We start from the raw sequence: 288358 nt of genomic DNA on the forward strand, positions 1-288358 counted from the left end.
GTATGGAAGAGATGAAGCTGTAACCTAAATCTCCTTTCTCTTACCTTAATAGTCACTCTATAAAATATTTTGTCCCTGTACATAGATGTTACCTCTGGATTAGCTACAGGAAATTAGCACAGTTACAACTGCAATGATAGTCAGTCTTCTTGCATTTGTGGAAAATATTCAACTCAACGTTGTGTAGAACTTTTATTTTAGAGAAAACATTTATTTGATATATACATTCATTTATCTCTCCTGAGTCATAAAAAAATCCTCTCTAGTTACTGTGTGTATTTCAGGTGAGAACCGCTCCGTAGTGAAAACTTTAAACCATCTACTTTGAGTAAGATGCCAGATTTGCTTTTTAAATGCCTACTTTCATACATTAGTAGGAATTGTACGGCAGAAACCACACAGTCTGAGATGGCATATGCCTCATTTAGGGACATACTTCAGTAATAACAGTAAAAAAGAAATCATGATGTCTTTTGAGCTGTAAGCTACATATCTCAGTAGATCTGACTGTGATAAGAGACACATTCATGTGTATTAACGTGCTGTTTTTATCAAAGGCTTTTTCTATTTCAGAAAATTATTTTTGAAATTATTCAGGAGCACTCAGCAGTTCAGGATTAGACTTCAGATGGTGCCCTGGGTCACTTGCTGTCAGAGTAGTCAATCCTCCAGAAATGCACTGTAGCAATTCCTACTATCACTAATTTCAGAGTTTTATCAAAAGATGATGACTTCCTAGTGGTTCCAGAGGAACATGTTGGGCCATGGGAGAATGATGGATTTATTGTAGTGGGTTTTCATGTTTTAAATTGAAACCTGTTGCAAGGCTGAAGAAATAAATAATCATCAGGACAATTAAGACCTCAAGAAAGCAGCTGGTCCTCTGATTACTGAGTCAGCTGACTGTAACTGAGTGCAGTGGGATATGTGTCCCCAAGTAAACTATTGTGGAATATGTATGTAACCTCTTCTTGTACTTGTTGCTTTTAGGTTCTGTGCTGTCAGTTTACGGCTTCTGGTTTAGGAAGCAAAACAAAAGCTTTATTAAGGTAGATGGACCTGTGTTGATTTTAGCAGGGTTTGTGAAAAACAAATAACCAATTAAAATTGTCAGAGATAATGTGGTATTCTCAGAGTGTTTCATGCAGAACTTTTAAGCAACTGGAAAACCTGAAGCTCAGATGATGGAGAAGCTTGACTGGGCATCACCTGGAAACTCATTCTCCTTCAGACAGATCCTGTTTTGTCATTTCTCCTGGATCATCATTTCAATGCCACCTTTCTTCTTGTATGAGGAGGAGAAGTTTCTAAGTACCAGGAAACCAAACAGCTTATAAAAGAAAGCATGTGACTGGACTAAGCTAGAGGAGGAATTTTGATGCATTCTGCCACATGTCTGACTTGTAGGGCACTGTGGTAGAGGGCAGCAGGGCTACCAGTGTGAAGCCAGGCTGAAGCCCCACTGAACCCCTCAGGTGTATATGACTCATTTGCCTACTCACTGCTCGCTCTTAGTGGTACCTCTGAAGCATATGGACCATCTATACAAGTAATAGTATTAATATACTAAGGGACTGCATTCTGTCTGGTGTTTGACACTTACAAGACACCCATGTCTGTATAAGCTCTGAGTTCTTGTCATTCAATGCCTATAACAGAAATAGTGGGTGTCTGCTGCAGCTGACTGCTGGAGACACGTGTCTCTGTAGGAACATAAGAAGACGCAATATTAGCTGTTTATCTGTTTTAGTAAAGTTGTATCCAGAAAGCAATGATGGGTCACGCAGTCCCCATTTGACTTTAAAAGGATTAATAACTTCAGCGAGAACTCATTTATACTGCAGGCAAGTGAGCTCATCAAAGATATGTACATTGAAGGCTTGTTCCTGCCAGAACATGAGGCTTAAACATCCACATCATTTGTTATCTGGAAATGCTCTCTGCCTGCTCTGTGTGTGGCTAACTCCAGTGATCTAATTCACCATATCTAACCACCACATGAGGGAGTCTTTAAACTGTTGCAAATCAGTGGGTGTGTGTGCACAGAGGGGTGAGAGCAGGATAACATACAAAGAGTCAACAGTTGGTACCGGATGTGATTTTTCAGCATTTAAGGTAGTAATTATATTTTTGCTTTTTTTCAATCATCTCTTCTGTTTTGGGAAGTTAGGTCCTAAGGATGTGAAGTTCTGTTGACACATGGATTTCATTTGTTAGCTTGCAACTGAATTAGAAATGAATTTTAAGTAAATCTGTTGCTCTCAACAAAGCATTTTCCATTGCATCTGATCATTATGCTTCTGCCTGAGCCAGAAATTCCTGCCTGTGTCCTCAGCTGTTAACTCCATTGCAAAGCTTCTGTTGGGTGAATTAGTTCAGCAGAAATATGCTGAACTACTCTGGTCAAAACACACTGCCAAGTTTACATGTGTCTCCAGGGCAAACTACTTTGTGCCTTCTTAATGCTGATAGATGGTCTAGAGAAAGTTTAAAATGCAGACTTCTTCAATAAATTTATCTCTTGTTCCTACATGTTTTCCCAATGATATTACCTGCTTTAACTATTTTGATTTCAAGTATCTAGTAGGATAAAGTGACATCTGATGAGTTCTTATATCCTGAATTTGGAGTGCTCCAAGTACTTATTGCTGTTAAGCTTTCTACTAGATAGTTCAAAAATCATGAAGCCTTTGTCAGTTCAGCTAGAACTTAATTTCAAACACTTCTGTGTGCTGTTGGTCATTGCCTGCTTGCCACCCCTGAATTTCATACAGAGAGTAGATACAATTAAAAAGATACATATTTTAGATACACCCATTTGTAGTAAGTGGCATATGCCTGACCTGTTAACTGTTAAGGTCACTAATTGAAACGTGACTTCAGTGAAAATCATGCCAGTAAAATGGAAAGTATAGTGCTTTCACTAAAAATGACATAGTTTAATAATGTGAGGGATGCGAATGGGGAAATATTCCTAAATTGCCATAAATGGAGCACACTGTAAGGCAATTCCTTATGATGAAACTATGAAAAGACTCAGAGAAATAGTTTCTCTACAAGAACAATTAATAATAGAGATCACAAATTGGACTAATGTGGAATATAGTGAAAGTGGGTATTGATAATGTTATTTAGAATGAGTCCAAGAAACTCCTTTCTGGCTTATAGGACTGAATGTAAAGAAAATCAGGTTTGTCTATGGTGAAGATAAGATGCTGAGGAAAGAAAAGCTTGAGCGAGGAGATGGTTCTGACTTCTCATGGGCCTTGTGCCAGCAGAGCTGGCTGCCCAGACCGCCTGTGGGTTAGAGAGAAAAAGCAAAGTTCAAGCTGCTCCTCAGCAGTGAGGTGACAAAAAGGTGTTAGGGTCAAGCTTTCGACTGCAAAAGTAAGAAGAAGCCTTTATTTTGGAGGAGTCAAGCTGATTTTGAGTAAGGGTATTTTAGTTTTGTGATACCAGCATTCTCTGATGCCAGCGCATCTGTGAAGGGCACAGGAAAACTGAGTTGTGTCCAAAGTAACCCTAAGCACTCTGCTTAAAACATAAATTGCATCAGTTTGTATTAATTCAAATAAAAACATCATGACTATTAGTATCTGATTGTATATTTCTCCTTTTTCTCACTTTTCTGTTGTTGATTCTGTCCCTTATTCTCCAGCATCCAGTTCCACAGTGATTTATTTACAAATGAGGTTGTCACCATTAGAATTTGCTCAGTTGGTTGCGGTGTCTGAAAACCACCTAGCTATTTTGTGTTTCTTTGCATTTCTCTTTGTGAAGTGCCTAAAGAAAAAAAAAAGAAAAAGAAAGAAAAAAAACGTGGGGCTACTTGTAGGGAAAGGGAGGGACATCGGGGCAATGGCTTCTCTATTTAGAAAGGAATGGGATCTTGTGGATATAATGTGCAGAACTAATTTGCCTTTAAAAGAAACTCCGCGGCACTGGTGGCTCGGCAGAAGAATGACGTGTGGATGCTGCTGTATTTGCTTGGTAAGCTCAGCATGATCATTAGCACCGGCGACAGGTCCTGCCATCCGTGGTGGTGTTGGCTTGTGTTATATTTTGTCGGTGAGCATTCTGGTCTTAAGGAGGCACCTTGCAGTGAAAGATATAAGGATAATGGGATCTAGCTCTTAGCTAGTAGAGTAACCACTACTACACAGTAAGAGCAAGAGCGAAGTTGATATGATTGCATGGTCAGCACCTAAGCCCCACAGTACAGAGCTATGGAGTTTCTGCTTTCAAATTTCAGAGGCAGACCTTAAGGAGTGCCTCACCAAGTGACCCATTTCTCAGGTTCTGGGAAGAGGTTAGTTACCAAGGCACCACACCAAAGCTGACTACTCCCTACCATTGTCCTGCTTGCATTCATGGAAGATCTCTGCTGCAATAATAGGTAAAGTGCAATCCTGAACTTGTCAGAATAATAGTTCTGCTTGCTTTGCTGCTGCTTCTGTGCAGCTGCCGGTTGATAGGCGCTGTACACCTCACTTGTCATTGCAGTCTTAGTATTCAGACACTGAGGGGCCTTAATTAATGACTTTGAAGATCTGGTCTTTTATAATTCATGACAGAACTTTAATTAAAATTAAATATATGGCAGTTGAACTAGCAAAGGATTTAAAATGCACAATCTTTGAGGGAGACAGTGATTCCCTCTGACCACTGGTACCATGCGCTGAATGCAAATTTTGCTTCAGCACAGCAGATTCAGAGAACAGAATGGGCGTTTCTTGAAACAGAGGTCCCTGTTGTTACAGACTCTGGCAAAAGGTAAGGGCAAGGGGCCTGCAGTCATTTGATTCCCCTTCCTACCCTCTTTTTCTTTCTAACATCCTTATGTATTTTAAATGTCGTTATTGGGAGGAAAAAAAGGACACACATTTGTATATGATGCTTATATACTCATTTATTCTTTGTAGACAAGGTGTATTAAAATGTTGTGTATGGATCAGGTACTGACTCTAGGACTCTTTGCAAGGCAGTAGGAGGATTCTTACCTTGTGTAAGGGGAAACTGAGCCAGTGCTTTCAGTCAGACAACACAGAGGAATTTCATGTACTTTTTAAGATTTCAGCCTGGTGCACTCATCAATTACATCGGTTTCTGGCCTACATAATGGTAACTGGACTGTAGATTAAATGTGTTGTGCCAGGGACCACGGTTTGCTTATGAGAGTTGAATTTGTTTCAGTTTATTTGGTCTTGATTCACCTGAATTTCTCATCACATGTTTTTTATCTAGGGGACTTACACGGCTATCCTGTTACTGCAGTGACTTCCATGAAGTTCTTTGAATGGTTCTTCTTCATAGTCTTGCTGTTTACATTGCCTTCTCAGGTAAAGATTCAGAGGATGTTTGTGGCTCTGATTTTACAGCTGTGGGTTGTATCTTAAGTTTTATTATCTGTTCTGGTCTCCTGAGGGATAGATTTTCCTTTCTGTGGGATTAGTTGATTGTCTGGGGTTGCTAAGTTTCCCTATCCTATGTATGGAGGCCAATCTGTGATCTTTCCATCAGAAACAAACCCAGCCAACAAGAATAAGTACCTGCTAGGTATACAAAGCTAATAAATTAAACAAAATTTGCAATTTAATAGAGCTAAGTGAAATTGGTCAATAAGTCACATCAAGATCTTTCAAAAAAAAATTCCTTGAGAGGGAGGTGAATAATGGAAAAAAAATGCGTTTGAGTGAATTAGTTACAGCAAGCTGGCAAAAATTCAGAAATGTCTTATTTAGTAGCTACAGGTATGGTGTAACTGTAGGAAAGTACGATTTGCTGAAAAATGTGTTTGATAAATCTTGAACATCATTCAACCATCTTTAGTTACCGTCTTTACTTTTACAGGTGCAATAATTTCTTTGTTTTTTTTCTCTGGAAAATAACTTCTCTGGAAAGGAGGCATTACTTTATTTCTTGAGTTGTTGCTCTTTGTAATGTTGCAAAAAAATTTCTTGGGTTTATGTAACTAACTTTTTACATAGTACTTTAAACAACTGCTAAAACTACAATTTGTGAAGTGTTAACATTGAATTTCTGGGCACGGTCATGGGTGAGTTTTATCTGGAGTTTTTTTTTAATCAGCAGTTTGCTACAGTAACCTGTTACTGATATTTGGTTATTTAAAGCTGTTTGGGTGGCAGGTATATTTGTATATGAGTTTTAACAGTTACTGTACACCCAGCTGGTGTCAGGGCAGCTGTGGCTGGGCTTGGGTCATTTTCAGAGCATTCAAACAAAGTGAATGTCATCTAATGGCAGAGTCTCCTCTGGTTGAGCAGTATTTTGTGGCATCGTACTATAAAAGCTTTTGATTATTTTCAAGCTCAGATGTGCAGAAGTGTATTCAGTGCCTACACCAGGAATGTTCAGACGTGTGGCAGGAGCTGTTTGAGCACGCTGATAAGGAAATCTGGCTCACGGCTTTTATTTAGTGACTGCATCTCTTGTGTAATTAGGTGTCAAGGTCAGCTGCTTTTCCTCTAGTAAGACCTACTAGGTAACTGGTCCATCAAGATAATCTCAAGAACAGAAATACAACCTCAAAGATGCCAAAAAGGAGAAAAATCTAAGGGCACCTTGGGAATTCCAAAAGGGAGAAGTGAGGGAAGTCCACTTGCCCTCAGTGGTTAGGAGGGAGGTATTGAGTTCAAAGGGAGACCTCCATCCAAGTGAAAACCTGAACCAGAGGTACCACCTGCCTGTCCTTCAGCATCTGCTTAGTGCATAATGTGAATGACTGAATAAAGGCAGCATTTTAATGTTTCTAGAAAGGGATTAAATTCCAACTTTTGTCTTTCAGCATTTTTATTACTCTTTCTATGCCTTTTATGAGCCATTAATTTCTTCCATACTTGACCATTATTGATACAAGGCAAATAAATGGCTAAACTACTTCCAGAGGCAACTTGGTGGGCCATAGAGCTTGTCTACATTTTCCTTCATTAAATAGAATACAGGAAAATACTGTATTTTCTAAGGCCATTTGCAGAAGTTTTACACTGTTTTTTATTACTGATTTTAAGATTGTATGAAATAATATTACTACTGCTGTGCACAAAATCCAGATCACATATATTTTTCTCTATCAAAGAATAAAGTACTTAAGGTTTTGCTCTGAAATGTAAATGGAGATTTACTTTGGATTTATTTCTGGATTTCCTTCCCCCGAATGCCCCCCCCCCCCCCCCCCCAAATGACAAAGATCTGAATCAGGAATTATGATCATAAGCAAATCAATACATATTTTCTGATGACAGTAAAATAAGCAGTGGGAAATTTTCTGTACAGTGATGGATTAAAAAGCATTACTGAAAACTTGCCATCTTCCATGGTGCAGCAGTGCCTGCATACAGTATTACTAACTTTCCCTTATTTCATTTTTTTTGGGGGGGCATTACCATCTGTGATGGAGTCATCTTCCTATTCCAGGAGGGGATATACTATAAAATGCAGCAAGTCTTCTTGCATCCAACTCTTCATATTGAAAGCCTCTGCAACCCAATAGTCATAGTTGATGATAATTTTCTGTTTGATCCCCTGAGCAGCTTTGGGAATGGCAGTCCACATCTCACCTGAGGTGAGACATGATTTTTACACTGGTTGAATTTTGTATGCTGCTTTCCTGAGCTTTTGTCCACTCCTGTGGTACTCATACCTGCAGACTACAAATCTCTCTCAGGTAATTTGCAGATCAGAAATCTGTAACCTTAAAAAACCCATATTTCTCTATTCCCAAGGGAGAGTAGGACATTAGGTTTCTTTAGAGAAGGAAATAAGGATTTACTGGTCTACAGAGATCTCATAAATTAAGACAAGAAGCTTCTTCACACTCCTGGTCCAAGACTCAGTCGGCCCTTTCCACCAGCCCTTTCTTAGCATACTGACACTCATCATTTGCTGTTGCCAATTGTATTTAAGTTAATATTAACCATATTTTACAAAACCTGATCCAGTACCTTTCCTGATGACAGAATTTACATTTTGTTTAGAGGGAACTAGGGCTCTTCAGGTGTCCCAGCTACTCAAATACTTTATTAGGTTTTGCATTGCATGCCCACTGAAGGCTTTTACACATTACCTTTTCCAGTTTTCTGCTCCAGACAGAAAAGCCCTGGATTTTCCTCCCAGAATTCACCATTTCAAGAAATATTTGCATGCATGTTGCTCATTAATTCAGATTTACTATATGCTGGGCTTTTTCTCAGGCACATTATCTCATATGCACAGAAACTTCCATTTTCATATGGCTCATCAGGTCTGGCTTTTCAATAAAGCTGATGAGACCAATCCAAGAAGCTCTTTAGGACTCCCCAGTATCAGGTACAGAGCTGGGGCTATGATTGTTTGGCTCATCATATCTCAAGATTTCAAAGTTTTGATGCCAAAAGGGGGAAAAAGGGAAAGGAGAAAGATCATCATCTGCCTTCTGGATTTCATTTCGATTAAGGAAACCTGTTTATATTGAAGTCAGATGAAATCCTGATAATCCATAATGCTGCAGATCACAAACTGCAGCCCTTGTCACAGTGAGTCTCTGACCTAAACAACATCTTAGGAAAACCAGCCTAAGTGAGCACTGTTTGTACTACTTTGTGGCTATTGCAGATAGCATGAGCATTGATTCATAGCAGTCATTCGTTATTATGTGAATATACAGATCTGAAATATGAAATGAAATATCCATGGATATAGCTCATTTCATGGCACGAAGGGGGGCTATATGGATGCTGGGGAGGGACTCTTCATTAGGGACTGTAGTGACAGAACAAGGGGTAACGGGTTAAAACTTAAACAGGGGAAGTCTAGGTTAGATATAAGGCAGAAGTTCTGTACTGTAAGGGTGGTCAGGCACTGGAATGGGTTGCCTGGGGAAGTTGTGAATGCTCCATCCCTGGCGGTGTTCAGGGCCAGGTTGGACAGAGCCTTGGGTGAGATGGTTTAGTGTGAGGTGTCCCTGCCCATGGCAGGGGGGGTGGAACTAGGTGATCTTAAGGTCCTTTCCAACCCTAACTATTCTATGATTCTCTAAAGGGATTCAAGAATTTATACCTTATAGGTTGCACAAACCTCCTTATATCCTGGATCAATTTTTGGATTGTGTAAGAAATATAACTCACTGATATGTGTCAAACAGGAAGAGAGCAGAAACAGTCACAGCCATTGTTGGTGTATCAGAGCTTTAGGAAATGCACCACACTTGATAAAATTGTAAAATAAAGCTCTCATAAGACTGCTGAAGGGGAGAATCTGCCTCTTCTCTTAAACTTCCTAGACTTCCCAATAATCCTCCAAAGCTGGAACAAGATGTTACAGGGGATTTTGCAGTTCCAGAGGAAGAGTTATGACTGTGTTGGGAAATTTGTATATTTTTTGTTTGCTTGTTTGTTTTTAGCCTGTGTGTACAGATACTACATCACCTCCACTTTGATGGGATGGCAGGCAAATTATTGCTAGCTTCCTCAAGATCTGGAAGAGAACTTTTTTTAAATCACAGGGCTCAACTGCTGATTGCTGCTAATTCTTGCAAAAGCTCTTGTGGCCTCAATTTGACAAAGCACTTGAGCACTTGGTTTTACTCAATAGTCATGTGAAACAAAAGAGATTAGTCTTAAATGCTGGATTGGAATGTATTTGCTTGAGGAAAATTAAATGCATTTATCATTGCAAAGACTGTAAATTTTATACTGTCAAGTCCAATGGGATAAAATTCAGTCAAAAGAATAGCACTACTCATGAACAGTCTGAAGAGGAAAGCAAGCAAAATAGCAAGAAGAATATTTAATACTTTCAAGGTACCATTCACCCAATGAGTTCGCACTGCTGTGTGCATAAAAATGATCAACACTTCAACACCTGTGTGAACTAAGCTGAATATCTCCTTTCTCAGATGGGAAAGTCAAAGCACAAAGACTTTGAATGATTTATCTGCATGAATTGGTAGCAGAGCTAAGAATCAAATCTTGGCTTGACTCAATCTGCCATGGTATTATTGCTCATCCCAACTAGTCAGTCATTTATACTGCATAGAAGTGACAAGCTCTGTCATTCAGCTGGATAAAAATAATTTAAAAATATGATTTCAGTACAGCTCTTGCTGTATAAGTTCCTTTTGTAAGAAGTTAGCCTTTTTCTCTCCCATGACACCAAGTGTTGGATTTAAATTTTATTGCATTCGTTCTGCTTTTCATTTCCACCAAACAGTAAGTTTGGGCTGGCCAAGTCAATTCCTCCAGTGTCAGTACACTGCTATAATAAAAGTGGGAAGAGAGAAGGCCATGTGGAAAAATCATTCTCCCCTTACTGACATACGATACTAGTTGTGAAGTCTTGTTACTTGCTTCTCATTCTGAGAGCTATGCAGCAACGTAGTCGTGTAACGTACTGCACTGAAGCACGGGCAGAACCTTTTCTTGTACAATTCAGCGATACTTCTCTCTCTCACATTCCCTGTGGGCTAAAGGTGCTACCCCTACTCTCTCCCCATGTAAGTCATGGGAATGGATTTTTTTACAGTCCTTGTTGCATAGAATCTACTGCAGAAAATGATTTTGTTCTCATTATGTAGCAAACTGGAATTTCTAGATCCTAAGGAAATTTGCATAAGGAAGAACCGTAACATTATGAGGTTTTTACAACAAAAAAAAACTTTGTGTTTTGACAAAGAGTGTTTTAAGTGTAGTAAAACAAATAGCTGGTGTTTTACTCCTGAAAGATTTGATGGTGGACAACTCCTCTTGCAGACCTTGGCAGATTGGCCATTCACTTTACTGGGGAATAGGAGATGGTCCCTTACTTTAAAGACCTTTAACTGCTTTAAGGTTTAAGATTACTATTGTAGAGAAGCCAGATGCTTTTCTTAGTCCAGCTGTCTCTTGCACAATGCCCACATGCATGTCCTACTTCTAGTTTACATGCTGCAAGTAACTTTTTAAATGCCATCACAGTGAGTGAAATGACTACAAAGCAATGGCACTTGCCCCTGGGCCTGCTCCCCACATGTCTGATGTATCTGCTTACTTAACAGAAATGAAGTTTCATTATTGCTTACAATTAAGAGACAGTATCGTTGTGGGAAAGAGAGCTGGTTTCTGCTCTCTCTGGTGCATTAACAGCATCACTCTTTGGTAAATTTTGGGTACCTTATTTTTATTATTGGTGATGATAATTGAGCCCTTAGGATCAGACTGCTGCTTCCAGGTTGCATTTGCAGAACTGGCAGCATGGGAAAAAGTTTAAAAGGAAAAGAGAAAATAACTTGGTTTGTAAATTGAGTAGGCTTAGCCTGGAAGACATTGAGAGGTGCTAATGGTTCATTACAGCACATTTTCATAATTCTTAAATTCAGACAAAGTTGGAGGATCCCAAGGAGGGAGTTGTTAATGGATTTGTAGAAAAAATATGTCAAGGTATGAGAGAGAAATCATGATGGATTATGGGTCTGTCTTTTTAAAAAGGAGCTCTTTTTAAAAATGGAGCTCTTGCTCCATTACCTGTTTTATGATGTGTTTCTCCTCCAGGACTTCAGCCTCACCCCATCATCTGGTTACACACACCTGCTTGTCCTCCTGCCCTCCATCACATTCCCCACAGGCACAGCTTGCACATGCTATTCTATATAAAACTCACTGCTGTGACATTTCTGAGTACCATTGTGGCCATTCTGTTTCTACTTCTGGATACTTTACTACAGGAGTCTTATCTGACTAGTACTGTTAAAAAATCAGGGTTTTTTTGTGTGTTTTTTTTTTTGTTGTTGAAGTCATAGTATTAAATAATTCAGAGAGTAATTAGTTTTTCTGTGTAATTAGTTTCTGCAAATGCAGTCAGAATGTTTAGCACCAGCTGTAATAATGATATCCAAGCTGTTGTGGTTTAACCACTGGGTTGCTGGTGATTTAAGATAAAGCCACTTGCTAAATGGTTGTTCAAGTAAGGCAAGGGGCTCCCACCCCGTGATTTAGCCACATTAGATGTCTAAGCAACATGCACCCCCCTGTTTCATTCAGATGTGACATTTCTAAAACTACCTTTTTTCTACTACCTTTTTACTTCAATCGTACATGTTCCTTGGAGGCTCCAGCCCATGGGAAGCAGACACTGCTCCGTGCTTTGCAAAATATCCTAAGCCTGAAAGCGAGGAATCAAATTAACTTGGAGGGGAGCTGAACCATTCCCAGATTCTGAACATGCCAGGAAATATCTGCTGTGTTTCTGCTCTTCAGCACAACTTGAGTATACACAGCCAGAGCTGGAAGTTTAGGGCTTTGGTTTTTTTTCTGCCTGGTAATGCAAAACAATTGTTAGGGCTATTTAGCCAGCAAGTTCAGCTGAGGTGATGGTGGCAGAGAAGCCAAACCTGGTGAAATCTGTCCCGTAATGTAACGCTGGCACCCTAATTCATGCCTATAATCTCTGGAGTGCAGGAACTGTTGCATATATTGCTGGAGATCTCTGCCTGCTCTTTCCTGCACTTCCAGTAGTTGAATGAGACATGAGGATGACAGGAATGTCAACAAAGGGAGGTTGGGAAGTGGGCCCAGCTATGTATGTGTAGATATGAACAAGAGAGAGTAGAATGTGAAACCCCACATTTTTTGACTTACCCATAACAATAACAAAGGAAGAACCCCCCCCCCCCCCAAACTATGGTGCTGGATTTTTCAAAACCAACCCAGTATGGCTGAAGTGGGTTTACACCAAGTGCCTTTTGTTTGGTTTTACTTAATATTTGGGAAAGAACTAAATAGTCAACAGGATGATAAAATACCTGTTGTACGCATGTTGATGGTTGACTTGTAAGAGGAAATTTCTTTTCCCTTCATAAACTGGGGATCTACCAGCTCCAGTATTGCTTTGTGAAGTGGGGAGTGTTGGTAATCCCTTAGGAGGTTGGTAGTGCCTCTCAAACTGGAAGGTGCAGAGGTGCTGGGCTCCCTCTAAGATCACAATTTTATGCATTCTATGGCTTGATTATGTTCTTATATCCTCACTGGGGTGGACAAAAAGCAGGTAAATAGGCAGGTCTGTATCGCTTTCATGAAGCTGTGACTTGCAGTTTCAGACCTATCTGACTCCTGGATCACTTGTGTTCAACAGCACAAGGCTGCATGTCCTGACCCTCACTGGGAGCCCCAGCACATCTCATGTGGCTGATGTCTCTGTGCCTTTGGACCATGGCTGAGGGGTCCCACTGCCACCCCTCCAGTTCTTTGACATCACCTTTATAAGGCCTGCTTATCAGAAGTCCCAAAAATATTTGTAACTGGAAAGATGTTTTGTGTCTGTTTGTCTGAGGATGCCTGTGGGAATGTAATGGATCATTTAGGTTAGAAAAGGCCTTTAAGATCATCAAATCCAACAGTTATTAATCCTGTTACATCATTAATCCTGGGAAAGGTCTGAAATACAGCTTTGACTCCCAGTAAAGGCATGTTGGAATGAGTAGATTTAGGCTATAAGTGGAATAGAGAGCACAGCATAAAATCACTGATATGCAAAAAGAAAGTGGTCACTCTTAGTGCTTTCATTTCTGCACTAGGAAGTAGCTGTAGTACAGAAAGGGCTGTCCCATGCAGATTTGTCCATTGAACAGTGTGTTTGGTTCCCTTTCAATGAACAGTGTTACAAGCAGAATGTGAACTCTTAGTGTCTTCTCTCTAATGTATGACATTCAGGAAAAAGTTGAGTAACCTACTAGTTAGCCTTGTGTCTGTAGCAGCTTCAGGGTAAAGCAGCTGACAAAATGTCAGTTCGTACAATAACAGGTAGTTTCCTGTGGACTACCAACTCTTTGCTAAGTATCAAAATTCCTCCTTTGATGAGACTTGATATTCCTGACTGTATGCCTTGTTTTGTTCTCAGTATTAGAATACTGCCATGCTTCATTTATGAGTATTTGCATAAATCAACACATCCTCTTTAATGGGATGTACAGTACTAAGATCTTAACTTAGGCTAGAGTTGTTTCTTCCCTCATATTTTATGGAGCACATGGACTTGATTTTTAAATTTTTAATTCAAACACATCTTATTAAACGTGCAGGCATAGAGAAGCACCATCAGTGAAAGACATCATTATTATATGCATGGAGGGTTATCTTCTGCCTTTCTACCCTCATCATTCATTAATGATGCACAGAGACTTGTCATTTGTCTTTTCAATTCTTTGACTTTATTTTATTGCTCATATTTTATGACACATGGAGAGCTCTGTAGCAAGCATTCATCATCAGCCTTACATATCTATGGAAATATCACCTCTGCTAGGCCAGAAAAAGTACCTTTTGTTCTCTTTGTATTTTGCTTATGAACTTGGTCTAACATCACTTTCTTTCAGTCTTCAATTTTCTAAGAAAACTACTGACACAGCTGTGCTGTATGTTGAAAAAGCAGCTAATCCATTCAGCCTCACCTTTGTCTCATTTCATAGCTGCTCATATACCCCTTTACACACCAGGTATCTTCATTTGAACCTCAGCTGTTAACTCCAGTTTACCATTCAGATAGTGACCTTAGGTGTGATTAAGATGCTGCTTAGTCTTTGTAAAACTGCCAGATAGAAATCTCTTCTGCCAACTCTGTTCGGTGAGTGTCTTTGCAAGGCATGTTGTGGTCCTCTGGGAACAGTGAGAAGACTATTAAAGCAGTCCTGACTTCTACATGTTACTTTGGAACCCCCCCCCAAGATACTCTAATCAGAGTGTTTGGAGTGTTTTGAGTTTTTCAAGTTCAGTTTAAAGAGCTTAATCAAACTTTCTGACACAACTGGCACACATTAACATTTTTCAGCTATAAACACACAAACTCAGGAATTTCTAATTGCCTGTAATTAAAGTGTGTAGTTGGTTTTGAAATGCTTTCCTATTTTGAAGAAGTCTGAAGTGGTACAGCTCCCCAGTGACATTCCCAAGGAGAAGAGGCCTGCCTGAGGCTGCCTCTCAGAAGGTAACAGGCAAGAAACTGGGTTGTGTACTCATCTTGCATAAACATTTGAGCTGAGGCTACTGTTGTGCATGTTCACAGCAAAAATTTGGTTGGATGACTCCTTTTAAAAAAATTAATTAGTTCACTGTGCAAAATATCACTTACTGCCTGATATGACGTTTAAAAGGATCCTGGTGTGCATCATTTTTTTTCTGGAATGGTTCAAGAGCTCAGAAACACAAACCCACGCTGTCCCAGCAGAATGTGGGTGGCTTCCATTGCTTTATTAAAAACATTTACCCATGAAATGTTCTTTGGACTAGAGCTAACCCTGAATTACTCTGAGAGGATCCAGAGACCTACCGGTTAGGAGCATTTTGTCTGAGCTCTGTCAAGTGCAGAGGGAGACAGTCCTCTATTGGTGCTTCAGTGCTCTATCCAGATGCTGGCTCTGGGAGACAGAGGGATGGTCTCCTGGGGAATATGATAGACTAGAACTGTCTCACCTCCCCTGGAGCATCTGGTGCTGATGACTGCTAAGAGGAGCTTGATAGGGGGCATAGCCTAATCTAATATGGTAATTTCCAGATTATCCTGATAGTTTGATGCTTGACAAAAGCCGCTGCAGCTTCTCCCTTCCTTTCTCCACTCAGAGAAGATTCTTGCATAACCTAGTTCAAGAAAAAGAGGAGAGCTGCTGAGCCAGGGCTTGGCAGTCCATTCTCTGGGGATGCACTTGCAAGTTATTTTTGCTTCTGAGAGTGGTATTTCTGGTGGCCACGTCACAATTCAGTTTTCAAGTGCTTGTCTTATTATCTCTCACAGGGTTTCTTGATCTTCCTGTCTCTTCTAGTCAGTTCAAAAATACGGTAAGAGTAGCCTTTACTGTGGTATTCTGGCACTTCTGTTTTCAGTTTCAGCTGTAGTGAGGAAGCCCAGAAGGAAAAATGCCCCTTTTTTATTTTCCTTCTTTCTTGTAAGAGGTTAACCATTTGGAACCTGAATTGGTTCAGCAAGTGCAGGGTGGGGTGATTGTTACATTGAAGGTTCTAATTTAAAGAATTAAACATAATCTAATGTTCCTGCACTTACACTGACATGAAATTAATTAAAAAGATTTAATATTTAGGTCATTAAAATGTGTTTCATTGCAGTGCTAGCAATCCACAAGGACCTTCTTTTACAGCTTGACCAGTCAGTAACTGCACATGCCATTGAAATACTGTCATGCATGTGCAGGGAATCAGTGAGACCATGAGGAAATGTTAGGCAAGGGGCCATCTGAATTTGATTCCTATCTGCCATCTTTTATTGCTGCTTCTGCTTCAGGCCAAAGAATTATGATACAGCGGAAGGGCTATAGTTAACGTGTACTAAGCCTATGATTGCTTTTGCTGTAAATGTCATGTTTCTTGTGGATACATATGTGTGCCAATGAAATGAGTAAATATATTAAAAATGTTGTCTGACATTCTGACAAACGGAAGAGAGAGTAGTTTACTGACAATGTTAGGTTTATAACTAAATACTTAAAGGGAAAGTGTGTTGGAAGATTAAATGAAAAATCCTAAATTCTAGTCACTTCATTATTCTAAGGTGTTCAGTAAGTCTGTGTTCTCCAGAGTGTCCGTTTCCTGCTGGCTGTGCACAAAGTCACCTATCAAGGGGAAAGATATTTCCATGTCACACAGACTGGGAAAGAATGAGAATCAGCTGCTTAACAATGCATTTATTGCCTAGTAAGAAGAACTGATGCCTGACTTCTATTTTGTTGATTTGTATTTTATTTTGCATTCTTCAAAATGGAGCATGGGGTTGGGGGTTTTGCCAGACTCAGCTCTGCTCTGCTAATGGAGGACATACATTCGGCAGTACTTTGGGTCACTGTGGTAAAAGGACTCAGGTGTTAGCAATTCTGCTACTTCCTTTGAAGACTGTTTCACAGCTGAATAAACAGTACTACAGGAGTTCTTCCCGCTGTGCTTTCATTCAGAGGAAAAGTAAAAAGAATTATGGCCCCCTCATGCTGTAGGGCAGAACCATACTGGGATCTTTGGGAGACAACAGACAACATGAAGGTGTTTGGAGCAGAAAAGAAGAAAGTATAAATGTGTGGGAGAGAAAATGTGTACTGAGGATTTATGCTTTTAAAACTAAACCAGACAATGAATAAAAGTAAACCAGTAATAGAATGAAAGTAAAATATCCATTCTAATGAAGGCAACTGCAGAATATCAGACAGATGGCAATTATGGGATAGTGGTGTTTTCATTTATACTTCTGCTTCCAGGAGATCCCACTTGTAGGCAGAATCCATTGAGTAGCAACACTAACTACTCAGCTTGCTGTCAAGCAAATTGTTTATTAAATATCAAAATCTTGGAACACCAGGATTCTAAATGTCCTGCTTATTGCTTTTCCATGTCATTTTTCAAGTTCCAGCTCTGACTCTTGGAAGTCCAGACCAGGGCTCTGCCATTAGCCTTCCAGAAACTCACCGGGTAATTTTAAAGGGATTTACTTAGGAAGTGGTCGTGTTATCTGTCCCAGCTCTGCACAGGCAGGTTCTAGCTTCAGGGCTAGAAGCAAGTCCCTGAGAGCCTGAGGAAATTGCTAGGAATACAGGATTATGTGCTCTTGGTAAAAGTTGCTTGCAACCAGGATCCAAGGGGTGTCTGTATGCTTCTTTTGTATCCAAGGTAATGAAAATTTTTCCACTTAGTTTATTTTAATGAGCATAATTACACACACTTGCTGTATGTAGTTTGTAATGCTCTGACTTCTCATCTCATGTTTGCAAACCACAAATCAGAATGCTATTTTTAGAGGAGACAGTGTCTTGGATGCATACTGCATATAAATATTTATGAGAATATGGAGCCCAAATAATTCAAGAATGTTAAATTCATCTAAATACTTCCAACAAATGGGTGAAGTTAGTTGGCAAGTAAAAAAGGTAAAAGTTAATTTCTCTGTGCTTTTACAGAATTTGCTGGAGTTACAGTTAATACATATTTTCCAGACTTGTATTTACTCAAAGATTATCTAGACTAATGGCAGAAAAAGAGACATTAGAAAGATTTGGCATTAAAATCTGTTTTATGTCCTCTGTGTCAACAAATGCAAGACTGTGTTCCTCTGCAGGCAGCAAGTGCTAATGGAGGGATCACAAGTGATAGTAAGATTTATCAAAGTTTGCTACAGCCATTTGTGGGTAACTTTCAGGCACTTGTGCAGTACACATCACCTAGGATCATGTGTAACTGAAAAACATTGCTGCTTCTACTCTGGAGGTATTCAACTTTTCTTCTGAAAAGATTCCCTGCTGAAATGTCAGGAGAATGGAGCCATGTAAAGTGTTATCGGACTTGGTAAGTGTGTATAGGGTTGTGAGGCAATGAAATAGGGTGAAAGAAGGAAACTGCAATTTATTCTCCTTGTTCTAAAAATTAGTCCAAGACAAACAAGACCTTTACTCCACTTACACTGACAGCAGGAGTACTTATGGGAGTCCCATACATATGCTGTACTTAATGAAGGGAACACATTTGGGGTGCAGCTAGTGCTACCCCTCAGTTTGAAAGCTCTCTTGTGACACAGATGTTTCATTGGTAACTGTGCATCCTTTGACTGTGTATGGTGAGTGTCCCAAATACCACATGAATGAACCAACAGAAGAAGATATGAGAGTGGTAGCTGTTTATAGCTGCCAAGTAGACTGTTTTCTCAGGTGCTTCAGTTGCTCATTAAGAGCACATGTGGTGATGAAAACTCTTCTGCTACAGGTCTGTGAGCTCTTACGAGCAAGAAAGTTTATGAGCTACCTCAAAATGAGGGTGTCCAGGTGAGCTGGCTAACTCTATTTCATTCACTTTCATTAAGCAGTGAAATACAGCCTCTGCAGTTGGTGTTCACAGCCCACAGATGAGGTAGAAAGTGTTAATGTCAATTAATACAGTCATGGTGAGTATTACCATGTGTGATCCTCAGTCTAGTGCTAAACTTACAAAGTTCATATTAAGCTCCATGAGTTTACAGATAAATAAGCTGCTGTCGAAGTGGTCTAAAGGCATCCTCCAGTTCTGGCAGCCCTGAACCACTGATCCGTAGAAGCCTGTTAAGTTTATCCAAGGAAAAATCATGCTATGTGCTTATTATCTCTTGTGGTCTTCTCTAGACATGAACTCCTGATCAGCAGGGATAGCCACAGCAGAGCTAGATGGGACTTTTTTTGTTTGAATTACAGCCTTTCTTAAAGTCTTAAAGGCATCTACTAAACTTAACTTTAGGTCTAAGAAGGGTTGTAAATACAAGGGTTGAGAAATATGAAATGCCTCTTGGCATGAACTTGGGAACATTTTTGTGTGTGTCCCAGAGAATTTAATTAGGAGTGACACTATTCTGGGGAGAGATTTAGTTTCTCAGACATAGCAGAAACCCACAATATTAGTCATTTTAGATCAAGATCATTTTCTGTTGTACCAATCAGTAAATTGAAAGCAGGCTGAAAGGAAAGGTATTCTATACTGTACTGGTTCAAGAGGAGCATTCAGCACTAACTATGGCCCCTTCAGGCTGGCCAACAGGGTCAGTCTTATAGAGGGCACTGTGGGATTTCCAGACTGTAGAGCTTCCTCAGTCACACTGTGGTAGGTCATTGTACAGCATTTGTATCCAGCCTTGCTGCATTCACTAGTGCAGGTCAGAGGGGCAATAGTAGATATCAACTCTTAGTTTTTGGACATACAGACAGTTGTTAAGAAGAATCTTTTTGTTGAAATGTGAAGGACAGTCCAACATCTTTGTGAGCAGTTGGCCAGAATCTAATGTTTGGATTTCAAGCTCCTCAAAGCACGTGCTTTATGTCTGCATTTATCTGCAAAATGCCTTTCAGCACCCTATTAAAAAATGCAAACAGTTATAATCTCTAGCCATTCCATTTGTGCTTGTCTAACCATGAACAAAACATTCCTCTCATCCCTCATTCTAATCCTGGTATTTATCCTTTCTCAGCTTCTCACTCAGACATGCAGGAGTGAAGGTATTTTCAGGTTCTTTCTGACTCTTGTATTCTGCTGTATTTCCCAGTGGAATTAACGGAAAGGGTTATGTATCATGGTAAGAAGTGAATGAAACAAAGGCCTGCCTTGTGGCTTGTATATGGCTAAGAGAGAAAGGCAAGGATGAACTCTACGTATACAGGAGAATGATGATCCCACTTGGTATTCTGCTGTCAGCTACTATATGGGATGCAACATCAAAAAGGAAAAGGAGCAGTCACTACAAACATGATTATAAAGTTTTTTTTTATAACTGCTTTGCATAGCTTTTAGTAAATTAGTGAGAGATGCTTTTCTTTAATGCTTGCTGACACATGCACAAAATCCCCAGCACATCTGATTTCTAAGGCTTCAGATGATGGCATGTATTTCTCTGCCATCCAAAATATAAATAAATATGAAAATGCCTCTTTATCTAATACTGATTATGGTCTCAGTTCTGAGCAATATGGAGGAGATTAAAGCCTGATGCTTCTGTGTACAGCCTAAGGCACTCTCGCAGTGGGAGGATGGTGGTCCCCTTGTTCCATGTAATGTTCCGGATTCCATGAATGTCTCTGTCACTGCTGTCACCTGCTGCCATGTAATAGATCAGTCTGGTTCTCTGCATCCAACTTAGCTAAGTGCTTGTTCTTCTTAGTTTGAACAGTGCCCATTTGTTATTTCGGGCTGCTCTGGGATATTTCCCTCTCCAGTAGTACATTGTTTGCCAACTCTACATGTTACTGCATTTGTCTGTGCAGTGCAGACTGCTTGATAATGCTAGGTTTTAAAGCTTGAACATTTTGTAGCCGTAGGCCAAATTCTGTTCTCCGTTACATCTGATCATATCAAGGCTGGCTTTTAGTCATGTCATGCAAATACCTCCACTCTTTCATTTACATCAGGATAATTGTCGGCAGGATTGATCCCTCAGCTTTGAATGCCTTTGGTTTAGTAAAATGTAACAAAACATCTATTCTGTTAGTTTTATTTGTAGAGTTTCATATAAATATTAGAACCATCTAGGTGTTTTGAGGATCATTAAAGATGCGTAAGAAAACAGTAAAGTTATTTTTTGGGTAAAGTATAGCGAGGCCATTTGATGGAGCAAACCAAACACTTTTGAAATCACTTCTATGATGGGAAGCTTAGGGTAGCTACATTCCTAGCAAGGAGTTAGATGCATGAAACTGGATCAGCAAACCTCACAGAGGCATACGAAGACTTTATGTCCCCAGGAGACCTGTGGTGGTGGTGTCTGCTGCACATCCTTAGCAATCAGTGTGGATGAGGACGTACTTAAAATTTCTGTGCCTTCTTTTGCAACCTAGGTCTCTGGAGAAATAAAACAGTTCTCTTACAAGGCAACAAAACACTGATTTTTAGGCAAGCAAGATGTTTGTAAACCAAACACGACCAAAACCTGAACTGCTCAAATTACTTTAGTTCCTGGCCATCCCTATGGTTACTGATAGACTTCTGACTTCGAGCTATGCTGTCCTTAGACAGGCACATCTTTACCTAAGAGATTTGCTGCATTAGGTCTCCATAAATACATCTACATGAATACATCTACAGGGATGTCTCAGCTGATGTAACTCAGAATGAGTTCCATTAAAGTCAAAGGGAATTGAAATCACTTGAACTACCCAGATTTGCAGCAGCTGAAAATCTCATTGATAATCTGCATTGCAAGTGGACCCAGTGTTTCTTTTCCTTCACTCCCCAAAGGTTGCTTTCACTTAGGAGGAGTTAGTCTATACGAATGCCGGGGTGCATCTGAGCCCTTTTGAAGGCACTATCTGCCACAAAGTAAGTTTTACTCAATAATGGATACTTTTTAGTAGTAGTTTTTCTGTGTGTTTCAAAGATAGCATGGGTAATGTAGAATTTTTTTAGAGTGGTTTTACTTTCCTTGTTATTTTCTCCCATTAGAGGAAAAGACTTTTAACAGAAATACTGTCTATTTTCTGCTTTAAGTATGTAGCTGATTCTGTTCAGTAGCTAGTTGAAGAAAGGCTTGTTTATATTTGGGAATAATTAGTGTCAATATCATGTAGTGAAAAATATTATGAAAACATTTCAATATGTGAAACTGTCTCACATACCTTCACTGAAGACAGCAGCCCTGGACTAGTTAAAATTTCAGACTTGTGTAGCAAGCACAGAAATTAAGTGCTAGAAATCTTTCTTTAAATGGCATATAATAAGCTTCATATTCAACATTATAAAAATAATTAACAGTTGATTATCAATTTCAGGCTACTGAATAATAAACCATGTTGGGCTGTAAAGGAACTTGACAGCAATTTTCTCTCTCAAAACGAGGTGGGCTTTTTGTGGGTGAGGTTTATAGGTATCTTGTTTTACTTAGCAGCCGCATGTGGACAAAGCTGAAATACAAGAGAAGAGGCGAGTAACTGTATTTCCGGGCCTATCTGTGCGACTACAAGTGTGCTTGGGACAGCAAAAGACTGTGGAGCCAGAAGGAAATGTATTATTAGAACTTGTCTGTGGGTTGTGACTGTGCCACCAGCTGAAAGGGAGTTTGAGACATGCAACAAAAAGAATGGCTTATGCTGAAACTAGACAGGCAAAGTAGAATCAATTGGTTACATGTGATGCCTTCATCAAAGGTATTCTCATGTTGTTGTCTCCCGGTTACCTTAATATATTTTTTATTTCAGAAGACATATGCCAGCTATTTGTAATTTTGAATGTATTAGGAAGCAGTCAAAACGGCAACAGCTAGGTCAGAAAAATGGAGGTGTTCCTCCATTGTAATTGCATATGAAAATCCTCTCCACTGTTATTGTTTTAAAGGAAATTATACTGATCTTAATGTGGTCTTTGATTTGTCTTCTGTGTGAGAATCACAGGTGAGTTATCTTTGCCTTAGAATTGACAAAACTGCACTGTTTGTCATTTAGTCAATTAAAAGTGTGTAAGGCTATGTCATGAATATGGACATACTCTGCTCTTGTGAGACCTCATTTGGAGTACTATATGCAGTTCTGGTGTCCTAAAAATAAGAAGGATATGGAGCTGTGGGAGCAAATCCAGAGGAGGGCCACGAGGATGATCAGGTGATTGGAGCACCTCCAGTATGAAGATAGGCTGAGAAAGTTGGGGCTGTTCAGCCTGGAGAAGAGAAGGCTGCGTGGAGACCTCATAGCAGCCTTCCGGTATCTGAAGGGGGTCTATAGGGATGCTGGGGAGGGACTCTTCATTAGGGACTGTAGTGATAGCACAAGGGGCAATAGCTTCAAACTTAAACAGGGGAAGCTTATGTTAGATATAAGGAGGAAGTTCTTTACTGTGAGGGCGGTGAGGCACTGGAATGGGTTGCCCAGGGAAGTTGTGAATGCTCCGTCCCCAGTGGTATTCAAGGCCAGGTTGGACAGAGCCTTGAGTGAGATGGTTTAGTGTGAGGTGTCCCTGCCCATGGCAGGGGGGCTGGAACTAGATGATCTTAAGGTCCTTTCCAACCCTAACTATTGTATGAGTCTATGTCTGGGTGATAAATAGACCATTTGCAAGTTTAAACAAACCTCAGAAAGTAACGCAAAGCTTCTGATGTGGCAACTTGAAAATGTGCAGGGTTTTTTTCATTAGATTAATTGAATCTTTTAAGGTGTGTGAGTCTGCTTAAGGATAAAGCATGGTTGTGTCATTTCTTTAATGCACTTATGATTGAGACTGGTCTGATTATTGTTATATATTGTAGCTCTGAAAGGAGACCATAGAGGTACTGCAGACTTAATGTTTGAGAAGAAAAGAAAACAAATATGTGGGATGGAATGTTTCCTAATGAAACACAATGTCTCAAATATTTTATTCCTGTTAGAAAATTGTATCGTGTAGTAGGGATTGATGTAATCTCAGCAGGGAGAAGTTCAGACTTCAGTCAAAGCAGCTGATTCTGAGCCAGTGTGTTTTTATTAGCAACTATTCCTCATTTTCTCTAAGAGGTTTATTTGGGTTACTTCTAATTACAGAGAGTATCAGCACTAGGCTGCTTATGTGGGCAGCTTAAAAGATATGATGAGGGGCCTTTTTAATTTGCTTTTTTCATTTCTTCAAGGCTTAATGTAGACTCCTCTGCCTTCAGTCTGTTGGGCCTATAGGAGCCAGTTTGGCTTTCTAAGCCCAGGGCTCTGTTGAGACAACATTGTCATAAATTAGTATTTTGGGAAGCATAAATTTAATATGTATTAATGACTGTAAGGGGCTAAATTCTCAGAAGGAAATGGGCATTGCTAGGTGGACAAAACAGAGAATTCCTGAGTGTATTTTCAGTTTTACTGCATGTACATAAGGGAAGTCATGCTCATTTGTGAAGCCAGCTATACATGAATCAGCCACAGTTTACAGCTTACAGTCAGTAACTACAGTGTATCTGTAGCTGTGGAGCTGAAATGGGTATTTTATGTCAGCTTAGTTTGAAAACCAGAAAGTCTTGAAAGTGCTTCCTGTATTGTCTTGGAAATAGTTGTGAATGTCATTGTTACTATTACCTTTGCAATTCACACTGTTGTAAGTATTAATGTCTGCTAAACTTGGGGCATGGATTTCTGTGCTGGTGTAGAGCATTGCTTAGTTTAGCTGTGAATAAATTCAGGAATATTTTCTGTGAGGTTTGACAGTGTATGTGGTGTGCATAAGAGAGCTAAAATGTGATGCACTGCACATTCATTTACACTGCCGTGTAAAATGGCTTCACCTGAATTCAGAAGTTGTGAAACTTATTAGACGGAGGGGGAGAGAATGTGGGAATTGGAGTTTTCCAAGTTCTGAAAGTTGACAGCTGCAGAGAGTGTTCTGAGTCTGAAGAAAATTCTTTTATTTGGGTCTTTCAAGGAAATAAATATCTAATATTGTAGCTGTGATTTGGGGTGTTTGGTGGTGTTTTTGTTGTGTTAGATTTTTTGCATGTGTGTCCCCCTCTCCTCCCTACCCTGCAAGATTATTCAGGACCGAAGTGGAACTATGGAGAGCTTATGTGGGTCACCTATATCTTACACCTGAACTAATGTGCTATGTTGCAGCACAGAGGGATTGCAGATATCATAATATGAAACTCACTGACCACTAGCGATTATTCTTCTTGCTGTTCAGTTTCATTGTGTGGACATTTGATTCCAGTTATCAAATTACATAGGTTCTCTAGCATATATTGGTACTTCTGCCTACCAGAAATAAATTGTTGTGCAATTCCTCAAGCACAGTAGTCAAGCTCAGAAACATAAATGTACTGTAGACCCTACAGTAGTTTTCTGAAGGTTTTTATCAAAAGTCCCCTGAAATCACATGAGAAATAATGCTGCAACTCATTTGACAAAAAGCAAGAAAAAAAAAATCCCAACTCTTCTTTTCTATGTTTAGATTTATTTTAGAAAGCTAATTCTGGCCTTTTGGAGATATAGATGAGTGCCATTCAGTTTGGGAAAGTTAACTCACGCCATCAAAGCACTCGACATGACCTTTGGTATTTTTTGCATCTTCTTTTATTGCTGTTGCTAGGCCAGTAATTGTTGTTTTTTCAGAATTTACATACTAGCCGGTGCAATTTTGATTTTCTGCATGGTAGCTTAACTATTTTTTGCCTTTTCCATGTGAATCCATTTAGATCTGCACATAAATTGCTGTGCTGTTCTGTATTATAGTGCAGTTTTATTACTGATCTGCATGTTAGGGGGGTTTAAGTGCCTATAATGTGCTGTGAGAGGTCTTGTAGATTACTAATTAAAGGAAAAAAAAAAAAAAGGGTTGTACATTCAAAAAGGAAAAAGGGGGGTGGGTGGGGAAAGAAAGGTTAATTTGTCAAATAGCCATATCCATTAAGGAAGTCTGGGTATTTGCGAGTGAAACTAAACTCCAGGTTATAGCTGCCCACACATATAATCAGAGGAAGGGAAGCTAATAAATTAATTTGACCCTAACAGTTCACCAGAAGTTTAAGCTTTTTCAAATTCAGAACATGAAGATGTTACTAGGCCCTAGGTAATGCAGTTGATTGCACAGCCTGCAAGGTGGTTTCTGGCCCTACACCAGCTGCAGTGATGAGGTGACAGCATTTCTCCTCTGCTTTTTGGGGTGGGAGGCATAAGACAGCATTTCATTCAGAAGGAATGTCCCAGTGGGAAGCAGCTTTCAGGCAACGTGGGACAAATATCTAGCTCAATAAATTGCTGTATGCTTGCCAAAATTGCAAAGCCATTTAATGTACCTCTGCAAAGCTGGGAAAGTGTTAGAAGTCTGTATTATCAACAGCAGCAAAAAAGAAGTGTGAAAGAAATTAAATGGCACTTTTCTATGGCTGTTTACATGTGGAGGGGATAGAGGAATTGAGATGTCTTATAATACCTGCGTGTTTTCAGGAACTGGCCATCACAACTACAGCTCTCTCTGAAATTTAGATCAGTGCCTGACAGTTCAGGACCCTAAACCTTAGCTCTGTTTAATGTCAAATCGAAACTCTTGTGATTTAGACCTCTCCTTGGGCTTCTGGAGTTTGTTATTTCAGCCCATCAGACAATTCAAGTCAGATGGGACTTTTTCTGATGTAAAATTAGCATGGGATAGATGGATTTAGTTTATCTAAGGATTATTTCATAGGCATCCTTGACTTTAAAGGCAGACCAGCTTAAATATCTTACTACAACACAGGAAAATGTTTGGTATAGGGATTGTAATAGAAGTCAAAACTTAAAGGGCTCTATACCTGCGTATAACCTTACTACTTACAGCAGTTGGTAGGACTTCTGTGCCTCTGTTTCAAAAAAAAAAAATAATAAAATTAATTGGAGCAGATATGAGGGCATTTTGACCTTATATACTTTATGATATAAACTAGGCAGCTCAAAAAGGGGTGCTGTTGAGCATGATGAAGCACTGCAGAATATGGTGCTCACCACGGGAGCTAGTACTTTAAAATCCTGGGCAGAGCAACATTATATAGCCACAGAGATGTTTTAGTAAATATTTATGATCCAAAGTTGTTTTCTGTTTGGGTATTTTCCTGAGAACTTCAAAGTGCCTTTCTGTGTACATGTTTTCTTTAAAAACAAAAAGCCTTTGTGGGTGTTTTTTGGTTTTGGTTTTTGTTTTTTTTTTCTTAAAAGGGGAAAATAAAAGCAATATAAACGTGTTTGATATGCTGTAATGCAGCAGTTTCTCCTGGGCAGCTGCTGAATGAGAGGACGAAATAGTGCTGGGGGTTCGCCATTTGATTTGGAATTCCCCACTAGCATGGCACAGAAAATGTATGGCTTGGCATATCTGTACAGTGTCATTTAACACATCGTAAATGCTCTAAAGTGCCCTTCTTAAGGTCAGATATCTGCAGTCAACTCAAAGGAGGTATTTCACAAACATTCTGAAAGAATGAGCCTGAAAACAAAGGCTGGTTTTAAAAGTGCTTTAGTAGCCCCAATTAGCTGCAACTCTCACTGACTGTGATGCAGGATTGCTTTCAGAGCTGGATTAACGCTGTGCAAGAGTAGCAATCCTAGTTCTCAGATGGCCAGCTGGCTACAGCTGATAGAAGTGTTCATGGATCTTGAACTAAATCCTGGTTTGGCTGTTGATTCTAAGTGGTGTTTGATCATTTCTGTACTTAGCACATGGCTGTAAGATTTGGACTCCCTGAGACAGTGACAGCGCTGGTGTGTATGGCTGGGAGCCTGGTGGGATGGGCACAGTCCCAGCCCCAAAGGGGACAGGAAACCCTTTCGTGAGGAACCCGCTCTCACCCTCCCACTGTTATCTTCAGTCTTTACCAATACCTGTAAACAGCTTGATTAGAAGAGTTTTAGGAAGACTTTGATCTCAAGTATGAAGGTTGTCAGACATCATGGCGTGGTGTAAGAGAGTGCTTGAATTTTTGCTTGTCTCAAAGGTGTCAGTGGAATCATAGAATCAACTAGGTTGAAAAAGACTTTTAAGATCATCAAGTCCAACCATTACCACCACTGAACCATGTCAGTAAGAGACTCCTCTACCCGGTTTTTGAACACTTCCAGGGGTGGTAATTCCACCACTTCCCTGGGCAGCCTGTTCCAAGACTGCCCTTCATACCTAAATCGGGATTTGTAGTGTGAATGTCTAATTTTTCAAATTTCTCCATGTGTGATAGCTGACTCCCCAGCAAAAAAAAAACAAAAACAAAAAAAAACCCCAAACAAACTGAAAACAAAACACCACCAGTGTCAATGGCACTGTGAGTTTGCCATGAGGGTCTGGACTGACATGTGGCTCTGGAGCACCCATATGTGAGCTGGGGACAGAAAGAGTGACATTTAAAGCCCTGTGACACACAGTCAAGAAGCATAACAATGCACATGCATTTTGGGCACAGATTTCATGAGATGCTGCTTTGAGTTGAGTTGGTTTCATATGGCCAGGACTCGTAACCCTTAACAGATCTGGTGGAGCTCTTGTTATGTTCCTCTTACCGTGGCAAACATCTCTGTTCATTGGTCCCAAATGTGGGGAGAGTGTGAATATTGAGCTTTCCTTCCCTTTTATCAAACTCATGCTTTATCCTTAATTACCTGAACCATGCTGAAGGCTTCATTACAGTTTGACAAGTCTGCTTTATCCTGAATGGAAATAAAGGGAAAAAGCGGTGTCTTCCCACCAGTTCTCAAAATGTGCATCCATATGGGAAACACATATGAAGAAAAGGGGAGACAACTCTGCTTTAAAACGTTTCTTAAGTTTGTCTTCCCATGGAATAATTGAATCCTAATATAAAGAAGTGATATAATCCCATTGCCTAATTGAATCCTAATATAAAGAAGTGATTGGACAGGACATCCTTGAATTAGTAAATGAGTCTTTTTGCATTCTGAGTACTTTCACCTGAAATGACATCATGTAGAATTGTGGTATGCCTGAGCTAAAAGAAAAGGGTGGGGTGGAACTTTGCCCTTTTTTTAGATTAAAGAAATCAAGGTCATCTAAATGAATTCAAAGAATTTATTATAACAAAGAGAAACATCAAAGCATGGCATTACTTTGTCTTCACAACATTTGTAAAACTCAATATTAAAGTCATTCAACTTAGGGAATAAAATTTGATGTGTGCACATGTCAACTGCTGTAATTCTTCAGTCAACAAAGACACTGAGCTTTTTCAGCATTTGATCAAAGGTTAACTGCACAGGTTTCACTTTTATCTGTCTTAACCCATTTTCTTTTCACATCCTTTCACTAACAACATGTTTCAGAGTATTTAACAGACCTTCAAATAAATAGTCTCAAACTGACAAACCTGATTTTAAGAGGGTGAAGATTCTACTGCCCCTACTTTTATTTTATAACCTTCAGAAAAGAAGAAAATATTCAGGAATCTTTAAGGGATGTTTTTAGGATTGCTTCTGCTGTTTCTGTTGGGGGGTACACAGCATTACGTTTTGAGAGTGCCTCTTGAAATCCACTGCAACTTGACTCTTAAATGCAGACAAAGAAAGAAGAGGCCTAGGGTCTATGTGCAGAAAATGCTGAAATAGATAGAATTCAAAATAATATGGGAACAAAGAGGAAATTTGGCCTCAGTGATGCTTATTCTGGCTTGTGGGGTATTTTCTGTCCTCACTGGAGGTTACCATATATAGGTGTGTAGTAGTTTGTTCTACAGCAAGATTATAAAAGGATTTGTGGGCATGGGAGAACTAGTTCGGGGTCCAACTTGCTTGAGAGAACATGCCCTGCTCAACTGAATTGTAGGACTGAAGCTTGTTCCTGTACTATTCATTTTTGAAAGTACTATTTTTACACCTGAAAGGAGTACTTCAGGCTTCCTGGGGAATACAAACTACTGATCCCATGGTCTGAATGAGAAAAGCCAACCTAGACTATTCTCCTATACCTGTTTCTTTTGCCCTCCCAGTTCCTCCTGTCCCATGGCTTCTTGACTGGGGTTTGATAGTGCTTTTTTTTTTCCTTTTTTTTTCTTTCTTACTATTTTGATCCCTCCCTTGATGTTGTTGAGAAGCATGATGCAGAGCCTGTAGTAGAAGATGGAGCCAGTCTTGAAAGAGACTATAAAGCATTTTTCTGTATTCCACCACTAAGTTTAAGATAGGAGTGTTGTAAAAAAGCTAGTAATTGTAGGGATTTTATTAAGTTACATTTTCAAGGAATAGAATGAACTGAATTTATCAGTTTGCATAGTTGGGTCACACCAAAGGAATTACTGAATCCTTTGGATGGATGCAGACTCAGAAGAACATGTATGGGATGGATCCATTTTGGTCTACCAGCTCCCCTTCCAAATGTCTAATTGGTCTACAGTGAATGCAATATTTCGCCTATGGGTACGGTACAGCGGCAGTCTCTTACTTACCAGGGGAACCACGCTCTGAATCTGAAACTAGGAATCATTTAGAAGCACAGTTTATCAGGAGGTCAAATGTCACATGAAGCCTTTATTACTTCCAGTAGTTATATCACAAAATCAATTTTTATTCTTTCTTGATTTCCTTCCGAAAGTTAGAGATTTAGTAATTTACATGTTCAGCTTAAATAACCATAATGAGATCACAAATGTATCTCTTTAAAGGATTCATCTTTCACCAAGTGTTCATCTATTGGGATATATTTTCTGTAATGACAGGTGAATATCAGATTTAGAGGTATCATAAGGTGTGTTTGGGGTTCTTCTTTGAAATGCAACAATGTCTTTGGTATTTCAGAGTAATCTGGTGATTTTTCTGAAGACAGTCTGATATTTTTCTTACAAAATTACCCACAAGCAGGAAGAGAAATTGGACTTTAACAGTTGAAAGAGTAAGGTATTATACTTACAGGTGAATTGCAGGAATGCTTGTTAACACTGCTGGGTAGCTCAGTGAGCGGCAGGTTAGTGACAGCTGCATGTCTCTGATGAGCATCTAGCCAAGTCTGCCTGATTACTTGTTTATGTGGTATCTGATGTGATATTCTCCTGAATTTAGGAAAACCAGGGAGAAACTTGGATATGGCAGAACCAGATCTTGGCAGGAAGAGAATATTTGTGAAGTGGGAATTATCTTAGTGGTTTATTTAGGTTGATTTTCAGAATTTATAAGGCTTCATCAAAATTATGTGCTGTTACATGGAAACATATATCCAGTGCTGCAGATCTCCTGGGAATGAGACTCACCCAAGTGTTTATCTGGGCAAGCCTGTGCGTCTAGGTACAGCCCAAAGCAAAAAACCGTTAAAGTGAGTTGCATTGGACTGCCCAAATGTATTGCTTTCCTCTCACTCTCGGGAGCAAAGTTACAGCTTGGATAGTGGATAACACATGTGTTAATAAGTGTCTACATGCAGTTTCTTCGCTCTTGAGAAATACATATAACTTCTGTATTGTAGAAAAAAAAAAAATCCACTATAATTTTGCAATCACCCAGCCTTGGTTTGAAAACATGCTGTGGTTAACTATCATCACACTGGTTTGGGTTGTAGAAGTGGGAATACCATGGGTATGTCAGTGCAGAAATTTAAAGGATAAGATGGGGAACTGGCACTCCCCAGAAACCTCCTTAAATGCTGTGTTCATAAAGACAATGAAAATGTTTAGGCCCAAATCTTGTTATTTACTTACTCTGATTTCACAGAGTTGGACAGACCTGAGCACAACTTGGCTTGGGTCTTTCCTTGAACTCCAATTTCTTCCATGCTTAAGAATTGGCTTGTGGCCTGTGGCCAAGAAACCAATATGTTCTGAAGTTTTAAATGCGTGCAGTGATATTTATGTTGGCCCTCAGCACCTTTTACTGTTGTAAAGATTTCTGCAAGGCTAGCCCAACCTCTGAACAACTGCACAATGCTGTTGTTTTAGTATTTTTGGTGAAAGTTGCATGTGATGAAGCTGAAGCAACACCCTTTGTGCACATATTAGTACTGGCAGGCAGCCACTCCAGCCACTCTTAGCTCACTTCCAGTCCTCAAGTTCGTCAATGATGTGAGAGTGCTTGCCTCCACTCACAGCCCTAGCACCTGTAGTAGGAATATAAAACCTGGGTTATGTTATACTGACCTTTTCAATGGATAACACTCAGTCTCTGACTGCTATCTGCATGGAGGAGAAATGTGAATTCCCTGGCTGTCAATGCAAAACACTTCTTTAACCAGCAGTAGTGGACCAGGCTGCCATCAGGCATCACAGGATCTCGCTCTCGTGACGGGATGTGCAAAAAATGCAAGGAAACAACAATTTATGCGTGATTCTATGTAGAAGGCTTTTTAAAATACTTTTTCCAGAATTATGTGGAGGGAGAAGGGGGAAGAGGAAACAATATGAAACTTCATTTCTGGCTGTTTTCTCAGTTGAAGAGAAAACCTTCCATGGGCAGAGGTTGCAGTGCAGTGGGACCTGGCAGACAGGTCCCTGGATCCCCGGTGCTCTTCTCAGCTCTCTGCTCTGGACAAGTGGGAAACAAAAAGAAAAGCTGATAGCAAGTTTATTTAGGTTCTGAAGCCAAGTTGTGGTTGAAATTTTAGTTTAGGGAAGGTGGTTAATATATTTTCCATGAGGACCTTTTCAAAAAAGTTGAAATTTAAACTGAGCGTTTTATTTTGTTGTTGTTGTCACTTTCCAACATTCTTCAAGTTGCAAATTGTCAAACTTTCACACAAAATGACATTTTATTCATTTGGTATTATGCTGGAAATATTTCATATCTTCCCATGAGCCCTCTGTTTTGAGTTTTTTGCTCTTGGTTCAAATTATTTCATTTGGAACTGGAATTAGATTTTCTGCTGCAAAATGCAGCTACCTATTTTAATGGCGTCTTACCAGACAAGCAGATTGCTGTCTCCCTGCCTGGGATTGCTCGCCACTTCTGACTTTTGATCAGGCAGCACTTAAAGGGCCACTGTCAGAAAGTGTAGAATCAAACTAATTTTGAGTTTAGTGACATGTATGTAAGTGGCAGCAGGTTTTGTAGAAACTAATCTGAACATAAATGTACTCCTGAATGTATCCAAGTAGTATTAGGAATTATAGATCTTCTAAATCTGACATGGAACAGTCATTTAGACATCCTTTAGGAACTCACTCTTTTGCTGAGTGCGAGTATAACCCATATATTCACAGTGGGTGGATCTGGAACTAATTGCTCAGTAGCTGAAAACATCATGGTGGAATCAGTATTGCCAACCAAGACCATTCTCAGATTGAGCCTTGGCCCTTGGAAGTCGTGGGATTTTGAAAGCAGTAGGGAATTTTATCTCGTCGCTTGCTTCCAGGTTTTAATCATTCACAATGTTCTCAAGTTTTTACAGATACTGACATCTTAATGACCTTGAAACCAAATACACCTGAGCCTCATGTAATCACATTGCTGTAGAAGCTGGATCATCTTAGAAAACAAATATCGCTTATATGTTATGTGTTGGCAACTGAATGAGCAGATTTCCTTCAGATGACAAGCCAAATAAACTAAGCCATGAAAAGTTTGCATGGAGTTTAGTTTTTAATTAATCATTTTTCTGCAGGGTTGAGTGTTCATTTTCTTAGTCCAGTTCTACTGGTGTTGGGGGCCAGTGAGTAAAAATGACCAGTCTAATTTTGGATTTCACTGAAGCTGAACAGTACATTTACAAAGCATAATATGGCAAAACACAAATGGGATTTTAAGAAGTTATTTACATTTTTGTAATCTGGAATGGTAGGAATTTTAAGTGTTTTATGTTGATTAAGCCTTTAAAATGAAATCAGTTTAATAAACATGAATGCGTATTTACGGCAGATATACAGAACGTATAAAATATTTCTACAGATAAAACTATCATATGTGTTTTGCATATTTTTAAAATATAACAGCTTGTTGTTTTCCCTTCTAGGGGACAGGACTCTGGATTAAGCACGCAAACACAGAACATACTCCCAAATCTCATACAAGCTTTGTCATGTACTGATATTTTGATCAGCACTGGCACTTCATTGCTGTTGAGAAACATGTTCTACCCCATGAAAATAACTCACTTTAGATGTGTCGAAGGGCTTCATAATTCACTGCAGAAAAGTTATCACTGCAATTTCAGTGGTTTCCTTTTCTACTCTCCTTCCCCTTTCTTTCTTTTTTCATAAAGGTGTCATGCCAAAACTTGCAATATTGAAAAGCAGCAATGACTGAACATTTCCTAGTTCTATGTATAGAGCAATGTATTCAACAATGTGGTGGGTCCCCTACAAAATAAACAGAGAGGAAGCCTGTCAGATAACAGGGGTGCCAGCTGCAAGTTTACAACTGTGCTCAGACTAGCATTTCACTTCAGTGTATTTTAAAGGTCTCCTTTCTGCTAAAGTGTGTGTCTGAGCTTCTAAAGGGACTTTCTGCTGCTTAGAAACAGGAGAAATAAGGTATTTTTCTGTGGTAGTTTTTGGGATTTTTTTTTTTTTCTGCTTCCTCTCAGGAAGTCAGAGCCAGCCTACTTAACTCTCCAAGTCTACTAGGTAACTACTGTTCATGTTGCTAAACCATGGAGAGCTGGTCACCCCCACTTCTGTAGGGCTAGCAGGTAATCTATCTACCCTGCTGTCTTATTAATAAACTGCTTGTTTATGTAGCAGTGAGAAGTCGGATGTCATCCAGACTTTGAAAGTAATCTTTGCTTTCCTCAAGTCTTAACTTTAGACCGTGACACACCTTGGGCAGGACTTTTCATGTGCTTGTCCGTTGTCATATTTGCCAAGTTTTTTAAAAGCTTGAGTACAAAACTGGTTCACCCAGAGATGTTAAGAGGTAAGGCAGCTCTTAGTGAGTTGTCTGTGATGAATTAGGGCATCAGTTATCTAAACACGAATAGACTAGTCTTACTCCATGTAGTATCTGATGGGTTCTAGGCTTTCCTTTCAGTAAGATTTATTTCCAAGCTGGTTTGATTCCTGATTCATGCTTTTTTATCTCTCTGATGCAGCAGTTAAATGCAAACAAAGCACTGCTTATTGTAGTAGGATTGAATCTGTTACACAATAGTGAGTAAAAAGGTTTGGTTCTTAGTTCTATGCAAATTATGTTAAACCAAGATACTTTATACTTCCTACAGCCTCAGTTTAGGCTTGCAAGACATGGTCTGGAGTCTGGACCCAGCCTGGCTCTCCAAATGTAGGAAAATTTTCCTTTAAGATTCATGTTTGTCTAAAATTAGAAAAGTTAGGTATGCTTAGCACGTTTGCTGGGAGCCAGAGAAACTTTCTGTAAGCCGCATATAACCCTCCACATTTATGACTGGTGCTGATGTGAAACGACAGCTTGGTTTGAAGTGCCCTCTAGTGGCAAATGGGATTGCGGGTGAGGAATCTGAAAGAAAACCAGCTAGAAGGAAAGCAAGCTACAAAGATAGGTCACCTTTTGAGAATGACTAAGGTCATTATTGCCCTCGTATCTTAATTACTGCTCTGGCAGCACAGAGAACAGGAGTGAGGTTTGCATATAAAGATGGGCTAATACTTGCTAGGTATTCTTCTGGTGAAGTTTGTGGTTATAAGGAAATAACCTGAAAAGAAACCCCTAAAGAAAGGGGTAGATCCAGTCAGAAGGGAAGCTCTAAGAAGCTAGAGGTGTGAAAGTTTACCATGGACATGTTCAAACTGTTATTGAGGAAGGTGTTTGCAAGTAAAAACTGCGGCCCTCAACTTCCTCATCTGCGACAGTTCTGAAAGATGCTACTTTGATTTGCATGTGAGATTTGACATCAGACTGGGGAAGGTCAAGTGGTGTGGCACTATACTTTGCATGGAGTGGCTCCCAAGTGCCTGCAAAGCCATGTGGGGCTGCTGGGAATTGTGCTAAAGCCAGAGCGTGTTTTCCCCTAGTGCCACTGCTGGAAGCCAGCACTGAGGTGTCACAGAGAAGACTTCACTACTAGTGTAGATTTAAGAGAAGTATGGTTTCAGAACTGTTAGTGAGTGTACTTTGCCTGAGGAGTGACACCAAGGAATTGAATGGACTGGAGTGGGGGGAGAGATGTGTTGTTCGCTGTGAATGATGGTGCCAGAACTGAGCTCCAGGTTTATCCCCTTCTGACTTACACTGCCTTTGAGCTGCACTCAGAGGTGCAGCTTTAAGGTGGTTACTCATGTGAGTATTGTGCTTCCAGCCAATGCACACATACATGGGGAAAGCATGTAGCAGCATCAGAGAGCACTAAATAAAATGCATTCTCACTTTTCATTAAAGGGAAGCCAAAGGGCTTATTTTCTTCTTGTAATAGCTGTTGGTAAAATAAAATGCTTACTGAAATACTTCACAAAGCAAATACACATTCACATTTATTATTTGAAAGGTGGATGCTTCCCAGCTTGCTTATGCCAAAGGGGGCAGATGCAGAAGCTCTGAGTGAGCCATGTGAATGACATGCCATTAATGGTTACAGAGATGTCCTACACCTCCATCACATGCAGCCAGCAGCACACTACCAGGCTTTGCGGGGGAAGTCCTTCCTGAATGTAATGCAGGTGGTGAAAATGAAGTGCTTACCTTAAAAACTACTCGTATGTTTTCTATTTAGACATATGCCTTTGAAGCTTAGGCCTAAAGTATTTACTATGTGGGATCCTCAAGCAAAAGATGCCTTTGTAATGCTTACAGTAATGGAATATTAGAATTTAATATTCTTTAACTATGAAATTTTTAAAATATCTTAGTGTTAAGACTAAGAAAACATATGGTTATACAGCGTTTATGGTGTTTAGCTAAAATGAGAGCCAAGAATACTTAGGACACGTTTTTCCAGGATACTGTTATTCCAAGTCCTTATTTTTGTTTCATTGCACCATCTAGTGGCCAAGAGCACCCAAATGCTCGAGCTGGGTAGCAGAATTCTTATCAAACCGAGCCGTCTCCTTACCCCAGTGTACACATCCCGTATGCTGCCTTTTGTTTACCAGGTACCTGGAGAAATTAAGGTAGACAAGTAGAAATTCAAATGCTGTGTTTTCCACAAAATACTGGATGTAGGAAGGATGCATGCTGAGGCACTGTCATCACTGAGCTGCAGAGAGCTCAATGGTTTCCCTTTGAGTGGGATTCTACATGAGCTATAGCAGCAGAAAACTATTTTAATTGTACCTGCTTGTCTGTTTTGATAGCTGGGCTTCCTCTTGCAATATGATAAATAATGGACATAACAAGGAGGACTGTTGTTGAAGTGTAGCCAGGTAAAAATGAAGTTAATGTAATCACCTATGGTTTTTGTAAGAAAAAGGTATTAGCTGTGAAAACAGAGATTGTGGAGGAACAACAGGCTAGCAAAACTTTTCTCTTTATTTAAAAAGCTTAGGCTTTGGGTACATTAATGGGGGTCGGTGACCACTGTTTCTTGCTATGACTTGTTATAAAATAGTATGTTGTTTTCATCTAGGGATCTTCAAAAGCTTTACAAATGAAGCAGTTACTGTACTGTCTGTAATTGTGCTGCATTCTCTTATCTGTAATTTCTGTATCTTTTTTCCATTTTCTGAAAATGGAAGTATTAAAAATTCAGTTTATCTTTTAGTTAAAAAAATAAACGAGAGGTCATTGGTTTGGGACTTGCTGAGTAAGTTACTATCTCAAATTTAGTTTCCAAGAAGCCTGAGCACTCTGCATGTTACTCTGATAGCAAAGTATTTCTGTCACCACAGCGCAGAGTATCTTAGAGCCAGCTTGGGTAACAATTCTGTGGTTACAGTGGAAACTGGATCATATAAAGGGATTTATTCCTCTTTGAGAAAACCAGAGGCCAAATTTAACTCAGTGTGCTAATTCTTCTGTCCTTTCTTCCTGCATGCTCCACTATCCTTTTCAGCGCTTCCCTTTGAAGGATGTTTTTTAATGAAATATATATTGTATTCAAAGGTTTCTTCAGACAAAATGGACTATTTCCTCAAATTAGCATTAAATTAATCTGTGTCAAGTTGTACAGTCACAAACTGGTGGTGTTAACATGGAGAAAATCAGTCTGGATTGTTTCATGTTCCTACCTCAGCTAAAAAGCTCTGTTAATCAGAAATAGGTACACCTAGCATACCTGGCCTCTTGCAGAAAGAGGAAGAAGTAGAATCTAAGATAGTTTTTGCTTTGAGAAAAGGTATCAGTTATGGTGCAGGGAAGCCTGGCTTAGCAATCTTTTTTTGTTAGTAAAGCATCCTGGAATGCGAGGAGTCATGGGCCTTACCAGTTTCTTGGTGGGGGAGAAGAAAAATTATTCATGGCTTGGAATTTGCTTTTGTTGCATTTGCAAAGCACAGTGAGGTGTGTGTTGAAGCATTACAGTAGGGAGGAGTACTTTTCTCTTTTGAATTTCTTTTGAATTAATCCATTTAATTTTCTGGTCAGCTAAGTAGGGGATGCTTGCTAGTAAAACCGATGAAAATTCTCTTTATTAGCCATTCTTTCCCATGTAACAGCAGGTTTTTAGAATTCATAAGTAAGTAGTTGTGTTACTGTGCAGAAAAGTACAAATCGGCATTGGCTTGAAATAATTTCATGGAATGTTTTCCCCAAAAAGAGAATGTGACCAAAAATAAGTCTTTAGGGTGTTGCTTAATTAATTTCCTGCTTCTAAAGGTGGGAGAATAAAGCTTTTCATGAGTTTAACTTTGCTTCAGAACAGCTGATGTCAGAAGACTCTCCTCTGGGTCTGTAAGAACTTTTGGGTCAGAAATCCAAATTAATAATAAAATACTGAAACATATAAAGAAATAACTTTCAGTTCATCTGAACCCTAAATTTTGTTTTATTGTTCACATTGTATTTTACGAAGACATTCACCTTTTCATTTTTCTATCATCAGTAAGGATGTGGAAGGATGTTTGTCTTTTTGTTTTATTTTTATATGGGCTTGTGGGAAAGAGAAAAGGAGTGAGGTAGCTGTGGCCAAAACTCAGTAGCTGTTGCTGCTGCCCAAGGAGTGGGCTTCCCAGGCTGTGGAGGTACTGTGATGAGGAGCTGAAGGTGCCCAGAAGCAGCTGTAAGAGGTGTCAGGTAGGAACCAGGTTGGCCTGGTTGTGTTCTGTTCAGGAAACTTGGCTTTGCTTGATAGCAGTGATTTTTGTTTCAAATTCATAAGGTGCAGGCAACCTTTTGTCATGTTACTGAAGGGCCACATCTTTTTTTTTTTAGCAGTTCGCTGGTAGTATTGATGAGGGTGTTTGAGAAAAAAGGTGGGTATTTGGCTCTTTCTTTTTCTTGTGGCTACAAGTCTTCTGAAGTTTGTCAAGTTGTTTTCAGATTTGCCTGAGCACCATGTACAGAGTGCTCTCTGGTGAGCAATAAAATAGCAATACCTGTTTTGCATACTTTGCTGTATAAGAGAAAACATTTTACATTTTACATCTGTTTGTTACATGACTGTCCTACCTTTGCATGACTCTGGGCTGAGCTCTCCTATCAAAGGCTGCACTCTGGATGTCTAGGTTCGTTTTAGCATGAAATGTCAGGATGTCAAGCACATATTGAATGCATTGGAACCAAAGGAAAACCTTTCTGTGAACTCCTGTGATGCACCAGCAGATTTCACACACAGTTCTGCTCCAGAGTTTAACAGCTTCACATATGGTGCCCCACAGGCAGATCCCGGAGTGTGGGTGGATACAGCTCTGCTGGAGATGGGCCAGGAGCCACAGGGCTCATGGCTCTGCGCCCTGAGGTGAGGGGCTCATAGTGCTGTACCCCAGGTTGTGCTGGTGGGAGACAAGACTTCTTTTATCTTCTGCCTTGTGGAAACAATGTCTCTACATAAAATGCTCTCCCTGCTTCTCACTGTGTCTGAAATCAGTTAAAGGAATTAATTGAATTATCCATCCTGGAGAGCAGACCATAGGGATTTCTGATTAGGGATTTTTTTAGTCTACCCTTGAGCAGCAGTGCTGGAGAAACAATCTGAACAGCTTGTAACTGCGCTGTCCCTGCTGAGTAACCTCTTGTGTGGGGACTCCTCAATCCCAATAAGGTGCTGGTGCTGTGCTATGACTTGTGCTGGCTGGGGTGTTTGCCGCTGGGTTTCTGTGTAGTCTCCTGTCCCGTTGTGCCAGGGACCTTCATGATACGTTTAAAGCCTCTCTTGCTCAGAAAATATTCATAGCTACAAAAGCTGCAAGCACACAGCTGAGATTAGAGCGATACTAAAATGCAACAGGAGTAAGATTTGCCAGAGCTGTTTGATACCACTTTGGTCAAGTCAAGCTTTAAAAAAAATGTAGATCTTCTGGTTTAAGAGGGGACTCTTACTTTTGTTTGTGCTCAATTTCACCCCGTCCTTTTCTATATGCTTTTTTCTGTTCTAATTTTTGGATGAATTGCACCACTGCATTAATCATGCTTCTGCCTAATACTGCCCTGTGGGGCTCTGGCTTGGGTTTTGCCTACACCCCTGAGAGGAACAAGAAGCTATAAGTTTTGCCTTTGCACAGGCATGTGCACGGCAAGCAGCCTATCTGGAAGTCATGAAATGAGATTAGCTCTGGCAACTGTGTGTTGCTTGGAAGAAAGCATTGCAAGGTAGGCTGAAAATTTGGAACCAGATGTGCATCTGCACCTTGAGAAGTTACTGGCTGTTGTTTCAGCATTAGTCCCTACGTACATACAGAGAGAAATAAATAAATATTCAGGCATTTTTTGGCATTGCAAAAACCATGACAGTCAGTCTGCTGAAAGTAAATACACAAGAGAAGGTAGCTGTGAGGATGGAAAATGTCTGTCTCTAGCAGATAAGTAGTAGCTGGAGAAGTCTTATCAGAAATCCTCTAGGAGAAGCAGCCAAACACCCATAGGGCCAGGAGAAGTCTGCTCTATCAATCAAACTAACACAAGCAAATTGTGCAGTGAAGCCAATGTTCAGTTTTGCCAGATCTCAGCTTCCTCCCTAGCTGTGTATTGTATAGCAATGCATATACATACAACAGGCTGATCAAAGCAGTCTGTGTGGGGAAGGGAAGGAGAGATGCTGGGTTATGCACAGCCACAAAAGCCCCCAGGCCTTTACAAATCTGCCTGGCTCCAGATGCAGACTTATGCCTAGCTGACATTTGTCTCCATGGCACCTAGAAGCCAGTGCTACTGTAAAGTTAGTTCTGGAAATAGTAAAGTTAACTAACGTGAAGAGGAAAGACCTGGCTGGCCTGTGAGTTGTGCTCCAGCAGAAGCTGTCAGCATAGCTGCAGCAGTCTCCAAATTAGAGTAGCTTTGAGTCCATCCTCAGCTGGGAAGGTCGGTCTGGTTTGCTGAGGTATGGACAGTTTAGGTTGAACTCTGGGTTTCAAATACTGTGAAAACACCTTGGGTGTGAAATAGGGAAATACTTAGTAACATATTGTAGTTATATGAGGTTTTCTGCTTTGTCTATCCAGTTTGTCTGGCAAAGGTTCTTTGCTGCAAACCAGAGTCAGTAGTCTAGTAGTTACCATCATTACTGTGTTTTGGTTGGTTTGGCTTTTCAGCGATGTTAGGAAGAAGAGCTCTGCAGAATGCTCATTTGGTCTGATCTTACAGACTTTTTGTCAGTGCTAGATGAAACTGAACTAACAGCTGGTGAGCAACTTTTACTGATCTCTTCATTTAAAGCTTGGCCTGAATGCTTTGGGAAGGTTACATGTGAAAGTGCTTGTTCAAACAATGCCAGGCTAAGAGCTGGGAGCTAGATTTAGGCAAGAAAACAGGCAAGCTCTGATGGGATCCATCAAATGTGAAATGCTCTGATCAGCTGACCTCATACTGGACCTGGACCCAACATTTTCAGGAGGAACTTGACAATTTATCTCTTTTCCAAAGGACAGGATTGACAGATTGACATCATTTATGTGTGACTGTTCCTTGGTACATAGCTTTATTAAGGGTTGATATAATGTTAACATCTGAAGACTTAATATCAGAAATAAACATTTTCACAGTGAGGTAATTTGGTTCCAAATAGATGAATTTGGAACCCAGAAACAGTGTTTGTGAGACTTTCTGAGCCAGGTTTCAATTTAGCAGAGCCTACTTGGCACTGCTCAGTCCAGAACTGGCTGTTAGGAAAAGAAATGCCCAGAAAACCAGGAGGCATAGAATCATAGAATAGTTAGGGTTGGAAAGGACCTTAAGATCATCTAGTTCCAACCCCCCTGCCGTGGGCAGGGACACCTTACACTAAATCATATCACCCAAGGCCTCGTCCGATCTGGTCTTGAACACTGCCAGGGATGGAGCATTCACAACCTCCCTAGGCAACCTATTCCAGTGCCTCACCACCCTACCAAAAGTTTTTATTTTGCTTTCTATATGTGATCAAATCTAAGAATGAACATGCCTTTTAAACTTTTAAAGTCTTTCAGCATGTGGGATACTCTCAGCGGAAGCAGCACGGCCTTTCTCACTGTTTCTGTGGTTTACAGTTGCACAGGAGTGTTGAGGGCTCACGGTACCCACCAGTGATCTTCTTGAACTAACTCATCTGGAAAAACATTCAGACAATTGTAAAATGGAGCTAAAGTGACCTCTGTCCAGTGTCTTCTGCACCCTTAGACTTTAAGGCTACGCTGGGAATTTCGGAAAATTAGCTTAGAGTGGTTGAGCTTTTTCCTGCCCCTTGTTATACTGCTTACATGCTTCCTCCCACATCACCACTAGACCATTTTAGATGAGCATCTGGACCCTCAGATGGACTCCCTTTTAAATTAAGGGACACAGAAAGAGTGTGGATTGACTAATGGAAAGACTGGTGAGTTGCTGTCTGTATTTTAACTTGCACTTGAATAATCTTATAACTTTTTGACATCTACGAACACTGTATCTACTGAGAAATAGATCCAAAAGGCAAAGGAGACTGACAGAATGTAAGGGGGCTTAATATATAACATATTGCACCTCTTTGTTGACTGCTCCATCATTCCTCACTCATTTGTTTTCTTGATAAGAGACGCTGTGTTATCACTCCAGACAGACATTTCCAGATGTTACTGAGTCAAAATCAGAAGCTAAATATTTATGGTTTGTATATAGTGAGATTTTTTTTTCTTGCTATCAAAAGCACTGAATGTTTCAAGCCCTCAAAACAAGCCTAAAAAACTATGTAACATGTATTAATCTGTCCATTTGCTTTGCCTCAGTATTCTTATCCATTATCTATTACCCTTATTTTTAAGGTGCCATTACATCACTCTACATTTCCACTCAGACGAACACTCTTAAAATCACCAGTGGTATGAACTAGGGGGTATTGGCCAAATGACAGTATTGCTTTTAGGACACCAGGTATATCCTAGGTGTAACAAACCCCAGCTGACTTCATGAAAGCCGTTTTTGAGAAAATAAACTAGTTTAATAGGCAGCAAGTTTCTCTCTTCGTTCCTTACTGTCACTGCACCTTTTTAAACGCAAAATATGGCTTCACTGTAGAAACCCATTAAAGAGAGATAATATTTCATTCAGGTAAGTATTGCCTTTCTGCTTAAAGGGAAAACACCATTGTGAGCTTAGTAAAGAATTTAATTTGATGTATATCTGCAGGAAGTAAGCCTTACATCAAAAAGTAAGTACCAGCAGCTGGGTTCAATATGGGATTTGACACTGTTTTCTATAAGCTCTTTACCAAATGTGTGCAGTTTCTGAAATAGCCACATGCCCACCTTATTATGATCCTTTCCTGGAAAGAGAAATACCTTTAATCTTAAATATGACATTCACATGCTTATTTTTTAAAGAATTGATTTAATATGAAGGATTTTATTTCCTGTTTTTTATTAAGATTCAGGTTCCTTGTCAAAGTACTGCCGTAAGTAACAAGCTATTGCACATCCTGTTCTTCATTAAAACAGGCAGGATATCAAAGTAAAAAACATAAGAAACATAAATGTAGAGGAATTTTAGGATTGAACTGTAATCTATACCATGCAAGTGACTTAATAAGGATCTCAAATGATAAAGGAATTCAAGTCTGGGCAACATAACCACAGCAACTTTTTTTTCCCTAACGTATTATCTAAACTCGTATTTTTTTCCTGTACTGTTAAAAACATCATGTTCGTGAATTAATATTTATGTTAACTTACGAAGAAGCTTGGAAGAGATACACAATTGTTAATTCCTGCTGGTGCTGTTACTCTCCTTAAGTTTCTATTTTGCAACATGTCTTTTCCAGTCACTGTAGATGAATGCAGATTTTTTATGAATACCTGGTTGCTTTAAGGAATAAATGTTGGCCATTTGAATATTATTTATGGTCATTTTCAGCCAGTGCATTGTTCAGTTTGCGTTGTGAGTTTCTATGTGAAACAAACTTGAGCTGTCTAGGAACTGATAGACACTTATCTAGTCAGGACAGGCAATAGTACACAAATGTGATTTGATTTGACCAATTGCATTTAAGTAACAACTCCTGCTGAGTATAATTACTGTGAATGTGGAATATGAAATATCCTCAGGGAAGCAGAGTATGTCTGCAGATAAGGATACATTAGGTTTAATCTAGACATCATGGCTAACCAGAGTAATGTAGGAATAGCAGGACATTTTTTAAAGGCTTCCATGTAAACTAGTGACTAAGGGGTATCTCCAGCAACTCTGGTGGGCTTGAATTAGGCATTTTGGCTGCCTTGTCATTAATAGTGTTAGTTATTTTGACTGAATGAAGCTGGCATGAATGTATTGTGCGGAATTGCATGCTTATCTGCAAGTGTGGCTCAGAGTACAAGTGAAACTGAGTTTGTCCAGGCAAATAATTCTTCCCTCTTTATTTCTGTATGGCTTACCAACAGAATCAAGTTAAATTTCCCCAGATTTAATGGAAGAAATACACAGTGGTGCTGGATTGGCATTATTCTTTAAAAATGTACTTGTGAGGGGGCAATGGCCTGAATCAAATAGGAGTAAGTAGACATTTTAGATCCACAAACCTGAAAAAAATAAGGAATTTCCTCCTCACATAGCTGTGTGATGGACCTGGGACACCTCACTGTATCATGCCACTAGAGCTTAGTCTTGCTTATAAATCACCCTTGCATTTAAGGTGGCTGGCACAGTATGAAGGCAATTGCTTAATGAAGGGGGTTTTATGTAAAAAACACACAGAAGGTAAAGGACATGAAGAACAAACCAGAGAGGAGCTACATATATGATTGGGCAGGTCCTGACTTTATTCTGTAGTGTATAAAATGAGCCACTGTTCATCTTTATTGAGATGAGTGTGAGCACTTGCACTGGAAATGTGCGTAAAGCATGCACGTAAAGCCAACACTGCCTGGGAGACACTGGCTAGAAAGGACTTAATCCTCTCTAATCCCTGATAGAAAAATTACACAGATACCACAAACTTTGCAGAAAGAATATATTAAAAGATGCCTTGGAGAAAAAAAAAAAAAATATTCCAAGCTTGAAAATCTGCAGGGGCAATGGGATGTCTTTAGCAAATGTTTCCAGCAGCAACCAAGCCTGTTTTGCTCCATTTGCCCTTCTTTCCAAGAGCTGCTCCCCTCAAAATGCAGTGAAATGACCCTGAAGTGTGGAGTAATGCAACCTTGTGAGAAAGAACATTGTTTCTGTGTTTTCTGCCTGTTTGGGAGGGGGTGACTTTACAACGTGCAAGCTTAGGGGAAGCTGCAATTAAATTGATGGGGGATTTGACAGTGAGGAGGACTGGAAATCAGAACAGTGGCGAACAGGAGCCCCCTCCATCTTGAGAGCAGAAGGGCTGGGTGCCAGGCCTGGCTTGGTTGAGGGGATGGGATCTAGGAAAGATGAGGTGTGCCATTCAGGTACTGGCGAGACTGCAGCAAATCAATGCCAAGTAACTCGCCCTGTCTCACCAGAGACTAATTGTTGCAAATGCAGTTCACTGCTTTGTTCTGTATTGGCAACAGGAGATTCCAAGTGGGAATGCTGACATACTGCTGCTTCTTGAGGTATTGACTGCCTTGTCTTCATCATCTCTCTATGTATAGATTGAATTTAAGTGAAGGGAAGGAGACCATAGCTCAGCTGTTCGAGGTAATGTGGGCAGAGAAGCAAGGTGTGACATGCTTGATATTCCTCCATTTCATGGGTCCAGTGCTGTCGAGGCTTGGCCAAAGCCTTGGCTCTGCAGCCCGTAATGTCATGAGCTGCCTCCAGCCTGTGGCTTCATTTTCTACTGTACAGTGGAAATTCACCAAATAGGAGACGTATGAAAGGAGAAGTTGTCTTTGTTCACTGTCCTAGTCATCTGATACAGATCAAAAAGTTACATTACCATCTCTAGGAAGGGCCTCTTATCTGCAGGTGCAATTGGCTTTTGAGGAGAGGTGGTTGGCATATGAACTAAGCTGAAAAATGCAGCAGAGCTCTGCTTTACAGGTCAAACAGAAATGCTCCCCTTGGATATATGCATGCTGCTCCTGTCACAAGGACTAGGGAATTTGTGTATTAAAGTAGAACGAGCAGATGCCATCAACTGTTTGGGCTTCAGTTTTTATGGATATTACACTGTTTCTTCAAAAAAGTGCAAAATGCAGCCCTGAGAATACAGAGTTCTGATCTATTTCTACTATCCACGTGGGAAAATAAACAAAACACCTTTGAATTGTTTTTCTTCGATCATTTTGCCCATCTGTGTGTTTTTTATATAGACTAGTATCATTGTACAGCTTTCATAAAGCCATAAAATAGGTCAGCTTTTGCAACCAGAAGATGCTCACCGATGTTCTACTTACAGTCCTGTAGCAGCAAATGTAGACAACTTATAAAAACATGGCACATGTGTAAATTTGCCATCTCGTTGCTTTTGCTACTCTGGCTCTATTGTCAGTAATAATACCACAGCAAGGATGGTTGGAGGGAAGCCAAACTTTTATTTGGTCTTTAGGCTTTGATAGTATGTTGGCAGCTGTGTGATCTTTGTTAAATTCAAAAATGCTAAGTGTAGCTTATTTGTAAGAATCAGATGAGACTGTTGAGACAGATGCTTTTTGGAGTGATACCCGGCAAGCTGTGACACACATGTAAATGGGGCTGTCCGACCGCTTGCCCATGTATATTGAAATGTGCCTAGTCTCTGGAGCTAGTTAATTAAGTTGGGATTCAGCGGTACACAAATGAAACACTGTGAGCTTGGACAATGGATGTCTGCCTTTCCGCATGCCTGCTGGGTGGGAAGCCCCTCATCCGGAGGCAGAGAGCATACTAGATAAACATCTCTCCTAACTGGGGCTCTCATAATGGTAATCTGCTACGAGAACATGGGGATATGTTTTCCAACTAAGCTAGCTGTCTGTGTGGTTTATGTGGTTATGTCCATAATTAATCTCCTGCCAGCAAGCCTGAGGTTGGTGTTGGCAATGGTTCGTGATAACTCTGTAAACAGCAAAGATGCTGCTCTTTTCCTATTTCAGTTTCTGGGGTGGCCAGACTAAGCAAGAATTTCTGTAAACATGAGCATACTGTAACATGAGAGGGACTCTTCACTAGAGACTGTAGTGATAGGACAAGGGGTAAGGGGTTAAAACTTAAACAGGGGAAGTTTAGATTGGATATAAGAAGGAAATTCTTTCCTGTTAGGGTGGTGAGGCACTAGAATAGGTTGCCCAGGGAGGTTGTGGATGCTCCATCCCTGGCAGTGTTCAAGGCCACGTTGCACGAGGCCTTGGGTGATATGATTTAGCATAAGGTGTCCCTGCCCATGGCAGGGGGGTTGGAACTAGATGATCTTAAGGTCCTTTCCAACCCTAACTCTTCTATGATTCTGTGATTCTGTGAATGTTATATGAGTGACTAATACCTCTCTTTATGTGTCTGAGGATGTGGGTTGTTTTGCCATCAGCAGGACTAGAAAACATTTTTTAATCTTGTCTTCAAGGTTTTTTTAAAGATGCAGAAAAAATGGGTGGGAATGAGTATATTACTGAGTATAGGAGTGTGGGTACCCCAGGTCCTGTTCCTGTTTGAAATCTATTATTTTCCAGAGCTTCTGCTGATGGTGGGAAGGTAGAGGAGCACAGCAGGTTTTCAGTCACATCTGCAATAGACCAGGCAACAACAAATAGCCCCAGCTCCTGCCACAGTCAGACTTTTAGTAGAAAGTTAGACGTTCAATTTCCTTGCTACTTGAGTGCAAATGAGAAGGAACTGTACCAAAGTATTACGTGTTCCTTTTCCATGACACATTTTCAGCCAGCTGGGTATGCAGATAGCCAGAATCACACAATAAGTAAGTAGACTGACAGAATCAGGCTGTCATACAACTGCTAAACATTAATTCATTGTTCTTAGTCTGTGCATGTAATTTTGTTACTGTGGCCATTTTGGGGCTTGCAGTCAAACTGAAGTATGATTAATTGCACTGACAGTTACTTGCTGTGGCCAGAGTGCAACATGGAAGAGAGTTCAAATGCAACCAGCTGCATAATAAAGTGAATAAACTAAGAAAAAGTCCATGGAGTAGATGAAACTGTGCAAGCAAGATTAGGTCTGCCAATCACAGCCAGAATGCTGAATATTAAGAAGACCAGAATACTTCTAAAATGAGAACAACCAGTATAAAACAAACAAAAAGAACTTAGCCAGGAAACCACTTATCTTTTGGGCCTTGTTAGTCCCCAGGAGACTTCCAGAGCCACATTGTCTTCTTTGAAATAATGAAGTGGCCCAGAGCCACTATCTTGCAGAGCTGTGAGGTCAACTATAAAAAGCTGCAGGTTGCTGAACTCAGCAGCTATTTTTGCTATTGAGGTTGGTCTCTACATGCCAACATGTTCAAGCTGAAATGTAACTTCCCCGGGAAATTAGTTAGTGTGCACACAAGTACAAGATTATAATTACAGCTACAGAATGCTGCTCACTGGAGAGTTGAGCTTGGATGGGAAAACCAGTCCTTTTCTTTGCCCATTTGGAAAGAAAAGCAGCAATGAAAGCTGCCAATATTTTGATGTCAGCATCCTTTGTTTTTTCTAGCTATCTGAGACCTCTTTGATCCTCATACTGCCAGGAATGTTTGCTCTGGCTGTGCTCCTTCTTTTTAGCAGATCAACTATTTTGCCACAGGTTGTGAGAATCGGGGTCTTTAATTTGGTGAAGTTTAGAGTGTGTGTCTCGGGCACCTGTTTCTGCCCAGACCTTTTTGTGGTTTTTAAACACATGAATTAGTTTGTAAATGGTGACAATAGGTGACACATGTAGAACCTGAACTCAGGCCCTGTGTCTTTGCTCAGTAATGAGACTCTGTTTGGCACTGCACATATTATTGCATTTATAATGTTAATTAAATTCAGTGATCAGGGCACCTTTGACACAGATTATCTTTTCAGATAGGTTACAGTGCTGAAATTTGTAGTTCATGGAGCTGTCCTCCCATTGTCTTTGGAATTTCTTGGATGAATGAGAATAAGACTCAGCTATAAATAACTCTGATGAGTTCCCAGTAGTTACTAAGCTATATCTATGCACAAGAAAACTTATGTGTTGTATTTGTGTCTGACAATACCTTTCTGAGTGGGACAGAATGAAAAAAACACAAAGCAGAGGGTCCATATTGGTTAGTCTAGTTATTCTTGGTACTAGAAACTCCAGCTATAATCTTCTAGGAGACAAATCATATTTTATATTATGCAAGAATAATATATTAATTTTTCATATTTGTCTAATTTTTCTTGTCTGACCATCTGTATATATAAAGTATTAGTGAGATTAATCTTGTGATAGTTGGAATCCAGTTGGGTGTTTTTTAGTTGAAACACATATAAATATCTGAACTAGTATCACACCATAATCCAAAGCACTGATTTACATTATAGTCATATATCAGAATCTTTTTTTTTTTATCAGAGATGTTCTATAACATTTAATGATTACAACAATGTAGGTGGTAGGATGAAATTGCACGTTGTTCTAAGGGTACTGCTGATGTAGGAAATTGCTTTTTGTATCCACAGATCAGAATACTAAATCATTTAAGAATTGGTGCATATCCAAAACGCATCTGTTGACCCAGATTCTGTCCTCTGATAACAAGACTGAAGTGATTGTTTTTCCGAGAACCCAATAGATTTTATTTACATTAGTGGAAGTGCCAACAAGTGCTTGTTGTGGGTTTGTAGGGTGCTGCTTTTCTTAAAGAATGTGTTTGTGGAACTTGCCTTTGTCTTATCTCCACTTAGCATTCTGTTTTGGGGACATATTAGACCACAAATTTAATAACAATATGAACATTTTACAAAGGGGAAAAACATGTTCCAGACAACCACCTACAATAATGTACTGTTTCCTGGGCAGCAAAAGTGATGTAAATCCCACGAACCGGATGCTTATAATAACAACTTTGTCAGAAATACAAGGTAATTTATACTTGCACAGAAGACAAAATGGGGGGAAACCTTGAGCCTGCACATAAACCCGCTTGATGTGTGTTTTATTCTGTGTAATTGTAAGGGCTTCCAAGGATGAGGTTCCACCCACATTCTTTAATTCCCCCTAAATCAAGAGCCTCTTCTGTTAATTCCTCTGCTCTCTCCTTTACTGAGTGAACACATGTTTTGGTAGAATCAGTCCTGGCATGGAGTATACTGTGACCTCTGAAGAGTGAGCTGGCACTCAGTTCCTTTCCCATGTGGAGACATATTTCTGCCTCCCTGCTCTTTGTAGAAAAGAGTAAGCTCTGTATAATGAGGATACCAGATGTTTGCCTTTAGACAGAACTTGCATTATCATGGCTTCCAAGCTGCCAGGAAGGTCTGGACTCCAGCAGTGGGTTATTTCCTTACTGAAAGAGAACAGAGTAGACACATGCATGGGATAGTTTATCCTGATCTATATGTATTCATAATAATCTGCACTTCTGTAGATATAAAATACTCCAGAGCAAAACAAGTAGAGGTTACAACTCTCAGATCTGAAAAAAACACATATGCGTCAGTCTCCAGTCACTTAGTTTCTCACTATAAACTACACCAGGCGCTGAGACTCAGACTGACTGCTCCAAGAACTTGGTCAAAGCAGTAGCTACAGGCAAACCTGCAACATGGACCTGAAAGGAAGGAAACTTTAATTGCCTCATGTTTTCTTGAATGGGGCTGATCTGGTTCTGTCAGATGTCCTGAGCAGGTAGCGTTGCTCTTGGGATGGGCTGATGCTCCCCTGTCAGTTCCGTCTTACCCCTCTGACTTGCTGGGGACCATCAAGGGCTCTCCTGCTCAGTGACAACCTCTGGAAGCTCTCTCTCCCCTCTGCTGACACACACAGAGCTCAGCTGTACCCTTCTTCTTGTCCCTCCAACGCCTTTCCACAGGGAGGTGTAAAAAAGAGCTGCTGGAGAAATCGGGGTTCAGATGAAACATGTATGTGCTTATACCTAATCTGTATATATGCTAACATATAGCATTCTTTTGTATGTGTGAGCACCCTTCCTGTCTCCAGTTCATCTGTAGATAGCATTGAGTTAATTTTGTTGGTAACTTACTTGGTTCTTTATTTATTTCATGGTCATTTTCTGTGTGCTGTCTTTCTGTACAGAGGAAACAATGACAATTTATGGCACATTTGCTGAATACCTTACAACAAATGGGACTTCTTTGAAGAACTGAAACACTCCCACTTTTCACACTAGATTTTTCCAAGAGGGTTTAGGGCCCAGTGTTGTGCTAATGCAACTAATATGGCTTCTGAACTGGCACTGGCTTGGGTCCAGCCTCACTCTGAGCATGGGCAGAGCTGGCTGGCAGCTGTCAGTACCCATCTGTGGAGGCATAACCAGTAATATTAATTGTATATATAAAGACCCCTTGCTAGCAAATGCATGCAGCCTTCTGAAACAATAGTTCTTCCAACTAATTAAAACCAACATTACCCCAACAATATTACATACTCAAGAAGTAAACAAACCATAAAACAATCAGCAAACACAGCAGTATTCATTTAGAAGTGTATCTGCTGGAGCACAAGGTAGAAAATGAGCTTGATTCAGGACTGCAGAATATTCTGTCCTCCTGGGATTACCACCCAAAAGCTTAGACCACTTGCTGGTCCTGGCAGGGTGGTGGAGCTGCAAAGCAGCAGGTGGCTGAAGAGTGAAAGATCCATCTGGAAGGAACTGAGGAGGAGGTACTGGGGGATTCAGACTCCAGCAGGTTCGTCAGAGTTTCTGTTTAATAAGCAGCTGTTACAAGAACATAAATCCTGGTGGATATGATCACTGTTACTCAGAGCTCTGATCTAGCTTGTCTCAGAGTCCTTTGTAACTTACAAGTGACAAGGGGCTGAGCATTAACAGCACAATATGGAACCTGCTGAGAGCTGATCAGAAGTCCATAATGCCAGGGGTCAGTGCTAGCAATTCCACAGGCCAGTGTGAGAGAGTAAATGTTTTTCACTAACTTTTTAATACACATGAAGTGTGTTTTCCTTATTCTTTTGTCATAAAATGACCTGTGAAAAAATGCAAAGTTGAAAAATATTTTTTTACGTTGCTTGGCATGGGACCTTTTTTGGGAAGGCATGGTCTATACCAAGGGCTAAAAATTTATCCTCTCTGTCTAAAGGAGTCCACTTGGACTGGTATGATCTGAAGGAGGAGTGAGTCACCTTGTCAGGATGATCTCACTCAAGTAACATTCCTGTCTCCTCTGGGACAAGGACAAGGCAGTGCCAATCTACCCAGCAAGCAATTGCATGACAATAATTGAGTAAATAGAGAATGCAGAGCTCATTCCCTCATGTAAACTTGTTTTGCAGATTTGGACATATCACTTCTCCTTTTCCTTTTTACTATCATCAAGTATTATTTTGAGTTGTATGGTTATTAGGATCCTGGTTTTCTAAAAGGAACCAAAGAAGTCAAATTTTAATCTGTTATGTGCATGTTTTTTGTTTGTTTTCAAGAAACACCTATGGTTATGTTGTTGAATAAAATGTTTTGCTCAAATCTTAACTTAATTGCTGCAAACATTTCTGTAGTATGAAAATGTGATTCAGATATAGCATTTCAGCAGAAAAAACCACCATGCTTTGTTAGTTTTGCGCTGCTATGTGTCTGCCGCATGCCTCTGCTGTGCTTGTCTGTAAGCAGCTGTATATATGCCGTGTTGCAGAGTCAACTACCACTGCGTTCACTTGGATACCAATAGGTCAGTTCTTATCAGTCTGGGTTTCTCTATGTTGTCTATCAGTGTACCTGAGTACCAGTCAATAGCAGAAAAAGAAATGAAGTCTTTAATCTTGCTCTTCTCTCAACAGCTATTCTTTTTCTAATGTCAGGTGTTGCTGGAGTTATTCTTGCCATTTCTAATGGATTTTCACCTTAAGACTAATTTGGATGCTGACTTAAACAGTATCTCCAAAAGGAAAATACTTTTTCTTGTACTGATAGGCCATTGATGCCCAGTTAGTATTAAATGATTGGCTCAAGTGACACAGCAAGGTAAGTGATGAGAACTGAGTCCTTATTATTCCCTGAGCACTTGCATGATAACATCCTAAATAAGGAAATGCTTATAAGAAAGGATGATGTCTTTAGTTAAATCAACCGATGTAGTTGCAGGGTACAGACAAGTTTCTGGACATATAAAAACTTCTGAAGTCTTGACCCTGAGAAAACCTTGTGTTCACAAAAACTGTTACTACTACTAATAAAACAAGTTACTGCTCTTGATCAGCCTTGCCTTAGGTGGTTCCTTCACCATCAGGGTTACAGCAGTCTGCAACAGGCAGCATTTAGGAGTAGTTGGTGTTCCACTCTTAAATTCTAAGACTGCGGCTTATATTACTGTTGAATTAATTCAGGCAATTACCAACAGGGGGTGTTAAATGTATACCTTTTTTTTAATAACAAGTGTGTGTACTATTTATTTTGTTCATCTGAGAATTCTCTTCCCAAGTTGAGCTCACCCTGAATTTGCTGTAGCAGCATCTGGTTCTTAATAGCAGTGCTTTAGTGGTAGCTGCAATTTGCACAGGAACAATGAACTCTTTGTCAGAATGAAGCATTTTGATTAGATGAGCTCAGTTGAAAATGAAAATAAATTCTTCTAACTTAGGAAAGGCATCATCTGAGTTATAGCGGGGTCAGGTCACAGATGAGTGCGTATTCTAAGTAATTCCTCTGTGGAATTATTGCCATCACTATAATAATATCTCAATGGAATAAAAATGGAGATATTTGTCCTGATAGCCTTTCTTTTTTTTTATTTGGAAAATCATTATAGTTACTTTATCTCAGGGTTTATGGAGGAAAGGTTACACAAGCTCCAGAAACATACTGAAAAGTTATTTCAAGGGGAAACCTATTACACTAGAAATTCAGTAAATACTAAAGCCAGAACATTGTTTCTTTTGTGACAAAACTCAGCCTTGAGTTGCATAAAGTTCCAAGTTAATCACATGTCCATGCTGTCTATGGCAAGAACCGTCATTTCAAGCACAGTCTGCCTTGCACCACTCTGTCTACCCACAGGAAAAGTACCTGTTGGGTGAAGCAGGCTTTTAATGGGTTGAGATATTAGTTCTAAGTAGTCATTCAGTCTAGCGTCATTCCTTCTTGAATAGTTTGGATTCCCCAGCTGCAAAATCCATTATCTGTTGCTTTTCCAGCTGCTGTCTAGAGTGGTATGTCTTTGAATGTCAAGAACTTTGTCTTTGCATCTCCCCTTAAAATTCTATTTTAAGAAAGTCTGTCATTTTATATTCCCTTTTGTTTTTGTTTTTTTTTTTTTTTTCAATATCTGTAGAAATGTGTTCACCAGCCCTCCCCTACTGGGGTTTAAAATGTCTGCAAGGATTCAGCTCCATGTTGGATGTGTTCCTTGGCTGACAGTATTGAGTGTAGGGTGTAGAAAGCTATCTAAGGTCCTTCAAAGGTCCTTACTCAGTCATAACTGTTTTTATTTTTTAATGTAATGTAGTTATGGGTTTCAGACCACACTTACACTTTAAAGAAATACTCCTTCCCATGTCTCCAATGTGTGCAAGTTTCTTTTGGAGATGTTCTACTTCTCATCCCACGCATTTCATATAGAGTTACTTTTCTGTGGACTAAGAGTATATTTTTAGATTTCCGTGCTTGCATTTCTGCTTGCCCTAGTTTTCTTTGAACATGAAGAAGTTAATCTTCCCCTGAAAAAAGTCATATGCATTACCTTGTGGAGAGAAAGCTGGTTTTAATATTACTTTACTTCCCTGCACTCCAGGATGATAGTTTCAGTGTTGTTAGTACTACTATTTTAGGAGGCAGAGAAAGGCAAATCTGGAGAGTTAATGCTTTCTTTTAATTGAAAGCCAGAGGAAATAAGAATCTTTGATGCCTGGTGATTTGATGTTGAATGACCTATGTTAAGAGTATTCTCTTCTGTAATTCCTGCATCTCTCCCTGTAAACAAAGAAAGAAAGAGAAGTTGTCCCAGACAAGTTCTTAGATACCTGCAACACCTTAGTACCGTGGTGAATCTCCCACCACAGACTTAAGCAGCGCTGATGGCACAGTTTTCTCTACCAAAGATTTATATGTAGGAAGTGGGAGAAGTGAATTTTCTTGCAGGGAGAGAAGATCTCTATTGGCTGTGCTGACAAACTGTGAGAAGGCAAATCAGCCGTAAGACTCCATTAATTTGATTTTAATCTTTACTTTATAAACCTGAGATTCTGGATGATAGGACACAACCATTTTAATTAAATGACTTGTGCTACTTTTATTTTTTTGGCAAGAGCTTTGTGTAGCTAATAAGGATAGGATTACCCCACCTGTACAAAACTGATCTGTGTAACTTCCCTTTTATCGTACCAGATGCCATTGTTCACCATGAATCCCCTACAAATGTACAGGTTTTAAGCAACACTGAAGCCAATTGGGCACTTGTGCTGATTGGCAGACTGATTAAAAGCTAACTATAACATTATCTGTATATATTTTAAACCTAAGTAATCCTTTGGATTAACATTTTTTATTTCTTTGCGTTTCATGCCAGCCAACATTAGGAAGAAAACCCATTTCAGAGAACTGGGGCTGTCACACATTTCAGAGAACTGCTGCTTTCACACAAATGTTTGTACCTTATAATGGCTCCTGCCATAACTTGAACTAAAACTAGTGTTACCTTCTTCCTCCTGCCGCACCACCTCCTCTTTCTGAAAGACAAGCAGGTTTGCAGCTCTGTCTGGCTAGGTAGTTTCTTGTGAGCAATTTTAAAACTGAAGCCAACTTGGGCTTCTTTCCTGTGCTGATGAGAAATACTTCTTGGCTCCTCAGCAGTCTGCCATTAATTATCCCAACTTATTGGTAGCACATGTTGATTGAGTAGATGGTTTATTTTCTTTAACACAAGAGGTGACAAAGAAATCAGCAAGTCTTACATTGTATGATAACTTTTCTGGTTTGTTTTCTTTAATTCTTTTATTTTCGGTAGAAGTCCTCACATAAGCCTGCATGTGTGTGTTGGCGTCAGCCTTCTGCAAACAGAAATAATATACATGAAATTGTAATCATTGCCAGTATCCAATAACGTGGCTCCTCTCCAGGGCAGTGGGATCAATTATTTCTCTAGGAGGTTATGTATGTGGTGGTGTTAATTTTACAAATGAATTTTACAGGAAGAAAGAAAGAAGGAAGCATATTTGATGGATCCTTATTGACGGAAGAATTTATTTTGCACAGTAACAGCTCATGGTTTGTTTGTGAGGAGGAGAGGATGCTTGTTTATTGTTGCTGGCGCTTACCCTAGAGGCAGAGACAGAGAGGTTTATATTGTTCTCCCGTATGAAATTGCTTTTGCGTCGTCTCCTACAGAAATTCCTGTTTTTTTTTTTTTATTTTAGTGCTTGCAGATACTTAGTGGTCATGCTGCTGTCTCACTGCATCTGGTGTGTAGCTGGCTGGACAGAAACCCAGAGGTTTTATGCAGATGAATTAAAAAAGAAGTATGCATTGGTTAATTTCTAAAATGAAGAGCTACAGTATTCTGCTGGGGCTTGGTTATTTATTATAAATCTGAATCATAAAATGTAGACCAGCAGTGTTTTTCTTTTCCTGGCAGGTAAACGTTGCAACAGTTTTAAAACATTGTTCTTATATGATGAAATACAAGTTCCTCTGAACACTCAGTCCCTGTCCCACATTGCTGCTGGATTTTTTTCCTTCTCTGTCCCATCTGAGCACAGCAGTAGCACAGCTGGAGTGACATTTCCAGATGACTGTGAGAAAACCTGCCATAGAATAGCCCAGGTGAGCCTCTCCACCCGGCTCCTGTCCCTTGCAGACTGCTCTGAGGCTATAGGAAAAGCACAGTGCCTCTGGAAAGCCCCACATCCATTTGGGGAAGGTCCTCTGGCTGCTGTGCGTAGAAACAACCTGGGGAAACCAGGCAGGCAGTCTACATCCTTGCAGTGCAGAGCAGCGGAGGATCACAGAAATAAAGTCATCAAGGCGTAGTACCACCCTTAGGAGAGCTTAAGCTTTTCTTCAGATTGATTCAAATTGACTGCCAGCACTAAACAGCTTCAAGAGGCTCCTAGCTACCTTTGCACTTCATTTACTCTGGCACAACTAAACAGAGCCTTTCTTCTCCTCTGTTAAGACATGAGAGCTTGTGAGCTTTGCACTCATCCATGATATCACATACTGGGTCTCAGTTTCAGACCTCAGTAGTAGCAGCTGGTGGAATAAAAGGATTTCTTGAAATAGCACCAGGTCCATGTGGTTGTGCCTGTGTGGAGTGAAGTGCAGGCTTTTGGTTAAGCCCTGTGATCTTGGGCTTCTGCCCAACCAGTCTAAAGCACCTCTGGGAGCGTATTGTGATTTCCTACCTTTCTGTGCCTTGGTTTCTTTTCAAGAGAAATCAAGGGACACAAGGAGATGGTGTGCTCTTGTTGTGTCCTGAGATGGGGCTCATACCAAGCAGGTCTGCTCTGCTCTGTAACTAGATGCTGTTGGATTACATTGTCACTATGCTGTCCTGCTGCTGACTTCTGAGGTCTTTGGCTGCAACACCTAATGCTGGGTGTCTTTATTTAGAGATAGTATAATACGCTTGAGTGATAAAGCCTGTCATCTAGGTTTTATTGCTTAACACACTCACTATGCTGGTCAAATTCTACTGCCAAGCCCAAAACTTTCTCAGCAGGGCAAGAGTCGTGCTCCAGGCAGGGTGTCCATCTCTGATGGCTGCTTTTCCTGGAAAGTGTGGTGCCTTCACTGTGCATGACATCATTACATACTAGTTCCAGGCATCTTAGCATTAGCCTAATTGCATTCCATAACCACTATGATGTAATTGTTAGAATGACACTTTGCTGAGTTCATGGGCTTGGCTGCATGTGTAGCTGGACTCAAATGGTATTAAAGCTAGCTAGTGTGTGTCATGGCAACTGTGAACTTGCTTGTTCTTATCCACCCTGTACTTATTTTGTTCTTGATGCAGATGGTCTTGGCGTGATTTGGTGCTAAGTATGCACTGAAGGCGTACTTGTTTGGAGCAGTGAAAGGCTGTGCACAAGGTGCTGAGCTGTTTCCTCACGTTCAATCACATGTGGTCTGTACTGGCAGTTCTGTGTGGTGCACTTTACCCAGGCAGTGAAAGCCTGTATGAGAACATGTTGTCTGTTTACATTCCTAGTTGGGGTTGGGGTCTTGTGTGTTCTATGTGACACTGGGCATTCATGGGAGGACAGAATGAAGCTGTAGAAGCAGAACAGCTGCCTGAGCTTGTTTTTCAGTTCAGACTTTAAAACAGGAGATTGATGTTTCAGTAGTAGAGAGCAGTGGTTTCCTTGTTTGGGTTTTTAGTTAAAACAAAAATAAATTATGTATCTATTTTAAAGTGAGAGGAGTGGCAGAGAAATCCTTTTAATAAGTGAAACACATCACTTAGATTGCACATTCCCATCAACAGAGGTTGCAGGTGTATAAAAGTGAGAGATGGGTGTTCATTCAGCTTGTGGGTTGAGGTGGATTTGTGCTGTACTTCTCTTCCAAGTTCCAGTTGCCTGAACAAATGAAGGAATTTTGTAATAGGTCAGTCAAATTGACATGTAACAGTTGATAGTTTCATAATTCATTCAATTTTTTTCATGATCCTTCTGTTGAAATAAGGGAAATTTCAGAGATGCATTTTCACAGGAGGTGCTTTGAGTGTGGAAAAAAGACTCCCCAACTGTTACATGAGGTTTTTTCCTATAAAACTAGTTTCCTAGAATGCACATTTAAGCATGTTGCCAAAGTTACATATAAACCAGCCGTTAGGGGAAAGCCTTGATGGAAAGCTCCTGGCATTTCCAAGCGCAGGGCCTGTAACAGTACAGATGCTGAGAAATCATGCTTCCTTCACAATATTTGTTACAAATTGAAGGCACACTTCAGTTATGCTGATGCCATGATGTTTGGAATCTTCACTTTAGATAGAACCTCACAGCCCTGACTTTTGATCAAAACAGTCCAGCTGCCAAGGGTGAGGCCACAATCTTACTAAGTGAGTGTTTCTGCAGTAGCTGCCGCAGCCTGAAGTGCTCAGCTCTTTGAGGATTGTAGGATCATGGAATAATTCAGGTTAAAAGGGGCCTCAGAAGTCATCTAGACCCATGTCCTGCTCCATGCAGGGTCAGGTATGAATTTTGGTCAGTTGAGTCAGGACTGACACATTTTAGTGGAGGTTTAAAGCATGCATGTCATCCGCCACAGCCCTTCAAAATCCATAGAGACCCTTTACTGGGGGTGCTCTTGGGAAGAAAGATGGGCTCATGGCCTGAGAGCAAAGAAAAAGTCAATCATCTAACAGGGCATTTACTGCATTACTGAAAATGGAGTTTTAAGAACCACTAATTTGGACCATGATGAAACCTTTAAAGGAGAATTGCTTTCAGCTGGGGAATCCTCTGGGACTTGTTTCTCAGCACGGGGACATTTACATAATCATTGTTGTCATGCAAATTCCTTATTTTTGAAGCATAAAGGGCACATAAATGTTTAGTAAAGAGGGCCTGATGTGGATTTTTTTTTTGAGTCTTCCTCAGTTGCAAGAGAAACATTATAATACTGTTGGTATGCTGCCTACATTTAAAGACATTTGTAATAGGAAGAAATCTATTTTTTGCATATATGTATTTTTATGCATGTGTAGCTTTGTATACGTAGGTACAATATGTATACGCGGTTGAGCCGTACCTTATAAGCTTGCTCAGCTGCTAAGTTATATGCATTGAGAAATATGTTGTCAACCTATACCTTGTACATTTTATGCCTTCTAGAGACAGTTTAATAAAAACTGGTGCTTTTCCATAAGAAAAGTTCAGCAGCCATAAAGAAATACGCACAGTGTGTTTCCAATTCGTCTTTACATATTTTGTAATTAAAGATGTGCCAAGCTCCTTGAAAATAATTCACTTGGTCAGTGAACCACATTATTCAGTGATTTGCAGATATCACAAAAGAGAAAGCAGAGCCATTTCAATTCACTTTGCAAATCAACACAGTATTCCTCCACGTTCTGTTTCAGCAATGCCCAGCAAGTAGGCTCGTATTGCTTCACACCACGTTACTATGTATCATCTCAAAGTAGCACGTTATTTGTTTGGATCAGATGTGGAATGTTAGGTGGCACATATTCAAGTCACAAGAAATGCAGCCAAAGAGACATTTGCAAGGTAAATCTTGAGGAATTTGTTCTCAGTAGATTTATACTTTATTAATACGCTTTAAGAATACAGTCAGTGGATTCTGAGGCAAGTAGTAAAATCATCCATGTCTCTTCAAGGCATGCCTGGTGTGCTCTTTAAGAGGCTCAGGGCTTTGTTTACGTTACAGAAGTGGGATCACTACACTGATGTGCAGGGCCTGATCTACTGCAGTGATACGTAAACAGAGGTTCATCCCTCTGCAGCCAAATCCACTGAGACTTCTGCAAAAAGTGGTCATCCCTGTGGCTAGGATCATCCCTGCTTAGACTGTGAAGGAGGGAGAATGACCCCCCCAAGGGCTAGGGCAGGCTTACCACATTGCCTGTGTTCCAGAGATAGGGCAGATCATCCCTGAAAACTCCATTTGTCCCTAAAAGAAAATCCCATTTTCTTCACAGAGATCCTCATGACCTCAGCATCCAGGTGAGCGCTGTGTAAGCTTGTGTCCCACTTTACCACAGGTAGTTTTGTCAGGGTGTCTCAAAACCTGGGAAAGGAAGAGGAAGATTTTCCCTGATCATACAATGATTTTTCATCATCTTGGCTTTGTTTGAACATTTGGAAATGTAATTTTTATGTCTCCACCTTACTGAAGAGCTGAAGTTCAGTGGATGATCTTTCACTTGCCAGCAGCATTGCGTCCTTGTGCAACCATGTAGTCAGCGACAAATCTTGTGCTGTATTTCTGTATCTCACCAGTTGCCTGGTATTTGAAAAATATATGCTGTGTTTAAGGAGTATACATAGAAATATCTTTCTGCAGTAAAGCCTGGGTGTTTCACTGGGGTTGGTTGATCTCAGTAGGGGTGGACTGTTGCAGAGTGCAGCCAGCAATGCAGTCTGGCAGGAGTTTGTAGGAGCCTCAAGGGTGGCAAGCGAACTGCACTGGGGTGTCTTTGGCCCAAGCCCAGCCACCTTTGATGTTTTCGTGCTGGATTTATAGTCATTAGAGGACTATCAGTTGTGAGCTGCATGTGCTGTTGTATGCTGTTCAGTCCACTTATGTTGCTGTAAACACAGACTAGGAAACCAACAAGCAAGTTAATATTTGATGTGATGGAGATATGTCCAATGTTAATTCTTGGTGCATGAGCTAAGGCCTCCTGCCTCAGGTGTCGAGTGTTGGGCAGATAGGAGCTGTGTTGGTGTTTCAGCAGCTGGGCGGTCTGATTCATCATGAATATGATGGAAAACTGGTTTTGCCATGATAAATGTCTATTGGTCAGTGTTATCTCATGCTTGTGCAATGTCCTCTGGACCTCTCCTATTTTAGTGCTATAAAGCATTTGTTGTCTCCATGTTCTCTACATAGTGAGAGAAACAAAAGACCTGGGGCTCCTGCATTGCTTTCATGAGCTCAGCTATTTTTCATTTTCTGGGTGGATTGTGCTGATGATTAGAGTTGTGGAAACTTGTGTTTCTGTGTTAAACAGCCTGGTTTTATGATGCAAAAAGGGGTGCTAGCTGTGCTTTGTGGATTTTTAAGATTCTTCCTAGAATTTTACTCAGTCTTTTCAGGGAGAGAAAAGGGGCCCTTTTCTTCTCCCGTCAGATGCTGGATCTTTTTGAGAGTCTGTGTTGCTAGTGCTACATTTACTCCAAGGTTCTCAGTGTATGGCATTCAGTGGTTTTTAAAAGTTCAAAAGAATATGCTAACAATTTGGTGAGATTTGGAATATTTCTTATCTGTGGACCTTGAAAAGTTGGGGGGGGCACTAAGGAAGAAGGCAGAGTGTTTCAGTTGCTCAGAAGGTTTAACACTAGTCTCTTCAAATCTTCTTTTGCTGATCTTCTGAAGATTGTGTAATCTCTCTAGCATGCAGATGTTGAACAAAAGAATATTACTGTAACATCCTTAATCTGTCTTTCCCTCTTCCTTTCCTTTTTTATGATCCACTCCATGTTGTCCTGGGAACTGAAAGTATAAAATGGAATTTGAGGAAAGGTGTATTTCTACTTTCCAAGAACTAATTCTCTGCAAAGAGATTATCTGCATTACTGGAAAAAGCTGCTCATTAGATGTCTAGCAGTAGATGCAGTTTAAGGCGATAAATAAAGTATTCTGGATCACAACACACAAGAATATAATTAATTGGGTATTTGTTCTAATATGACTGCATAGGGATTTAACAGGAGATCAGCTATGTTTAGTAATTTCACTGATAGCTTTTTTCCTTCCCAGCTAAAGGATTTTACCTTTTCCTGGAATGTCAAACTCTGCCCTAATTTAGATGGAGTCTTTCTTTTGTATACCACAGAAGAGAGGAAACAAACACAATGTAAAGAATTTAATAATTTTTTTGAATTATGAAGATATTTGGATAGCTTGTCTTTCTACTTTAACTAAGTTAGAGCTGTAGTATATTTGAAGAGAAGTACCTGCACTCTTGAAGGAGTCATAGGATAACACTATGCGTTTACTCAAACAAAATTCCTAGTGAAGTCCAGAAGCAAGATGTTCATGTACTAGAAATATGGAGAAGTGCTTCAGTAAACTAGTGAAAAATAATCTGTGTATAAAGGTGTTACAAGTGCAGTTGCTGAGGTGTGAAGGTCACAGAGATGCAATGGATGTGAAGGTCATAGAGATGCAATGACTTGCAAAGATGGTCCTTCAGAGCAGCAATTTTCTGTTCCAGAGTAGTCCAGTGTGTCCTGAGTTCTCCCAGGAGCAATGCCTGTGAGATGGTGAGTGTCTCCTAAGCCCCAGCCAAACTGAGGCTCCCAGCCCTGTGATTGATCCAGGAAAATAGTGTTTCCTCAAGACTCATATGTGAACACTTAGGTCCATCAAGCTCTCACCCATGTGAGAGCACACATGGCAGTAGTGTGTGGAGGGGAGAATAATCTCTTTTAATGAGTGGCAAACTGTCTATCTGGACAGTTTGCATGGGTAAGTGCAATCCATCATAACACATCACTAGAGATTAGCCTGCTTGTGAGAATGACGTGTTTTGAAAGGAAAACACCAAAGTGAAATTTATTTTCAAACTCCTAAGTTTGTGGCTTTGATCAAGAAAACAAAGCACAGTGTTGTTTTAAGAAGACACTAATGACTGAAAAAGAAGTGATGTATTTAAAAGTGTTGATCTGTTGCAGGTAACGGTTGCAGGCCTTGCAGCCAGCTTCCCATCAATGTCTGAAAAACTCCCATGCTGTGCCCTGCTGCACAAAGCTAGCAGAAATTTAAATGCTTGTCTCTCTGATTTAACTAGAGCACATTCCTATGAAAGACTTATTTTTTAAGATCAACAAATACATTTCATTTTGCTTGCTGCAGAATACAAAACCTTGAGATCTGCAAGCATCAATGAACAGTAAAATATATGGCCGAATGATTGACAGGGAAAGAAACAGACAGGTATTGTGTGTAATAGGCTAAAACCAGCCTCTGGAAAACAACATGAAAAATGGAAATTAAAACAGAAAAACAAAGAGCATTTCAAATTTGTCTTAATTCAATTTTTGTAGCTTTGCACATGTTACCCAGCCAAAAATGAACATAGGATTTTATAACTTTAATAGTGTACTTCTGCATTTATATGCTCATGTCTTCTATTCTATATCAAAGCTAAATGAAAATCAAAACATAAAAGAGTTGACTGTGATAACATTCAGGTCATGTCTCAAACATGTATTTGAAATGTTAACTGCACCAGTTTACTTACAGCTGATAGTTATATGAAGCCTTTAGTATTTTAATTAACAAGTAAAACATAAGGATGCTTCTCAAAGGAGTAAACTTTTGGGGTTTTATAGGATCATCAGAAAAAGAAATCTCATTTCCCCCTTGAAGCTTTAGACTGAATATTTGCATGTAGCTTTCCTTTGTATCTGAACTACCAATAAACCCTGACTGCTTGGGTCTGTATCTTGTCTGAAATGTGGTTTCCCTACAGGCAGTATGGTTGAAGGGGACCAGTAAAGTGAAACTGTGTTTTCCACAATTGCTACAAATCTGAATCTTTTCTTCGGTCTAATTGTACCTGTTGCATTTCCACACATGATCCTGGCTTTTTATTTCCCTGCCTTACTGCCTTATCTCTGTTTCACATGTTAAGACAGTCAAGTAGAAAAAGTAAAGTTGAATGGTGAGTTGCAAATCTTAACTTCAGCAATAAGTTGTTTTTGCTTTTTTGTTGGGAGGATTTTCACTGATTTCATGAAAGTACCAGTTGATGTGACCTTTTTGAGCAATGCAAACACTATATTGTATGATCTGCATCAAGTAAACCAAAACCCTTTCTAGCTAGTAGCAAAGTGGACATAAATAAGTTCTATAAGGTCCACTTAAATGATTACATCTTTCATAATTAACATTGCCAGGAAGCTGTAAGCTCTAAAAGCTGCTCAGATGCTGCTTTATTATTAGTAAAACTGCAACAAGTGAGATGTAGTTTGAACAAGTATCCAAAAAAAAAACTGTGCAGCCTTTCAGCCTATTTGGAGCAGGAAGGTAATCTTGGGATAAGTGATCATTCTCCTTTCAGCTTCCACTCCTCTTACTCATGTGATGCTGAAAAATTGCTCAGCTATCAAATATTTGGTTGGAATGCAGTTGTAATGTAAGTACAATCATTCCTGTTGGATGGCCCTGATACCATTTTTTGTTAGAGAAATTAGTATACAGATAATGTCATTGATCTGTCCACAAAACACATTTATATTTATTTCAGTGGTGAGTAAAACCTTTTCATGCTTTGTATCTGAACACTGCTCTGGGTCTAAATATTGAAGACAACCGGGAAGGGCAGTTACAGGTCATCACTGCTGTGATCAGCACTGAGTTCACCCTGAGTTCAGCATGCTCTTTAGCTGCCTATCAGTACTCTTGTAAGTCAGCACAATGATAGGAAACATGTGGAGATAAACGGGCATTAAAAAGACTGTCCACTTTCTCCATGTCTAATAGCCAACCCAGTCTTGTCTTTCTCCAGCAATTACTTCTCTTATGGATGTATGGCTTCCCATTGTGTCTATAATCGCATCTATTATAACACAAAGATTCGAGGACAGGGAAATTGCTATGAAAGTGGTGAAAAGAAACATTCCTCTCTGGGGATTTGTTTGCTTTCTGGTTTATTGACCTGGGTGTCTCATTTGTCGGGTTCCTCTAACCATCTGTATGTAACTTGTACGTTCTGGTGGGATTGAAAATGTGAAGTATGAGAATTTTTATGACTCGGATGGATGGTTGCCGAGGTGCTGACTGTTCTGGATGGCAGATGTAGTGGTAGGCTGCAGAGGGGCTTTGAGCAATATTCAGTAAGGCTGGTTTGCCTGGCACTTGGTATAAAAGCAAACATGATCGTAGGAGAAAAGACTGCCAGAAAACCAACATCTTAACATACGTCCCATATAAAATACCTTACTTTTCCTTCCATCATGCAATGTTCACTTTCTGGTTTCAGGCTGTACAACTGCAAAGCTGGTAGAGCATTTGGAGTTTCATGAATATCTGTGTTGAAAAGTTTAAATCTGTTTTAAGAGTTCTGTGTTCCCACCGAACTGGTATTTTAACTTTTGAATAAGTCTTTTTTTACTGAAAACTGTAGGAGATGGTAAAAAATTTTTTTTTTTTTTTTTTTTGAAAAATGGGGATGTTTTCCTCTTCAGGATTAAAATCTGAAGTGCTGATGTTTAGGTCACATTAATTACCCTTGTTTCTGATTTTGAGACAGGATTGATGGTTTGTTTGCATTTGAAGTTTCTAGTCTCTGAAAATATTTGCTCATGAGATTATATACACACACACATATATATGTATATATTTCTATTACATATATAAAACACCTAATTGGCAGTTTTCAGTCTGGGTCACCATGAGGGTGCTCACAAAAAATAACTAAAATAACAAATTCAGAGCATAGTTTTTCTGGGATCTGGATCTCCATTGAAAAACATATTGATGTCCATAAATCAGAGGGTTGGAGACCATTAAACTAATCTGTTTGCATTTGCCTAGAAAAATCCTATTTTTGTGACTACTACCTGAATACTCAGCTCTTCTCTGGTGACGTACTTAATTGCAAGTGGCAACCAACCTTCTGGAGACTGCCTCCAACTTGGGGAATGTGTCCTTAAAATGAATAGGTGTCTTGGGCCAGGCATCAAAACAACCCAGACCTGAGCTGTCCAAGCCCCAGATGCAGAGCTCATCTCTTTAGGAAGATGTTAACCTCAAAACCTGACACAAAGGCCATGCAACTCCTGTGAGAGTGACTATACAGCACGTTTACAGCTGGCTGCATTTTACACACTAAGCAGCCAGGATGCCTGGTTAAACCATAGCTTTATGTGTGATGCTTACTTGGAAGAAACGGAGTTTTTAAATCATAATTAAACAAAGAAAGTAGAAAAAACACAATATTTTGACAAAAAAAAAAAGAATGTGGCATGCATGACTGTGAAAAGATGTAGTTTGGAAGTTACCAAAGCTAACAGCAGAGAGCTATTTGATACAGCAAGGATACCAGACTTGATTTTTCTAATAATGGGGTTGGGGGAGAGGTAATATATTTGGAAATAAGAAAGGACAATGTTTTTTCTTTCTACCTGTACCTTTGTTAAGCTGAGGTCAGTGGGAATTCTGTTCAACCATATCCAGTGTGCCTGGAACATTAGAAGTATTGTCGGTGGTAGAGGGGAATAGCAGTCTGCTAATGACAATAAGATTATGCTGCTTAGATCAGAAGCTATCCACGTTTGCAGTGTTTGTAACACTGAAAAAGCAATCCTTATGAAAGGCTGAAAATAAAACAAAAAAAAATTCTTTATAGACTTCTCATTTTTTGGTTTGTGTGGACTTTCTCAATGTTCTGCAGAAGGTATCTCTGAAATATACAGTACTATTGTGTTACTTTCTTGCCAATTATTTGCATCATTAGTTCAACATGGCACAAGACCTCTAAGTGACTTTTGGTGCTGTGTCACAGCTTGCACTTTGTATGTTTATACGAAATACCAGGTTAAGAGTCAGCCTGGGAGCACTCTGGTGGCTTTGAAAGAGGAAAAGTCTCAGTGGGGCAAATGTTTGTGAAAACTACAAGTTTATTAAAACTTTTGAAGGGAGTGAGTAAAATGAGACTTCAGAACTTCATCAGTGACTGGATTTTTCCCAGTGCCTATCTTACAGGCTGACATAGAATTTACAAAAAGAGCCAGACCCTGGATTTTTACAGCATTAAACCTCATTTTGTAGGTTACAGTAAGGTAAAGTGAGTGTAAATCATTACCATTTTGGTTTACTGCTCTGCACTATTGTAAGGAACTGACTATGATATAAAGCCAAGGTAGGCGCAGCCCATAGTTATCTGAACCAGTTGTATGACTTAAGTAGTTACATGTCCAGGTACAGTTGCCAAAGACGCTTAGATCTGGAGATGGCCACAGGAAGCATTTGCGTGCCAGACCTAAGCTCCAAATACAGTGACAGATACAGTGTAGGAACCTTCTGAAAGTTAAAAGAACTGCATTAGCCCCATACAAGGAGTTTGCCAAGTTGAAGAAGCAAGACCCTTGCTTATTGTATTTTGGATGACGTGGTTATTCTGTGTTTGACTAGCGCTTGTAAGGTCCCTCAAAATAGTCTGTAAATGTACAGAGACTGCTGTGCCCTTGAAGCATGAAAGCAGAAGTAAGGGTCTTGCCTTCTTCAGTGTCAAGTGCGCCCCTGCCCCATGCGGGGCTTCATAACGCAGAAGAGAGTAAATACTCTCATCTTAATCTTAGTCTTTATATGTATTTCAGTACTATTTTTCTGTTTACACTGGAAAAAAAGCTAAGAATAAAATTCAGTAAAAAAGATAAGCTAGAGATCAGTCTTTTCTGATGGATTTAGCTTGCAAATAAACCAGTGCTGGTTTAGACTGTACACAAAAGAAAGGTCCCTAGGCACTTCACATCCTACCAGCTGTACCAGAACATCTGCAGGAACATGACATTTACACAAGTCCTGTAAATAAGCAGACTAATTAATTAAAATCCAGAGAATTACATTTAAATAATAATAAAAATTAATCGGTTTTCTTCTAGATATTTTCATATTTTTTGGTAGGTGACTGTAAGAGAGAAGAAGAAGCTAACAATTCCAGTAAACATGAAGTCATGGTTAGAGATTGCAGAGTCAAGTCATTGGATAAACATGTGGTGAAAAAGTAAGGAATATCTGAAAAACTAATACTGAAATGGTGCCTTGTAGTCAGTGTGCTTATAGGGGACAAAACAGGCTTCAAATAAAAATCTCAAAAGAATGGATGTTTTGAGGGGGATTCCTTTTAGTATTATCATGAAATAAAAATAAATAGAATTAATTTGGTTCAATAGATCTTCAAAGCCTAAGTACCTTAGGTCTCAAAATCCCAGCCTTAACCCTGGTTCCACTTTCTAAATGTGAAAATCTCGCCTTTGACACTGGGCTTATAAAACTTCGTATATCAGAAACAGTTGTGTGGAGTTGCTAGTACTTCTCCAGGTCCTGTGATCCCTTTGAGAAGGAAGCTACTTCTGAAAATACATATGATCATGGTTTGGGAGCAGAATTCTCCTGTTTCTGGAGTAGGAGAGACCTGGGGACTAGGAAAGAAAGATACAGTCCTGGATTTCATATCTCTGTTTTCCTACAATTGTACTAGTTCAACCTTGGCTGATCTTTCAGATAAGTTGATTTCTGCTTACTGCAAAGCTTTGTTCCTTCCTTCTCGCTTAATGGCACAGTTTTCCCTGCATCATTAGGCCATGGTGCACCACTTCCGTAATAGCACCATAATTTTAACCAGAATGTATAAGCTGTTCATATATTCTTTCAATGCCTCTTGTATACCTTTGGTATGTCTTTTTAGATATTGCTTACAGCTGTACAAACCATTTTATTGGATGTACTTTGTAGTTTGGAATGTTAATAATCTTAACAGAATTGTCTTTGCAGATTGATTCCTAGTTACTATCATTGAGTGTCTCCTTTAAAGACCTGAACCACGTCTCAGCATTTAAATGACTGACATGAATAGGGTAATTAATGAATTGAAAGTAGGAGAGATGACTCTAGATAATATCTCAAAGTTTACTTAAATTTGTTAACACGAAGAAAGTGAAAATTTGTTTGGAGAAACATCAAATCACTCCTTTTGGTCTTGTTACATGTTTTATTTCCTGAACTGTATTTCAGGAAAAACCTGCAAGAAAATCCCTTAGCCTACTAAGTCAGAAAGCTCAAGTAAGCTAATGGGTTTACTTATTAGCTTCCAGCCTGACAACCTGGGAAGAGGTGGCTGAATGTCTAACTGGTTCTGGAAACATTTACTCTTTGAGCAGTTGAAGATGTGTCCTTTTCTAAATTAACAGTCAGCCTTGAAAGGAAAGTATATGAAGCATGGATCAGCAAATTAATTCAAATTAAAAAGAGAAATGGTATTGAATTTTTACTTTAAACTCAAAGCCAGTATTTATTCTTTTCTGAAATTTAAACTTCATGTGCCTTTGACCTGTGGACTACATCGTAATGTAGTTTTTCATGGTCCACACCTATCTTACTGCATAACTCATAAAATTCCTATGGTGGCTCTAGCTGTGGGTTAATAGAAATGTAGACGTTGGAAAGCATTTAATGCTTTTAGCTTCCTTTTTAATAGAATTTAGGAGCTGGGAATGGGAGCTCTCCAGAGAAAAGAGTTTCAGAAGTTTGTTGTAAAGACTTGACTGCGTAGGTGAACTTGAACAGTGATTTATTAAGGAGCATCAATCAGTTTGACTGGCATGCACAAAATGCAGGGCTTTCATGAGATGAGAGACATGGTATTTTCTTTCTGTTGTACCTTACAATGAAGACTTAGATTAATTTTTTTTGTGCACTACTATCTATTCTTGAACTCTCATAATTCAGTGTATAAATGAGAACTAACCCAACTCTGACATATTATTAAAAAGAAACCTTATTTTGTTCCTTATCTGTCAGAATTGCATGCTTTTGGCATCTAAAGTTTACTGTTCTCACAGTAAAAAAAAAAACTTGCAAAGTTACAGAGCATCATTTGGGTTCTTGCCTAATATATTGTGAACATTTATTAGTTTATTAATTAACATTAAATTTGAACAAAATTATAATCAGTCCTAACAGGAGTACTCATTTTTGTTTTCTTTTGTTTACTTAAGGTTTTAAAATACTAAAACTGAGAATGTTTTTATATAAAAAGTATGTAAAATAAAACTTCCTTGTCAAACCCCAAATCTAAGGGATTCCAGTGGTAAGAAAGTCTGTCAAAGATTGCATTTTAAACTTCTTGAAGTCTCAGAGATTACTGAGGACTGTACAAAAAATTAGGGGGTTAGTTTCAGTTTCCTCGTTATTCTTGAGGATAAAGTTGGAGAAATTAGCAACTCTTGTTTAGCTCAAATCATACAATTTATGGGACCAACATAAAGAAATACTGGTTTTAGTTCCAGATTTAGCTTACTGTGTCAATGCTTTAAAACAAGGTAATTTCAGATTTTCTGTATGAGATACTGTATTTTGAATTCTGTTCTGAATATTCAGAAAACAGCTATGTCAGATACATCTGATAAGCTATCAGATACAATTTCACCCATTACTAAAGCGTATTATGTCCTGTATTTTTTGATGAGAGGGGGAAAAATCAAATCACAAACCACACCTCACTGAAAGGGTGTAATTCTTCTAAGCATTAGCACAATATAGTAATGAATAATGCTATGAAGAGATGCTGATTACTACTGGTGGGACATTGAACTGGGAACCTGGGGGGCTTTTTGTGTAGAATATATGTTCCAAATCAGCTTCCTCATCATTCCTGCACGGACCAGTTTGCAAATGCTTCTCTGAGGTGGGGCTGGATTGCAGAAAACAGCAGAGAGAGCACCCAGAATTTCACTTGCTGAACAGGGAAAATAGTGGCCCTGAAATGGGGCAGTGGTACAGCTGGATGTATTCCTGCCCTTCAATCCTGTCTACTTTACCTCTTATTTCTGTAACTTGGGCCCATCTATTTTAAAGACCTCTGTATAAATGTGGAAGATTGAGGAGTCCATGAGTACCTTTAATTTTGTAAACCGGGGTTTGTCATGTGAACACTAAGCCTGAATTACTTAAACTGTGTAGGACTCTAATTTATAACTGAACAATTCAAAAGTACTTATTGCAGCTACAAAGTAGCTGCCAAAAAATCTCATAAATGATCGTGTTAGTCATATTTTTTCCTTCTTCAGAGGAATATTTCTTTCTTTTATTAATATAAAACCACAATGTCATTATGTCACCCATGCATCCACTGTGTAATTACTCCATTTTAAAGATAAATCCATTGTCTTGGGATGCATCCATCATGGATGTCACTTTAAGCACAGAAGGTGAGACACTAAATGGACACCTTTTACTAATATTAATTTCTATATAGTCATCAATTGGAAATAAGACTATCCATTGTTCTCTTTGACAGAGACAGGCCAATGACAGAGATTAAGTTATGCGTCTTTGTGAAAGCGAGGGATCTGCTTCAAAGAGTGCTCTGCGAGATCTTGCTTTTCTGGCCTGAGTATATTATATTAATCTGTGATTTGTTAATTTTAAACTGATCAGTTATAGCAGAAGATTTCAGATTGCTCGTTCTTTATTGAAACAAAAGGTCAGGACATTGAGAAGCTTTGAGTTTCTCTTTGAGAGATTTTTAGTCAAAAAGAAAAGAAAGGGCCTTGTTTTGTCTCTTGCCTGCTGTGTTAATCTGACACTCAAGGCCTCTTTCTGGATCTTCTGCCAATCTTATCTCAGATTCTCATGCAATTTAAATGACAATTTATAGTGCTCATTTAAATTATGCAGGAGTGTAATTCTCGGAGTATACTGAAGGGTACATCTTTGGAAACTTGCAAAAGCCAGTGCAGGAGCCATCAAGGCCCCAGTGCCTTTAGCAACTGAGAGACATGTTTCTGTTATCTCCAGAACCACCTAAACCTGGGGCAGGGGGCAGGCATGCTGCACACGAGCTTACTTACCTTGGTGAGATGCGTATATGACATGTCTCTCTGGATACACTGAGAAACTGACAATGGGACGAATCAGATCAATGGCCTTTGAAGATATTTTCTCAATTCATCTGGATAAAATTCTTCAATGTGGCGTTTCGGGATGTGGTCTAGTGGTGGACTTGGCAGTGCTGGGTTAATGGTTGGACTTGATGATCTTAAGGATCTTTTCCAACCTAAACAATTCTATGGCTCTCTGTTTTGCATCTGAAAAGTGTTTAAGGTTATACTTCTTTGTTGTCTCTGGGGATGTTTCAGTGTCATATAGAATGATACAGCAGCCAGCTGTATACTGGATTATTGTTGTAAATCCATCACAAGTTCATGAAGTTGCATAGAATAATTCATAAGAAATAAAAAGGATAAAATCCTGTTTAGGAGAGATGCTTCAGTGGGATACAGTTCAGTACCAGCATAGGCTGGTACTGAAAAATGATCCAAATCCCATTGAAAGCATCACGTGAATTAGTGGGCTTTTAGCAAAGCCTAACAACCTGTTTTCTATTAGCCTGTACACTTAGAATAGACATTCTGTTTTTACAAATGCCTAATCGAGTTCATAGATTTGCTATAAAATAAGAATAAGCAATAGTGTAATCACCTGTTTTCTTTCCCACCAGATGAATGTTTTCAATAGCAAACTCTGCAGCTGTTGTTGCTTGTACGCATACCTGGCATGTGTGTGTATCTTCTAGCACTAGGAAAGGGAAATATCTCTGTATTCCTACTTATAGGGGTTTTATGTTTAAAAAAAAAATTACAGTATGCCCAACACATCAAGTTAGTCTTACTTGCTTATAAAAGTTAATATTCAAGAGAAAAACTGGAAATCTGTATTTTATTTGCAATAAATGCAGGGGACAAGAGCTTTGATCTCCAAAATCAAATGAAGACCACTTTTACGAATAGCAGTTGCATAGGTCTTCCTGCAGTGATGGTGCAGCAGTTGTGCTCTATGCTTTGTAATTTGGCTAGGTATGTTTGCACAGGCACAGCAGTTCTGGACAGGACCATGAGAAATTGGACTTATTACAGCTCATAATACTTCCATGATGAGTTCTGCCAAAAGAAATTTGGTCTCTACTTTCTTCAAATTAAGATACTTTTCTGCATTGACATTTCTTTCAACATCTAGTTTATTTAAACTTCACGGAGAATTCCAAATTAAATTTCAGTATAATCCAAGATGTTTTACTTTGGGAGTTAGGAAATTGATATCCCCATCCAAAAATAGTTGTCCTTTAAATAGTACTTGTTAAAACAGACTCTGTGAAATGTTTGCATTGTTTTTGATGGAAGTGTTATGTTCTGCTATGTAGAGGTAGTGCAGATACAAAACTGGACAGAATGCTAATCTTCCAAAATACAAGAAATTTTGTAGCAGATTGTTGGTACTTAATACTTACAGTCTGTCTTGTAGGAAGTGAACCTACACCCTTCTTGGTGTTTTTCAATAGTCATCAGGCTATTTTAATGATTTGGATTATTATTCATGTGTCTGAAAATTGCTAAATGGTTTTGTAACTGTAGTTTACTTTCTTCTGACTTTAAAATGTAAATTAAAATAGGTAATTTTTCAGTGCATGCAAGTCTCTTTATTGGTTAAGGTCCTTTGCTTGTGGCATTACCATTTTTTATTTACTTACCACTAGCTATGGTGATAACCTGATTCCTTTGTATTGTTGTGGTCTGGTGTTCTTCTGCAGCAGAGACACACAAATGAGCAGAAAATATGTTAAGGCTGCTATGAAAACGAATTGCACTTTTATCATATTAAAGACACAATTATTGAAAGTACTAATACATGGTAAATACAAGAAAGACTTTAGAGGGCATGTATGAAAAGTTTGTGTTATATCAAGGCATATGTGTATTTCTGACATGCTGATAATGAGAGGCAACACGAAATACGTGTTAAGCTTAGTTTAGAGTCTGACATAACAACACTTTGTTTAGTGCCATTATTTTAAAATGCTGAAGTCAAATTTAACTCAATTAACAAAAATAATACTTCTTTATCAGCAGTTTCAGTAGTTGCCAGGCAAATCGTAGCTTTAAACCTCATTCTGGGTATTCATCTGCATTTTGTTATAGGAAATTCTGGGACAAACAAGGGACAAATACTGTCCGAATTTTGGTATTCTAGACATCTGCTGCATGTGTGTGCATTGTGTTCAGTGTCTGGACTTCCTTCTGTAACAATTTGTGTTGTTGTTAGGGGAGGAAAAATTCATTCTGGAAGGACTACTGTTTCTTTTTAACTGAGTGACCTACAGTGGACAACCACCATGAAAGGACATTAGTCACAAAGTTGGCTAGGAATACTATTTTATTAGGACAAGAAGAAAAAGAAAAAGGACTCTACTTGAGTGTGGATCTTTTCTTTAGTCTTAATTAGAACCACAATCCATCATGCTGGAAAGTTTCTATTCATTTTGGTGATTGGGGACATGACAAATGAATCTTGGAATAAATGGGATGTCAAGGCAGAGCAGGAGATGGATGTGTTCTGCATGGGATGAATGTAATAAGTACAGTTAATGTTGGCAACCAGCCAGTCACATTGCCTCACACTGGGTGAGTTGTCCCAAGCCTCTGACCAGGGGTAAAACACCAATAAACGATTCCCCTCATCTCCCATTTATTAGAAAATGAAGACCTTGTCAAGATTTGTTTTGTTTTCCTAACTGTCACTTTGCTTCAGGGATGGCAACAAACGGAACATTAGTTAGTTGTTTCTAATAAAATGCTGATAATTAGACAGCTTTTTTCATGGTGCTGGCCCAGATCTTCTCTTTAATTTCACTTCCCTTTCAGTAGCGCCTGTTTCTCACACAGCCACGTCGAGATTGATTATCTGCAGCGAGCAAGAGGCCAAGCAAGAAACTTCATTTAAGATTAATTTCAGGGAAACTATATTACAATTTTTCTAAATTGAATTTAGTCTTAATTTTAAAGTGTTAGGTGTTGTATGTCTTCAAAGGTTGCTTTTGGATAATTTATTATGTATCAAGTAATCAAACCCACTCTTGAACTAGGATGCTCAATGGGTACAAAGGCATTCCTTGGATTCAGTCATACTGACTAGCCTAGTTTTTCTCAAAAGTGCTGGGGTGGGAACGGAGGCATTCCCTGGCATGTATGCTAGCTTGCCAGTAATGTAGCATCTTTATTTATTATTAAGTAATTCCTAGAAAAGACTGTTTTTTCCTCTTGATATCAGTTCCTCCAGTCTTTGCTGATCCCCAGATACTTCCTGTAGTTGCAATAAGCATAGGGGACATGGACCTTTTCCCCTAAATGCTTGAAAACCAAGTCTATAATAACTATGTAACTTCATGTTAGATCACAGATCAAGATGTGTTTTCCTCACACCAGCTAGGGTAAGACTGAAATGTATCTTCAAGTGTATTTGAAGTGTAGTCTTTTTTTCAGATCCATTAAAAAAACTCTCAGAAATCTAAGCGCCACTAATTTAGTTGAACTGTGATTTCTTGCACAGGGTGCAAAGCTGTGCCACATTAACATTCTCTGTCTTACCTGGAGTAAACCATGCTACAGCAAATACATTCCAACCTAGTTTGCTCACAAGCTGAAGGCAGTATAGTTTTAATGGTGCTGCTATCAAATACTTCCGCAGCTTGGTGATGGGGGGATGCATATGTCTGGTAAGGGTAGAATAAGAAAAGCAACAAAGCAATCTAGAATTCATTCCAGGTTGGTGCTTGTTTGGCACAAAAATGCACCCCTAAGATCCTTTCCCCCTTAGCCTCTATCTCTTCCCACACAAGACAAGCTTTATTTGTTTGACTTACCCTGGCGAAGGGATGAAGCTGTAGCACCATAGCTTCTTTCAGTGTCCGATTTGTGTAAAGATATTGGGAGTTGGATATTTGTACCACAGCAAAATGCTGGGCAGCTCAGTGTAAGAACTGCTGAGTTGGAAAAAGAAGCTGGAGAAGGATGAAATGAATACTGAAAACACAGAAATAAGCAAATGGAGCATAATGCAAGCAGAATTAGAGTACTTGGAGTCTGTCCTAAGATATTCCTGGCCAAGTTTGTCCCTTCAAGCAAATAAAACAACCCCAGGGCGCAATTTGTTCTACCATGTATACATTTGGACTCTCTGAAGAGCCTAGTAACCCAATTGCATGGACTGAGAAAAGCTGTTACAGCTTTTCTATCCTATTTTTTGCTCTAAGAGATGCTGAATATAATACATAGTTCATAGACAGTCCTTGTTAAAATAAATGTAATACATTTTTACTAACTTCACAATGTACCATTTATTTAAAAACTCAGCATGAGGAAAGATCAGATTCTGAATAAAGGCAGGTGAACACTGGCCTTAAACGTGCCAGCAAGCAGGTCTATAAGACTTCCTAAACTCCCTTTTTTTTGCTAGCAGACCTCTTATCTTAGCAGGAATTGGACTGGCAGCTCCCAAAGAAAATATTCAGTGTGATTTTCTTGGGTATGGCTGTGGAGTCATACAGGATTGTAGTTCATGTAGATACATCTGAGCCAGCTTTAAATTAGGAATGTAATCGCAACCTCACAGACCTAAGTATGGGACAGCATACTTACCCTGTTTCTCAGGTAGGCTTTGTTGTGTTATGCTGGCTGAGATGTGTGTGTATATCCTTTCTCTTTGCTCAAGGATGTCATAAGACCTTTATCATAAGGGAAGGGGGAAAAAAAATAAGTCTTCACATGCAGTCATTATGGGTGACAAATAGGTCTGTTGAAAAAAACATTTATTGACCCTCTCAGGGACAGACCAGGCCTGATTACAACAAAAATTACATACCCTGTATGCATGATGAGTGTAGGTGTTGGAGAATTCAAGTTGCCAAGCCTTATTCTTTGTAGAGATAGATCACAGAATCACAGAATCCTAAGGGTTGGAAGGGACCTCAAAAGATCATCTAGTCCAACCCTCCTGCAAGAGCAGGGTAACCTAGAGTACATCACACAGGAACTTGTCCAGGCAGGCCTTGAATATCTCCAATGTAGGAGACTCCACAGCCCCTCTGGGCAACCTGTTCCAGTGCTCTGTCACTCTCACAGTAAAGAAATTTTTCCTGATGTTCACATGGAACCTCCTATGCTCTAGTTTACAGCCACTGCCCCTTGTCCTATCACTGGACATCACTGGAAAAAACCTAGCTGCATCATCCTGACACTCACCCTTTACATATTTGTAAACATTGATGAGGTCACCCCTCAGTCTCCTCTTCTCCAAGCTAGAGTCCCAGCTCTCTCAGCCTCTCCTCATAAGAGAGACGTTCCATTCCCTTAATCATCTTTGTGGCTCTGTGCTGGACTCTTTCAAGCAATTAGATTGGATTAGATGGATAGATTTTTTTTTTTTTTTTAAGGGGGATTTTCTTCATTTCCATTAGCTACAATGATCTATAAAGAATTACTGATTGTCAAGAAGGCTTGTACTTCATGGAAAAGTCCATTGCAACCTACCTGAAGTAACTCTGTAGTACTGTAACAAATGGGCCCTGCACTGGAGAGAAGTAATGCAAGCTGGGAAAGACACTGTAGAAATGACTTCTAGGAATATTCACATGCTTTGGTCTTGAACAAGTGGTCTGTTGCTTCTGATTTTTCACTGGAAACAGGTGACTGATGAAATATTGTAATATTGTTTTGAAAAAACATGTGGAATTGCTTGTAGCCTGCTATCAGTTTACTCCACTGGCAGTTCAGTTTGCAGCACCTGTGAGAAATTAACAGAATTAATAATCCCAAATGCTACCAGATTATACTTGCCATAAAGTGGGTTGGGTTTTGTTTGGGTTTTTGTTTTTGTTTTTTTTTTGTTTGTTTGTTGTTGTTGTTTTTTCTTTTTTTCTGAAGTTCAGGCTGTCATCAGATTATTTTATTTATTCACCTATTTTTAGAAACTGTGTAACAGCAAATGAATGTGTACCATGTACTTGAGGTTGATAGACAACTGAATGGCAAGGCTATAATGGGATCTTTCAGCTCTTACTGAGTAAAATCTGTTTCTTTTTTACTACTCTGGTTAGATTTATATACCAGCAAGTCATATTTAAAGCTTCTAGGAGTCTGGTTATCATCAAAGCAGAAGTGTGGTTTTTTTCCAGAAAGGAGCAGAATTTTGAATATTTGTAGGCTCATGCAGCACTTACATTGCCTTTGGGTTTGAATGGGGTTTTGGAAGTGCCTAAGAAGGGAAAAAAGATGTATATTCATGTCTGTGGGGCCCTTCCTCCTACTTTGCCCCTCCCAAGGCCACAGGGATGTGTGTGTGGGTGATGTGAGTCTCTGAGACCCTTGCAGGGAGACTTGTGCCATTCAGTTACCAGTTTCTACTCTGGAGGACATGAACCCTTGCCCAGCGCAGCCACCTAAGGAACTTCTACTGGATCATCTGAGGGGCAGAGCTACCTGCAAACAAGTGAGGTCATACCTGAACTGACATAGCCTTACCGGGCAGGAAATAACCACCAGAGGGGTTCTTTCTTTGTTCAAAGAAATCAAAATAGATTTCTCTTGAGAGGAATTCTAATTCCTAATAAAAATCCAGATAATGGGCATTTGGAGAATGCCTGATTCTCCCTGCTCAGCTGTATGATGAAAAGAAATAGCATTTTACAACAGTGCATATAAAAATTCAGTAGGAAGACTTTTTTAAGAATATATATAAAATTGTTTAGTAGCGAATCATTCTAGATCAGTAAATATCCTCATTTAAAGCATTAACTACTTGACAGATGCAGAAATGTCAATTTTCAGTATAAAATGTAGCACATCTTTTCCTTGAGGGAACCTCCTTGGAAACTGTGGATTTGAGGAAAACCCATCCTATGCCATACCCAATCCTGTCTGGTTAGTTTAACACGGGGCTTTATTTTCAGACAATGACAGCACATTAAGTTTGCTTGTCCCTTTTGGATTTGCTGGGAAGTTGCAATGCCTGTATGTGGGGTAGAAGAGGGATGCCCAACATTCCTGATTGCTTTTCCCTTGTGGCCAGGTAAATCTTTAGCAGAGGTGATTCAGGCTTTGTGTCCCTCAGGACAGGGTGTTGCTCAGTAGCAGAGAAACTGCAAATAATGTGAAATACCATTCCTAATGCGAAGCCGTAATTGTGGCCCTTATACACAAATGTAGATTTTGTAATCAGCTGTAATCTGTAGCTGAAAAAACACAAGTTTGGAAAGTGTTGTTAAATTATTACTGTTCAGGGATCATAAGGCAAAGTTTGCTTGTCTAAATCTCTATCATAAACAACACAGTGCTGCTTTATGTTCAAAATATGATTCTTGTTGGAAGGATTAAACATGTTAAATCCAGCTAGAATGTGCTGTGATCATGTTTTTAGCAAAGCTGCAATAATCAGACATTTACAACTAATAAATCGGTACTCTAATACCTCTGCAATAAGGCTTTGAAATATAATCTGTCATTTTAGATTTATAGAACATGACTTTTCATAATTATAATTCTCAAATGCACATTACTAGTTATAATTAAATTCACTTTCAAAAAATCTGAAGCATTTTTGTGGATTATCTGCTCATATTATGTTCTAATGGTAAAATTAATGTATAATTTGTTGAATAAATTTGGTACTTCTTAGATAGAAAAATATGCTCTACTATTGATCAAGTCCTGGGAACTTAGATAAGAAGAACAAAAATGTGTACTGTATATCTTAAGAGGGCTCTAACAAAGCCACTTCAAACTCAATCACAGGCAAAAAGGAGAACTTTCCTTCATAAAATAAAAAAATGAAAGGATTTCAACTAATTTAAAAGAAATTAAAAAATATTAAATTATAGCTCGATTAGAAAAGATGTTAAATATTGGCTCTGGTTAGAATGTAACAATGGATTGAATTATAGACTCATTCAACTGAAGAATGAATTCTTGGGAACAAGTATATTTATTTGTGGGTGTTGGTTCAATAAAAGCTCAAGTGTATCACTTAGCTTAATGCTTCTTATTAATAAGATACCCAAGAACCTGATGTATTTCGTGCCATTATTATCACACTGCTTATTTCACTAAAGCAGAAGCTCAGACTTTAACATTTCAGTTTTAAAGTCAGTGGGTCAGATCCCTGCTACTGTGCTGTGGGGAATGCAAGGATGCTCCTTGAATGGCTGTTCCTCACAGTGTGTCCTCCTCCTTCTGCCTCTGTTCCACCGGCGCAACTGGAGGTGACCAGTACATATAACCCTTTAGATTTGTGGGCGCTGTATAATGAAAATAACTTCTTCTGCCAAGCTCTTATGTGAGAAATGCAGAGAAGATAACAATCTCTTTTGTCTAGTTGGGGCGATTCAGCCCATCAGATGGGCTTGGAATCACAGATGGGTTTGGAAATAATCTCTTGGAGCCTAACCTCTTATTCCTGTTTTGTTTGTTGTTGCTGCAGGGACCTCTGAATTCCTTTTGCTGAGGGCTTACAGTAGTGATGTCTGCTTTTTTGGCCTCAGCAGGCTGCATTACTGCCCATGGGGCACAGTACAGGTGATAGTGCATGTGCAGGTGGTATGTGTTTGCTTATGAGCAAGAGGAGCCCATATCCTCATGAAGAGCACAGGAACTGAGCATTGCTACTGTTTCCTGAGACCTGCAAGTCCTTCCATTCTCACTTGTTTCAGAATGCCACCATTGTGAGTCTTCAAATGGCTATCATATGCTAACCTCTTCCCTGAGGATGACAAGGTGGGATAAGCTCCCAGGATGCATCCAGGGCCTGTACTGCACTTCTGTGCTTGGGGACAGAAGCAAACTGTAAGTTATACAACTAATTTTAATGAGAATGATCTGGCCAACGTTTTTTTTCAGCATATACAGATATGAAATTACATCAGAACATATGAAGCTGTGCAGCTAAACTTCAATGTACAGATTATCTTACCCTTGGGAAAGCTTATGGGATGGTCCAAAGTCAATAGGAAACTGAAGACCTAGAGATGAAATGTGCACTGAAAAACAGGTCATTCACATGAGAAAAAACACTGCTGGGCTGGAGGAAGGCAGCATTTGTATTTAACTACCCTCCTTTTTGAAGGACTTTAAGCCATTTAGCAGCCCCACTCCTGTTTTACTTTCTATTTCCCCAAATAGTAACATTTCACTTCCATGTAAAATCACATCCTGATTCAGTCTCCCTAACTAAAGGTAGTGAAGGAAGGAGTAACAGGGCAAGAGAGGGTTGAGTAGTGCCAAATCAACCTGGAAACTGGAAATCTAAGAGAAACAATAATTAAAAAAAATATGTCTGTAACTAGTCCAAGAGCCTTTTTCTTGCAAAGAAATGGGAAAGTGTAGGTATGCTTTGGTACAAAGGTAGCTGTATTTGAAAAGAGGCAGGAGCTGGCTACCTTCTTAGGGCTGTATGCTTTATGGGGTTGTTGTACTTAAAAGCCTGAGAAGGCTGAAACAGGATTGACAGTGGTGTGTGTCAGGAGAGTTAGAATCCGGTGCTCATGTGACCCATTATATGACAGCATTCTTAAATATGGCCTATAATGCTGAATAATTTCCTTACCTACAGCAAATATCAGCAGGTTTTGATACAGGAGTAGAAATATGCAGCTGTTGAAGGACAGTCCTTACCTTAAAAAGTTTATAATCTCCACAGCTAAATGAGGCAAAAGTGGAGAGACCAAGGCCCAGGGAAGTGAAGTGACATGGCAAATTAGCCATTACACTGAATTCATAACCATGGTCTCCTATCATCCAGCCTGGTGTACTGAACCATCCAGCCCTTCTCACATGCTACTTTTTCCTCAGAGGCTGAGAGAGAGTAGACAGTAGTGAAGTACAGTAAATAAATAATTCAGAGCAATATGTAATGATCAATGGAGCATCCCAAATGAATGGATGCTGGCCAGCAAGCAAAACTATGTGGCTGAAAGTCAAGGTCATTTAGGGACAGCTTGCTGGTGTGTTCACTCTACAGTCTTTATATTCTAATGACACGCATTAATAAACCTTCACTGTGAGTGGAGAGGGCTGCCATTCCTGCTGGATATGACAGCAAACATATCAGGGGTGGGTCTGGGTGCTCCCTGCAGGAGCTGGCCCAGCTGCAGCTGCACTGCTTGGGAGAACTTCTAGCTGGAGCCATATCCATATTCATATCCAAGCTGATGAAAATTCTTAATTAACTTCCTAGAAGAATGGATATTTATCTGTCACTAATCTGTCCCCTTAATTAGGAGGCTGCAATAATACCATTAAAAGATACTGTTGCCATTACTAAAATAGTTGTTAAAATGCCATTTTTAGAATTAGCTGAAAAACAGTTACTAAGATGTACTAAGATGCTGCTGTTTGGACCATTCACATCATCCCACCCAGTCTTCAGGTGTGGGGGGAGCAAGCAGAAACTGGTTCCTTTCCACCTTGCACATGGCGCAGGTGGAGCAAGTGCGTGTCTGGCAGATTGGTGTTCAGTGAGTACTGGGATTTCTTGTATTTTGTTGACTCTGTTTCTAAGATTCAGGAAAATGCAGGGTGATGAATAAGTAATGATCGTGTCCTCTGTTTCATATTTGAACATGAAATACTATGTATGCGATCAGATTGTCCTAAATTTTCATAGCTAAAGATATATGGCAAAGAAATATGGTCCTTGGACGAGAGCTTTAAATAAGATGAGACTTTATTCCTATACTGTGTCAGGTATATTTGACAATCATATCACAAAGATCCCAGTGTGTGTTCATCACTAAATGTCCCATGTGCAGTCAGGGCCTGTGACTTGCAGTCTTCTGAGTAGGGTCATAAACTCCCTGAGTAATTATTCTTAGGATGACATTGAGAAATAACAAATATGCAAGCGATGACTGCAGACTAAGGTGTTTAGAAAATTACAAAAAAATAATGCATGAAGGTGTGAAGGATACAACTATATATTTTACCTGTGTATTGTGCTTGCTTACTTCAGTCTCTGCGAAAAGGGAGGGTTGATAGGTGAACCAGCACTTGGTTCTTGCTTTACAAATATACAGTGAGCTTTGAATTGTTAAGTACTGTATGAAAACTATAAAGATGGCATCAAACCTGCATTTCTGTCTTGTCTGTGATAGTGCCGTATACTTTAGAATGTGATCCAAAGAGGAGTAATTTCTTCTCAAAAAATATATCACAGAATAGTGCTACATTTGTTCTATGACCTGTGTGTTGGGTTTCTGGAGATTTTTTCCCATTCCAAATTCTGAAAGCCTACTTTGCTTCTTGAAAAGATCTTTTTCTTACATAAGAGATATGTTAGAAATATTACCTTGGTAACTTTTATGCTGTTTAATCTGTGTTGAAAAAAAAGAAATCGGTGAAGAACTGCATTTTTCCGAAAGTACAGAAGAATAACTCATGCTCATTCCACATGCCACAGCAGGCAGTTGAAGTTCATTAGCAATGCCTGAGGATGGAGGAGATGTCTGTATCTCTTGAAGCTCAACAACACCAAAGATGTAAACATTCATACTTCAGAAAATGGACTGCAGATGTGCCTTCCCCACCCACCACACCAAATATATTTTGTGATGTCTCAAACACATGTAAATATTTTCAAGTTTGCCAATCTGCTTAAAGATGTATGGTAACACAATAAAATTTAAATCCAAAAACTTATTTCAAATTACACTTACAGAACTGGACAGCTTCCCTGCTAATGTGTACAGCATACTAAGACAAAAATTATTTAACAGCATTGTCAGCAGTTTTGCATATATACTGGAAAATGTTCCATGTGCATGTTCACACGGCTGGAAAACTTGCTGGAGTAAAGGAAAGACTTTGGATCTTTGGGAGTGAACATATATGACTGGCCCTGCTGGCCACAGGCTGCGGCTGTTCTGTGTGAAGCAGAAGCTCATGCAGGCTGGGGAGAACCAAAGACTTCTACAGTATATCGTTTGCATTAACAGTATAAACACCACTAAGAGGGACTTGCTTCTGTTGTTCAGGGATTTTCTTAGCTTTGGTTTGCTTGTTCTCTTTTCTGTTAAAAGAAACCTTAAAACCCCAGAAGATCATCTTTTTTAATGCCAAAGGGCTGCAGGTAAAGCATATGAAAAGAAATACAATTCTCATCTTCACCACTCTGAACATTTGCCAGCCATTTGATTCCATTCTGAAAGCAGACGAGCACTCTATAGTTTCTCAGGCTGGCTACCAACCTCGGTAACATTCCCAGTGTCTTCAGCACCTTGCAAGATTCTGTTCCTGAGATCGGGTATTTGTCTGTGTTTCTACTACTGGTACACTGCTTCCTATTTCCTCTCTGTCCACTTCATCTTTTATTACTGGTTTGGATTTATTAAGATACTTTGCCATTCAGTTATGCAGCAACTCTTGTCTTTGAAAGCCTGAGGCTGAGATTGTCAAAACAATCAAAAACCCCCTTGAAAACTCTTTTGCTAAGTGTTCTGATGGAAACCAACACTTTCACAGCTCTACAATAGATCACAGCACATAACACATGAATTATTTTCAGTCACAAAAATGTGTCACAGTTTCTCTCATGACTACTTAACGTTGATACAGTTCATGCCACAGTTGAGTCCACTGACTTCAGTAGGACTTTGAGGCTCCAACCTTCATGCATCACAAACCACGATATGAATCATCCTTGGGGCATCATGAAGATTCTGAAAGAGAGAATGTACTTATCTTCCTGAAACAGGTCTGACAGATAAAGAAATATTTGTGTTTTTAATCTGGAATTCACATATATTTTTCCTGAGCATCACATACTCTGTTGGGGAAACTGTCGATTATTTATTTGAGTACTGGAGAAAAATCAAGGGCACATCAAGGCAATTCATACCTTTTGATGCAGTCTAAAATGTTAAAATTCCACTTTAGCAAAATGCTCTGAATTTTCTTCTGCCTCTGAACTTGACAATGTTTTCCTTATTTTTGCTGGGAAACAAACATATCTGTTTTCTTAACAAATGGAAGTGTTTGACTTGCAGATGTTGCATTTCAAATCAAAGCCTGCTGAAAGTCTGATATGGCCAGAAAACATGTCACATACTTTCCAGTTAGTGGATGAGACTTTTCCACAGCTGTACTGTGTGTCTTGGCAAGTGTATGTATGTGCAGATATCCCTTCCCCACATTTATCAGTACAGCATCTCTAAACTGCTGTTGTGGTACAATGACAGAAGTTGTTGCTGCACTTGAGCAGGAACACTGTAAGAGAAGAAAATAGTTTTCTAGTGTCCTAGATGTTGTTTCGATTTTCCACAGCTCAGGCATGACTCCAATGTAAGAAATGTAGGCCAGGGAGCACCTCTTACTGCAGCAATGGTGTTAGGTGTGGGAGGTCTCTCCTGGAGAGTAGGAAATGGAAGTGTGCTCTGAAATATATGTGGCCTGCTGGAAAGAAACACTGGCTGCGCTGTGTAGAAGGATGGACCATTATTGATGGGTGAAGAAAATACACCTGTGCCTCTCCTTTATTAAAGGGCACAAGAAGGGGGAGGAGTTGATGACCTTAAAATTTCAGACTTTGCACTTCAAGTCAGTGTGGGAGGACAGGGAAAATGGAGGCTAATTGATATCATTTGCCTACAGTCTTCTCAGCAGTATGGTAACTTTGGGAAGATCTGAATATTGGCACTGTTTCATACAGCAAAGAAATACTGTAGGGTATTTGTTATGAAGCTCTTTCAAGACAGGATTAGCATCAAATAGTGGCAGGTTCTTCTATGTCTGGACCATCCCCATTTATTTTGTGATTTGATGAGAAAATATTTGTGATTAAGACACTTCAGCACAGATCTGTAACTCACTTGTCTACAGGTGAATATTAATTTGGATGTGAATAGGGTGCACATGAGCCATTCCTGAATAATGTTTTGTACATACCAGCTGCAGTGTTTTTTACTGCATTGTGTTTAGCGTAAAGATGCAAGAACAGATTTGCACACAGTTTTTAGTTTAATGGTTTATTAATAAGCATTAAGTAACAGCAATTTTTTTTGCTAACCGACTTCTTAATAAGCAAAAAAAGACTTATTTAAATATAGATGTGTATGTGTTAGCTGCAGGCAGGTTATTTTTATAATTAACTACAACATTAGAAACCAGTCATATAAATATGTTATTGTAGACCAGCCTCCTTAAGTCTAATTCAATTGAAAATTTGTAATTGTTGTGGTATGTCCTCTAGTAATAATAAAATTCTTGGCATTAACAAGGATCAAGGAGCTGGCTGGTTTACAGTAAAACATCGCTATTTCTCCTTTTCACATTTGTCAAGTTTTAATTCTCCCCTTGTCTTCTAAAAACCAGAGAGGTCCCAGGGCCATTCTTCCTGTTGACTCAGTGGGGTGGTGTTATTTGAGACGCGCCATATGTTGGCCAACTCTACAAGCTGCCAACACCCTCTTCCAAAGCAGCCACCAATAAGGATTTCAAAATTCCCATCTCCAGAAGCTGGTACCCAAGAGTGATTTCCCAACATCGGGCACTTAATTCAGATATTTAGACTCTTCCCCCATTTCCTCATGCCCAAACCAAATACACCTCCCAGCACTCAGGGCTTCATTGCTGAGGTAGCAACAGTAGCTCCCATGCTATGAAGCAGTGCCTCCAATCCACTTGGTGCCTACAGGTGAGATGTGTTTCCTTTGCCTTCCTGCCAAATTATCACCTCTGCTCAGCTGGACAATGTGTGGGTGTTGCTGCATGGGAACAGATCACAGAAAATAACTAAAACCCATCATACAACAGTGACATAATAAGATACACTTTCCATTTACCTGAGCCTAATTCATCAGTGAACAGACCTAAGGCTGTTAGAAGTATTTCTTCTGTCCTTATATTCAGAGTAGCCAGTGGAGTGGCTTTTCTGGTAGTCTGCCCATTTCACTAGAAGAGCCAAGTGGGTTAGTGAGCTCTGTTGAGCCTAATCTAGTGTTTTAATTAAGTGTTTTAAGGTTAAATTATTTGTTGGGCACTTAATGGATTTTTCATGTTTTCCATCACTTTTATAATTGACAGAAGTAACTTAGTCAAGTCATGATGTAGTACCCATGTGTAGTATCCACAAATGTGGGAGTTTGTAAGTCTGTTTAACAATCACAATTTGATATCATTCATTTAAGCTCAAACTGGGTCAGAGTTTGACTGATGCCACTGGTCTATCCTAGAAGTGCACTTCTTCCTTCCCCTCCCAAACTGTTGCAGTGACATCACGTAGAGGTGATGCAAACAGTAACGCTAAATAAGATCTTTAGGATTACAGAAAATAGTATGTCTGTAAGAAATCCCTGTAGTGCGTATGAGGTTGACAGGAGGGTTGAGCATCTCTGCTGTTAGCTGTCCAAATCCCTAATTATTTCAGCTTAAAAAAAAAAAAATAATAAAAGGAAAAATCAAAGAGTTGGAGGAACTGAGAAACATAATGTGGACTATCTCCACCAAAGGGAATTCAATATACTGACCTAAATACCTTCACCTTCCATAAACCCAGTAGGAGGTAAGAACATTTGGCACCCTGCAGGAAGCGCTTGCTCAGCACTGTACAAGATAGGGCTCCATAACTGTTTGAGTTCCCCAGTTCCATTCACAAGATATGTCCTTTTGTCCTCTCCAATCACTTTCTTTTTCTTTTTCTTTAGTTGTAAGAATCATTAAACAGAATCTGTTTTATGTGAGCAAGTCCTAAAAATATTCTAGGAAGAGCAGACTTGTGCGCAGAATGTGTTGCCTGCCTCTTCCCTCTAGCTTCTTTCAAACAACTAGAGGTCATAACCTCCAAAATCTGGCTGTTGGCTGTTAGCTAGTAGAAACCAGCTGAAACCCTAGTAAGACAAATCTTCACAGCTGTATCATATGTCAGCTATTGTCAATATATTTGCAAAACCTGCCAACTGCTTGTCACTTAATGTAAAGTGGATGTAGAGAGGGATGAAGTAGAAGGAGAAACAGATCTGAAGGCATGTTGATCTGGTAAATTTCTCTTCTTTACTTCTGGTTTTTTCCTTTCTCTGCTTCTCCAGCCTACTAAAAAGATAGGCATGTTAAGTACCTAGCCACTAAGCACAGATCTGAAAAGTAGCCCTATGGTTTGTTTTTTATATAATCCTGGTACATGGAAGGTAATTGCCAGTCCAGACATGTCAATATACTGCCTGGAAGTACCACGATATGGGAGAAGAGTTTATTTTTTCAGGCTGGATTATACATTGCCACTGACTTCAGAGTGCTTCTGATGCGATCCCAAACCAGAACCGGCCTTGGCCCAGCCTCACTCTTCTTAGGAAAGCCCTCCTGCACCCAAGCAGCACCCCAGGACACCCAGAAGTGCCTTGGGCAGTGCTGCGGACATTCTGGCCTGTTCCCAGTGTCATGGTTTTTGGCAAGATTTTGATCTTGCTAGCAATAGGCAAATTTCATTCCAAAAGTATACTTTAATTCTTCAAGGAAATGCAGATTTTGGATAAATACTGTAGTGTTTTAGGGAAGTGGAGAAAAAGAATTTATCTTTGAAAATATTTCTTGTGGTACAAGAGGTTGGGAGAATGGAAGAGGAGGAAAGAGAAAAGCTTATTTACTTAGTCTGTTGTCGTCCTTCCAGTATTACAAAAAAGGAAGGACAGGATCTTCTGTTCTCCTCATAACTGAATTCTGTTTCATTTTGGAAGAACATCATAGACTCATAGAATAGCTAGGGTTGGAAAGGACGTTAAGATCATCTAGTTCCAACCACCCCTGCCATCATGCTGTATCTTGTTTTGTTTCTTAAAAAGGAATTTTTCAAAGGCGATTTTAAAAATTCATTGAAAGAAAAGAAAATACAAATAGAGAATAATCTCCTGGCCATCTACAGATGTTGTTTCCATTTATGGTGGGTTTGATGTCACATGGAAAGGCAGAGCAAGAACTTCAGAGAGACAACCTGCCTCCCAGGTCAGTGCCTCCCCTGTCCAGTAAAAGCTGCCCACTTTACTGAAAACCAGACTGCTGCTTACCTGGCTAAGGTCTCTGGTCACAGAAGGAGTCAGAAAAGATCTTGCTCCCTTTTTGTTTTTTTTCAAAATTTACTGAAAGAAAATAAAATACTGAAATGAGATACCCAAAGCATTGTTTCCTGGCCTCAAATAAGGACCTACTTTTCCAGTCTTGACTTACCCTGCCAGTGACTTCTGCAGGGAATTGTGCTAGAGAGACAGGATACAGATCATGCTCAGATTGCAGCTAATTATTTAAAGTGGCTTACTTCTGCTTATTTTTAATTGTTCCAAACCTCAGTAGTGTAATGAAACTATTAAGAAATAACTCTCTGAAAGAGTTAACCAAAAAGGAAAAAAAAAAAAATCAGATAAGGTCCCCAATGCACTTTTGCATTTTATTGATATTTTAATTAAAGACTGTAGTATACTTCAGGGATCTCTGCACTTAAATAGGAACCATTTTAATATGCTACACTGGCAAAGAGTAATGGATGAATACAGACCCATATTCCCATATGTTTTATGGTACTTAGTGATTCTTTTGTACAATGTATTATGATGTTAAGACATTTTATGAATTTCTATTGGCTAAGCTGAGCCATATCAAATTATAATTTTGCTCAGTGGATCTTACTGTAAGCAGATTAAATAGGACACGTTCTGTATTTATTGTACAGTTAGATCTGCCTGGTTTTGTTTTTCCTATTACAGTCTTCATTTACTTCTCCCCTTAAACTGAATATAACAGGCATTATATGAAGAAATCACTTGGCTGGGGTGCTTGTTTGCTGGATTTTCTTTTATTTAATAAAAGTTGTTGGAGCAGAAAGCATGTTGTTCCCCTGATAATACTGAGTGAGTTCTTATCCATTTAACTGCACCACTGATGGAGCTGTGAATATTCTTCTTTTTAAATAGACAGGTTGGCATCTAGTATTAATATCTGGGGACTCCAGCAAACCAAGAGAGAGGAGATTATTTATCCCATTTTGGACCCAGGAACAAGACCATGTGTCAGAGAGCTGACCCATGTTGTTTAATGATGCTTGCTGACTCTGAGTTTTGAAGACTTTGAGTAACATCAAGTTGTAAACCAGCTCATGAGCAACATGAGAAAGTGTGAATACCACTCCAGGACTAAAGTAAGGCAGCTCAAATGTGTAACTCTGGTGGATGCGCAGCCTCCAATGGAGTCTCTGTGCTTGGAAGGGGGAAAGTACTAGGGCAAGATGCACTGGTGTCACGGCAGTTGCCTTGGCCACTGCTGCCATGTGAAGCAGCTTGGGTGAGAACCACAGGCATGGTACAAAGTCAGGCAAAATGTTGATACCCACTTTTATTAGTACTGGTTTTGGATTTTTCTCTCATGGGAGTTTGTATATAGTAGGCCAAGTCAAAACCAGAGAGTTCCAAACTTGGCTTGTTCTTGTGAGAATGTCAGTACAAGCAGTTGTACCCCATATCTCAGTGGCCATTTCCAACCAGGTGAGAGCAGATGAGTGCAACATAAAAGTAATGTTCCAGGTGGTCGAAAATGCTGATTAAGCAATGCAGAAAGTTTGTGCGGAAGGTGTTAATGATGATGAGCATTTTGGAGACAAAAAGGCCTTCAGTATTCCATTTCTTTTGTACTAACAAGATTTTAATGCTTAAATTTTCATTTAGGCAAAAAAGGTGAAGTAAATATGTCAACAATTAAACAGAATTCCAGCAAAAATGAACTGTTGCAATTGCACATGAAGTCTGAGATTATCTGTCCATTCAGTTATTCGAAATTTCAAGTTTTGCTGGCCTAGCATCACATGGAGCAGAACTATTGGTGACCTATGAACTTTCCTGGTGTGAGAACAACAGGTCATGGGTCACGCTCACAGTAGCATGGAGATTGTATTGCAGGAAATGGGCAGCCAAGGGATTTACAGGTTGTTTTCACAGTCCCCATGTTAAATGCTTTTGCCACTTCCAGAAAACTTTGACTTGCTCCTGAATTACTCTTAATTCCCGGGTATTCTATTGCTCTACTTTTCCTTGACAGCCAGCTTCACTAAAATGCTGGTTTTATTATTCTATAGTGATAAATGATGTTTCAGTTTAGAGAAGATTGGTATAAGATGTGAAACTGTTCAGAGAAATTATGAGGAATCTGTATGTTTGGTACCAGTGCCCCCAGACAAAGCTGTAGATGAAGAAAAGGAGAATGGAGTAGACAGTCTCACTCACTGGGGCTATCGATAGATGTGCTCAGAGATGGGAAACTGTCTAAAAAGTATCTCCAAATTAGGCCACTTTAGTGTGAAGTGCATGGATTTTTTTCATACTTTCTATTAACGCACTAGAGTGGGATAAAAATAGGAAAGTGCTGCATTCAGGGTTTCTCATAGCTTTTCAGGTTTCCAATCCTTTTTCAGGATTGTGTGCAAAATGTTCTGTACTTTTGCCTTCTACAGCCACAGTGTAAGGGAAAGACTTCCAAGTAAAGATCATCCAAATCTCTTTGAGGCCAGACTCATCCCAGCAACAGCTTCAAGTCCTTCAATCCTTCCTTGTCACTGATAAAGGAGCTGGTAGCTGGTATCTGAGGTCGTATCACTCCTATGTTAAACATAATACATGATAGGTTTCATGTTTCTTTGCTTTTTCAACCTGATGAGGTAAAATGAGAACTCAACCCTCAGGTCCGTTTGTCTACAGCTCAGTGGTGGGTAATTCCTCTCTGGATGAGATTTTTGGTGTGCTTTCTAAGTCTGCCAGAAAAGGACCCATACCTCATGGGTGAAAATATTTCACTGGCATGGGGATAAAGACAGCCTTTGCCATCTCAGCTATCTGTGATTCATGAATTGATGCAATTCATATTGCTCATTTCCTTTAAATCTATCTTCCCTGAGCAAAAATATTTCTGCCATGGTGCATGACAACATCTGTCAGTACCTGTCCTTGTTAACCAGTGTCCGTAGAGACCTCATGCAGGAGACCAAAGAGAAGTAAAAGCCTTACATTAAATCCAAGCCTTTCCGATCCAGTCATGCTGATATCATTCCCTGTTGCCCGATTAGGGGGATCCCAGTGCCTTTGAAGGTGGCTTTGCATAGCTGTGACACACAGGCACTGGGGACAATGCCAGCTGGGGAATTCAGTGGAAAAACTTAGTATGTAACTGCAGCATTTGTTGTGTTTCATCAGAGAGGAGATTTTAGACGTTTAGTGCAAAATGCTGATTTCCCTCCCTTAAAAAGAGGCAAGACACCATAAGACGTCTCTCAGGAGTCTTGATTTCCTCTCTCTCTGGTGCACTGATGTGTACATTTAGGCATTATCTTGCATGTTTGTGTATATGGAGAAATCAGCAGCACATGAATAAGTGTGTTGCTTGAGTGGGCCTTTGTCTGAGTGCATGTGTGGGTAGAGCGCAGTTCCCCCCCTTTTCCTTCAACCCCATTAATGTCTCCTTTTTCTTGGTCCTCTTCCTTTTTCATTTTCCACCCTCTCCCTTCCTGCATCCCACCCTCCTTGCAACCCCCTGCCACCCACTGCTTCTCCCTCCCTCCAGAGGAGCTGATAAGCAGCTGTTTTTGGAGGCACAGCTAATGCCATCCCTCCGGGGGTGTAGGCGAGGAGGGGGGCTCTTGTGCATGGAAACCGGGTGTCCCTCATGGAGAGCAGAACAAGTCTCCTCCGCAGTCAGCACAACACCACCCGCCTTAGGCCTAGTATGCTGACTTTATCTGCAAATTCAGATCTCCTGGTTCATAGCCCCATGCCAGACGTGCTTTTCTTTTGGATGCCTAAGGAATTCCTTGGTATTAAACTTAGAGTCAGGGAGAGAATGTGGTGAGAATACATTGCTTTGTCTGTTTTAGCATGTGCTAACAATAATTCCTGATGCCGTCTCACAGGGGAGGAATACTGCCATGGTAACTTTTAACATAAGCATGAAATCAGCAAGCTCCACTCTGATATCTCATGTAATTAAATAACTAATAATGTACAAATGTAATTTATACTAATGCTTTTGATATTTTGCCTTTATCTCAGAGCCCTTACCTCTTGGCAAAGCATGGTATCAATGTGGACATGGTGCTGAGGGTGGGGTGAGGCAAAAAAGGGATCGGGGGATACCTCATTATAAATGTGAAGCTGGTGCATGAACCGTGTCTATGGCAATCAAACAGCTAATTGTTACGATTTTGCTGATAGTGTCTTAGCTGTAATATCCTGCATTGGGTCAATTTTTCAACCCTTAATGGAACACATTTGCATATCGAACCATCTCAGTGACTATCCTATCAGCTGTACTTGAGTGTGTGAATCAAAAATGTATTGTTCCCCGTGCCCTTCAGCATATCGGATCAAAAAGCAAAGCTAAGAGATAATTTTTATTTCAATTATTTTTTTGGGAGGGAGACTTGGAGAAGTAATTGTATAGACAGTTTCCTAAAAGATAAACCCCTTGCTCATGCATGCGTTAAAATTCAGCTTGCAAGGCACCTCGTGTGACTGCAGCCTAGATAAAAGAATTGAATTGTTAAAAAAAAAAAAAAAAGGAAAAGAAGCCAGCGTTTAAAGTGTCCTGTGAAAGAAAGAGGTGTTTGGCCTTAGGCATGTGCATCCACAAGAGACAGCTTCAGCTCTTATAAAGTGGGGAGTTTTGTGTGAGCACAGATGCATTTTGTTTTCCTATGAGGAAAAGATGATTAAATTATCAGAAACAAAGATAGAAAAAACAGGACTTCCTGGATATTTTTCTTTTACCTCCCTTGTGTCTCACTTATGCCTACTTCTTAGCAAAGGTGCTGACTCTATCTCTCTAAGCTTTAGTTTAAATGTCCAACACTGCTTATTAATGAAAGTAATAGGCTTTTGTTTATTACATGTAATAATGGGGAATATGACTGTTTAATATAAATCTGACATTTAAATTCCACTTAGTTCTGAGATTCAGTTGATATAAACGAATAACTCTTTACCCTAGAGTAAAAACTCCCTCAGTCTGCATTTTAAAGCATTGAAGTTTTCAAAGTAATCAGGTTTTTTTCAGAGGAACCAAATTGTGAAGACATCTGTTATGTTATTAATTTCACATAAATCTTAAGCTCCTCAAGGCCTGAAATGAGGCTTCATTCAAGCCGAATTAATGAAACATGATTGTAAGTCCCTTGCATGGAAATGCTGTCATACAGTATTGAGTTGCTTATAATCACTGAGTAATCTTGCAGGCTGCCAAGGGAGAGCTACTTTAAATCCCTCCATAAAACAATATCTGAAAATATCAGAACACTAACTATATCCTGCAAGATTAATAGCAGATGAAAATTTCTATGAAATGAATCATTCTTTCTCAGTAAAGGATACAAACATTTCCAGCGACTGCAGATTGTATAATACAAAGCACAATTTACAATCCAGATGCGACTTGCATTTAAGCTCTGAGATTCGTTCTAAATACAGAGTTGTTTAAATGTGCAAGTATTCTGTATAATGGAGAAAATGTTTGGAATTATATAGGTTTCTAAATCAGTATGGCCCAAATCCTGAAGGATGTAGTGAAAACTCCCTCTTGACATTTTTCACCCAAGAAAATATTGGGGGATTTGCAATATGTGTAAATATTGCACTGAGCAAATGATAACTAATCATAATGAGTAAGAAGCAGCATACTGGTTTTGAACTCTGTCTTTGAACAGTATTTAACTTTTGCTCTTTTAATTGAGCAAATGAAACTTACTATTCCTTTATAAAAAAATAATTAATAGAAAAACACCACACAACTTATTTTTAACGTTGAAACAGAAACTTTTGAGAGGCTGAACTGCCTTAATCAAACTTCAAAAAACTACACTGGTCTCCAGCAGAATTAGGAAATAAAAATCTGCATATGATATTTATTACACAAATCTTCTGAGTCCTGTTAGCTTTGATAGTTTTTTTTCCCCTCTTTTCTCCGTAAAAGAAATAAAAATAAATAAATAAAAGATTATTAAATACAAAGGCAATCCTTTTAATGTAGTGGCATATTATGCAAACTTAATTATAGGGATGGTATGCATAGAGTATGGGACACTTGGTAATTACTCCTCAATTAGAAACCTCCGTGACCATGGGATCTTACATAACATACGTTTAGGTGCAGCTATTTGAACCAACATTCAAAATGCCACTAACTTCCTCCTGGGCTTTCATCTTGAAAATTTTTACACTTTTGCCCCTTCAACACCTCTATTCTGTCAGGTTTTTAAGATACATTTTTTTTTCTTCTCCCAAATGTTTTTGCTGAATATGATCAGTGCTTAATTAATTGTAAATAAATAATTATAACAGTTGTATATATGCTTCTGATCAGCAGATGTTGGTATTGAGAAATACTTTGGTGTTCTATACAAGGGAAGCGAGAATAGTTCTAGGAGTTTTTTAATGTATGTTGATGGAATGAATAAAATTCGTATTGCAGTTGTAATCATATCCCAACATTCAGAGTTTTCTATAGGTCTATAACCTGATAGAAATTGCGCACATATATAATACGAATTTTTAAGTGTTGTCATAAAGTCATGAGGGCAAAAGCCTTTACATTATCATATTGTATGATCCTGGCATTGCTAGGGTGGCAAAAAGTAGAGGACCATCAGAATTCATCCTGGTAGTGATTTTAGATAAAATTCTGTGTAATTCACAGAATAAAGATGTACTAACATATAGCTGCCCTACTTGTAATTTTGACAGCCTCAGTATGAAATTAAACAAAAAGAAAAAAAAAGGAGCTGGGTCTACATTTTACCCATTAGTCAGATTCAATATTACTTCAAAGATGTTCTAAATCTGCATTTGAGTACCATATGTTGACACTGCATTTTGGACACTGGAGATTACTTGCAGTACTGCAACCATGACTTGTACTCTTCTTCTGTAATCCCTGTTCTCCAGGGCATTAATGAATTCAGAGGGAAGCAAACAGAGCAGGGCTTTTGGTATTTTTTGGTTTCTGGTTTAGGGGGGAATTACAGTCTGGTTTGGGTGCTGCTTTCTTGTTCACCTCTGCAAATCCATGTCAAAATAAATGGAGACCTTATCTAGAGAGTGCCACACTTTGAAGTGCAGAGATGCAAATCCAAACATTGCATCACACTGTCAGATATAGAAATTAGTAGCATCCTGCACGTACTTTGAAGTTCAAGGCTGTGCTTCCATGGAGCGTATTTTCATACAGAAATCAGATGGAAGCTATTCAGACTTAGATAACAATAATGATTTGCTTGCAGCAAATCTTACAGTTTTTTGGCCACACTTAGGGTATGATTTACTAAATTTTTTTTGGTCAGATGTTACTTATTAAGATATTACTCCCTCCTCCCAACAATTTTTTAATTAAAGGCTAGAGATCTAATGTTCTCATTTTCTCTACACGTGTAAAAAATCAAATAGTTATTATATACCAGATTATTTGCTTCTTGCATCTTTTTAAAATACTATGATTTACAAACTTTGATAGGAGATAGAACTACTTGACTGCAGCCGCTGTTCAATCACAGTGGAAAATATTTTAGAATGACAACTTCAGTGGTGGTCTGTTCTGAACAATGAGCAGAGTAAGTAGGCTGGTGTTAGAAGCAGCACATTGGTAACAGTAAAATGATCAGAGGCAGTAAATTATTGTGTGTAACTGCTTTTTAAATAAATATTGCCATGGCCCTGCAACCAATATGCTGTGACCATAACTTGCTCTCCATCCTTCCCCAGCCTGCTGGCTCTTTGCAGGGCTGGCTGTCTCTCAGAGTGCATTTGTACAGTGGATAGCATGAGGGGAAGGTCCAGTTTCTTATGTCTTACAATAAAAATTCTTAAAGCTCGGTCCAAAATTTGATTCAATTGGCTTTGGGTCTAATCCAACAGACCAGATTTTATTTGGCTGCATTTGTAGGTCCTCAACACCCACAGCTGAGACCAGGTTTTTATAGATGCTCAGGGCTTAACAGTCCACAGTGGTGGTTTGAAAGTACTTGCAAAGTCCAGTCTCCACACCTGGCAAAGAGACAATGTCTTCCAGAGACCACTCAGAGCACCTGCACTTCTTAAAACTTTTTGTTCTGCTTCTTGAGCCACTTTCTTCACCGTCAATGCAGCTTCAAAGATAACATCCTTTGGGCAAAACTTTTCTGTGGAGATTTCCTTTGTTCGCAGTTCTGTGTCTTTGAGTGTAGGAAGCTGGTGAACCAAGTTAATAATAAAAGGGATGAAAATACCAGTTCTTAAGAGGAATGTGAGGTCTAGGTTAAGATGTCATTCATATTTGTGTATCCAAATATCCTAAACCAAGAGTCTTTTATCTCTGTATTCAGGATCTCCTATGGGTTTGTACTGCCACAGATCAAAAGAGAATAATAATTTATTTTATTTTTTTTTTTTACAGTTAACAGACCCATAATTTTCTTTTTCATCCTTCCACAATTCTCTCTCCTAAAAATTCCTAAAAGTGAATTGCTGCTGCTATTGAGTTCTTTAGGCTTACACTGGGCCCATAGAGGGACTAATGGGACCCTATTTGTGTAGTATAATTACAATATGAACATTAGGTTATTTGCTTGACCATGATGGGAACTTGTCTTTCACTTCTAATGATATCAGTTGTAGAGAAAGGACCTTTGCCATATAGCTGCAAAGCAGTAATGCATGCATATATGTGAATGGGAAGTATTTATGTAGTCATACATTATATCCAAAACCTGAAAGGTGAAGGAAGGAATTAAAGAAAATGAAACTGCTTTGAAAAGAAAAAAACATGAACTAGATCTATTTTTCTATTTTTTTTCCACTACAAAAAAAAAAAAAAAAAATAGAAGCAAGATGGTAAAAATGAGATTATTTCACGTGGTTCTGGTTGTTATGCAGATTGCCTCTTTATATCCATACGTTGAGCACATCTGGCTCCCTTGTGGCTTTGCTCTTTGAGCTGGGAGGAAGAATGCACAGTGAGATTAAGGGCAAAATAATGTGGAAGAACAGGAACGGAAAAACAGTTGTGGATGAGGACTAGCTGGACTAAGGAGGATTTTCCTCAAAAGCCTACAAATATGTCTTCTCTTCCCTTAAACCTTCCCATGTTTCTACATTGAAAATTACTCTCTTTTTCTCTTGAGTAACTTTGTTCTTGCCCTGGTTACCCCAGGCCACACCCCTGTCCCTTGGTTTTCTTGTTGGATTATAAACTCCTAAGGGCAAGGGCTCTGCTCTACCAGTTTGTGCTGCTCCTTGCACTGCGCAGCACTTAGCTACTGTGATAAAGCAAAGAATAGCACTACCCTAATTTTTCTGTTAAAGTAAGGACCCAAGACCTTCCCTCACTGTTTCCCAAGTGACAACTCGTTTGTGATTCACATTGTGTAGAGGCTTTGGTGTGATGTGAGCAGAGGGCTCTGGAAAAGCTCACTGGGGAGAACAGGGCTATAGCTGCAGGGAGCCTGATGCATCCTGCAGGGAAGTGCTGCAGTAGTACCTCTCTTGGTCCAAGCAGAGCACAGGATGTGCAGCACTAAAGCACGTGGCAAGGTGACATTAGAAGCAGACTCTGTTGATGAAAGTCTTACTGCACCATTCATTCTCTTAAACATGGACCATGATGAGACTTTCATAGTCTCCATGCCTTTATCATTGATATGATGAACCTTGGGAGCGGAAGATGCACATAGACGCACCTACACTTTCTATGCAAGCACACATACACAGGGGAAGCCCAGAAAGACTCATCCTGTGTCTCCATTTCCATCACAGAATAGATAGATGGACAGGCCCCTTTGAGTCAAGCTGCTTCCGTATTGAGTCAGGCTGCCTCTGTGCTGGGATGCTGCAGAGCACCTGCCTGTCTTCAGTCTAGGAAATCAGTGTTGAGGCTCACCAGAGTAATCTCGATCCAAGTGTTTTGGTCTGCAAAGCATTTATTGAGGGACTCTTCATAAGCGATGCTCTGCATTATAGTTTGGAAAAAATTCCTCTTCAGAAGAACTTTCTGGATCAGGTTCCTTTTGCTGGAAAAAGCTTCCCTCTGCAGTTGAAATGAGTTATTCATGGCTGTACAAGAGAGGCTGAAATGGCTGACATCTTTTAGCAGTGTAAGCCGTATCTTTTATTTGTTGTTACGCTTCCAGCTCCCCATGCACTACATGACTGAGACAATGAACCAAATAGGTCACATGTGTAAAGTAAATCCTTCTAAGATGTTAGCAGCGCTGTCACTCTCTCCACAACCTGTTCTCAGCTCCTTTCAAGAAAAGTACTGTTAAGGCTATTTTAAGTCAGGTTTTTGAGGGTTTTTTTTTGGGCTCCATCCACCTTAGAAGCCAAATATATGAGCTTTACTGAATGCTTTTTAGACACAGGAACACAGGGCTGTCTTTTAAATGCTTTCAGTTGTTAAAGACAAAGAAACCCAATGAGCTGTGACAGCCATATAACCAAGTCTCTGATAGCTGATCCTTGCAGTCTGTCTGTGGTTAGATATACAGCTCCCCCAGCACTCCCCTGTGGGCTGTCCTGCCTAGTGCTCAGAATGCAGGCTGCATGTTTTGGATGCTCTGCTGCAGGCTGAAAGGGACCTGGAAGGAGATGGTTTTGGACCTGAGCATTTAAAGGTTGTCATGACACTTGTTCTACTTACTGAGCACGGGAGAACTGCATTCTTGGATTCTGGCCTTCTCTGGAGTGCTGTTTGGCACACAGCTTTTTGTTCCACTGTGTGGTTTCAAGGTGAACACGTTAATTCAATGTGACCCTTTTAAGAAGACCAAACATCACATGCTACAAGAGGGAAACAAAGCCACTTAGTGGTATGAATCATGTTTTTAAGATGGAGCAGAGGTGGTGTTTGTGTTGCCATAAACAGTTCCATTTTCAGTGGAATGAGTCTGTCATAGGGAAGGTTTTGGACTCATTATGACTAATTGCTTTTTAAATTTCAGTGATTTTCTTTTTTCTTTTTCTTCTGGTTTGTTTGTTTCTTGAATTTTTTTTTTTTTTTTTTTTTACCCTGGCTTACGAGCCTTGTGACTTGGTTTCCATGGCCAGATTTTTTTAATTATCTTGTCAGTTTAGAGTAATCTTAAAACAGTGCTGTTGAACAGTTTCCCTTTCTGTAAGGTTAAGCCTCTGCTCCTGAAGATTTGCCATCAGAGCTCCTGCTCCTCTGCTGCCTTCATCTAATTCATCTGCTGACAGAGTCATGGAAGAGGATGTAAGAACATGCTGTCCTGCGCTGTACTCTTGGTCTTCTAAGGATCTGTTTTATTTAATCTTCACAGGCTGAAATTGTACTCTCATCCCTCTTACAGCAGGAGATTGGATTGGCAGGTAGCTTGAATCTGGGTTCTGATTTCAGCCTGGGATTATAGAGGTTGCACAGAGAGGTGTTTTATTTCCCCAAGCTGATGATGGAAAACTCCCACCATTTTCTTTTTCATTAGCCTAGCACCCAATGGACAGTCTTGCCTTCCTAATGGCTTTGTTTATATGGGCTAGGTATAACCAGTGTTGAGTCAAAACTCATCATCATGTTGTGACGAGTTTTCTGCTGGGTAAATAATTGCTCCTGAATCCAGTCCAAAGCAGCCAAAGTTGTGATAAGAGGGGCAGTGACCATGGAGATGCGTTCATATGCTCTGCTCATGAATTTCAGCTGAGTCCTACAGATCACTGTTGTTACTCAAGAATATATTTCATTGATGTCTGTATTAGACAAGGAGCTCGACAGGTGGTTAAAAATCTTGGAGGATGGAAATATGGCATGTCTCTAAATAGTCAGGAAAGTGTTAGCTTTTCAGTGTGCAGTGTTAAGCACTGCATATTTCAAAGCCTTTTCTGCAGTTGTTATCCTACCTGCAGTTCTTGCTAGGGAAAGTTACTAGGAAACTTCTGAAATGTTATTACCAGGAAACTATTGAAATCTTATTTCAGTAACATTTGGCACCCTGAACTTTTTAGTATAGTTTATGCTTGCGAATATTTTGGAGGCTCTGGTTGTCTGGTTGGTACCATGACGGTTGTCTTCTGTTTAGTGGTGGCTCCTGCCCATGAGGAATCATTTAACAGTGGTGCTGCTGGCAGTGGGGAAACCATAGGATTGGGAAACCACAGGATATGGAAAGGGGAAGTAATAGCTAGGGATGACAAAAAGGACAAAACATGTCTGAATTGATTTGTGGAAGAGTGGAGCACTCCACTCTCCTGGAAAGAAGAAATAATTTCAGAAAAGCAAAGGTAGATGTGGGAATGTACCTAGGTAGATCTGGGAATCAAACAGCAGAGCTGTTTGATTTGTGTATGTTAGTAGCACATTTTGAAGGGGTATTTAAGGACTGTTCAGGTTAAGCTGATGTTAGTATTAGTTTTGGGTTTTTTTTTCTTCATTTTCTGCAACCCTCAAATACATACAATAACTGATTGTCTTTGTGCTGTTCGTAAAACCATTTGGTATTATGTTTTCTGCTCACACTTTCCTTCGCTCCTCACAACTTTGGCTTCTACAAAAACATTTTAATACTTACAAATAAGGGAAATTGCAAACAATCTATGTTTGCATGCATACTAAGTCTTACATACTTGCAAAGTCTCCATGTATTGTTGCAGGGAGGCAGGAAAAGAAGCTTTTATAATTCATGAGTAGTGAAAGCTTTCTTTACTTCTGGGATAAATATTCCAACCCGTTAGGTATACTTTATATATAACATTTACATCTTGCTGAGTGATTAAACAGCTATTTTTATCCTGCATTTCAGCCCACAACTCTCAAATGTTAATTAGTATTAGGAAGGAAGTATGTTTTCTTCACATGCCATAGCAAATGTGCTTTATATAATGATTACAGAACTTGTTTGATCTTTTGTTTTTACTGAACACAGTCTACAGCACTGACGGCAAACTGTTTGGTTTTAGTTTTCTTATGCCCTGGGCTGTTTTCCACTGTGTGAAATTGCTGAACTTTTTTTTTTAGGTGTTTTTTCACAATCACTGAAATTGTTGGGGTAAGATAGGATTTCACTGTAAATTTTCTTTAAATTGTTGTCTTTCATTGAACAGTTCAAATAACCCATGCCTCTCCCCATTTTATACAAGTTTGCGGGCATGGTTAATACTGGTAATGTAAGAGGTTTGGACAGATGGGTTCAAAGGTTAAAAGCAAAAATATCTAAGGCTTTAGTAAATAGTCATTGCCAAATATTTAGAAATCAGTTCTATAAAACTTCCACAAATTGGGCAACTAGGAGAGCTTCTACTGCTGTTCCCACTCTACATTCATGATTAGAAATAATACAGAAAGAGTTTTAGCTAATAGAAATATACTCACAGAAATAAAGATTTAATTATAGAGTTCTTAAAATTTGCACTATTACAAGCAGAGGAGAGCCACTGATTCAAACCCTCTAGATGTAGGAAGGAGAAAAGTATGGACCTGAATACAAATTCGTGACTTCCTTTTGTATTTGGAAACGTAAGGTCTGACACTTTGCCTGAATATGCATCTATGGTTTCTTGAAAGGTTTTCCTCCCAAAATATTCTAGGACTACATAAAAACACGTAGAAGAAACTACTCCTCATGATAAACCTGTATCGTAAAAATGAACTTGAGGTTTCTCTCATTTAATTTAGAATAGACCAACTGTATTATTACAGTTGCTTTCTAGTTGTGAACCTGTTCATCAAGATTGCTAACTGTTAGTTTTGGTTTTCTTAGAACCAAGCAAATTGTCATCCTTCTTTGGAAACAGTTATATCCCTGGATTGAAGAACTGGTAGGGCAAGTAGGCATATGCTAGTCAGTGTGGAGAAATTTGTGGGTTAAGGGCCATCTGTGAAATATTAGGATTTGGACTTGAACTATCTTGCACCTCAACTATATTTTGATGGACAGAACTGATTTCTGCAAAAATTGTGCATGTATTTTGCATCCTCAGAGGCTACAGATGCACATTCTAGTTGGTAATTACCAGGTCTGTGGTGCTTGTTCATTAACTAAGAGTATCTCTGGCATCTGGTGTTCCTACTTGAAACACACTGAGGCTTAATTACTACTGTGCAGCCTCTATATCTGTAGTTGCATGTGGATCTATACTTGTTTAGTGCAGAGATTTCCAAAAGAAAATGAATTAATAGTTTAGGTTGGAGAAGGAAGAAAAAAAACAAACAAAAACCCACAAAGAAATAAAAAAGAAAAAACCCAAACACCACAAAAACAAGAAAAAGGAAAGGCAAGAGGCAAAGAACAGAAAGAGGAAGAGATGGATCCTGCCCTGTGAGGAGTGTGCGTCTTCCAACTCCTACTCTGACTGGTGCTCAGTCAAGGTATGCTGTTTCTGGCACCAGGCATGTTCTTTTGGAAGAATTCAGAAAACTCAGTCTGTCTCAAACTGTTTGTGTCATGATCTGAGGCTTACAAGCAAGAGAGGGATCAATCAAAATACAGACCAGCTGCCCTGTGGTAGCCAAACTGAGCCCTTCCGAGGCTCCCTCCCTCCCTCCCTCCCAGCGATTCATGTCCCTCTGCCGCCTTTAACGCACAAGTTCACACGGCTGGTGCCTCAGTGTGGGTAAGGCTTGTCACTGCACCATGTCCCCCAGTTTTTGTTTCGGTTCCTTTCTTCTGATTGTTTATGAAAGGAAGATATTTGGGAAGGAGGTGGGGAAGCAAGCCGCCTGCCCTGGCATAATGGGAGCTCTTGGAGCAGATGAGTGACAGCCTGCGGAAAGCACTGAACCAAAGGCCCTCGCAGCGGCTGAGCACTGAGTCATCAATAATGTAGAATGAATTCTTGCTTCCCTGGGAGCTGAGAAAATAATACCTATCCGGAATTGAGCAAGCGGTAGGGGACACAGCACCGTTGAGACTGTAGGTCTGGCAATCCTGAAGGGGAGAGCTCTGGAGAATTGAGTTTGTCCCTGTGCTGTGCCTGACTTCTTCCCCTGCCCACTCGAAAATTGAGAAGTCAATTGGTCTTTTATTGTTACGGTTGAAATGACTTCCCCCCTCCCCCCAATTAATTTTTTTATTGAATTTTCAGAAAGGTAGATTTACAACTGCCAGCTTGGAGGAGGAGAGAGGGAAATAACTATAAAACACCCAGGCAGGGTGGCTGGGTGCAGGGGAAGCTGGGGTGCAGCCTGCACTGCCTCAGGCCCAACTGCAGCTCCATGCCTAAGGTAGAGGGAGGGCCTGGGCAAAGCCAGTGCCTTTGAGATGTGTTTCCTCCTCAGTAGTGACCTGGGCTGTGTGAGCATTCCTGTCAGTATCTGAGGAGGAAAACACAGGTGCTGTGTGGGCTTCGTGTAGCTGTGGCCTTGGTCCTGCTGGCGGCTTCCACAGCTATGTATATCTGCACTGCCGCTGTGCCCTCAGCTGTACCAGTGTATGCTCAAAACCACTGCTCAACTGTGGTTAATCCATTGCTCTGAAGAATTAGGCATTATCCATGTGAGAGATTTTATATGTAGTGTGGGTAGCTAGAGGAAGATAGACCTGTACGTGTACATGTATATACACTGGTACGGTGATAACCCCTGTGTTCAGGCTGGCTACCACATGCAGTCCTTTTCACCAAGTAGGAAGCTGAGATGATTGTTTTCATAAAATGACTTTATTTTGTGTATAACAATTCAGTTATTGCATAAACACATTTTGGGTTATGGTTTACTCCTGAAAAATTTAGTTTGCTTTTTCTTTCTGAGGGTGAAGGTCCAGGCTAATGGAAGAAGATGTTGTTGCTAGGGGCCTTTTTTTGTTTCTCCTTGTTGTCCACAACCATTTTAACTGGAGATAATATAAAAGCAGAAGGCACCCCTGATACTCACATACAGTGGTTCCCAAGTGAATAATGATTTGTGAAGTTAGCAGCCATGGCCCCAGCCCTCACATAAACACATATGCAGCTGCATGAATAATTACGGTGAAAGTGAGTAAAATAATGATGCTGAGGATCCAGTTATTTGTAAACTCCAATTTTTATGAATGTAGTTTTAGAGTAGGTGTCTGTTGTAATTGGTACTGATGAACAGTAATTGTTATGCTCTACCCGTAGCTATTTTCTACAGCAGGAAAATCTTACTGTGGTACTGCACAGAAGCAGCTCAGGTCACCTTGCCTGGAAAATCATTGAATCTAGTAATAAGTATTTCATCTGATTTTAATAAATGTAATCCTGACTGTTATGAGCTGTGCCATCTGTAACATTATGCAATGTATCTCTTACCTACAGGGTACGTGACATTCTAAGTGGAAGTTGCAGTGACGTGACAGTGTCTGATAGCTCTGCAGCGTGGAGGCAACATTCTTCTGCAATAGTAAGGCCTTTATTTGTTTTTAAGATATAAATTAATTTGCTTTGGCCTAAACCCCCTTATGTCATAGTTCTGATACCATTATTTAATTTTCATTTTATTTTGTTTTTGAAATGGCCACAAGTGAGATGATAACGTGGTCTAGCTAAAGCTTTTAGATTATAAGAAGTTCCAGATATTTCTGACATGATCTTCTGATGCAACAATTTGGCATGGATGAAAGTCTGACTTCCACTTTAACAAACTGGAATTGGGAAATAATTCTTACTTATCACATATTTTATATCAAAGCAAAGATGACTGTGATTATTTACCAGAAATTGAAGGCATATGTCAGGGCAGGTTGCAGTCCCCTAAAAGTCTCTAATATTCTATAAGAAAAGAAATTGGGTTCATCTTAGATTAGATGGTAGATTCTCTTTGTTTGAGCTGTGATTCTGCCCTGTTTTGGCAGGCTGTGATTAGAAAGTTATTATTTCATGCTTAATGTTTAAGTGCATCCCTGAAACAATGTGGGCAGATTAGCAAGAGTTGCTGGTTCATGTTGGTGTAGATGGTATGTTTTCACACATCTCCTTTGCACTCAAGGACATTTTGCCAGTTACATCCCTGCTGTTTCATACATTACATTTGGCTTGCTGGGAGCTGGGGGGAAAGGGAAGGCTGAAGATTACATGGCCTCCAGCATTTTGTTTATGAGAGCTTCCTTCTAGTGATCAATGTCCACACGGGGTGGAAACAAATTTTCCCCTTGAGATGAGAATCAAGCAAAGTTGCCAAATGCACAGTCTTCCCTTTCAAACAGTCTGCTGCTTCTGAAGCTGGGAGACAAGCAGGCTTTGCTTATCCAGGGATGGAGGAGGCAATGGCAATGAACCTCAGCCCTCCTTACATTTGGGGATTTTCTGATGATGGTTGCTGTTGATCTTTATTTTAGACACAACCACAGATCTTTTACACGTTGAATTAACTAATGACTTGCCAAACTTTAGGTGATTTCACCTGAAGGCAGGTTTTTCTTGCTGTAATGAACCTAAAGTGCTTTAAATATTACGTGACGCCCTCCACATGGAATGAGTGCTATATCAGAGTAGTTGTGCATGTTTGCTGAAGTGTGGTTTAAGGGTAAGGTTTGAGACATGGAGTCACCCACTGAGTAAGGAACCAGGGTGACTGTCAGAATTTCTTAGGGTATGGTGGTCTTGGCTAGCCCCAGATGGCTGTCTTACTGTGTGTTTGGCAGGCAGATAGTCTCATGTTTTCTGGACAACAGCCTTGTAAGGTATTCAGATATTTTTGAAATGTGTTAATTAAGACAGTCAGAAAATTAAGTGAAGATGATGTGTCTGCTCAAGAAGTATTAAGACTACTGTGGGGTGTTTTATGAAGCTCCAGTCTTGCTGCTTTTGTTGTTGCTTTGGTCAGAATTGTTCAGAAGGCAAATGGCAAGAGCTGTAAATGATCTGACAGTGGGTGTGATGCAAAGGATTTCAAATGTGCTTGTGTAGTAAGGACAATATCAGGGTTTAGCCAGGCACCATTGACATCAATGGGCTACACTGTCTTCCCAAAGGCAAGGCAGGACCTGGCTACCATCTTGTGTTTCAGTTCAGACACAACAGAACTCAAGTCTATTGCTGCACCCTTGTGCACTCCCTGTTCTCCTGCTGGAGAATTTGTACGTTCTTCCATGGCTGCCTTCCCTAACCTCAAATAATCAGTTCTTCAGAGGGAGAATGCACGTTTTGCTACTTTTTACATTGAAAAAAAGACATGTCAAGTAAACCACTAAATGTCCATGCACTGAAAGAGATTTTACTATAAATAGAATGAAGGAATTCATTTCACAGTATTGGGTCCTTTTGTTCACTTTGTTAAAAAGGGAGCCTTGTGTTATAGCTCCTTTCCTTCTGAGCAGATTTCAACTGTACATGAAATACCATCTCTGAGATGCAGATTTTATCTTAGTCTATCAGCTGTACTGCTATGTACGGGGTGCTGCTTTGTAATCCACTTGTGAAAATTGTATGATGTGTTATCGTATGTAAGGAGGATACAAATTCTTGCACAGATTTCCCCATTCGGCCATGGAAGTTGTGCTGTTACAGGCCCTCAGTTTAATCCAGAAAAAGATAGCTGTAATAAAAGGAAAATAAGCTGTATTCAAGTACTCTATTTTTGCCTGTTCACCCTTTGACCAGCTCAAAACCAGACTACATATCTCTGATATGCTGCATTATTTAAACGTTATTGGGGGGATACTTCTTTTTTCCAAAAGAAAATATTAAAAATAAGGAAATAAAAGAAAAATAACACATCTTCTGGATTGATGGAGAATTTACGGGTATATAAATGAAAAGATCAGCTAAACTTTACAAGGCAGATATTTTATTTTACGAGCAGAATGGCTTTAAAATTTTCATACCACTATGCAGTATTTGCAGAATGCATATGTGAAAGCAGAGATCAGAGTTATAGTGGCTTGTTTAGAAATGCACTTAGATATCAGGAGCTAATATTTAAAATTATGGCCTGAGTTAAGACTATATTTTTGGTATTTTACTTTCTGGAATGCAATAATTGTATATTGGGGTAAGCCTGAGAAACAGCATGCAGAAGTTGTCTTCCCAGTGAAATAGCTTCTCTAAAACTTACATGTTTAACTTGCTTGTGTAGTGTGTATCTTTTGCCAGAGGACCTACTTCAGGCATCTGTGGGATTAATCTCATTATTAAATTACTGAGATGTTTTGTATAATGCAGAAAGAACTTGTCTTTCAGTTGAGATGACCAGTACTTGAGTCTGAAGCTTATGTGCAAATTCACTCTAGCAGTAACTCCTGGTTGTTAGTGTGCTGGCATGCAGGGTCTGTGTGACCTCATGGCAGGCTCAGGGACAGTTTTTCCAGTGTATGGGGTCATTGTACATCCCTTAGACTGGGGCAAAGTGAAAGAGAGAAGATGCTGCGCTGACAGAAGAAGCAGGATTGCAGTGACAAGCATTATTGGCACTGCTAGGGGGGATCCAGGCTCAAATCCTTGCTCTGCGTAAGTCAGAGCAAGGACTGGACTTGGGTTTCCCAAGTCAAGATCAGGGATGTAACCACCAATAACAGAGCCTCTGTTTCTACAGAAAATTTGCTGTGAATGTAACTCTCAGCAGAATCCATTAATAAGACAAAATGTTTTGGAATAATGTTGGTCCAGTAATTTACAAGCAATGGTAATCAGTTAATAAAGCACTTCAGGAGCCTCCTCCAGGCAACGTAACCAAAACTGTCACCCTAGGACTGCAGATGTAGAAGACCTGACCTCTGCCATCAAGCTTGGTGCTCTTCTCTGTGTAGGGTTCAAGGGCTCACAGTGGGTTCAAGGAGTTTTTGTGAGGAACAGATGGTGTGAAAAATGAGGCATGAGGTCAGCACTTGACTTGTTACCACCTGCACAACTTGTAATGAGAAGTCAGACTGAACACAGTGGGAACCAGGGCAGGGGCTCTTGCTATAGTGCTTCTTTTCTCACCTGTGTAGGAGGGCTCACAGCCCTATTACAATAAAAATTGCACATTTGCCACTATGGCAAAGAGGAATTTTACCTTTGGAAACACCATGCTTTTAGTGACCAATGGAGCTGCAGCCTCTCTGCTGGCAGCCTCCCGACTGCTGCTCATGTCACATCCCTGACATTGTTTCAGCATCCCTTGCTATGGGTGACTGTGGTGCACACTAAGTTCATGTCTCCTTGTAGTGTATGCTTCAAATATATCATTAATATCCAGCAGATACGTGGGAAGGCAAGCAAGCTACCTTTCACCTAATGTTTGTAACACAGAAAACCTTCAATATTGAGAACAGATAGACTGGAAGGTGGGTTCACATCTCTCAGCAAGAGAGCTGTAACTTAAATCTAATACACCTGATCAAGGCTTTCTCTCTGCCTTGTAGGTATTTTAATACAAATGTGTCTTTCATTTGACTGATTGAAGGTCTCCAACCTGCAATAAATGAAACATCTGATCCCCTTGAATCCAAATCACTTTTTCTTTGATTTTCTTTTACTTCTATTTCTTCTTTCTTTGTTCTATGGCTAGAGTCGAATTTCCCTTTAGAAATTGAAAGAATGTGTGTGGGTTTTTCTGCTCCTCTTACAGTGAGCCTGTGTAAAGGTCGAGTGGCTAGTTGACTAGCATATTAAGACAGAATTCATTTCACAGACAGTCTGTAGTGATGTGCTTTACATATCATTATCACACTGAATTGAGGGAAACTGATTATACAAATTAGTTACTGTACATTATTCTACAAAGCCTTTTATTTGCATAACCAATAGATTTTATGCAAAGAATATCCTGAAAAATGACACATGATCATGTAGAGTTGAAAGAAAGTAGGAAAATAAGTAGGCATTATTCACAATTTAACTTTAAATTATTGTGTAGCATAGTATCGAGTGTATCAATTAGCTTATGCCAGGCATAGCCTTTAAAATATATTTCCTGTAAACATGATTGTGCCTGCAATCCTGAGAGCTGGGAGCTGCTGATTCCAATGTTCTTTATAATTATGTCTTTGTATGAATCAATCAGTTTAAATATAGAGCGACAGTCTGTTAAAGCCATGACCTCCGTTGGGTTTATTTTTTACTTGGGTAGTCATGTCTCTTTCCAGATGTCAGTGACATAATTTGTATGCTCAGCATTTCTTGCGTCGAGATTTTTGTAGCGGGGGCAAAGGAGGGGAGGAGGACCTTCAGAAGGAGATGGGAGTTGGAAATATTAAGCTGTAGAATCATTGAAAGTGTTGCTTTTAATCTGTAACTATAACCATGTTTGTAGTGAAGTGTTAACTCTCCTACACATGAACACACTTAGTCTTTGCGTAGATATTGCGCTGGGTATTAAAATGTATGTCAGCCTGGAGAACAAAGAGCACGTGACATTATGGACTGAATTCATGGCTACAATAAAAGAAGCAATGAAAATTCAATAAGGGGACTGGAACCAACAGTGTCTTTGTACTTTTTATCTCTGGTAGAGTTTCCAGAGGAACTGTTAGTGATTAAGGGCCTCATCCTGTGCATGTTAGCAGGCTGTGCTGACTGCTCTGCGAGTGGCACCAGGCGCTGAGAGCTCCTGCAGGCAGGACGCTGGGGCAGGAGCACGCAGTGCCGTGCTCCCCACGGTGGGTAGCTGTTGGTGGGCTCAGGGGATTTGGCAGGATGTGACCCAACAGGGGAAGGAAAGCAGAGGAGAGGAGTCATGTGAAGTTCGTTTTGCCTTTATAAAACTTACTAGGGATTGGAAACATGCAGCAACATCCAGTTGGCAGAGGAGATGAAACACTGGTGTGTGCTGTGTATGAAAACTACACTTTATGGTTCATAGGTCTCCAGTGTAAAAGTTCTAAAAATATATCCTTGAAACTGTGGCAACCTTTTTCACCATTTCATTTCCCTTACATTTCTGTGTTTGCAGTAAACACATCTTTGATGCTAAAACCAAAAGTGTTTTATGTGCTCTGATTTTTTTAAGGGAGACGCTCACCTTACTTTAACTTCAGTGGAATGGGATTGTGTTAAAAACACTGATCCTTTGCTCCGACAAGATATTTGGATGAAGTCTGATGCATTTCAGAAATGTTTCTTTTTCAGTCAAGGTCTAGGTTTATTTTATTAATCACAAAATTCTAGTTTTGAAGAATAATTATATGGAACATTCCATGTTGTATAAAGTATCTCTCTACATTTTAATTGGAAGGAATTATTTGATTTCAATATAACATGTTTTAATTGCATTCTTTGTGCACCTATAAACTTTAACAGCTGTAGACACTGATATTATTTGGGGAGTTTGTGAGATTACTCATCTAACATTGTTTCAAGGGAGCTACATTTTTTATTTCTTTTAAACTTTCTAAATAACGATCGAACTTTCAGCCTTTCCTTTGTGTTTTTTTTTTCCTTGGATTAGTTTCAACTTGGAGTGAAAGCCAGCAATTGTGAGGTAGCATGGATCTGACATTTTCTCATGTACCCCACATATTATTTGCAGTAAGATTAGCATCAGGAGTGACTTAGATCAGTTGTCTTTGGTTATGCATGCCCTATGTTTCTCAGATTTTTTTTCTTTTTTTGGGTGGGGGGTGGTGGTGTATTATTTACTTTCTTCATCCAAGCACATGAAATCAGCTTTAGCTGGCTGTTTGTATTGCAGAACTTGCCAGATAGAGTGTAGGTGGAGGATAAAATGAAAGCAAAGAAGGTAATGTAAAAAATGAGAGACATTGGAATGGGTACAAAGGAGAACTCATGTTCTTTGAAATTACAGTCCCGAAATGAGCAGCAATAAGCTGATAAAGCAGCATGGGTCTGTGTGGATAGAAGAGTCTGCTTAAACTCAAGATCTAAATGATTTAACCATCTTAGTGTATGGATTATAGTTGTCCTCAGCTAGGGGCAAATCCTGTCTCCAGTGACATGTGCACCCATTTAAAATCAATGGAAGCTGGAGATGTGAGAGAGCAGGGTCTGTGCTTTAGCTTTTGTCTGGTGTGACTGTTAGCGGAGAGTTCCCCTGAAATGCATCTGGATAAGTTAAACTTGTTACCCTTGTGACAAGAATATTCACATAAGTAACCATAATAGTATTAGCTCTCACAAAATATTTAAAGAATCTGACCTTTGGCTAGTAATATTTTTCAGATGTCACTCTGCTTTTGGCAGTATAAGAAAAATTACAGTTTTGCCCTGGATAGTGGATATATTTTGAAATGAAGTAAATGGCAGAACTGCAGCTCTCTTCTTCACCTGAATAAAACCTCTTTCAAGTTCAAAGTGTTCAGGTACATAACTCTAAGCTCTCTCTTCCTGGTGCACAGTGGGCTACCTAGCTTTTTTTAAAATTCATGGCAGGGTCTCAGAGCAGGGCTGGTAACCTCAGCTACAGTAACTGCTGCTTTTATTTCCCCATGACTTTGGTTCTCTTTTGAGGTCTCAGAAGACCACAGAAACTAGCTGAGCAGAGCAGGAAGACAGATGAAAGATGGAGATGGTAATTTTCAAAAAGAAATTGTGTTGGAACCAATGAGTTCTTTATGACTTCTACTTGAAAGCATGAATCAGACCAGGATCAATTAAAATTGCATCTAAATTGAACTAAATGAGCTTTTCCTGGTTTAGAGTTTCCATATGAAAGTTTTGCACATCTCTGAATAGCAATGACAAGCTCTCAGGAAGCTGAGAACATGAAAGCTTTGAAGAGGACAGTGATTTTTAAAGCCCACTCCTGGCTCTCACCTTGCAACTTTGTAATGTTGAAGGCTATATTCTCTATGAAATATAAATACAAACAATATTTAAATAATGACTAGGTGCTCTTCAAAAGTTGTCTTAGTTATTAATGTCATCTTAGTACTTTAAAATTCATGCTGGATTAGGTCGGCTTTCCAAAAACCTACTAAGTTTTTAGGATTTTCCCTAGGACTTAAGCAGGATTGCAGGTAGATTCAAAAGGTTAATTCAAAAAGAATTAGTGAACTCCTGTCTCTGGAAGTGAAGTAGCAGAGGCTGGACAGGACCAGACTTTGCATTCAGTAAGCTGTCAGGTTGTATGACAGGTTTCCATTAGCTTGACTTTGCTGAGGTTTACCTGAGTTAGAAGATGGTGAATTGGCAACATTCTGTGGTGGAGGTGTCATACTCAACCAAGACAGACATTTTATAGACGGGTAAGCAAAAAATGGCTTGAAAAATCATCACTAAAATTACAGTTTGAAATGTTTAGGGAGTCTGGGAAAGTCCTTGCAGTTTCTACTGAAATGTGTAATTTCCGACAAAGGACTGTTATCACTTAGCTCCTTTAAATCAATCAATAAATTCTTGCTTTATAGAGGAATAATCACCTGTAAACACAAACACTCCCTTGCAAGGCTTCTGAAGCCTTTGCCCACCAATGGGAGCACTTTTGTAGTCCTTGCAGTTCCCGTTTACATCCAAACCCAGCCACCAAGCACTCGGCTAAAAACTGCTAGTGTAATGTGAGGGCATGTTTTGAGCTGGAGCTACTTTATAAAGAAAAAATGCTTGCTTGACATAGACCAAAAATGACAGTGTAAGTAGATCATCTGCCTGAAAGGCTCTCAGGCAGTATGGATGTCTGACCCTCATGTCATCCTCTCATGACCTCTCACGAATTCCTTTGATCTCCCATAAAGCCATCAGCCTCCAGTACTGTCATCACCCTGCAGATGTCCACTCCACAGGAGGTGGTGACCTGCCCAGGTACTGGGGCTGTGGCCACGGCCATCACCAGTGTGCTCCAGAAGCTGTGGCTCTGTACAGCCAAAACATTTGGTGGAGCAGTGGCATGTGCATGAATGATGGGTTTAATATATAAAAGCTTAAAAAAGAAGGAGAAGCTGCAGCATTTTCATATGCAGTCGCTTTCCTCTTGTAATGCTCCCATCAAATTAACAAATTTGGCATTGCTTTTGCTTATTTCTGAACATCACAATTTCACCAGGCAATGGATGGCTTCTTTACCTTGCCACAAAGACTTCCCATCTGGAGAGCAAGGCTCTGGCTGTGGTCTTCAACCTTTATGTAAGTGAGCATGCTGACTCACAAAGCAAAAGCTGAAATGCAAAGGTTTCTTATAAAATCCTTGGCTATGAGAGTTATTCACCCTCTCATTCACCAGGCTGGCTGGCCTTATAACACTTAATACTGCTAGGTTATTACAACTCAGAGGAGTTTCACTGATTTCGCAGGGACTGTAGTAGTTTGTTCTGTGGATGAGATTTCAAAGCACAAAGAAAGCAGTTGTGAATCTGTTTTACTTCATGTAGCAATGGACTAGGAGAACCTGAAAAGCAGTCCCCTGGCTGAGCAGGTGGTAGCTCCTAAAGGAAGGGTAAAAAAATTCCTAGGACACCCTAATTGGATCATTTGTCATGACCTGGCACACAGACGCTACTGTATTTGGGTGCCTGCATCCTTTAGGACACTTCAGAAATCTCACCTCATACAGGAGGGTTGAGATCCATATGGTAAAATCAAAGTCTATCCAGATGCAGCAGAAATTCGTATGCTACTACCCAACTCCTTGTATCAATAATGAGATGTTTTTGTAAAATACGAACAAACTACAATCAGGGAATGTAATCATTTTAAGCCCAACTGTGCTGATAGCACACAGCCCAGAGCCTCATAGCACCCCTAACCTAAATGCTCTGGCAGCACAGCCTGCAGCTGGGCTGGGAGGGACAGAACCAAACCTTGGGATGTCCTCCCCCAGCTTCGGGCTGAATTGTGTCTTTTCATAAGCAAGAAAGGGTGTGCACCTCTGCCCAGTCGAGTTAAGTTGCGTAAGATTCACTTCGTGAATTCACACACTCCCACAGCCTGAAGTTTTTTATTTGTTTGTAAAATAAAAACCAAACAATACTGCTGTAAAGTCACATTTAAAAAGCTTTGGAATTTTGCTTTTGACCTTTTTCCATTTTGTATTTGTTTTCTCCACTGCGAATATGTAATTTATTGTGGGCAGTTACAAAAGGAAGCAAGTGCATATCTCTTCATTCTGTGAGTATATTAAAATGTGAGATCTCAACATGCCGATTCACTAAAGGAAATTTAATTCATGTTTTTCAAAAGTGCCATTTGTGTGAAAATAACACTTTCCATCGGACCAAGCACCCCCCAATATTTTAACATTTTTTCAAATGGCTCTTCTGACCAGTTCTGTCACAAGCAAAATTAAAGATACTTGAGAATTGCCCCAGTCTGGCCTTTTCTTAAAGTTCTCTTTACAACTCAGCACAGCATAGAAATGAGCCAATGACATGAAATGTATCACCCTAGAGCAATGCATTTCTTTTATAAATGGACTGAAAATAAAGAAGGAGTGCAGTATTCCTCTCAGCTGTAATATGTTCATGAACCTGTCAGAGCAAAGACAAACCGCTCTGACTTCTCAGCCTGTTGGAGCACAGCAGCCAGGATTGTAACTGAGACATCACAGGACAGGTGCTTTGAAAATTACTGAATTTAAGTAAATGATCATGTGGCTTTCCTCTATGATCAAGAGGCTGATCCTTGCACATTTCAACACCCTACATCCCCATTTGCTCCTTGATTGTATGTCTTTTATGTTAATAAATAATCCTGTAGATCTGAGATAGCTTTTCACATAATTCATGTCTGGGCAGTCTCAGCCTGTGACCCCCCAGACTGAATCTTTTAAAGGTGATTTTATTCAAAAGTGAATTTCACCCTATTACACATAATCACTGCTTATCACTGAGGTGATTAGCAGGTATGAGAGGTGCAGAATCAGCTCCCAGGTATGCTCTCAAAAGCCTGTAATTTTTTTTTAATAGAAAGCACCCCAGCTATGAGCAAGAATGGTGGCTCTGCAGAATCCAGGAGCTGCACTGCTTCTGCCTTCGTTCTTTGATTTATTTTTTTTTTCCATGTGTTATAGATTCTAAATAAATCAAGGAAAATATATAAATTCCACACTACACAAAATATTTGAAATAGTGTTAGAATTGTGCCTTAACTGTTACCTGGAGGTCTGTAAATACCTGCAGCAGTTTACTGCTGCTAATGCTGTAATTACATTTCAGCATTGACTCACACTTAGGCTTTTTTGTGTTTGTGTTCAGCAGTACAGTTTATTTGAAAAGCACATAAAATATAAACATCCAAACTTCAAAGATGCTATGGTAGAGGTAAATTTCCAAATGTTCTGTGATTTTCTCAATAGTTTTATAATAACGTAAAGCCAGTGTTTCATCAAAGAACTTTTTTTTTCTTCAAGAAGGATTGCACCAACTAAGTATAAATTATAAATCATACTCTGTTTTACATGTGAAATGGGAGCTTGGAAGTGTATCACACTTGAGCACATGAAGGCGAGGTGTTTTTGTGTTTTTTTGTGAACCTATGGCTTTGTGATGTCATTTTCTGTATTCTATATTTAATATATTCTATACTTAAATTCCTTTGCACAGGGGCAAGAAACTATCGCCAAGGAAATACAATTATTGACAAGTGTTCCTAGCAGCAGGGGGCAATGACAAAATCATCAGTAGCACACACACATAAAAGCCAGAGTGACATTTGTAAAGCACAGAGTAATGAGCTAATTGAGCAGCTGTTCAGGTTTCATGGCATTAGAGATTTTATTTAACAAAATGAGTGATCAAACCCAGTGACTTACAAAGTGCTAAATATATATTTGCTCACATAGCTAAAGCTGATTTCTGGCTTTATTCATTCTGGAAGTGTGGCTGAGTTTTGGTACAATTTAGAGAACTGGAAGGATGTTATCTAAATTCCAGCCTATTCGTTGATTATTCTTAATAAGCACTATTTGACTGTGTTTACAAATTGCAAATTGAGCTGCGATTTCTTGTTCCTTTGTTAGCACCTTTGCTACAATATAATGACATATTAAAATCATATGGCATTTGAATGAAATCGTTTCCTGGCTCTTGAAAGCTGCTTTTAAGAATGACGGTGAAGGCAGCAGAGGGAAATGGCTAGTTTTGCAGGGCAGAGATGAGGAAATTCAGCCTCTGAGCGTGTTACACAGGCTGAGAGAAAAGCAAAAGAACCGAGAAGCACTTTTTAGCCAAGAAAATAGCTGGCGTGGGCTCCATAGGCTTAGATTAAACCAGCTGTAAAACAGGAATTTCCATTATTGTTATTGACCAGAGTTTGAACACTTTTATCAGCTGCATGCGTTAATAGCTTGTTAATGATTGATGTGGAGCTCTTTTATGACATCAAATGAAAGTGAGAAATAAGTGCAGAATTTCGAGGTGGCTATTGCAGTCACACTCTGAGCAGCACTCTTTGCAGAATTTCAGCCATGTTTTAAAACATTTATGCTTGCCAAGATTAGATGGGTTACACTGCAGCTCCAGATAACACAGAACTACCCTGACAGTACTGCTCTTTCAGCCGTTATGTTGAGCAGTGAAAATATAGCAACCCTCAAAATGAAAAACTGAATTGTACAAGGTGATGCAGTTCTGCCAGAGTGTATAAAGGAGGGTAAAATGCACAGATGACTTGGTATGCAAGTCAAATAAATACCAGATTTACAGAATACTGTCTAAAGAGAGCCTTGTTAAAATGATGCAAGTATTTCAATTAGGGTTTTGTTACATCCTTCATTTCACCTGGTTCAGCAAAGCAGTTCAGCATATGCTTAAACTCCAGAAAAGTCAGTATTACACGTTAGCACAGCGCATTTCTTGTCTCCATCAGCTACGTATTCTAGAGCTTAATATGGTGATCTCCATATTAATTTAGCTAAGCCTTTCTGCTGATTGTAGGCGATTCTTATTTACTTCACATGTAACCACATTACTGCTCTTTTTTTTTGCAGAGTAAACCAAGAAGCCACAGAAATCTGAAAACACTGGGTACCTGGTATCTCTTCAGGAAAACACTGGAAATATGTCTGTAAGATTTCATATGCATTTATTTTTCTCTGTTCACATCATTCCTTTTTACCATCACTGCTTGCCCGTCATAAATCCAGTTAGTGAGCTTACTATATTGCAGTAAACTGCTCTTCAGGAAGAAAATTTGCTTTGTGAGCAAAGCCTTTTTCCTACAATACTATTTTAATTTTCTGTTTTTTTCACTGCCTCACAAAGCATTTAAATAAAAGCAAAATAAGCTATATCACCGCATTTACTGTGCTGCTCCTTCTTCCTGCAAAATGCTTTTTCCATCTTCAAAAAATTTTGCACTAGCAAAAATTTCTATTAAAGATGAAACAAAGTTATATAATAAAAATATAATAAAACCAAAAGATGTGTAGATCCAGCCCAGAATAAGCAAAAACCTAATTGCTGGTGCAGTTGTGCAAGATGGCAAAAATCCAGGTTGAAGTCCCTGATCTGAATCAAGGACTTAAATGCAGATTTATCATGCTTTGACCAATTGTTCTAACTGCTATGACAGCCCTGTGCTTTCTAGGTTTGAAAAAAGAAATTCAGTAGGTATTCACTAACAAAACTCCTGCAGAAAGGATGGTCAGAACTGGTATGTTCTTGTAAAACTTTTATTTCCTGCAAATATATATTTGCAGAAAAAAATGTAACAGGTTACTTTGTTCAGCTGGTTTTTTTTCCTTCCCTTTAACCAAGTGAATATTGACTCAACACACTACAGGCTTAAGTACTTGCGTTGGTTTCTTCAGTTTGTGTTAACTCTCCATGTTACAAATGTTGCAGAGTTTAAACAGCATCAGAGAATATTGTGAGCCTTTAAAGATAACTTTGGAATAGAGTAGCCCTTGATTTTAGCTGTCGTCTAGAGTTGGGTTAATTTTTTCTGTAGTACTGTGGTAATGAGTAATTCTAGGCATTGGAAAACCTGCCGTATATGTAAATGACAGTAGTGAATTGTCTCTGGTCGCTGTGTCCCTTTTTCTCATTATTTATTCATGCTTTTTTTTCTTCTCAGAAATAACAAATTAAACCTTAGGAGACTTGGAGGTTCAAAGGGTTGGTCATTAGTCTTTGCTGAGTCCGGTTCTGTAGAGATTAGAACAGGAAACACCATTAAATTTAACCGTTTCAGCATTTCACTGATCCTAAATTCAGACAGCACTATCACTTTCTTCAAAGGATATACAAAGCCTATTGTATTATAAAGAAACTGAATTTTTTTTTCATATCTATTCATTGTAAGCAGTTCATTCTGTTTTCAGAGACATTAGTGGATTTAGATATTCTTTTATGTAGAATAAAACCCGGCAGAAAACCTTGATGAGTTTTCTGACTGCATCCACAGCCCATATGTGCTTTTTTTCCTGGTTCATTGCAGACTGGAGTTCTTATAAATGAAGCCAAGCCTGCAGGAGAGCAGTATCTATTAGCAAATTAAGAAATGGTGGCTTTGAATATGTACTAGTCATCATGAAAATGCCAGCTCTTGCTATAATGTAGCATCAGAGAATGATGGCTCCTTTTTTTTAAAGACTTCTGTAAGTAGCTGTTAATAAATGCTGACTCTATAGTAGGAACCACTGTAGAACATGTACAAATACAACAGAGGGAGAAGTGGCCCAGAGCTTGCTGTTTGTTTTCAAAACTGTATCCTTTTTGCATAGTCTTTAAAAAAACTATTAGCAACAGGGATGCCTCTGAGATGCTCATAGAGGGCAGCCTGGTGAGGCATATGTGCCAGTGTGTGCCTGGGCAGATGTCTGAAAAGGCTATGTGCTGCAGGGCACCTGCTCTGCTGTCACCCCGCAACATCCCAAAGCATAAAGCAGCATGGGCAGGTCAATGTCCGCAGGTATTAATAAATTACTGCAGAAATTACGGCATCACCTCCCACCTGTCATTTGTTCTGCAGTTAAAGCCCCAGGAAATGAAAAACGTGGGTCACCATTTGAGGTGAGAGCAGACACATAAGCAGTCACTATGGGTGATACTGTGTAAGTCTTGTTGAAAAACAGAGGCTTTCTGAACATCTTTGATGAACTTCTTTGACATCTTTGTGCCTCATTATAATTTACCAAAATTTAAAAAAATTCAGGTTTCACGTGGTAATTTTAGGGTGCATACAAATTCTCTTTGCTTCCCATAAAAAATACTTGAAGGCGATTGTTATCCTTATTTGACAGAAGAACAATAAAATCCTTCCCGAACTTGGGTGTTGAGAAGAGGTGTGTCAGCTGCATTCAAGGGAATAGGATATTTGTCTAAAGTTGCGGGAACTGAAAGCACACTGAGGTCTGTGCCATGTGGTGGTGAGGCCACATGGAGAAAGCCTGTCACCAGCCAAGGGCAGAGTATTGCTACTCTTTCTGGTTTAGCATTAGTTAGAAAATTAAGCTACAGACAAGTGTGTGTCTGCACTGGTAAATGTATAGCAATGGTCCACCTACCTGGCCAAAAAGCAGAACTTGACAGCGCACTGGGAATACCCGGAGGATGGAGAAAGAGTGCCTTCACCTTTGCTGATGCTGAGAAGCTAGGTGTGGTCCTGCCTGGTGAGCAGGGTCTGCACTGGCCCCAGGGTAGTGCAGAGAATATTTGCCTGTCACCAGCACAGTTTGTCAAGAAGATGCACACTGGGAGTGACAAGCACTCTGGAGGAGTATTTGCAGTGAGTCAGCAGGTGCTGGTATGATACAACAGTCCAGAACAGCTGTTAGACAATGCTGTAGTGAAGGTGGGTTAATTTTTCTTAGACATTTAGGCTGAGTAGAAAAAAAGTCCACTGCCATTAGAGAAACAAATTGTTAGAAATTATTTTTAACTACTCCTAAAAAGTTGTGGGTAAATTAAGCCACTAAAGTGGTTTCATTTTAAGAACGTGTATTTACTGTGCTTGTCTCTGTTTTTGCTGGGTTTAATGAGAGGAAATTGATAGGAGCTCTGAAGCAGAGAGAGAAGGTGTTGCTGATGAGACAACCAAATCTTCTTAAAAGTGGAAACAGGTTTTTTCCAGTACTCCATCTTAACCCTTCAAAAAAAGTTAATTTAACCTTTTTCTTTTTTTTTAATTCCAGTTATTTTATTTACTTTGAGTGAGAAATTCTCAGAATGCAGAAAACTTTAAAATGAGTTTAAATTATAACAGTGAAAGACTTTTCTGACCAACAAAAGAGCTTGTTAAAAAATAAACTTTACAAATAGTGCTGTGTCTAAAGCACAAAAATCTCCTTTTCATTGTTGCAGAGCAGCACCATTTTGAAGTGTCTTACATTTTACTCATATGCAAAAGAGTAAACTGAGAAAAAACGTATTTGTGTTCTGAAAAAAAGACAAAGTAAAAGGAAGAGGACATGGCCGCATACTCAGCGGTAAAAAAAATATTCCCTCACTGATAGGGTTGCTTGTGAGGAAGGTCCCTGATTGTTTTTCATGGTTGTGAGACTTCTTTTTTATTTTTACCCATGGTCAAGCAAGCTGTGCTCCTGCTGAGCAACAGTGAGGAATTACTGGAGCTCCATTCGCAGTTTTGAAACTGTTTTGCATTAATGGACAGCCTGAACTGGATTTGGGTTAGGTTTCATTCTGAGCTGTAGCTCTTTCTCTCCACCCCCTGAAATAATAATAATAATTACAAAAGTCTGAGATAGGACTAGCGTCTCCACCTCCTGTTTCATAACTGAGCAAACCAAATATTATTACATACATTATTGAAGGGGTGAGGAAAGTTAGAGGTCATGAACTGAGCTGTATGAATAGCTGGAGGTCAGATCAATCACAGACATGTATTTCATAGCTGAGGTTTTAGCCTGTGGAGACTGGTTTAGTTATACTGCCTTCTACCAGCTGATCACATATTCTAATTTAAAACAAAAATTAAATTAAATATATGAGAAATACATAGAGACTTATTCAGTGTTTAGTAGACAAGTAACTAAACCAGTATTTTTTTCCTTTTATTAATATATGGGGAGGAGCAGGGAGAAGCTACAGACATGACGGTAGGTGTAGTACCTTCAAAATGAGGTAGTATTCATGGGAAAATGATACCTGTTCTTAGTAGTAACTGTATGTCTTAGTAGTAACTGTATGAAGATAAGCTAGTAGGGAAAGAGGGGAATTGTCTGACATGAGAAATAAGACCTTTTTTGGAACATTTTGTGAATCTCAATGGGTAGCAAAGGATCTCAGATTAGACGCCCCAAAATTAATGCACATGATACCACTGTGTTCTCTGAATCTATCTCTAGGATCAGATAGACACTTTCAGTTAGTTTTGGAGTTAGATCAAAATACTGGTGAACCATGAATGCAGAATTTTGCTAATGGACTGGGACGGGGCAGGGGGAAAGGTGGGGTTTAGGGCACACTTAGCTGGTTGTGTTTTCATCAGACTCCTCTGAAGTGGCAGCAGTTTGTAGTTGCTTTGTGTTTTGCATTGCTATCTTTTCATATCTGAAGATTCAAACAATAGCTCCTGGTTATTATCCCACATATTATTGATTAAAAGCTTTGCCCGAAGACCTTCCATCTCACTTTCCAGCTTAGTGTGATTTACTTTTCTTTTTACTCCCTGTAACATATGATTAATGCTGAGCTAGAGAGTCCCACTGAGATGAAGCAGAGTGTCAGGTAAGATTTGTCAGCTCGGAAGTATAGATTATTTTATGTTTCTCGAACTTTGTGGGCCCAGGGAACACAGGTCTTGATTGTTAAATCCATTCACACTTTCCCTAGGGCTATAATATGCCAAAAACATTAAATAGCCCACTTAATACATAACCTCATTCTGTATGCTTGACTATTTTGTTTTTAATTTTTCTTCCCTTTCCAGGCTGCTCAGATGAAATGGGATCAAAGAAAAAAAATTATCCTCACTGGATTTTGTTAAAATATTAATAGGTTAGGGTTGACTGGCTAAATTGAATATCTATGCTGATCTTGCTTGCATGTTTAACTTGTGCTTAGGAAAATATGTTTCCTAGGTGATAACCTTTTATGTACCAGCCTGACTTCATTGAAATGCATAGAGATAAAAATATGTCACACTCCATGGCCATGCTATTCTTGTGTGACAGTGTGATTATTCAGATGATAATTGACCCCCACCTGTAGACAGCTCAAATTCTGTAGTCAATCATTCCATTTGATGTTAAAATATGTGAAAGTACAATTATATAATTTACATTACAAATCATCCTGAATGCCAGGCATCTCAGAACCACTGACAAACGAAAGGGAAAAAAGTCAATAAATGAAGTGAATTACACTAGGCAAAGAATTCAACTTTTCTTATTTGCTTCTGCACAGCAGCCTTTATGTGGGTGTTGTTGACGGAGCTCAGAAAGATATTGCTTAGTACTGGATCTGACTGCCTTTCAGCCTCTTCCTAACTTTGATGATACTTTTCAGATAAGGATACCTTCTTTCACTGTGGAGATGAAAGTCCTCACTGACAGATAAAGGTAGAAACACGTCCATGTCAACAGATTTAGGCAACAAAGACTGGTGGCTAGTGAGTTGTGCTCCAGATACTCCCAACTTTGAAGCTCCTGTTTGTCTAGACTTTGCTGTGTATTTTAAAGCCCTACAGAGCAGTTAAAGAGCATATTTGTAGAGTGGCAGATTGCTATTTGTTGCACGCCTGATTAATGCCTGTTGCAAACTGTCATCAGTGCTCAAATAATGTGGGCAAAAAAACCCAAATTAGCTCATACCATTCCCGAGTAGTAAATGTTAAGAAGTGGTGGGCTTAAAATGTATTTCTGGGTGATCCCAGTATATCTGAATGTTGGACACCAAGAATCTAAACTTCACATGGCTTTTATGGTAGATAAAGATTCTTTCTATTATGTTTTTCTCTCATTGCTTTGTACCCTTCAACCTCTTCACAGCAATCTCTGTGACATGGCTGCAGATAATATCTCAAACATGGACTATTCCTGAAATTTCAAGGCTAAGTAGTGTAGTCTTCTGTTTATGATTATTCAAAAAAAAAAAGAACCTTCTTCTTGAGTGAATTATACCACAGATGTGTACTACAGCATTCCAGTCTACTGAGCAAGACAGACCCAGATCAATGTAATCAACCTTATAGCAAGAGAAAGCTCAGTGTTAAATCAATTGAAGTACCAAAAAGTGAGCCAAATAACCCCTAGCTTCATATTGAAGAGCCACAAGAAATAGCAAGTGTTAAATTTTTCTTTTAGGTTTAAACAGAATTATTTTGCCCTACTATACTAAAGACTTTGTCATCCATAGATTCTCATTTTTGATGCTGCCAGTAATCATCTGGTCAAAACTTATTCACTGAGGATATTTAGGTTCATATTACTTTGGGGAACAGCAATGTCTATGCAGAGAATTCATAAGCCAACCAACCACTGATTAATAATTAGTGATTCCTGCTGGTATGTGATTTCAATAATTATAAATCATAAACAAGTTAAGAGATAATTTTGGCTTATTTACAGTCTATCTGTAGATAACAAAAATATTCAGACTTCATCATCTATATCTACAATGACTAGTTTAAGCAGTTACTCGTTGAAATTAGTGCATGTGGCTTAAGCCTTTATTTCTTAGCAAGGAAACAACAAATAAAATTTTTAATCATGGTCTTCTTATTCTAAAATTGCTAATTAGAATGTTGTCCATGATCCTGAGATTCCTTGGAAAATACTGTAAAATGCCTTCATGTCCTAATGCATACTCTTCTACAAAAAAGTGAAGAACATCATGCTTTCTTCAGCTGTTTTCACTCACAAAAGTGAAGCCTTTCATGGAACAAAATCCAAATGATGTAAAATTGAGAAACCTATCAGATTTCCAAGTGTGAATATTGTAAGAAATATTAATCACAAAGTAATTGTGAAACTTTATGTGTTCAAATGCTTCATTTCACAAGAAAAAAACAGATGTTAACAGTTGTTTCAAACAGCCTGAACATCCTTGTTAAGTGAATGGAAAGGCCTCATTCAGAAGGCTTTGGTTTACCTTGCGGTCTTATTTCTCTGCTCCCAAGGCAAAAGACAGAGACCTTTCCTGGCAGTTCTCCCATGAATCTTCAGCTCTTCTCATCACTCCTCATTTGGGAGTCCAAGCAGGGGTGTCCTCAGATGATATTTTGTCCCCCTCAGCTGCTGTGAGCAGGAAGAAATTGTTCCTTGCTCAATGCAGGGCAAGGTCGAACCTAGTAAGGGTAACTTCCAGACTGGAAAATACATACTTCTCTCCTTTTACTCCCTCTCCTCCCCCTGCCCTCCCTTTCTCTTTAAAGGCTGTTTTCCCTAGCCCCTTTTAAAAACTGGCTACTATCAGGAGCTGCGTTCAGGCCTGCCGCAAGTGGCAGCAGTTCTTCTGACCTCAGCAAAATCCCTCAATCGTTATCCCAGGTGTGAATTTGGCTGTTGTCTTTAATTAAAGCTCCAGTCTGCTCTCAGTAAATTTCACACCCTGTACAAGCATCAAATTATGTTCTTCAATGACTTGTATCTTTTCTTCTACCCTTTTAATTTCAGGCCCATCAAAGAGCTGGTTTACTAAATCAATTTCAATGGGAATTTACACATTGTAAATCATAATGGGACACAAAATTGACTTGGCTAATGAATAGTTAGTAGCTTTGAGATTAATAGTTTTGGGGTTTTGTCTCAGGTACTTTGTATTAAATTTAATTTTGATATCACTTTGATGAACACAGTGTATTACTTCTTTTTTCACCTGGACCCATCTAAGGTGTATTCTCTTTGCCTGCCTCAATTGGTTTGCTTTATGAATAACTGTATGAGGTTTCTGTTTAAGAAAAGCACTTCTGCATGTCCCATTTCTGTGCACTACATATTTTGTATGATGTAGAAAGTTTAAATAGGAAAGAGTTTGAATGTTGCGGATGAAGAAGGAGGTACTTCTCTTGCTCTGCCTCTTGCTGCTTTACAGGATGTCACAGAACTGATTGCAGGAGTCCTTTTTAGGCATTCATGGGGCTTCTCTACAAATGAATATAAGTAGAACAGCTATCCTGGTACCAAGGTGCAACCTTGGTATAAATAAAACGTGAACACTTCACTCATTTTGGAGTTCCAGTTTAGGCATATCTGATTTACCCAGGCAACACTTCTGAGTTCACACCAGTACAGCCTCAGCAGGCAGTCCCATGCAGGCTGTACAAGTCACCATCTGGCTATAGGGGCTGGATTTGGGCAAGTCTGGAAGAGGTGTGTGTAAAAGTTTCTGTCTATGCTGTAGTAGTTTTGTAGTGGGAATGTTACTTACCAAGTTTTCATTGCCTCCCAAAATCTATTCCTTTCTTACAAAAAGTTTTAAAAAGACAGCACGTGGAGGCGTAATGACTGAATCAATTTTCTGGTAATAGTCTTGGAAATAGCTGCATTGTGGTTAAAAGCACCATTCCCAAGACAGTCCGTCCCAGACCTAGTGACACCCAAAATCTGTTGAATCAGCAAGATGGTAGGATTAAGATGACCATGAAAGAGCTCTTCTGATCCATCTGCTGCCTGGCCTTTTTAGAGAAGGCTGCTCACAAGGGACTTCTGGTGTCATTTTGACAACATGCTTCTTACCTAGTATGATATCATGTGTCATCACAGCCATGCACCAACTCCTCATGCTTCAAAAAGATGTTTAGAGAGCCAGGACACTGCCCCTGTCACCACTGGGTAGGACACACCTTGGCATGAAGTGAGTTTATCCATTGCAAAGTTGTCAGCTTTTCAAAACTGACCCATTGGTTGGTTTGTGGCCTGTAGCATGTCACTTCTATGTGTTTCAAGGTAAGAATCTAACACTGAGTACTTTTAAGCTGAGAGTTTTCATACCTTCCCAAAAGAAGCCTGGAGAGCTTGTTGCCCCAACATTGGGAGTGAGACACCATTTTTAGTAATAACAATAGACAGGCTTTTAATAGGAAAGACTGTTATTTTTTAATGCAGTGGATAACATGAATGTGTTCTTCAGAGCATGAGTCTGTATTTAACAAATGTGGTTTCATTTTTCTGTATTCAAACATATTGGCAACATAAACACCAGAGAAAAGGTAGAAGACTATTTATGGGGCAATTCCAGCAGGATAATAAATGGATATAAAATGGCCAGGTGTAGTTTTAAGCTTAAAGTAGACAATTTCTGCCTATCTGAAGAATGAAGTTCAGCAACTGTAAGAGGAAATGTTGAATCAAAAAGTCCAAGTACAGCTCTAATTTAGTAATCCCTGAGTTAACTGTCTGAGTTTCAGATTAACAGCACTACAGACACAGAGGTATTTGAGCTGGCTTTCTGAAGAGCCAGATTGTGTCCAACTGAGCTGGACACTGATGATGTGACCATTTCTGTCCTGCAGCTGGTGGTGAGTTGGAGCTAATTAAGCCCTGCTGGACCTAAGCTCATTTATACTTAGGTGTCTCTGCACCATGAGTTGCACTGTGTCCCTTAGTACCATTTTTTCCCCAGTTTTTCCCATTGTGTATGTATCCTAGCATCCTTTGCTTGCATGGATAATAAAGCCTGATCAGATTTTGAAAGCAGGTCCTTAAGGCATTTTGTAAAAGCTACAGTGAATCTAGAGATCTTGTAGTGTCACATTCTTCAAGTAGAAAGTATATGGACAGGTAATTCCCTACCTGTATTTGTCAGTATAAGCTGTAGCTACCTGTGCAGGCTGACCAGCTTGGGCTGACCACTGCTATGGGGAAGACTTGGGCTGTGGTAGCCCTCTGTGCTGGTGCAGTTAGCATTTGCAGTGTTTCTGTACAAAGCATTGCCACAAGAATTACTGTGAACTGCATAAAACTGTTGCCTGTTATTTGTGGTTCTGGAGATTGCATGTCAAAATCTTTTCCATATTTTGTATTCCCCCATGCCTTTATCTTGTATTTCTTTTTGGAAAAGATTTGTGTCAGATTGTTATGGGAGGGAGCCTAAAACATATCACAAGCTCTAATATTTTTATGTACACCAACTTTTTTGTTTTCTGCTACTCTTGTCTTTTGACAAAAGAAAAGAAAGATAACTGTTTCAAATGAGGAAAAAACAGTTCTCAAGTAGAATTGAAATGTGATAGTATAAAGTTGCCTACCCAAGTATTTTGAGAGACAGGAAACACACTTAGATGATCAGTAGTGGCTGTGATCCTGTCAGAAAAATGCAACTTAGAAAAATTTAGGTTTGATAACCTGGGCTGAATCACAGTTACTTCGGGAGATAGTGCATTATCTTCCTACTGCCTTCTGGTAACTCTGAGAGAACAGTCTGCTGACAGTCGGTCAGGTTGTCTGTCTGTTCTTCTCAAAACTCCCTTTTATCAGCAGTCACCATGTTTCTCTTTCTAAGGCCGGATGCAATACCCGCTGAAGTCCATGGAAAAAAATCCCAGGGTCCTGTACCCTGCTGTGCTCTATGAGCCAAAGCATGGGGTTTGGAGTCCACTACGCCTGGTTCATTAAATTCTGAAATGAGTTTTGCCAGAAAATAAATTATTTGCCAGAAAATTATTCCCTTCCTATAGGCAGGATGTTACATCTGTAAGAAACAGTTATGAACTAACCCAGATCTCCTAATTGTGTGTATTCAGTCACAAAAGGCTTATTCCTCACTGATGTACATCAGCATTGTCCCCAGCTTTACAGGGCTATAAAATGTTGTGAGCTGTGTACAGCTTGGCTTGTTTTAAAAAAGGAGATTTTATTAATGAACAAACATAAGAAAAAAGTCTGTTAATGTGAGCCTTAGTTTAAGTAAGCATATGGGGGGGGGGGGGGGGGGGGGAGTATAACCTACAGCTATGTTTCTGCAATGAAAGTGATTCTGGTATTTTAAAGTTCCGTGTAGCTTACCAGCACCAGATACACACTAGCAGCAATGTATGCAGCTCCTATTCAGCTACATGTGTCTTACTGACTCAGCTGTTTGTTTTTGAGCAGTTGTACTTAGGATAAACAATGGAGAGACTGCTGCAGTATTGCTGGCATTAGGCATCAGGCATTAAAGACAATTAATGGGCTTTAACTTCCCAAATTACTCAAGAGCCTTCAGAAGAAATCTGGAGAATAATTTTCAGTCATTGAATGAAAGTGCTACGGTTTTGTGCTTTGGTAAATAACCGGTTCACAGAGATGTCTTACTTATCACTGTGGTATGCTTATTCATTAAGGGCTAATTGCAGAGGTCTCTAAATGAAACGCTACAAACCACATTCCACTCCAGTGCCAGTTTGTTTAAAGTCTGCAAAGCTTTATTATTAGCACGATTTAATTATGAAAATGGCAACCATGGAGAATTCTGAACACATTCTTTCCCTTGATCATTAGTTACAGGGCAAAAATGAAACACTTTCAACAATGAAGGGTTCATATTTCAAGCTTATACAGTAGCTGCTAAAAGGCTATACTCAGAAAATCAATTTTATTAAAGTCCTTCAAGCACTAAAGGACTTCCATGCAACTAAGCAATTTTAAAAACATGTCCACAAGCAGTGACTTTTTGATTCATGTTTTTAGCAGGGTTATATTTTCACTGTTTTCAATATTGTCCCCCAAAGCGGGGTCAGAAATGGTTTGAGGGGGGGAGAAGAGGTGAGCAAAGCATGTTCTCACTTAGCTGTGACTTGCATCCTTTACCTTTAAGGTACTTTAAAAAGGACTATGGACTGGATCCAGGAAGTCTGGCATGCTCTTAACTAAACCAGATCAAAAGTCAGTAGTGTTTTCACCTTTTTCAGCTTGCTTTTGCAGCCCAGGAAATTAAGTTTGGGGACTGCTAAGAAACAGTGTAGACTCTGGGCTTTTTAAAAAAACTGAAGCTGTGATTTGAGCTAAAAATAACAGGAAACTCTTTTTCCTAGACAGAAAAGGAAAAGGCATCTATGGTAAAAGGATGAAAAGAGTTACACATCACTCTGTTCCTGAAGAGATGTCAGGGAGTTGAGAGCCGTGTCTGTATTTCTGGGCCTGACATCCCTGGACTGATGGAAAACTGAGAGCAAGTCCCCCAAAGTCACTGTGTTGTCAAGTAAATGATTGCTCTGATCCAAAGCACTTTGACTTCCATGAATCAAAATCCTCCAAATTAGTGGATAACCCTAGCCAAGGGAAAGAGTATAGAAAGTCTTTTAGTGCATCCTGAAATTCAAAGGATAAAAAACCTTAGTCTTTAGGTGCATGTCTATATGTATAATGGAGTTAAAGCTTTTAAAATGGATATAGGCTTCCCATTGGCTGTCCACTGGGCAAATAAAGTATCAATAAAATATTGCTAATGAAGTAAAAGAAAACAGAGACAAAAGCAAATGAAATAAGAGTCTCAGGAGAGTTGTCACTACTATTAAGAAGAAATAATGTGCAGCAGAACTGTCTCTTATCTGTAATCTAGTTTTATTTTGTTCCTTGTTGTTTATATACCTGCTTTCCACTTCTTTTCCTGTTATTTCATTTTTTAGATGTGTATTTCTAGATGCACTTTTTGTTACTCACTAGCCCAAACTGTTCTGAATGCTCAAGATAAATACTTGAGTATTCATCTTTAGAGAGACGAATAATGAGTATAAAATTTTCACACGATATCTAAAATGTGAGAACAAGAGCTGAAAGGTGCTGTCAGCTAAGAGAGTTGTATCTGCCACTTAGAAAAGAACATCTTCATAAAGTTACTATCACTGCTATGAATATTTTTAATGCACTTTGATGGGATGAATCCAGTGTCTGCAGTTCAAGTGGGGATAATGCCACAGCTGATGGGCCTGGGAAGGGCTTCCTTTGCTCAGAGGTGGGCTACTGCTTGTGCCCTCCTAAAGCAGGTAGGGCCCAGGTAACTTCTAGTAAAAAGTTTCCATTGTGTATGTTCAAAAAAAATCCCACAAGTTCCCAGCCCAGAATAACTCAGGCCCCCAAAACTCTGGCTGTATTTGTGGTACATGGGCAGGATTTTCAAATACATGATGTTTGGCCTAATGATCTTCCCATTTAACCCAGTTATGAACCATCAGTTTTGCAGAAACAAGCTGAAGCAAACTGACAGTGAGTTAGAAAAGTTACGATTAAGTGCATGCTTGTATATACAACCAGTATGCCAAATATTCCTGCAGCCACTGAGGTCAGTCCAACATATTTTATCAATTTCAATGTGTGAATTAATCCAAATTCTCCAAGTACTTCAGATTTAGCAGCAACAGATCAGTGAAGTCATTACATACTTTTTTTTTATTTTTATATGATTGGATTTTTAGACCTTAAGTCTCTGGTGACAGCAATAAATATCCATCATTAGGTATGAGTGATCATGACTGGCTGTTCTAGTTCTGCCTATGAAAGATTGTTTCCTTTGGGAAGCTGTAAGAAATGCAACTGATGGGGAAAAAAAACTCTTCTTGGTAAACTTAAAAGGCGCTTTTTTTTTTTTTTCATCCTGGTATTGATTGTGGTCATTTTAAATCACATAAATAAGGGACTGATATTGTCTGTTTCTACAAAATTTGAAAATCCCCCAGAAGCAGTCCCACACCGGGCCCGGCTTTCCCTGCAGCTCAGCCACCCTTGCTCCCTGCAGTGATTCCGCTCCCTGCTTCTCACTCATTTTAACTGGGCTAGTGAAGTCACTCAAATACTGCAGCGAGGAACAAACCTTAAAGGGCTCAGCCTAAATCAGGCTGGGTCTCTGGACCTGCATTTCAGGCCATGCTAGTGGGAGCAGGGTGAGGACAAAGGCATTGTTCAGTAGACAGGTTTTCCCTTGCAACACGAGTTCCTTACGCAACCACAATAAGAGAACCACCTCAAGTGGATATGGAGATGGCACAAATACTAAATAAAAGCAGACACAGGTGTCACACTCCATGTTGAAAAAGGGCAACACAGGTTGAATTGCAACTCATTGCTGCTGCCAGCTGCAAACTGGGTTTTGCACTGCTCAGCAGCAGGGTAAAGAATTCTGTGAACTTCTGGTTCACAGTGAAAATCCCTTGGGTTTAAAAAAAGTGTAGTGAATTATGGGGGGAAATTATTTTTGACCTATGAATACATATCATTAAAACTTATGTTTTATTTCCATGTCAAGATTTGGATTCTTATTTTATAGAAAACACTTGTGAAGAAAAGTAAATATAAAATGAAGCATCCCCAAAATTGACTTAAACTTTTTAGACTACAGAAGGATCTTTACCAAAATAACATATATTCATGAAAGGCTTTGATGTTCCAAAGGAGCATTCCCCCCCCCCCCCCCCCCCCCATCTGCAAAATCAAATGGAAAAATGTTTTCCAGCTACACTGGGTCTTCATTTTACTCATGCCAAGATGAGCCTAGCCTACCCAGGAAACACCCAGTTCTCCTTCAGCTCGCAATTAAGTGCTGGCTTCTTAAGAGGTGGCTAAGGAGAAAAGCCAATGCCTGTTACTTCCTGCTACCGCTGAGTGGCACCCTGTGAAGTGCAGTTCAAGACAGCAGCTGAATTTGGGGTTTCAGGACTCCAAAATCCACTGACTGCAATGAAAACCCAAGTGTAGGGCAGAGCAGCTCTGTCCTTCGCTACTGAATTGCTCCTTTTCTGAAAAGGCTGCACTAACAGCAGGAGAAGAAGAATTATTGGTATGATGGCAGAAAAGGAGCCTACTGGCAGTTAGTTCCTGCGTAGGTCAGTGGTATTTCACATTTGTGTGTGTGACTGGACATGGATACATATGTTCTGTTCAACAGGAAAATGTGTAACAGAGTCAATTTGTATTTGCTTTACTCTCAAAAGCAGTACACCCATTTCTGGGTCCTGGTATATCATTCATCTCATTGTCATTGAACGTGTTTTTCATCTCGTCCATTGCTATTTCATTGCCTAAATGGAAGGGAAATTCAGTGAAGTTATTGTTGTTGTTATTATCATCTCATTTTTATCTGAATTTAAACCAACTAATACTCAAGCAGATTGGAAATTCAGAAAATGAGCTCACCTGGTGTCTGGCTGCATGCATTCTACACAGATGAAAGCCCTGACCCTGCAAACACACTCCTGTCAGAAGTCCTTGATCTCATGGTAGTCCTTAGGGCTGCTCGGATTAGAAAAAAATTGCAGGATTAAGTCTTAGCAGTTCATTTGAAATATAAGACATTTGTTGCTTAATATTGCAAAACAAGTCTCTCTCGTTTTTCTTTTTCTTTAAAACAAAATAAATATTCATTGAGTTGTGGAACTCAATGGACTCTTTCAGGAGATAGCTTTAACCATGTGAAATGGAGGCAGCTGCAATAAAAACATGTATGATTTTTATCTCTTCCCATCAATATAGTACAGCAGTTTATTTGATAAGTAATGAGTATTTGTGAAATGCCCAGAAGGTACCTCTGGAAAACTAAGTAACAAATTCAGCTGTAGGTATCTGTAGCTGCATTTTTAGAAAGTTTGGTGATGTGGTGTTGGAACACGGTGAGGTGGAACTAGTAAGTCCAGTGAGTTCCCTCACCTCTGGTGGTACAGCAGCGTGCTGCGGTTGTGCTCAACAGCTGCATGCGCAGAGCTGCTGCATTGGTGCTGGCAGTTAATAAGGGACCTGATTCAGTGAAGTAATTCACTCATCCTAGTGCAGTAGTTCAATCCTAAGCTTCTGATTCCCTACCCCTTTCTCAGAGCAACAGTAAGTAAAGTGTTTCCTGCTGGTGGGTTCATTGGCTTTGGTGGCAGGGATCAAGGAAAGCAGTATGCACCCACTAAGACTGTCCCTGATGCTGATTTTGGTATTTGAAGCTCTAGCTCTTCTCTGCTGTGTTGTGCAATGTAGTTTTTGGTCTTTGCTTCTTGACTAGCTGTTTTCTAGTCTGTTTATACTTGGGACATGCACTGTATGCTGTCCATGCAGGCAAATCCTGCAGGCCTGGAAGGGAAGCACTAGTCTGTCGCTGTAAGCAATACTGTTTGGGTATCATCATGTACTGGGAGAAATGTTTCTTGTACAGAATGCACTGCTCTGATTTTTTTTAATGGCTAAATACTAACCAATGTATTCATTTGAGAGCTGTGGGGCTGTCTCATGTGTAAATATTTATGAAATCGTTTTCCCTTTATTTGTTTTTTCTATGTAATATGAGAAATTTGAATTTAATTGTTGTAAAGGCTTGACTTACATTGATAAAAACCAAGTGTTTTACAGTCTGACACTTCATCCTTCATTCACGTCACCACTCTACTTTTGTTTTGTTTCCCAGATCAGTCAGAGTTGAATCCAGACTGTCAGCTATAACTTTGAACTTCCTGGCTTTTCTTACAAGACTACATGTCTCTTTTTTTCTTGTTTAGATTGATCTTCTGATCTGACCTGTGAAAGAGTGATTGGGAGGTTACAGAGGCAAATTGTCACACTGCCATGATGGGATGCAGCAAGTAGAGGGAGCTACAGAATAATGCAGCTGCTTTGCCTTAGCTGAAGCCTGTACATGGCATCTGTTACTCTGAGGTCTGGAGCCCTCCTTTGCTGCTGGCCCCAAGCTTAGCTCTGCTCTGCTTAATAAAATAAAACTAGAGATATCCTCATCATAAAGATCAGGCAAAGATACTCCTGAGATTTAAAAGGTGTAGAGGGCTTGAGATAGCACTTGCAGGGCACAGGCATGGTCAGATGTATACAAGCCAGAGGGCAGATGCTAGCAAGATTTAATGGTAAAAAGAAATGTTAATAAGTGGTGTTAGTACTAACTGATTGGGGAAAATAACCACCATATCCGAGGTACCTAGCTAAGGTGTGCAGGGAGCGGCTGCATTTGGTGATTTACCTTCCCAGTACTGCCATAGAAGTAGTGTATCTACACAAGGTTGCTTTTGGCCCTCCCTACCTGAAATGAAACCTGGAGTGTCAGGCACTGTGCGGGAGGCTTTCTGAAAACCATGGCTGCTGCTGGAGTTTGAACTACTGGCTAGGGCTGAGCTTTCATGTAAACTCATAAAAGCTGAATGAAAGTAATAAAACTGTACATGTATGTTGGTAAATAAAATAGCATTGAAGAAAAAGTTAATTCTCTTTACACCTACACTGGAAAATTGTTTTCAAACAGCAGATTATAAATGTTTTCTCCTGCTCATTGGAGATGGTTTTTAACAGACACATTTATGCTATAGTGTTCCACTTGATCCAAAGTAGTCTCACTTTCCATACAGAGAGATTATTTTGAAAATACTTATACCTACACATTCAGAGTTCACTGACATCAATCAAGTTTATCCAGTGTCAAAGAAATCAAAATAATGCCCTGGAGGTCTAGCAGTAAAGCATACAAAACAGGAGGCTCCTGTTCCCTGCTTATAAAACCCTCATATTTTTAGTTATGAAAACCTCTTATGTAAAATGTGCCCAGTGAGCAGAGCTGGAGTAGGCAGGGTATTACCCAGCACAGCTGGGGTTCATCTCCTGTAAACACAATGACAGCAGAGACTGGTTTGCCTGCCCGGTTGTAAGGCTGTGTGGGTTTCAGTACCCTTTGTAATAATTTAAACTAACAAACAAGAGAAGTTAATTTAAATTAAACCACCAGTTGCTACATTTAATTTGTGAATTGTTGTTGTCAACAACCAGTTGAAGTCATTAGTAAAAATGGCATGTTTGTGTATCGGGACAGTTGTTACTACAGAGCAAAATTATTGTAGGCTGTTCTTAGCAAACCGGCTGTGAATATTTTGCTGAGAATAGTTCATGGCTGCGTTTAATCAAAACTAGTATCTTCAATATCTGTAGCTCCAACATCATATTGTTCTCATCATCTAGATTAGTAGATTTTTCATCTAATCTTCAAATTTTCATTTCCCAAGTTCAGAGTTCATTCTAAATGAGTGCTGTTCAATACCCACCTAAGATGTGCCTTTTCTGTGAAATGGTCTTCCCAGCCCACTGATTTATTGCTGTAGCTGTACAAGGCACATAAACACAGCCAAAGTGAATTAGACATTTTCTGAAGCAAATATTAATGAAAGAAGTCATCCATTTCCAGCAGCTGTGCACATATCAAGGAAAGCTTCCTAAGACTGAGCTGATTGCAGGTATACATTGGATATTAACTGAATATTTGATTACATCTAATGAAACCCATGCAGTTGTAGCTCTTTCATCTGCAATACCAGCTACCATGTACATATGTGGTAGTTTAGCTCTCCAGGAGGAGACTGGTGTTCGGGCATCTCTGTTTTGGGTTTCCAACTGACAAGAATCTCTGTGTTTGGGAAGGGGCTGAGAAATGTTATTCACAGAAGCACCACTGGTTATGGATGTACTACACCGACATTTCTGTTTTGGTGTGCCATCTTCCATACAGGAACTATAGTTCTCATTGGTGTCAATAACCTGCCATAGGTGCCTGTGGCTCTTGGACTGCTGCTGCTGAGAGGAGTTTCCCATCAGAGAGTCCTAGTTGGTGGCATTTATGCCACTGAAAAACATACCCAACCCCTTTAATTCAAATAAAGTCTTAGTGAAAAAATAAGAATTTTTGCTTCTGGGAAGTCACTAATGCAGCAGAGCACAACACTCATGCAGCTGGCTCCTCTGCCAGTTTGCTCAGTGGGATTTGCTGGCCTTCACTAAAACCCACAGCCACCTCTTTGCCTAAGGTGCTAGAATATTTTTTCTAGAGACTTGACATTACTTCTTTTATTTATTTATTTAAAGCTGCTATTTACTATATTGCAAAGAAGACATTTCAGACTGAGTCAGTAAAATAATTTTCAGAGACCATGAGGGCTCTTCAGATCCAGTCTCATTTCCTGGTCTGCAGGGTTGTAGAGAACATGCTGTGTTACTGGGATTGTGCTGCAGTCCTGGACATCAGGTTTCAGGGGCAGCAAACTGGAGTGCCTCCACTTGCATTTCTCCTGATCTACACATGCATAACTGAGCTCAGATTAGCTGTACCTCAAAAATGCTCTTTCAACCAGATCATAGTGTGCAACATGCACTTGCTGCCTTTTCTGAGTTTTTGCTAGGAGAGAGCAGCTTTGTGCACTGCTGTTAACAGTTCCATTGCTTCTGTTTGAATTTTCTTGGAATTACTTGGCATGAATTGGCACCATCTCCGTTTTCACTCTCTTTATGTGCAACAAGGCTTAAGAGCACAAAGGCCCAGTGTTACAGCTGCTAAGATCTGAACATACAAGGCTTGAGCTGTGTCATCCAAAGCAAAACCAGGTGATGGAGCTGCTTATCTGCTTGTGCTCCCACTTTATACCCAAATTCTCAGCAGGGTCTTTTCGAAACCCCGTTTGCATCAGCCTGCAGGATTGCACCTCCTGTTAGGAAACTAGTGCTGAAAGGACTGGATTCCTTTCTTGATCCCTTTGTGAGCAGAGCTGGGTGGTTTATTTTTAGACCACGGCACCTATACTAATGTTATGGGGCTGCTAGTGAGGACTGAATTCAAAAGGAAGAGAGAGCAGGGGGATTCTGCATTTACCTCCATTCCCAGCATATTCTCTCACCCCAGTCCCTGCCAGCAACGTGGCAAAGATTTGTGCCCTGCTGCACGAGTGACATCCCAGAATCAAAAATTCTTATTTTTTCACTAAGACTTTATTTGAATTAAAGGGATTGGGTATATTTTGCAGTGGCATAAACGCCACATCAATAGTGCTCATTGAGAGAGATTATTATTGAGTGGATCAGATAAATATGGCCTACAAATGTGCTGATTTACTCCAGCTTGTAAAACAAAACAGTTTACGTATACAATTTAAACATTCTTTCTGCTTTTTTCCCCTAACCACATCCCTTGTGTGCATAATTGAGATTTCCTTACCACCCAGAAGATAGCAAGGGAATTCTTCAGGGTTTGGGCTGTGTTTTAAGCGGGTGCAGCTGGAAGCGGGTGCCGGATGCCGCACACCTCCAGGAACACTAGAGAGCAGGCTCACACTGCTGTACCACCGCACTGGCTGAGGCCCTGCAATCGGCTGGAAATGTAATAATTGCTCTTTTATTCTTTAATAAACACACGCCACATCATACAGAGAAACAAGGGGAGAGAATAAGAGAGAGGATATTGCATTCTTCCACAAAGGGCTGTGCTGTGCAGTCTTATTTTATACGCCTTTTTTTTTTTTTTTGTACCAGCAGAACAGTATTTTAAATTACTCTTCCATCTTTCCTCATCTTCCCCCCCTTTTAGGTAAATTAATGTATTGATTAGAGCCCATTAGCGTGTAATTGATTGTTAATTTGACTCATCTTACAAATCATGTTTATCAATGAAAAATATATATTTTTCATTTCATTCCTGCTATAAACTGATAAAAACCTTGGTGTCCAGAATTCAGGCTGAAACTCCGTTTGCAGATATTAAAACACAGATTGTGATAACCTGCATGTTATTTAAAACAATTAGATATCATTTGTAAGCAAATTGTTAGAGAAGAGATGCAGTAAGTAGGACAATTAGGCAAGTATGGAGGGAAATACTGGATTTTTTTTTTTACTGTTTTTATTTATTACTTTTTCTTTCTGAACAAACATGACTGGACATGGTGGTATCACTGAAACACAGCAAAATTACTGTTTTGTGGTCTGGCACTGATCACTTCAAACATGAAGCAACTTGTGTGTCTGGACTTATAATCTTGTGACCGCATCCTTAGGATTTTACGTGCTGCTGCACTGGCCATTCTGCAAACTTCCCAGTTGACTGTAGATTGTCTTTCTGACATAGCAAAATGAAACATTTTACATACTGAAGCTATTTGTTAATTCTGAGGCCAGAAGGCATATGATACTTCCCAAGGCTAGTGGAAGACATACCAACATTAAGGGAATAATCATTCTGTTTTATATGGGCAGGATCCATGCAAATACCAACTAATTCCCTCCACTGAGGCAAGTATAGGCAGTATTATTATCCCTCTGTTACAGATAAGAGAACTGAGATGAGTAGTTAGCAGAACAGGCATATATTTATGTCAAAGTTAGGATAAAAAGTTTGAACCAGCAAAGCTTTGCATATAATGGGTAGTTACTGATAAAAAAGTAAGATAAAGTCTTTCTATTTACATCTTTTTTAAATCTGTCATTTGGAGACTAGAACTAGACTTGTCTGTGGGTTGCTTGGGGATTTTTTTCTCTATTATTTACAGTAAACAATGTGTAAAATAACTGAAAATGCAGTAGTGACTGAAGGGGAAGGGGAAGGGGAAGAGAGAAATGCTTTGGGTGAAAGGTATTGAACTGTTTCAAGCAAAAAGTTCCTTTTCCTAAAAGCCTGAAGTGTTTTCAAGACAGGAATTTAGAAATAACATTCTCACTTCTAAATCATACAAGTTCAATGAAAAAAAATTTAAAAGGATATAAAGCCACAAAGAGTGAATGTGTAGCATCAGCTGTTCCAACACAAACCCTTTTTAATTTTTGACTTTCAGTATTTTCCACTCCAAGCAGGAGAAACACCTCAAAAAAAAAAAAAAAAAAATCAATTCTTCTCACAGTTCTCCTATAGATGGCTATATTTTTCTCCAAATGCATTTCTACAGCAGACTGTGATCATCTAGTGCTGGATAGATACAATCCATATGTTTCTCCTTTTAGGAAATATGATTCTCGTATAACAGCTAAAAAGTAAAGGCCAGGAAGATTTGCAGAACCATACAGCTTATTAGCCCATAATCCATATTGGAAAAGACATTTGTACAGCACAAGATCTGCCGTGCATGTGTGGAGCAGTCAGATTAGTCTCTAGCAAGTCTGCAGAGTGCAAGTTTCTCACCAAGAGTGATCACTGGGGAAGCTGGAACATGAATGACCAAACACAGCTGAAAAAAAAATGGTTTTGCAGTTCAGCCCTATAAAATTTCTGTAATATAATCTGAAAAGCAGCACGCTCTTCAGATCTGCTCCTAAATGGAGATGGAGAATCACGAACACTGGTGTCCAGGGAAATTTTGTGCGAATGCGTGAAGTTTTGAATGGGAATCCTGCACAAGTTGATGAATTTTGTGTAGTTCAGGCTGAATTTTCCCCAACGTGTTTTAGTGTAAGAAATTGAGTCTTAACTTTGGGATGTGGATGAGATGGAGACAACTGCTATGGCTCTTGTCTGGAACCATCTCGCTGCTCCAGTTACCAGAGGAGACGCGCCTCTAGTTCAGCCCCAGCTCCCTAACTGCAATGCTGCGCATTTGGTGGCCAGTACCACCACCAGGCCAGGCCAGAGCTAGTGTTCTCCATTAGGAGCTGCGTACTTTGACCTAGTCCAAAATTCTGCAAGTGTGAAAACACAAGAGTCCCTTCCATGGTTTGTGGGAGGTCCTGGAATATCTGTGCTATTACATTTAATCTGATAAACCTGAGCTGCAGAGCTGGATCCAGCTCTGAAATGTTCGTTCAAGCTCCTTATAGCAAGATCTTTAATTAACACTTGCAGAGCATTGAAATACCATGACACTGTGTTCTTACTAATGAAAATAAACCTGGAGTTGTGTTCCTTGGTCTGTTGACATTTACAGTTGTGAAGTCTGAGCCAGGCTGGGAGTTTCTGCTTATGAGTAGGTGACACTTGGATGCAGCAGATACAGACCACAGTGAAGCACAACCTGAATTCCAAACCTGGGGCAGAAATCAGGGGGGCAGTAGTTGTGGTGCTGCCCATCTCCTTCTGGCCCCACTGAAGGGCTTTGCTGCTCCAGCAGCTTTGCACCCCCTGGGATGCAGCTTTTCCTGCCTGAGAGACTACCATGACTTGCTCTACCATGGTTACAAAGTTTCGATAATTTAGCAAACATTATTTAGGAAATTGTGATGAGGAGAAGAAATAGCTGCTGTAAAACACACTGCATATGTAAATGGCAGCAATGCAGCTGAGACCCCTCTTTGAACTTAAACTGACTTTGGAGCATCAGGATTTTGGTCAGTTGCTTGGAGCACTCAGTGTTTCAGTGACATACTGGGGAGGAAGTCATCCTCCACATGCTTCTGGCTGAAGGTATTTCTACCCCTCTCCTTATATATGGGACTTGCAGAAGAGCAAAAACTTAATTGTTCCTTCTCATTTAGTTGTATTGTAATTGTTTTTTTTTTCCTAAATATAAATAGATATGTAATACCAGAAAGCTTAACTTGGGTAAAATGTCGGAAAAGGAGGGGGAAAAGGAAAGATTTCACAAGCTAAAAGAAGTGCAAAAATATTTGTGCAGTATTTTAGTCTTTTTTTTTTTCCTTTTGGCTTTGTTTGTCTTGCAGCATTAGCAGGATAGGCCCTACTGATTTTGCTGGCATGTATTTGTAACCCAAGAATGCTTTTTGGCAAAATTAGAAACAAATTTCATGTGTTCTGCAGTGCCCTCCAGTGCTATAAAGGACAGGAACAGAATCTGTGGCTTTGTCAAGACGACTCCAGGAAACCACAAAGAAACAGAGATTAGAAAGAAAATCGGGGAAAATAATAAATAAAGAGGAAACACCCCTGTAGCAGATGCTGCACAGCTTGGGAGGGGAGCACAGCCTGAAGCTCCCCACCACGCTGACAGAAGCAAACAATGGAGCCCTCGATGCGACAGGAAACAAGGACTTGTGGCTCCGGGTTGGTTTCACATAAGTGGTTCCAGGATTTCGAGGTGAGATGACGGTCCAAAATGTACCTGTCTGTTTTCAGGTGTGTGGATAAACAACATGCCGCTCCTCTCCCCCCAGCAGGATGGGAATGCTGTATGCTCAGTCCATCAAATTAAACACAGGCAGGTTTTCATTTCCAAGCCTGTGTGTTTGGAGATGATGGATGGTGAGATATATGTCTCTATAATGAAGGTTTCATTATGAATTTTTTTAGATGTCAACATGGCTCTTCATTTCCAACCAAGAAGTGCCATCCTCTTCCTTGTAGCTCCTAGGTTCAACACGTGTGATATTGCCAAAGGAAATGATCAAATAATCTCTGAATACATTGATTTAATATATAGTTATATTTACTCCGGTTTTACTGCAAAGCTTCAGGAGACCTGAATGACATAATAAACTGTATAAATAAAAATATGGAGGAGTAATGTATAGGGAGATTAGAGAGAAATGATCAGTGGGATCATTTGGTTGCAAGCAGTCAAGAAGATTTAACTGGCTTGTCTCTGTCTTGTTGATGTCCAGTTGTCCATTGCTTACTAAGAGCCAAGTGATCAAAAATGTCCTGATTGGAACAGTTACAGAAAGGAAGTTTGAGTAAATCATGTTTAGAAGCCATTCATCATTGAAAACAAGCAAACAAAACCCTTGAACTCTTCATGCACTCCGTAACGGAGTTTTCCCAGTCACAATTAAAATACCTTGTAATGTATGCATCTGATAGTGGCTGATGAGCAGCAACACTCAGTGTGCCTCACATATGGACTGCAAGTTATATCATCTCCATTTTTAATGTTAGCCAGATCCTCGTATATGTTTGGGTTGATGGAGAGTCACAGGAAACCTGTTATAAAGGGGTTTAAGCCAAAATGTTCTGCCAGGAAACCTGACACTCATCTGTGGAACTGGTCATGTGTGGAAAAGATTCATCTGTATTTCAGGGAAACAAGGCCCTGTGAAATACCTACAGTCTAAATGACAGGCTATTGCGCATGAGTGAGAACTGGCTGAGACCACGATGCTGATGGAGCAGCAATGTTGTTGTTGTCATCTAGGGGAGGTGCACAGGCAGAGCTGGCAATGTGGGAAAAGGGAACCTCTGTAAAACTGCCCAACGATTTTCCTGCAATGACCAAGCAGATTTGATGTTAAATGTTTTTTGCCTTTCCTTCTCTTCACACTCTCCCAAGGGATTTTTTATTTACTCCAGTACGCACATAAAGTGCACAATATAAAAGAGTTCACATCTCCTTAAACCTCTGTCTCTGCCACTGTGAGCATGGACTCATGCAAGCAAGACTTCAGTGACCCAGTTTTGTGTGGCATCAAAATGTGAAAGCTCAAACAGCATTTTGTGATTTTTCTGGTAATACTGTGTGCAGCCTTTAGTGCCATTACCCTGGAGCTGGCCGAGTTCTAGGAAAGAGGGAGAGTTCTAGGAAAAACCCAGCAGCACCACTTTGCTCTGCCCTGCAGTGCTGCCCCCATTAAAAATGCATTATGCATGAGCTCAGAGAGGATAAATTAAACCACCCACACAGATTTAGGATGTGCATTTGAGTTGTATCCAGCTGGTGGTGAGATGGGCTTTACTGAGGTGAGTACATGTTGCGAGTGTATAATGCTACCCTTGTGCCCACAGTCACTTGCACTTTGGTGGAGCCTCAGTCCCACCCATCCAAACTGGATCCTGTGGCAGAGTTTCCCATGTTGCTTTCTTGTGAACTTTCCCTTCTTTACCCATCAGTGGGTGCACTGATGAATTTTTGTGATGGCAAGACTTCTCTGCAATGCTTCAAGCAAAGGTCAGTGAAGGAACAGGCCCCTCAGAAGAGTCTGACAACAGCCCCTGTCTGACCTGCACATAAACCTTTCGCAGCTGCAGCCCGCTCCTTGCTCAAGTACTAAATTGACAGAAGTCATCTCAATATCCTCATCTGAATTTGCCTGAGTTACTTGTTTACTCTGTGAGATTTTCTCCACTTGTCTTACCCTAGGATGTCAGGATCCAAGTATTTGATACTGATCTTACAGACGTTTGGTTTTTTTTGCTTTCTTTGAAAGTTGGCTAAATGCAGCTTGTCATCCCCCCCTTTTTTTGAGAAGCAGTATACTGCACCGCTGTCGCAAGGACAACACGTCAGAGCTTCTTCCACTGCTGTAGCAGCATCCTACCCAACCGCCAAAAGAAAGTCTAACAATAATTAGAAGCCTGTAGACTAATAACAACAATTAGTCTATAATAATCAGGAGCTTGCAAGAGAGATCTGGCTTGACCGGTTCAGGAGGGGGAATTTCAGTATCAGACAAGACCTCTGGCTTTTGTGTCTGTCCCCAGCCAGGCCATGCAATCACATAGGTTACATGAAGTTTTACCATGTGATATGGGGAAGCTGCTGCCCAAGCAGTCGCACATGACCCAAGGAGTTGTACAGACACCATCAAGACTGTAATTGCTGGACTTAGTTTCTTTGCAGTGGGTAGCTCCAGTACACCTGTGAGTGCCCTTCCAACTCCTCGGTCACACACACATGCTCACTCCCAGTAGTGCTCCCTTCTCCTTCAGGATGACCCCAGGTTTCCCATAGCAGTCTCAGGTGTCCAGTTCCAGGAGAAATAATCTAATAATTGGCTGGTATAGCAGAAGGGGAAACTTGAGCTGGATGCTTCTGGAGAAGGCCCCAAACAAAGAAATCACTGGGCAGCCATACCCTTCCAATTTATGCTCTTCACATGTTTTTTTAGTCCAATGGTGGTTTTGGTCTAGGGTCTTCTAACACATTACTGGATTCTTTCTCCGTCTCCACACAGGCAAGCCATTAACTACTCGTATCTTGTTGAGCTGCAGCTTCTGCTGAGGGTTGTGGCCTCCTTATCTTCTGGTTTGCACATCTTGTGCACCTGCTTGCAGGCAGACCGTAGGAAGCTAAAAAAGTCCCAGACCTAGGATAAACACTACTTAGCAACACCTAAAACACCAGCATTTAGCATTCAGTTATCAGCATTCTTCTCAGACTAAAGATGAAACACAGCACTGCACCAAGTACATAGGAATTACTATGAAAATTATTTCTATTGCTGCTCAAAGTATAGCTAGTAAAAGTCCACATTTTGCAGCCTAAGACTTCAGCAAATGTAGCTACTAAGCAAGTAAAGCTAAGCAAGCAGTGAACTAAACCACACAGTATTGTAACTGTAAGTCACTCATTCTATTTAAAACTTATTTAAACTAAACAGCTGGTATCTCCCAACACCATGTTTGTCATAAAGAGCTGCAAATCCATTATGCAGATGAAGGTGGATCACCACTTCTTTAAGGGGGGTTAAAACCAAAAATATTATAAAGCTCTTTTATTTATTTATTTATTTATTTATTTATTTATTTTATTTCTTTATTTCTGTGTCCAGATGGGAGTTTTAGAAAAAGGTTTTAAAAAAAAAAATAAAAATCTCTGGAGTTTGGAATCCTAACAAAACAGGTAACACAACCCATGGTGGCCTATCAGAAACGTGACATTACGGTCATTTTATGAAATGTATATTTTTGAGCTCTGTGAAATGTATATTCTGTATTCAAGGTCTGATAAAGAGGATATTGACAGGTAGAGCCATAGGTGCTTCCAAGTCAGTAGTTACTTGTTTTTCTTGCACTAATAAGGATCCAGCAAGGTTTTAAAAGGAGAAATTTATCCCCTCATGTAAGGTACTGGTGGGTGGAGAATTCTACCTGAAATCACAGTGCTCAGGAGTTGGTAGGAATTCAAGCACTTTGGAAAATGAAACCTACTTTCCCTACCAAATGACCGGGAGATGATTATTCCTGTGTCCACGTGCTTGAAATAGACCTGGTTTATTTTATTTTTTCAAGACGTGTTTGAGTGCTGAATACTGTGTACTGAAAATGCAAAATTAACACTTGGAGCTTCTCGTAGTGGTCTGTTCCATCCTGGTTACTGTGATGCTGACAGTGTTGCTACTACCAGTGACAGCCCATCCATCAAGCCCAAAGTGTACCTTTGACTCGCTTCATTCTTCTGAAGAAAGCGAAGAAGAAAGCAGCTGGCTTAGAAATGCTGCAGTGCTCTAGCAGAGAGGTATTTCATGTTTGTAAAATAAAATTTGAATTAAGTCATTTTGAAGGAGGTAGCTTTCCCATTAAGGATGGCTGGTAGAATTTGGCTGCGTGTCCAGTGCATGCCTGGTATTTGGCTGTTGCCTGAAACTCCCTGTGCGCCTCTTGGGCTGCACTGCCAGAGACAGCAATTGAGACCTGCAGAAGTAAGCAGCTCCACACCTGAGACCAGGCAGAGCTGGGAGAAGCAGCAAATGCTTTCCTTTTGGATTTCAACCAGATTTTGCCTCAGCCCATCCTGTAGCAACTGACTGCAGATCCTTAGTGCTTTTCACCAAAAGAGCTTTGACAGTTTACGGACTGTCTTTTGGGAGTGTCTTTACATACCAACATTATTATTGTTGTTGTTATTGTGATTATTATTGTTATTATTACCACTTTCAGAAGAACTTCCCCTAGATGATCATTCCTCCATCAGTCCCCTTTTGCATCCCAGTAGAATATAAGAGATGGTTTTGGCTACAGCAGGAGTCCTCTGCCCCAAACAGAAACTGCAGTGGTTGGTGCTGTTAGTGAAAGCTTTGTATCTGTTCGTGTGTTCTAAGCACAGAGACTGTTGGCATTGCTTTCTATTAAGGCACTTTCCATTTCATGCCCAATATTCAGTCTATAGTGCAGCTGAACATCAGCTGTTTACTTGTCATTAGAAGACTGTGGGCAGCACTCTCCTGCCTTGCTGGCGATTGCAGTCTTCAGCATATGTCTGTGCAACACATCTAGGTGTACTTGTAACATGGGGTGGCTGCATGGATGAAAGGTACCTACTGCTGCCACAGAAGTGTGGTGACACAGATGAAGGGGAGATTAGTTATTAGCAGTGAAAACCTGGAGCTATGGGCTGCTGTTTGGGCAGATTAAAGCCAGCATGAGTGTGCCCAGCTGGACTACAGCTTGATGTCAGTGTGCCATGAAGATACCTTCTAGCCTCATAAGCTTTTTGGGCCTAAGTTCACCTTGTCTTAACTAACAGATAGGTGATGGGCTGGAGGCACAGAGAATGTTCTCATGGAAGAACTGAGCTTTTAACCAGCCAGCAGAGTCAGAGGTGAAGTCATGTCAAGTAGCCTCTGCCTGAAATTTCAGCAGGCGGATGTCGGATGTCACTACAGGCCTTAGGCTGTGTGTGTATGTCTTGAAACCACAAAAGCTTTAAAAATGTGCACATACTTCTTGAACATGTTCTTTCAACTCTACTCCTTGGTGTGAAGTAACATATACCTGTGGAGGAGGCCACTGGAAAATGTGCTTCCTGTTGCAAGGGAGTTGGTGTGATGCAGTGCAGAGCTGGGGTGGGGAGCTGTTGGTGTCAGCTGCTCCTCCCAAGGGAGATGGCTGTGGGACCAGCTGAGTCTTGCCAAAAATGCAGGTGAAAGCTCTCTGGGCACAGGGAAGAGCTGCAGTTGGTCATATCCAAACCTGGTGTTGGTGCTGTGGCTCTTCTCAACAAGACTCATCTTTAGCTTTGCACAGCTCAAAATTCTGCCCATGCTCTGCTCACCTGCTACTTCTAGTTAGTAAAGTTGGTATGTGATCAGTACTGAAGCTGTTCAACTGTTTTCTCTGACAGAAAGGAGATTTTCTCTCAGAACTTTTTAAAATCCTCCCAAAACCTCTGTTGGTGACTACAGTTCAGCAGAATTATTATTTTTTTATGTTTACTCTCATGAATAGTAATTTTGATTGTCACATTTTCTTTGGGAGTTTTTTGTTTCAAATGATAAATCTAAGTATTTAGCTGACTGAGAAGGAAGCATTCAGAACAAGCTTCATTAGCTTGTTCTGAAGAATGTAGCAGGACATGGGAACATCTTGGTCCCCAAATTTTAGCAAGACAGGCAGAACAGGCTGGTTATGGGAGGAAGGAGAAACTGAGTACCCTCTGCATTTGGTACATGGAAAAAGCAGCTCTAGGATGACAGTCCCTCTAGTAGTTTTCTGAAGAGAGCTTCAACTACATAAAACATTAATTTCCATTTTAGCTCAGAGATAGCAAATGTAAGATTACCTTGGGTTTTCTACAGCTCCTTGAGTTTTCAGATCTCCTTCCAGGGTCTCTTTGCTTTCCTTCTTTGTCTTGCTCTTCCTAGAATATGTCTGTGCTGGAAGTGGCAGAGCAGGGTAGAGGCACCCCAAAACCATTTCTGGGTCTGGCACTCAGTGATTTGATGTGCCTGAGGGATCACACACACGGTGTGCTGGCCCATGCCTCCTGCTGTGTTAGTGAGTGTCTGTTGTAGACTGGGTAGGAGAAGGGGATTCAAGTGTGCTAATCTTTATGCTGATCCCCAGTGAGCTGGCAAACAACCTTGCTCACTGTGTGTAAAATAGTGACCTAGTGCTGCTCTGGATTCATGTCTAAGGAGCCATGAATTGCCCTGCAGCAGATAGGATCCACGGGTGCAGTAAGCAACAGCGGCATATCACTGGCTGTCACTGTTACCTCCTAGTTAGTGGAGAACCCTCAGGTTTATTCACTGCTTCGCTCCCTGGGCTTTCATTTTATGCTCTTGCACAACTTACGTGATCAGTTAAAGTTGGCTGACACCTGGAGCCTTTAAAAGAAAAGAAGTTAGTGGTATTCCTGTTCTAGAGATGGATCCTGAACTCCTGACTCAGAAAACCCCTGCAGTGATTTCAAAGGCATGTTCTTCATGTGCTGCTGGAGCAGTCCCTACAGTACATTGACTGGTGTATGAGAGTTAAAGAAAAGCCCTTGACTATTAGTGTGTTCCGCTGTAATTGAGAATAATACCAGATGTTTCATTATGTATCAGCCGCTATAAAACTGCTTCTTTGAGCCACTGAACAAAGACAGTTGACAAAAGAAAAATTAATGTTGTGTCTTTGATCTCATGTTTTAAATTTGTCTTTTATAAATAGTGATGGGTTCTGGTTAAAAACACTCTAACAATTTGTTAAATATGCAAATGTCTGAAGTTTCTTAGCAACAGAACAAATAAGTGTTTCTCTTCTAATATAATATGTATGCTAGTTTAGTAAGCACACAATAAGTTAATTAGGCTGCGGTTAGGTATTATTTGTAAATGTCATATTAGCATGCTGTTTTGTTTCTTTGTTGCAACCAAAAGCCTCAAACTCACTGATGTCACTTATTGCATGTTGGTTTTCCCTCTAGTTTTGAAGCAAATGTATTTTTTAACATACTTGTGGGCAGAATAATGATTTATTAAGTTGCGTGTTTATTATTGTTTTGCTTGGTTGTAATGTGTCATTGTCTTTACATTGTTAGCAATGTGAGAGATTTTACAGGGGAATTCTAGGAAAGTACACATTACATGTGTAATAAAGCTGCTGCAGTTTACCATGATTAATGTTGTTACAATGAATACCAAATGAATTAATAATGATGGGCCCACTTAATTTTAAAATGTTGGCATTTGTCTAAATGCTGCTCTGAGAGAGGGTGGAGGAGCCTGGCACAGTAGGAGCTGGATAAAACAGCATTTTTGCTGCCAGCATCCAAGCAGCTTGTTTCTCTCCAAACAGTTATGGTCAATTGTCAACGTATTCAGTGCCAAGGAGGTCTATGTAAATCCAGACAACCTTTTCCTGTGATTGTAAAATTTCACTTTATAGTCTCATGTTTTCCCCCTTCTCTAACAAAGCTTTCTGCCAATAGTTGTTCTACTTCCATGGTCTTGCAGTAGCAGGTGGGGAGAAGTTTCAGTCCCATTGATATGTGGATAGATTCCACAACTCGTTAGAGTTGTAAGGTAGGTATGCTTTATTCAGTACTGAGGCGCATGGGGATTGCTCCTCCAAAAGCATGCACGCCCCCCTTTGGCACTCAGTTCTTTTATATTACATAGAATGATTACCTAAACATGAGATTGCTTCACACCTAATACATATGCAAAACCTATTCCTGTCTAGTATTATAATTAGTTTTCTGGCATTTGTCCCATTGGTTGCACCTGCGCAGTGCCTCCTGGTGGTGATCGTTAGGGGGTCGTGAGGATGAAGGCCTGTAGTTCCTCTTCATCACCGCGAGAAACCTCTTGCTTTCACGCAGACTCAATAGGGTTTCGGCTCCTATCCAAACTTCAGGTTCGGTACAAGCCGGTTTTATGTATCTTAAAGTAGAAACTTGTCAAGTTTGCAAATTTTGTTACTCTATCTTTTGTTCCTTTTCTTTCTAAAGATACTATTTAAACAAGAATGTCTTAAATGTTAAGTTATGAATCTGATCTACTACAATTCTGCCTAGCAGCTGTAACTCCTACAATTCTGCTTCACCGTTCTAGCAACTTTGACTCCTACGGTTCTGCTTCACCAAGCACAGCGACTGCTTAAGCAAGCAGGCACAATGTTAACCCTTTATTTCCCGGTATCACCATGTACCTCTGGGTTACTGGCAAAGGCAAGGGGTGAGCCAGCATATTCATCTTCATCAATCAACCAAGTAGGAATTTTCACTTCCTTGTGAAAATTTTGAAAGTTTGAACCATTCGGGTCAAATCGCAGTGCTAATCCAGGAATGCTTCCCCGACAATCCTGAAGCCTCTTAAGCTTCACTGCAGTGATTCTATAGTCCTTCATCAGTTGGGAGTAATTTTTTAAGTTTTTTGCCCTTATACTGGAAGGGCAGAATTGTGAATTGCTCATCAATACTCGAGGACAAACAGCCTTGACTCTGTGGGTGTGGTAACATTTCCATCCACATAGAGAGGGTTACTTTTGCTGTGTCTGAGCACTTGGAGATGGACTTCTATGCCCTGTGCATGGAGGCTCGTGAATTCCTACAACCAATTTTCAGGTGGCCAGCAGAAACTACCCATTTGATCTTTGCCATATGCCAGAGGGTGGAGACGATTCGTCCCTTTGAATTTTTATGAAACAAAGAAGCTTTGCTGCAAAAATAAAAAAGATGCCATGGGTTACTCCTGCCCAAATGTACCACCCCTAGTCTAGGAAGGTAAAGCGCAACAAGGTTGTTGCCATTACAGAAAGTGATGTTATACTGAGGTGAGCTGTGCTGAACTAGATGGACATTGTCCATTCTCCTCAGTTTTGAATTGCCTTGTTTCTCGCTGAATCATCTCATTTACACTAGTTTATAGTTTATTCAGCCATGTAAGCACTGCAAAATCATCAACAGGACATTCACCTCCTATTGGTGTGCGTAGACCAAGTATTATAAAATTGCAGACAGTTTTATGACGGTGAAAAGAGAAGTTCAGCAGAATTGGGATATGATTGTCATATTGATGGGAATGGAAAGAGTGGTTTGAAATCAGTGGCCACACGGAGGCATTGAGGTCACAGGAGTATTGACAGTGTTTTCCCTGTTAGTCTTTGTTGTGCACACAGGAATATGCTTCTGGAAAATGCCTGTAATGGTACAATTCTTTTAAAAATCGATTTAAACATAGACAGAAATCTGATAACTCCTAGGTGATAAGGACTCTTTACTTTGGAGCTGCACACTTATCCTCCAAAGTCTGTATTTTGTAGCATTTCTGGAAACCAGACATACTCTCTAATGAACCTTTTGATATTTTCAGCTCATTCTTGATACTGGTGCCATTCTGTGGCACTCACTGATAGAGTCGCATGGCACCATACCGGTCACTGTTGCAATATGCAGCACTGGTATGATCAGGGCTCCTTCTGTCCATCGCTGGACAATGCCAGTGCTATAGTTCTGCACTTGGACTTTCCTTCAGGCCCAGCACTGGAGCCCACCATGGGCTGTATCTCTCCAGACACCATTCCCAGCAGCTCCTCCCACATCACTGTGGTGTTTACTGGGGAGGCTGGTACCCCAAGGAATCACTGAGCTGCGTTGTGATAACAAGTAACTGGGGCCTCTGTTCTCTTTTTACTTTCAAGCACACACAAAAACATATCTTTCTCAAAGCTGTTGCTGGTCTACACTAGCAAAAATGATTTACACAAGTGTCTTAACCCAAGAGAAATTCTGGATTGTTCATCCCAAGTACCACTTCATGGAGTTTCTGTTGCTCACTGCGTACTGTGTTTACCCATGCTGAATGGGTGACGGTGTGGTTGGGTATAGCCGTAGCAACAGTATTATAACATTTGGATCTCTATCAGCTTGTGGCAAAATTAATTGCTGCAACATCCCTAGGGTTGAAGGTGATTGGATTTCTGGGTTTTGCAGAAATTTCATCACATCAGCAAAGTAACTGCATTATCCTCGGAGAAAATGTTACGAGCATCTGGATTGGCCACCTCTGTAATGCAGGATATAGATTTTGGATATATATTTTCACTGCATGCTGGGTGGCTTATTTTCTAGGAATCCTAGAGCACACTGAATGATGGACCTCCTTCACAGTAGTCTGTTCAATTTATTAATTATCTTAACCAGTCATTTTATCTAAAGCTTTTGATTTTGGATGAATCTGAAGCCTTCATTGCAGGTTGGTTGGTTTTCCCATCCCCAGGGACAATGGAAAGGCTATAGGTAGCAGTGTGCTCCTGCGTTTGCAAGGGTAACTCTGCAGATTTGGTACCTGCTCTTTGAGGGTGTGGGCACAGGCGGCTGCGGTACTGTCAGCCTTGGGCAGGATTGCAGGGGGGAGCTCTAGAATTATCTTGTGGCTTGGCAATAGTAAATAGCCTGAAGAAGTGAACAACACTCTCTGTTGTGTGGCCATTTTCAGCCACCTCACGAGAAAAGGAAGGAGGATGGGTGCACAAGATTGGGATGAGCCTGTGAGCAGCTCTCTGCCCCTGCATATGAATGAGCAGCACAGGACTGTACACGTTTGGTTAATGCCTTAAAATCCAGCTTAATGAAAAATCAAAGTTCCATAATAAACCACCCCCTCTTGATAATTTAATTAGAGGTAACCTGGGTGTCCCCCTCGACCGGAAACGCTTTGTGGTGGTTTTGGTAGTTCCGTCATTTAGGTCAGTATGGTTTCATTCTTTCCTTGTTAAGGCGGATGCCTGTCTCCGCCATTCTGTCTTCCTTTTCTTACTTGGACTATAGCGTCCTTGGCTGTAAGATCATCTCTGCCCTGTACTGAGGTGACACCAAATACGATATGGCTGTTGATTCCTGGCAAGGGCTCCTGTAGCTGGTAGAGGAGGGATCACAAGCAGGTGGAGAGTTTCCCAAAGTTCATGGGCTGTAGCAGTTTGCACAGGGAGGCTTTAAATAGAAAATGCTTTGCTTTTCTTAAGTCCATGCAAAACAAATCTAACTCCCCCTAAAGCATGGGGGATTTGTATTTACTTGGTCACAGAGGAGAGGAAGTTTTACTCACTGAATTCAAGTAAACACCCAGCAAGTGCTGTATATGCTAACTAAAAGATAATGTTAATGGGCTGGAACGTTGTCATAGGATTATGCTTTCCTGCTGCCACCAGAACGTTGGAGCACTTATCAAAATAACAGTTATGGACATGGAGCCGTAGTTAGATCCCAAGGCAAGTACCATGAACTGCAGGGCAGGGCACAATGGTGCCTTTGGTTCTGTGAAACAGTAGATGGAGAGGTAACTGCCTGCCCAATAGACAGACAGACGGATGGACAGCATGGCAGACGTCTTGCTATTGTTATTCTGCCCCTTTCCTACCGGCTGCAGCAGGAGCCTTTGTCTGCTGCAACCAGGCAGGAGGGGGCCCGCCACAAAAGAACAGTTTGGTTAAAGCGTTCCGGTGTTTTATGAATAAATTGGATTCTACTTACAGCATTATTAACCTGCTGTATTCTGACGGGCTTAAGGGGAGATTACAGTGTGCTTGAACAAATCAGTATCCACAGATCCACACAAATACTAGGTTTTAACAAAAATATACTGTGATTAAAGCACACAGCAGATCAAATTCAGCCCCGACTTACACCAGGTGCAATCTCATTGATATCCGTGGGTTAAAAAGCAATTTTTACAACTTAAAGCAATCAGAAATCAGCTTAGCGTACAGACGTACTAGACCAAAATAAGGCCCAAGAGACTGTACGCTAAGCTGATTTCTGATTGCTTTAATTTTTTTTAAACTTTTATCAAAGATTAATGGTCAATTATCTGGCAATCTGATTTTCTGGTACAGATTCCATTTGCATAGTTTCGTAGACACTTAAAATACGACCAGACTCTAATCAGTATGAAATGGGTTGAGGCATGGCTTGGTATGGCTGATCAAAATCAGCCACAATCCCTCTAAATATGTACTATTGCTGTAGTAACAAGGGGGATTTTAATAGGCTGATGTCTGAGCAGTAAACAATCCAGTTAGGTCTTTGTGTTTTTCTTTCCCTGCATGGCTAAATATGACTCCGGGGCCAATAGGCAAAAGTACACTGTCAAAACCTGCTTTCCTTCAGGTTTTTCATTATGTGCTTTATCACCATTGTTTCCACAGATAGTCCTCCCATTTATTTGCTTTTGCTACAATACTCGCAAAAATGTCCATCAAACCGCACACACAGGTTGAAATGGAAACTACTTGGCAATACTTGCCTTCTAGAGTAATCCTTACTTAACTCATATGAGTGTGGAGTGCTGCTTTTTTATAATATGCATGACGGTCCCTGAATGACAGGTAAAAAATAACCCTAAATCCCCCCAAAGTTCTAAAAAGTATATACCCTGGGATTAAGGAAAGTTGATTTCCCAAAGAGGGCTGATAATGCTCCTTTATGAGTATTTCAAGGCAAGGAAGGACAGGCAGATTCTCTGCTTCTGCTCCTGGTATACATCATGGGCCAGATGACGCTCTGGCAGCTGGATGGAACTGCTGGAATATGTCCTCTATAAAGACACCTGGTCTTGATTTGCAGGTGTCCAGAAATGGAGAATTTACCATCTCCTCTGATCATCTGATCTAGTGCTTAATTACGCCTCTGTTCAAATGTGTTCCTTATTGTTCACATTTTCCTGCTTTTCCTCTGGCCTGTCAAGATTTGCTCTGGTACCCGGCTGTGATGCACTGTGTCACTTCTATTCTCCTTTTCAGTTCAGCTGAACTGATCCAGCCCCTCAAGGAGCTGTCCGTGCAGTACTCAGTGGTGTGCAGCACATCTGTGTTGGCTTTAACCCAGTCCACTTAGTAAACAGCAAAAGGATGGCTACAGGATGAAGCTGGCCACATCATGGGTGGTCTTATATAGTTAATGCTGAACCCTTCTGCAGCTGCGACATCTCTTTGGTGTTACCAAGCCAAACTACAGAAAATCCTATCTCCTTGCTGGAGTAAAGGCTGAAGTGAGCCATATTCTCCATCTCTTTTTTGCTTAGGCTGTATGGAGAGGGTTGGTGCTTGTGCTCTTTAATCTTTCAAGACTTCTTCCAAAATAGGAGCCTGGAATTCTGCTGGTATCCTTGTCATGGTGCTTTGCTGTAAGGTGGCTGCTTTTTCTCACTTGGAGATTTATTAGGAGGGATTTAAGGCTGGAAAGACTGAGAGCTGCTGGGCTGCCAGGACAATCTGCTTCTGTGGAGGAGACAGCTCCTGGGTCTCAGTACAGTGGGACAGACTATCTCACAGGTAGGAATTCCTGGAGATAACTCTGAGCCCAGGGGGTCTGTCCACTACGGATATGCAGTTTGTGACTGTTCAGGTGTTTGTCAGACCACCTGTGTCGAGGAGGAAATACGTTACACATCAAACAATAGTTTGTGGGGTCTTGGGTTTATTTCTTAGGACAAAAAAAGTGAAGGCGATCAAAGGGTCCACTTGTTTCATTCCCCTTAGTATATCAGTGCCTGACATGGTTTGTGTCTTGTCTTCTGAATCTTTTTCATCTCATTGCAGACTTTCCAAGGAGTTAGAAACAGCCAAAACTTCTGTACTGGGCCAGTCTCTTCCATTCCTGGTTTATCCAGAAACACTAATTTTTTATAAATCTGAAAGTAAACGCAGGTTATTTCCCTCCTGTCTTCTGCTGGTTTTATAGGTCACAATGCTTGTAACTCATCTGTTCCACAAGTATGTGACGTACACACACAGCGAACTGGATCAGGACAAAGCTAATGTCATGGGAAGACATGCACAGCTTTGGGGTTTGTTTTTAAAATCCTGGTTTGTTTTTTAAACCAGGTGACCTTCTGAACATAAGGACTGCAGGGCTGGCAGAGCCTACCTTCCCTGCATCCCATGCCTATGACCAGCAAAGGAAAACAATATGTTTGCTCCAAATGCTGGTATAAACTGGAGAGAGGATTCCTAGATGAGAAAACTTGAATTTAAAGAAGCAGTAAAAGATCAGATTTCTGGTTATCAAAAAATGTAAGACTCCATGTGTGTGTAAAACTCCATTCACTTCTTTCCACTGGGGATCCCCTTGCCAAGCTTTCTCCTCTGGTCATTTCTTTTGTTGTTCTGAGGCAGCTCTTTTGGGGTAAGCTCTTTTGTGTGGCACCATTTCTTTGTACTATTGATGTTTCCTCCTATAACATAAACAAAAAGAAGAGAAACATCTTATGGGGGAGAAATCCTGTGAATTATAAAGGCACTTATAATTTCTTTTATGACTTTGGAACTGTCTGATAAAATTAAACAGAAGTGTATATATATAACAGTACTGTAGAGTGCACAGAACAGGAAAATATGAATCTTGAAGATTACTAGGAATTAATCGCTTATCTTCATCCTCCATTTTATTGCACAAGATTTTTCTAGAAGATGGGAGTGAGTACCATGTATCTCAATTTGGAAGGTCTTAAATTTTGGAAAAATCAGGGTCAACTACCAGAATTTTATGGTGGTGATCCGATTTCTAAGAAAGAGTCTCTGAAGTTTTTGGGTTCACCCTGGCAAACTCACCTCCTGGTGAAAGTCTCACTTATGTGAAGCTCATGTTAATATATTCACTGGGGTTTTTCCTTGTGAAACTTAGCAACAAAAAAATGGTCCTCAGTTTTGGTTGGTTGGTTGGTTGGTTGGTAGGATTTTTTTGCCTTTAACTATTATTTTATTTTAAATATGGAAAGTGAAACGCAGCCGTGGAATATTACAACAGTGATACAAACCCCCAAGCTGCAACCCTGTGATATGTGCTTGCAGTCTTTCTGGTTTTCCTTTTAGAAATAATTGTTCTTGTCCCTTCCATCATAATAAAGCTTCATAGTTCTTTGAATTTATAAAAATGCCCTTTTTAGGCGCAGGTATAGATTTAGGTTTATAGTTATATATTTGGGTTTATAACTAGGTATTTATAGGTCTCATGTTTTTTGAAAGGTTAATTACCAAAATTAAAATGTAATGTTCTCTCACTTGTTCCTCCCCATAAACTCGATGTGTTAAAAGTGTCAAACCTGTGCCTGAGCCAACCCTGCCAGAATGGCATCTCTACAGCGTCACTGAGCAGGGGTCTGTGATAGAATTTGTCCCTGAATTGAGCCTAGGGAGATGTGTTTTTGAAACATCTATCAACCTTCCCCAGGGAATCCCATGTGATTCTCTTAAGGAATAGGGGGTTCTTTCTGTTTCTCATTTATGCAAATAGAAGGTGAATGGGAAAAGACATCAGTAAGAGTCAAGTGGCAATATTGAGTCAGTTTTACTGTCAGGTCACTCAGTCTCCAACAACTCAAGCAGGAAAAATTGAGTAATTTATCAATATAATAAACCTGTATATTGCTCCTAAACCCAAACAACTCTCTTGAAACCATACCTCAGAGCAAACAACTCATATCCTTTGCAGTGTACCAAGCGGGACCTCTGTGTAGTGCTGCTTTCTTTAGACAGTGCAACTGGGCTTAGAGCTGCCAGCATGCAATTTAACCTGCTGTGAGCTGCAGCAGGGAATTCGTCAGGTCATGCTAGCTTCTCTTGACATCTTATGAAGGAAAATATCTAGATTTTCACTCCACTTTATATAAGCTAAAGTTGTGATCCAGGCTTTGGACTAATAACCATCACTAGCAGAGCTTTATAGACATGTCAGTGTACCTGGCTGAAAGGCTGAAAGAAAATGAGTGAGCTCTCGTGGAGATTTCATTATACCTTCTGGGTTGGGGGGGGGGGGCTTCATTTCTTGCTCCCCTTTGTCTTTCCCCTACTTTCTATCTCAATTAATTCTTGTTGAAAAATCATCTTAGTCCTTTAAAGTATATATACCTCCTGTACTGCACATCACAGGTTTGTATAAAAATATCTTTTGGGTTGTGTTTTCACCAGTGCCCATCACTGCTGTGACTTGTGTGATCAGTCATAGAAATTGCGTGCAGGAGTAAAAAGAAACCAACATGCTGCTCCTAAACAGCTCAAGTGACCACAGGGGATGAGTTTAACCCTGAGGCCGGATTAATCTTCTAGACTTGTGGCATTTCAGCGTGTTGCTTGACTCATGAGCATGGCTGCTCCAGGCTGTTCAAGGAGGACAGCTCTAAAACTCTTCTGGTTGATGGGAGAAACTTTTTCCTCCATTTATTTGATATGGAGGTCAGAGCACACACCTTCTCATGCTGGGGACTGGCTGAGATACGCCAGTCAATCGAAGAAACTATGCAATGGTAGGCAGATGTTTTGTGTTCCCCCACAGTGATTATAGGAGCTTTGTTTCCATAAGAAATCAGGCCAAATGTTTTATGCTGCAGAACAAAACTCAATGCGTTCTGAAACCAAATAGTGTACGCTGTTCCCTGGGGAGAGGCTGTGGGAACTCACCATGCGACACACTACGTTCAGGATCCCTTCACAGACTGCTGCACTCACAACCAGGCTGTTTGGACTGCCATAAGCAAAAACACAGACCTGAAATTTAGGTATGTGCACTGCTGCTCTGGTGACATCCATACAGTAGTCAAGGACAAATCCACTAGTTTTTCCAGGAGGCATGAGTACTGCATGTCAGTGAAGCTTAGGAAACTGCAGTGCAAAAAAACTATAGTGCACTGAATTGCATAACTAATAATTCAATTTTGAATTGAATTTGAATAAGGCTAATTTTGTAATCACTCTTAGAGGTTTGATATACTGGCTATGTCAGCCTGACCTGGCAGCTATGAAGGGGGCAGTAAGCAGCAAGTACGGCATCACGCTCCAGAGAGCCTTCAGCTTGAGACTTGGGCATCTCTGGTGGAAGAGAGCATGTAGCTACCAAGAAGTGGGGATCAGTGGGTCACTGCTGAGTCCTGGTTGTCCTCAGCCTTTATAAAATTATGTTTATGAGCCTTTGTGAGTTAGACCAATCTTAATGCCATGCTTAGAGGAGCTGGAGGTGTGGGGACCCCAGCTAGCCTCAGGATAGCAACCTAGAGATCATCTTCGTTATTCTCTTTTGGAGCTGTGCTTTAAGAACAATTGTCCCTGAGATGCTCACACTGTAATTACATCTGCTTCATTTATGGAGTACCATGTATTATATTTGTAGCCTGAGTTTTAAATGTGCATGAAGAGAAAATGAGGTTATATTATTGCTGTAATAGAGAGGAACTAGGACAAATTTTATTAATTTCCTCCCACAGAATACTGAGTAAGCCAATATTTTATGGGAAAGTTCAGGGAGAAGAGTAATGTATGTTCCATTTCTGAAATCTGAAGGATGCTTGAAGGGTTTTACTGGCAATTGATTTTTCTACAGGTAAATTGTAGTCCTCGATGGGCAGATGTGCCCCTGAATATAGCATCTCACTGAGCTGCAGTCAGTAAGGGTACAATGAAATGGAAGCAGAAGGTGCTTCTGCTCTGACAGGCAGTGAGAAACTGGAAATTGGAAGTCCTGCCTGTAGAAGGTACCTTTCAATCTGCTAAAGTTGCTATTACTCCCTTATCTACATTACTCTAAGTGCTGGAGGTTCGTGGAAATATTTAATACAGGAGTATCTGATAGAAAAATCAGTAATTTAACATGCGTGTTAAGAAATTATTTCTATCTATAGACATTATGTTGTCCTGAAGGGTGTTAACTTTTACCTACTATTGTTTTCTACCTTTCCCTAATTGCGCTGTTTGTGTAAAAGTCTTTAGCTTTCTGTATCTCTGTGCAATATCAACTAGAGATTTAAAAATCATACTTGATGCTCAGCACTGGTGGTAAATGCTGCTGAGCTCTTGAGCCAACAGACCTTTGCAGAGAGGTCTGTGGGATGCCCCTGATTGTGTAGCCCTTAGAAGAAAGAGCTCAGGAAGATTGAGGAGGAGGCAGTTCTGTCTGCAACGAACAGCCCCCCTTCACTGAGGCTCCTGTCCTGGAGTAAGCACGAGGGGTCACTGGTGTGGCCTCAGAGGAAGAGGAAGCAGTGAAAGGAGCAAAAGGAACTGATCCTGAAGATGAGACAGCTTCTGCTTTCAGTTGTGCTGGTGGTTGTTTTTATAGCCCAGTTAGTGGAGAGATTTTCACACTGTTGGTTTACGTTCTTCTGACAATGTGTGTGCTGCAGTGTGCCACTGCTTCTCATCCTGTGGTCACTTAGGTTATGGTGTGTCAGGGTTTGGTGCAGAAACACCTGCTTAATAGGAACCTGCTGATGTGGGTGCTGCATCCGTTTCCTTCTTTTAAATGGTAACATCACAGAAACACTTTGCTGATACTGAAGTTGCTGAAGTAAAAGTAGTAATGACAGTGTAAAGGAGCTGAAAGTCGGTGGTACCACTGTCCCCTCTGACAGCAGGGTTACTCTGTTGTGCTTATGGCCTTTCTTTGGGAGGGAACAGGCAAATAAATGCCATTGGGATGGCTGGAGAGTAGAACTGTTGCTGCTCCAGGAGAATTTCAACACTGAGTTTTTTAGCAGTATGGGCTGTTCATGTCTTTTCTTCCTGCTTCAGTGGTTCACAAAGACTCCTTCATTCATCTCCTCACTCCCCAGTGGCTTTGGGCAATTTCAGAATTTTTTTCCTCTACACGGAAAGGAGAGAGCTCATAAATACAAAGCAGTGTGGTGGTGGTGGTTATGTAGTGGTCAGGCTGTGGGACCTGGCCAGGGCTGATACCACATCTCACAGGAGCTGATATTTCTGCTTCTGTTTCTCTTGGATACTTATTACTGAAGAGAATATCAGCTGTCCCGCCTTAGCTGCTGCTGGCTTTTGGATCGTGAGCTAGCAGGGTGGGTTGCTGCTGATACAGTGCTGCAGGAGAAGTGTCCATTCTTAATATAATCACAGCTTTGCTGCCAGTGATACTTCTCAAAAGAGCTTTGTTTGTCCTGTGGTCCTGAGGGTAGAACAAATGACCCACTTTTCCTTCTGGGGAGCTGCTCCACAGCCACAGCCTCAGGGACACATGCTTTACACGCAGTACTGAGCTCCAGGAAAGGTCTGCTACGATGCACACTGCAAGAGGGTGTCATCACGAAGGTCTAAGCCCTGCTAGCAGTGAGTTATCCTCCTGCAGTACATGGAGCACTTGTTCTTTTACCAGCTGAGCATGTTGAGCAGGTTTTCAGACTTTCCCGGAATAAATCTGCTGGTGATACAGAGCTATGAAGCACATGGTCAAACAAGATTTAACTTGGAAGCATGAATCAGGTTGCTGACTGGCCATTGTCCTTGTGCACCTAACCCATTACCTCATGTGGTCTGTGTAGAGGAAACCTGAGCAGCCTGATGGCACTGAGTCCCTCCTTTGCCACCCCAGGCAGTCTGGATGTCAGGTTCACCAACCTGGATGCCTTGTCTGGTAACGCAGGAATTCTTCCACATGTACCTCTCCATGAATGAGGTGGTGCTTTGGCATAAACTCAAGTCTTGTTCAGTAACAAACTCACGCTTAGAGCTGTGACGAGTTAAAAAACAAACCCCTCAAAAGTCTGGTTCTGCTGTTCACATACTGAGTCTGATGGATGTAAAGCAAGTTTAAGGCCTGTTTACCTTAATTTAGTCCATTAAGCTAAAAAACACAGGCATGTGAGTTGGAAACATCCTGGCAGTGGCAACCACAGCCCCTCTGATATGCTGTAACCTTCCTCCGTGTCTAAAAGCATTCTGTCTGTGTCTGTGGTACCACCCAGTGTAACCAGCACACCAAACCCAGCTGTGTGGGGAGTTGTCTCATGAACTGCAGCATGTTACAGGTCCTGAGAGTATCTCTCCCATAAAATCTCTCATTCCAGCTGAAACCAAACCTCAGAAAGTCACATCTGAGTAAGTGGCCAATGATTTTGATAACTCCTCTTTAGCAAAACTGTGTCTGCTCTGCTCAAGAAGGACAGTCTTCTGTTAGGGTGTGCACGCTGAGGAATGGGGTGCTGGCCTTGGTGAATGTCCCTGGAATTGCTCCTGGCCTCATTTCTTGTCAGTAGATCCATAGGTGTCTGCAGCCAAAGTCTGTGACTCTGCTCAGGTTCCACGGCCCTGCTTGCTCTCCCAGTCAGGGGTACATAAGGCTGTCCTAACAAGAGGGAAAGCCAGAGAGCAGTGGTCTGAGTTCTTAAACCTGCACATACCGAGATTTAAAGGGTAGGGACTGAATGCTAGTCAGTTACTGTACTACCCAGGCACTGTCCCAGGAAGGGCAGAGAACATCTAAAGCACTAGGAAGACAGCAAGGAAGAAGAGAAAATGGAAATCCCCTGCTCTGTTTTCTTGAGGTTTCCTCCTCAGGCTCTTCAGCTGGGCAAGCAGTACCACTGGGTTACTAACAGCAGTGAGAACACCTTGACAGCAGCAGAGCAGTGTATTAGAGTATTTTCTCGAGATGAAAAGCACAGCTTTTGGATTCAGGCTAAAAAAAAAGTATTCATCCTGCTAAGTAGATTGAAACAGAATCCAGATTAAATAAATCATTAAATCATTCCAGAATGGTATCCACCTGCTCTAGCCTGTAATTTATTTTCAGATGAACAGTAGGTAAAAAAAAAAAAAAAAAGCAATACAATGGCAAAAATTATTCTCCCCTAACAGATGCTTTGATCCTGAAATGACACCTGGCCAGACAGCTGCTTGGGCAGTTTTTGAGATGATTTTGAATTACTTGCTCCAATCCATTTCTCCATAACCTCGATAGACCCATAATGCTAAAGTTTCTGCTGTAGCCACCTTTGAAGAAGGATCTCCAAGCGGGTTACTGCTGCAAAGCCGGTAAAAACCATCCCTTTAATGTGGGATGGGAAACCTGTGTGTAGGGGCCAGAACATTTGCTTGCAAGACACTAGAGGAGCAGCCAGCTAGGGACATGGGGCCCTAGACATTTTCAGAGTCAGGCCACTCTTCTCATGTGCTGCTGCTGCGGGAATAACGTGAGGTGTCTGCTCTGCTGTGCTCCTGAAAGGAGGGTTGTGCTCCACAAGGGTGGGAAGCACCGATCTAGTTGGTTCCTTGTGTCGTCCAGACCTCATCATGAGTCCGAACGGTTCCCACGCTCCCCAGGGGAAAACCAGCGTGTTTTGTGCCGCTCGGGGGACTGGGAAGGAGAGAAGTGCTGACCGAGGGTGGAGGAGGGTGGAGCGGGTGACCGAGGACTAGGGGTGGAGGAGGACAGAACCGGTGGCGAGATGGTGTAGCAGGAATTGAAAGATGGTTATTGCCCAGCGCTTCCACTCCTCCTCTCCGCCCAGCTGCTACTGAAGGCACCCGAAGCCCACCATTTCACGTGTCTCCGGCGTGTATTTAATCAGGTTTAGCCAGCTCGGTGGTCCGTTTACTGAGTGCATCAACGGTAAAGCAGGACCCAGCCACAGGAGCTCATCCGGGGACGGAAGCGGGGCAGAAACCCCTCCGGCAGGGTGGGGGAGGGGGGAAATCCCTGTTACCTCTGCCTTCCGGTGCCGGGGCCGCTTCGTGAATCCGGCTGATAAACCGGGCTCCACGACGCTCGTTGCCACCACCAGCCCGTCTCTACGCTGACCGGGGGCCGGGCGCTGGGGCCGCTGCCCCCGCGGGGAGCAGGGCCGCGCGGGGGGTCACCGCGGGGCCGCAGGAAGGGCCGGGTGCCCTGGGAGCCGCGCCGTCTCGGCCGCACAAAGCCGCCTTTTCATCGCGGCCTCTTGCCCTCGCCGAGTCCGTAATTGCCTCTGAAAAAAGTTCATTAGGGAGCGCGGCGGCGGCCCCGCGGCCGCGCTGCTTTTGAGCGGGCGCAGTGGGGTGTGTGTGCGCGGCCCCGCCACTCCGGAGCGGGCCACGGGCACGGCAGCTCCTGCTTAGAAACTTCTCACCATCGCCGCCCCGGACCCCGCCGCTGCGGGGCTAATTGGGGGCGATGCGGGGAAGCTGGAAAGGGGTAGCCCCAGCCCTTGATTACGGAATGGGGCGGTGAGGTGAATGCTGCTCTCCGGCCGTTTCCTAGCTCCAGGATCTGCCACCTTGCGCCTCGCCAAGGGCGGGCTGAGCGCGAGGTCTGCGGGGAGCTCTCTCTGGCCGCCGGCGCTTCCCCACCCCCTCCGGGCATATTTCCCCGCGCCATCCCGAGAGCCGGCGCGAGTTCTCCGCCAGACGGTGGCTCAGCGCCCGGCGGACAGCCCGAGCTCAACCCACAGAGCTCATCGGCATTGGAAAGCCCAGCTCGCAGCAGAGCCCGGGCAGAAGATGGTTAAAGTATGTTTACCGTGGCGTTAGAGACGCTGAATTTGTCCTGCACAGACACAGGCGAACCCGTTAGTTTAGTGTCTGGGCGCTCACAGGGTCCGCTCCCGGTATTACTTCTCCATCAATCTTCTGTGTTTTAATCAAAACAGTATTCGGAATATGATTCCTGGAGATTATATTTGGAGAGATTTGCGATACATATCTTGCTGGCGTGACAGATTGCAGGGTAGTCCTGGGCAGGCGGGATAATCTCCCATCTCTCTCGCTTGACCTTTAATAAAAGGGGACTAAAAGAAGTCTTAAGAATCCCGGAGGTTACCTCCGTGCCTGCCTTCAGAAGACCCCAAAGCCCGCACCCGGCTACTTAACCACTCCTGGGGTCGCAGCGGCCGGGCAGGGCCGGGGCAGGGCCGGCAGCTCGGGGAGTTTCTGCCCCCGGGCCGGAACGGTTTCATGTCCCGTGAGCAGCGCAGGGTCCGCTGCCGCGCTGCCTCTCGGGGGAGCCTCTTCCAAAGTCCCTGGCCGGCGGGGCAGCGGGACCCGGCTCGGTCCCCCGCGGCCTGGGCAGAGGCAGCCGGGACACGGCGGGGAGCGGGTCATGGCCCTGTCGCTGCGGACACGCATGGGAAACCGGCGCGTTCTTCCCAGGGCATATGATACCCGTCCCCTCCGGTGGTATAGGAGGGGCGAAGAGGTCTCCTTGCAGGAACCCTTCGAAAGGGCCTAATGCTCTTTATTACAAGCCTTAATCCTTCAAATCCGACTTGAAATAGTTTTCTCAGCTTAATTTTCCTTACTCTAAGCTGCGGGTCACTGCAACACTGCGGCTCCTAAACCGCCGGTTGCCCAGGTGTGTTTTGGCCGAGCGAAAGCCCCGAGGCCGGCGGCTATGGCGGCGCTCCCGGCCCTGATCCCGGCCGGACCTGTGCTGCTCCCTACCCCTGTCCCGCTCCCGGCGGGACCTTTTTCTGCCCTGGCTCCTGCAAAACCCCGTAGTTCGCCGCCTTAGGTCCGCCTAGCCCGTGGCTGCTCCGTTCATCTCCACAGCCCCGGGCGGCCTCTGCCACCTCTCCCAACGTTGACCTGCTGCTTCTCCGGTCGCAAACCGAGAGGACGCCCAGCCCCACTTGTCTTGGTAGCCTTTGGTAAACATACAGAAGTCTTCTCAATATTCAAGATTGATTTCCCTGATTTATTAAGGCAGAATTCATTGGACTCTATTGACCACAAGTGACTTAATGTAAATGTTGACCCTGGTGAACTCGGAAATAGCAGGTATCGGGTTGATATATAGATGACCTCAATTACCACAGATTAATTATTGCCACTGCTTCTAGAGACAGGTACAAAGAAACACTTTCCTCATCCCTGCTTGGTTTATTAGTCTGAACACAAAGTGTTTGATGACACTTTTAATTAAACAGAAATAATGCAGAGATACCGTTTTCCTTTCCCGTCTGTCCTGTAAAGCGCATCACTGCTCTTTTGACTGACCGACAGCGCTGACCCACTAACAACGTCCTGCTCCGGTGCCCGGGGCCCCTCCTAGCTAAAGCGCTCCCGGGTTCACAAGGAGACTTCACGGCGGTCAGTTCACCCGTGTTTATTGAGGACTCTGAAAATACTTCCAGCACTATTACAGCCACGGGAAAAGAAACCGCTCGGCGTGACCTGCGCCGCTCCTCCCTCCACGGGATGGCGCGGAGTGGCCGCCGACAACTGCACCCTGAGCGGGGAAATAGGGAGGAGAAACAAACGACGACATGGGGAACAAAGATTTTTGTTGCTGTTGTTGTGGCAGAGGTGTTTCTGGGGGGTGTTGAACCAACGGGCGGCGGGGGGCCGGTCCCGCGGGGAACCGCTCCGCCCGCCGCCCCTCGCCCCCTGGTGAGCAGCGGGTCCTTGTCCCGGCGATGGCAGAGGAACGGGCCTGTGGCCGGAGAGGTCGCCGCCGGGCCAGGGAGAGCTTGCTTTCGTTGTGTCAAGCCGAGAGTCTCGCTGCAGCCAGAACCCCGTCACCACCGCTCAGGAAAGGGCAGGCGGCCCTGCGGGAGAGAGAAGCGGTTATGAACGTTTCCCCGGCGGTCCGGCCGGCCCTCCCCGGAATCAAGGGCTCCGGGAGTAGGGCAGAACGGTGCCCCCAGTGCTTTGCGGACGAGCTGGCGCTTGGTGCGGGGTCAGTCCAGCAGCCGGCCCGTCACCTACCTCACCACCGCAGCACTGGCCGGAACGCCGTCCGGAGCCTGTCCAGGCACGGCACGCCCAGCTCGGAGCCTCCCGGGCTGCCCTTGGCGCCCCGCCCGAAGCCTGCACAGACACAAGCGGCTCGCGGTGTGCCTGGCCCGGCCCAGCCGCCCTCCCCTGCCTACTCGCCTGCAGCGGCGAGGCCTTGGCGTCTGCACCGCCGGGGGAACACGGATCTGCGCCCGCCTGACACCTGGGCCCGGCTTAACGCCGCGGCCACTCCGGGCCCGAGGCGGTTATAGGGAGATTGTCAGCCGAAGGCGGGCTCACGCCGCGCCCTGTGTCCCGGCCCGGCCCACGGTCCCGCCCGTCCCCGCCGCCGCGGGTACCTTCGCCCGCCGCCGCGTACTGGCATGACTCCCCCAGGCCGCGATGGGACGCGCAGCTCTGCGGGAGCGGCTGCAGGTTGAAAGCTGAGCTCCGGAAAGCCTTGGCGGGCAGGGGCTGCTCGCCCGCCGCGCCGCCGCCCTCGGGGCTGCCCCTGCGCGCAGCGCTGGCCCCGGCGGTGCGCGCCAGCGACCAGATGCGCGACTTCTCCGCGGACACGTAGGGCAGTGGCGGACTGGACAGGGCGGGGGGTGCGAAGTCTGCGGAGGGGGCCTTTGCGCAGGGAAAGGCGCGGAAGGACCCGGGCAGGCTGCAGTCGCTCCGCAGAGCCTCGGGAAGAGCCGCAGCGATGCTGGGGGCTTCCTGCAGGGAGCTAGCCCGGCCCTTCTCCGGCTTCCCCGCCTCCTCCTCTTCCTCCTCCTCCGCCTCCTCCAGGTCGCTGAACTGCAGCTCCTTGTCCTCTTTGCAGTTGTTCTGCTCTGCTCGGACACATAGTGGGGAGGAGGCGCGCTATCGCGTTAGTGCGGGAAGCTGGGGGGCCTCGAGATGGGCCGCCACTTCGAGGTACCTCGAGGCGCCCGTCCGGCCTCTCCCCCCTACCTCTGCCTTCGTCCTCCGCGCTGTACTCCTCTTCCCGGGGGGTTGGTTCTTTCTTTTCTTCCCCCGCTTTGTTCTTGGGAGACCAGGTCATTTTGTTTTCTTTCTTGAGCCTCCTTCTGGCGTTAGCAAACCAAGTGGACACTTGGGTCAGGGTCATTTTGGTGATAATGGCCAGCATGATCTTCTCTCCTTTGGTGGGGTAGGGATTTTTCCGGTGCTCGTACAGCCAGGTCTTGAGGGTGCTCGTCGTCTCCCGCGTTGCGTTTTTGCGTCTGGCCGAGCCACTGAAATCCACTGTCCCATACCTGCAGGGAGAGGGTTAGGAAGGGGAAGCCGGCAGAGCGCCCCATGAGCCCCTGGACCCGGCCCGTACGCTCCGCAGGCCGGTGTGGCCCTGCCCTCCCGCCACAGCTCCGAGGTGTGATTTTAATCGACTGGTGCTCCCGGAGCGCCTCGAGTTTGTCAGGTCGGAGTTCCCTCCTCCCCCTCCGGTACCGCTTGATGTCGGTCTGTGCCTCGCAGGGGGATGCTAACGCTGTCGGGCGCTGATCAAAGGGGCTTTACCTGTCGTAGTGGTACTGCCCGAAGGAATGATCATAGGAGTAGTAGGCAGCGGACTGCGCGATTCCCGAGTGCAACGTGCCAGCGCCGTCCTTGATTTCATACTGGGGGTTCTGCAAGGGAAGCGGCAGCGTTCGGCGTCGAGCAGGAGGGGAGCCCCGGCCCCCTGTCTCCCCGAGTCACCGCGGCAGCCAAGTCCCTTTAACCCGTGCCCTTCGGCCGCCCCCGGCCCTCCATCGACTGCTGACGGCGAAGTTTGCCGCTTCTTGCTCTCATCCCCATCCCCATCTACGGCGGGCGGGCACTCACCAGCGCGGAGTAGAGCGCGGCGGGCTCGGTGCCGTAGGGCAGGTAGCTGCCGTAGCCCTGGCCGGCGGCGATAGGGGCACCGTACATGCCCAGCGCCGCACTGAGCTCGGCGCGGCCCGGCGGCATCAGCCGGCTCTCGTACGAGGCGCAGCAGAGGGAGGCGGAGGCCGGCGCCGGGGAGGCATCCGGCGCGGAGCGGGGCGCAGCTTCGCAGCAGGTCATGGTGGGGTTGCCGGACACGAAGAACTGCGGGAAGCAGAGCAGAGAGTGGGACGATGCCGAGTGACTGTCGAGGCAGCCCCATAGCGGGGACTCGAGGAGCGTGTGCGTGTGTGTGTGTGTGCGGAGGGGGTGACATAGGGGGTAGGAAATCAGAGCTGAGGCAACTAATTATAGAAACTGGGAAATAAACGGAATGGGAAGCGGGAGCACTTGGAAGGGGACACGATTAATAAAGCAGACAAAACTTGAAGGAAATAACTGCTCTCGAGAATGGCAAAAGATTCGTGCTGCTCTTTCTTGCACTTCCCGCTCGGTCCATTCCCGTTGATTTAAAGCCAAGACGTTGCAATTACAGTTAACTTAATAGACAAAGCAGTAAATGCCAGGTAACGCAATCGAAGACATTTGATTTCAGTAAGTTCAAGGGGACAGCTAACTTCCCAAGCGCGGTAGGCATATCTTGCAGTGATTGCGGTGTATAAATAATTCTACCCAAATAAATGGTGACTCGAGGTACCTATAGCGACGACTTGGTTAACGCAGGGGGCCTGGGTGGGGATGTGCAGGGGGTATCCTTCGGAAATCGTACGGGGGAGAAAAAAAACTCCCAACAAAACTCGGGGAAAGGACCGGTCGGGAAGGAAGGGTAGAGGGGACGGCACAGAGCGGATCCGGCGGGCAGACCCCGCGAAGCGGCGGTCCTGCTGCCCGCGCACCCTCCGCGGCCCCTAGCAGCTGGGACTGATGTTATTTGTTTGTTGCACTTAAAAGTGAACGGTGGAGGGAGGGGGAGGGGGAAACACAGGTTTCCTAAACCCCTTTGCTGTGCACACGGCGAGTTGTTTTAAGCCTAACACAACACAAACGAGACATAAACACACACGCACATTTTTTTTAAAAAGGCTCCAGATGTGCCCTTTTAAAAAAAGACTCTAAGTAAGGGAAAGGGAAGGATAAAAGGGAGGAGGAACAAGACATCTGGACAGCAGCAGCGGAATCTAAACAAAAGTGAGTGCTGCTCACTCGCCTTACCTGTGAAGTGGTGCTGTAGGGGTATCCGAACTGGGAGAAGGACATAGTCGCTCCTTATTTTTGGACCATAGGCAATATTTTCCCCCCAAGATCGATTGTAACTAAACCCCGCTTCAGGATGCACCTTCTCACACACACATTTCCACGTATGGCTTTTTTTTTTTTTTTTTTCTCCCCTCAATTACAGATGATTGCACTTAAGAAGAGCTGCCAGACATCTGCGAGGGAGGGGGGTGCCTGGGTTAAAAAAATAGGCTACCCCCCGCTCCCCATCACTCGTAATAAATACGTTTGTATAGAGGGACTTTGAAAAGCCACTCCACATGTATAGAGAGTTTAAGCGCAAAGGGGCTTTTTCCAAGGGGGGGGGGGGGGGGGATCACGTAGGACTTGCAAGATACGGAGCTTGCTTGTTGTATTATTTTCTGCTCTATAGGTCTTTAGCGTTCCTCGGTGGGCGAGGAGCGGGGTGACGTCACGGCCGTGCCGGCAGAGCAGGCAGCGCCGGGCAGAAGCGGGCAGCATCCGCAACACTTGTTCCGTGGTGTTGGGGTGCTGCGCTGCGGGGCACGGCGCGGGCAGGGGCTGGGGGGGCCTCTTCTCTGTTTTAAACACAATCCACATTTGTTTGAGAGGAAATAAATGATACTGAAGGGGGGAGATCGCGTCCCCTCCTTCTCCCGCCGTGGCCTCTTCTGCTGCAGGCAGGAGTAGCGGAGGCCGCGGCCGTGCGGGGCACTCCCCGGGCTCAGCGCTCGGGCAGGCGCTGCTCCGGCTCACACCTGCTGGGCCGGGCTCTGCTTTTACGGTGGATCCGGCTGGCCGTGCTCCCCTCCCTGCAGCTCTTCCCGACCACCCATGGCCGCGGGAGCGGGGTCGGACCTCGGCCCGCACAGCTTGCGCTGGCTGCACGGACAGCGGCTGTGGCCGGGAGCGTGCCGGGGACAGCCCGCAGCCTCCGTCCCTAACGGGTGAGGAACGAGGAGTCCATTCCTCGCCTAGATCCGAACCGGTCCACCGGAAGATGGGGCGGGAGGGGCCGCGGCGAGTCGGTGCTGAGGTGATGGGTGAAAGGATGCCTGCTTGCATCCCGGCCTGCCCATTATTGCTACGGCGTAATTACATCAATTAACAAATGGAAACGCCCTTGTTTAACCAGCGACTTACAAAGTGCAAATTTGCCTTTGAGGCGAGATCCCCGGGAGGTAAATGGGGATTTCCTTTCCCCCCCCCCTCCCCGGCTCGGGGGCTCCCGGGCCCGGCCGCGCGTTATGTCTCGCCAGCGCCAATTAAAAAAGAAAAGATAAAAAAACAACAACTTTCCCCGTTCCGGCGGCTCTTTGCCCGGGCACGCCGGGGCCAGCCCTACTGCGGGCAGCCCCGCGGCAGTGCCGGTGCCCCTCCCGGCCGCAGCGGCCCCGCTCCGCCGCCGCCCCGTTCCCCGACGGGTGGCGCTGGCGAGCCGCGAGCGGTGCGTGGGGCAGCGGGGCGGCCGGTGCCGGTCCGAGGTGCTACCTCCGCGGGTGCTGGCGAGGGGTGGCCAGGGGGTGCGCGGCCCCTGGCGGAGCAGGGCACTGTCGGGGCTTCTCCCCCGCCGCTGCTCCTCAGCTGCGCCGTCGGGGTGAGCAGGGCAGCGAGGTGGCAGCGAGGTGGCCGCGCTGTGCCCGCCCCGCCGGGGCGCGCGGCCTGGCCCGGCGTAAAGGGCGACAGCCTCATCCCGTGGGTTGCCGAGAGCAGGGAGCGTTAGGGCGGCGTGAAACCGAGCCTTTTCAGCTTTCGTTAACGGGGGCAGTACCGTAAGAAATTTATTAAACACCTTTGGGTAACATTACTGCTAATTATTTAATTGAAAGAATCCCTATGAGGGAAATTATGCTAATTATAAAGTAATAAAACCACTTGCTCTAAAGCACTTAATTCAGCAAAATTCAAGTCTTTTCACCAGAACACTTATTACGTTATCTGCTGAATTAAGGGAGCAACAAGAGTAGCTGGGTGCCTGTCCTGCTGTGCTCAGAGCCCATGGGAGCAGTTGCTGTCACCCTATGTGTGTGGGCAGGTTGCATGTGGGGCCCTCCCCCTCCTTACCCATGTGCCCAGCACAGCAGCCACCAAAACTGCAAAAGCACTTCTGTAACAGACCTAATGCAGATCAGTGCAATCTTTGTTGAGTGCAACCAATTTGAAAGCACCTGTCAGGTGCATTGTACTTGAGCCTGGGTCTGAGAGATTGCCTTTTGCCAGCCAGCTCTCTCCACTCACACCTCTCTGCCCTACAAAGATGTTTCTGTAGCATACTTCGTGCTGTACATGCCCAAGAGCCACGTGGGTAACCCTTTTAGTTGCTCCCACAACTTGGGATATTAACTGACATTCCAGCTAATTGAATACAAGTTCTGCCTTGTTCCCCCAGCTCTTCTGGAGGATTCAGACTCTGGCTGTTAATGTTATTGTGAGCCCTGCCACCATTCACCCTGTCGGTCTGTCACTGAATGACTGCACTCACCATGTCAGAGCGGCCAGAATATCTTTCTGTGATTTGTAAATATTGGCAAAACCTTCCATTACCAGGTTCTTGAACCTGGCCTGATGGAGGCAGCTCTGGGGAAGGAGTGTGCAATTCACATTCTTTTTTTCATCACCGGGAAACAGCTTTGACAGCCGGATTTCCATTCTGCTCATCCACCGCGTAGTGGAGAAACATAACTGATGGTGTACATGGCCACCGCAGGTTTTGCTTTGCTTTGTCTAAATCTGTGTCATCTCTCTCCCTGCATACAAGTGTATCATCCCCCCCCCCCCCCCCCCCCCCCCCAGCATGCATTGCCTTCTCCCGGGCATTCTGCTTATAAACATGAGCAAAAACGGGAAACCAGCTCAGCTCTGTTGATTCATAAACTTTTGTTCTTGAAAGAGAGGAGTGTGAGGCTTAACTGTAATCACTCCTGCGAGCAGTTCCTCTTCAAGCAAGGCAGGAGTTTAAATGCAGCCTATAATGCAATTTTTGATCCTTTAAAAATCAACATCATTTGGTTTAGCTTCGATACTGCTTTGCTCAGGAGTTAATTGCAAGGGGTAAAAGTAATAGTACGTGCTTCCTGCTGCGGCAAATGCGGCTGCCGATAACTGTGGATGCAGTAATAGGTTAATTGAAGTAAGCAGCGTAAGAAGAAAGTGGCTTCAAAACTATGGAGCAGAAATGGGGCTGAGAAGAAAGTGTCTTTATATTTTAGAGTACGGGGGACATTTTGGTTGTTTCTTTTTGTACTGAGAAAATGAAAATTCTTCAAGTCCATGCATGAATAAACAAGTACAGCTGGGCAGCCTAATACATAATTTAAACTAATCAGTCACTACAGATTTAACTGAATAAAGCCGAAATGAACACTAATTGTTTTGACAAACTAAAATAGTGTATATGATGGCTTATTATGGAGCTTGCTGGTTACTGTCCTTATCAGTGACTATTGTCAAGACTTATTTTTGCATGAGAGGCAGAAAAAGACGAAACAAATTAGGACAATATTAAGATTAATATCTTCTTGAAGATAAAGCATTTTAATTGCTTAACATACAAGCAGAAAACAGAACTGTCTTTGAGGCAGACAGGAGAATTGGCCCAATGCAGCATGGGACATACCCTGATTTAGGGGTGAGGTATAATTGCTGAGATAACGTGATATCTTTTCAGCTGAAGGCTAAACTGAACACAGATTTGATTTTTAGATCACTTTTGGAATACATCAGGAGTAACTGTGATTGCCTTTGGACACTTGTCTTCTGAGAAGGACCTCCAAAAGAGAGGTCAGTGGATTTCTGGAGAGTTATGTATGTAGGAGTTAGTACACTTTTGCTGTGGTTTTGGTATGTACAAAGTTAAATACATGGGTGGGCCTTTTCCATTGCTTCTCTAGACCTTCTTGTTTAAATGGATGGTTAAACAAGAGCCATTTAAAATTGTGTCAGAAAATTAAGCAAGAGATGCATGAGGGTAATAATACCATTTGTGGGGATCCCTAAGCCCCACTTCTGCATGGACTCCTTCACCTGACAGTGAGCTGCTTCTTCCTGACAGTCTGTGGTAGCCTAACCTTCATGCTTCTCAAGCAGAGGACTGGCAGCTCTGTTTGGTACCCATCATCACTGTTACAATGACCTATGGATTTGCTGAATCTTAGATCAACACTGTGTTGGCTGTGATTAAGTTTTGGGAGATGGCTGTAAAATGGTTTGAGTGTTCCTGGAGTTGGAGTACGGCTGGACCTGGGGCTTCAGTCTGGACCCTTCTGTGCCTGGAGGTGGCCAAGTGGGTGGAAGCTGCATGTGGACCTTCCCCATGGTCCTGGCTGGTTTTTTCCCTTGGATCTGGGGCCATCACTGAACCTGGCTTCTGAAACTGTACTTAGCTAATGAGGAGATACTTCTTTTGTAAGAGTGTTCAGTGTCAGGGTAATCCAGTACTTCTGTTCCAGCTTTTGTAGGTTTCTCTGTAGATTATTCTGTGAAGTGTGAGTTCATCTGATGAAGATAGGTTTACACAAAATGGGAGAGAGCTTCTCCCCTGAGGAGTTGTTTGTGCTTTGCTGAGATACGGGGAACTTACAGTGGGAGGAGCTGAGGCAGCAGCGCAGTTCTGTCCCAGGCTAACTCCTCCCTGCATTCAGTTTCTAGTAAAAACAATAGAAATAATTTTTAATGTTTTTTCTGTGTTTTTTTTTCTTTTTTTTTTTTTTAACAAGGCCTTGCTGTTTGCCACAGCTTGAGGAGGATACTGGGCTCACCATGTTCCGTTAACCACTAAGTAGTGCTGTGCTTCCATGACCTTTATGTCAGCAGATGTGCAGTTGGTGTGCAGGAATTATTTGGCTGCCAAGCTGAAGGGTTTTAATTTAATATCACCTTAGGTATAGTTTGTCATTTCTGTTCTGTGGCAGTGAGTGACAGTTATATTCCATTAACTAGTCTGTTGCCGTAATTTCGAGGTTCTATTTTTTAAATATCCTGGTGCTTTCAAATAAGGCAATAGTGCCTTATTTTCCAAGAATGATCACAATTTATGTGTTTTATTTAAATGGTATCAGAACTGCTTCCTTATTTACTTTCATTTGTAATTTACAAAAATCTAGTTGTGTTTGTTGTACATTAGAAGCACAGAGAACATATACCTTACTGCAAACCCAGAAAATACTTAAGTTCCAAGGCCTACCAAATCAGTTGTCCTTTGAGCCTCTTTGTTAATGTCTGAGTAAAGGGGCTTAGCTTGACTCCCCCTCCAAATCCTGACTGAATTAACTCCCTTTTGCATCTGTAGAAATGAGAGCAGAACAGGACCTGCTGGCAAGCTCGGTGAGGACCCTTCTGCTGGTGTCCTTCAGGTAACTAGGGTTTTTCTCTGGTCTTGCCTTGGTGCTTCAGGCAGTGCCAATGCTAGAGGGGCACTGCAGAGGAGCTGCTGCAGCAATGGGCCATCTGTAGCCAGTATGGGGAAGCTGAGACCACTTGTGCTTTCACACACAAGCAGCACTAATCTATAATAAATCTTATAAAATCAATAAAAATATGGAAAGTGTATAATTTTTAAAGAAAAAACACGAGACATGGCCATTAAGGACACAGCCATTCTAATACCTGTTGAAACTGATTGAAACTGCAATTAAAAACATTCTAATAATAAATCTACTTTCAGTCTCGTTTAATGCTTTTAACTTTCTTGAAAGTTCAAGCTGGTATCCCAAAAATGTGCCAGGGCTTTCACAATGTATTTTATAGACTCATAAATAAATATGGCAATTAATCTGAGCTGTATTTCTTTCATATTTGATGACAATTTATTATGACACTCACTCATTCAGTGCACAAGAACTCTAATGCACTTAAAATCAGATTTCAAACCAGACATTTTATGGGAAAATACAGTATTGATCATCCATTTAAAAACACCATGTGATGATTCATAACCTGCTATAAAAGGGATCTTATGAGGACATTCAGAATGAGTTTTGTGGACCATTCCTGCCACAAAATCCAATATACAAGATCTGTAGTTCTTAGTGACTTTTTATATTTCTCTTTGGTTTTTTCACCTATAACGTTGTGGCTTATGATGGGTAGCAGCTTTAAAAGAAAACGTTTTGTATATCTAAACTAAGATTAAATAAATGGTAATTTATTAAACATATACTAGCACTTTCTGTCCATTTACACAGTTTCATGCACAAAATTTGTTTCTTTCAAAGATAATGTCCACAATTTTGAGTATGTTAATTGGGCTGTTTGTGCAATACACATCTGCTACTCTGTCCTTTAATAAAATGTGGCCTCGGAGTCCCACAGCCTCACATGCTGCTTGTGGCTGGTTTTGTCATATACCCTCTGTTGCACATCTAAAAGATACATCCCAAAAATGCAGGCTCCTGGGGTAATTTGTTTGAACTTGAGATGTGGTGCAGAAGGAGAGAGGGGAATTGTGGCACACTGTACACTGCATACGTGTTCACATCCAGGCTGCACAGAATGGGCTTCCCCAGTCCTTCACCATCAGCCTGCAGACACTCTCCGTGGGTGTGCTGCTTTGGTTTCCCTTGTGTGTGGATCAGTGCTCAGAGCCCAACTGCTGGTGAGTGTGAGTTCCATGCGGAGGGAGAGGGAGGAGGAGGATAGAAATGCAAATGTCTTTTTCTGCCCCTGTAAATAAAAAGTGCCTGCATTTGTGGACTTGACTGCAGCTTTGTGCCGCAGTGGGGTGAGCAGAATAGCCCCTGGCTGTGTCCCAGCCCATGAACCCCATCAGCCTCCAGCCTGACCTGGGACACATGCCCTGCAAGTGCCTGGGGTTTTGCAGCCATTGAAAATAGCCAACCACTCATCTCATTCACTGAGAGTCTTAATATAATGATGTTTTCCTGTTTGAACAGCCCATAGCCATTGTCAGCCTAGTTATTTTCTGGATGTTTTTTCTTAATACCATAGGTTTTGGGTGGTGACACCAATGCTTGGAGAGACAGCAGAAGGAAATAAGTAGTGAAGGCTAAAGCACTTGGTTAAAGAAGAGTCTCATTTATAAATCAATTTTAATAACATATTTAAAAGCTCTCACATTTGCCTTTAATGTGTTTCCATTTCCCCCTTAGTCATTAATATTTAAAATATTTTTCTTTACTTTTTTTTCTTTTTGTATTGTGTCCTTTCTATCCTGTCTTTAATCTGAAAACAGTGAGTTTTTGAGAAATGCACAATCCATGAGAAATCCAGATAATTTCATACAGGAAAACCCTTCAATCCCACGAAAGAAACTTCAGATGAGTTGGGTAATTGTTTAAAAGTTATTCCAAACAGTTTAACTCATAAAAGGGTATATGTTTTCACTGATTCACTTTCAAAATGAGTAGGCACCATTATTTCTACTAGGAAATAATAATCAGCAATGAACTTTAAATAAAACCCAAACACCTGTGGATAACATATTTCAGCAAGCCTGTCATGGAGGTGGCTTCATTCCGTGGGTGATTTAGGGGCATGAGATTTGCTGGAAACACATTGAATTTGTATGCTGGGGCCTGTTTTACTTTTGGAAGTGGGATTTGGTCTCCACCTTTCAGATGGAGAAGAAAAAGAGAGGCCCTAAGGAAGAGGGTCAGTAACTGGTCTCCCAAGTGAGGCTGAGTAAAAACCTCAGATGTGTGCTTTGGAGGATTCATCACATTTTATAAACAATGTGGATTTTAGAATGAAGCTGTGAGAAGGGTGATTACAGCCACAGGTGGGTCTAGGAGCCAGCCCGTCTCCCTCCCATGAGCCATGTGGCTGTGGGACAAGGACTGTGCAAGGTGGGTAAAACACGTGCTGGTGTCTTCCAGCTGCACTCATGCAGGGTCTGGGGGTGCCCTGGGAGAGGCAGTGCTTGCCAGGGGTCTTCCTGGGTAGTGAGGGAAAGGAGCAGGCAAAGGGACTGCAAAGGTGGGAGGTGGTTTCCCAAGTCTGCAGAATAGCTCAGTAGCAGAGATTGGAGTTACCTCCCTCTTGGTCAAGGCACACAGTGGCTTGTAACTGGAGTGGCATATCGCCTTAGAGGAGGTACAGGAGCTAAATTTAATGTGTTGTAAATTCCCTAGGGACAGTGGGGAAACCTCCAGAAAGTAATTCATTTCTATATCATGGGGAGGCTCTGTGGGCAATTAAATGACATGCTTTATTGTGGAACAGAGTAATGACTGCTCATCAGAGATCCTGGAAAGGATTTTAGAGACTTAACAGTATCAGTTTGATTTCTTTTAATTCTGATTTTATTACTTTAGTCATTAATTCACTGTGCTTAGGAAGAGTTTATCCTCTCCTTAGCTTGTTCTGGGTTTTATGTTTTTATATATATACACACAGATATTATTCTCAGTCCATTATTCATCTATGAATTCTTCATGATTTGTAAATGGGCAATGAAGCAAAGAATACTAAAATGTAACAAAGATGGAACGAGGATCTCCAACGTTTATTATTTTCAGGGAAGAGTTTAATATGAAGATGTTGTCTGATGTTTTAATACTTACTAGGGAAGTGTTAGAACTAGCCTGGATATTTTGTGTATTTCTTTTTGTCTTCTCATCTCTGTAAAATACGTGCAGTTTTTTGGGTGGATGGGTTTAGCACCAGAGATCTGTACTGGTGGTAGTGGTGGAGGATACGTGTATATATTTCACTGGCTATTGGTGAGAGTGAAAGAGTCAGTTATACCAGATACTGTTTCAGTTGGTCTGCCTTGTGGTGGGGCAATGCTGGGGGGTGCTGCTTCTCCCAGGTTTCAACTGCACATAACAGCACAGGTTCCCACAAGGCCAAACCCTAAATGATGGGCAGAGGCTGATTCCTCTACTCGGTTTGTTACTCATGCATCACCTCCCAGTGCTTCTTCGATTATGCAGAGCTAGAAAAAAAACTGAGTAGATGTGCAGTGGGCAGTCATAGCACTGGAATAGCCTTCTGCAAGGTCCTTGCCCATCTCGCTTGTGCTCCTTGTCATGTTCTGTGTAGTTTTGCTGTGCAAAATCACTCACAAAAATGATGCCCCATTGATTGTTTTACCCATACTGTTATGTTGAGCCTAAATATTTTCTTGACCTCCTTCCATCAGTTTTAGCCTGGTGTGTGTGTGTGTCTCTCTGGAACAAGGTCACTCACTAGTCTGGGGGCGCAGGGCAGGGTAGCACCATGGCCGCAGTGGCCTTCATTTGTCACCTCTGTGCATTTGGTTTGACGGTGTGTGCCAAATATGTCCTGGGCAGCACCAAGTAAAGTTGACCATGTACCATGATGAGAATATTGTTTTATTTAATAAATATTAAATTAATTCTCTTATGAATTACTAAATGTCACATACAAACTGTATGCTATCAGTCTCTTTAGTATTAATAGACATATCTGCAGAAGCAGTATCCAAAGCTAGTAAAAAACATACTGTCTGTAGACATAGCCAGTGAACTCCAATGGGAGTGGTTCAAACTGGTGTGGGAAGAATGTCCTTACTGTGTGAAAGGATGGGGTTAGTGGGATTTTTTTTTTTTAAGATAACATCAGTTTAGTCTGCTCTTGTACTCCTTTTTGTGCTGTTAATTTGCCCTTTATTTGTTCTTCCAGTCTACTCAGGTATAGTGATGAAGCACTGTGTTACTGGAGTTTAGAGAATGAGGGGTAACAGTGAGGGCTATCTGGTGGATCTTTGAGATCAAAGGCAGAAAACATAAACCCCAGTATTCCTCCTAAGCCAGATTTGGTCATTAATGCACAGTGTTACCCTAGTGTGTTCTGAAGCCCTGGCAGTGGAAATCTGTGCTGTGTGGAAGGCTGTGTGCTCCGGTGTGGTGAGTAGCCGAGTCCCAGTGCAGCAGAGCCGACTGCTGTCTGCATCAGTGAGAGACAGTGTTAGGTCAATTTAGAACCAGAGCCTTAAAGTCAGTGTAATTATGCAAATGCTGCCCTTGCTATTAACACTTTTGCCCTGAATGCTTTAGCGTGTATTTTACAAATGAAGTTACTGTCACATTTCATTATGCTGTTTACTGACCCGGTGCTTTGGGGATGCTGCTCTCGCTCTTGGGTACCGGCTGCTGCTGCTGCTGTGATGCGTGTGTGCTCTCCCACAGCCCAGCACAGACGCATCTCTGCTGGTGTCCGATGTGCTGCCTTTGAGGAGTTCAGTTAGTGCTCAATACAAGTTGTCATTGCCCCAAACATTTTTCTTTCTCCTCTCCTGAGTGTTTTGCAGCCAGTGTTACCTGGAGTTCTCACCAGGCTCCAGCCAGCCTAGTTTCTTTTCAAGTCTTAAAAAAAAAAAATAATCCTACATTTAATTATTAAACCAGAAAACAAGGAGTGTTTTGGGAAAGGTAGAGGGAAGCAGAGAAGGTGACTGAGATTTGTGGGTTTAGCATTAGCCAAAAAACTGTTCATGTTAATTGAAAGCTTTACCATTAACTTAGTGGTGGACTGTGTAGCTATTAAACAGAGCTGGTAAATGCCCCTGGGTTTTCGTATAGTGTAGTGGAATAGCTCTCTTGGAGAAAGACCAACCAAAGAAAGGCCCAAACTTCAGTCCTTACATGATGATTATTAATATTTTACAAAAAGAAAAATACTTGACAGCAACCTTTGTGTGGTACATAACCTTAAGATTATGTAAAATATTTTTTTTAGACCCAGAAAGTAAGATCTGGGAGCTCTTTTTAATTTCATGCCCCCCTTAGTCTTGCAGGTTTCTGCCTGTCATGACAGCCACAGACACTGGGTTTGGTGCATGCCACAGTGCAGCAAAGGGTATCCAGCTCCTGCAGTGAGAAAACTTCTTTGGACAAGACAGGCTCAAGTTTTGCTAGTTTAGGGTTTTTTTTCTAGAGAACCTTTACTCAGGTAGCTGATGGTAAATATCTGAGGTGAGCACACAGGGAGGCTGGCTTCTGCCTTCCCGGGGCCAGCTCTTATTGCTGCCTACCTGGTCTGAGCTGTGTGCTGCTTACAGTGAGTTGCTTTCCTCTGTTTTGGGCTTTTGATGTTCTTTTCAGTTTACTTGGTGGAATTGAACCTCTTGGAGGCTTTCTACTGACATTGGTAGTGTTGTAAGGAGGGTAAAGCTTCAAGTCTCATTTGCAAGCAAGTTTGGCACAGCACAATCTTGACTGTGACTGCAGTGCCTTCACTGGGGCTGTTTCTAGAGGTCTTTTCCCCTTAAAGGGACCCTGGTTCAACTAATGCAATTTTAATTTTAAACTCTTGTAAACCCTTTCTCTGTGTACTCAACATCAGCCTGGCTTGGGTTTGTTTGTTCTCAGACTGTAACAAGAGCTAATCAGTTTAAATGCATCTGGAGTTGGGTTTTGCATCAGTTCAATGAGGTCAATTTAAAATTGATTTCCTAAAGCTATTGCAGGTCTTCCCATATTGACAGGTCAAAGAATTATTGACCACCGACTTAGTAACAACCCTGTTTGCAGTGTCTTCATCACTACGTCAGTGCCTGAGCACTTCAGAAGCCCCTGTTTGAGTTCATAAATCAGAAGGGAGAAAGAAATAAAAGCAGAGAGTGATGTGAGTAACAGTTCCTTTCATGAATCCAGGCCGTTGCTGAAATCACATCGAGCTGCTGGTAGATAAATATTTTTCTGGAGTCAAGAACAGAGAAGCATATGACATTTCAATTACCACTGTTCATATTTAAATGTAAATAAGTGGCTTCTTTACTCTATAATTCAACAAACCTTATAATTACAGTCTTATGATATTTTCATAGCACTTGCAGCAACATATGGCACTTCAATAAGCAAACAAGGCAAGAAACGGAATTAAGAACTTCTGTGATGTTTGTTTGTGTATTTGTGGCTCTGTTATAACCCTTTTGTTTTAAATACCTCATTTCTTAATTTAGCAGTTTATATAATTGGAATGAATTTACACAGAACAAAACTGAGCCTTGTGGTTAGGTTACTGCTTATGTCCTTAATCTGATGTAGGAGTTTTCTGCTGGGGAAAAAACCACAACTCCAAGCAGCTCAACAGCGGTAAAATGCATTGCCAAAGATAAATGATCACTAAGGACTGCATGGGTCACTGCCTTATTAGTGTAAATTATTTTAGCTCCTGCAAATCCTTCTGTTCAGAGCACTGTGCTGATTGATAGAGTTTCACACTACGGTCTGTGCAAAGGCTATAAAATATCGATTTGACTTGTAACGTTCCTTGATATCTACGACTCAGTTCACAAGACCTGTACAATATCAAGGCTTGAACTGGAGGGGACACTCAGGCTCTGACCTGTTTCAGTAAACTGCCTCTTAACTGAATTTTATAATAATATTCAGGAAGGCACATTATCAGCTCCTGGGTTTACTGCTCTGTATAGAAAGTGCAGTATTATTTTATACCAAAAGATTTTGTTTATAATCTCCTTCCTGAGCCTTTGACCCCCATTCTGCTTTATATACAAGTTATTGTTTGCAATGTACAGAGAGGGAAATGAAGTTGGAAACTCCTTTGGCAGCAGCCCTGTTGCAGCGTGTGTCTGTACAGCACCATGCTGTTTTCCCCTCCATCCCAGGGAGGCATCGTGCAGTCCACTGTAGATTATCATCACTTGGAAGCATCTAGGAGTTTGTGCTGAGTTTCTTCCCTGTGCTGCTGTATGAGGCCTTGATTTTAGAGGGGGAATGCCAAAGCCAGCTGGAGTGCAGTGGAAAATGAGGTAGCACTGAAAAAACATCCTCCAGTTTTCAGGGGTGCTTGGTGCTCTTTGGCAAGGGAAAAGCAGCAGTAAGAGGGCTTGCTCTGTGCTGAAATGTCCATAGTGGATCTTGGGGAAAACAGCTGTTAGCTTTTGCAGCAGTGTTGCTGTAGGAAAGCTATCCTGCCCTGGTGCTGCCTTTCATAAAGAAATCACATTTTCTTTACGTTTCTTCTTATTGTAAAACATCAAGACTGGAGGTTTGGGCACTCCCTAGGTGAGTGATGGTCACTAGAATGGGGTTTGAGACTAGTGAGCTACCTGAGGAGGTTTGTTTTTATGGCCACTGAAGTACTCCTAAAATTTTTGGGGTTTCTTAACTTTTATGCCCAATTTGTTTGCTGATGAGGGAAGAAATGGTAATTCAACTGAGTTCTGATTAAATTAATAAAAAGACAGGGACAAAATCAAACTGTACTGTAAAAGGCAGGGCAACTACAATGTGATTTATACTACACAGTCTAAATAAAATATTCACAGAGTCTCTTGATGTACATGTTCTTCAATATACATTTTGAAATAGTGTTGGGTGTTATTGGCTGAAAGTAATTTATCATTCAGAGTGAATTTCAGATTAGCTAGGCTCTCGCTCAGCTTATTCCTTTTATACGCTCTTTTGTAATATAGAATTATAGAATAGTTTGGGTTGGAAGGGACCGTCAAAGGTCATCTAATCCAACCCCATATCCTCCAGAACTGAGTCAATATTGCTATCTGAAACTCTAAAGCAGATTGATGTCTGCATGGCTCTTGATATTTTTGGGAGGGATGAGAGCTGAGGCTTTGAGTGGGCTGTTTCCTGCAAAGCACAGCACTGTTATTCTGAAGTTGCTGCTGTTTGTGTCAAAGCAGGTGTTGTACACAATATATGAAGTGTAGCGTAAATAATTTAACTAGCCTTTGAACATGGAAATAGCAACATGATAAAGTAGCAAAACATAACAGGTTTCCAGCCAAACACATCACTGACTAGTTAGCCTTGCTAAAACAAACGTGTTGGTTTTTTTTTTTCTCTCAAGTGAAACCAATTTAGATGCAAAGAAAAGGCTGCAGGAAGCTGTGTTTGCAGGTTAGCAGCACCCTGGCTATTTGCCATTGCAATAACTGCCCCCCAACAGCTGCGCTGGGAGTGTGCACTTGGGCAAAGAAAGAAGGAGGGTGAAAGTGAGTGCAGTTGTGTACATGGTGAGGGAAGAGTTCCTGGCATCTGTGGCAATGGCCCTGTTTGAGGTGTGATGTTACAGCATGGTGATGGCACAAATCAGGGCTCTTGCAAGATGCCAGGTCAGGTTTTTATCTGGAATCATCCCAGACCTTTAGGCACTCCAGACCTACTCATTTGCATGCAAAACTTAAGGATAATATTTCCCACCCCTCAAATTATACCAAAGTAATGTTATATCCCTGCCAAGTAATACTGCTCCAGATGAATGAGTTGTGTTTGTGTTGTAGGTTCTCTGGAATCTGTACCTCCACTTCCAACAGCTTTTAAACAGTCAAATTTTAAAAGCTACAGTGCTGTCACACCAAGGATTTTCTTAAATGAAGATCTAATTTCTGAATAAACCTACAGGACTGGCACTTGTGTGAGTTTCTGGCTGCCTTGTGGAAAGGCAGATAGCAGCAGGCCCATGGAAATGCTGAGCTCCTTTCCTGATGCAGAAAAGCCAGGAGCAGCCCTCGCTGAGCACTGCTCTATTGAATATCTCTTGGTTGAGTTGTTGCAAGCTTGCCTTGTGTATTATCCTAAAAAAGCCTTAGGCACAAGATTATCTCTTCTTGCACATCTTATTTTAGGCATCAGCAGCAGTGTGTATGGAAGGCAAATTTACTATTGGAACTATCAATAAAACATGGTTTGTCTGCTAAATTAGTAATCATGAAAAAGCTCCCAAGGTTTTTAATCCTCTCTTTTTTTTTTTTAATTATTACAAAGCCAGGTTTAAATCTTGCCTTAGGTGGAAGTGTGCTCTCCTAACACTGCTGATGCTTGAGGATCTGCAGGGTACCTGAAGGCCTTATTGTTGGCCAGTGAAATCAAGGGAGGTCCCAACTAAAACCTAATAATGATTATTAAGTTAAATAATGGCTTCAAGTAGTATTTAGAGCTAGATCAATCACAGATGCCCTTCCCGGTGGGGGTACAGTTTTCAGCCAGCTGAGGAGCAGTGAATGTAGGGAGGTAGGAGGCATGAAGGTGGGAAGTGATGATGTTTTCATCCTTCTTGTTTACTGTTGTGATGACAGAACTGGGAGCAGCCTTCTGCTATTCTGTCTTATGCAGATCTGTGATGAAGACTGAAACTCCTTTATTGTAAAGCTTATTTTCACTGTGATTCCTTCTCTGTTTCTCTGGAGGAGGGAAAAAAGCCATGATACCTTTCCTTTTGAATCAGTATCTTCTGGGACATTGGGTAAAATTGGGGAGAGTTTTGAAAATGATCCTGTAAATACGTTGGCTTTTTTTTTTTTCCTGTTTTAAATTTATTTTAATACTTTTGGGCTTATTTTTAATTCCTGGAAGCTTGGCCTAGAAACTTACTTGTTTTATTTGGCTGGACTTACTGAACATAAAGATGTCTGGGTGTATTTTTGAGGGAAATATGAGGATTAAAGACCTGCTTTGGTACGTAAAAATAATTGTTTATAATTTAAATGGTTAGAAATGGAAATAGAGTTGTTTCTGGCTCTGTTTGCTGGAGCCACATGAGCTGAGGGAGAAGGAGGTGTCCAGGAGAAGCACCTGGGAAGGGAAATGAGGCATGGAAGGGCTGTAGGGGAGGCGGTCCAGGAATGACATCATTGAAACATGGACCTTGGGAAGCTTTCAGGTGGGTGTGTCACTCTCTCCTTCATGTATGCACTGTTTGATTACACTTTCTTAGAACTACTGGATATGAAGCGCAGCAGAAACAAATGGTACAGCAGTGAGTAGGTCTGCTCAGCTTGCATCATCCCACCTTGGGCCTGGTTCAACAACGAGGGTCTTGGAATCCCTTTGCAGCCACTGACCTCCTGGGAGTGGACTAAAGCTCAGTGGCAGGTTTGTACAGTGCACTCCAAACTGATACTCACAAGAATGGTGTTTGTGGTGGGATGAGTGGCTGGTGCCTGACATCACTGACATCCAGCATGAACCCCAGCTGGGGGCATGGTTGTTTTGGAATACACTGGATGTCTTTTTCTTAGCTTCCTGCAGGTAGACTATTATAAGCCTTTGAGGAAATGATTACTTCTCATCAACAGGTGGTTTTGGATGACTGGGGGAGTACAAGTACTTTATTCCATGACAATTCCAGGTCTAATCATATGTACATCTTGGGTAGCAGGCACATTTATTTGTTGCAGGTGCATCTTTTCCACATTTTCTCCTCTGTAGTACAATGCATTGGGAACACAGAGAAGAGAGTGACTCTACTGGACTAGGGATTAGGGATATCTTTAACTCTTCATGCTGCCATAAGTGCTGGAAGAGGGTCATGGTAGGATGACCCTAAAGGTAGGATGTGAGACAAGTGAATATTGGAGCCACTGAAGAGTGCTCCAGATGTAGATGCAGAGTAACCCCAAGGAAACAGTTGATCCTTCAATTTGGCAGCTCCCTGGCGCAGGTGGCATATGGTGGTAGGTTCAGACAGCCTAGCTTGTTGGCTGCAGTTTGCAGCAGCTTTTAGTGGGAGGAAGGGCAATAGTAACAAGCAGCTGAACCTCACCAGGTACTCAGGAGCAGTTATTTTACCTTTTCCTTGCACTAGATTTCGTTGTTATAAATGGTCCTGCAGGACTTGGGCAGTATTTGGTTGACTTTCCTACTACAGAGGAAACTTCAGGCATCATATTGATTTGGCCCAAGATATTATGTGGGCATTTGCCAGCAAAGATGTGCAGCAATACCAGTGCTCTGTTTTAATACAAACTCAGCCGCTTACTGATCATCAGTGACTACTTAAATTGACCAATCTACCTCATCCTGGCTGGAGATCAAGGGATCAGTACTTAATTTTATTCCTTGAATAAAGATTTTTATATATACATATCTCCACATGGAAATATCAGAACATGAAAGGTTAAATCAATATGGAGTTTTACATTGCTTAAAGGGCATTTGCATCAAAGCAGCCATGAATGCAATTCACTTATTTAATGAATTTTTTATGCTTATTTAATGAATTTCACAAAGGTGTTTTTCATAAAATGGATAAGGACTTCCCGTTTTATGAAATAATAAAAATGGAACTGAAGTTATGAAATGAGCAATCTCATTAGTTAGGCATGATATATTCATATGAAAGTGTACATGTTTCTGAATTATTGCAAGCAGCTCTATTGCTTGAACTGTAACTTGTTATAATAGTATTGCAAATATGTCTTTAGTTAATATACCAGAAAGTGACAGAATTAGATTTTGATTGCTAAAAATGATTTAATTAATACTTATTTTATTTAGCATACTGTGGATGTGTCGTTTCTTCCAAAAATGTATGCTTGTATTCTTCCCTGGTAGATGGTGAAATGCAGCGACATTCCCAGCCCCTTTTTGCTAGAGTTCTAGCTTAATTTTGTGTTTGCAGAGCTTTACTCTCTGTTTTATTATCCTGATGAACAGAGGGAAATATGATGGCTCACAGTAGTGAGAACATGCCTTATTTTTAATCTTGGTGCTTCTGTAATCTATATGCTTTTGGAGTTGCGTCATAAAAGTTCTCCCAGCTTGATGATGCTTCAGGAATGAGAGGAGACTGTGTGAGCTTCTCTTAGCTAACTAACTTGTCTGGGTGACTATATGTCACAGTGTTGCTTGCTGTGTGTAGTCATCCTGTCTTTTTAAATTGTGTGCTTGAAAGCTGCTGGCCGAATTTTGAGCACATGATGTTACCTTTGAGTTTGGTGGAGTTGCTCATGGGCACCAAACTACAGGCCTGGGCCAAGGTGTTCCTATGTGCTGACTGATCCCTGTTGATGTCTGTGTCTCAGGGCATGCTGGCCATCTGGGTCCCACCACACCAGTTAGAAAATGTACCCCAGTTCCATTCACCATGGGTACTGGAATCATGCTAGGGTTATGCATGATACCCGAGTGTGTTAGCTTCATCCCTTCCTTCTCCCCCTTCAGCTATGCGGTGAAACATTTCCCTTTCCTTTCTGATATTTTGGAGTTGCTTAGGAGTGCCCTATCTAAGCAGCCTTTATACATGCCATAACTAGCTATACACAGTGAAGCAGCTCCAGATGGAGTGAGGGAATCTCACTGGCGAGCCCTGCTGACTCACAGCCTTCATGCTCTGCCAAGGCAGTGGGCAAAAATATTGCCGTAATGATATAAAGCAGGACTTTGAAGTGATCTTGCCTTATTAGACATCCACTGTGCTAAACTCATAAGTCATCCTGTTAAATATATGCATTGAGACACAACAAGGCAGGGCAACATGGTAGGATAATGGTCTATCATCAGTGGTTATTAGAGGAAAAGGAGGAACGCATGGCCTTTTCACCCATGAGGTGTCATTGTCCTGCTCTCTGGCACACTTTGAAGCCTTCTTGTGATTGTGCAATTAGCCAAATAAGATGTTTAAAGAAAAACCAAGCAGCATTTACACCTGCCTGTGCTCTGTCACCTTGGTAGGGTGTCAGAATGCAGGTGGAATGGGTGCTGCACCTGTGCCATGCTGGGCAGAGCTGGCCTTGCCTGGTGGTGTGGGAGAGGGGCTGCCTCCACTGATGGAGGCCCTGCTGAGCACACCCCTGCACTTGGAACCTTATGCTGCCATGTCTGCAGTACTGGCATGCCTTGATAGGGCTGAACTCGGGGTGATTTTGCACTATGAAGTTTGTCTCTATTATGTGTTGGCCATGGAAATATTGATATATTTATTCTTAGAAATTAAATTCTATGTGATACATGTTTTGCACCTTTAAGACTTTAAAGAATGGGTTTGGGCTCTGTGTGTTCGCACACAGACAGTGTCTCTCCACAGAGGGGGTAATCTAACATCTAGCTGTGGAGGCTGCTGGGCCGCCCGGAGTATGGAGGGCCCTCTCCCCTCTCTTACCTGGGCTGGGCCCTCTCATCACTCCATAGACTCTGTGTCATTGCAAGCTAGAGAAGAACTAGCGTTTTGCATGTGAAGACCAAAGCATTTTACAAAATCAGCAGAAGTGTGGTATGGTTAGGCGATTTTCTCTTGTACCGCAAGGCAAATCTGTCCATGATCCAGGCTTGGTACCAAGGACTAGTGAAAGGTGTTCCTACCATGGAAAGGAGTTGGAACCACGTTATCTTTAAGGTCCCTTCCAACCCAAATCATTCTGTGATGACTCCTGAGGCCATGGCAGCAGCTTGCCCAATGCTCTGGGTGTCAAGGTGAGCCTCAGGAACCTGCCTGGAGCTCAGCCAGCTTAGTTACAGTGCACCTATTGTGGGCAACAGTACCTGAGAGTTTCATAGCATTGCACCAGATTTAATAACTAGCTGGTATTTAATCTGTGGTGTGAAATAACATCTCTTATTATATCTAACATAAATATTTACTTGAGAGATTGGAAAAAAAAAACATTTGCTTGCGTTCAAAGCCTATCGGTTTCTCATCTGTGGCTGACAAAGAAAGCTTTGAGTGCTTAAATTCATTTCTAGAATTCAAATTACAATTTTCAACACTAAAGCTTCTGTGATTCCAGACACTTTTCCTTTCCTTTTATTGTGTTTGACAGCTACTAGACTCTCAAGGTAAGTGGTGGAGTGTAGTCCTATGTAAATGTAAGGCATAAAATGAAAACTGGGGGGAAGAAAAACATTTAAGGTAGGAAATTAGAACAGTTATTGAGTTCCACACTATGGTTAATGAGTGTGCAGAAAGAAAACATCTTCTTGGCCTAGTGAGCTGGAGCATTACAACTGTTGCAACACTTCTTCTGTTTTTAGAAGGAAATAAGTAATAACCCCAACACATGGGAAGTCTTCAGTTTGCATTTTTCAATGCCTCAGGGGAGTGCAGTGTTTCTGGTTTAGAATCTGTTAAAATTTTCTTTAAAAGGCAGGTTTTGTTCTGAAACCAAAACAAAAATTAACATATTAAGCATATCTGTAGGTCAGGAGTGTATGGGAGAGGGCTTTGCTGCTTCACCAGGACATGGTTGCTTCAGAACCGCTCAGCTGAGATTATAGGCTGTGGAGGAAAGACTGAACATTACTGTCCCTTACTGAAATTGATTCAGTGTATTTAGGGTTTATGCTGTGTTGCCCTAGGTAAAATTAAAAGCAGGCTGTAATCACACAAGAGCGGAAGCGGGTGTACATAGGTTCTCAGTTTTGGGTGCTTTGCTGTCCTGCTGGGAAGGAGAGGTGGAAAATGGGATGGTGCTGCTGGTGAACCTTTGCACTGTTCATGGACTGCAGCCAGAGGTTGTGAATGTTACTTCTCCATCCCAGAGTGGAGGAGAAAATGCATCTAAAGATTGTTAGGGATGTAGCATACCATCCCGTTGAAAGTCCTTTTTTATTGTGGTGCTCGTAAGCTTATGCTATCCTCACTATTAGGCTTCAACTAGACTTCTCTCGTGTGGTTTGTAGTAAAATATCTTAGCTAAACTGTCCTGTGCTGAGCTGAGTCCTGAGATAAATTAAGTGATTCAGTTTTTCAGGTACGTAGCACAATGTGTGAACAGTATCTGAAATCTCTGGGAAGACATACATGTGATTACAGCCAAAGTAGGGCCATTTGCCCTGAATGAATGTTGCTTCTTCCCTGGTTAAATTACCTGTATGGGGTTCTCTGCTAACAGCTATACAGCTTCTAGTATCTCACCAAGGATCTTACAAGGTACTGTACATAATTTTGCACACTGCTGCACTGTGTGGTTTTGGGATATTCTTGCACGCTTTATGTGCTATTTAAAAATCCCCTTCATGCAAAGGTTGAAGTGTTTTCGTCTCCTGATTCCAAGCAAGCTGTTGAAAGGTGTGAACAAGTTGATCAATATTTTACCTTTTCCAGGCTAGTAAGTTCATTATTATTGATACACTGGAGCTGACTTCTTTTGGTATGACAACATCCCAAACAAAAGTAACAGGGATACTTTTTAAAGATGCTTTCATTGGGAAATATCTTGGGACCTCACTCACCCCTCATCTCTCTTTAGGCCAGAAAATTCACTCAGGTCCCAGAGCTAAAGGGCTGACTGTCACTGCAATGTTCTGCAGAACGGCCAACTTGTGCCCAGCAGACATCAACCCCCTGCCCTCTCCATCCACAATCTGCTTTTGCAAAGTTTCCCACTTGGAGCCAGAGCAGCAAGGCCTTGTTTCATGCTGCCCTGCATGCCTGGGGGCAGCTGTGTTTGTGCCCTGCCACTTGCCACCTTTCACGTTTTAAAAGCTGCTCTGATGTTTGTATTACCTTTTTAGTTTCCCAGAGATGTGGAACTTAAATGGTTCAAATCTGTATCAAGATTAAATAATTTGTGTCAGAGCATAGTCTCAGATGCCCTCCAGGAAACACAGTCAGTGGTTAACATAATCAACTCCTGTCATTCCACCAAATTCAGCTGAAACTGCATTTCTCCAGTAGAAGGAAAGTTGAAGCTTAATGGCAAGCATCCTGACTTTTTTTATGCATGACTGAGAATAGTTTTGACTGGTATTCAGAGCGAAACCGAGAAGCAGTGCCAGGGCATTGGTTAGTGCTGGTGCTCAGGAGCTGGGTCCTGGTGCTTCCTATGTGTTGTTGATACTAAGCAGGAGGCTTAGTATCATGTAACAATTAAGGGTGGTTCTTTGGCTTAGAGTAGCTCAGAAATTATACTGTTGGTTTAAAAAGAAGTACAAAGGCAAGTTTGCCAAGTAAAATAGAGATTGAACAGAACTAAAAACTTTACTGGTTGTCAGTGAAGTTTGATTTTTAGTTTCGTATGTATGCATAATACATACATACACTTAATGCCCCTGAGCTTGCAGCCTAGAAAGGACTCTGATTTGGAAAGGCTTGTCTTCTGTAGAACTCAGTGGCCCAATGGAGCTCCAGCCAGTGGTGGTGCAGGGGAACCTGGGCAGGCACGGTATGAACCAGCAGCTTTTTGCCTGATGTTGCAATTTCATTTGGTCATCTCCAGAAGCCTTAAGACACACCTGGGGGAAACTCTTCCTTGCCTGATGTCTCCACATGCACCTTATGAAAGAAGTTACTGGGAAAAGGCATAAACCAGCTTGTTTTGGGAGGCTGGGGTGTTGCAGGCTCCATATGTGATGGTACTGCTGGCAGTCACTGCTCTCTGCCTTCTCCAGAGCCACGGTCCCTCTGCAGCCCTGGATACCCTGCTCTGAAGGTACTTTTGAGCAGTTCTTCTTCTACTTGCAATGAGCAGTCTCATGGTTGCATCCAGTGCTAACTGAAGTAAAAGAGTCCGAAGGGGCCCCAAATGTCAAGCTCTTTGGGCTGCTAGGGATTTCTCTGCTTGGGGGAGAGGCCAAGTGTTTGCAACTTCAGAATGTAAAATGTAAAAGCACTTGGTTGTCACATGCCATTAGCTGTTTAAAGCATGATATCTCAGGAAATGCTTCATCGTAATCCTCCGACTGAAGAAATCTGAAGTGAACTTCAAACTGTTTGCTCAGTTTGGGCATCATGTTACAGGGTCAGATCGTGAGCTCAGAGTTGTACCTACGCTCAAATTGGTTTAAACTGCAGTCAAGTAGTTCAAGTCCCGAAAAATCAACTTTCACATTATCTTTATTTACAAATAAAACCCAGGAGCAATGCCTACAAGACATGACAGTGCTTGTCCAGATACCCTTCTGCAGCTGTTTTCCCTGAGACCCCTCTCACTCAGCAGCACTGTTAGTTTAGCTTTTATCATCTGCTTGAGCTTGCTTTCCTCTTCCTGCAGCCAGATGAGTAATGGCAAAAGCTGCATTGGAAGTATAGATGTTGGCTGCCTGGGCTATTACTGCTGCAGTTAGTTGTATTTCACCCCCCCTAAAAAGCCCCTTGGATCTGTGATGCTACATAAACCAGAAAGTGATTCTGATATGTTTGGTTTTGTTTCTCAGTAGTATTTTAGTGATCTTGCTGGTAAGTGGTCCAGCAGCAGATGTGTATGGTATGTAAGGACTGGCAATCATGGGTAGCCAAGACAGCCAGTGAAAACAGCTTTGTAGTCATCCTGATAGGAAACTGTTCCACTAACAAGACTATGAAAACAGAAATTACATAGTGTTGTGTGGATCAAAGTTTATTCGTCTGTGGTGCTCAAAGGTTCTATTAAGCTGTCAGTTTGGTCTGCTTTGTCCTTGATGCTGCTCCGCCAAAATTTAACATGGTTTCGGTTCTCAAAGCCAAACCATTCCAAACTGACCTCTGTCTCCACCCAGGTTAATGCCCTTCAGAAAGATTTTTGTTATTTCAAGATGTCAGGATTGTCTCTCTGGTCAGAATTCCTTCTTTATTATCTTTTTGTGGGTTTTTTTTAACATCATGGTCCGTATTCATCCCTGTGTAATTCTAGGTGGCTAATATGCTTGAATTCTGATAATAGAGGGGTGTGTGGCTGGTGGGCTGATAGCCATGCAGTGTGTTAGCTGTCCCGTAATGTTATTCAAATTAAATCCAGGGTAGAGTGACGGTCTTTATGTAGATGAATTCATATGAATCTTTGTGAAGAAAGCACAGATTCTAGTGGAACTGATAGTGAATTGAATGGTGGTGGTAGTAACAAGAAATGTGTGATTACTGGTGATCAGGGATAGACTTGTCTTTAAAGGGTCTTTACAGTTGAGTATTGCTTTAATTTTTATTAAAGCTTTTGCTATTACTTGTTTTGTAAAGGGAAAAATTATTTCCATTAGAAGAATGTCACTGGAGTATTTTTCTCTTCATTTCCATGTTATTCTTCTCTGAATCATTTCAGAATACTATCTATTACCTATATTTTCTTGTTAGATTGTTTTCTGCACTGTACCACGTAGTTGTGACCTTCTCTTTCCTTGGAGTCCTCTGGTGCTGCTGTGGGTGTGAACCAGGCTCCCATGTGATCAGGCTTCTTTCCAGCTAGTGCTGACCCTGCTGGTTGTGCTGTGGCTATTGCCATCCTGTTTTTCCTTTGCTAGTGCCATAGCATCCTGCTAGGGCTGAGCTTCTTGTAATCCATCTTCACAAGATGAAGGTCCCCTTAGAAAAGGGGAAGAGGGAGACTGTCACATCTTACACCACCAGTAACAGCACTAAGTGATGTGTAATGGATGTGACTGTGTGAATCATCTGCTTTTGCTTGTTTTCATACTTGAGACTGAGGGATGAGCAAAGGGATAAAGAGAACTATGAGTTGTTTAGAGGTTTGCTTTAAATTTGTCAATCCCTTGTACAACATCTGCATGTTGTTTCGTTTCCTTCCCTGCCACTTTAGAGAGTGCTGGATCAGTGAGGAACAGATAGCTCAGTTCATAAAGCAGTGCTTCTATAAACTATACACAGTTGGGGAATGTGCTTCTGGTGGATTTGTTCCATGAAATGCAGGGGAAGGATTCATGAGTACATGAAATAACAGCCTAATCAAAGAAATAAACAAGAACAAGTCTGTAATCTTCACAAAATTGGAGGAAAAAAGTGCTTCTGATGGACTTGCTCCTACTGTTTTCTTTGTAGCTGTTTCCAGAGCTCAGACCATCTGTTCCTTGTTGTAGGTTGTTAAGTGAAATGTGCTGCCAATACAAATAGCTCTGCTTGATGTTTGTTTGCATAAATTGTTTTGAAAGCTTCATGGCGAATTTTAAGGATTACTTACAGGGGTAGGACTCTGTGGAGGAGGAAATATAAATTTGACGATGCATATTGGAATCCATTAATTTGTTTGGAATTTATTATCAAAGTGAACATCTTGTGCATTTGTTGAAGGGCTGAGGAGGGAAACAATTTCATCTTGACCCCAAAGGTTATGGTGACTATATGCTAAGTTGGCCACATTGGAGTAAGTGTGATCAATCTGCCTTCTCATCTTCTAAGCTTTGTTGCCTTTACTTACCCAACCAAATTCTATTTATTATATTCAACTCAAAATTCCAATGAAGTGAAATCTGTTTGTGCTTCTTCTGCCTTAGGAATTTTAGAATCAGTTTTTTTCAACCTATTGGGCACTGGACAGTTGTCTGGGATTAGCGACCTGGAAATAAGTGACAGAGATAAGTGAGGTAGGTGGAGGGGAGTTATACTTGGCTGCTGTTGATATGATATGGTGTACTGTGACTTGGAATCAGCAGCAATGTTGTGCTGTGTATGCTATGGCATATGGGGTGATAATTCCTACTCCCCGAAACTGGTGATCTGAAGGCTAAAAGAAGATAGCGGAGGAAGTGTGCATACAGAGCAGAGAGAAAGGATTTGATCTAGCCATCTAAGTCAGTGACAGAGCTTGTGTTCCCAGAATTCTTCAATCCTGGCCTTGTTGACGCGACAGTGCTACTTGATAGAGAAATGTTTGCAAGCAGAGGGTTTGCAGCAGGTTATAAAGAAACAGCTTATTCCTTGTAGCTGTGTACCTCCTCATAGCAGAGGTTTAATTCTGGTGGTTTATCTTCAGCCTTACTTCCTGGGAAGTTTAACTAGTTGAAAATCAAATGGCTACCTTTCTTCCCGTTTGACCTTTGAATCTGGGTTTTTGAGTGACTGGGCAGTCAGATGTTCCTCTTGTCTCTATGAAACTGTACATTAAAACCACAAGCACACATCCACACACACATGCTCCTTTGCTGCTCATCACAGCTTCGCAGCAGTAATTCTCTGGTTTTAAGTGAATTGACCTGGCTGCTTTCATCTTCAGGTAATGCAGCCCCAGTTTATAATTCAGACCAGGAGCTTATGGAGATTTAGAAAGAGGCCCAGAGGTTTGCTTTACTGTGCCAGTTAAAGCATTTATACTGATGACAGTTAAATTGTTGAGGGCTCTGTTATTCATTTACATCACAGACACTAAGGTCCTCTGACGACCTACTGCAAATGTAAGCCATATGTACCTAAACCTATCTATTGTACATTTTACTTCATTTCAAACACTTCTCCTGACTTTCAACTCAAACCTTCTGTCTGTCTTGTCATGCTACAGTATTTAATGATATTTTATTGCATTAGTTCACAAAACCCTTGAGTTTTTCAGTTGTCCTAAGCTAATGGACTGGATCTGTACCCATTTGCTAATACAAGATCTTTTTTAGTAGGTAGCAGAGCTATTAAACATAAATCAAGGTTTCCGATAAAGTATTAGGTTTCTGCTGTATCTTACAAAAGGATAGTCTGCAGTTTTACCTGATTATTATATCTTACAAGCTATAGTTAAAGCTTGTTTGGGGATTTACTGCATTCCATACCCAGTAATTTCATACAAATCCATAATGGTTATTTTGTATGTTCCTTTCATTTAACTCATAAAAGAAACCACATAGTTTGCTAGCTGTAGAACTGAAAGCCATCCCTGTTATTTCTTTTGGAAGGATGCAGTAAGAACAAAAGCATTTCTTCATTACTTAACCTGTATATCAAAAATGAGGCAGTAAAGAGAGGTCCTGCCTTAATAAGATAGAACTAACTTGGCTTGCTACAGGGAGAAAAGCAACACTTTGTTGCAGCACAAAAATCTTTATGTATTCTTTTGGAAAACAGGTTCAAATATGACAAGCTTTTGGAGATTTTGAATCTTACTGTCATACCTTGAGGACTGAACAGGTGACATCTATTCACCTTTGGAGCAGGGACTCTTCCTTTTGGAAGAAAAAGGTTGATTATTTGGCATGTTCCCTGGTCCTAGCTGTGGAAAGCGCTTGAGCACAAGCTTAGCTTTTGGTACATCCTTCCAAAGTGTCTCTGCTCCATGCTGCTATTTTTAAGTACATGCTCAAGTCCTGAAACAAATGTGATAGTGGTTAGGATGTCTTGAAGTATTGAGCCTGGTAGGAAAGCACTGAAAGAAAAGATTCAGAGCATGTGCTTTCTCAGAGTGGGAGGCAAAGGCTGTAACTGCACTGTTATTTTGCATTATAGCAAGCTAAGAAACGTGTGTCACAACTTGATCTCATTTTTAACCATGTAAAGCTGGAGGATCTTTACAACAATCTTTTGGAGTTGGTTTAGAATTACACATTGTGAAACAGAGCACAGCGTGGCTTTTTTCTTGGCCAGAAGGTAAATTTGATTGGAGCTGGTCAGGAATTTCTGATGAAAGATTTTCTTTGGAAATGCTGATGCAATGAAACAAAGTTCTAGTGAAAATAGATCTGTCTGAGAGTGTCCTGGGTCTAAGATAAGGGAGTGAGCAAGATGGGGCTGTTCACCCAAAATAGCCGCAAGGACATCACCTTGTATATGGGAGTCTCAGGCTCAATTTTCCTCTGAGGGACTTGAAAAAATCTAATCTCTCATGGTGTCAGGCTTGTGGTTAGCCTTGCAGTTATAGTGAGGTGAATGTGTCTCATTTGGGACGGGAGGGTGAAATGGTTTGAAGATTTGTACTGGAATGCAATGCAGAGAGAAAACCAGCTTAGAAACCTAAACATTTCCTTGTGAAACAGCGTTCTTGTTGGTAGCTTGTGGAATAACTGTTTTTTCTTTCTTCAGGCTTATAGTTTACCCTGGTTTTGAGGTGTTGTTACCAGCCACTGTAATCCTTGTAGTCATCTGCTGTTGCATTATCAATTATGTTCTGAAACAATGCAGTGTTAAAATGAGATCTCCAGAGAGTTGATCTATGGTGCTATTGCAAAGGAGTGAGAAGATACTCACACTTTTGTGTAGGTTTAATGACCCTGTTTTGCAAACCAAATTTGGCCTGATATTTTATTTGGAGAGATTTTTTAGGTAAGCTTGCAATTGCATCTGTGTGGTGGTTGGAGTCAGGTTTGTGATATCAGATGCCTTTATAAGAGGTGATAACACTAAAGTGACCTTACGGAGACTCTGTTTCTCCAAAGAAAAACAATGTTAATTGTTGACTGTACGCTATCATTTGAAATACATTGCTGTCTAAACAAATGGGACATGTCATCCTGTGTCACTGAAAAAACAGAACCAAGTGCAGTATATTTACTGATCAGTGGACCCAGGCAGGTTTTCGTTCAACATTTCCTTCCCTTAAAAAAACCCAACCCAAACCACCATAGCTAAGCTTCACAAGTAAACCACTATAAATAACACTGCTAGAGATGTGATTATCTGAATGAGAATTTAGACACCATGACTTATTACAGCTCAAGGTCATTCTGGCTGGTACTGCAGCATGCCACCATCTGCGTGGGGAGGCTTGGAGTTTGTCTGTAGTTCCAGGCGTCTCCTACAGGCCTTAGTCTGCTGGGGCGAGATGCTGATTTGGGGGCCATCGCATTGGCTCTGGGGATGACCCCAGCTCTCCACTGGATGTCAGTGTTCCCCAGGAATGCAGCTGCCCGAGCACTTATCCGGCAGTTAAAAAAAAAGGGAGGGGAGAGCTAAAGAAAATTAAAGAACAAAACAACCTTGACTTTTCAGGAAAGCCATTTAGAAACAAGTTTTATGACTGTTCAGCCTTAATTATAAGGCAAACCTCGGCAGAAAAATCATGTTTACACCAAAAGACATCTTACATGACTTCCGGCTTGCACACCAAAAAGAGTTGGGTTTGGTTTCAAAACAAACAAATGAACATTCTTCCCTCATCTCCCCACAGTCTTGATATTTTGCTGTGCTGCAAAGTGAGTGATTCTGGTTTTGTCTCTGACAGTTTTTTCAATAGCCACAAAAAAAAATATTTTTTCAAATCAATGAAAGCAGGAGTGTGTCGCTAAATGATTGATTGCTTGCTGGGTTTCAGCCTTTGATAATTAAGCTTGACACAATGTCTCCTCTTCACTAGAGAATGGTATTGTGCCACATTCAAGCAACACATGAAAATTTGAAGTCAGAAAATAAAAACCTTTTAAAAACCCAACTGTTCCCATCTGTTGTGCAGTTCAGAAGGGAATATAACAGTGGAAGAGGCACAGAGCATAGAAAACAGGAGGAGGAGATGTGGTGATGTCCTTCACTGGCTCCACCTTCCACATGCACAGAAGTGCCTCCATGTGAAGTTCTTGTTTCTTGAAGACATGTCTGTATTTTTTTCTTTTTCTTCTTTTTTCTTTTTATCAGTAAAATGGATTCACAAAGAGGGAATTTCAACAAGGATTTTCCTGATCAACTGAGTGGGATTTGTAGCACATGTCCAGCTGTATCCTTACAGACTCTAGTTGAGAATGTGTTGAGTGTGAAGATGTAGTTCTGCATTATAGCACGAACATGTTGCTTCATGATGAAAGGGTGGATTTCTAAATGGAAGTCCAGAAGATGTTTCTGGCTGTGATGTGGGGCATTCAGAAAAAACATCCGCAAAACTTGAAATGCATTTTATCTTGGGTTTGCTCAGCAATATTAATGAACCTTGTGTTTGTTGGCAAAACTGCGTCCTTCCAGGCTGTGACAAGGTTAGCTCCTTTAGTCAGACTTCAAGGTCTAGGCTGGAGTTTTTTAACCTTAAAAAACTAAGACATCTGAGTGAGCCTTGGCTGACCTGAGAATTACAGGGGAGCACCAGGGGTGGACATCCCAGTGTTTTGAGTTAAAGACAGCTTGCCCTCTAAGTGTCAAAACAATAGCAGAGCACAAGGACCAGGGTTTCACCTTACTAAAACTGTAAGACAAGTCCCTGTGCATCTTATGGGAAGCTATACTTTGATAAAGACTTTTGACCTGTTATTTAGCTCAGTTTAGACAGTCAACCCAAGCTAAGGCTGTCACCTTCTGTATTACAGAGCCACTTCCAGAGGAATGAGCCCCTCCTCTGGGGTCAGGAGTGACCAGCAGTGACAAACTAAGCCAAAAACTGACCTTGCTCTGTGTCCTCCATGAGAGAGGTAATGGGTGTTCAGGAAGAAGCGCTGGGAGAAAGAAGCCCTGAGCTGGGCAAAACTCTGAAAGGTGGGTAAAGCTAGGGACTGACTGCCTCGCATGCCTGTGGCTTTCCAGAGAGGGTTGTCTACAACTGGGGTAGTTTCTTACTGTGACACTTGGTTGTGCACAGCACAATGTGAAGGTAAAGCTGTGCTGGGTTCATGTGCTGAATAGGGATTGCATAGCTTCCCTAGGAAGTAGCCTGTCTTGACATAAAGCAGTGAGCCAAGGTCGTTAATTCTCCTTGTATTTTGGAGCAGAATGTATGGGCCTTACTTCTCAGCTGTTTAAGGACATGAGGGAGAAAGCTAATTACCTTCATCCAAAAGACATCCCAAACTCTCTCTGAGATTGGGAGCCATATGTGGCTCAAGAAAGGGGTTCCGGGCAAAATTGGGAAAACCTGGGCAAAATTTTCTTTTGAAAGAAGTAGCTGAGGTTGCTTCTTGGTCTGAGATCCAGGAGGTGAATAAACCTCCTTCCTCTTGCTTTTGTTTTTTTTAAAGCTGAACCGGAGGGGATGGCTGATGAACACTTCTGAAAAATTGTATTACTTTGTACTGCTCTTTAAGGTTGTTAGTGCTGTCCAAGCTAAGCTCCTATCTTGTCTTCTGTAAACTCCAATGAACTGTCATGTAAAAAGCCAAATAGAAATGTCTGCTCCATGTTTTTATCCCCCAGTTTATTCATTGGCTTGTTTTCCTTCTTAAACTGTCATAATATAGTGGCCCAGGAGTTATGGTATTTAATGATGTCTTGCAAATGTAAGCAAGCAAACCTGTGAGTAAATGGGTTACTGTGTTAGGTTGTTTTTTCTCTAGTGATTTAAAGCAACTTGTGCATGTGTGACCTATGATGAATTTCAGCAGAGGCCATGGTGCTAAAAGTGGGATCATGCAGCTCCCAGTGGAGTTTCAGTCAGAGCTGTTTGAGTTGCAGTAGGGAAGAGTGAACCTTGTGACATTCAGGCAGAAAGCAAAGTTATTTGTCTTGCTCTTTTTAGTCTCGCAGATTAAATTATCATATGCAGGCAAGAGAAAACAGCAAAACCCATAAATATAAGTGCGATGCTTGCCTGTAGCTGTAGTGATAGATTGTCTGACTGACATTTAAGTCACTTCTGCAGATTACTAAAATACTGTCTGAATCGGATACAGCTGGTGAACTGTCCGATAGAAAACTGAAAACTGGCCCATCCTGTAACGCCTGTGGTCATACAGGCTGAGAATGTCCCTTTTCTCCTTGCAACTTTTTTGAGGTGTCAAATACTTGTAAAGCTCTGACTATGCCAGATCTGAAGGGATATAAATCTGGAGAACTTTGCTGTATTCAGTAAATTCCAATGATAAGCCGAGCGATCAAACTCTGAAAAGAGTAGATTGATGTAGCTTGATTGACTGTCTGGATGGATGCAGCACTTGCCTGCTGGGAAGCCAAGCCACAGAAATCTCATTTAACTTACATCAGTGGGCCATTGGCATCTGGGCTGCTGAGTTTGGATGTGATTCTTTGTGAAATGTAATCTTTACCATTCACTCCTACAATGTGTTTTCTTTCCTTGTGACCACCACACAATGTTTATTTGATTCGTGCTGAGAAACCACATCTTATCTGGTTTTCTAACTTTTTTCTTTTGAAAGAGATAACAGAGGAAGGGGGGATCAGGGCAGGGGGGAGAGTGGTTTTGTGGATAAATATCCTACTTGCATCTGCGCAGTTAGTCACAACTGAATATTAAAGCCCCTGTTACTTTCAGCAGCCTTTAAAATGTGAGTCTGAAATTGTGTTAACTTTTACTGGAGGTGTAGTTTTGTTTTTTTTCCTTCCAGAAAGATACTAAAGTGGCTCCATACTGAGAGGTTTACTGAGTGCAGGCAGCGTGTACATGAATTAAACAAATAGCCTTAATTTCCTAAGGTCTTACATGACTGTTAATGGTTAAGCCTTGCTAAGGGATTTTGCTTTCTTCCTTCACAAGTTTTCTCCCCTTTGTCTAGAACAACAACATTTTTACTTCATACAGTCACTAGGAGAAAAAAAGTTACTTTGTAAGTGACCCTTGGCTATATTGGCTCTTGTGGCTGACCCTAGGTTAAAGGATACCAAGATAGCTCAAGCCTGCTTTTTGTCAGCATTTCCACTCTATAGGAACTCCTGGAGATGCCTTGGTGGGAATCCAGTGATAAAACTGGAGCTCATTTCTCACTTACAGAAAGGAAAACAAAACCGAGGAAAGAATGTTTCCTGCTACTCTTTGGTCAGTCGATAAGCTTAATTGGGCAGGCCTGCCTGCTGTACATTGATTGTACCTACTAATAAAAGAGCTATTGATTGGCACTTCATTTAGCACTGGCTTGCATGGACTATAGTTCCTGCTAATGTTATTACTACATCAACCTTTTCCTGTTCCCTAGCTCTTTAGTGCTATAAAGTATGTCAAAAAAAGCCACCAGTGTTTTCAGTATTCTAGGGCTTTTGGACAGTTTTCTTTAAGTTTTTGACCTCCTTAGTACACAGTGTGTCATCTCTAATATGTGTGAAAATGCCTAATGGGATGCAAGAGGAATGTAGATGCTAACTTGTTATGAAAAAGTACTGGAATTGTTATGCCTACATCTTATATTTTAAGTGCACCTCAGAAATCAAAGAAATTGATATTCCTTGACATCTGTTTAATGTGACTGTGGTTAGTGAGTAGTGGTGGCAGATTAATGGAGACAAATACCTGTATCTGACAACTCACACTATCTTAGCAACCTTACCAGTAGAGGCTGGCGTGCAGGCTCCTGTCTGTATGTGAAAGCTCCAGATAAAGATGGAGGATTGGTTAAATAAACTTAAAAGAGACTAAAAGCAAACATCTCCAGCAATCCAGGACAGTGCAAGCATGGTACTTGGCTTCTTTGCTACCAATGGAAGATCTGTTCTGAGAGCAGAGGTGTGCTTGGGATGTGAAATAGTTTTGCTCATTAAAACACAGAGCAGTGGTCCTGTGCCCATTACAGGAGCAGATCATGAAGTTAATACCTAATTCTTTACCTCAAATAAAGCTTGCCCAGAATTTAATGACTGAGGAGGGAGGCTACGTAACTGAGTGGAGACTGTTGTTCGTGGTTGTAAGGAGTCACTATTGAAAGAGCATCTGCAATGTAGGATTGCTGAGTTGGTAAGTATTTTGTTCCAGCAATTCAGAAGTGGGGAAGATATCTCTGATGTTGTTTCTGCAGAGCCCAGAAACTTGTGTCAGCCTTATGAGTGATAATAGGGGAATTTTGACCCCTCAGGATATATATATGGGTCAGTTCTGGAGGCCTTAACTGGCATTTAAGTGTGGAGATCAGAGCTTAGACTTGGGAGAGAACTCCCTGGGAAGTCTGGCTGTTAGTGTCATAGTAGGAGCTGTAAGGTGCTGAGGTCTCCAAACCCTGGTCCTGTGCTCTTTGGAAAAACACAGCAGTAATTCACTCTACGGACTGAAAGTAATATGTACTTTAACTTTTTGTTTGTGTTCCTGTGCATTAACTGGACATAGAGAAACTTGCATGTACCACAGCAGGTCAGAGTTGAGAAAAATTATTTGGAAACTCTTCCCCTAAGTATGTGTTAGAAAACAATTAATGGTTCCCACAGCCAACACACTTGGTACTTCACAAACTGAATTGTGAATTCAGCTGTAAATAAATCCAGTGGCCCCTACTGTTAAGGTTTTGGGTATTTTATTTTTTTTTTCCCCGCTAAGAAGAACAGTAAGAAATGTTATTAGTACTTTTTTCTAAGCATCCCCTTCAAACGTAGGATTTGTGTTCTCTGTTTTGCAGGACAGTGGAGCACATTGAAAGAAAAATAGTTTTAATGTGTTAAATCTCTGATTCCCTTTCTGGAATATTTGCTTTTTCCACTGCTTTAATTTATAACATGGCACAAATACTACTTTGGAGAATCATTGAGCTATGTATACTGATACCTACATTGCATTAAGATTAATCTCCATTTTGAGTGAGAAACAGTGCATTCTTATATGCAGATCACTTACCTTTGCACCTCTTACATATTTCTTCTGACATAAATTAGTGAAGAACTTGGTAAACTTAAAATCCAGGAGACATGGCTACAATTGACACTCTAACACTTTTGCATTCTCCCCCATGTCCGTCACATCATCTTTCAACTGAAAAAATTCGTGGTGGTTAATGAAATGCTGGAGACAGTGTAGCTTGTTTCCTCATATCAATGGCTATTTATTCTAACAACTACTTCTAATACTTTTAAAAGAGCCTTGTGTTATTGTTAGAATAAATAGCCATTGATATGAGGAAACAAGCTACACTGTCTCCAGCACTTAAAGTGCTTTTATAAAAAGCAAAGTTTTAGATCTCAAACAGTAAGACGGGCAAATGAATCTACATGATATCCCAGAGAAAACAGTGTTTTCCACAATTTTAGAGGTTTAATCTGCCAAACACCAGCATGTAAGGATCACAACTGGAGGCATGAAGGCCCAGGGCCTTGGTTTTGGTACAGTTATGAACTTCCTAGAGAAGCACCAATCAGAGGATCTGAACTGCTTGTGGAGACCTGACATTCGTCATGAGTCTCGGGAGTGGTATAACTTCAGTCTTCCTTTTCACTCGCATTATAATATATGCAATGAGGAACAAATTACTTGTGCTTTGCCTAGTAGTGCTTTATTGCAACTTCAGGGCCTTTTTCATTGTAGTGTTCACTTTTGGTTTCACTGTCTGAGCTTTTAACTAGCGGTTATTGTCCTGCACTGAAGTGCTTTGAGTGCATTTATGTAGAGGAAAACATCTCATGTTCCTTTGTATTTCATGAAGTCCTCCTTCCAGTTTTTCTATTGTACCATCTTCAGCATAGTGTCTCTAATTTTGTTTTTATTTTGCTGTGGCAGCACTTGTACATGGAGCTGCATGGAGCTTGTCACGTCTTCTGTCAGAAAATGGTACTTGGAGGAAACGTGTGTGTACACAGGGTGACAACTCTTGCATGCTGCAATGCTATCAGGCCAGCTGTGTGTCTGGGCTTACCCTGCCAGTCATGTCCCGGTCTGGGTCAGGAGGCTGTGAACAGCAGTGCTTACCTCTCTCCTGGGCAGGGATTTGGCACAATATGGATTCAGGTGGGCAGAGTTACTGGTGCCATTCACTGTCAGCCTCTCTTGCTTTATCTACCGTCCTTTAGCCTGACCACTACAGACACACAGATCAAGGGTTTACCAGAGGTTTTGCATGGCAATTAAAGATAAAATTAACTGTAAGCAAAGCAAAAATTAGAAAGGAACAGACAAAGCATAGTATAGGTATTCTCCATTTGTTAGTTGTGTACAATGTGGAAGTTGTATGAATCTACCCCTGCATTTCCAGCTGCTACTTGCTTAGACACTGTAGATAACATGACATCCCTGTGCCCTGTACTTGTATGAATGCCAGCACTGGGATGCACACAGGGAATGCTCTCAGAAATACCTGTAATGACCCAGAACAAACTGTGGAATAGGATAGGCTAGGGAGGTAAGGTTGTACCAGCAAACACTGCAATGTTAACCAAAAAATCAAGACCACAAAATATGACTATGGGTTAGAAATTGGTGTCTTCTGCTGTTAGTACTCCTTTCTGCTGATCTGAGCTTGGCTCCTGGTGGGAAGGCTCCATTCTTTGGCTGGTGCAAGTTAAAAATCAGCAAGCTAATTCCATAATTATTTTTCAAGAAGCAAAATGCAGCCTTGCAACTTGCGTTTGGATATACCAGGGTGTGTTTGAAAGTGCTTCATACCTCACAGTGCTCCCAAGGCAAGTATTAATTGCCCCATAAAACACACTCTGTCATGTCTTGTGGCTCAACGTGTTATATGTCTGTGCAAACTTGTTTTATAGCCCTAACAGCCCACTACTGCTTCTGAGAAATGTTTTCCTTTTAATGGGGGAAAGAAAAACAACATTTGAAAGTATTATAACAGTGACAGGGAAGAAAGAACACTATAGAATTTCCACTGGCCAGAAAACCTGTCATGGATTAAACACCTGTTATAAATGGGTGGCCATATATTATTTTGTATTAAGGAGTCTTCTGTCTAGAGAACAAATCCATCTCGCCTAATTTGAGGCATTACCTGATATCTAGGACAAACATTGCCTTGATTTGACTTGGGGCAGAAATAGGAGAGTATGTGCAGCTGTGACCACATCCCGTGGCTCAGCAATGCTCCAGTGAAGTTGTCCTTGGTGCTCCAGAACATGCCATGGACTTCATAACCTCATCGCATGTGAAAGCCAGTTTCTGTGGGTCTGGCTGTTATTCATCTAAGATGTTGCCACAGTAATTATGGCAATTGAAAACAACAGAGTGGACCTTCTAACTCTTGAAAATTTAATTATCCTTTCCAGATCTCCTAGTTCCCACTCCCATATCTCCAGGAATGAGAATGGGCACGTCAGCAAGCCGATCACAACCCAGCCCCAAAGATTTACACATGGTGTAGCTTCAGTGAGGTCAAAAAGGATTATTTCCAATGTTTGATTGCAGGCACGTGGCAGAGTGTATGGAGCCAGGTTCCAAATAAAGGAGAGAGTATCCCTGTATATACACCCTAATAGTAGTACCTGCAGTGCCTGCAGTGGCTTGTGAGACTATGTCTTTCTACCTAATTTAGGTATCTGCACTGCAGGACAAGTCTATGCTGAATAGGAAAAGATGCTCCTCTCAATCTCCTGGAAGATTATCTTAGTTTCCTTCCTCAAAATCATTTCAGGAGTTAATCTTTATGATCAGGGTAGGCTTAGTTCCTCACCCCATTCCTTTCTGGTTGTCTTCAGAACTGTAATTGTGAGCAGACTTGTAGTCAGACCCCAGTAAGGGGATTGGATCTTGTTGTTCCTCTTTAAAAGGTATTTTTAGCCCATTCCTCCCCTGTGCAATAAGTAGTTAATATTGGATTTAGTACCTGCTGTGCTGTGAGCCATTACCTTTGTGATATGGGAGCATTTTATAGCCACTTTTTACTCCATACTGCTGGCAGAATGATTTCATGATGTGTATAGACGTGGAAGATTCAGACCTCGAATTTGTCAATGTGTTGCCAAGTACCTAGCATAGGCACCCAATTAAACTGTAATTCAGTTTTTCTTGGTTTGTGCTTTGCTAGATCTGGATGATTCCTCTGCTTTTACCTCAAAAGTGAGGAAAGATCCAACGATATTCAAGTGACAAGTTTCTGGCAAGGAGATCTGACTTAAGTTTACTCATTAAAATCCGCAAAAATACAATTTTCTCTACCAAAACTAAGGTGAAGGTCTTGCTGAGATTGGGGCTGGAATTTTTGTGTTGCTGCATATGCTATATGACGTACATAACTTCTGTGTATAATACATGATATTTTCAGGGATTGCTGCTATACGGTAGTTGAGCAGGAAATTGTTTTTATTCTCAAGTAATGTGATGTGAAAGGATATTCTAATTTATGAATAAGTAAATCTTGCTTTCACAAGAGTTAATTCCATTATGTACAAATACTTTTCATTTTACAGCTGTAAAATTAGTCGAAGTCGGAACCTAATTCATAAACAAATATTTTGAAGATTTATGAAGCATTCTCTTTGTGTTCTCCTTGGGACGCACAAGGAGCATGCTCCACCAACCCATGTAAATTATCCCTTGTGAAATCCATTTTTGTGATTTATCAATCCTCTCTACCCTTGCTTGCAGGCTAATGTATCTGAGAGCTACAGTGTGTAACAGACCCTTACATCAAGGGGAAATAAGGAGGTTTATTAAAGTAGATTGAGAAGTTGGAGGGGGTAGTTCCACAAACCACTACTCATGTCAGTGTCCTTGCTGCTTCCAAGTCATAGGAAGAGCTTTGTGCTCCTGGCACTGTGCTGCCTGGTGTTGAGAAGGGTGCTTAGCCTGTTTCTGCTGGAGCTGAGGCAGTCCTCTGATCTGGAGTAGGGATGGGAGGCCAAGAAAAGCAGCTGGTTTTGAGGTGATAAAAAATACATCTTTTGGAAGAAAAAAATAGGATCAGAAGGGAAAGCTTGAGGAGGAGGAAAACCATGCAATTTAAGAGTTGATGCTGTATAAAAGCTGTTTCTTGCCTGTCAGAAACAACAGCAACAACAAAAAAGAAAAAACAACCAAACAAACAAAAAGCCAAAGCAAAAAACATCAACAAGAAAAAACCCTAAACAAAACCCCCACAAACAAATGTGCATTCAAATCCTGTGATTCACACTGCTTCAGAGTAAGCTAATGTGAGGATAGCAGTGTGGCCTGATTTTTAAAAAATGTGGTATCTTGTCATTTTGATGCACATAATGTCTAACCCTTCGGAAAAAAAAAAAAAGAAAAAAAGAAGTCCTATGGCCCTAGATAGTTTTCTTTAATCTTCAGTTTCCCAGCTGGGACTTGTCACAAAACTCCCCAGTCGTGTCCACAGAGTAAATGCTTTCAGAGTCCAGGGCTTCCTGCCTGGCTAGAGCACCAGGAGGGACCATCATTTCAAGATGGCATCTTGGACATACCATTGGAACATTAGATGTTCCTTCAGGTTTATTTTCTTGACTACTGATAGAGAAATTTCCTTGGTAGCACCTGGCAAGACATTCCTGTTCAGGTTGAGAGCCTGGAATCTGGTAAAAATGAGGTTATCGAGAGTTGTCACCAACAAGGCTGAGCTGGGGAGAAAAGACAGAGGAGACTCTAGGTTTTCTGGGTCCTAAAATAGGGCAGGTCCCAAGGCCATGGAACTCCAGCAAGCAGCCTTAGCCTGGAGGCATGGAGAGCTCTCACGAAACAAGGTCAAGACCAGAACGTCTGCCTGTGAAGGGGAGGCAGGAGCACGCATGAAGAAAGGGAAAATTACTGCAGTTTTGGAGCTGCAGCTTGTTGCAGTTGCTTTGGAGATGGGATGAGGTCAATGGCTCAATGTCCAGCTGGAGAGCAGTAACGAGTGGTGTCCCTCAGGGATCGGTGTTGGGACCGGTCTTGTTCAACATCTCTGTCGCTGACATGGACAGTGGGATTGAGTGTGCCCTCAGCAAGTTTGCCAATGACACCAAGCTGTGTGGTTCGGTTGATACCCTGGAGGGAAAGAATGCCATCCAGAGGGACCTTGACACACTTGTGAGGTGGGCTGATGCCAACCTCATGAAGTTTAACCATGACAAGTGCAAGGTCCTGCACCTGGGTGGGAGCAATCCCAGGCACAGCTACAGGTTGGGCAAAGAAGAGATTCAGAGCAGCCCTGTGGAGGACTTGGGGGTGTTGGTGGATGAGAAAATGAACATGAGCCAGCTTCAGAGAAAATGAACATGAGCCAGCTTCAGCCAACTGTATCCTGGGCTGCATCAAAAGAAGCATGACCAGCAGGTCGAAGTAGGTGATCCTGCCCCTCTACTCTGCTCTTGTGAGACCTCACCTGCAGTATTGTGTGCAGTTCTGGTATCCTCAACATGAAAAGGACATGGAGCTGTTGGAACAAGTCCAGAGGAGGCCACGAGGATGATCAGGGGACTGGAGCACCTCCCGTATGAGGATAGGCTGAGAAAGTTGGGGCTGTTCAGCCTGGAGAAGAGAAGGCTGCGTGGAGACCTCATAGCAGCCTTCCAGTATCTGAAGAGGGCCTATAGGGATGCTGGGGAGGGACTCTTCATTAGGGACTGTACTGGTAGGACAAGGGGCAATGGGTTAAAACTTAAACAGGGGAACTTTAGATTGGATGTAAGGAAGAAGTTCTTTACTGTAAGGGTGGTGAGGCACTGGAATGGGTTGCCCAGGGAAGCTGTGAATGCTCCATCCCTGGCAGTGTTCAAGGCCAGGTTGGACAGAGCCTTGGGTGAGATGGTTTAGTGTGAGGTGTCCCTGCCCATGGCGAGGGGGTTGGAACTAGATCATCTTAAGGTCCTTTCCAACCCTAATGATTCTACGATTCTATGATTCTATGAATGTAACAGAATCTCTGCCCACTGCAGGTCAGGAAAGGAGCTTTCCTTAGGTAAAACTTCATAGAATCATAGAATGGTTAGGGTTGGAAAGGACCTTAAGAACATCTAGTTCCAACCCCCCTACATGGGCGTGGATGCCTAACACAAGGCCATGTCACCAAGGCTGTGTTCAGCCTGGCTTTGAAGATTGCTGGGGATGGAGCATTTACCACTTCTTTGGGCAACCTGTTCCAGTGCCTCACCACCCTGACAGTAAAGAAGTTCTTCCTTATATCTAACCTGAACTTCCCCGGTTTAAGTTTAACCCCCTTGTCCTATCACTACAATCCCTGATGAAGAGTCCCTCCCCAGCATCCCTATAGTCCCCCTTCAGATACTGGAAGGCTGCTATGAGGTCTCCATGCAGCCTTCTCTTCTCCAGGCTGAACAGCCCCAACTTTCTCAGCCTATCTTCATACAGGAGGTGCTCCAGTCCACTGATCATCCTTGTGGCCTCCTCTGGACTTGGTTCAACAGCTCCATGTCCTTCTTACGTTGAGGACACCAGAACTGCACACAGTACTCCAAGTGGGTTCTCATGAGAGCAGAGCAGAGGGGCAGAATCACCTCCTTTGACTCTGGTCATGGTCTTTTTGATGCAACCCCTGCAACAGCAACAGCAACAGCAACAGCTGGTTTCTGGGCTGTGGACACACTGAAACCAGCTCATGTTCAGTTTCTTGTCGACCAACACCCCCAGGGTACATTTGAAGCAGGGAAGGGAGTGCACCAAGTTTTTCAAGCTGCTGTGTGATATCTCACATCTCAGTAACTAGATCATTTGAAAACATCTCCTTAAGTATATCACGTCACATTTAGAAAAATGCTTAGCTGTAAGAATTGTCTGGCTAGAAGTCCGAAGCCAGGCAGTCACCAAATTCATGAATGTCAGCCCATGTTCATGAATATTTAGTGATGAGAACTAATATAATTCACATGGTTTTGCTGCTTTCAACTCTCTAGCCCAGCTTCCAAATTCTTGCGTAAAGCATCAGTGCCCTCACAGGGGAAATATAATGCATCGTATGTCTCATGATGTTATCACATACATCACTTACCTAAATATCACACTTAGTGCTCAGCATTGCACAAACTCATGATTACCCTGAAAAATGGGTTTTGGTGTCTGCTTCCTAATGTAGGATATGGGTGAGGCTGAGCCCAGACTGTGGTTTGGCCCAGGCTAGTACACAGCTGAAGATTTGGTACTAACAGTTGCACTTCAGAAGTATTGCTGTGGAAGAATGAGCTTGGACCAGAAAAGTGAGACTTTTTTTTGTTACTGATTCTTTAAAGAAGCTTACATCTTCCTGTGAATAACCACAAAATATTACCAAAAGCCACAAAGCAGGCAAATATACCAAAATAGAGAAGAAACTCAAACCCCAGCAAGTCCAGGGCAGCTTGCGATTCATCTTTTACAATTATATGTTCATGTTCAGTGGCATATTCATATGATCTGGCTCTCCATGGAATTGTAATTTGATGACACTAATGATTATCGAGGAATAATTTTTTCACTGGGGAGAAAAATGTAGCATGGCCAATTTGGGTGATGGCATAAGTGGTTCAATGGTTTAAATACTAATAAAAATTGAAATATCTTAGGAAGGGGTAATTGGAGGGCTTTTTTTTCAAGCCCACTTAGCTAAAAGTAATTAAAAAGAAGAGAAAACCCAACATAATTGAGGCTATTGATATTGGTGAGTGTTAAAAAATGAAAAACGCTGTGTCAGATTCTGTCCTCAGAGAGTCTGCAGAACCCTCAGGCACCACGTTCACAGTCTTTTCAGGGAAGTAAATATCAAAAAGAGAAAAATATCTTAGACCATTGCCTGGAGAGGGGCTTAAAAATATTAAGAAAGAAGACAAGAACAATAAACAGTCCTTTCAGCTTTCCCCGAAGGAGGAAGACTGTCAAGAATATAGTTTAAAAAAAAAAATCATATCCAGGAGCTTCTGGGCATGAATGAGCTTAGCTCTGGTGATGTTTCAGTGACACACATCAAAGCATACCTCCTATGTGTAAATTTGCCTGACACATTTTTAAGGTCTCCGTAGGGTATTTGCTGCTGTTATCAGTTAAACCTGAGAACCCTAATTATATTACATTTAAAATTTGATGGCCTGTTTTACACAGGAGGTCAGCCCAGACTGTAATGGTCCCTGCTCGCCTTCCTATTTATGGATGTAATGAGTAAAGGGTCTCATCCTGAAAATGCTCAGGCAGCTGAGTGTATTAGCAGCATCTAATAGGTGACTTTGATCACATTAACCACAGTGCTCAGTAATGTTTTATCTCAAAATATTTGGAAACTCAAATGCGAAATATCTATCACTGTTTCCTTAAGCTGAAATATTTACTGCCAAAATACACAGCTACAAAACTTTCCACATGTGTTTTATGTAAGGAATGGGTTTAAATTACTCCTTAATTCTGATTGTGTCTGTTTAGACACATGCTGTTAATTCAGCATGAATCTATGTAATGAAGATGTCTTTGGACTGGAGGGAAACTTTCCTTCTGCTACAGTGTGAATCGCCAGCTCTCATCTTTGTTTTATGGCCTGTTAGCCGAGACATTCGTACTCTGTCATCTCACACTGGTCTATCTACAACTTCCAAGACTTACTAAAGGGAGAAGTGGTTTTGATAGGAGCTCATATTTTTCACATCTAACCCTCTGCTGCTCCAATCCCAATAAAACTGTGAGACTTGGACTAGGAAGGACATTTCATTCTGTTATCTTGGATCTGCTCCCTAAGGGAGCTGACACCGTTTTAGCTTTGTCACCTCAGGATGCTGTTAGTGGCTAGGAGGTTGTAAAATGCACCTTCCCCTTGATGCCTCTTCTAGGTTATTAGCTTCTTTGATGGATCATTGTCAGGAAACACTGTCAAAACCCAATCTTCTTAAAAGCCTAAAATGCAAAGCAACAGGAACACAGAAAAGATGAGTAAAAGATCTTTTTCTCATTTGCTTTAATGTGCAGTCTGAGCCAATTTAATAACTTTCTTGTTTATAAGCATGCAAAAATTAACAGCAACTTGTTCTCTTATTTACAAAGATTAATTTAGTATTAGACATAAACCCTGATGTATTCTCTACCTTAGCTTTTCTCAATAGTTGCATGTATTTCAGTCTTTTCTGAAGAAGTTTCTTAATTGTGAGTAGATCAAGAATCACTTTGTTTTGTAATTCCCATCCAATCTCATAAGCTAGGCAGAGTGCTTGGGTATTGGTTCTCCATGGAATACTGAAATGGCACGGCACCAAATGGCACTGCCCTTCCTCTGGCACTAACCATAGATCTGACTTGTTCTTAGCAAACCGTTTATTGGCACAGCAGAATAGAGAGCAAGATCTGCTGGGGCAAGGATTTGAGAAGGGCTGGTTTTCTGTAAGGTAAATACACAGTCCTGGTTGTCATATCTAACTCCAAACTTAATCGGTACTTAATCTCCTGTATGATGGAACCTTTGTGATTTGAGGGAGGCTGGAGTTTCAAGCATGACAGTAATCTGATTATTTTAGTTCACAAGCCCAAAGTGAGGCATCCTCGAAAGATCTCTTGGTAGAAGTATGTATTTAGAGACTCCAAAAGGCGGTCTATGAAGGTTGCCTTGCTCCTTTATGGAAAGTTTCATCTGGTGCCTAAAGGAGCTTAAAGATAAAACAAACGCTCATAAAGGGGGCTTATGAGAAAGATTGGGACAGACTTTTTAGCAGGGCCTGTTGTGATAGGACAAAGCATAATGGTTTTAAACTAAAAGAGGGAAGATTCAGACTAGATCTAAGGAAGAAATTTTTTACAGTGAGGGTGGTGAGGCACTGGAACAGGTTGCCTAAAAGGGGTGGTAAATGCCCTGTCCCTAGATACATTCAAGACCAGGTTGGATGGAGCTTGCAACAACCTAGTCTAGTGAAAGGTGTCCCTTTCTGTGGCAGGGGATGGGAACTAGATAATCTTTAAGGTCCTTTCCAACCCAAACCAGTCTATGATTCTAGGAAGGGGAGCTATAGGGATGGTGGGGATGGACTATTCATTAGGGACTGTACTGGTAGGACAAGGGGTAATGGGTTAAAACTTAAACAGGGGAACTTTAGATTGGATGTAAGGAAGAAGTTCTTTACTGTAAGGGTGGTGAGGCACTGGAATGGGTTGCCCAGGAAGTTGTGAATGCTCCATCCCTGGCAGTGTTCAAGGCCAGGTTGGACAGAGCCTTGGGTGAGATGGTTTAGTGTGAGTTGTCCCTGCCCATGGCAGTGGGGAGGATCTTAAAGTCCTTTCCAACCCTAACTATTCTATGATTCTATGATTCTATGATTCTATGATGTGAAAAGGAATGGTAGGGAGCTCAAGTTCAGACTCCATACAGTTCAAACTGCATATGTGCTAATGCTGTTGCTTATTGGTTTTTAAACTGAGCTGCTCCAACAGTGTTGCTTGCAAATAGTTATATGAGTCCACAGATCTTGCGTGTAATTCTGCCTAAGTTAATGTGTAGGAAAGAAGAGAAGATGAGGTGGAGCTAGAAGAGTGGAAGCTGCAGGTACAGACTTCTTGGTACCAAATTTTCATTTATGCATGCAACACCCATGTAAATTGGTTTGTGTTGGGTACATAAATGCATTTACAGGTCCTGAGCTGAGCTTCAGTGAGTAACAGTTACAGGAGGCTCAATGGCATTGCCTAGACTTCCCTGGGAACATCCGGGCTTAACTGGAGTTAATAGTAATCCCTAAGCACTGACTGGACACAGTCTGCAGGACTATGTCTTCTCAGTACAGGTGTAAACTTGCACCAGGGAAGGGAGGTGGGACTTGGGGGGGTGTGAGGTGGAGGTGTGAGGTGAAGAGGGCTAAAAATCCTGAGGTCAGAAGGCAACTTTCACCAGTGCTCCATCTCTGAGATTTGGCTTGATGCCACAGTCTAAACCTAAATAATTTGTGACGGAATGACAAAAGCTCCTTTGGCTTTCACATTACACCTCACCTTCTGAATTTTTAAGGATTCAGCCCTAGCTGCTTTATACGTGGATGGTTTTACATTTAATGAGGTGCTGCTAATTTTCAGTTTACTCTATTTATTCTTAGTTACGAGGAGCAGAAGCAGCTGCTAATTCCCCCTGAGACTGTTCATGTAGAGTACCTGCACCCACCCACGTATCCTCATAAATTGTTTCCTGAACTAAAATGAGCTCTCAGCATTCATTTACTTGCTTTAGGCAGATTTAAGTGGGAATATGAATCTGCATCCGCTTTTCGATTCACAAATCCATTTTATTCCATAAAGAATTCATGCAGCCACATATGAAAACTGCATCTCTGTTTCTGCTAAGTTATAGTCTTTTTCCTTCTGTCAGATTGTTTCTCTCCCCTGCCCCCATTTGCCTGCTCCCATATTGCTAAATAATGGTAGTTTTAGTATTGCCAGAACAGAATATTCACTAGCAATTCTCAGTTCTGACATCCTAATGCCCTAGAGTCATATTTCAGGCCTGGATGGCACTTAAAGGCCCATAATCTTTTGCTGAATGGGTTTTGCCATACGCAAGCTGAGGCAAATTATTCAGTTTAAGGACCTGAGCTGCTCCGGGAATTCAGAGCTGGAACGTAGTGCACGCCATTTTTAATTTTTTAATTATTTATTTAGAAAATGTTTGAGGAGGGAAACCTGCAGGGATGGAGCGTTCCACATACTGTTCGTTAGTTCTGGCACCACACCTTGGAAAATGCAGCCATTACACCATTGTTGGCATTCAGGTTCAGGCACAGAGTGGAAAACCCACCTGAAAAAAAATCTGGTGAAGAAGACTGGGAGAGGGATGGAAGAAGATGATGATCTTTGAGGGGTCAGTCTTTTCCAGTCAAGGAGCATGGGATTTAGTAACAATAAATACAATCCACAGACCATGCTGATAATGATGCTTTGATTTGCTGGATGCAAAAAACTTGTATTGAAGGAAAAAATGGCAGTTTTCCCCGTATGGCTTGGGAAGGCGCTTTCATAGAATCATAGAATGGTTGGAAGGGGCCTTAAAGATCATCTAGTTCTAACCCCCTTGCCATGGGCAGGGCTTCTGGGGCCTCTGAGGCCTCTGATGCAATTAGAGAGTAGTACCAAGGTGAATATAAATGCCCTTTCTTGCACAAAAAAAATCTCTGTGACAAGGCATTGGAATTTCATATTCCCTGGAAAAATTTTCCAGGATACTGCAAGGATATATCAGAGTTAATAATTGTATGCTATGGCTGATAAAAGATTCCCAGGGGTGCTTCAGTAACTAAATTTAAGGATTCCCCATATGAGCTGAGTCGGTGATACAACAGGGTACATGATTACGTATGGTAGCCTTACTGCCTTCTAGATAAGTTGTAAAATAAATCTGACTGTAGCAGGACAGAAGATTTCTTTAAGCCTCAAATAAAAAAAGGCAATATATATTTTGTGTACTTAACACTATAAATACATTAAAATATAAATAATCTTTATTTCCTCAGGTTTTATAACTTAGTCTGTGTCTACATGTAATTTTCTTCTGATGAACCCAGTGACTATTTTTTCTTCCTCTTCTCACCCCCTAATGAAGTTTATGGATTTGCGTCAGGATCCTGCCCTTATTACAACACAGGTAAAAGTTTTGGGTCATGCTTGCAGGCAGTGCAGGTCTGCTAGGAAATCAGCTGTGAGCATCCAGATCTTCAGCCGAGTATGTTCATATCTTTTGTCTCCTCTGCTGGAAGAGTTCTGCTCTATAACAAACTTCTGCCCTGAAAGCAAAATATGGGGGTATTTTAGAGGTGGGTTTGTTAAGTGTGGAGTCTTCTGAGTCAAAATGCATAATCAATATTGGATAATCTTACATTTAGCAAGGTTACTATTACACTTCCCTATTAAAGATATCCAAAGATCAGTGTTATAGGCATAAATATAGCATGTATTGAAAAGTTAGAGTGGCAATCCATTTGATGTTTGTTGCTCAGGTTGCATTGTTCGATTTTATGACTTAAATGGGAGACACCTGAAGATTTGCAAGCTAAAATCTGGCTGTTAAATGAATTTTTTTTCTTTCTTTCTTTTTTTTTTTTTTTTTTACATTTTAAAAGGTATTTCTGAGGAAATACTGATTTCTAATGTGGATATTAACAGGAGGAAGCAGATGATAATGCAGTAACCACTCAGATTTAAATGTAAGGGGCAAAATCCACAGCATGATTTGTGGTTGTGGAGTTATGCTGTTTTGCACCAGCCTGGAATCTGGTGCAAATTTCCAATCCCTTTGGCATGCAAGCGTTGTAGCTCAGTAATGCTGTTCGATCACATTACATGCATCTATTTCTTATGCTCAGTTGGTTTGTTTTTGTTGGTTTTTTTTTTTTCTACTGCAGGATTTACCTAAAATTACAGGAGAAAGCATCCTTGCTAACCTTATTACTCCTCTTTGTAGTGTCACATCCACTCAGTGGCCTCGTTCCTGCTGGTGCTGCTGTCTGCATGTGCTGGATTTCACCAGCCTACCTGGGGACAGAGTGGTTGGCACATGCTGCTGTTGCTTTCTGGCAATGCCAATGTAGTTTAACTTCAGCAACTGAAGGACCAGAGGTGCCAACAGTTTAAAGGCATAGCTCTCATTGAACATGAAGTATTTAAACTCGTATGGCTTTCTACCCCCCGGTAAGAAAGTGTTGGCAGCTTTCACCTTGGAGCTCTGATCATCTCCTCTTTTTTTCTTCCTCAAAGTTTGTGCAGGCTAAGCTAGCAATGCCTGAGGTGCTGCCTTCATGGAGCTTCTCAGAGTCGCTTCTTGCCAGATAATAGGGCTTCTGAAAAGGGGAACTTCATCACTTTGCATTTTTTTTTTTTGTGTCATCAATCTCTCTGAATAGCTTTTTGGCAGCCTGGAGCAGTTCAGATGGGATAACTGCAATTAAGATGCTGCTGGCAGAAAACTACTTTAAGTTGACTTTGCTTATTTGTTTCAAAAGTCCATGGTTTTTGCAGTTCTTCTGGCTGTAATTCAATTGGAATTCAATTTTTAATAAAGGAACTAGTGGTACCAGTCAGCATGAACTGAGCTTGTGTTCTGCATGTAGGTTCTACATGGGCTTGAGCATGCAGCTCTGCTAAGGTTTCAGCCAAGACTCACAGCTCTCAAAACTGCAGGGCTCATGTGCTTCAGTCTATCTCAGTCTGTTGAGGAGGTTTGGTAAAGCTTCCTCCATAAAGCACTGGTTGTAAGAACATACCCCTGATCACGCATCAAGCACTAAGCACCACTCCTCTCACAGGCACACATTTATTGCCCAGCGCAGCCTAGGTGTATGGTACCAGCCAGCAGGCAAGCAAGGAACAAGACAGGCACAAGCCAAAATGTTAAAATAATTGGGCCATCCATTAGTTTAAGCAGTCAAATTGCTGGGGACTTGAAAGAGTGCTTGAGGTCTTGGCCCTCCATTTAATGGGTTTCTGTACAAAGGCAGCAGTCTGACTGTGACTGGTATGTTCATCAAGTTGTAAGGCTGAAGAAATTAGCCAGGACCCTGGGTATCTGGGCTCGTGATCTTTATTGAGTTGGCTGTCTTAAAGCCTATCTTTTTGCCAGGCACTTCACTGTACTCAGACATAATTCACTGTTGATGTATACATATATTCAAGCATCTAACTAATCTCCTTTGTAACAGGTAGTGCTGGGGATACCAAAGTCAATATACAAATGTGACTTGTGGATTGTGTTGTCTACATAAAAGAATTGTGTGTGTATTATTGAACATATTATTCTTGGCATTTTGGCATGGATCGCTGCCTCCTGAAATATTTTGTAGGCTTTATATACTTTTATACTGCTAAGCTGTATTATATTTCCTGTATTTGCATTGGCCTAAATTGATTGAATTTAGCTAAAACCTTGGATTTTGTTCAGCTTGCTGGTGGAAATTTATTTTACTGTATAGCCAGACACATACAAAGTCTTGAAAACAGAGGGTGTGGAGAATCAGTTGCTTGTTTGCTTCAAGTATCCTAGGAATAACACAGTATTATAGGGCTTTGAAACAGCTTAGTCCCAAAGCCATAAAAGTACTGAAGATGAGAATTACAAGTATTGTAAGGAAGACTTTCCACTTAATATAGTCTTGAAGTTTCTGAGAGCCTCTGAAATGCTTGTCATTGGCATGACAAGTCCCAAACCAGGGTGAATTCAATGGTTCATGGCTGTGAAGGCATATCAGAGTGTTCTGGTGGGATTCTGGCATCTGCAGCTGCAAATCCCACCAGAGCACTGAGAGATGTGTGGACTTGTTGGCTGCTGTGGATGTTTCAGAAGTGTGATGGATGGACTTGCTATGTGTTTCAGAGAAATATTCCAACTTCACTGGAATTAATCAGGAGACACCAGGATTTGGGGTGGATCTCAAGTCAAAGCCTCGCACTCAGAATGTTTGAGATTCTGGGTTGTAGTGCCAGCTTTGATAAAGGAATAGCTATACAAAGAAAAAAAAAAAGATAGGGAAAGAGAGAAAAATAAGAAAGATGAGGCATATTAGAATAATCCTATTAGAAAAAAATACAAACAAAGAAAATTTAAAGTGGTGAAAGGTGTAGATACCTGGAAACTTACTGATGTCAGAGATCTTCAGTGACTACTAAACAAAGTGTGACTTATGTCAATTCCTAAGGGGTTTTCTAGTTCAGATTGAGGCTAACTATATGAAAGATGTCTTGCTTTCTTTACCTTTAGCAATATTTAAAAATAAAAATAATTAAAGTTGTTTGATTTATTGTTTTGGTTTTTTTTTAAGGTTTTTTTCCTGAAGAGGTAAAGTGCTTTCTTTCATACTTTGAGAACCCTTGTCTTCCACATTAGGATCTATTTGAGAACAGTTTCTTCATCCAAGTATGCTCAACTGATTAGATGCACTAAATTTCATTTTTTCAAACTTCTTGTTTTCCAAGTCTTTGTCTCCAGGAGGGAATTCTCTTCTGTGTGGCTGAGGTGTGTGTTTATTGTAGATCTGTTTTCACTGGCAGTGAAGTTCTGAGGAGTCATTTCCTTCAGGCTTGATGCATCCCAGTTGCTTATGTGAACTGTTTCCCAAGGTACAAGGTAGATTGATTAGTTGGAGAAAGATCTGACCACAGTACAAAAAGTAATTTCCTTATCTGGAAAGATGTCATTATTGTTCATTCCTAAAATATGTCAGCAGTACCGAGAGTAGTAACATTTGGAGATGGTCATGGCTATTCTCAGAGGTCCAGTGTGTCCAAATAGAAACTGAGACTGCAAAGGTCTGTGAAACACTAATGTGGTGATTTCGGGATTATGAATGTAACGGACCATAGTTTAAGCCTGTGCAGCCAGTTCCTAAGGGGTTTTCTGGTTCAGATTGAGTCTAACAGTATTAAAGATGTCTTACTTTCTTCACCTTTAGCAAACTGAAAATGCTACCAAAAATACTTTTATGCCTAACCCCTGGGCTTGTGCAGGATCTCCCCTTCTGCTGGAAAAAAATGGAAATTTACAGTTTAGACCCTTGTGTGTTCCTGTTTCCTGTGTTCAGATCAACCTTCTACGGTGCCTGTTATGTATTTCTATGTGTAGTAATTAAATGACTGATTAATGCTGATTTATATTATTTTTATGTTCTGTTTAATTCCACAGAAATGTTTCATATCAGAGTTCAGCCGCGTCAGTCCTCATGTTGAAGCTGTCTCCTCCATTGTTAGGAGCAAGTAGATAGTATTTTTGCTGAACCCAGGACATGGGGAAAGAAGGAGAAAAAGGAATGTGCAGATTAGCATGAGCATGAGAACAAAGCTCAGGTGGACTATGATGTCTTTGCAAGCCAGGGAGATGTAAAGACCTATTGAATCTGAGCCTCTTTCTCTTTGCACATGAAGCTTTTTCCCCACTGTGATATGGAGATCGTACACTTTGAGTTCTGTATTCTCTTTGGTAGTAGAATAATGAATTATATACAAGGTAGTTTCCCTTTATTAGGTGTAAAAAGAAAAAAAAAATTGGACGCAGGCTGCCTTCTGCAGTGTAGACTTCATCTGCTATGGAAAAGGAGGGTCTTTGGGTTTGGTTTGGATTTTGTTTCTTTCAAATAGATGTCTCACAGGTTTTCAATATAGGGTGTAAGTTTTATCCCAAAGATGCTAAATCTTATCAGAGAGATACGTCAGTGTGGGTGGAAGTTTTATTTGTGAAGTTTGCATATCTGAAAGACTAGGTGATGACTTATCACCAAAATATGTCTATTCAGCATTGGCAATGCTAACCCAGATGCTCCTGACAGGGGAAAAACTGCTTCACTGATACGGGCAAGACAACCTGCCCTTTTTCTCATCTAAGACAAGGAAAAATGTAGAGTTCTATTAAAACGAAGACATTACATACATTACTTGCTGTCATTTTCTTGCTCTATTGTCAACTTTTAATATAGATTGATGTGAAAGATAAAATTGTGTTATTAAAATCATGGCTTTAGGTTGGCCCTCAGCTGGTGATGGATTTATTAACCAGTACATCTTGTGTGCCTGCTTACATCGTAGGTTACCGGGACTAGTAACAAGAATGATAGAGTAGGTATTTGCCATTGCAGTTTCAAAGGCATCCACACAAAGCACTTGTCCCTCAAAATTAGCTTCAGGCATTTAATGACAACCTCCCTAACATACAAATATAACCTTTTAGACCCATTTCCAGCAAGGCACTGGAGTGTTCTCCCAAATGAATGGCTGGGAGTTCTAGTGAGATAGCAACAGGAAAGACTATCGAACATAATTGAACATAAAAGAAAACTGAATTGTTAGGACATTCTTTTTTTTTTTTTTTTTTCCCCCCACATATTTATTATTCCAGCTTCCGGAATTTGGTCAATCAAATCACTGAAAACATTTTGTCCTAAGTTCCTCACTTAGGAACATAAGCACAATGACCACAGATTAACAGGTCCAGCTGGAATGTAAACAATTCTTTATTTACAGAAGGTGGTAATCTGCAATTTCTCAGTTCAGTGCAAATAAATTTTATTTTTATAGTTGGTCTCATTAATGTAATTCTGTATGTCGCAGCTAGAGTATTGTCTGGAATATTCTGCATTGATAGTGACATTTTATTAAACTCAGAGTCGAAAATGGTAATTTGAAGTAGCTTATTTGTGGGGATTTGACTTAAAATGCATGTCTGTCTGTCTCTGTGCATGTGTGTGAGAAGGAGAGAATGAGCCATCAAAAAAGGGAAAGCAAATTACTTTAGGAGCTACATCTCCTTCGATTATTAGTAATTTAAATACAGGACCTCTTTAGGGGCTTTAGAAATGAGGCCACTGAATCTGTTTTGATCTGGATTCTTTATAGCCAACAAAAGGGTTAACTGCCTGGAAGAAGGTGGGCATTTTGAAGCACATTTTGCCTATGAGATAAAGATCATATGAAAATTTACATGTTAATAGAACATTTAAGGGGGAAAAAAAATTGCTCCTTGTCAATTGATTGTATAAATATTTTATCTAGTGTAATATTAGAGGAAGGCAAGCGTGAAGACATTCAGTTTGAATAGTTTTTGAGAGGAAAATTATGACATTATTGTTGAAGAAATAATATAAAATGGGGAGCTACAAGCACTTGATCTAAACTGTAAAAACCTTTCATGCACTCTGGCAGAAAGTGCAGATTAAATCCATAATGAAATGGGTAACTTTAGGCCTGCATAAATTTCCAAGCAGTCTCAGTTTCCCAGGAATCTCTCTCTGCTAGATTAATGGCTAGCAGCCTGCCACATAATGAAGTAGTTTGCCTTGGCAATGTGCTCATGAATTTATTATGGTGTCCACAAGTGTGCTATATGGCCTAGACATCTTTATAAATCCTGGATTTAGAGCTGCAGCGATGAGCCATTTCGGTCCTAATGGTGAGGTTGATTTATCACTGTGGTCCTCCACTCCACCCTCCAACCCCCTCCCTGACAGTTATAAAAGGAAAATACAGGTCATATCATTGATGGAAATGAAATGTGAAGGTAATTAGATAATGCCAAATGGATATGGGAAAAGGTGCACTGCTGAAATTTTAAATATGTTGGTAATTTTTTCCTTGGAGCAATTATATCAGGTTGATTTATTTTTACAGTTTATAATCACTTAACTACCTGTGGCTGATTTTAACCAGAGCTTGTGCCTTCGGAGACAAGAAGTAGGGCTTTTCAGTCCAGGATTGTTTATTGTAAATTCATTTATCTCAAAATACCTAATTTATTATGCAATTTACACAAGTCACAGCTCATTGCTGATGGGGAATAATGATTACCCATTTGGCTCCTTGTAAACTGTTCTCTGTGGCTTTATAAAATAATCAACAGCCAAAGCTGCAAGGATTTAAAGAATTCTCTATATTGAAACTAAAACCTGTGGTTTTTATCTCTAGAAGACACTGGAGAACAGTAGAATACAAAGCAAATTGTCTAGAGTTGTTTCAAATCAATGCATGAGTAGTCCAGAAATTACTATGTTGGATATTTATAACTCTTATTTGAATTATGGGGGGACCAGGGCTTTTCATGGGAATTTGGACATTTCCAAAACCAGCAGAGAAGTTTTTGGGCAACCAAGGTAATGGAGCTTTGAAAAGAAAAGCATTACCATGTAATAGTATTTCACAGACCAAAAGAAATAGATCCATCCTGAGATTTTCAAAGGGACGTCAAGGAGTTAGAGGAGAGCACTGTGGTTCTGCAGCAGCCCTGCTGTTGGGAGCATGGAGACTTCTTCAGCGAATCTTGAGCTGCTTTAAACTGAAGCTTCCAACAGGTTGTTCAGTTCTCAGTCCTGAGGAGACAGCTGCTGTGTAATGGCAGTTAGTCATTTGTGTGATTTGTAACCTGGAGGATAGGGGGTGGCAGAGCTGGGTGTCACAGGGCTTTGAGCTGGTTTTGGAAGAGTGATAATGTACTATTTTTTTTATGTTTTTAAACCAAGAAGGTAAAGTGCAGTACTAACGACCCAGAGACAGGTAGTTCTAAGAGTGGCATTTTGCTTTAAAAAAGCACAAATCATTACATTCATTTTGGACTTGATACAAAGCTCCCTCACATCCTCTGCGTGACTTTCGCTGCTGGCTGGTTGTATGCCAGGCATGTGAAAACTCCCCCTCGATGGTCCGGTGCTTTCCTTGGTGCTTTTTGACTCACTTAGATTTGGCGGTAACGCTTAAAATGCCTGGTGACACGTCACCAGCTAAAGGGATATTTTGTAATCCATGGCCTGTTAAGCACTTGAATCACAAAGGTGGGGAAAAAGAACCAGGTTGGTTGAGTGGGGTTGAGTCTGAAGTCATCTTCTAATGCTTGAAAAGAATTTTGAAACCTGCCTTTGCAGAGAGACCTTCCTGCAGCTTACAGAGCTCCTTGTGTCTGCTCAATCTGTCAGCAACTTTTGGGGGCATAAATTTTGTTGGTCTTTAAACAGCACTATGCCTGCAGCATAGTTGTCATTTTCTGTCTGAAGCAATTGGATTGAATCAAAGTTCTTTCTCAGCTGGAATAGTTTTCACTTGCAGTTTATCCTCCTTTGAGAGTAACAAACTTGACTAAAACTGGACAAAGATTACAGTATGCCAACAGCTTGGAGTTGTACTATATAACTGTCTATTTCATTGAAGAGATTCAACTTGCCTATGGTGTTTTGAACTTGGGAAAGCAGAGAACTGCCAGATCTCCTTTCTGTGTTCGGTAAATCCCTCTCTCATCATGCCTGATTTGTGTCTGGTTACCCTGGGACATCAAGTCCAGATTAAAACTGAGCTCAGTGAGCCTGGGCATGCACAGCTGCTGAAATGTAGCACTGTGTTGCAAGCATGGTCCTTCCTTCTAGGGCTAGTGATGAGTAGAAGTGAAAAGAATTTACCTTGCTGCTTTTAAAAGTACTTCTGCATTCCAAAAGCAATATAGAAAGTGGCAGATTCAAAGTGAAGCTTAAATCAATCTACTGAGGTTTCTCAGAGAGGAGAAAGGAAGGTGAGGACCATCTCTGTTCCTCCTCCTATATGTGCAGATGTGGATTTATGAGTGCCTACATGCACAAACCACCACCAGCAGTAATGGTATTTCATGACTTTGGAGAAGCTCTTTTGAAGGAAGTGTTTCGTGCATTTGGCATAGAAGTGTCATCTTGGCATGAACTAGTGTAATATTACTGATACTAGTGAAAGAAAATACAAGTGCTATCTCTCCAGCTGGTTTACCTTGAAAATTTAGGGGAGAGTGAGTGAGCTGAGTGAGCTCAGTGTTGTGCTGAAACTACAACCTAGAACCTTAACATTCCTAAATGGGGAATTATTCTCCACACAAGGAAGGACTATGGAAAGGTTACACTTGGGCCAATCTCTTCCTAGTCTCTCTCTGACTACTGAAGTGACTGCCAGATGTAAGCTTGGAGCAACACACCAGTTAGGCCAGAGATTTTTGCATGCTGTCTTCTCTTCTATGATGATAATATAATGTCTACTTATACTGAATTGCACGCTAGTTTCCTGAAAATGCAGGAAAGCTAATGGTTGGGTTTTGGATTATTTTTTGTTGCCTGGCAACTTTTCAGAAAAGAAAACTGTAAATGCTTCTGCAACTAAAGTTGTTATTTTCATCCCTGGGGGAGAGTAGAACTTCACTTTCAAATGTGATTTTACGGAGAGTGCCCTGGTATAAAAGATGAGAATACGAGAATGTAATTGTTGTAATGGTCTTCTGCAGTCATGGGGACTAGATTCCTAGTTTAAACTCTTGATGTTTAGAAGAAGTTCAAAATAGGACTTTTCAGAGTGGGATAAAAACCTTGAATATAGAGAAACTCTTATCAAAATCCCCCCCCCCCTTTTAAAAAAGGGAAAGGACTAGTTCTGCATGTTTTGTTCTGTAAATGAGTTACTCGCAAATTCTCAGCATCAAACAATCAAGCCTGGAAGTAAAAATTCAGCATGTTCCTGGAGAAAATTTGATAGTGATGTGTATTTGATCAAATATTTGTTTTATATGTTTCCAGACATTCACACATCCCTTTGAGCTGGCTGGGGCTGGCAGCCTTCCATATGCTGGCGTAGGTAATCCACCACAATTACTTGCTTTTTGCCCATAAATAAATTCTCACCTTTCTGGAGCAGCCAGTCCTGGTTATTTACAAGTCCTGTTGGTATTTGCATAAAACGTGTTAGTATCTGTTGTGAACCAGGTAGTCACTGAGTGCCACAGCTGCTGGGTCTAATTCTGTAGCCTTTATTTTGTTTGGTTTAGTTTGGTTTTTAATGCCCCTTGTAATTCCATGTATTCTGACTTTATGCAGCCCCATTAAGTCCATTTTAGCTGATGCTTCTCAAGTAATGTGTTACATATTGGTTCTAAGGCAGCTAAATAACTCTTGAAAACATCTGCCTGTTTCTTAATTTTTCAGAGACTACTGTAACAAGAAGCCTAAAATTTCATTTAACTGAAGTTAAGATTTAAAAGATAAGTACTGTTCAGTTGACTAATCAAATAGTCATAAAAGCTCTTTTCTGAACTGTAATTACATTTATTCAGTTCTGGGTTTGATTTATTTTTTTATTTTGTCAGCCCTGCTACACCATGATGCTAATAGAAATGTTATTGCAGCCAGTATGGGCTAAAATGATGTCTGATGATTATTAATGAGAGCAATAAGAAGGTATCTTCATATAAAGTCAGCATTAAAGAAGTAATTCATTTTACCTGATATAATTGGATTGTAGCATTTAAATAGCCTGGGATTTCCTCTTAATTGTGATTAGTTGTAGCTTCTTCCTTTTAGCACAGTATTTAACTCTTCCTCCACTACTGTTTCTTTTATGAAGTAATTAAACATGAATTGCTTGGTGTCTTTGAATAAATATATCCAAGGATTTAGTGGCTGTTAAATGGAATAGCTGCCTGTTAGAAATGCTTATGCACAGTGCCCATAACTGGAGGTGTGAACTATCACTGTACTATAATGTTTTATTTGGCACATCATTATACAAATGCATCAACTGTTGCTTTGGTTGCAAGAATCCCAGAGGGTGTCTTTGTTGGGAGCAATTTTAAAAATGAATTTTAATAGAATTAAATGAGAGAAGAATAATTGTCATCTGTATTTCACCAAGGGATAAGCAGGATCCACAAAGGCTTGTCTGGAACTGTGGTCTGAAGGGGGTGGTCTGAAATGTCAGCGTGCCAAACCCTGGGCCCCTGCATTTCCTCTGTGGTGCAGGACTTTGGGTGACTGCACAATATGTTATGGGAGGTGAATCTTGTTCTCCAGTACTGCCCTGTTTTGCTGTCTCAGGAAAAATTAACTGTTCTAAGTGAAGTCAGTCCAGCTGCTTGCTGCCCAATATCTGGTGGATAAATCTGATTTGAAGACTTATCCTTTTTTTTTTTCCTTTAAAAAAAAAAAAGGGAATTTATTTTGGCACTTCAGCCATGCTGAACATGTGGGGGAAGGACATTTGTAGCACTCCAGATCCACAGATTTTAAGGATTTGAAACAAAACCTTGTTTCACCCTTCTATTAATTTAACTAGGTTTTGAAGAGCTCTAATGATTTGGAATTTAAAAGGATGGTCACTTGGGAGTTATGATATAAATGTTAGCTGTATTTATGACACACTACTGTAAGAAATGAGCATCTATCAGGAGAACAGTAAAGCTGATGCATAGGAGAGCTCTCTGAGGACAAGTTAGAACCGTTTTTCCCTTACTGAGAAATGCACATATTTCTTACTTAGGCCTGCTAGTGCACCTGGAGAGACTCTCGGAGTCTGGTTACTGCTGGTTGCTCCCAGCTAATATACATTGATTTACTTTTACTCTGGAGTACAGGAAGATTGAGAAGAATCTGCTGATCAGTCTTCATGTTCTCTGCTGTGTCTGTACCTTGATTAACTATTGAGATAGCTAAGTATTTAGAGTGTAATTATTTTCTCCTATGCTTTTGCAAACTCTATGCTTATTTTTCCATGGTAACAAGATGTAATTTTAAAACTTTTGGATGTATTTTGGTGCATTATTACTCTGTACACTGTATATTTGATGTGTGAGGGAAATAAAATACTAATTGATTGATGTCGTCAAAGGCTGGAGGTGTTGCACGGTTGAGGACTGCTTTCTCTGATGTTTAAATGTAGTCTTCTTAGGCATCTTTCACACCATGTTATTTCGCAGCCATGAAGTGTGTGGGCAGCTGTTTTGTGCCTGTGGCAGAGGCAGAGCGGTTGTTTTCTCTAGAATAAGTAATACCAATTCTATTCAAAGTGAGGCTTCTCCAGACTCCATTTTTGATGGCTTTGACACATGCTAGTGACAGATGCATAAAATCTTTCCTGTAGTCTGTGTTTATTGCATAAGTTGAGCTGGTGAGAGTTACAAGTGTGGAGTGTGAGTCTAGCATGTACAAGGATGCCTTCCCCCTCTTCAGCTATGCCTGGTTTGCATTTTGATGAAAAATGATTAATGGACTTCAAGCAAACTGGTCTAGTGGAAGGTGTCCCTGCCTGTGGCAGTGGCTGGGACTGGATGAGCTTTGAGGTCCCTTCTAACCCAAACCATTCTAGGATTCTATGATATGATTTCAGAAATGCCCAGGATAAATAATGAATGAAACTAGGGGATCTGCAGAGTTAACTTAAACTTATTCTTTGAAGGCTGGCTCAAAAGAGCTATTAATACTGATGACACTTTCGCAACCTGTGCAGAATTTTGCAGGGAGTATGAGCAGAGGAGGGGAGGGATTGAGCCGCTGGGTATTCTGGTTTTCAGAAATGGCTGAGCAGTGCTAGAGCACCAAACAAAGGCTGGACCACCTGCTCTGCCAGCACAGCGTCCTCCTGGTGTGCGGGTATCTCCGCACATGAGCCTTCCAGGAGTAAAATGAATGGACAGATTGAAATGTACCAAATTCTGTAGTGGTTTGTTTGGGTTATACGTGGATAAATGCTGAGGTGAGCAGCTCGAGAAAGGACGCCTTCAACACCTGAGCAGGTAGGAGATCAGCGTCCAGGAGCCTCAACTCTGAGCGACAAGAGCCACCGAGGGAGCCTCAAGTCCTCGACAGGACCTGCCCGGGAGCCGGCAGCTCAGCTGACGGGAGCGAGCAGCTGACTCACACGGGGCGGAGCCAGGAGCACCGGCACCAGCCCTGAGTGGGTAAAAACCTGCCCCGGGGAGGACGAGCGACCGGGAGCGCGGCGGGGCAGTTCGCGCGGGCAGGCGGGCGGGATGGTGAGCGCTCGGCGTGTGAGCAGGGCCCGGTCCGGGCGCTCTGCTCTGGCTGCCCCGGCGGTGGCCAGCGTAGGCACCCAGACAGAGCCGATGAGAGGGGAGGCTGCAGTGCAGAGCTCGGGGTGTAGGGAGTGCCTGCACCGGTCTGGTGAGGGGAAGGTGCACAATGGGCAGGGCTGCACTCGGTGCTCCCTGGTGGAGGTCCTCCTGCAGCAGGGCTGAGCTGCGGGATTCTGTCAATAGACTGAGAGATGTCAGGGAAGCTGAGAGGAAGCAGGAATGCTTGCTCCTGGCCCAGACTGTGCAGGGGCCTCGAGCTTCACCTCTACCTCATGGAGGAAAGAAGGAGGCCGTTAACCTGAGGAGCTGGGAATTAGTGACAAAAAAAAAAAACAAACAACCAAAAAAAGGAGGAAAAGGACAACCAAAAGCGAGGGGCTTCCCCCTAAATCCCCTGTCCCCACGCAGAACCGCTTTGCTGTCCTGCAGGGGGCTCATGAGGAAAAGCACTCGAGCCAGAAACAGCCGGCAGATGCTCTGGTAAAGAAGATCTCTACTGGTGCTGCCAGGAAAAAGTAGCGGGTTGTAGTAGTAGGGGACTCTACACTGAAAGGGACAGAAGCACTCGTCTGCCGGCCAGACCCCGTCTCAAGGGAGGTGTGTTGCCTACCGGGGGCACGGATCAGGGATGTGGCAGAGAGGCTGCCTGCTCTAGTAAGTCCCATGGACTATTACCCACTCCTGGTGATGCATGTGGGTGCTAGGGATATGGATAGTAGTATCCTGGGAAACATAAAGAAGGACTACAGAGCCCTGGGGGAGGTGGTTATGGGCTCTGGAGCTCAGGTGGTCTTTTCATCAGTTCTCCAGGGTACAGGGGAGGACCTAAAAAAGCTAGGAGGATTGGCCAGGTTAATAACTGGTTAAAAGGGTGGTGTCATAGTCAGGGGTTTGGGTGCCTTGAACACAGGACCCAAGTTTGTAGGTCAGGTCTAGTGGGGGCTGGTGGAGCTGGTCTGATAAAGAAGGGGAAGAGCAGTTTTAGTAGGAGGTTTGCCAGACTGGTCAAGGAGGCTTTAAACTAGATGTGTTGGGGGAGGGGGGCATCATTCCATCCCAACACACACAGTCAGTTGCCAGCACCTACAATAAATGCTTGGAGCAATGTAGGGATATCCCAGCCGCTCCAGCCAATGAGCCGGCTTCAGTTGGAGCTCGGCTCAGATTCCTCTGTACAAATGCTCATAGCATGGGGAACAAACAAGAGGAATTGGAGATCTGTGCACGTCTACGGGGGTATGATATAATAGGCATCACAGAAACATGGTGGGATGTCTCCTATGACTGGAGTGTTGGAATGGAAGGTTACAGGCTCTTTAGGAAAGACAGGCCTGGCAGGCGGGGAGGGGGAGTTGCCCTTTATGTTAGGGGTAGGCTGGAGAGTATGGAACTCTGCGTGGGGACAGGTGAGCAGTTAACAGAGAGTTTGTGGGTCAGGGTTAAAGGGAATATAGCTATGGGAGACATTACTGTGGGAATCTGTTACAGACCGCCTGATCAAGGAGAACCTGCGGATGAAGCACTCCATAGACAGATAGGAACAGCCTCACGCTCGCAGGCCCTTGTTCTCATGGGTGACTTCAACCACCCTGACATCTGTTGGAAGGACGGTACGGCCCGGCACAAGCAATCCAGGAGGTTCCTCGATTGTGTGGAAGACAACTTCCTTCTGCAAGTAATAGAGGAGCCGACAAGGAGAGGTGCCATGCTTGACCTCGTGCTCACCAACAGGGAAGGGATTGTTGGAAATGTGACGCTCCAGGGCAGCCTTGGTTGCAGTGATCACGAGATGGTCGGATTTGAGATCCTCAGGACAGTGAGAAGAGCATGCAGCAAGCTCACTGCCCTGGACTTCAAAAGAGCAGACTTTGGCCTCTTCAGGAACCTGCTTTGGAAGGTTCCATGGGATATAGCCCTAGAGGGCAGGGGGGCCAAGACTCTTGGTTGATATTCAAGTATCACCTGCTGCAAGCTCAGGACTGTTGCATCCCAGCTAGAAGAAAGTGCAGCAGGAGGTCTAGGAGACCTCCTTGGACGGATAAGGAGCTCCTGAGGAAAATTCAGTTGAAAAAAGAGGCTTATAATAAGTGGAAGCAAGGACAGGTGGCCTGGGAAGAGTACAGGGATGTTGTCCAAGAAGCTAGGGACCAGGTTAGGAAAGCTAAGGCTCAGTTAGAATTAAACTTGGCTAGGGATGTTAAGGATAACAGGAAGGGATTCTACAGGTACATAGCAAATAAAAGACTAGGGAGAATGTAGGCCCCCTCAGGAAGCTCTCGGGAGAACTGCCTACCCTGGATTTGGAGAAGGCTGAGGTTCTGAATGACTTCTTTGCCTAGGTCTTCACTGGCAAAGGCTCTGACCAAACCACCCAAGTCTTGGAAGGCAGATGCAGGCACTGTGAGAATGAAGACCTTGCGCCCACTGTAGGAGAGGATCTGGTTCGAGATCATCTTAAAAACCTGAACATGCACAAGTCCATGGGTCCTGATGAGATCCATCCGCGGGTCCTGAAGGAGCTGGGGAATGAAGTTGCTAAGCCGCTGGCCATCATATTTGAGAAATCATGGCAGTCAGGTGAAGTTCCCGATGACTGGAAAAAGGGAAATATAACCCCCATTTTCAAGACGGGGAAAATGGATGACTGGGGGAATTACAGACCAGTCAGTCTCACCTCTGTGCCTGGCAAAATCTTGGAGCAGATTCTCCTGGAAGGCATGCTAAGGCACATGGAAAACAACAAGGTGTTTGGTGACAGCCAGCACGGCTTCACTAAGGGGAAATCCTGCCTGACCAATTTGGTGGCCTTCTATGGTGGGGCTACAGAACTGATGGACAGGGGCAGAGCAGTTGACGTCATCTACCTGGACTTGTGCAAAGCGTTCGACACTGTCCCACACGACATCCTTGTCTCTAAATTGGAGAGACATCAATTTGATGGATGGACCACTCGGTGGATAAAGAACTGGCTGGATGGCCGCACGCAAAGGGTTGTGGTCAATGGCTCAGTGTCTGGCTGGAGACCAGTAATGAGTGGTGTCCCTCAGGGATCGGTGTTGGGACCGGTCTTGTTCAACATCTTTGTCGCTGACATGGACAGTGGGATTGAGTGCGCCCTCAGCAAGTTTGCCAATGACACCAAGCTGTGTGGTTCGGTTGATACCCTGGAGGGAAGGAATGCCATCCAGAGGGACCTCGACACACTTGTGAGGTGGGCTGATGCAAACCTCATGAAGTTTAACCATGCCAAGTGCAAGGTCCTACACCTGGGTGGGAGCAATCCCAGGCACAGCTACAGGTTGGGCAGAGAAGAGATTCAGAGCAGCCCTGCCGAGAAGGACTTGGGGGTGTTGGTGGATGAGAAAATGAACATGAGCCGGCTTCAGTGTGTGCTTGCAGCCCAGAAAGCCAACCGTATCTTGGGCTGCATCAAAAGGAGTGTGACCAGCAGGTCGAAGGAGGTGATCCTGCCCCTCTACTCTGCTCTTGTGAGACCTCACCTGGAGTATTGTGTGCAGTTCTGGTGTCCTCAACATAAAAAGGACATGGAACTGTTGGAACAAGTCCGGAGGAGGGCCACGAGGATGATCAGGGGACTGGAGCACCTCCCGTATGAAGACAGGCTGAGGAAGTTGGGGCTGTTCAGCCTGGAGAAGAGAAGGCTGCGTGGGGACCTCATAGCAGCCTTCCAGTATCTGAAGAGGGCCTATAGGGATGCTGGGGAGGGACTTTTCATTAGGGACTGCAGTGACAGGACAAGGGGTAACGGCTTAAAACTTAAACAGGGGAAGTTTAGATTGGATATAAGGAGTAAATTGTTTCCTGTTAGGGTGGTGAGCCACTGGAATGGGTTGCCCAGGGAGGTTGTGAATGCTCCATCCCTGGCAGTGTTCAAGGCCAGGTTGGACAAGGCCTTAGGTGATACGATTTAGCGTAAGGTGTCCCTGCCCAAGGCACGGCAGTTGGAACTAGATGATCTTAAGGTCCTTTACAACCCTACTGATTCTATGATTCTAAATGTCCAGCAGAGATTGTTGAAACCACTGCATTTACTTGCGTTGAGACCTAAAGACAGGCTTCAACTTCGGTTTCCTGAGGACACTCAGACTGCTCCACTTGAATCGTCTGAAAATATATCTGCACCAATCCAAGATATATTGTGATTTCTGATTTTGTCTTAAGATTAGGCTGTTTTCATTTTCTCTACAAAGACAGATTGTGTAGGGAAGTCACACTGCATTTTCTCTTGATCAGTTACTCTGAATACAGATTGATAGAATATGTGAAAAGATCTGAAATATCAAGCCAATTTGGCATATTACCACTATTGCGAAATTTCAAGGGTTTGTGACAAAGATAAGTAAGAAAAAGGTGGATAAAATTGGATTAAAAAACCTGCCTGGGTTGGTTTTCAAACAGAGATACCATTCCTCAAAGTTAAAATTACATGAAAATTCCCATTTATATAGTGCATAATGAGCCCATTTAAAAGTTCAGGTATCTTGTGATTACAGTGTTTCCGGAATTTGAAGTGAATTTGTCTTCCATTCTCACACTGCTGTTTGAAAGCAGGTAGAAGAGAAATTTTAACAAGAAAATCATAGAATATCCTGAGAAGGAAAGGATCCATGAGGATCAAAATACACAAAATGAGTTGTTTTAAGATGGAAGACTGAGTTTCTAAGTCCTCAGTTGCTGCTGATTTGGCTTCTGGTGAACTGTAAAGAGTTTCATCTTGGAGAGGTGATGTCTCCTTCACAGAGGCCATTCAAAATGATAGGAAAAATCCAGGTATGGAGCTGTTAGAGTTTCAGAGAGTAAAATTAAGAGAAGCTTAAATAAAACTATGGGTATGATTAAGAACAAAATCCTAATAGAGTATACAGGTGAATGTCCTTGGAATAGGTTGTGGGGTTTTTTAAGTCTACATATTCTTGATGTCCCCTGTTTTTCCATTCCATTTTGGGGACAGTCTGACACTTAAGTCTTCATATCTTGATCCTGAGTGCACACTTGGAATTAGGAAGTCAGTAACTGCTCATCTCAGTATGTGTTATCTTTTGCTGTGATCAACCTTGTGTTTTCAAAAGTGTTTCCTGAATTGGGATGTGCTTTTTGGCAGCTCTGGTAGGTTTCTGTCCCCAGGAAGCCAAACTTTTGCCATTGGTTTAGGGGTAGGGTTTACCAAACAGCTGCAGCTGCACTCTAAGCCAGTTAAGACTGCAAGCTTTCACTGTCTCTGAAATCAAAACCTGTGTAGTCTCAAATCAGGTACCTGCTAGAAAAAAGAAGTTTTATGTTAGGTGTAAGTGTTCACTCCCAGGGTACTTCTAGTACCTGCTGAGGGCAGGTAAAAATTTTTTGCTACCTAAGGAAACCCAGCTCTTTCAAAACAATACTTCTGCTGTTTTAAAAAATAGTTTTTAAATTAAAAAAAATGTTTTATTCCACTTGCATATCTTAAACCAACCAGATAACAATTGCACTGTTACCTCTCAAGCTGTTTTAAACACATACCACAGAATTCTCTCGGTAAACCTTAATTTGAATACCAGGAATCTCTCCTTTTTCTTGTGCCCCATTCACACACCCTGCATAACAGACATTAACATTGGTAGGACTTTGCCTCATCAAAGAAAACATTCTCATGAAATATCATGTGTATAAAATATATATAATTTTCCATCAGAATGTGACTGCATGTTTTCTCCCTTTCTGCCTTGTATTTTGTCAAATGTACATTGTATATTAATGTAATGCTTCAAAAAATAATAGATTGTTTCTGGTTCATTTAGTTGTGCCTGTGTTATCTCATTTTACGAAGCATATGCATGTCTTTTAATCTGCTGTTAACGTTTTCTTCAACTTTGCCCCGTGCCTGTCTCATGCTGGCAGTAGACGAGGGAGGTTTGTTTATCCTGCTCCAGTTCTGGGGTGTTTTCATCTTTAATTGTAGGCCAGGGAGCAGGGACCTCTCTGGCACTTGTGTTTTCCTTGTCTATGTAAATGTGAGCGTGTTGGCTGCACTGATGGGACCTTCTTTCCCTTCAGGGTTACTTATGCAGCAGATGCATTGCCAATCCTCTTATTGTACCGATATTGATCCCACCTCCCCATAATGAACTGTAACAACAACTCTATTATTCGCAGGTACCTGATTGGCTGAGGATAATATGAAATTAGCTGGCGTGCATCGGGCCTGTCAGTATCGATTTCCCTATCCAGATTACTTGTTACAAAAGAATAGAGCTGTCTGCACCATAATTGAACAAGTTAACTCCTTGTCTCATAAAATGTAAGCCCATATTGATTGCCTACTGTAGTATGCAGAAGGAGGAAAGTTATAATGGTATTTAATCGCCATGGTGCTGAGAGGCCTTTTTTTTTTTTTTTTTGCGAACCAAGTGACAGCTGCTGAGAAAAGGCTTGAGGCTTCCTTGCAAGCAGAGAAAACAGCAGGATTTCTCTGAGTGGTACACAATGGTGGACCGTGGTGAATACAGAGAGCTCCTAGCTGCTGTTGCCAGGCTTGCAGTGCTTCTGCCACTGCTAAATGCAGTCATTTTTATTTTATAGCTTTGTGAGTGAATGGCAGGGCACACTTGGGTGTGCATTGGTTGGTGTCCTTAAGCCATGGCATGTCCTTGAAACTTGTGCTTTAGGTGCACCCTTATTTTAAGCATCAAGAAATATAGCTCAAAATTCAGAGTGGGAGATGATTTGTGAGCATGGAGGGTCCTAGTTGCACCATCAGGCCAGTTGTGAGAGGAAGGGGATGGCATGTTCCTGTCTGGGGAGCTGCTGGGCATCTCCTGGGCTCAAAATGAGGTGGGATATTTGCAGGGTGTGCTGGCGCACTGCTGCTTGAATGAATTTGTAAGAGCTGTCTGTGTGCGGTGACATTTTCAAAAGAACAAATCCCTGTGAGTCTACGTGGTGTGTGTTTGACTACCAGCCCATGTCATGGGAAGCACTGTTTGTGAGGATATGACAGAAGGGATGTGCTCTGCCCTGCAGGCTGGGGCTCTGATGGTTTCGCACTATGGAAGGCTCTAGCCATGGAGTTGCAGGGATGGGTAAATGTCTTGGAGAAAACACCTTGTTGTCAGGGACTGACTGGTTCCTGGCCTGCAAGGTCTTGCTGTGCCATTGTTTCTTTGTGGCTGTCATCAGCAGTTTATTTGCAGTTTCCTGTTCAAACTCACCTCTCCTCATGCTGATAGCTTTCTACCCCTCTACTTTTTGTTTTTTCCATTCCCTTGAGCTCTAAGTTTTTTGTTTTGTTAAGTTTTTCTGGAGATATAACAAGGACTAAATACAATACCTAAACATGTTATGCTACTCCTCCCCTGGCATTATATATATTCTTCCCTGCTTTAACCTGGTAAATCTGACAACTTCTCCTTGCCACTCCTCTCAGGGAGCCCTAGGCACTGCTGGAATTGACTAGCTGTTACTTTTCCAATAAATTCAAGTGAAGCAGTAGTTTGTTTTCACCTGCTTTCTGTTTTATCATGCTTTCTTACCAGCTAGATTGCTTAGATTTCTCAGAAGTGCCATGTAAGTTCCTCTTCTCTCCCTTTCTAACCTTAATTTTTCATGATGCAGAATTTATTAGGCAGCATTTAATAGGGATACAAATGCTTGAACAAAGGCACCAGATTTGCTGGTGTTTATTGCATTTCACTTTTTCTCAAGCAGTGAGGGGATAAGACCAGAGGATTCTGTTTTCCCACGGAGCTGTGCAAGGCTGAAGAAATCCTAATCGAAAGTACAAGAGATCATGTTGAGGAGAGAAATCAAAGAGGAAGTGATGTAGCGCTGAGGGTGAGGGAGGTGTTGCTCCAAATCACAGAATCTGGGTGTGAAGCATGGAGTAGGATGCATTGATATCAGCTTGCTTCCCACAGAGCCTTGAGAAAAAGAATCCAGATAAAGAGATAGAGGTTAGAAACATGGTGCTAATTGAAAGAAAAAAAACAAACACAGAATGTCACCAAAAATACCAAAGTGAAGGAAATGCACTTATTTTTTGTCTGGATTAGGTTTCAGCATGAGATGTGAATCCACAGTAATTCCTGCAGGTTTTATTCATTTTATCCAAAATTTGTATGTCAAAGTATTTTAAGAAAATTTACAGATGTATTCATGTTCTAAAGTATATTAAAGAGAAAGGAATTATACTAGTCCATAATGCTTTTGCAGTCATCTTTGAATGCCGTATTAGCTTCATTACCTTAAAACTAGGTAATGAAGCCTTATGAAGCCTTACCTTAAAGCTAGACTTTGCAGACTGAATGTATAACTTGATCCAGCCGCACAATCTACATGTGTGCTATAGCAGTTGCCACTGGAGACGGTGTCCATGTCCATGAACCTCTGGGAGAAAAAAGCAAATGAGTTCTTGTTTTCTGAATCCACGTAACCATCCACACGTAACAGGATTAGTATGGAAATTGCTGCCAGTTTTCCGTGACTGCCTATAGTATGACTAGAACAGGCTGTATGGCATATGATATAATGGAGACTAAAACGGGTAGTGAAGAGGAAAGAAAGGGAAGTCATCTATGTACTTTTTCCACTCTTCACAACTGAAAGCAAGCTGCTTCGCAAAGACAGAAGCTGTGTATTTACTCAGGATTTTATGAGAACTCCAAGCTGAAGTGTGGGAGGAGGTAAATGCAGGGAGTTGCTGGTCTCTGCTGTGTGTGAGCCTTGCGCACTTTGAAGCAGAAGGCAGGTTTCTACTGCAGCTTTTAACTTGGGGTCTGGGTGAAAAATAAAATCGACAAGAAATTTCAAATAGGCTGCTGTTCCCCAGTGATCAAAACAAACATAGCTTTCATTTCTTCCCACACCAAAAATGTAAGAGAGTATCAATCAAATGATACCAAAGGTTCCCCAATGACACGATAGACTCTTCCTGCTTCCCCACCCAGTCTGCTGTTGCAGACAATGAGGAATGCTAATGATCACTTCAATAATTGTCTTGACACTTTTCTTTAGACTTAGTATCTTTCTCAATAGAGAGTGCTTTTGTATTTCTATTTGTCTGTTTTCATTTGAGAAAATTGCTGAGTTCAGGGGAATATCAGTCTGCTCTGTTTCAAGTCAAGGTCCCACATTCATGACTGTTATGATGTGGCTGTGAAATTTGTTGTTCTGTGGACACAGATGCATCTTTTAAGGGTCCTGGATTTTCACATGACTGAGGCAATGCTTATTACACACACAGTTGTGTAGAAACTGTGTGAGGGTGCAAATGTGCAGGGTTTTATCTGCTTGTTTATTTAAGCCTTTTATTACTTGGACACTATTCCATCTTCTCATTCTCTTCCATATGCCCCTTCTATAGGGAAAATGGACCTATTGGAAAAATGCAACAAGCTCAGCAAGTCCATGCTTGCAAAATGTTAGGCATATTTGCCTTCTACCCAGATAATGTGCATCCTTGTATTTTGGTTAGCAGTTAAGTACATAATAGAAAGAGATCCAGGCGATGGCTGGGACTATTTGGTGCTACTACAGTACAAATAATAAATAACAATAAATGGGGGGGGGGGGGGGGGGAGAAACTTGAGGCTGAGACATGACCTTAGTGCAACTTAATAAATAATGCATTGAAAATCTGCCAATCAAAAAGAAAAAAAGACACCACCAACTAGTATTGCAAGTATTTATTTGAGTCACAGGCTAAATGCACTGGATACTGTCTTTGCTCATGCTCTTTTTACACATGTGCAACTCCATTGCCTGAATTCCAATTGCAGCCTTAGCACCAGAGGAAGGAAGAGTGGGAGGAAGCTTTACAAACTGAGATTTTTTTTTTTCATTGTTCTCTCTTACTGTGAAGTGTGAATGTATGCAATATTGCTGTGTATGTAGAGAAGACTTGAAATAAAATGGTAGTATGAAAAAAATAAAATAAATTTACATTTCCCTAAGGTAATATATTCTTTTCATTCTGGTTTTCCTGAAGCTAGCTTCCAGTTTCCTGAAGCTAGCTATGACTGTTTTTATATGCTGACATTTCTGTCCATAGGAACTGGTAAACATAAAGCTTTTGATATCTGCTCTGCCTACAAGAAGATTTGGGAATTCCCCTGACCCTATGATGAGCTTGCTGCTTTGGCTTGGTGCTACCAGAGGATGTTTGGGGTATACTCAAACATGTGGTTGGGTCCTTAACCACAGGAGCTCTGTACTGCTTAGGTGGAGGCAACAAAGCTGGCTTTAAGCTGAAAGAAGGGATTTAGATTAGATGTTAAAAAGAAATTTTTTACTATGAGAGTGCTGAGGCGCTGGCACAGGCTGCCCAGAGAAGCTGTGGCTGCCCCATCCCTGGCAGTGCTCAAGGCCAGATTGGACAGGGCTTAGAGCAACCTGGTCTAGTGGAAGGTGTCCCTGTATGTGACAGGGGGCTGGAACTGGATGAACTTCAAGGTCCCCTCAAACCAAACAGACCAGGATTCTATAATTAGTCTTTCTGATGCTGGAGCTGGTGGGCACTAGACAAGTTGATGCAAGAGGCAACAGAGCCAGCACAAGGTTCCTTACAACCCAAATTTTGTCTGCCTTACTTCCTCCTGCAGGACTTGCCCATGCAGGCTGGCAGTCCACATTACTGTGTGCTTGTTTTGGCCCAGAGGTAGACTAGAATATTTTCAGACTACTTTGAGGACAAATTGTTCCTGAAAAATGGATTGTATTACAGAATACTTTTCTTCCCTGAGAAGTTTGATTCTGTCCTTGTGGTCCAGGCTGCTATTGTCTCCAGTCATGCCACCTGACTTGCTGTGTTTTGTAGACTTCATTTCTACTGAAGTATTTTGAATTTGCTTCAGCCGGTTCTTTTGTGATGTTTTTTCCCCCACACACTCAATAACAGTACTGACCATCTATTTACTCCAGTCTTTGTTCTCTGTAAAACATATATATATATATTGAAGTACAAGTATAACCTCAATATTTATTTCTTTCTTTAATTCACTGTTGAAAGTGTGCTTGGGTTCTCCTTTTGTTTGTGTATGTGTTTTGATTTTTGGGGTTGCCAAGAGAGAATAAGGGTGCACAGAAAGCTAGTAGAGCTTAGAAGGACATGGAAATATTTAATACACAGGCTGAGGGTAATAACAAAGAAAGGATCTGTCAGGAAAACAGCTTGTGTTAAGAAGAATTACTGTGCTGAGACCTCCTCAAGTTGGCAGTTCATTCTCATTCTCTTCTATATCAGTTGCCTCCAACTATAAGACCTCTGCAGTAGCTGTTTTCTGTTATCTGTGTGTTGAGTGTCCAGGACAGTACAGAGCACAGCTGGAATCTTTGGATACTACAGCTGGGACTAATAGTGGGGAATCACCACTCTGCAGATAATTTTGATGGGCTGCGCTACTCAAATCAATGAATGTTTAACAATGGACATGAGATAAAAATCCGCTGTAATTAGTTTGTGATAAAAATGATCTTTGAAATGAAGGCTGCTTTCCAAAACTGAACTGAGTTGGGAAATGTCCCATTAAGATTTAAAATCCTGTGTCTTTTTGAATCACTCCACATTTCCACATCGTAACATGAAATGCCATAGATTTACAACAAAACCTGAATGCTTTGATTTAGGGTAGAAAGTGTGAAGTATTAATGCAGAACATTTCTTTGTATCCTGGATACCTTCCCATTAGTTAGATCACCTACACATCCTGCTTTTTTCGATGGTGGGGGTTTTTTTGATGGTGGTGTTTGTTTATTGTTTTTAATTCAAATTCAGCTTTCGTTTCTTCACTTAGTGATGATGAAATAAATAGGTTATATTTCAACAGAATGGAAAGTATTTTGCCTTCCTGAAACTTTTTACTGGATACAAGAAAAGAGAATGGAGATCCCTAAAGTTTGCCATGACTGCTGTGCAGAATGCTATGTTTTTTTTCTGCCCTAGGTATGTAAAAGGATGAGTGTTTTATTTACTGTTACCCGTTAGATAAGTAATATTGACTGGGGGAGGAGATGTGGGTGGATGGAGAGAGTTAAAACCAGAGAATTTTATGTTTCTACAGTAATTTCTAGTTAAAGTCAAGCTGCCTTAAAAAACATCCAAAGAGGTCAGAGCTTATTCAAAGCAGGAATTGAAATCAGCAAGAAAACATCCATTTACATCCTGCCATCGGAATTGTAAAGTGAAGGCGGAACAGAATGTGGGCACAAATGAGTCTATAGAGTTGGTGTTTACTCTTTTCAATTTGCCTGTTCTGCTTAAAAAGCCTAGAAACATGATTTAAAAATCAGTGTTTGAATGTAGGTTATGTGTCTGTCCCTCATATGTCTCTCACATTCTGATGTTTGTATGCACTTGCACCTTGACATCCCCAAAGCAGCAGTACAGGATGTTTCTGTATTTTTAATTGCACTCTGAACATGGCCTGCCCTTGCAGACCCTGCTTATCTTGGCTTCTTGGTAATTTGTATGTGTATGTCATACTCTCACCAGCAGGTTTTCTTATGCTCTCCCAGTTCTGATTGTATGCAAGGGGGTTTCCAGTCTCTGTAACAAGCCAAGGCAAGCTACCTATTTACTCTGCCTATTGTGAATGCTCGGATCTATGTGCAATTGTATATCAAATAACCTTGCCCCTAAGCAGATGAGTATTTATTTCAGTCAGTTACCCCTTATAATTACTATATTGAACCTAGTTGTCTATAAAATGGATGGTTTGCTTATACAGTTTACCAAAATAGTTCATTAGGGGTTAAACAAAATAAAATCCCATTTGCAAAGAGTATAATAAATTGTTTCATCTGTGAATTTAGCTGTTCTCCGTAATGCAGACATGGATGTTACAGTGGTTCTCCCTTGATAGGGTTATGGGTTAATGAAATGCTTTTTTTGTTGCTTATTTTCCTCTCTTCTGTGCTGAGTGATAAGTAGCTAACCAACGAAGCTTGTAATTACAATCTTACAGAAACCGGGCCGATCTGTATATAAATCTCACCATCCAATTACAAGATGTAATAATTTTGCACTCAAGCTGGTAATGAGGTCTAATACTTGTGCATGTGATAATCCCCTCTGGATGCCGGCTTGATCAGATGTTGGCTTTGTAATTAGACGGGCAGAAAATCATTATTTCATGTTCAGGAAAAAATTAGGTTGGTGGGAAGTTAATTTTCTCTCCACTCTCTGAAGCGTAGACAAGAATTTAATGATTTAATCATGATTGTTAGCTCTTTTGCAATCAATTTGTAATGATTGTGTAGCAACTCTCTTCAAGGGAAACTGCATCAGGGAGGAGTATGCAAACAACTGTCTAGGAGGGCTGATTATAAATAGTATCACATGTCTCCAAAGCCCATTAAAACCTTCTTAATGGTGACATACCGATTCTCACACTGCATTTGGGCAGTCTGGAGAAGGGGACCTGGGCTAGGTTGGCATTCCCATGTGTATGGCTGAGAGCCTCTGGATTTCTTGGCAGTCCCTGAGGGCAGGCGGGCAGCAGAACATGTGGGCTATGCTGCTAGAGCTGTGACTGGCAGAGGCCTGTGTCAGCCACTCTTAAGCATCATCTCTACACAGACATTTTTTCCTCAAATATTACACAAGTTTCTATGAAGTGTGGCTAAGGAGAATATTTCAGTTGCTCAATCTAAAATTTATAACAGACAGAGAAAGGGGATTTTAGCCCAAGTTGTGAGAAAATTTGGTCCTTCAAAGTTCCCAGAAGATATACTGTTGGCTGCTACAACCAAATATGCATCTCATATTTGAGCACAGCAGATCTAATAATTTTTCAGCTTAATAACAATAATTTTCTTTTTTCCTTTGGGAGGAAATTCAAGCAGTGCATACTGTTCCAGAAGTGCAGTGAGCAAAGTTTAGTGAATAGAAAATTTGTAAAAATATCAAGCAAATGCAATAAGCAAAATATTTTAATCATTCCAGAACTGTTCAGGAATTTGGGTTGAATGCAGCTGAGAGAAATTCGTCTGAAAGAGGAGGAGAAAAACCCATGAGGTGCCACACCAAATGTTGAGAGAATTACTTGGAGGAGGGTTATGCAATAGATGAGCTTACTTTGCCTGGCTTAGTGGGCTGAAAAGGATAACACCTTCAACCTTCTATTTTCGTAGGACTTTGTATTCTTACAGCTGCCTGTTACACTAGGAAGCACCAACAAACAGCCCTGAGGAGGGCATCTTCTTCATGTCACTGCCGACGTGCAGCTGAGGAGCCTCACTGAGCAGCACTTTGTTCCCACAACAAATGGGTGGAGGGAGGTAAATTACTGCTACACTTGGAGTCCTATGCCTATTCTTGGTATTTTAGATGCAATTGTATTATATTGTTATATTAGCTTTATTTCCATGCTGTGCTCTTGAAATTAACCTCTACGTACTCTTCAATATTCTTGAATCATAGGTGATTTCCTTCCTCCATGCTTCCTCCACTGATGATTTGTCAGCACTATAGATTCTCTTCTTCAACAGTTTCCAGGAGCTCGGCTTAAGCTTTCCTAAGGATAAGTCTAGTTATATTTAATACTAGTTTTACTAGATACTGTTACAGGGCTGGCTCAGATTGAGCCTGGTTCAATCACCTTTGCAAACAGGCTTCACAATGCACATATGCAGCCTTAGAAAAAGGTACATTAGCACCACCACCTTTTCCGTCATGTTTGTGTTTGCTTTCCCTTTGTTTTTCTTTTTTTTTTTTTTTGCTTTCCCTTTGTGTTTCTTTTAAGTGTTTATTCAAAATATGTTTGTTTTCAAGGTGTATTAAAACCTGTAAGTTGTAATTTCTGAGAAGGGGAGGAAAAATGCCATATTTACTGAAATTTGAACCATGTTTCTCAGTTGTGGATTTTGTGTTGTGTAAGCTTTGCCAGTTGTGGCAGACTTCAGATGCATGGCAATATGACAATGAAGAGTAGGAAGTATTTTCAGGTAGAATCCCCCTTTTCAATTGCACAGAACATTATTTTTTCTCCAACCAAAATTTTCTGTGTTTGGCACCAAATTTTATTTTCTGTCATTCAGGCTTATCAGGAGAAGGCTCAGAATAGTAGTCAAATAATGATTAATTCCCTGATGCTCATACTTGATGATGTGCTTTTTGTCCTATTTCTTCTGGGACTGAAGCCTTTTCAGTTGAAATAATTATTATTTCTGCTGGAGGTCACCAAGGCTAAGCAGCTGTTGGTGATCTAATTACAGGGGTTTGTAGAGAATCGGTTCAAGTTTGTTGCACCAGTTCAGACTGGTTCTAACTGCAGTCCTAATTGCAGTTGCTACTCAACTAAGCTAATATTCAAGTAAAACCTATGCATGGTCTGTGAGTGAAGATTTCCACATGTGTATCTCTTTGCTAATTCTTATCCATCAAGTCCTACAAAGTCTGTGTATATTCATGGGAGCTTTGCCTTTTGAAAGATAAGGGAAGGACAGAAATATTTGCAATAACATAAGGTGGTTGTGTAAAAACAATGCTGCATGTTCTATAAATTAGCTCCCCTGCTATCAAATGAAATTACAGTACAGAAACCAAAGCAGTGTCTTCAAAGACTTTGTATCTTTCATTTCATTTTGTTAGTTGAACCTTCCTTATAGAAGAAGAACAACTGATGGTATTTTCAGTGGTTTTGAAAACATGAATTTTCTTTGAAAACAAATAATTGCATGGAGGGTTATGTTTTTTATCAGATCTGAGCAATGCCGTGAAGATAAAGTCTCTCTTTTTTTCTCTCTTAGCACTTGCATTGTTTTGTTTGTGAGTTTGATGTGAAGGAAGAGAGGGATTGGGAAGGAGCAGGAAGGCAGACAATGCTTTCCTCATAAAATATGCAAGGAGCTGTGCGTACAGAAGTGTCTCTATGAATCTGTTTATGGCGCTTTTTTTTTTTTTTTTTGACTGACTGGCTAAATTACAGTTTCATTGTTCTAAATCTCCAAGGATTATTCCAGAGATGTTGTAACTAAAGCTGCGCATGTTGTGAAGCTCTTCCTACCTGTCACTATCAGCTGCAGATACAAATAATTTGCCTATTTTAGTTAATTACATTGTTCCTTGAAAGGTTACCTTTTAAAAAGCACGGTTATTTGTGGGGAAATACTATGACGTTTTCAGATATTTTTGCTGGGCAAGCATGCAGTGGCGTAAAGCAGTTCTGATGTATAGCAGCGCTGGCATGGCCTTTGAGCTGTTTTATGGTTAGAAAGCAGATGCCAGAAAAAGCAGACTTGAAAGAAATGTTTCCTTCCTTTAAGCTGTTCTGTGGAGGGCTTTGAGAGAGTGATCCCAACGGGCAGCTCTGTGGTACTGTTCTTCCTCCAGAGAAACCCCTCTGCACCTCTACAGCAGCACAAAGAGGTAAAGGACTCCTAGGGCCTTCCCAGAAAATGTGGCCCACTAAAATGGCTGGTCACCTGCATTGGCACCATTTTGGTCGTAATAGTGATTTTGGCTCTGGCTTTTTTTGTCAAAGCTCTGGAAATCTTACTAATGCTGTAGTAGAAGGACCATATTCTGAGATTGCTTCCTTAGTGGCACAATAGAAATACTTTTACTTAGAAAGAAAAGGCAAAAACAATAGCAACACTGTCTGAGGTATACTGAAACTGTATGAGGAGCTTTTGAGGTTCAGCTGCTTTGCAAGGAGAGCTTTTTCTGTGACTGTCTTGTGTTCTGTGCACATACAAATTAATTGACACATCTCATTTGAGGAAACCATGCTTGCCTGCACTACAAAACTGCTGGCTCGTGTTTCTGTAGTTGGACACTTATGGGAAAGAAATTCTTAGAACAGATTTTTCAAAGCAGAGAATCCAAGTTGTTGCATCTCTTGCTTTGTGACTTCCACAGCTATTGCCTCTTTCAGTGCAGATGGGACCTTGAAGCACATCTGCAACTTCAGGACTTTTTGTACAGGAAGTTCCTCCATAGGAGAACCTCATGGAGAGTCTCTTGCTCTGTCTTGGTCCCTTCCCTCCTGTTAAAATAACAGCAGAGCAGTTATCTTGTTTTACCTTTGTTTTGCCAGCCATCGATTGACGGCCTTATGGTTGTTTTGATTTTGTGCTGTTTAGGACTACTTACAGATAAAACTGTGATAAATCTTCAGTGTGATTATTATGGTATTAACTGATCAGAGAGCTTCCTGGGAATGTACGGAAATGCTACGGGCCTTGTGCATCGCAATATCAGCATTTGTTTGATGTATTTTTCAAGCATTGTTTGGTTTCAGGCACAATGGGTCTTTAAAAGACCCAGAATAGAAACAATAGTCTTTGAATAGACAGTAGAACTTCACTAATTCATACTAATGACTTTAAAAGATTTGTTTTATGATAATACTTCATAATGTGCAAGAAAATGACAGTAGTATATTTTGTGAGAATAATGAAGTCTTAGAAATGTGAGCTCACTTTACAGCTTGCTGCTATTAAATCTCTGCTGAGAAGTAGGGAGATGTCTATTTTTTTTCAGAAAATCATAAAGTTGGATGGTGAAATGTAGTTTATTAGGCAGTCTGAAAGGAAACACTGTACTCTGCCATCCACCTCTCAGTTCTCCATTAATGCTCTTCTGCTTTTCCCCACCCACAGCAGTCTCTAGCTCTTCAGAAGATGAGACAGGGCACTGGGAACTCTGCCACATGCCAGCTCACAGTAAGGTTTTCCTTTCTGAAAACTTCACTTTAGTAACTTGCTTAATGAATTATTTTCTTATGAAGAAAATAATGCTGAAGTTCAGTATTAACTGTGTGAGAATATTTCCTGCTAGTGAAGTCAAGGGCTGAAGCAGAGGGTGGTGCAAGGCTTCAGCAGTATTGGTGACTTGAGTGTCTCACAGGTGCTTCCTCACCTTGAGCAGAGAAGTCCTTGCCATGTCCCTGGGCAGACTGAAGCATTCCTTTCCCTTCCTGAGCAACACTGGTGCTGGATCACATTGGAACACGCCCTTACTGTGAGATTAGCTGGGGTGGGGGGAAAGGCTATTTGCTGGCTGCATGGTTGGTGAGCTACTACATCTTCCAGCCTGTATTTTTGTACAATGCAGGCAGTGGGATCCACAGCATGGAGTGGGACAATCTTTAAAAGCTTGCCCAACATCAGAACGCTTGCTGCTTGCCATTGGACCAAGCTAAGGCTAGACAAGGTAGATCTGGAAGCACAATATTTGACTTGCAAAGCTGAGTTGTGACCCCATGTCAGGACAGCAGGCACTGTGGGAGCCCGGCCAAGGCAGCATGTTACCTGGTAGCACTGCTGCAGCCCCTACCACAAAGGCGTTGCTGTAATAATGGATTAGCTGTAAAAACACTGGGTGCAGCAAATTGTCTTTGTAAAACCACAGTGATGTCACAATGAAAATATTTTAAGCATTTTCTCTCATTTATGTGGTTACTCCTACACAAAACTGTTTTCTGGTGGTCTGGTGTGTGGCTGTGGTAGTAACCATGGGCTGTTTTTTTCTCCTTTCTTCACAGTTACACTATCAGCTTTTTGTAATGGGGACCCAATAGCTCTGTGGTCATCTCTTCTCCTCCAAAATGACTGTGCTCTGCACTCTCTTCCACAAGTCTTTGAAGATTTTGTGCATCCCTTCTTCATAGGCTGCATGTTAGGGTCAAGCTTTTGAGTCTCCTAATGACTCAGTTCTGGCATAGTCCTGTTGCCACTAAACCCTATTTTCATGCCTATTTAATGCCTCAGAAGTGCTTTCAAGTGGTCTTTGATAAATCATAGTGTTATTCCAGTCGCTCAATAGCAGTACCTGCTAAGAGTCCTTTTTAGCTCCCAAGGCAGCCATTCCCTCTTGCCTTATTTTACTAGTGACAGTAATTTATTCCACTTGAGCTGACTAGCTTATTTCACATTTATTTGCACATTATGAGCAGTGTCACTCTACTTACCCTACAGACAGTAAATGGTTTGAAAAATGCAACTGTAACAAATACTAGGCATAGGGAGGGGAATAGAAAAATGGAACCTATGCATTCTGAGCCCAAATAAAAACATAATGAATAAATAATAAATTGAAATTATCTCAATCATGCAGTGTATGCAGAATCAAAGGTGCTGCATAAACTTGCATTATCCCTTTGAGAATACATTTCTCTTTCCCACCAGCTAGTTAACTTCCCTAGTGTGGAGTTAAATAAAATATTACCCATCAGGTCAGAAAAATAATTAGTCCAGCATTATTGCCTCTTTCCTAAGCAATCAAACTTGACCCATATGTATTATGCATGTTTGCACCCTGCACATCTGAAAACAGAGATGGATATAAACAGATGAATTTGGGTTCCATGTTTGCATACCAAGGCAGTACTCCTACTCCCCTCTACAGAGAAAGCAAGTTGATAAATTGTTAGATCAAAAGCAAACAATTTTTTTGGTGTCCTGAAGTAATTTCTTCCAAGTAATCTTTTGCTGGCTGTGGCAGGTAGTTATGAAGGTGCTGTAATTTATTATAACAGAAAGTTTCCCTTGTACGTGACAAATTGTCTAAGTACAAATAATGATGATGCTTTTGCCACTTTAGAAATACGTGTTTTGTTCCTGTGATGGAGACAGACAAAAGAACCTCAGATAGGAGAGAAATAAACTCAGAATTTCTCAGAGACTGGGAAGTCCTTTAGGAGAAACCAGGATGGTCTTGTGAAATTCTTATGAAAAGGATATTTTCTTAAGGTCCCAGTTCTTAAGGTCAATGAAAATACAAGATTTTTCTTCTTCATTCATTCAAAGTAGAATTTCTAGCACTCAAGCTTCTAAAACCAGTTAAGGAGTCCCAAATTATTATTAATATATCACTGCTCTCGTCAAGTCTGATTTTGGTTAACAAAGCCCAGCCTAACTCGTGGCCTCCAAGTACTGCAGTGATGGTAGCAGATAGGAGATACTCAAAAGTGGAACTAAAAGTGTAGAGGTACAGGGAAGTCACTGCTCAGCACTGAGCTCAGATGGATGAAGCATTTCAAGCAAAAGAGTTTTCTTTGTAAGGTGTGATCCCTTTCATTTTCTCTGGTTGTCTCAAGTTGTCTTTGTGCTTGCAGATCATTTGTGCTGTAAAAATCCTTGGCTCTGGGGATACAGAAGAATCCTGGTCACAAGCTAAGCCTATTATTTAAAGTCCTGAAAAACTTCCCAGTAGATTTGGGGTCCCGAGATTTTTTCAGATTTGATTAGCATGGTTTTCTTCATCTATCCAAATCCAGCATCTCTGTGTCTCCTCTGAACCTATATGGCTGGAGGCAGTCAAGACACAACTAGGAACTTTCCAGGCTAGGCTGAGTTGCAGTGAAATGTCTTGGACCTTCCACCTTTGTTTGCCCAGGAGTAATGTAGACTGCACAGATGCCAGTGCATCTCCATGTTGTGTACTGTAAAAGTTTTAAATGAGCCATGGGCAATCTTACTTAACACAGCATCTTGTGTTTTCTGGTATTCACCTTATCTAATGTATTATTTTCTAATAATTGCATGGAGTAACAAGAGTACGGCATTTCATATAGGGTGTTCTCGCCTAGTGGTGTTCTATATGACAGGATGTGGGTTGAACATATTAGATTAATGGTGACGTTTGGGGAATCAAATTGACCATTTCCTACATACTTTGGTTTTTCTATTGCCAGCTCACTGTGGATGGACTCTGGCAATGTTTTAAAATCCAAGACAGCATTAACACCACAGGTGTCTACTGCTCTAAGCAAGGCTTCTCCCATAGTTTTCCATGCAGAAGTACCACAGGAACCCCTAAACACAGTTATTGGTGGCCTGGAAAGAGGGGGCCACTGTTGCTTGCTGTTAGAGAAGGGGACTGCAGCGAGTAACTGAAGGAAGGTAGATGATTTACAGTGTGGTAAAGAGGTGGCCTCAGCTTCAGAAAATCAGGGGTTTGTTTCTGCTGAATCTTGGAAAATCTTGTACAATGGCTTGATTTTCCTTCTGTTAACAAAAAAAAAAAAAAAAAAGGAACAAAACCAAAGAACAGTTGGAGCAGTCAGTTTCTGAGGCTGAGAGCAACTTTCACACTACGTGTCACCCAAACCTGGGCAGCTGAGTGAAGGCAACTGGTCTTTTTCAAAAGGCCTGTGTTCTGTGTAATCTCACAGGGCTTAAACCACATCTGGTTTCTAGATGCTGCTGAAATATAGGAAAGTTATAGCCCAGCACTTCCATCAGCAGTGACTGAGTGACAGAAATTGTGGCCCAGTTCCTGCATTCAAGCTGTGCAATATGCAGCTGTCTGGATAAGCAGCAAAACTTATTACACCCTTAATTCAGTGCAATCTTCATCTTCCCCTCTTCATGTTAAATGTTTTGTCTATGAAGTGTAAGTGGAGTGAGAATTCTAAAAGTTTCTGTCCTCCTTTGTCAGAACTGACCACTAATTTATAGCGCTGCAGTTGTACTGTCATCTTTCTTGGGAGAAAGAGCTCTGACTAGGAGGAAGTGTTGAAAGTCTGAAGACAAAAATTAAAACCACCCCTTACCTAAAGTCTATACATAACAGAAACCCGTAGCTTTGTCTCCAATGAGTACAGCCAAAGCAGAGCTCATTGTTTCCACCTTTCTGTGTGTTTCCAGCTTTCTGTTTACAACAGCAGTGATATTCGTAACAATAATACAAAGGTAGTTACTGAAGAGAAAGGTGGGAAGACTGTCCTGGGTTCAGCAGTAGCAGTCATTATTTCTCCTTAGTAGCTGGTGCAGTGCTGTGTTTTTGACTTTTGGCCTGAGAACAGTGCTGCTAACACCAATGTTTTTAGTTACTGCTCAAATGTTTGGTCTGACCAAGGACTTTCTGAGTCTCATGCTCTGCCAGGGAGGAGGGGAAGCCAGGAGGAAGCAGAGACAGCTGACCCAAATTAGCCAAAGAGATGTTCCATACCACAGCACATCATGCCCAGGAGGTTAACTGTGAGTTACCTGAAAGGGCTGGTTCACTGCTGAGTTGGGCTAAGTATTGATCGGTGAGGTGTTGTATTCTCTTTCCTTGTTATTTCCCTTATCATTATTATTACTGGTGGTAGCAGTAGTGATTTGTGTTATACCTTAGTTACTGGACTGTTCTTATCTCAACCCATGGGAGTTGCATTCTTTCAATTCTGCTTCCCATCCTTCCAGGAACGGGGGGAAGAAAGGTGTGGGGAAGTAAACTGCGTGGTTCTGATTTACGGCCTGGGCTTAAAGCAAAACAAAGACCCAAAAGCTTCTCTGAAATTTTCATTGTGGGTGGACAAGTTGATGGTGGTGAGCATGGTAATGCCTGAATCAGGAACTTTACTGTTTCCTAGTTATCTTGGTATCCTATTGGTTCAGACCCTGAAATCTCAGCTGAACTCTGCTGATGCTGGCCCCTCAAAGTTAGACCTTGAGGGCCAGCATCACCTTAATCACCCTTAATACTGATGGATCTTGCTATTGTTATCTCTGAACAAGTTATATCCCCATTCTTCCTGGCATTCCTAGTGTGAGATCCCATTTCTGATGCTACTTAGTCACCCCTACTATTTTGCCTCTTGTTGAGGCAAAGATGAGTCTGAAAGATTGGTGCTCCCAGGCCCACAGTGTTGGAGATGACTTTGTCCAACCTTCTTCCCATGCCTTCATCTCTCTTTCTCTTCCACTGACAAGGTAAGGTGATGGTGTGCTAGAGTGTCAGGAGGTGGGAAATGGGATTTGTTCTGCTCAGCTTGGGTATTCTTGTAAACACTCCTGTAAATCATCCCCTCTGTTTCCTAACTTTTCTCTTTGTGGTTATATCCTTCATTTGTCCCGTACTTCGTTGTTGTAAGTTGTTATTTCTATTTCAATACAGTTGGCATTGTCAATTGAGAGTTCATGTTACATTGTTGCCCTTGTGGCTGTAGTGTGTTCCCTTCAGTTAAAAGATTTTAGGAATTGTTCTTTTGTGGCTGCATAATAATTAAATAGGGCTGTATCTTTTGAACTGGGTAGGATTTATGGCTTGTGCATCTTCTGTCCTATTTTTTAAAAAGAAAACAGAATTATGTATTAATTGGAGACAGACGTTTAAAAAAAGCCTCTAATGAAAATCTGCAGTGTCTTGTCCTGAGCTGGAACATCTGTGGGGTTTGTGATGGAACCAGAGGAGCAGAAAACAGGCTGTTTGTTCCTGGCCTGTGCAGCCAACAAACCCAGCTTCTCTTCCAGCTTTGCCACCATATCTTTGAGTGAGTCCTGCAGCTTCTCCCATGCTTTCTTCATGGCAAGGGAAGGCATGCTTGGTCATCCCTAGAAAGCAATGGTGTGAAGGCATGTGTTCAAGAACTGCAATGTTTGTAGTGGAACCCATTTGCAGCAGAAATGAAGCAGGAGGAGAGGACATCTGCCAATAAATGCCTAAAGTCTATATTGGATGTAATTATATTTCTGGGATTTTAATTCTTAAATGCTAGAAAAATGAGTAGGGATTTAACAAAGTGGCAGGATTTGGTTTACTCAAATATCATAGGCACTCTTGAAATGCCTATATTCAGGGAGCAGTGGGAGCTGTGAACACAGAGGGTCTCTGCTTGTTCTTTGGGGTAGTAACAGCCAGGCATGGAGGGTAGTGATTGCAGACTGCAGTCTGTGTCAATGCTTCAGTTACTTCACACTCGGTCTCAGACAAGTATCGTCCCTTATGTGAATCTGTGATGCAGTGATTATTCTTGAACCTGCATATTTTGCTGTCAATGTATATCTTGGGGTATATGTATTAATGTTGGTGTGGAATCCAAAAGCAGATGAAACAGCAATCATTCACACTGGAGCAAAATACCATCTTTTCCAGCCTCAGCAGAGACTTCACTTTCATGAATCCTTCATTGTGGCAGGGAAGCTTCTCGGCTGTTGTTCAGTGTTCTGTTTTGGAACATACACAAAATGTATACAAAAATATATGAAACATTTCTTTTGGCTATTTCCCATATGGTTTAATTTTTCACAGCTCTGTAAAGTCTCATGTGCAAATTCTGTTTTCATAACTTTTATTGTACATTAAAAGCAGAGTTTTGAATAATTGTTTAGAAAATTCTCTCCTAGTTCCTTTTAAGACAAAATCTTTGGTTGTTAATGACAGCACAGGGAGCTGTTATGACTCTTGATTTTGAAAATAACTTTCGAAACTTTTTCTTTCTAATGGCTTATTTTTTAAAAGCAGAGGGAGTGATTGCTGCCTCCCTTTCTTTTCATTGCTAGTTCTTTTCCCTGCTTTCCTCTTCCCATCTCTGAAGTGTTTATTCTCATGCAGAAATTATAGTAGCTGTTACAGACCCTGTGAGCCTACTGAAGCTGTGAGTTAGCTGCTAATCCCAGTACTCTTTTCTTCTTCTCTCTTCTCGCTTACACATCCTGGTGCAGTTTGTATTCCATTTGTTAATTCCAATTTGATTGACTGTGAATGTCTTTTGAACTCCATAATCACCAAAATGCCAGTGTTTCATTATGTAACTTAGCATTACATTTGTGTTCTGAGCCACTGCATCAGAAGTGGTAGATCTTTAGATTTACTGTTTCTCTTTGTTTGAACTTTTTTTTTTCCACTAACATAGTTCAACCCTGTTGGTCTCTTGTTTCTCTGAAGCTCAAAGTCAGCAGACTGAGACAGTGGCTCAATCTATAGGAAACAGTGACAGATACAAACACAAAAAATAATTAGCTTCTTGTTTGCTGTTTCCAAATGTAATACCACACTTCAAACAAGACATTGATCTTCCATAGATCACAGTGATTGAGTGCAGATTAAATTGTTGTCTTATTTATCTATGGTAGGTCCCTGTATGATCCAAGCTTCAAGCCTTGAAAAGAGAAAGTCCTTGCTGTGGGTGTTGTACATGGTAAAGATAGACAAGTAGAGGGAGATACAATAAAGGAAAACAGGGAGGAAGGCAGGCAAATTTTATGTCAGTTAATGTAATGAGTGTGGTAGGATTGCTTTTGCAAAGGACTTGAAATACAAATGGAGCAAGAACCTGGCCAGTGCAATTGGATGGTTTACATCTGTGACTGTATCTCTGATGCTGGGGTTGTAGCTTGCAATTTTAGGCAGCAAAATGATGGGGAGAGAAGCTGACAAATAAGCAGACAACTGGGTCTCAAATAGAGATGTAGATTAAACTCTCTGCGGAAAATATATTTGTGTGCAAGAACAAGAGATTCGTGAGGATGAATGTGAGGTACAGTCTCTCAGCAGTGTCCCTCACCGATATATTAACATTGCTTTTTCTTTCATGCTGATTTTATTTAACACATCTTTACCCTTCATCTGCCACTTTCACATAGATACTTACTGTCCCATACAAACTCTGATCTCAGCACATCTTATTTTTTCAAGGTACTGGTATTATGAATCAATTCTTTCTTTTACTATAAAATAAAGGAAAAGTGGAAGAATTAGAAAGCAATATGTTTACTCCTGCAATGTATGTCACTCCAAAATACAAATTTCTTTTTTTTTTTATGTTAAAGAAAATGGTGTGAAGGTATCACTGCAGAAAAAGTCTTGATGTTCCCAAATGTGCTTCACTGGAATTTTTGAAATTTCAATGCTTAATAAAAACATTTTGAAGAATAAAGTGATGTCTTTTCTGTATATACATCTGAAGGCATATTCCAGAGGCAACACAGATGCCAAAACATGTTGCTGTTACTGTAGTACAGTGTGTTTTCCTATGACATCCCTTTTGCACTCCTCAACAGAAATCTTAGAATTCAACTGGGACAATTCATTTTTCAAATTAATTTTAGATTTTTTTTGCTTTCCATTGACTATAATTAAGTAATGAAAAAAGTAGGGGAGTGTCATGCCTGATTTATTTTTAAATTTCTTTTTTCTTTCTCCTTTTTTGTTTTCCAATCTAACTGCTTATATGGCCCTTTATAATTGTATTATCAGAGTGGTTCAAAGACAATGGTGAAAGATGACAAAGAGAGAAAGGAATGTTTGAAATCCGAGTGCATAAATAGGTTCTCTGGGGAACATCACAAAGGCTTTATTGTGCTACACACAGCAGAGACAGAAAGGATACGCGGCCACCCTCTACCAGAAAATGCTGCAGACTGCTGCAAACCAGTTGCTGGTGTAATAAAAGCTCTAAAAATATCGATGGGTACAAAAATGTTATGTGTAATATGCCACTATGTTTGTTCCACACATAATTCAAGTAATTGCCTTAGGTAATGTTTGCATATTGGTATGGTCAGACAGCATTATCTGTCCCCTGCAAAGTACTTCTGGCCTGAGAGAAAGTACTTCCGCTGTGTTGGCTGTGGGCTCTGACAGTCAGATGTTGATTGCTATGCTTGAACTGTGTGATAGTTTTTCAAGGTCAGTACAAATACTGGGCTGTAACAGGGAAAGCAGAAGACCACTGACCTCATCTTTCCTGTGGCTTCATCTCAGTTCAAAACCTTCCTGATGTATTATCTGAGTCTTTGGGAAAAAATATATTAATGCTCTCTTACTCAGTGCTGTTCTATTACCTATTCATCAAAAATATTGCTTTTGTGCATTTTTCATTATAAGATTCAACATTACCAATGTTAATAAAGAAAGAACTCCTTTTCTTAGGAATAGAATATGTAAAGACATTGCCTCTTTGATGTTTCTAAGCCAATACAATATGTATTTGAATAAGGATAAAAGTCATTCTTTTAACGGAAGATCATCCAAGTCATTTCTGATGAAACTCAAGAGAATCTTTTTTGTTTTTTTTAGGAGGTGCTTAGAAATGAAGATTAAAAAAGGGGGAGGACTCTTTAGAAGTAACAGCTAATGGAAATAAGCCATATATTTGATGGTATTTGTCAGACTGCCATTTCATGCAGGCCTGTGGTGACGTCAGCCTCCACGTTCATGCTTAACTATTCAGCAGGTGCCTTTCATTCAGGGGGATGAAACCTTGCCATCACAGGCAGGTATTCACGTGATGCTATCCTGAACTGTGAATATACAGCAGACCAGACTGTGGGACTGCCTCCCAGAATCTCCCATGTCACTAGGGGAGCTCAAGCCACTGGCTAGTTTCTTCATGTGGGAATTTTTACTTTGTTTTTTTACAGAGAGGATTAAGCAATACATGACTTTCTGTTTAAAAGCTGCAATAAATTTGGAGTTAACAAATTTTATGAGGCCTGTAAAGCCTTGGGACTAGGATGCCTCTTGAATAGTATCCCAGCTCACTACTGTCCGGGTAACTGTTTGCCTGTGTACAGGCACAGGACAACATAGAGACTCTCCTTCACGAGTTCTCAGCTTCCGTGTTTGCTGCAGAGGGTCTGCAATGAAGGACTGAGTGTAAATGGGGTTACTTCCTCCACTGACTGTCTCCTCTGAAAATCTGTTTGCAGACTAATCTTTTGACCAAAATGTAAGAATGCTCCATAGGGTAAATAATGAAAAGTTTTCTTAGAGCCCAATAGACATATCTAATAGGAGAATGGCAACTTACACAGGATTGCATGTTGCTGTAGTATTTGCTCCTGTTCGAGTGTGAACCTATCCATGGACAAGAGAAGCAGCTTGAGTCATTTGCTTGCTCTGCACTGCTCAAGAAGGTGAATCTGTGCTGTGTAAATCCAGCTTCCTAGGAGTACTGCAAAACTTCCCAAGTTTTGCAGTACTGTACCTGGGAACAGCTATGGGATTTCAACACATTGAAACTGATTTTGCAAGCACTGGTGCTTTGGTTTGTTTCTGTTGGCTTTGGGTTTTCCTTAAGTTTGAAATGAACTTATGAAAATGGATGTATTGGTATCAGGAGAATGAAGGTTTCTTTTCTCTCAGTACAGATATATTTTCTGAGGTGAATGACACATCAGTGGCCAAACATAATAACCCCTTTTCTCTTATTCCTAGTTCACAGCAAGTTGAATGTGTTTTCTCTGCTTACAAGCTTGTGGTGTGAAGCCCAAACGAATTGAAACTCTCTCCTGAAAGCCACAGTGGTTGCAGCTTGCCTTGAAGCCGTACCGAATGGCATGCAGGCTTTCTTGTTCTCAGCGTATAATTTTAAAAGTCTGACCTTTCACAGATTGGAAGCCACTTTTAATAAGCCTTTGTATTCACAAAATTACCACTAACCTGGAAAGTGCTCTGACCATGCTGTCCCAGTGGCAAAGGTAGACATGGGCTTGGACTCATCGTGCCTGTTAGCAGCAGATGATGTTTCTGGGAGTGTAGCTGCAGGGTTAGGTTTAAAACTGAGTGAGAGCATCTATTACCTGATCTTCTCTGGGGTAATCTGCTGGTGTCTCTGTAAACAAGCAAACGAATAAACAAACCAACCTCAGAAAGTGTGTTTAAATAAAACTTGAAGGAAATGCAAGCTCCTGTGTTAGAAGTCTCTTGAAATGCCCTTGGAGAGCATTAGCTGTGATGGTGACGTAAAGCCACAGGCCTGTAAGAGACGGTGTAGCTTCAGGTGTATTTTCAGGTAGGACATTTTTCTCAGCACATTTGTTGTCTTCCTGAAGAGAAGGAACTGGGCTCTGGCCTGAGGAAGCGGTGACGTGGACAGGGCCTCTCCTAAGTGCTGGTGGGACTGAGGGAGAGCCCCGCTGTGAGGCTGTTTTGGGCCAGCGTCTTGTGCCCCTTTCAAAGGTGGAGGTAGAGACAAGCACCCAAAGCAAAAATGCCCTGTGAGGAGGTAGGGGCATATCTATATATCTAAATAGATACATAGATACAGATATATATCTGGGCATCGTGGTTAATTTTATTCTCCTGTTACCTCCTGCAGAAACACAACAGCAGACAGGCTGATGATACGTGATTTCTAAGCCTTTGTAGGCTGACCAGGCAATGCTAAATATTGTGACTATTTTAAGTACTTAATGGTCCTACTGTCATAGAAAAAAAACACCCAACCTTTTCATTCCATATAGCTAAACACACACAAACACCAGGTTCAAAAATAAGTGTAAGGAAGAGAGGAAATATATATGTTTCACTTTTAAAGCAACCCCTTGAATTTGGACAATGCCGGGCGAGCAATCACCATTTGGAGAACCCAAGATGCAAAACTTGATTTTCTACATATTTATCTAGAAAACATATTGCTGCAGCTCTGATGAGAAACAACCTATTATTCTGCATCTTGTGTAAATCAAGCATGCCTGCCATTTGCTAAATTATTACATTATAAACCATGTTGTAATTACAAAACTTTAGTTGTTCCATTTATGATCTTGATGGTTTATTGTATGACTGGTTGGACTTGAAAGCTGAGGCTTTGAATTTATGAAGTCCACTAAAATATTATATTCCCCATCACTTTCTAGAGCTGATCAAATGACTAAATCAATTGCTGGGACAATGCCAATGGTTTTAGGATCAATTGGACTGTGAAATTTATTGTACATTTTTGTTGCTGTATAAAATTAGATTACAGAGTTTATGAATGTTTATTCTTCTGAGCACTGGATTTCTGGTTTGCCTGAAACATACATTACAGTAGTTTGGTCTTTGCTTGTTATATAATTATTTCACCAGCAATACTTTAAATATATCCTTTTTTAAAAGTATTAATAGGTCTGGGGTTTTTATAAGCTTTATCCAAGTTTATTTTCATAGATATTGGGTCTTTTTCATGCTCCAAATTAACTCTGCAAAGTCTACACTTAAATGTCTGCTGAACTTGGGCCATGCAAAGAAAATGAAAGCTAATGGAAAGTTTCTTCATGGTTTTAGTGAACTTATGCATAGTCCCACACACTTTGTATCAGAGAATCTCGTGCCCCTCTCAGGTTATCTGCTTCAGATGGTTTAGACAATGTATAGTGAGATTTATTTTGATAATTAATTCATCCAGCTGCCTTGAACTTTGGAAAAAAGATGTTTAAATTGCATCCTGGACTTTCTGCCAAGAGGCAGAATTCCAAGAACCTTTGTCTTTGGCTATAATGACACTGCAGAGTGGGTGTGAGGCTGCAAAGAAAGTGTGCAAAATCAACAACAGTCTGAGGGAGAATGAGTCCAAATGCACTATTTGGAACACTACAAACTTCTTTTTAACAGTCACTAAATATGTCTGAAGGGGGTTGATCTTTTTAAAACCGTGTGCGATACTTCTATGCAGTGAAGAATTAATAATTCATCAGCAAGGGATCTGATAATTCTGAAAACAGCTTCAGTAGAAAAGGCCTGAAAGTCTATATGTAGGAGCTGTGCATGTTTGGAAGAACTGTGAATCTAGGTTATTTATATCTGCAGGACAGATCAGAGGGTTGATGTTCAAGAGATGTTCAAGATGTTTTAATCCTGGACTGGCAGATAACCCCAGGCAAAGCATTTCAAATACCACTGGAAAACAAAGATAAATGCACAACCTTCATTATAGAGCTTCTTGGCAGATGACCAAAATGGGGTGCATAGGAATAGTATGTTACAAACAGCAAACTCTCTTCAGAGTCACTGATGAAGTACCTTGCATGGCTTTGATTTTTCTGGTGACTTCATTTTATTTTTTATTTTTTTTTCAAATCTGTGGATTAAGACTGTAGTGGTAAAAGAGTGCTCCACATTAAGTTTTCATTTTAGCAGTCACAAAATACAGGATCTCAGTGAAGCCAAGTATTCTGAAGTCAAGCAAGATTGGACAGGGCTTTGAGCAACCTCCTCTAGTGGAAGGTGTCCCTGCCAAGGGCAGAGGGTTAGAACCAGATGAGCTTTAAGGTCCTTTCCAGCCCAAACCATTCTGTGCTTCTGTGATTTGAGCATGTACTTTGGGCTCTGGTGTCTGGATGCTTCTCAGCCCTCCATGAGGAGTTCAGGAGCTTGTTCTGGTGCTGTGGAGTCAGCCAGCTGAGCTCATGAAAATCCAAGAGACCCTCTTGGAGGTGCTTTAGGAAGAAAGCTGTCTCAGCAGAATGTTTCTGTTTGACAAACTGATGAATGCCACACTGCTTTTGAGCTTCTAGGTTCATGTGTATATTTGCACATCCATGTCTGCACAGGGAGATGAAGGAACAGGTGCTTTCTCCTGTTTCAGAAGTAAAGCAGCAAAAGGACCATTCTGTTTCCATTGTTTTGCCTTCAGGCTTTCACTTTCCCACTGGACTGTCAGAGGAAGGTCTAAATATTTGCTGTAGCTCTGCCTAGAGGAGAGGAAGGTGTAGACTGCTGCATCTGTCATACAAATACCTTGTTCCTGTGTGGAATTGAATTAGGGGATTGAAAGCATTGGTGTTATTGGTGATTTTTTTACTTTCAGTGGGAGTTCTTTGTCCAAAGTCTGATTGTAGAAGCAATTAATCAGCTTTCTCACTGTGTTCAGCAGAGGTATGTAAGTCGATACCGTTCAGTTTCTAGTATGGTTTATAAGTTTGAATGTGACTCTTAGGAGGGACAGGAGACACTATTCAAGAAACTGCAAGCAGGTAGTGCTCTTGAGTGTGGTCAGTTTTAAAGAACACTGCAATGAGTTTTGTGGTTGCTTGGGTTGTCAGCTGGGTTTCAGCGTGCGTAAGGGTGAGCTGTGACAGGGAAAAGTTTATCGGTTGCCCACAAGAAAATGGGTTTTAACTTCTGAGTTCTGGAGATGAAGGATGGGCCAGTGACCATAGCACTTGCTTCATGCACAGACCCAGCATGGTTTCTTTGAAGATTTTCTATGTGCTCTTAGACAAGCGTCTCCCGTGATCCCAGCTACCAAGACACTGGAAGTAATATTCCTTTTCCATTAAAACTGAGCTATTATTCCTGACAAATGTATTTCATGACTGCTTAAGAATTCCAAGTCTCTCTAATACTTCAATAATTTAGAGCAGATAAGCTTCATAGAGACTTGTCTGTTTCATGGGATTTAAAAATACTTCCATGGTGTTAACCTGAAGACAAGTGTGTGTGTGTTTTCATTTTGGTTAAAAAAATTATTAAGTCTGGGAGAAGGGGAAGGGAGGATGGATAGAAGCCATACTAAAATTTTTTGCTTTCTGTGAAAATCTTTCCTATTCTTTAAAAACTTTCCTGAGCTGCTTGGAGTGTCTTTACAGTTAACATGCTTAGTTATCATTATGTAAATATGTTAGATGGGGGAAAATATGCTTCTGCTACTAGCTTTGACAGTAACATAAAGGGACAATGTTAAGATTTTTTTTTTTTGTTTGGTCTTTCTTGAATGCAATATCTTTATTTTTAAAATTGCATGGAAAACTCTTCCTGTAATATTTATAAAGCACTGATATTGCATAAGGGAAGAACCAGAAAAGTGAGTTCTTGGTAGACCTTAAAGTAGAGGATGTAATTCTCTACTTACCTTTCAAAAAGAGGTGACATCTGTTAAATCCAACTACAGCTACACTCAGCAAGCTGCTGAAATCTGACTTTTAAACGTCTTTATTTAAAAGTATTAGTTTTGCCATTTGTATGAATGGCAGTGAGCTACCCAGTAGCAGTGAGTAACATGAGTGACAAGGGCATTTGTATGGAATGGGGCAGACAGAGGACTTGAACCTGAGTGTTTTTGCATCCCAGAAGAGCCCTTAGTTACTTGGCAATAGGTTGTTTTGAAATGTTCCTGTGTTTCATTTCCCTTTTTTACCTAAAAAGCCACAAACAAACTTAAAAAGAAAGAACAGACATTGAAAATTCTCTGGATTTAATGCTGTAGAACCAAGTTAATAACAATCCACTGTTGTTCCTTGCTGAGTTAGAAAAATATTATTGATTATTCTCTTGCATTTATTTGCGTGTAGGTAGCTTTCTGCAAATAATACCTATATCATGCAGGTGCCTAAATCTCATTGTCAGAATATTGCCTGTTCAGGACATTCAGCTGAACTGGGACCACTGAACACTGAAATGTTGTCATAGAATAAGGAAGCCAGCACTGAAAATGAGCTTGCACACCAGTGGCTGCAATTCACAGTCCACAGGGTCCTCTGTGAGTTGATTCACGGTACACCTTTAATGCTGTTTTGGTCAGATTGCTCCTAAAAATGGGTTCTTCTGTAAGTTACTTCAAGTACCTGCAGTCTGGGCACCTTGGTGCATGCAGGTCATCTTGTTGCAGTTATTGAGTACAGCTCAATCTTAGAAGTCAATCAATGGTGCTTCCTCAGTGGATATTGACTCAGGATGTGGACATCTGTCATATGTTGAAGCACAGACCTGAGCTAATTGGTGTGTAGCTGTGTCATTCCTTTAGCCATAGTTACAGGATGCTGGAGTGTGTAACACAAACATCACTAGAAGAAAACCAATGTATTACATGATAACGATTAGTTTATTGATGGAGCACAGGTTTGTGTAGAGCTGTGGGGGTAGCTCTTCCATCATGTACCAGTAAGTATTCTACAATGTAATAATTTAAAACCATTAACAGCATGTTGTTGTCGTCTTTCATTTTAATTGTCTTATGTCTTCTGCTGCATGTTTTTTAGCACTGGCACATATGCCAGACTTTAAAGAGTCTGTTGTGGAATGTTTGTCACAAACAACCAGGACTAAAAGGCTTGAGGGCATGAAATAAACATGCACTTACATTAAAAAGTAATTGCTGAAGGGGTTTGGTTTGTGTGTTTCTTTTTGTCTTGGAGGAAAAGATGAACTATTTCCTGCCTTTGGTAGAGGCAGAAGCACCCAGACATTTGTGTTCAGATATGCAAGAGGATTGCTGAGATGTTGGGCAAGAGCTAAAACCTTTCCCACCCTGCACTGGCCCATCCACCTCTCCTGCTCTGTTGGTTTTAATACCCCTCTAGACAGGAAAGGCAAACATGTTAGACCAGGAATCCTTTGCTTCAGCTGTCTGACATATGGTACCACATAATCTCTGTCTCATTTTGACAATGCCAAAACTCAACAGCCTTGAACAGCAGCCTTGACATGTAATAGGATGAACACACAGCACCCCAACAAAGCTGCTTTGTGGGGTGTGTAAATCTGGCCACCAGTTAACAAATTCCTTATAATATTTGTTTTCAAGGAGTTCTTCTTCTCATCATCTTTGGTTTGTTGGATGGGGTTTGTGTGATTTGGTTTTCTTCTGCTAAAGACAGACCCTTGTTTTGGGCTGTTGGGGTGCTGTATGTGCAGGATTTCTATTTCAGCCTCCTGCGCTGTTTTGCTGACCTCTTTCTCACTCTGTGGGGAAGGAAAAGTTAACACAAAGATTACAGTAAATTTGTTCTATGGTAAACTTACATCAAGAGAAGCAGAAAGGCACTTCCACAAACCAGTAATTACTGCATGTCACTGCAGTGTGGCTCTTATGTCACTGGAAATGACAAAGTGATTTGAAGTGCAGGAGAACATCAGAGGCCCCTTGTTTATTCAAGGTCGCGGACAGATGGGATCTGGTGTATGGCAAGCCTATATGAACGTTACGGTCGTTTGGAAACGGCAATGGATGAAACCAAAATTGGAACAAGATGTATGCATAAAGGCAAAACATGCCATGAAAAAAGATTATTAGCACAGTTAAAATAAACTGGTTTTATTCCAGTTGCAAAGGGTGATATTTGGAAATCTTTGGTTAGTGTTTTCCTTCTCAGAAATAACTAATTTCACTTTTGGCTACTAGAAAGCTTTTCTCTTTCTTGGTTTGGAGGTTATTCGTCTTATTTTTTATCTTTTGGAGTGTCGGCATTTTTTTAAGATAATGCAACTTCACTATTGCCTTTTTCTCTTCTTAGTTGGTGTGCTGACTACATAGATAGTATTTTATTGGAAATCACTGTTTCTGAGAATCCTATCCTTGAGCTTTTTTCAATGTTGTCATTATAATGAAGAAATGCCTCGTATGTTTTAATTGCAAAATAATACATTAGGTTTTCATCACCACAGAAATACTCCAGTGCCCTCTTTTACCTTCCCTTTCCTCCTCCTAAACCCAACAATTAAAAATAAAAGCATGTTTTTTGTGTTTTGTTTATCCAGGCATAAATTCCATTTTCCATCTCACCTTTATTACCAAAAGAAAAACATAGCCAGATTCTCAAAACAATTTTAATCGTCCTTTTGTGGGTGAGCAACTTAACAGCTTGGCTTAGACTTGCTCCAGCACAAGTGTCAATAATTATGAAGATTTTTTTTCCCAACATCTTCCAGTCTTCTTCTATGGGGAAAACTTTGCCACAGTCTATTCATTGTTTATCATAATCCATGTTTTTCCCTCCCTTTTTTTTTCCCCTTATTTGAGGATGGCTTGCAGTTTTATTTTCAAATTCTCAAGTGTACTCTTAACTTCACCCCACCCAGAAAAGAAGACGGGGGGAATCTACTAAAACCAACCTGCATGTTTTCACATCCAAAACCAAAGGCACGATTAGTATCTGCAAAACCAGCATTGCACACAATAAATTATTTCTTGTCAAATTTACAGAGTAAGTCTAGAAATCCACCAAAACCCTTATACGTTCTATAGATACAAATCATAGTTCTTGACTTAAATGTTCCCAGATAGCTTTATAGCTACTGAGTCATGCTCTAACTCATTCATCCAACAACCCCTGTTCCTATTTCAGGCTGTGAGTACCCTATTGTTTGTATAAATGTTTCCTGATCTGAGCTTTTCTATGTTTAGAGAAAACTTCCCATAAATTTGTCAGGCCTCTAATTAATGCATTGGACCACTAGGCATATCAAACAAATTACATCATTTATTGTATATGTCGCAGATTCCACATTTATTAACTGGGTTTAATAATTGCTGAACTCAATGTTATTTTGATTAATACAGAGTTTGAACTGAGTTTACTGGCACTCTCTCTGTTTTGGGGAAGAGACAAAGTCTCAAAACAAATGTTACTGGATTATAAAATTGATGAGAATTGAGGTTTTTTAATGAGGCTTGAAAAACCTCAGGGAAATAATCTTTTACCATAATTAATTTGCAGTTTCTGTCTCCTCCTCTCTATTCTGCTAACAGGAAAAGAGAAAAGGAGAGAGGACAGGGAACAGTTTAAAACAAAAGTGCACTTTTTTCTCTTATTCTCCTACTAAGAATTAGTGAAAGGTACAGAAACAGTAAAATTTAACTGGAGATTGATTTGGCTTGAGATTTTCTAGTAACCTTTTGAGAACAGAAATTTCCTGAGTGAATAAACCAGTGCAGCTTACTTCTATGTGGAATATCCCTACTTCAGCTGAAATCCATTTTAGCTGTAGAGTTTAGAAAGTGAGAATTTTCATTCTTGTAGTGCTTCCATGGTTCATCTCCTCATTGCCATGAGAATTTAGGGATATAAGCAGGATCTGGCCAATACTCTGGTTCTTGAAATATGGTGGTCTTTGGATGATGCCATTGCATTTGCACCATTATAGGTAGAACTGTCTCATCACTGCGAGGCTCAGGACTTTCAGTGATTTCTGAGTCAATTGTAAACCATCTTAGCCCCAAAATTCCATCATAGGCTCCTCGATTTACAACTTGTTTCTATGGGTTATAATACAAGTAACTTTCAAGGCATTCTCCCAGAAGTGTTCCTTAGCTCTAGGGCACTGGTACTTTTAGCTAGATTTTGTTAAAGAAGTGGCAAAATGAAGATTTAGAATAGAGTATTTCAGTTGTAAGGGATGTACAATGATCATCTACTCTAATTAACTGAGCAATTCAGGGCTGACCAAAAGTTAAAACATGTCCGAATGACATGCCTGGAGCATCAATCACTTCTCTAGGAAGCCTGTTCCAGGTTGAAAGTGACTTGTTTTGTTGGTGTGACTTACTGACTAAACATGGGTGACATGGACAGAATGTAGGTCAAACTCAGTGCCATTCCTCCTGGAGTGTTTCAATCCATTTTCTCTGTATGCTACATTCCCACAATTGATTTAAGGTTTCTACAACTGATTTTTAGCTTTAAAACAATTGTGAAATACAGTTTGGGAAGTCTAAATGCCATTAAGGAGAGACCAAAGTGGTAAACTGGGTTTAGAAGGGGTTAGTTTGCAACAGTTATCCTCACTTTGACTTTGGCAAATTCAGGATGTGTAACTTGGGTGTCAATACCCTGAGTTAGCTCTGTATCGTAACATTAATGCTGATAGAAGTGGGCCAGCATAATATCCATTTTCAGTTATGTCATACCTAAATCTGCAAAATACCACTTAATCATCATTAATCACTGGGTAAATCTTGTGGTGGTTCTTTACAGAGAGGGTGAATTTCATTCTTAAGCAATAGATCTCTGTGGATCTAACATATCTTTTAAGCTGAGCTTTCATATTACAGAAAGCCATCTTGTCTCTTTCAAGAAATACAGTTATTTTTTTCAACTTATGAGTGCTTTTTTCTTCTTATATTCTATGGCAAATGAGTGATTCATTTCCCAAGTGTTTATGGAACATCTAGTGAAAAAGGGGATCATGACTTTTTAAAATATCTATTTGAAGAAGATGTCTCAATAGTGCTGTGTAATCCAGTGCAGCTTCTCTCTCGTGGCCAGAGGCCATGGTAGTTAAATAGGTTTTAGTCAGTCCTTTAGAGCAAAGGATTTTTTGGCAGATACACTTGATTGTATTAATTCCAAATTTTTTTTTTTTAATATAATGTAGGAGATTTTTATTGAAATGGCCAGATGGAGTCTTTCCTTTTTACTCACTTTTAGTGTTGTTGTAGGACAATCTGAATTATTAGACTTCCATTATTTTAATTTCTGAATATTACTTAATCATTTTGTGAGTAAATAATAATAATTTTATGGCTACTAGAAAATTCATCTGCAGTCTTATGTACATACAAAATATTAAAAAGGGTTTAAAAATAGACATTTTTCTCAGAAGATGCTAATATTAATTTATAGGCTTTGCAAATTATATGGCCTACATACAGGTTGTGATTTTTAAATCCTGGAATACCTTTGAATCATACTTATTTGATCTTTGCATTCAAAATTTAGAAGGGAGAAAAAATTAGAAGGCTGGGTGGGGTTTTAAACATTTTAAGTCACTATAATAACAAATCTTTTGAAGTTTTGGGGGTTTTAGTTGTATTCAGCGTGTTTTGCTCAGGAAGGATTCTTCACACAGGACAGTGGGTTTTAATGGTGTTTTTTTCTTCTTGTTTTGATTTGGTTTTGTTTTCCTTCTGTGTCAAAAGAGACTTTTTCTGGTGGAAGGAGATTTTTATATCTGTAGGACATCTTTGCCTCCCTTGAGCCAATTTTGACAATATGGCTCTTGTGCAATTTTGCAATTGTATTCAATTGGCAAAAGGATGTGATCTGAAAGATATAAATATACATATGGTATACACGTGCGTTTGTGTGGATGTCTATGCAGAATGTACTATGCAAGCTTGTTCAGCAGATAACCTGTGCATCCAAGTTTTGTTGCATTCATACATGAGTAGAATTATTTTCAGATACTATAGTGTCTTTCTGATGTGATGAAATCCTTGAGATAGAAAATCTCAATGCTGATCAGGCATGTAACTGACAAATACCTGTGGCATACCTGTTTCTTCCAATTACTTTCATACCATGTGTATCCAGTAATAAATAATAGGTGTGTTTGCTGCCAGCCCTGTTTTATCAGTCTGAAATCCAAAATTAAAGCTACATTCTTCACAAGAAATTTCTGTTCTTCAATCGGTTACAAAAAAAAAAAGAAAGTTTAGATCTGTGAGCCAGGCTAGAATCCGCATCACTCTTTTATAGCTGCACAGACTTTGCAGAATTAAGATGAGTGGAAAAGTATAAAAATCTGTTCTTGTCACTAGCAGCAAAGAATTATTGCTCTGAAATGGATTTTTTTCATAAGATAATTATATCCTAATCATAGCTGTGCTTTTTAAAGTTGTGCCAATTTTACAACGTTCATCATTAAACACCTGGATTTGGGTGTTGTGATAGTGTTTCTGTGCTGTATTTGATTTATTTGATGAATACTATACAAGTGCCTCTCCATATTCTTTATATATTGTTTAAGCCAGCTGAATTTAATGCTTGCAAGCTGATTAGTGACCTAAAGGTATAAGGTTGCCTATACTGATCCAAATTGCTTTCTATTGAAGCCTTCCATAGATGTCAATGGATTTATATCAGGCTCCATATTCAATATGTATGTGTACGTCCACAGTTTAGAAAGGAACATTAATGAAGAGTTCTGAGGTCTATGAAATTGGGGCAGGTCTGTATCATATAACAAATATTTCAATGTGCTACAACACTGGGATTTACATTATGAATGTGGAAAAATGGCTGCAATTATTAACAAATGCAAGGTGTTTACAAAAAAGCCTTGATGCTGGGCTCTTGCCCATGTGTGGATATTTTGTTGTGTGTGGATCTAGGAAGACATACTGTCCTAAGTGTTGCTAGCAAAATAAGTGCTGTTGAAATCTTTCTAAGTACCTACTCAGTTTAGGTGAAGGGACTAGAATATGGAATGAGGTCCACTGAAAAACAGCATGTGGGAAAAAAACAGAAACATTTATTATTTTTCTTGTAGTTCAAGTCTTGATTTTAAACATATTTAGGAAGGAATAAAAATGTTTTAATACAAAGCGTCAAAATGCTTTTAAACCTAAAATCTAGATCACAGTTCTTCCCAGTCTCGTAGTGAAGAAGTTTCCACATAATCTGGGCATTTTCTCATTTGCTTTTCTTTGTTACTCTGTTGATTCTGTTTGGCAATGTGAGTTAACAGCCTTTTTTCTCTTGTAAAAGACATATTAACCTTCCATATTCACAGCAAAGAAATTGCAGTGGAGGTGGAATACCTGATTTAATGGACGTTCTAAAGAAAGAATAGTGCAGAGATGGAATAAAATCCCTGTATTTCAGTCTGACCTGTAGCTATTACAGCTACAAAAACTCTACATCTAATACACAGAGTGGAAATTATTTAAAGGGTGTAAGTCACTATATTAATAGGAGAAAATAGTTCTCAGTAGTTCTCAATAGTTCTCAACAAGATGCTCAGGTGAAGCAGGGACATCATGTAACAGTATGTAGTTCCTTGTCCGAGTCAAAACAGAGAGTAGTGACAGTATGCAGCTGTACATGTATGATGCCAGAGCTCCTTTTATCCCAGTATTTCTCAGATAAAATATATAATAAGGAAACTCGTGCAGTTGTTGACCTTTAAATGTATATTATAGTCTTTCATTTCATGGTATTTTGAATAGCTATTTTCTTATTATGATTTAATAAATGTTATGCCTACAAACCTGGAAAAATTGGCTTGTTCCATCAATTTCAAAGGAACACAAAGTACACTCTATGCTCTGCTGTAAAAGTTTAATAGAACTTTGATGGCATTTAAAATAGTCTCTGAGAACTGCTGACACAATGATTCTAGGTTCTTCTTGGCTTGCATGCAGCAATAGCAGTACTTGCAATGAGAAGCTTATTTGCTGAATTGGTAATTATTACTGTAGTCACACCAGTCTCTGGCCATAATGCTTTGTTAGGTCCTAGTGCATTAGATTCATTCAAAGATCATCTTGGGGAACGGTTTGGCCCAGGGAATTTCAAGTGAGTAGATAAAAGCATTTAAGCTGTTCTGCATCTGTTGAATGACATGTATATTTTGTATGGAAACATGGAACAATGCTGGGATGGATGCATTGATATAAAAGACAAGTCAGGAACATAGTTGTCAGCTAAACCCATCTGTAAAGTAAGATGAATGGGCCTTTGGATATCTTCTTGTATTAATGCATATCATAGAAAAGAAATCCCTAGTAACGCTATGGAGGTGTGGATGTTCAGCTAATAACCCGAAATGAGTTCAGTTTTCGGTGTGAGGGTTGCAAATAATAAATCCTTATATGACCTTGTACAACCAGGGAAAGCTAGTTTTCTGGAATGGGCATCATGCTCTGATGTTCCTGTCGAAGCCAAAGAAATTTGGAATTTGCTTGAGTTATGACTGATTCTGGCCTATAAATATCCTTGCTTCTCAATGGTTTCTAGTACTTGCCTTGCTATGTACCTTTTTTGTGCTGCAGGAACCCCACTGACGCCTGGAAGGGTTAATGCAACTGATCAGAAAATGTAAAGATAGCTGGTTTTTAGGGCCTGTTAGGCCTCAATGGATTCTGCTAATTCTGAGAAGGTGTAAGTAAGAAAGAAATAAAATGCTGGTAAACCCCTTCCTCAGAAATTATGCAGTGATAATCCAGATAAATCAGGTCTGGGGAATATCCATTTTGAACTGAAGGGACAACTAATCTAAAGATGTCTTTCACAAAGCTTGTATATACTGGTATCTGTGGGTAAAGATAGTACCTGCACTGTGGGGACAACAACAACCCTCAAGATTACTTTGTGTAATTTGAAATGCTGTTATTTTTTATGATATTTTCTCTTTGCCTCTCCTCATTAAAGAATCAAACCTTTCAATACATGCCATGATATAAGTATTTTATCTTAAGAAAGCAGTGATGAAAGAGGAGGAGACACAATGATACTCACTGCTGAGGAATTTCTGAAGATTGAAAATCCGATTATGGCTGCATTTGGCCCCTTCTCTTTTAAGAAAAATGGTTTAAAAGCCTGGTTATAATTCATAGTTAGGCATAAACATATGCCTTAGAAAAAAACATACTTATGATTGGCATCATTTTTAAGCCATCATTTTACCTTGGACCTGGGGCTCATAATGGAAACACTTGAGATTTTGAGAATCCAAGCCAAGCAGTGATTGGTGAAATTTTTGGGGTGGAAAGAAGAGTAGAAGACTGCTTTTAACTATAGCCCTGTGGTAGCATATCTTTGTGTGGTGATATGGCACCCAAGGGGACTCTAAAAAACTGAATTAATAAAGCTGTGAGGTGAGAAAAACCTTGTTGCAACACACCAACAAAAGAATCGTTGAGAGCAAGGGAAAGAAGAAAACCCCTAGAACTCATCTCTGCTTTGGTAACAGAGTGTAGTAGTCTGCCAAATGGTCATGTATTCTGTGCATTCCTTTTATTTTTCATTTTTTTTTTGGTTAGCGTACAACAAAGAACATCAGTGATGGACAGAGCCACAAACCCACAATGACTGCACATATTGCAAAAATGCAGACAGTGCTTACAGGAAAGTGACACAGCAGATTTAGAATGTGTGGTAATGTTAAAAATGTCTCTGTTTATTCTGGTTCCCACACTTTTGGGAGTTACAGGCATATGCTTTTCCCCTGGCATGGGTCTGACAGAGCACTTAGTGCCTACTGAAGGCTAAGTCAAGTATAGCAAAAGGACCAGGCCCTGAGGCCTAAGTAGCAGACTTCATCATCCACCATCCCCTGACAGATGATTTTCTGGCTATTACATAGAGAGAAAAAGCTCAGACAATGAACAGTAAATATAGACACAAGGAGCGAGAATCTCCTCCAGAAAATGCTTTTGTTCTTATCTGTGAGCAAATCATCATTATTATTAAAAAAAAAAAAAATTAGCTTATGCAGGAAAAAAGGCAAGGGAAACAACTTTAAGTGGAAAAAAATAATTGGCAAGATGGCAAATACTCACTGTGTTTAAGTTTACTTATGTGGAAACAAATATCAGTATGGAGGGACCCTTTGTCATCTGCTGGACTTCACAGTCCTGGCAGATGAAACACTGACAGGACCCAGAGCCTGGAAACTGAAAGCATGTGCAGATTACAGAGGAGGCAAGTTTTCAGCAGTCAGCTGTTGCTGTGGCAGTCTAGCCAGAGCTGTGGCAACTCACTGAAGACATTCTCAGCTGAAACAGGGGAAAGATTTCTTCTTCCATGGATATGCTTATTCATACAAACTAGTGCAGGAAGTAATGGCCTATGCTTTGAAGGCAAGTTCTACAAATCTAGTAGATAAATATCTGTTATCATCTCAGGGCTCTGAGCCCTTCTGAAATGGGATGTTGCTTGAGAATATTTATATGACTCTGTTTCCAGCTGGAGAATATTATTTTGTGTAGTTCTTACCACTTTGCCTTCTTTTGGGCTTCAGAAGCATAAGCTGTTTGTATGCAGTCAGGGCTTTGTTATTATATTTTTTTTTCCTGGCAAAAGGCTTAAAACTAGCCATCAGTGCACTTATTGACAGTAGACATCAAAAACATTTGGACATGACCCTCACCGCCCCGCTACATTATGTATTCCTTAATCTCAAAGAGCAGAAATGCTGTCAAAACTTTTAAGTCCTATTGAATTTTCATAAACAAGTTATATAAAGACCCAAGACAGGTTTATCTAGTAGAAATAATGGTCATTTATTATTTGGCACTGTGATGATGATGTTTTTGCACATTGAAGAAAAATGGGTAAGAATTTCCTACATCATCTCTAGGTGCTTGTATATGTGGCCACTAGAGAGCCTAGATAAATGGGTACTTGCTTCAGTGTACTATAGACACTATGGTAAATGGAAGGGATTGTCTGTCATTTACTGGATGTGTTACAGAAAATTTAGATCAGATTCTTCATATTTGCTTTTCCTATCAAGGTCATCCAAACCACTAAAAAGTCATGAGCTGCGGAAGGAAATTCTCAGAGTTCTCATGTGGTCATTGCTAGAGAAAGCATTTCCTTTCGTATCCATATGTTCAGCATCTTTCCCTGTTCTATCTTTGCTAAAGTTATGGCATTGCATTTAGGGAGAAGAGGAGACAGAAATTTGCAGATGAACTTTTTGGCTGAGCTGTTTGAAAACAGTGTTATTGAAGCATATAACTGATCAGAATGCTCATGCTGCTAGTTATGGAAGCAAGTAAGGAACTTTGCTTCTCTATTCCTTCCTACCCGTTCTCTCCAGCTCCTGGGTGAGGCTGGAGATGTTTGTTCTTTGTTGTCTTGCCTTTTCCACCAACCCTCATTTGAGGTGATGCTTCCCAAATCTCAGCAAAACCCTAGTGAATTCCTAATCCAGACCCTGCCAGATATGGTGCTTTTGTCCTATTCTGGAGTGTGATACAGCAAATATTCCAGTGTTTTAAAGCACTGTAAATACACTCCAGCTGGCTCTTTATAAACGTATGGTGTTTACATATACGTGCTTCTTTTCTACTTCCATATTTCCTAAACTCTGCTGGACTAAACACGTTATCAGCAAGGCCAAAGTGTATGATACAAACAGACCTCATTTTGTTTCTTGGTGTGATTCTTTTAGTGGCATTGGATGCATTAGACCCACATTATTTCTGCTGTGATTGTAAGGAAGCATGGGTCTGAATCTGGCTGCAGACATTATATTTCTCTTTGGTAGTTTTTTCATTTCCTCCCTTTGTCTATCAGCTTGTTATAGGTGTTGTAGTTGATGTGATTTGAAATATGATCGGATATGTATACATGTGGTTCCTGTTGGCTCTAACATCATCCAACTCAGCCCAGTTTTGAGCATGGATTGGACAAGATGACCCCAGAGGTTTCTCTTGACTTAAGTTATTTTAAGATTCTATAATTCTGTGTTTGGTTTCTTTGTGTACAGTATTCAGTTAGAAAGATCTTGTAAAGGCAGGCTGGTTTGTCCATAAAAGCACAATGGCCTTGGGGCATGCTGATCCACCCAAGTTACTTCTTGGCAGGAGAAGCACAACCTCTGATTCCCGTTTTGCCTGCTTTTATAGCTGCTCCTGGGTCTGGTATGGAGTTCTCATGATGCAGAGAATTACTTTGCTGTGTAGGCACTCATTGCTGCTGTGGTTGAGTGGTTGGCTCAGTAAAACAGATGACTTGATGCTTTGAAGAAGCCTGCTGCGTGTGCTGGCATGTTAGGCAGGCATAATAAAAATGTAGGTCTTACTACACTGCCTTGTGGCATGCTTGTATGTGAACTCAGGCCATTCCTGGCAGGAGTGATGCTAAGCATCGTGTCACCCAGAGAGAGAAAACTGGCAGAATAAGCTGAGCTACAGACATGACCTGTGTTAGTGTGTTTTGTATATAGCTGTTCACATGCTGAGCATACTGAAAGAGTGATTTAGAGACAGCTGTATAGCACTCATCTGTGCTCTGATGCCTGAACCCAGAGATTAAACTGCCATGCAAAGGAGAACCCCCAAGATAGTGGTGAAAAGAGATTATGGTTTAAGTAGGCTGATGGTCAGTAATTAATCCTAGCTGAGGAGCTTCTTGTGTTTCCTTGCACTGACCTACAGCCTTAGCTGTGATTGCAACTGTGATTTGAAATGTTTTCTGTTTCCAGCTTTACAGAAAAGCCTTTTTTTTACAACAGAATTTTTGTGATAGTTTCCAACTAAAAGGCCTCATGTGCAGGCACAACCATATACCCTTTCTTTCTCAAATGCAGAAAAACCTGACAACTGAGACCCAAAAGATGTGAAGAGTACCTTCCAGACAGCAGATGGTCAGAAGGAAAGGAATGTTCTTGGCAGGAGTAGAAAGAGAGGTCTAAAACACCTTCGCTTTGTATTTTGTTTTGCCTATTTTAGGTTATTTTTCTTCTTTTAGAAAGAGAGAAAGAAAGGATATAAATCCAATGACATTATGTGCTTGTAGTGAAGCAGGAAAGTCTTGGTAATCCTGTATCTAGCTGTTGTCACTGTGATGCAATTGAACTAATTAATATCTAATGCTTGAAGCTTGAGGATGTGAAACCTTCTAGGTTGAAGGAGGTCAGGATAGAGCTTTTGGTCAAGAAAGACATATTTCCTTAGCCCAAGCTCATTGAACTTGTGAATGAATAAATATTTGACTAATTATTACTCTACCTGGGAGAAAACCCAGCTGTTCACAGAATGTTTTTTGTGTGTACTTTCTCTCCTCTGCCCCTCCAGTGAAGTTATGCTTTTTAATTCACTGGCAAGGATGAAAGTATCATTCACTGAACACTCAACTTGTTTGGTTTAATTTTCCTAGGTTTCTGAGACGAGAGCCAGAATTTAAACCTGGGATCTGTTGCTGCTAATCAAATCACAACTGAAAGGTAAGAAACTGTCTCTTCTTTTTTTCCTAGAGTTTGGGCTTTGTCCCTTCTGCTCCTCACTGCTCCTCACAGATGTATTTCCAAAACTTTGCCTGTCATCTCATAGACACACTTTCCTGGAATTTGAATATCCATCAATAGTTGGTTTTGTGAAAGGAAAAAGTCTCAAGCTTTTGTGACTAGCTGAAACTGGAGAAAGGTCTGTATGTAAAAATTATAATGTCACCTGTGTATTTAGTTACTACTGCACGAAAGACTTGGGGTGAGGCCAGCAAGACTGCGTAAGAAGATGGGAAGTTCACACACATTTTTAGACAGCTTGGTTGGGAGCCTTCAAACTGGTTTGGTTCTGGGATTAATGTCTGGTGTCAGGCTCTATATCACACGTTCTACCACTGTGACTTTTAACAGAATGTGCAAAAATAGGCAATCCCAACTCCAGGTTTTCCAGCTCTTGTCACTTTTTGCATTGTAATTGTACTTTTTAAATTTCTTTTATCTTTGATTTATTAGCACAAATATTCCTTAGAACAATCCATATCAGCTATTTATATTCATAAACCTATTCCTATTTGTTCCAGCAATCTCAGCCAAGAACATCCCAGAACTGACATTCTTAAAGTCCTTTTGTTTATGGGGAATTTTACACATTTGGATTTTCCAAACAGTCAGCTGGGGAGTGATCACTGCAAACATCTGAGAATACTTTAGCTCTTCTAATTCTCTCATGATGTCTCACTAATATCCAAAGAGGGAACAACTGCTTGTTTTATAAACTAGTTTGCCAGGTTTCTTCAAAAGCTGTTAGAGTCCCAAATTTTCTAAGCAGACATTTGTTTGTTAAATATATTTTTATTCCTCCTCTCTTAGCTACAGCTAATATTTTTCTCTTTATGATGTGTGTCAGGACTGGCTTTTTCAAGCGTATGTCTGTTGTCTGTTATTGGGGGGTTTTAAATGAAACTCAAGCTTAAGGGCAAGTCTTCCACATAGGAGCAAATTTTGCCCTACTTCAGTCTCTCTGTAAGTGTAAGTGTAAATTGATCATGAAATTTGGAATTCAACTTTGTCTTTTAGTTCTGGTTAAAATAAAAGCTACTAAATTTTGAAAGTTCAGGTGTTCATTAAAACACATACAGCACTGCCCTTGGGATCATACCTAAGGTATTTGTAGGTAAGCAATACTAACATACAATTTGCAAAGCAATAACCCAATATCCCAAGTGAAAGGGAAACACTGTGAAGCTAAAAGGTAAGTAATAAATACTGATGAACAGGGATTGTGAAAAATGACAATTGGAAAAAGTTGTAAATCCCAAGGTTTTAGTTGTTGTGCTCTTATGTATTATCTTAGGTACAGAGTTGTACTGTTTTCTGCTGGTGCCCTGGGGGAAAGGTCTTTGTCACTTTAGATGAAAAAGACGGCTTTCAAAATGTTATCAGCATCTTCTGCCCTGCTCACCTGACTTACAGGTAGAAAAAAAAAAAAAGCAATTTTGGGCAAAGAAACTGTCAGAAGCCAAGAGAGGCTTCTGGCAGTTATTATTGGCAATTATTGATAATAATGATTTGCTAGATACTGCAGGGAAACAGCAAAACAAAGTATTCATTCCTTTATCATTTCAACATATGCTGCTATTAATCCCTTGAAATGTATAGCAAAATGGGCAGGCTTTCTGGGACTACCAGTTTAGAGCAAGTCTTTTGAACTTCATTATGTCTGGCAAGGACTTCAGTCCAGGAAAACAAAGAAGTTTTGAATTCATTAACCTGCCCACAGCTTAAAATTAAACACAGGTAAAAGCACTACCTGGAACTTCGGCTAGGGGATTTATTTTGATCAATGAATAAATCTATGACTCTTAACAGAGACACTCCAATATAAGATTGATGCCAGTGTTTTCAATCACAGTGCCTCTGCTGGAATAGCGATTACTATCTGACCTAGAATCGTAGAATCATAGAATAGTTAAGATTGGAAAGGACCTTAAGATCATCTAGTTCCAACCCCCGTGCCATGGGCAGGGACACCTCACACTAAACCATGCCACCCAAGGCTCTGTCCAACCTGGCCTTGAACACCGCCAGGGATGGAGCATTCACAACCTCCCTGGACAACCCATTCCAGTGCCTCACCACCCTTACAGTAAAGAACTTCTTCCTTAATCCAACCTAAACTTCCCCTGTTTAAGTTTTAGCCCATTACCCCTTGTGCTGTCACTGCAGTCCCTAATGAATAGTCCCTCCCCAGCATCCTTATAGGCCCCCTTCAGATACTGGAAGTCTGCTATGAGGTCTTCACACAGGAAAGAGGTGATGTGAGCCAGTGTGTTGGGAGAAACCATTGTTCTGATGCTACAATATCATGAAGTTGCTGAGATACAAAACGCTAAATTATTGTGACATACCCTCAGTATAATACCATGATGGCTGGCTGGGAAACACTCTGAAAGTAGGGAGCAAAGTTTTACAGGGGATCAAGTTCAAAAAAATGGCCAAACAATTCAAATCTAAGAAATAGCTTAGATAATGAAATACCCAGGTACAGCTAAACTAGTAAAATTTTGATGAATTCATCCCAACTCACATACTTCATTATTAATTGGAAATGCTTATAGACTTAGCTACTAAAGGTGTGTAGCCTTAGAGGCTGAATTTGTACTAAGGAAGGGGAGAATTTTAAGGAGAGATGTACCATCTCACAATCATGTCATCATGTGATATCCCAAAATTTTACGAGAGCAAGAATCTCCTTAGTATTTCAGCACTTTGTAACATTGAGGTGAGGGTTAGATGGGAGAGTGCTGGGTCAGCATTAGCAAAGGTATATCATCCTATACCTCTAGTTCTAGTGCTCCAACCAGGGGGATGGATTGGCTAAGAGAACAGTGGCTTTAATGAAAAGCACAGGATTTTGTGGGATTTGCTTCTTTCAGTCTAAAAGTTGGAATTTTGGGAAGGGAGGGCTTGCGTTGCCTGAATATGCAAAATACACTGTCCAGTTTGTGTTCCTCTGGGCCAGTGCATGGATTAGCAGATCTTTTTTGTATGTTGAGCTCAGGTGTTTATGGATGTGCTAGGTCTTACTAACTGGTACTTAAATACAAGTTATACTGTTTATTCTGCAAACATTTGTACATGGGAGTACTCCCACTGAACTATAGGAGTGTCTATGTAGCTTGAGGGAGGAGGCTTATATTACTGGCCCACTTTGTGAGCTGAGCACTCAGCACTTGTATTTCACAAAAATACTCTGACTCAGAAGGTAGATCCTCTCATTCCTGAGCCAAATTCAGTTGCTGAACAACTGCATTGCCTCTGTGTTGAAAAGAATTACCTTAGTATAGCCAAAGATTCAATATTTGGCTTTCTAAGCACAATTAATTTATTAATTAAAAAAAAAAAAGTCTGGGCTGAGTACAATACAGCATGAAAAGAAACTAGTATGTGCATGCTAGAAATGAAAGTATGTCTGTGTTTTGAATAATAAGAGACTCCTCAAAAATATTTCCACCTTCTTGGCATCTCTAAGTCAAGAAAAAAAACAAACTAGTCTTAAGTCTGTGAACCAAAATTCTCTTCCCAGCCACAATATTTCCTGGAAGAGAACTAGCAATATGTATAAAGTAGGGAACATGCTATAAGGCCAGCCAAGCCTACTTCCTGTGGATATTTGATCTATGGCTATAAAATTATATTGTTCTTTGTATTAGTCTTAAATGACCTGTACATATGTCCATTGTTGTCAGCTTAGAAAGTGCAGTTGTGAAACTTTGGTTCCAAATGCTTAAACATATTTTCATCTGAAAAGAACTCAAAGCAGCCCATTTTCTTCAACAGCTGCATCAAGCCCTAGATGGCTGGGTTAGAAGTCTCTTCTAAGCATTCTTCACAGGGAAGCTGTAGGAAAACATGTTTTTAAAACTGTTGAACTTTTGCTGTTCAGTCTGAATATTGTTTGAGAAGAAGCCTTCTGTCGCTTACAATGAGCTGATCTGTACATTAATATGCTTGCAGATGCTAAAATTAGGTCAATAATGAGCCACTTACTTACTTATAAAAGCAACTACAGCTCGCTTTCAGCAAACAATTTAAGTATTTAAGTTGGCTTAAGGATGGGCTAAAGCATGCAATCAATGTCTGTTCTCTGAAATTGGGTGTTAAATCTAGTAAGGAGTTCTCTGTTAATACAGAATCTAGCTGGACAGTGAACCGTATTGATAGTTAGATCTGCTGGAGATATGAGAGGGCAGAGCCAGTATAATTTGTGGCATAAGTGACTTGACTTTGTATTAGTTTCCCCACAGCTGATTTTGTTCTATGTTCTGTGGAGGTTTGTCCTTTGTACTCGTTTTTCTTCCTGGTAGCAGAGAATCAGAAGAGAAGTCACTTCAGGAGAAAATGCTGCTTGAGTTAAAATGTTGGAGGGAATGATAAAGGACCTTGAGTTTTAGATTTGAGGGAATCAATGTCTTTTCAGATTTGAAAAGGAAAATTCCCCCCTCCCTGACCCGAGTCTATTTGATTTGGGATGAAACCACATGCATTGAGGGGCCTGACAGGTCATGGAGTGAGGTTGTCTGAGAAGGGATTAGGGCTCTGTGAATTACCAGGCTTCAGCTCCAGATAAATTTGGGAACATCAGAGACATAAATTTAGTTTTCAGCATCTGATTTTCTCCTGTGGAAGTCTCCAAAGTGCTAGAACTTGCAGAAGCAGTGGTGAAGCGCAGATAGCCTGGGGCCAAGGAATTAAATGATCTCTATTTTGCCACTGACCAGTGCTTGTCTTTGCCTACCGCCAGTTTCACCTGCTTCCATCTTTCAGGCTGTGTGAAGTGGCCTCATCTTGCATTTCCATTAGCTTCGCTGAAAGATAGGGAAGAGCACACCGGAAGGCACAATGCAGTTCTTCACATACAGAATGATCTTTGTGCTTAGGTTCCCTTTTTATACTCTGTATTTTGCTCCACATCTGCATGTGTGCAGGTAGTCAAACACTAAAAGTGCTTTGTAAGTACATAGTTAAATCACCTGAGTGGAAAAAGGGGTCCTGTGGGAGTGGCATCACACCTAATATGCATGCATGGCTGGCTATTAGAGTCCTTTTCAAAGCAGTTCTACATCTGTTAAGCTTATGGCTTCAGGTTATGCCTGGCAGATGTGATCTCCTCTTCCACAACTGCAATCCCTTTCTAATCTTGTAGCAGTGTTAAGGAACAATTAGCAGGTTAACTTCTTTATACCAGCTAAAAGGTCTTGTCCCGGAGAAGTAGACAGTTGTAGCCAAATTTAGGCTTCTTTCCCATTTTTGAGTGGTTTACAGGACTACAGGTATGGAAAAATTCTGCACTGAAGTTGGGTGTTCAGTGAACTTGTGAGTGATAAAGAGGTGTTACTTGCTCTTCACAGTATTCACAATATTGTGTTTCTCTACATAGGATAGCAGACTATTAAATATTTTCCATTGACAGGGCATTTTGGGGGTTATTTTGGAAAGGCAAAGAGACTGCACTTTTGCTTTTCACTTTGGTTCTTACCTTGTTCCAAAAACAGCAGGGAGAGAATTGCATTAAAAAAAACAAACCCATAACAGAGCAACAACAAAAATCACTTGTGATGATGCAGTTCGAAAGAGCTCTCATGTTGCTGTGTATATGGTGTTTCATCCCATGTTTTGAAGACTTAGTACTAGAACTAGAAGGTCTTGGGGGAAAGTCCCCTGGGAAGCAGTCTTGTTCTCAAGTTTGTGAACTTAGATATAGTTAAAAGGCAAAACCAGGCAAAAATAACACTGATCACATAATAACAATTAGTGGGAGAGAAAAAGGTGCCTAACGATTTTGATTTTGAATCTGGAATAATAGATTGACTTCCTAAACTGGTTAGAGGGGGAAATGCTTGATTTTTCCCTTTTTTCCCCCTTTTTTTTTTTTTTTACATATGCCTCTAATTGTCTAGCTTTGTAATAATGGTGTATCGTAATATAATTTAAATGGTCATATTAGTAAATATGAAAGGGTTAGTGGCTGCAGTGGCATACTGGGTTCAATTGTTGCTATAGATGAGGACTAGTTTAACACAGTTTAAAGCAATAGGAGAAAACACATCCAAAAATATGAGTTTTAAATTTTGTAAATGGCTCAGGCATCAGTGAACTGGTATTGCTTCCAGGCTTGTCATGATGAGCCCTATTTCAGTTCCAAGTAGCAAATACCTTTGCATCATAATCAAGTCTTTGACTGGCCTTGTCTTTTCATCTGTGTGCCTACAGCTTTCGGTGCTGTGAGCCTTCAGGCCTTACTGAGAGCTGTTTCATGTACCACATGGTGTGTAATAATACATCTTTCTAAACTAGAACTGATTCTTTATTAAGAGTGCAAAGATTCTGCATCTGTAGATTGAACTCCAGCCATGTGCATGCAGAATAGCTTAACTGGTCTCCAGACACACACAAAAAAGAGAAATCATGTTAGTTCTTTCAAAGCCTGTGGAAGGGTTTTGCAGCAACTGCCTTCATATGAGTATTTCAAGAAAATGCACATGCTAGAACAAACAGCAAATAAATGAATAATTTTTAAAATTAGCTGTTTATGTATACGCACATATATAAACATACACAAGTAACAGCTGCAGGGAACTCTTTCTGGAGGAAAGTATAATTTCCTATATTGAGATTTCTTGCATTTTATTCCAGACAGTCTTGTTCTGACACTGTTAGAGATATATTAATGAGCAAGATCAGTACTGATCTGGCACTTCCAATTCATCTATTTACCTGTGTTGCATATAAACTGAGGATTTAGGGGAATGAGAAATGCTTGCTGCTGGGTATGTGTATTTTCTCATTGAAATACAAACATTTTAGAAACTTCACTCTGCTTTGGTTTGTAATTTATTGACATGGATTCCTAACGTTATGCTGTTTTTTAAAAAAACTTCGGGGTTTAACAAAATGTAGATAATTGCTTAGACGCTTTGGATTAAGAGAACTGTTTATCTTGCTTAAAAGTGGTGACATCTTTTGTAGTTATATCTTCATTGGTACACAGACAATGGTTTGTAACATTGATTCTGTCTTCCAAGAAAACTAGCTAGCTAAAAATGTAGAATGGCTGGGAAAGTTAGGACAAAACAATTAATTTAGTCAGCTGGTATGATTTAGTTTACATTATTCACTTAGGGGATAAAAATGAATACTTGAAAAATATATTAAAAACCTAAAGCCTCATTTTGCTGCTACTTTTGTCATATTTGCCAAGGGACATAACCATACATTAGGAAAAAAAAAATTGTTCTGTGGTTTGAGATTTTATTAAATAATCCCTTGATTGATTTAAAATTTACTTCAATTTACTTCAAAACCTGCACTTTCAAACTTGCCACATGTTTCTATGCAAATGCAGAGGCAGAGCTACCAACGGTTATGTCTGGCTTTGTTCTTATTTGGCATTTTTGGAGTTTTGGTATTAGCATGTGCATCTGTGGCAGTAACAACTGAAGCACATAGTATTGTTTATGATTGAATGCTGAATTGGTAAATTCTTTTTTCTTTTTTTTTTTCCTTTAAAGTATGCTGTTTCCATGAATAAATGTGTATCTTTTCACATGGAAACAATTGTGTGCAGAAGATTGCTGGAGCAATTTTGGAGGCCATTTTTAATTTAAAAATTTGCTCATGTACAGTGTGCCCTTGTTTCTGCCTAGAATCATAGGATCAGCTGAGCTGGAAAAGACCTTTAAGTCCAACCATTACCCCAGGAATGCCAAGTTCTACATCAAACCATGTCAGTGAGGGCCCCATCTACACAGTTTTTGAACACTTCCAGGGACGGTGGTTCCACCACTTCCCTGAGAAGCCTGTTCCAACACCTGATTGCGCTCTCTGTGAAGAAATTTTTCCTAATATCCCATCTAAGGCTTCCCTGGTGCAGCTTGAGGCCATTACCTCTTGTCCTACTGCTTGTTACTTGGGAGAAGAGACTGACCCTCACCACGCTACAACCTCCTTTCAGGTAGCTGTAGAGAGCTATAAGGTTACCCGTAAGCCTTGTCTTCTCCAGACTAAACCCTCCAGTTCCCTCAGCCATTCCTCATCAGACTTAATCTCCAGGCCCTTCACCAGCAATGTTGCCCTTCTCTGGTCTTGAGGTGCTCAGCTTCAGCACCTCAATGTTCTTCTTATAGTGAGGGGCCCAGACCTGAACACAGGATTCAAGGTGCAGCCTTACCAGTGCAGAGTACAGGGGGATGATCACTGCCCTGGCCCTGCTGATCACACTTTTGCATATATAGGCCAGGATGCCATTGGCCTTCTTGGCTGCCTGGGCACAAAGTGGCTTATGTTCAGCTCTGTCAATCAGCATCTCCAGGTCCTTTTCCTCAGAGCAGCCCATCGATCCAGCCTGTCTAAATCCTACTGCAGAGTATCCCTACCCTCCAGCAGATCAACACTCTCAGCAAACTTGGTGTCAGCCACAAATTTACTGAGGGTGCACCCAATCCCCCAATCCAGATTGTTGGTGAAGATACTAAACAACACTGGCCCTAACACCAGGCCCTGAGGTTGACTGGTTGCCAACTAGATGTGACATCATTTGCTGCCACTCTTTGGGCTCAGCCATCCAGCCAGTTTCCAACCCAGCAAAGAATATACCTATCCAGGACACAAGCAGCCAGTTTCTCCAGGAGAACACTGTGGGAGGCAGTGTCAAATGCTTCACTTAAGTCCAAATAGACAACATCCACAGCTTTTCCCTCATCAACCAGGTAGGTCACCTTATCATAGAAGGAGATGAGATTGGTCAAGCAAGACCTGCCCTTCATGAACCTGTGCTCACTGGTCCTGATCCCTCCATTTTCCTGCACATGCTTTATGATCTCACTTAGTATCATCTGCTCCATGACCTTCCCTGGCACTGAGGTCAGGCTGACAGGCCTGTAGTTTCCAAGGTCTTCCTTCCTGCCATTTTTATAGAGAGGCGTCACACTGGCCAGCCTTCAATCCTCTGGGACCTGCCCACTAGACCAGGACTGCTGGTAGATGATGGAGAGTGATTTAGCAAGGTCCTCTGCCAGCTTCTTCATCACTTTTGGGTGTAACCCATCTAGTCCCATAGTCTTGTATGTGTCTAAGTGGAGCAGGAGGTCCCTAACCATTTCTTCCTGAATTATGGGGACTTCAATCAGCTCCCATCTCTGCCATCTGACTCAGGGAACTGAGTACCCTGAGGATGGCTTGTGTGACTATTAATGACTGAGGCAAAGGCAGCATTAAGTGCCTCAGCTTTTTCCTCATCCTCAGTCACTAGGTTTTTCATCCAGTAGAGGATGGAGGTTCTCCTTGGCCCTCTTTTTATTGTTAATATATTTGTAAAAGTACTTTTTATTAATCATTTATGGCAGTGGCCAGATCCAGTTCCATCTAACTTCGGCTTTCTAACTTTTGCTCTACATAACCTAACAACATCCTTGTACTGCTTGTGGGGTGACAGTCTGTTCATCCACAGGTGATAAATTCTCTTTTTTCTCCTGAGTTCAAGCAATATCTCCATGTTCAGCTGAACTAGTCTCTTCCCCACTGGTTTGATTTTCAGCACAGGGACTGCCTGCTCCTGTGTCTTAAGGATTTCATTCCTGAAGAGTGTCCAGTCTTCCTTGACCCCTTTGTCCTTTAGTAATGTTTCCCAAGCAATTATGCCAACCAAAGTCCTAAACAGGCCAAAGTCAGCCCTCTGGAAGTCTAAGGTGGAGGCTTTGCTGACCTTCTGACTTTTCCAAGGATTGAAAATTTTATCATTTTATGATCACTTTGCCCAAGATGGCCTCCAACCATCACATCACCCACCAGTCCTCTGTTTACAAACAGCAAATCTAGCCAGACATTTCCCCCAGCTGGCTCACTAACCAGCTGGGTTAGGAAGTTATCTATCTTCCACATCCTCCAAGAACCTCCTGGATTTTTTTCTTCTCTGCTGTGCTGTACTTCCAGCCCTGGTAGGCTGAAGTCCCCCACAAGAAGGAGGGCAAGCAATCATGAAACTTTTCCCAGTTGTTTGAAGAACACTTCATCTGTAGCTTCATCCTGGCTGGGTGGTCTATAACAGGCTCCTACCAGGATGTCTGCTTGATTTGCCTTCCCCCGATCATCATCCCCAAACATTCAGCCTTCTCACTCACAATATTGAGCTCAAGGCAGTCGATGCACTCCCAGACGTAAAATGCAACCCCACCACCTCTTTTTCCTTGCCTATCCCTTCTGAAGAGCCTGGTGCCACCCATTGCAGTACTCCAATACTGCAAATCATTCCACCACACTTCTGTGATGGTGATTATGTCGTGATTTCCCCACCGCACAATGGCTTCCACCTCTTCCTGTTTGCTGCCCATGCTGCAGGCATTGGTGTAAATGCATTTAAGTTGCCCTGTGGATCTGGACTCCACCAGCAGCATGCTGCCCAGTGGCTCATGTCTAGCAAGCCTGGTGTTATCCCCTTCCCCCTTCTAACCTAGTTTAAAGTTCTATAAACCCTGCTAGCTCCTGGGCTAGAATCCCTTCCCCTTTTGGGACAGGCTTACCTCATCTGCTGCCACCAGGCCTGGTGCTATGTAAAGTGACCCATGGTCAAAACCCCCAAAATTCTGGTGCTAACACCAGTCAAGGAGCCAAGAATTAATTAATGAGATTTTTCTGATGTCACCATTATCATTGATTGTGACTGGCAGGAGGGATAAGAATACTGCTTGAGCTCCCAAAGCCTGCACCAGTAGCCCCAGGGCCCTGGAGCCCTTCTTGATTCCCCTCGGACTTCTTGAAGAGATTTCCTCAGTGCCCACCTGTAAGACTAATAAAGGATAATAGTTGCAGGGCCATGCCAGATGAGATTTCTGAAATCCCTTACCCTGGCCCCAGGGAGGCAGCAGACTTCACTGTGAGTCTGGTCAGGTCGACATACAGGCCCTCTGTTCCACTTTTTTTAAGGAATTTATATTACTTGACTGTTAAAATACGTTTCTGCCTCAAAACATATTTCAACAGTCAAGTAATATGAATTCCTTAAAAATGGAGTTTTATAAGGGAAATACTGATACAATCTTAGCTACTTGCATAGCAATTTTACAAACAGCCCCTTCCAATCATTTATGCTGACTTTTCATTTCTTTTGCTTTTCTCCCAGCTGCAACTGGCTTTTTTTGATGGTTACTCCTGCCATTGAGTGTTCATGCAATGACAAGAAAATTCTCTCCTCTTTCCTTTCTACAGCAGGTTTTCATGAGAATTAAACCCCAAACTCGTTGTGTAGATGAGGCAATATTTGAATCATTTGGTCAAAATGATACCATTATTTTTCAATTTCAGGACTTTGTTAATTTAAAATTTCTTCTTTCACTTTTAGTGCCTTTTCTTATCTAAATGGTGTTTCTACCACACTCATCAATTTTTATGGTACACTGTAAATTATTCCCAGGTCTTTTGTGGTGATTTAGAAAATTTATCTATTAAAAAAATTGTAATACAAGAATGCAATAATTTTCTGCTGCATGCCATGAAGTTTTCAAGTAATAAAACTGTTCTGTCAAGGATGTTGTGACATCCTACAGTTTAAGCAGATACCTTACTGCAATTGATGATGGTGCTTCAGGTGGTTTTCAGTTAAATCAAGCCCTTAATTAAGCATGAAAGGCAGCTTAGTACCTTTTAGAATTGTTTAATATTGAAGCAAAAATTAACTAAGTTATTTCTCAAAGTAATTAAAATCCTTCCCATGATTTTAAATATTTTAAATCCTTCTTGATTGCATGACTGATTCTCAGTGCTTTATTCCTTACTAACTTCATTGTTAACCTTAACATATGCACAGGCAAATTCAATTTTGCTGTAGAAATTAGTATGGATTTTGAGCAGGAAAAAAACAGAAGCAGCATGCATAGCAAGGTTTGGTACTATCATATATATTATGAATGTATTGCAAAGAAGAGATCAAAGATGTAAATTGACCCATTGGCAATATAGATTGTTTGCATTATTTCTGTAAATTTCTTTAATTGCAGTGTAAGAATTTTTAAATGGAGAAAGAATAAGGACAAAGCAATGTTAGGAAGTTTAGGTAATGCAGTGTGAAATCAAAAGTGAAGGAAAAGTAAATTGATTCTGGACTTTGGGAATTGCTCAGGAATTGCATTAGTTATAAAACTCATCGTCACAATGTTTTGCAGGAAGAAAGAGACTTGGGATAGAAACAGGATTAGTAAACAGAGCTAAGGAATAATAATCCTGCAGAGGTTCTGTGGAAATAATCATATGAGTGAATATTTATTTAAAAGACAATGTGTTCCTGTCAGAAACCAGCCAGTTGTGGGTTTTTATTTGGTGAAAAAAGTATCTATCTTTTTATTCATCAGTGATTTTGGTTTAGGGATTCTTAAGGACAGAAGTCACAGAAAATTATGGAATACACATTCAACCAGAAATGTGTATATAGAAAGAGATAAGGATGTAAGATAATACTAGACTTTCAGAAGTCATGTAAGACTGTCTAGCAAAGGCAGTTTCTAATTGGTGAAGTGTGTAAAAAGATTTTCCTTGTATGTAAGCTTTTCCATAGCTGCATAATGCATCATTTTTTTTCACCTCTCTGAAACAGCCAGTAGTAGCCCCAGTTAGAGATCAGAGAGACAACCACTTAACTGACCCACAGGAACAATTTCTAATCTGCTGAGTTCAAACTTTTTAGATTATGATCTACTGGCACTGGAAGAATTGCACTCCCATTGTTTGAGGGTTTTAAGGGCAGAAGGAAAACTAGTGTGGGTGTTCTCCATGCTATCCTGGTCAAAGGATATGCACATTCCTGGGTCAAAGGCAATTGTTCCTACAGATACACTGATTACTTGACAGTGACTCTTGATGATAACTAACTATGGTAATAATTACTACCCTGGCTAAAGATGTTCTATCTCCCCACCATCGTTCCTCAGGGTTTAGAAATAAGTCATATGCTGGGTTCAAAATCAATAGAGTGAGTCATTTTATGTTATTTGTGCCTTAATAAAGCTATGGGTAAAGAAGTTATTAAAAATCACTTACATTTATGTGGCCTTGTCTCTCCTTGACCTGAAAGCTCTATACAGCAAGTTGATTGAAGTTCTTGATAAGGGTAGCAAGATGTGATGTTTCCTTCATCCAGCAGTAACTATTCAGAAAGTAGTCTGTGTAAGAAAAAGAAACACTGTATAAAAAGATGCATGACTAATCAGTACATATTTGTTCATGTTTCAATGTTATCTTCCTTTCTGGGAATACAGTAGAAAATAATAATTTCTAACATCAGAGGATGCAATCAATGAGGGTTTTGACTGACTAAGGATTTCTAGGTTTTATCTATGAAAAAGCCAGTTGACATTCATTAGAGATTAAAAAAAAAAAAAATTCAATACAGCTTTTTTTTCTTGAAAGCCAAGACGTTAAGCTGAAAGGCGCTTCATAGAAGCATGCCGATGCTACTGAAAGCATATATTTAAAAAGTTAAAATCAATTGTGAGCTCTCTAATTTCACTTCAGGAGTGTGTTGAATACATCATTTTGTATTTACCAATGTATATTTAATACATACACAGTATACTTCATATTTTAGCCCTGTGAAAGTTAATGCATTGATTTCACATGCAGAGGAAACTATACAATGGCATTAAGCCATTTTTTTTGTGTCACAGGAAATTCCTTGTGTTTACTTAGAGGGGAAAAATAAAAGGAAAGAAAATCCTGAAATTCCCAAAGAATTCAGATTCTAGATTATTATCAGCTCTCTGAATGTGGCAGCT

General features: G+C 40.9%; 1 protein-coding gene and 2 long non-coding RNA genes across 4 annotated transcripts; 1 reads left to right on the forward strand and 2 right to left on the reverse strand.

The window, feature by feature from the left end:
• Positions 1-6653: 6653 nt before the first annotated feature.
• On the reverse strand, positions 6654-169869 carry IRX6 (iroquois homeobox 6). Of its 2 annotated transcripts, none has more exons than XM_061469034.1 (7): positions 169722-169869; positions 168468-168713; positions 168162-168271; positions 167598-167902; positions 166632-167476; positions 166199-166471; positions 6654-6664 (listed from the first exon to the last, which is right to left on the reverse strand). In XM_061469034.1, the coding sequence occupies exons 1-5, from the start codon at positions 169764-169766 to the stop codon at positions 166875-166877; spliced, it is 1308 nt and encodes a 435-aa protein (XP_061325018.1). In that variant the 5' UTR covers positions 169767-169869; the 3' UTR covers positions 6654-6664; positions 166199-166471; positions 166632-166874. The 2 variants fall into 2 exon arrangements, with proteins under 2 accessions (XP_061325018.1, XP_061325019.1); XM_061469035.1 differs by lacking the exon at positions 169722-169869 and having other exon boundaries at positions 166632-166733; positions 167000-167476; positions 168468-168890.
• Positions 21649-110955, forward strand: LOC133277212 (uncharacterized). Its single transcript, XR_009746120.1, has 3 exons — positions 21649-21782; positions 105775-105859; positions 110889-110955. It is a non-coding gene; the product is annotated as an uncharacterized LOC133277212 (long non-coding RNA).
• Positions 145724-148487, reverse strand: LOC133277211 (uncharacterized). Its single transcript, XR_009746119.1, has 2 exons — positions 148027-148487; positions 145724-145923 (listed from the first exon to the last, which is right to left on the reverse strand). It is a non-coding gene; the product is annotated as an uncharacterized LOC133277211 (long non-coding RNA).
• Positions 169870-288358: the final 118489 nt, after the last annotated feature.

The sequence above is a fragment of the Pezoporus flaviventris genome, unplaced genomic scaffold (genome assembly GCF_033815535.1).
Source record: "Pezoporus flaviventris isolate CSIRO_AGI_PZ_B2104156 unplaced genomic scaffold, CSIRO_AGI_Pfla_v1 ptg000054l, whole genome shotgun sequence".
In the NCBI taxonomy this organism is placed as follows: Eukaryota; Metazoa; Chordata; class Aves; order Psittaciformes; family Psittacidae; genus Pezoporus; species Pezoporus flaviventris.

What these genes read in the sequence shown, in the direction of transcription:
- IRX6 (XM_061469034.1), bottom strand. Translation starts at nt 169,766, where the DNA reads ATGTCCTTCTCCCAGTTCGGATACCCCTACAGCACCACTTCACAG. An exon ending in CCTACAGCACCACTTCACAG is followed by an intron (nt 168,714 to 169,721) that starts GTAAGGCGAGTG and finishes TGCTTCCCGCAG; the next exon opens with TTCTTCGTGTCCGGCAACCC. An exon ending in CGCGGAGGACGAAGGCAGAG is followed by an intron (nt 167,477 to 167,597) that starts GTAGGGGGGAGA and finishes GTGTCCGAGCAG; the next exon opens with AGCAGAACAACTGCAAAGAG.